Below are 212860 nucleotides of genomic sequence, written 5' to 3'. Positions count from 1 at the left end.
TGGAGAAGAGGCCACAGCTGAGGTCAGGCAGGGAAAAGAGAACTTCCCCACCAGCTGAAGTTGCCAACTTTCCCTTCTTGGCTCTGCACCTGTGCATTTGACATTAACCTGGCAAGCAGTAAATGAAGGCAGGGATTCCCTCCCCTAATGAAATGCCCTGTTAAATGTTTACAGGTCTGGCTGCCATCAAATGCATAGGAGCTGGGCCAGATCAGAACAGTTGGCATCCTTGCCTCCTGACCTGATCCATCATGCTTGGCTTCTAACCTGAAAGGAGCTGACACAGGAGCCCAGTTGAAGCAGGTGTTAGAAGAGCTTATGCATTTTATAAATCCATAACATAATATTAAAAGTACAATCTTTTCCTGGGAGCATGCCTCACTGAATAGATTTGTGCAGGGTTCTGAATAGACCTTAGGATTCTCAACAACAAAAGCAGCAGCAACCATTTTTACATTGCTTGAATGTATTCACTTCCCTACCAATACATTTTCTTAGAAATCCTTACAACAACCCCATAAGGTAGTCCAGTTCCCATACCGCTGAGGCAGAGAACATCTGGTCAAGGAATTGAAACACCTTTCTCTGTGAAGAAAGGCTGAAGAAAGGTGATGTGAACGAAAGAGGGTTGTGGCAGAGGTTTATAAAATTATTCCCGATGTGGTAAAAGTAGAAACAGAATGAACTTTTTCTCTCTCTCCTGGGATGCTAAAAATGCTCACCAAATGAAGCTGATGGACAGTAGATTGAAGGTACACAAAAGGAATCACTTCTCCAAACAAGCCTCCAGTAGCATGTGGAACTCACTGCCCCAAGGACAGGACACAGCAATGTCCATTAGTTTAAATGGATTTTACAAATTTGTGATGGAGGAGAGGTACATCAGCCACAATGGCAAAGAGATCCTCCATGTTCTGAGGCAGTTTATCTTCTCTAGGATGCAAGAGCTTCTGTTGAATGCCTTATAAATCGATACGCCTGAATTAATTGTATTTATTATTTTTTTGTCTGGAAGCTGGATCCCTCCACCTCCAACGCTCAGTCCATTGCTCTTCAGGGGCCTTTTGTCAATTAAAATTAAAGCCATAAAATACAGTACCAGGCAATACACTTTCAGAAGAATTAAGATGTTTTATTGACTACAGATGCAGGAAGAAATGCAAATGTGCACAAACACAAAATCAGAAAACTATGGAGCAACAACATGAAATAGATATACTTGAATAAAAATACTATTAAATCAAGACAAGGCAGAGGTACGATAAGAACGTCCTCCCCTTTGAAATACAGGATGAATTATGACTTTTGATGATATTTCTAGTACCAACGATCAACAAACCAAATGTAGGATGGTATTAGCTGTAAGCTTGTTATGGCTTGTCAAAAAACATTTGCTATGAAGAGGAAAAAGTGCTATTCTCTGACCTTAAGGGGTATTCAGTAATAAATGGATTTAAGACTTTTTTTTTTTAATTGAGTTTATAAAGATACTGGTGCAAAAGAAAAATAAGAGACACAGCGAAAGCAACATGAAAGACCAAAGGGCGGACAAAGGAAATGGTTTAATCGGGCCATTTGCTTTTGTCTTTCACATTTTCTTTGCCAATGTTCCTAGTTTTATTTATTTATGCATCTTTCGTGTCCTTTTTACTCCAGTCTCAGTACAAAAATTAAAAGAATATGAAGAGAGTGTTTCTCAGCACCAGGTAAACTGCTGTGGGGGGAGGGGGCGGAAGGGGAAATTCTGCTGCCGAGGAGCCGCAACACAAAAGGCCCCGCTTCTTATACTTGGCCACTGTTCTGATGTTGAGGTGGAAATTGCCGGTGCTCTTGAAGCATGCCTGGTTGATGGGCGAATTCATACAGTAGTAGAAAGCCTGGGTCCTGTATTGACTACATAATATACTGTTTGCTTATTTATTTAGAAAATTTAAGGCAGTTTAATGGGGGGAGGGGAGTCCAAAAATAAAAGCATTAGAGAATAATTTTTGTAAAAAAGTAATCATTCAGTAAAAGGTGAAAGATTTATGCGATCTGAAGAGAAACCAGAGTATGGCAGTCCCTTTATTTGAATTTGATGAAATATAGAAACCAATTTTAGATGTTTTAAATGCCAAAGAAATAATTCCCCCAATGCAACAAAGTTTAAATGCTTGTTTATTGTAATTCTTGGGTTTTTAACAATTTGCCAAAAGTGGTTTTGATAATGTCTTTTATGGTTTAGTTTTAATCCTTTTCTTGATGGTATTGTATGGTTTTATCATTTCTTGTATTAAATTTGGATTAATAAAAAGATTTTTTTAAAAGAAGTAATCATTCAGGAGAGAGAGTTGCCAAAGCATGTGCAAAGTGCTACACAGAGCCTTTTCCCACCCATGTGTGGAATAAGAGGTGAAGATTTTCGTGACTGTGCAGGTAACTTCTGACTAGCTGTCAGCTTTTGGTCTTTGCCTTCTTAGACATTAAACGTTGGGGGCTTAACCCACTCCACCAGTGTGCATTGCTGCGGTGTCATCTCCAAACTGTCTGATTCTTCAAGTTCCCCTTCCTTCTGGTGACCAGCCTTCCCCTCCCCTCTTTAAAATCCCCTATTACAGGAAATCAAAATGGTGTGGGAGGGAGCATGTCATCCAAAAATTAATTAATGATTTCCTGCAGTTACAGATTTACCTTGTCCATGTGCTTAAAGCTGTAGACATAAAGGGGAAGGTTGTTTTGAACAGGGTGGGGGAACGGAAGGAGGGGCTTTTCTCTCTCTCTTTTCTAGTTGCTTGGAAAGCTCAGTGCTGGAGGGGCTGGGGCTCAGTGGCACAACACCTGTGTGGCATGCAGAAGGTCTCAGGTTCAATTCCCAGCATCTCCAGTTGAAAGGACCAGACAGCAGGTGATGTAAAAGACCTCTGCACTGGATTGCTGCTGCCAGTCTGATCCTGATGGACCAAGGCTCACATTCAGGATAAGACAAATTCATGTGTTCATGTATGAGTTAAGAAAAAAAGTTTTAAAAATTATTTGTACATGCCCTCGACACTATCCATGGGGGAAAAGATTATTGCAGATGTGTCAAGATTTCTTTATGTGCCATTTTCTCAATGTGTGTGAGTAGATGTGACTGGTCCAGATTAAAATCCCCACTGTACCATGAAAGTTTGCTGGGTGGGTCAGTCACACAGTCTCAGCCTAACCTACCTCACAGGGTTGCTGTGAGGATAAATGGAGGAGAAGAGAATGATGTGAATGGCTTTGGATCCCCTTTGGGGAGAAAGGCAAAGTATAAACAAAATAAAATAAAGATTGGATTTTGTTTGGGGGCTTTTTTGGCTCTGCAGAGCAAATCTCTCTGGGGAACCTGCCCAGCCCAACTATACAGAAATCAAAGATCGAGTGATTTTGAATTTCTTTCTCATTCCTGCTCTTTGATATCCAAAATCTTCATTTCAATATTGCTTCTCCCTTGTATGATTTTCACACCATCAGAGTCAGTGTGGTGCAGTGTAGTGGTTAGGATATTGGGCTTGGAAGACTTGGGTTCAAATCTCCACTTGGCTCTGGAGCACATTACGTGACTTCAGGCCTGCCACTTTCCCCAACGTACCATAGAGGGTTATCGAGAGGATAAAAAGGCCAAGGTGCGAGATGAGGTCAACATTCTACCGGTGACCTTTATTCTTGCGAATGCCTCCTTCGCACGCAGGTAGACCAAGTCCCAATCCCCAGAGAGGAGAGGAGAAGAAGGAAGAGGTGAGGGCCATGACGTCTTTTGTTTCATTTTGCCTTTCTCTGCCTGGCGACTGCCCAACCACCTGAGGGGTTTTGGTATCACGTTGCATGAGAGATTCAAAAGAAATCTGAGGTTTGATTCATAGCGCTCTTCTTGGCATGTTCGTCTGAGTCATGCTAGGGTGTCTTACTTGGACCTAAATTCTTTTTCTCTCATGCACACAAATGTATGTGTTTGCAGGAAAATCAACTCCACTTGGGAGCAGACCAACCTCGCCTCTGCCACAGGTGACTGGCAACTTTCTCTGCTCGGGGTTCTAATGCCCACCTCCTTCCCAGCAACCAGAGATAGGCAGAAAGGTGGCATAATTCCCAGCAGTGCTGATTGGGTGCAGCTGGAATCAGTTGGGCTTGGGTGCATTGCCAAAATACTCTTCCTTGCCAACGGCGTCTCTCATTTCTGATCACATCAGGGCATCTGGATGCTTGCTTTTTGAAATTTTTGCACGTGTCCACGTGGGCGAACCTCTGCTCAGATGCCCTCCTTGGAACTGTTGGTTCCCAGAGGAAGAAGTGCAAGGCTTCATCTCAGTCCAATAATCCAAGGAAGATGTTCTAGATATTTGGCAAGACTAGAACTTTTGCTGAATGGCTGCCATCTCCATTGCCTAAGAGGGTGGCCGTGTTCCAGGGAATCCAATCTGCTTTTTTGGAACTAATGACAGACGTGTCGTTACGAGTATTCAGCAATGAGGGAAAGGCACTCTGTGCATGGTCAGAGGCATGTTTGTTCTTAGAGATTACACACTTTTAGGAACTAGGATGCTCAAAAATTGAACTTGCTTGCTATGTCCATTTCCTCTTGAATCAAGCCCCCATCTCAGAGATCAAATTGGTGATTTGTTTGCAATTTCAACCCAGCAGCTTGAGAGGTTGATACAATGGGCGCAGCGAATAGCCAGGTAGTCTCTGTTGGCATATGCTTACAGTTTGAGGGTTTGCTTGGATTATGTATGTCCTCATCTGCCCTTTAAAATCAGCCACATGTTTTGATTTAGGGTCTGCACAATCAGCAATGCTCAACACGCTGGTTCATGCTTAGAACTCACTGGAGTGAACCACTGTTCCTTTGTGGCAGCGCAAGAACATGGGAAAACAGATGGGAAAGGAAAACAGTTGTGGGAAAGCAACGATAGAACTCATCAGGTGGAAAAACATTTGCAATGCAGTTTCGAGCAGAACAATTTTGAGCATTTGATACCAACTGTATGTTCTTCTTGTGAGCTCTCGCGGATGCTGCTTGCAATTTGCAAGACAATTGTGAGTCAAACAAAGGCTCTGGGATGGAGTGGGGGAACAAAAGGGGTTAAGTAACAACCTAAAAGTATGTATAAGTATTTATTCTAGATGTGCACCAATGTGAATAAAAACAAGTTTAAAAAAATAAGGCCTGAATGGCAGGCTACATATATATACTAAAACTTGCTAAAACATCTCAAGATACAGATGATGGTACAGTGCAATGACCAACACAAATAGGCCAAGGTACAGTACAAAACTGACCAGACCCGTTTTGGCCCTTAGGCCTTCCTCAGTGGTCAATTGTAAGCAATTTATGATCAAACACACCCGCACATATGGAAACCAATCATGCAATGATCCCGGTGTTTTATCGAGAGCTGTAACAAGAAGAAGGGGGAGGAAATTTTTTTAATATAATATAGTCTATTCTAAAGTGCTAGAATTATTCTAGATAAAATACTGGATCAACATTTACCTCTAGTATTGTGTGATAAACTGCAAATATTGCAGTAGACCCAGGACTACATTCACACAATATTTTTTATATTTTTAATTTTTTTTTATACACACACACACACACACTTTTAGGTTGTTACTTAACCCCTTTTGTCCCCCTGCTTGTTTGGGTTGAGTTTGTGGGGTTTCCCCCCCACCCCACCCCCTTCTTCCTTGCTGGGATGGACTGGCCATTGAACTTAAAGGGAAATTTCCCAGTGGGCCTCTAGCCACTTCCTACTCACACGTTCTTATTTTGAGATTCAAGAGGGCATATTTGCAGAGTGAGCCTGGGTTCGAAGCAGTCCTTGCCCACAACCCCAGAATTGTGAGTCTGGAAAACACAGCTTACACTGGCATGCTCCGAGGAGTCTAAAACATTGGCGGTTCTGTCGAAGTCAAATATCTCACAAAAGTTATGAAACGTGCTATTAAAAATGTTGAAACACATTTCAGATATCGGCAGCCTTTTCTGGAATTTTGGCACCAGACACTCGGTTCAGATATTGATTTCTTCTTTGATCTAATGTGTCTGATCTATACGTTGTGTTGTAACATCTAAAGAATGGCATTTTTTAAAAAAGTGGTTTTGAATGTAAAACCATTTCAGACCGCTGGAGATAGTGCAACAGATAAGAAACTGACTATCTGGAAATCCTTGGGTGGAATCTCACTTCTACTGTGAAATCAAGTAATGGCCTGAGACCAACCGGGTTCTTTCAGCCTACAGCGTCCCTCTCCCACAATATCTGATAAGCAAAGTTTACAACACTGTATTAAAATGATTCCAACGATGGAGCATCTTACTTAAAGGAAAGGATGAAGAGTTTGGAACTTTTCAGTTTCTCTGAAGATGTCTAAGGGGAGGCGTGATAGAGCTTTATGCAATTATAGATGATGTAGAGAAAGTGAAAAAAGAGAATTTCTTCTCCTTCCCCCAAGAGAGAGCTTGTGGCTTAGTGGTAGGGTATCTGCTTGGAGTGCAGAAGGTCCCAGGATTGATTCTTGGCATTGACAGCTGAAGGACCAGACAATGGATTATTTGTTTGTTTGTTTGTTTATTCAATGAATAGCCCACCCTTCCTACAAGCGTGCTCAGGGTGGGTTACAACAGGATATAGAAAAACCACATCATCATCTCAATTCATGTAATACCATAAAACAAGGTTCGATAGAGGCCCCTGCCAATGCAACACTGGGGGGAAGGGAAGAGGGAAGACGACCGTCTTGATCAGATTATAATTCATGCGGGGATCCTGAGATGACTATACAGCCCCCCCTCCACTGACAGGAGACCATCTAGGGAAGCTCCCTAGATGGATTCAAGACCAACCTCAACCATATGCCTGGCAGAACATCTCTGTCTTGCACGCCCACCAAAAGGATAAAAGATCTTGGTGGGGCCCCGTATCTGCAGACAAAGAGTTCCACCAGATCGGCACCAGGACCAAAAAAATCCAGGCTCTGATCGAGGCCAGTTGAGCCTCCCGGGGGGCAGGGACCACCGGCAGATGTTTATCAGCTGATCTAATAAGAAAGACCTCTGCTTGAGACCCTCAAACGCCACTGCTAGTCTGAGTAGGCAATACTGACTTTGATGGATGGATGGTGTGATTAAGTATAAGGCAGGTTCAAGTGTGTTCATGTGTGAATTCAAGAACTTGAGCGCATCCAATGATGGACAGAAGAAAGGAAGTTCTTCCTGTCATTTTTCATTCATTGTGGAACTATGACTGCCAGTACCCCGCTGGTAGTGGGGGATCCCCTGCTCCCGCCCTTCACCCCCACCCCTCCCCCATTTACCTGGCCAGTAGGGGGTGGAAATGCACCTCCTGGGGTGTGTTCCTGGGCGGCATGGTGCACTTCTGCTGTGGAGCGCAGGAGCGCACCAAAGCAACCAGATTCAGGCTGATTTGGACCCGATTCGAGCTGAATCAGCCTGGATTCAGGTCAAATCGGGCCTGATTCGGGACCAATTCGGCCCAGGGAGGCACATGACCCGCACGATGAAAAAAAAAAGAATCCTATGTGTCATAAAAACAGTGTTAAAGAAACAAACAAATCCTGATTGCCAGCAACAAAAAAATGAGCACAACCAACACAGCTCATCAAGGTATGAAAGCAAAAAAGGAAGCAAATGCATAGACATTCCAAGCCGCAGTTTTGTAGTTTGTGAGACTGAAATTCTGAAATATTTTGGAGATCTTTGTAGTGATTGGAAAGGATCGCCAACCCCCACCAATCAGTGTGACTGGACTAGTTCCTGTGAGACAGTCTGCAGCTCCCAGATTATCTCATTAATCTCATTATCCAACGAATTTATCCGAAGACGGGAATGAGTGGATGGCTGGGTGATTTGGGGTTATGGGGCAAACGGGGATCAAAATGGTTTAAGATCACAGGCCGAGAACCTGGCATGGGTTATATAAGGTCAATTCACACATGACTCTTCCACAGTCCCCAACTGGGATTCTAGGTTCATATGATGCTCTGCCATGCCCAGAACCAGGGCTTTTTCCCAGCAGGAATGTGGTGGAACGGAGTTCCGGAACCTCTTGAAAATGGTCACATGGCCGGTGGCCCCGCCCCCTGATCTCCAGACAGAGGGGAGTTGAGATTGCCCTCCGCACCGCTGAGCGGTGCGGAGGGCAATCTAAACTCCCCTCTGTCTGGAGATCAGGGGGCGGGGCCACCAGCCATGTGACCATTTTCTCCAAGGGCAACCCACTGAGTTCCACCACCTCTTTTCCCAGAAAAAAGCCCTGCCCAGAACCATTGAGAGCATCCAAAGAAAGAGAGTCTCCTCAACAACAATAAGCAAAGAGCAGCCTCCCTTCCATCTGCACCAGAGGAGGGTACAATAAATCACAGTGTTGAAAATTTAGTAACGGTCTATTTAAAGTGCCCAGTGCAAACGATGAATAAATATCAACAATATATAATCTCATACAATCTTCATAAAACGCTGTACAAATGTAAATATAAATAGATTACTATCACATTTCAAGAACATTACAATAACCCTTCCAAGGATTGTAGTATTCCCTGTCCAGTAAGAATAAATAGTCCGTCTTCTTTACTCTATCTCTTGCAGAGCCGTCGGGATATGATCTTAAAGTGACGCGTGCAGATAAATGCCCAGAACCTTTGGCAAAAATTTCACACACAAATACTTTTGCGTCAGAAATCCCTGTTTTGTTTTTTGTGCATATTGAACACAAGAGTCTTTCTTTCTTGGGTTTCTGTGCCTCAAATGTTTCCCAGGAAAAGAGTGCATTTTAAGACTTTGTTTTGGTTATAAAAAATCCACCTCGTGCACATGTTGTGAGAAATGGCCTGAAAATCGTGCCCAAGAAATGAACGAATCAGGAGCACCTGCCCCAGAAAATGAGCAGAACGAAAAGGCTCACAGACAACGACATACGGCAACAAAAAGAACTGAAAGGGGAGAGGGGCTGGTCAAACTCAGCATGCTGGAAATTGAGGTTATGCACTGAAACCCAACTGGGACATTTTAATCCTGGCCTTCCTATGGTGTGGTGCAAAGAGTTCTCCCATCCTCATAATACCCTTGAGAAAGTGCGACTGGCCTAAGGTTACCCAGCCGGGCCTCCCAGATCCTAGCCTACCACTTTATCTGCTACGCCACATCAGATCTTCAAGCGATTTCCAGATAGGCTCACAGGAGGGCAACGAAAATTATCAGGGATTTGGAAGACAAGCCCTTCAAGGAGAGGTTGAAGCAACTGGATTTTTTTCCACTTGGAGAAAAAGGAGGAAAGCAGATTATGCTCCTCAACTACCAAAAGGACAGTCCCGTAGAAGAGGGGAAAGACTTGTTCCCTGCTACTCCAGAAGGCAAGATGAGGGTAGATTTGGGGTCAGCTTTAAGGGAGGTTTCCAAAGGGTATGCCCAGTTTGACCATGGATGGGTGGTGGATTTGTGCCTTTGATGAGGCTGGCCAGCCATCTGTCAGGAATGCTTTAACTTTGGATTTCCTCCATGGAGCAGGAGATTGGACTTAGTTACCAACCTCCAGGTGGGGCATGGAGATCTCCCAGAATTACAATTGATCTCCAGATGGCAGACGTCTGTTCCTCGTGTGAAAAGGGCAACATTGGAGGGCATTATACCCCACCGAGGTGCTCCCCTCCCCATACTCCACCCCCAAATATCCAGGAACTTCCCGACCTGGAGATGGAAACCATAGTTGGACTAGATGGGTTCTAAATTCCTTCCAACTCTGTGATTCTATTAACTTCTATAGGAGCTGGAATTCCGAAATTCTCATCTGAATTTTTCTCCAGTTTTTGAAATTCTGTGTTACAAAATCTTGTTACGGAAATGGAAGTGACACCTGAGGAACTGTTTTATTGTATTTCCCTTTCATTCATTCCTGACTTTCCCACTCCTTTCCATTGCCAGTGACATACTAAAATCCTGCCAAAAATCTTGAGGGAACTCTACACATCAGGATTCTTTTTAAAGCATTTTGTTTCCAATGCACAGGACTGCGCGTGAGCATCAGTCAAACACAAACATCTTGATGGCTTCAGACTTAGTTTCAGATATCTTATCAGGGAAGAACAAACTCTAGCATCATATAAAAGAGCATTGCTAATTTATCATTGTGGGGCATGGCAGAGATATACAAATGATCTGAAACCTGTATCAAACTGCACACAATCCTATCCTGAGAGTGATATAAGAAATTCTCGTGGGTAAAGGAGCAGGGTGCGATGCAGAAAGAATTCCCAGAATGACATAAGAACGGAACCTGGGGAAGTGACTTGTGCCTATATGGCAGTCATTGGTCTGTGTACACTGGAAAACAGATCGGCAAGGTCTAATCCTGGCCTTTTGCCCTAACTTTTCAGAGTTAGAAATTGTATTTAGTCTCTCCTCCCATTGTATCCATCAGACCCCAATTTGCTTCTTTACTCATTTCTTTAGAATGGCCACATATAACCTTCCTGCCTCTAAATGAGGTACTCAAGGGCGTTAGCAGGGCTGGTGCCAGAGTTTCTGGTGCCTGAGGCCGGGGGCAGCTTCAGGACTGTTGCCGCCCCCACACACGCATGCAAAGTGCTCACACGCTCACACCCGGACTGCGTGATGACGTCACTGCGTGTGACATCATCACGCGGCATGCCACTGTGAGCCGGCCCCATTGGTGTGGCAGGCAGCTGGGATGGCGGGCGGGTGGCCTCCCAGCCCTCCTGCTCAGTTGCCCTGTGCCACCCCGGCTGCCTGCTGCACCTGGCTTGCAGCTGTGTGCTGGCAGTGGCGGCAGCATGGAGCAACTGAGCAGAAGGGCTGGGAGGCTGCATGCTCAGACTGCCCCACGCTGCTGCTGCCAGCGTGCGCTCCCAGCTGGGCACAGCAGCTGCAGGCCAAGTGCGGCAGGCAGCCAGAGCGGCACATGGGTGGCTTCCCAGCCCTTCCCCTCAGCTGCCAGCGCTGCCACCACCAGCTCCGCAGTGCATGCCCCCACCCCTGGCGCCCCCTCCAGCGCTTCAGTGCTTGAGATGGCTGCTGGACCCGCCTCAATGGACGTGCCGGCCCTGGGCATTAGCAATGTACTGTTAAAGCTAGAATAGAAATTTAAAGGTTCAAAAATACAACTCTAACAGCACAACTCTAAGTCTCAGGTGCTGGCACACAGCAGACACTATTAGTCATGTAAGAGGCAGAGTTTAGGACAGTCCTGTGAGACAGCCAGAGAGACGGCAGACTCACTGGAAGGAACGAATTAAGGCAAGTTGTAGGCCTACCAACCTTCAGGTGGGGTCCGGTGATCTCCCAGTATCACAACTGACCTCTAGACTGTAGGCATCTGTTCCCTTGGAGAAAAAGGTTGCTTTGGAGGGCATTATACCCCACTGAGATCCCTCCCCTCTGTGGCATTATACCCCACTGAGATCCCTCCCCTCCCCAAACCCCACCCATCTCCAGGCCTCTTTCCCAAATTTCCAGGAACTTCCCAACTCAGAGTTGGCAATACCAGGCCCGCTGGATTGGGAAAAAAATTGTTTTTCTTTGGCTTTGGAAAGCTTGAAGAAAGGGTGTCAACCTCACCTCCTACAGGCAAGAGTTTCATAAATTGAAGGCGGCAGCTGAGAAGTCTCTGCCAGCTCAACCTCACCTGTGAAGTAAGGCCGTGCCCGTGCCCTGTAATACTCGGGCTGGTGGTTGATGTGGGTGGAGAGCTGCAAGAACTTTGGGGATCGGGACCCTTAAAGTTGAACTACGACAAGCACCCAAGCACCACCCACCACAGTGATGGAGGCCGTTTCTTGCTCTGTTCCTCTCGAGTGACCAAGGGGCGATGAAGGCCCGTGCCGTTCCGTCTGCACATTGCTGTCTCCACCCCAGTCCACAGCCCTTCTGACACCACATGGCGATCCAGGATACTGCAGAATGAAGATCCCCAGGCAGGACAGCTTAATTGGAGGGGGGGGCTGATGGGGCCCTAAGAGGGCCTGCAAACCCTTGACCAGCTGCTATGCAAGAGCAGGATTCAGACACCGGCACGTGCCATCTTGCTGTCTGGGAGATGCCACAGGAGTCCTGTGAGAAGGGCGACCAGAAAAGCAGCGGCATGGGTAAGGCTGAATGGAGCACAGGGGCTTCATGAGCCACTCTCTCCTCCCACGTGCATGTGAGTGCACGTGGCAGCGGGGGGGGGGGCCGTGGTGTGGCACTGGAAGAAAACCTTTTTCTGGCTGCAGAGTAGGGGGGAAGGCAGCCCACAAGTCACTCTACATTCCAAGCTCCAGGCTGCTACTCCCTTGGAGGGGCCATCAGTGGCAGGGAAGGCCTTGGGCCGACTCCTCCTTTGCCCAGGGCCGCCCCCCGTCACCCCATCAGGCGCTTCTGCTTTCTAAAAGCAACAGCACCCCCCCTTCCCTTGGAGAGGGGGGCATGATGACTCAACAGATGCCACGCCGAGTCAGCAAATCAGCCTTCCTGTGCGGGGAATCTGCCCGGGCTCGTCGTGACAACTTCCTCTTCCTTCCTTCTTTGTTTCCCAGGTTGAGGATGGGCTTATGAGAAAGATTTTCCCTTGCGCAGAAGTCAGTGGCTCCGTTCTCAAACTCGACGGGATGGCTTTGGTATTGCTCGTAGGGGTTTTTCCACCCCCAAGGCAGCTTTGGACAGGAGCAGTTTATCTGAGCAGGGAAAATCTGGAATTTTGTTAGCTCTCTCTTTAAAACTCCACAATCACCCCCCCCCCAAAAAACTAATGAGGAGAGGGGCATAGAATTGGGACCCTCCTCTAGGAATACAAGAATTGTATTGGCGAGGCAGTGTGTGCAGTGGTTTGAGCACAAAGGAGGAAGAAGCAGAACTGAACCAGGGGTTGAAATTATGGGGAGAAGGATGTGGAGCCTTCCCAGAGATCATAGCAGCAGGCATGGACTCTTTCCAAAAGTATACCCCTTTCCATACCCTCCTAGCAGCTTTGCACCTCGAAGCCAACTTTGCTCTTGCCAGCCAGGCAAAAGGAGATTGCCCATTTCCCTCCCAAAGTGATCCTCCATAGATGCTCTCTTCTATACTACTACCACAAAAGCGGAGGCATATTGGGAGGCTGTGAGTTCCTAAAATCCAAACATTTGGGCACAGGGCAGGTAATGATGATGACTAAGCAGGCTGTAGGAATTGCAGTCCCTTAAGCCCCTGAGTCCTAAAGATGTCTCTCCGGGAACCAAGATCAAGATAATCCAAACTATGGTATTCTCCATTACTATGTATGGATGTGAAAGTTGGAGGGTGACGAAAGCTAACAGGAAGAAAACTGATTCATTTGAAATGTGGTGCTGGAGGAGAGTTTTGCGGATACCATGGACAGCCAGAAAGACAAATAAGTGGGTACTAGATCAAATCAAGCTTGAATTCTCCCTAGAAGACAAAATGACAAAACTGAGGCTATCGTACTTTGGTCACATCATGAGAAGACAAGATTCGCTGGAAAAGTCAATAATGCTAGGAAAAGTGGAAGGCAGTAGGAAAAGAGGAAGAACTAAAACAAGATGGCTTCACTCAATCAAAGAAGCCACGTCCTCAGGTTTACAGGATCTGAGCAGGTCTGTTAATGATAGGATGCTTTGGAGGTCTTTCATTCATAGAGTTGACAAAGGTTGGAGCTGACTTGGTAGCATATAACACTCACAAGATCCTAAGATGATCATTCTTGGATATTTTAAAAATCTGGGTACAAAAGCAAGTGGTTTTATGAATATATAGTTTAACAATGGCGGCAAGTGTGCTAATAGCACAACACTGGGCAGGGGGAGTGCAGAAATATTACCGATCTTGGAGGAAAGGGAAATCAGAAGTTGGTGTGGGTAAAGCCTACTTAAAATTGACTTCCATTTTACAATTTAGAAAAAGAACAAATATGTGAATTTTTAAAAGGAAAGATGTCCTTTAGAGTTAATGAGATACAGAAAAGTTAGCTGAACTTTATACCTAGGTAGGAGTAAATGGAATTTTAGAAAATTGTCAGTTTTTTAGAATACTAGATTGTGTGACTTGATTGGCCATTGACAGTAAGCTGTAATATTTGCGATATACGGTAAGTGAAATTATCATTAAGAAAAGGTAATATATTATTTGTATAATTGAGATTTGTTCATCTTTATTTTTGTAAAATAAATAAATTAATAATCCTTTGATCTGGCCCTTAGCGTCACCAGACATCACCCCCCGCTAACTGGCCAGGTTGAGGGAGGGCAACGATATTTTCTCTAGCGTCCTGCCAAGCTTTTCGACTTAAGAATCAAATCAGCTTGTGCCATGCCAGCTGCTAAGGACCCAAATCCCTGCAGCAGCTTTAAAAATAGCCCCGGGGCTCAACAGAGAATGCCAGACACACCAAGGTTGGTGATATTCATGACAAGGTCTTGTGAAAGCCGGGGAGGGACTCCCCAAACTCCATATTAGAGAGGATATTCTTTTTCTTGTTGTTGTTCTCATCATGCTAATAGGCATCTGATTTTTACCATATATATACATATCACTGACATTTGTTTGTCAAAAGGGATCTTTCTTTATAGAGTTGCCAAAAAATGTCACATGAAGGCAGATTTGTAGGGTGAGAAGCAAAAACAAAGGCCAGGTTAGGAAAAGGGGAGCTGCAGCACCAAGGACAGCTCCAAAGTAGTAGAGATGTTGCTTCACCAACAGTGCCAGGCTTTGTGTCTTTTTGAAAGAAATAACTTCAGACCCCCCACTAATCCGCAGAGTGCAGAACAGACTTGAATGGGTTGACTTGGAGCATTCCTCAGTTGTTTACAAACAAGAGGCCTGGAAGAAGGTCTTTCTCGTTAAATCTGGATTTGGAATGTATGCTTTAAATGAAGGTTGCATTGGGCCATTGTGGAGGCTGGGTTGCTAAGGAGCTCCTCGCTTGTTGCTTATGCCCCCCCTCCACATAGAAATTTCAGCTCCTTTGTTCCCCTGTGCTCTGAGGGCCCAGCTGGTATCACGCCCCATGATCTCTGTTCCTGCCCTGGGGAGCTGCCAAACAGAATCTGCAAGCTTCTACAAAGGAGTCCCCAGGAGACCAGCCTGTTGATACATACACAAGCCGGGAAGCTAGCAGAGTGATATGGGGCACCAGCAGCCAAGGTGGACTTGGCAGATCAGGTCTGCAGCCAAAAGAGGAGGGGGGGGAGGATGAAGGAATCATTGGGTCAGCCAAAAGATGGTGCCCATGGCTTAAATATACCAACAAAATGGCATAAAAAGAAAACAAAAAGGAGTAAAACAAAAGTTCTCATGATGACCACGCAAAAAGGAATGGAAAAGGATATACTAGTGCAGTTTGGTGTAGAGCCAGTTTGGTGCAGTGATTAAGAGCGTGGAACTCTAATCTGGAGAACCAGGTTTGATTCCCCACTCCCCTGCTTGAAGCCAGCTGGGTGACCTTGGAGCAATCACAGTTTCTCGGAGCTCTCTCAGCCCCACCTACCTCACAGGGTGATTGTTGTTGAGGAGATAATGATAACATGCTTTGTAAACTGCTCTGAGTGGATGTTAAGTCATCCTGAAGGGCGGTATATAAATTGAATGTTGTTGTTGTTGTTATGCAGCATCCCAAATAATCCTGAGATGGTTCTTACAACAGCGCTGTAAGGCAGGGTCAGTTATTATCACCTCCACATTGCAGATAGGGAGAGCAGTGGCTGAAGCTTGTAGATTTGCAGAGCTGAGATTTACAGTGCAACCCTTTGCATAGTTACTCCAATCTAATCCTGCTGAAATCTAAGGCTTGAGACTCGTGCAAATCTGCATAGGATTGTAGTATTAGACCTCCTTTCTCTCAGCTCTTGCAAATGGATTTTAGGGTGTGACAGCAAAGCATCAGTTTCCCAGATGAGAACGTTCTTCTAGGTACCTGTTTTGTTATCCAGAGATGCCACATAGATAGTCCCTTTGATTAGGACCATCTGAAGTTACACAAAAAGCAGAATTCGGTCTCCAGAATTCTTCATCAGGCTGGGGGATTTAAAAGGGGGGGGGCAGAGACATTGCAGGCCCAATCTGAAAGGCTCTTGCGGCAACCCAAGCAGAATGCAGGGCAGAATTGGATAGATAAAAGTGGTTTTGAGCAGGACTGAAATCTGGTTGCCCCTTTGCCATTCTGGGCATCTTCTGATTTTTAACCTCCAGCCTGGTGCCGTTTTCTGGTGTTACTTTGCTTGGTCCTGATAAAAGAGCGATTTTGGTCTTGGATTTTATTTTGGACTAAAATGGCTGCCTGGAACCTCTGTTGGTTTCTTTACAAAAGGACCTGGGGTTTTTTAGGGGGAAGGGGGTCTGCAAAGTAGTGCTACCAGAAGATGGCTTTCAAAAACACCTCCAAATGATTTGCCAATGATATGCATGCATGCACGCACACGCATGCACACAAACACACACACAAAGTTGAGAGTCAAAAAAGGTTGGCTGCTTGGAGGGTATGAACTTCCTAGCCCCCTATCCTTTTTTTAAATTTATTTTTTATTTTTATTGTGGAAAAGTTAAAAGATAGAACAAAAGAAAGAAAGAAAAACAACAAAAAGACAACTACAAAGGGCCAAGAAGGGCCTACAAATCAGTCTACAAAATAAAAACAGCAAAAAACATCATAGGCATATTATTAATCCATTACAATTGTTCACCTACAATACTTCCTAGCCTCCTATCCTAACAGGGGGAATCTGTTATAAAGTGGGGTGGGGGTGAGCCTGCCAGCCACACAGGGCTGGTGCACCCATTGAGACAGGTCCGTCCCCCGCCTTGAGTGCTGAGGTGCCAAAGAGGGGGAGCCAGAGGCGGGGGTGTGCACTGCGGAGCTGGTGGTGGCAGTGCTGGCAACTGAGTGGGAGGAGTGGGAAGCTGCTCACACACCACCCCGGCCGACTGCCGTGCCTGGCCCACAGCTGCTGCAGCCTGCCAGCCCTCCCACCCTATGCTACCGTTGCCACCAACACCCCCCCCCCAGCCGGACGCAGCAGTCGTGGGCCAGGCGCGGCAGGCGTCCAGGGCAGCATGCGGAACAACGGAGCGGGAGGACTGGGAGGATGCACATGCACCTCCCCAGTCACCCGCCATGCTTGACTGGGAGCATGGGCAACCTCCGTGCGCTGTCCCAGCTACCCGCTGGCCAATAGGGCTAGCTTGCTGCGTGATGATATCACATGCAGTGACGTCTTCACACAGCATGTGTGCAAGGCATCCTCAGGCGCCAGAAACAGGAAAGCCAGGCCCCACAGGGAGACTAGTAACCCCAGTGAACTTTGAGGGGAAGACTGGGAGGTGCATTTGACCTCAGGACACATTCAATGACTCCCAATAGCAACTGCAGATTGCTTAGAATGGGGACCAAGGTGAGGACCAATCAGGCCACATATGCAAATGACCTTGAAAGGCTGGCCCAATCACAGAAGAGTGGCCGAGCTGGTAGTGGGCAGGGGTGCAAGCAGGCAGCAGCCTGCCAGCCACACAGGGAAGCTGTACCCCTTTGGGAAAACATATTTGAGCCCTTTTGAGCCCCTTATGGGGTGAATTTCTTAAAATCCCTTCTAAGTGGGCATTTACATCATGAAAGGAATGTTCTCCCCAAATTTCATGTTTCTAGGTCCAGGGGTTTGGGCTAAGCTAGGCTTTCATGAGTGAGTCAGGATGTACATGGGAAATGGTTGTCAATTAAGAATGTGCTGCTGGAGAAAACTCTGGGTGTGGAGTTTTTTTAATCAGGATGAAATGGTGTTTGTCACCTTAAGACTTCATCCTGGCATCTCTTTGCTAGGGAAGGAAAGAACAGTTGTTCTTGCTTTGGACTAATGGCCATGTATATGCACCCATGAATGTGTTTTGATACTGTATTTACTGTATTTATTATGTGGATTGGATGTATTGGAGGATACTGTATACGGATATTTTAATTACTGTTATTTATATATTTATATAAGGACAAGTGTCCTGAATGACTCATCAATGCCCAGCCCAAACCCCTGGACCTAGAAACGTGAAATTTGGGGAGAACATTCCTTTCATGATGTAGATCCAGAGGAGTTAGCCATGTTAGTCTGTAATCGCAAAATAGTAAAGAGTCCAGTGGTCCAGTCAGGCTGGGTGAATTGGAATTCATATGTAAATTTGACTCAGTCAGACTTGAATAGAGACTCTGGATGGTTATCTCATTATCAGAAGTAACTGCCTTTCCAGCATTCCATTCAAATTGAGCTATGGAGGGGAGGGGTAACACCCAGACTGAATTGTGGACTCCACTTCTTTCATTATTTTTGCAACTGATTTGCATTTACTCCCTCACCACCTATATATCTTTGGCCAGTTTCTTCATACCCTCCATGCATCTGACAAAGAGAGCTGTGGTTCTCTAAAGCTTATGATTCAAAAAAGTTGGTTAATCTTAAAGGTGCTACTGGATTCTGTATTTCATGATGTAAACACCCACTAAGAAGGGATTTTAAGAAATCTGCCCCTAAGTGGGGTCAAAAGGGGTCAATTGTGTTTTCCCAAAGGGATTAAGCTTCTCTGTGTGGCTGGCAGGCTGCTGCCTGCTTGCGCCCCCGCCCACTGCCAGCTCGGCCGCTCTTCCCTGATTGGGCTAGCCTTTCAAGGTCATTTGCATATGCGGGCTGATTGGGGCTCACAACATTCCACACCTCATCCCCGCCCCCAGAGACAGTTGGAACACAGAGGTCATTTGCATATGTGACTTGATTGGTCCTCACCCCCCACATTCTAAACAGTACGCAGTTGCTCTTGGGAGTAAATGTATGTGTCCTGAGGTCAAATGCACCTCCCAGTCTTCCCCTCAAAGTTCACTAGGGGTTGCCATCTCAAAAAAACAAAAAACAAAAATGTTACATACCCATAAATATTATAACTGGATTTAAATATAAATTATAACTGGATTTAAGTACCGTATCATAGCATAAGTATCAAGCTAGTGTATCTATATTTATAGGAAGGAATTATTTAATCCTCCAAGTGGGGCCTGGAGCTTTCCTAGAAATACAACTGATTTCCAGACTACAGAGCTCAGTTCCCCTAGAGGAAACAGCTTCTTTGGAGGATAGACTCTATGGTATTATACCCCACTGAGGTCCTTCCCCTCCCCAAACCCCCACCTCCTCAGGCTCGCCCCGCCAAACTCCAAGAATTTCCCAATCCAGAGGTGGCAATCCTATTAGATATTGTCAGACCTCACCTTTTGCACCAGACAGACCTTTTGTCGGTCTTCTGTATTCATACTCCGTCCTCCTCAAAGAAGTGTAGAGTGGCTTATATGGGTTCTCCCATCCTCCATTTTGCAAAACAACCCCGAGAGGTAGGCTAGATGTTGCCCAGAACTGTTAGGGGATTTCAACCTGCGTGTCTGTGGTTTTGGTCCTACACTCTAACCACTAGCTAACACTGTTCCTGCAAGGCAATTTCTTATATTTTAGCTTGGGTGCAAGTAGACCCAACCCATTTGTCTTTTCAAAGAGCAGGCTGCAATTTCACCGAGGGTTGATTTCAAATTCCTTCTCCTTGCTGCTTTGATCCCCTTCTCCCTTGTGCAAACCACACACATGTGACTTTATTTTCACACCATTTTCCTGTTTCCTTAAACCATATTTCCCCCCATTAAATCGTTTATTTGTGCTTCAGTATCGGCATTATACATCATGTGTATATTACAGATATAAATGAAGACCATTGTATAAACCATATAAAGGTTATAGAAGCTGTATCTTAAAAACTGCACAAGAGTTTGTGGCTCTGTGGTTATGTATCTGCTCAGCATGCACAAAGTACCAGGTTCAGTTCCCAGCATCTCCAGTTGAAAGGATCAGACAGTAGGTGAAGCGAAAGACTCTTCTTTGCCCGAGACCCTGGAGAGCGGTTGCCAGTCTGAATAGACAATACTGACTTTGGCCGTTTCCGCACGTGTCGGATAATGCACTTTCAACGTACTTTAGAAATCCTTTGGACGTGGATTTTTTGTTTCACACACGAAAACCCAGTTCCAAATGATCGCTAAAGAGCATTGAAAGTGTGTTATCCCACATGTGTGGAAGCAGCCTTTGATGGGCCAAGGGTCTGGTTCAATATAAGGCACCTTCGTGTGTTCACAAACAAATCCTGAAGTCCTTGTAATGGAGATCCTTGTCTTTTGTTGTGGCCTTAATTAAAGAGAGAGAAACTTGTGCAATGTGTGTGGATTTGTGCGTGTGTGTGTGTGTGTGTGCACGTGTGGTGTGTGAGAGAGAGAGAGAGAGAACATGCATTAAAATTAGCTAGTAAAAATCTAATGTGATTGTGTTAAGATTTCTCCCTCCCATGCGGCAGAACCCGGTGACGCTTTGAAGGATATCCATGCACATTTTTGCTGAGGCTGGCAATCTGAAAAGTTCACGCTAAGTGGTTTGTGTCACCATAAATAAAACTGAAACTCTTTCTCTCTCTCCGAATGTGCATGGTAATTTTTTAAATGAAGTTTTTTTTAATGCACAGAGACTGGGCCTTGGGCTTCGAGCTTTAATCTGGAGGCCAACTGTTGCAGAGATAAATGACTCCCCACCCTGCCCCAGATTGCAAGTTTTCTTTCACTTTTCTAGTTTGTTGGCTATGCATTTCTTTTTTCTCACTTTGTTTCCTGCTAATAATATTGGTACATGGACATGGCCCATTTTAAGTGCTATTGCAGCTGGATAGAATCTATCCTGGGGGCATCCGGTTAGAAACAGGTTAGGTAAATCTTTGGCCTGATCCAGCAAGGCAATCCTGATATTAGCTTTGTCACTAGCTAGTAGCTAATATAACTAAGTCCCCCCCTCCTGCCCAGTGTTTTAACGGTTGTTTTAATATGTATTTTAGCTCTGGTTTTAATTGTTCTAATGATGTGCTTCTTCTTGGTTTCAGTAGTTTCTAAGATGCAATTTTATTATGCATGCTTTAATTTGTTAGCCATCTTGGCGGCCCTTATGAGGGCAGAAAGGCGGAGTATGCATTTTGTAAAACAAATAATCAACGGAACCTGTGTGTGCAGACACATACTACTAAATGCTGGGAGCAGAGGGGGGGTGGGGGGGAGGTTCATATCCTGTTTATGAATGTCTTCTGGAAACAGAAAACTGGACTAGATTAGTTTTTGGTCTTATCATACAAGGCGCATACCTGCTCTTAAAGATCCTTACACCAACCCTGTAAGGTAGGCAAATGCGATTGTCCACATATTGCAGATGGGAGAGAATAAAGAGACTGTGGTTGAACAAAGTCATCTTGAGAGTTTATGACTGGGATTAGAGGGCTCACAGGGCAGCCCCTGGATCACTGTGCTATTCTGAGACTTAAGAGGATAAGGAAGAAACTATACCGGGTGCGAACCTCCATGGTCAATGGCAGTATACCTCTGGTGTGCAGATGCTAGGAACAAGTTGTAATGTCATTTTCTAATACTGAAGAAATGTATATTTGTACCCTAACCCAGAAAGAGAGAGAGAGACTGGATAACCAGCGACACTTATATATTTTTAAAGTTTATTGTTAGAGGTAATTCGAATGAATGGCTTTAAGAATACGTACAAAAGGGCAAGCTTCTCCCCGCCTCCCTTTTAACTGCCTGACAACCCTGCGAGGTAGGGAAGGCTGAGAATGACCAACTGCGCCGAGGTCGCCTGGCAAGCTGTGGAGCTTTGTAGTCTGTCTCCGCATGGCTGGCTGGAAGGAGAGGTGGGCTTAGAGGCAGACCCTTGCCATTAAAGGCAGAATTTAGTTTCAGCGTCCTGCTCCGAGTCAGGATCTTTTCTACAAGCTACCCCTTTTCAGCTTGCCACTAGCGATATTTGCAGAGGTGGACTGGCCCTTTCACTTTTTTTGGGGGGGGGGCGGCATTTTCCTTCCTGGCACCAGAAGGAAGCAGAGCCAAGCCCCAGGAGCAATGGATGGCAATGGGTGTGCCCAGCGGTGGTCTTTGGCACATCCATTGCCACTTCTGGTGGGCAGCAGCATAGGAAAGGACAACAGGGAAGCTGTTCATGCCATCAGCCAGGTTCCAAGCCCAGTGGCCCCTCCGCTCAGCTAACTCCTAGCTCATTTTAACTCCCCAGTCTACCAAACGTCTCATCCTGGCTGTTTCTACCTGTCCATGCTCCTTCTGAGTCACATGGTGACTTGTTTATTTATTTACATTATTTAGAGCCGGCCTTTCCCTTTCTCGTGTTTACTTATTTACTTACTTCATTTATGTTCCATTTTTCTCCCCAACAGGGGCCCAAAACCACATCTTTTCCCGCTCCTCCATTTATCCTGAGGAGTTCACCATGGTAGTCTGTAGTTGCAAAATAGTAGAGTCCAGTAGCACCTTTAAGACTAACCAACTTTATTGTAGCATAAGCTTTTGAGAACCACAGCTCTCTTCGTCAGATGTATATTGCATCTGACGAAGAGAGCTGTGGTTCTCGAAAGCTTATGCTACAATAAAGTTGGTTAGTCTTAAAGGCGCTACTGGACTCTTTACTATTTTCCATTTATCCTGACAACCATCCTGAGAAGGAGGTTAGGCAGCAGTCATGTGCCTGGCCCAAGGTTGGCCCACAAGCTTGCACGGCAGGCTGGAGATTCCAATATACACCTCCCAGATCCTTGTCCAGCACTTGAATTGCTACACCCCGCTGGGTCTCTTGTTGCAGTCTTTACCACTACCCTGCTAGTCCAATATTGTGAGCCCCATATTACAGAGGGGCAACAGCGCAGGGTGGACTGAGTTGGAGACGGGTGAGATTTGAAGAGGGTTCTGGCTGATCTACACTGTACAGAGCAATGGGTTTCTTGGTGGTGGAGAGTGCTATCAAGTCATAGCTGACTCATGGCAACCCCTGGTGGTGTTCTCATGGCAAGAGACTAACAGAGGTGATTTGCCATTGCCTGGCTCTGCAACCCTAGTCTTTGTTGGAGGTCTCCCATCCAATTATTAACCAAGGCTGACCCTGCTTAGCTTCCAAGCTCTGAAGTGACTGGGACTGCCTGGGCTATCCAGGTCATGGCAATGGGTTTCTTGGCTACTGGGAATCTCTGCCCAGCTTTTGGAGTCCCAAACTTGCCACAGCATGGAGACAGCGTGGCTTCTTTCCAGCTGAAAAGGGGCAGAGCAACAGCTCAGAGCAGCTCCCTGTTTCAGTGGCGAGAGCAGCAGTTGTGGCTGAAGTGGGGAAACGCCGTGGCTCAAAGGCAGAGCCTCCGCCTGGCATGCAGCAGATCCTTGGCTCCGTCCTTGAAATGGTCAGGCTGTGTGTGGTGTGAAAGATCCGAGACCTGCCAGTCAAAGGAGACAATACTCGATGGAGCCATGCTCTGATTCACAAGGAGATGGGGACATGTGTGGGGTGCAATGTGCAGAAGCGTTCATACTTCCCTCCACCTTCAGGGTTCTGGAAACAAGGACCCCATAAAACATCCCATGCGCCCTGGTGGTGGAGAGTGCCCTCAAGTCATAGCTGACTTATGGCGCCCCCCCTGGTGGTTTGCCACTGCCTGCCTCTGCAGCCCTGGTCTTCACTGTTGGTCTCCCATCCCATCCAAGGCCAACCCTGCGTAGCTTCTGAGATGTGATGAGATCAGGCTCACCTGGGCTATCCACGACAGCCCCCCCACCCATGCACCCTGACCCAAAGGAAACTGGATTACTCGTCATCCAGAAACGGGAAAAGCTGGATGCAACTGGACTGTGGTCCCTTTGCACATGCTCAGAGGCACTTCTGCACTTTCAGAGGCTGAGATTTTGCAGGCCTTCCCCAAGCCTGCAAAAAGCCAGACCTGAATCCAACTGCCCCCCTCCAGCCTTAAATCCAATCTAAATTCCGTTTGCGTCCCATCAGCCTCCTTCTCCAGGCCAGCTTCCTTCTGCATCCGCCTTTTGCAGACAGTTCGGAGATGTTATCTCTCCCGCCCTCCCGCCGCAACTGGCTCGCTGGCTTCCCCTGACTTCTTCATTGCCCCTCCCCGCAACCCCACCACGGCATCTATTTCGGGGGAGGGGGTTGCAGGGAAGCTCGGAGGGGGCACTCCAGGCCCCCACCGCCTCCCCGCGCCCCTCTGGTCCTGGCGCTGCCAGACGCGGTCCCCCCCCACAGCCAAAGGGGCGGGGCGAGGGGCGGGGCTGGCAGCTCAGGAAGGGAGGGGGAGGAAGCCAGCGAGCGAGGTCGGTCATGGGTGCTGCTGGCGAGCCGAGCAGCCAGGAGCCGTGCTAGCTGGGAGGGGGGAGGGGGAGAGGGCGAGCTGGCTGTATTTTCTTTGCAGAAGACGCGAGAATCGGGTGGCGGAGGTTGGTGTTGCCTGAATGATTACCCGCCCCCCCCCCGGCTTTGCAAGTCATCACTTCTGCCTTTGATAAGCAACCTTCTCGCAACCTCCAGCCAGGAGCTAAAAGGAAGAGATCCCCCCCGTCTCTTTATCCCCCCCAAACGTCTTCTCGGGGGGGGGGGCGTCCCAGGAAAAGTGAGGCGTCTCTTCTAGCTCCCCCCTCCACCGCTCCTCTGCCCCGTTTCGCCAGCCGCCTCCGCCTCCTCCTCTTCTCTAGAGTTCAAAGCATCCACTTCACAGCCCTGTCCAACCTGGGAAGAAAATGACTCTTTGAAGTGAGCTAACCGCCACGGAAGATAAGGGAGGGGGGGCAAACGAGAGAAAGAACTCCAGCAACCCCCCCCCCTCTACTTTAAATCTTCCGTAGAATTTGGGGACGCCTCCAGTGTGGTGTGTTCCTTACTAGGACCAAAAGAGAAGCCCCCCCCCCCCCGATGCTAGCCCACAACAAGAAGGTACCTGGGAGATGATCATGCGCTGGAAAGGAAAGAAGATCGCCCTGGTTTGACCCCCCTCGTCCTCCATACCCAATATATATATATATTTATATATAGATCTTAACTTGGAGGGACCCAGGTTTTTGCCCCCCACCCGCCCAATAAGCGCCCTCCGCCTCTTTCCTCTTCCTTCCCAAGATTGGCTTCTTTCGGCATCAACGCGCTCTTCCGCCCTGGTCAATTTCGTGTGCGTGATGGTAAGTTTCATGTCAGTTTCCAATCCTTCTCTGTTGACTGTTTGGGGTGTGGCGGGGCAGAACTTTATGGTTTCCTCTGAAGGCGGGGGGGGGGGGGGGAGAGGAGGAGAAAAAGTCGACGGCAGGTGGCCCAGCAGTGGAAGGGAAGGGGAGTCCTGTCCAAAGCAGATCTGAGACTGAGATCCTTGCTGGGGGGAGCGCTATATATGGCATAATCCTGGCAGGTGCCTTTCTGATAATATGGTTGAAGCCCCCCCCCCCGCCCCTCCCGGCCCGGTGCTTGTTAGAGTGAGCTGGGGGGAGGTCCGGGGCTCTGTAAGTCTGTGGAGTATCTGGCTACATTCTCTTTTCGTGGTGCGCTTTTACGCATGGACTTGGGGAGGGGGAAATGCGTAAGATCTGCGCGGCGGGGAGGGAAGGATGGATGGATGGATGGCGTCTCTCTCTCGCGCGCTCGCTCGCTCTCTCTTGGCAGCCAGCTCAGCAAAGCCCAAGATGTAGCGGAAAATGGCCGCTCTGGCGCGGGGGGCGGGGAAGGAGGGAGGGCCAGCCGAGCTGAACTTGGAAATGACGCTCGGCAGCCCGAGCCGGAGAGGGAGGGCGGGAGGGAGGGAAGGAGACGCCGAGCGCCCCGCGGGGGCCGCGCTGCCTTCGCGCCCAGGCGGCCCCTTCCCTCCGCCTTCGGATCGGGAAGCCTGGCCCCGCTCCCGCCGATCGCTCGCTCCAGATCCGCCTCCCGTCACTGTGCCCCCTTCTCGCGTCCGCTCTCCCATCTGGGCAGTCCGCGGGGCCCTGCGGCAACCAGGCCGCCTCGGCAGTTGCAGATCCCGGGCGCTGCGGAGCACCGGCGGCAGCGCAGCCCGCCCCGCTGCAGCTTGCAGCATCCACCCCCAACCCCCCGCCCCTTCCTCCAGCCACCCTTTCCTGCCCCCGGCAGGGCTGTCCCACGCGCTAAAAACGGCACGGTCTGGAATCAGCCGATCGACCGCGCTCCGGCTTCCCTCCGCTGCAGCCCTCGGGACCCTGGCCGGAGAGGAAGTCCCATCCAGTACAGGGGGCCTGGCTGCCCAGCAAAGACGGCCGCGGCCGCGCCGTTCTGCCCCTCGCCTGGATCTTCCGCATCTATGAAACGATCTCGCTTTCCGTGGCGGGACTGATCGGCCTGTATTTCTATCCCAGATCTTTTTCGTTTGATGATCTGGATCGTCCACCTCGAGTGGGGGAATCTTTCTTTCTTTCTTTCTTTCTTTCTTTCTTTCTTTCTTTCTTTCTTTCTTTCTTTCTTTCTTTCCCTTTATTTTTCTTTCTTTCTTCTCCCACTTTATTACACTGCGTTCCAAATACTCCGGCTTTACCATAGTGAAATTAGTGGGACTTACTTCCCAGTCAACTTGCCAGGGATCGGGCTCCCTGGCAGGCGAAGTTCCTCAAAATAACACAAGAATTAAAATAAATACCGGCGAGGGAGGTGGGGAGAGAAGTTGCTGGGAGACTTTTCACAGGAGGAGGCGATCAGCCGCGGCGGTTGAGTCTTTGGCTCTCCCAAATGCTCCCCCCTTCTTTCAGGCCACCTCTCCCATTAAAACCCCTTCCCTTTGAGAGGTCTCCCTGCCTGCGGCAAAGAACCCCCCCCCCTTCATTACAGGCAAAGCAGAAGTTTAACAAGCACCCCCCTCACACACACACACACACAACGGTCACCTCACTTCCAGCCCTGTCTTGATTTTCCATCAAGCGCCACGAGATGTTTGTCGACTCATTTGGGTGTAAATCCCAAACCAGTCCTACTCGGAGTAGAAATCAGGCAGGTGAAGACTGGGGTTCACCGCCTGGGTTCTTATTTGAGGGGGCCTAAAACTGATCTTTGGGCTTGGGGGGGGCTAAGCTTTCGAATCCCCTCCTTTACAAGAGAGAGAGAGACTTCGAGGTGGTGATAATTTGGGGAGCTGAAGATTCGTCAGCGATTCTAAGGCGCCCTTGAAGTAGAAATAGCTCCCCAGCCCCCCAAAGGCACCCGCCTAATCAAGTCCAAACACTGAAGAGAGGTGGCTGTAACTCAGGCCTAGTTCACACATGCAGCACCCGAGGCAGGGGTGGGTTTAGGCTGTACCACTTTGGGTGGTACCATCGAAAAATCAATCCCTTGCAGTTAGAAAACTAGTTCCGAGGGAGTCGCCTGCGTGTTGTGTATCAGGCACTTAAGACGATACTCTCCTGTTTGCATGGGGGGGGGGGGGGGTTAGGCTAGCCGCGTGCTTTATCCCCTAGCCTTTTGCTAGTAGGAAGACCAGCCGCTCAGAAGAATGAGCTGTTGGTCGTATTCGCTTAGGCTGTGTAATCCGCCTTGAGGCTCAGCGAGAAAGGCGGAGGGTAAATACTGGAATGAATGAATGAATCTTCTATCTCAGCCTGAAGTGACAAATTAGCCGCTTCTAATGGCTTGCGGAGAGACAGGGTGGCCTGATGAATTTCCAAAAAGTTCTCTCCTTCTCCCTCCCCCCATCTTTAATTTTTCTTTCGGCCTCAACTGGTAGAACAAATGCCCCAGGGGTGTGAATTTGACCGACGAATCTACTTCACGGGAGGCCTTATAAACCCCACTTCTAATTAGATTTATTTTTTAATTAGACAACCGCTTCCTCACAGGCTAGTAAACACGATAGGACCTCGCCCTGTTGTCCAATAAAGAAAGCAATACTACATGAGGGACTTAATTTCTCCTGTCGTTTCAATCGGCTTTCCACAAGCGTCCCAAGGCGCCTGACAAAAACATCGCCCTTTGATTTAGAAACTCGAGAACTGCTTTTATTCTCGGTTGTTGCTTCAACTCATAATAATAATAATCAGGCAGGTATTCGCGAGCGGCTAAGCAACGATTAACAGGGCGTCTCTTAACGGTTCTAACACACCCGCCAGTCCTCATTACTTTCCGAAGAGATCGCATTTTCAAGGTTTTTATTTTGAAGGAAGTCAGAGGGACCAGAGATGAGATTCGAACTTCTCGCCGCAGCAACCGAAAAAGTGCATTTGGGGCTTTCGAAATGGGACGGGGTGGGGTGGAAACCGCGACGCTTCTCAAGTATACTGAGCTCTGAAGCATTGGAAATAGCACCCCCCCCCCTCCGGTTTTAATCCCAGGGAAGAGAAAGCAGCGAGGGAGTCCAGGAATTAGATTTGCTGGTGCAGCAATCGGGCTCAACTCGTCGCACAGAATTGGAGGTTGGGAGCTGGGGGGCAGAGGTGGGAGGGAATGCCTGACCTGCCGGCCCTCCACAACGAGGCAACTTTTTAAAAACTTTCTATTCGCAACACGTGCCGATGGACGAGAGGTGAAATTGACCAGCCTACTCTACTTAGCCGGGAGGTGAAATTGACAACGGTCGGTCAATTTCAGTTGTACCGGCACTCTGCGTTCAAGTTCACTTGGGTGCATTCAGTTTCCTGGAAAAGAGACTCGCACAGATCCCCAAGTGTGGATCTAGGCAATTATTAATCCGAGAAAGGAGAGTTTTTTTCGGGAAACGTTAGGAGAGAAGAGTGGGTTAGATCTTGCGGGTGAGGAGGAAAGGGGGGGGGGTGTCACCTGTCCAAAATGAGTGTTTTGCGAAGAGATTTTAACCCTTTGGCGCAAAGGATAAACCCATCAAGGAACAAATTTACTTTCCCAAAGAATAGGGGGACGCTTTGGGGGGGGGACGACATTGCAGGGAGTGGTTCCGTCCGATGCTGAAGTTTGGAGAAAGAGTGAGGAGAGAGGAGAGAAGGAGTGTCTCAGAGCAGGTCTTTTCTGCAGTTGGATCTTAACCCCGAATTATTGCCTGCAATAAATAAAACCACGTTTTTTTTAAAAAAAGTGCCTCCAAAGTGCCCCAACTCTCATTTTATTATTTGGAGTGTCAAATATAAATATTGGACGTTTGTCGCGGTTAGTGGGAGAGGAAGAAGAGAGGGGGACAAGGATTTGGTTGGTGAGAGTTAGTGGAGTTGCGGCGGGGGGGGGGGGCGAGATTCTTTGACCGCAGAGTAAAGTTTTTATTTTCTCGCCTCCTTGTCGTTGGGGGGGGGGGGGTTCAGATTTTTAGAGGAGGTGAAATTCTAGAGGGTGTCCAGTCCTTGGGGGGGGGCGGGTAGGGTTAGGGTTAGAGATCGGGATGTTGATCGGGAGGAAAGAAGACCTTTGCACAGTAATCTGTTTTGCAAAGAGATTTCCCGGGAATTTGGCACGACGGAAAGACTTTATTCTCACGTCGCCCCCCCCCCCCTCCATCCTATTTCCCGGTGAAGAAGTTGTTGGGTCCCCCAGATAAGCAGAGGCCGACGGCTTCATTTCCCCCCTCCCATCCGCCCCTTTATTTCCATATTTCATTTTTGTTTCCTTTTCTCTGGACTGGATTCTCCCAGTACTGCACCTCTTAATTTATTTTTCTACACCGGCCTCAACAGACTCGTCCTTCCCTCCTCTGGACTTTTTACCAGCAGGAAATCTGGACAATTTTATTTCTCTCCTGTTTTTCAAAGTTTTTTAAAATTCAGAACCGAGGGTGTGTGTGTGTTTGGGGGGGGGGGGGCAGATGCTTCTTCTCTCTTGGAAACACTCTTTCTGGCGAAGTCTATTTTATTAAAAAAACCTCTGAATGCCAGATTTGGTGTTTGTCATATTGGGGCAGGTTTCTATTTTGTTTGGCAGGGGTGGACGTGGATCCCGTCCTTCTTCTATTTATATTTTAAAAGTTTGCTTTTAAAAATAAAATGATAGCTTGATGTGACACCCCCCCCCCAAGTTGGGCCCTTTCGTATTTTTTGGGGGGGGGGAGGATTTCTCCCCTGGTCCCACCCCTCCTCTTTCCCTCCCTCTTTCCCTCCCTCCCCTCTCGTCTCCTCCCCTCCCCCGCGCTATCCATCGCCAGGAAAGAGAGAGTGTGCCAGAGAGGGAGGGAGGGAGGGAGAGAGAGAGGGAGAGGGAAAGAGGGAGAGTGAAAAGAAAACTCTCCTAGCAGTCGAGATGACTCAGTAACTTTTCAGCCGGGATCTGCTTTTCCACCTCCTTTTCTCCCCCCCACCCCACCCCGGCCTCGAATCCGTTGGTTCCCCCGCAGCCTGGAGATGTATTCTTCGCCTCTGTGCCTCGCCCAGGTAAAAAAGAAAAAGGGAGAAAGAGCCCTCCCGCTTGCATTCGCCTTTGCAACCCCCCCCCCCCCCGCCCGCCGCGCCTTTGGCATTGCTAATTTTTGAAAACTCTGTTTCCTGTTTGGAGCTTGATTTTCATTTTATTTTTTTTGCGAAGTCTTCCTGGAGTCGGCTGTTCCCTTGCGGGAAAAGTGGAGGGCGGGGGGGAGGCGAGGGATTTCCGGGGCTGGGGAGTCCGGCAGGAGGCCCCGCGCCGTTTTCGAGGATTCTTTCCCCGCAGCTGGGAAGAGGTCGGTTGCCACCCGGCCGATGTGCTGCTCTTCTATACTCCCCCTCCCGGTGCCCAAACAGTTATTTCGTTTTTGCGCTTTTCTCGGGGCGGCTTGAGGTCGGTTTGGAAAAGCCAGGGGGGGTACCGTTGCCGCCTTTAGGGAATGCCCTGATGGGCAGGGAGGAATTCTTGATGGGCACCATGGGGGGGGGGCAACCCCTCTTCCTCCAGAGTTGTGGACAGTTTGGTGACAGTTTGGGAACAACCGATGGCTTCTTTCTTTGGTGCACATGGGAATTCCCCCTCCCTAAATGAGATGGGTGCAGCAGCCAGTCAGTGGTTATGGTTTTTTTGGCGGGGGGGGGGGGCAGATGAACTTAATAAAAACCACTTTTCCACAGGCCCCAGTATGAGTAAATTAGAAGGGAGGGTATGTGATCACATATGCCCTAGGACAGGAGATGTGTCTGTGTCAGTGACAGAGATTGTGTGACTCAGATTATATTAATGTAATATATATATATATATATATATATATTATATATATATATATATATATATATATTATAATACTGTGTGTGTCATGTTATGCATGTATTCTGTTCCAGGATGCATGGGGATGTATAAGAAAGTGGGAGCCTTGCAGTGTGTGAAAGGTTGTGTGTCTGCATGTTTGCCCATAAATGCCTGAGAATGTGCAGGAATGCGTCTGAGCGTGCTCTTGTGCGACGTGTGAATAATCCTGCACTTTGCGTGTGCATTCGAAGCTGTGTCATAGAGTGAGGGCCTCTGTGCACCAGGGTACGACAGAGTTGTGCATGCTTGTGCAAGCATCGAAACCCTGTGTCTCTGTGCCATACGCGCAGGAAATGCATTTACTTCGAGCACTGGGATATGTGGAAATGTCCAAGCGGCTCTTAATCGCTTTTGCACGCTGTTTCCCACTGCTCTTAAAAGCATGTGCAAGATCACTAGTGAGACGATTAAATGGGATCAAAGTGTGTGGCTTCCCCTTGTGCTGTCCCATCTGCCATAGATCAATTCACTATGGTTGTGTTGCGGTACAGCATGAAATATTCACACGCCATGCTGTATATTTTATGGCAAGGTCTGCTGCAGGAATCTGTATGCCATGGATCTAGTGTGGGTTGCCTGGAAAAAGTTTGGGGCAATGCATTTCTAAATTTCCCTCTATTTTATGGGCCTGTTAATTGAGGGCGTCACATGCTTAAAATCTTGTGGTGTGGGGCCTCTCCTTTACACTCCAGATAATTAGCAAAATCAGTAGTACTACATTTGGGATGTGTAGCTATACTTCTGAAGCTTTTATACAAGTGTGTCTTTTGGAAGACAAATATGTGTTTTATCGGTTATATGACAGCTATACACATTGTGGTATGATGTGAAGGCTGGTTTGGGGTGTGTGTGTTACAGTACACTATGTGTTTCACGCGCCATTTTAGAGGACACAGCATTCCTTCGTCCCAGCGTAGCGTTGCAATCTGCTCTGTAGCGCTATGGACTTTTTATTTGGGAGGCTGTAAGTTTGCATTGTGTGTGTGTGTGTTAGTTAGATTGTGTGACAAATGGTACAGCAGGCCCTTTAAGACTCCTGTCAGATAAGGAAGGGGCACTCTGGAGTTTCTGTGGCTGTGCCCCCTGGACTGTGGCCTGCTGTGCTCTTTCTGTCTATCGATTCCTGATATTTATTTAATTCTTGAACAAGTCTCTCAAAGATCCCATGTAACTCTTTCCTTTCTGCCTAATAAATGAAAACTCTGTAAGTCTGAGAGATTGTTTGAAGTGGATCTCTGATTCTGACACCTTATTTTCCCCGCCCGGCCATGACGGTGCCTGAATACCACATCACTGGGAGGGGGCATGTGTGTGTGATAGATCACCAGCTGTGATCTTGATTTTTTTAAAAGGGGGGGCTTTCAATTTAGGCATCCCCAAAACATTTAAAATAGCAGGGACATGTTCAAATTGAAACACTGTGAGGTTTTTTCCCACCTCGTCTGGAGAAGAAAGAACTGGGGAAATTTTCAGCCAAATTCGGGGCAGGTGTGTGTGTGTTGGGGGGGGGATTCAACCATATTTCAAAAATCCAGGGTTTGAATTTCCAACTTTTCTCAAGTTTTGTCGATGCTACTCTAAGGACTACTTTACCCTAGAACTTTGTTCTTCAAATGCTGTTTTTATATCCCACGGATTTCACCGATTCGGAAAATGGCATTTGAGAAGGGATCTAAACCAATGTAAAATTTTGCACAAGCAGAAAATCTGCTTTAATCCTGCCCCTGATTTTGAATACTGACCACTGAGATTTTTAAAATAAATTTTGATTTGGAAATTTTGATGTAAATCTTATCCTTTGATAAATGTCAAGGCAATTGAAATGAATTGAATAAGGCCGACTGATCCCATTGCATCTCTGCATGGAGTCTCCGTTCCATGTTCGTTTCTTTCCCGTTCAAAGTCGCGCTCACACAGACACGGCTGCCCAGGATACCCTGAAAGAGGATGGCTACTGCTATTATAAATTGGAGACTTTTTGTGGTTTTTAATTGGAGGGTGCATCGGATTTTTATTCAGGCAACAGTTAGGCCTGTATTCTTATAAACGTAGGAAACATCACTGGATATACACTTTTGCAATCAAAATTCAAGCTGAGAGAGTCGGCCTGGAAATCTTGCCCCCACCCCCCGAAAGTAATTTCTGTACTAAGAGAAACTGCAGCTGCACGTGAGGCCTATACAACTTTTTTGTTCTTTCAGTATTGGGAAATAGGATAGATTTTGCGAATGCATTGCAATTGCCTCTGCTGCGACAATCCTATGAGGTAGGTCATAAGTTTATGCGTTGCATGACGAAGGTCCCAGGTTCGTATATGAAATTTGCATTGCTCCCATTTTGCAGATCAGCGAAATGAAGCTGGAGGTCATGTAATGAGTCGGTGAGCTGGGCTTGCAAACCCGCTTGTGTTTATCTGCCACAAGGTCTCTCCACTGGCCAAAATAACGACCTTTTGCAATGCTGTTTTTTGCCTGGCTCAATTTCCCAAGAAGCCCCTAGAGGCCTAGGCAGGGTTTAATATGAGCCAGGTCTGGGAGTTATTTTGTATTCTTTCTGGCAACTTTCAACATAATGTGGAAGGAAAGTTCTCTCTGACCACGTGTAGAGTGCAAGGAAATGACAGTGCAAGTCTGAAGTACTGGGAGAAAGGCCTACAAATTTTCCCCTTTCTTTTAGTATTGGCAGGCTGATTTTCTCTTTAACTTTAGAAGGTAAACTGGAGCTAAAAGGCAAAAAAAAGCCAGGCTACGTGAGCTGAGTTTAGAGCTTTGCCAGACACTCTTTTGTAGCCTAGGAAGCTTGTTGCGTGGCTCAAAAGTAGGGACAACTGTGGACGAAGGGCCGAATAAAAATAAATTTCGATTTGCCGTGGTATGGGGCACCACAAGCCCCTCTCCATCAAGGAATCCCTCTAGGGAAGACTGTGTGTTCGGTGTGAGGTCTGTTTTCAGTGCCAGTAAGGGTTGCCAACAATACAAAGAAAAATCATCTTGCTGGGATGTTATTTACCAATTGATGTTGTTTTCCTCTGTGCCATGAAAAAGTTCAGTGGCCCACTTCCACACATTATAAGCCTCTGTTAAGGGGAAAGACATTTTGGGGGGTTGTTGGCAACCCAGTTACTAGCTCCTGGATTACATACCATGATCGTACACTTTTTGGATCTGTTGTAATAATAATAATAATAATAATAATAATAATAATAATATAGCATAGACAGGATAATAATTACATACCATGATCGTACACTTTTTGGATCTGTTGTAATAATAATAATAATAATAATAATAATAATAATAATAATAATAATAATATAGCATAGACAGGATAATAATTGAACAGCTGCAAACAGCTGCAATACTTGGAACATGCCATATACTAAGGCGATAACGCACTGACTCTTAGGGCCAAGCAAGGACGAATTACACTTGAATGGCAAGTGAACAGACGCACACGTATTTCTCCCTGTTCATTTGCGCTCCACTCGATCGACTGGAGCGTGAGTGGAGTGCACATAAACAGGGAGGAATACGTGTGTCTGTTCACTTGCCATTCAAGTGTAATTCGTCACTTTTTGCTTGGCCCTAAGATTCTTTGATAAAATCGAAATGGGTAAAGGACTGTGATAGATAGTATCGCATAATAACGTTGTTTTTTTAAAAAATTATTATTATTATTCAAGTTGCAACCTTTACTTATTCAACCAAATTGAAAACTTGTTGATTGACTAAAAAAAGTTTGGCTCCCATTAATTAATTATTTTGTTATAAGTTTTTATAAAAACAACAGAGATGGTAAGCTCCGTTGAAGAAGCATTCTCCTCCTCAGCAGAAGGCAGGTAAGAATGCCTCTTCTTAGATGATGTCTCATCTCAAAACGTAACAAATAGGTTTTCTTTCAAGGTTAGAATTTTTTTTCTCTGTGCAAATTTATGCAGGTTAATCCATTACCTAATAAATCAACTGCACATTCGTAATCAGTGGTAATCGTATTAATAATAAAGTTTGTCTAAGCATTTCCCTCACCACTGAGGAATCAACAAGGGGATTTTGAGCGCAAGGGCAGAAGACGGTTTTTTGAGAGTGACTTAAGCATTTGTTTTTCCAAAGGACTGTGCCCAAGACCTTGAGTATTCCATAGAAAAACTGCTCTTTAGTGCGGTAGCGATTTCCTTCCAGGTTAGCTTCTTGCCTCCAAGATTGATACAATAGGCTTGAGTAAGCAATACCTGTCTGAGACGGTAAAATGGGGTGCCTTGGAAGCGATTACTCAGCAGACACATTATTCATTGTCCCCTTACAGTTTTGGTCCTCGTGTTGTGATGTGAAAGACCGGAGACTTGCTGTAAAGTAAAATTGAAATCCAAGGCTGATGATTTGCATTTGGCTCAGCCGGTTAGTAGTTTTGCCATGAATCTGAATATTGTGTCATGTTCTGAATTGCAGTTCTTGTAATGTTTCTTTTGTCTTTTTGTAACAATCAATATAAGAACCCCTCCTTAAAGGAGGAGGCTTAGCTTGAGAATCCTCCCCCCCCCCTTTTTCAGCTCTACTCCAAACATGGGCAGAGTGATCCTCAAGGGACATCAGCCTCCGCTTGCACCTTTGGGAATTCAGGGGAAAGGCCCGCATGGTGGCAAGGCCTGGCTTTCCTTCACGGCGGAGTCCGCTCCTGACAGCAATCCGGAGAGTGATTCCGCGTTGGCCGTGAGCTCTTGTGTGCACAGGAGTAACTTCAAAGCACTCCTGACTAGGGAACATCCCTTTTCTTGGCCAGGCAGTGGCGTCTGCGGCTGTCCGTGCCACTGCTTCATCAGGAGTTCCCTTCCCTCCCCTCCCCCGCCCCCGGCACGATCCAGCAGGCTGAAAATAGCCCTGGCAAAGTATGTGCCAGACCTAGCCAGACTTCACGGTGACCCGCTTGATTTTTATCCTGGTCCTTGACAGCTCTGCTCCAAGTTCTCTCTGGCTCTCTCTCTCTCTCTCTCTCTACTGAGGGTCTCCATTCCTGCCTGGCCTCCAGCGCAGCCTCCAAACCAGAATTTATTTTTGAGAAATCTGGATCCATGGTCTGATCTCAGCGCCTTCCCCACTCTGAGCTTTACAACTGGACGTTAGCTTTTGTGCCTGCATGCAAATACTCCAGCTTGGGAAGAGCCGGTTTGCTCTACTTTTATCATGAGCTATGGTTCAGGGAGGGGTATGCGTGTGTGCTTCTGAAGTGGACTCACAATGATGGATTCAGGGACGCAACGGGCAGCCTCTTGTACGAATGGGTTTGTAGGGCTCTCTCATTCAACAAGAATGTTATCTGGTGGTTACTGAATGTATTTCACATCAGAATGTCCAAGCACTGGCAAGTGCTGTCCTATTCTCCCTTGATCACTTGCAGTCCCGAGGTGGATTCCTCTCCTAAACACTCTAAGCGGGGCTGGCATCAAAGACTGGGTGGGTCAGGCTCCTCCCAAGCCCAGCGGCTCAGGCAAGGCAAGACCTAGAACACTGTGTGCTTTGCTGCTGCCTCCAGGGTCCTCCTCCATCACGATATGGGAGCTCCCCCCAGAGGTTGCCGCAATAGGATACAAAATGGAGGTCACCTCAGAGGACCTCTGCAGGGTTGCCCCAAATGAGGGGTCGTTCCAGGGACCCCCGTGAGGTTGTGGGACATAGGGGGTCATGCCAGATGCCTCTGAAATATTGTAACAGCCTGGGGGTCAAAAGTGGGACATTAGAGGGAACCATGGTCCAATGAAATTTGGTGTTCCTTTTAGACTTGACTCCATTTGGATCAGAAGGACTGCAACAAAGTCGCATTTGACTCCCTCTAGCATAGAAACAATGGAGAGGGATGTAGGGTGCTGTGACTGAGGAACCCATGGGCATCTTGTGCTGAAGGATTGCTAAAAATTTACAATTGGACCTGTTTCAGAGATGAGTTGGCTTTATCACAGGCCCTGCCAGAGAGCTTCAGCTGATATGCCAACTGTGCCCCCTTCCAGCATGCCCTGGAAAACCTTTGACTAGACTACTACAATGGATTGTGCTTGGGGGCTGCCCTTGCAGACTGCACGGCAACGTCTGTTGGCCCAGAGTGCAGCAACCAGACTAGCTGCTGGTGGTCTTGCAATATAGTACCCATATTGCAAGCACTCTTTTGGTTACCACCAGTTGGTTTCCGAACATATCCAAAGACTTACATGGCCTAGGTCCACGAAACCACCTTATAGCCAATTCAGTCCATCCGGCCTAGGGGTCCTCAAACTTGGTGAGATGGTGCTCACTTTTGGAATTTTTAAAAATGGCAGTGGGTATCAGCACAAAATGGGTGATACGGAGGAAGGTTGGATCATGATCTACTAGGAGCTTCCATGCTGAACATCCTTCTCTGTTGAAGACAGCTGTTTCTGAACAGGTAGTCTCTGTAGACACGAGGGAGGGGCCTCCTGCAACTCTCCTGCTCCACTGAAGTGGAAGAAAGGGCAGGTTCGTTGCTTCGAAGAAGATGAAAATGGGCGCTAGGAAATTCATTGGTCAGCATCCAAGGGTGCCATGTTGGGGATCACTGGCTAGATCAATGTTTTCAGTTGCCGGTAATGAACCATCAAGGTGGCTACCTGAGAAACTTTTAATGGAAGATGCCTGCAGTTGACCCCTGGTCCTCCTGCATACATAGTAAATGCTCTGTTGTAGAACCAGGGCTTTTTTTCAGCAGGAACGTGGTAGAACGGAGTTCCGGCACCTCTTGAAAATGGTCACATGGCTGGTGGCCCCTCCCCCTGATCTCCAGACAGAGGGGAGTTGAGATGGCCCTCCGCGCCGCTCAGCGGCGCAGAGGGCAATCTCAACTCCCCTCTGTCTGGAGATCAGGGGGCAGGGCCACCAGCCATGTGACCATTTTCTCTGAGGGCAACCCACTGAGTTCCACTACCTCTTTCCCCAGAAAAAAGCCCTGTGAGGAACTATGGCCACCTCCTGTGTACTGTACTGAATTCTGATAGGAGGACCTTCTTCCCAGTCCCTTTCTCCACCAGGCTGTCCTCAACACTTCTGTCAGTGGTCTTATGTCTGTGGAACTCCTTGCCACCCAAGACCCTTTAACTCATCCAGATTTGCTAACTTTCTATCTTCAAATGTACTGGGCATGCCGTGGCATTATTTTATCCTCCTGTTCGAAGAGATTAAAAATGTGTTAAATTACTAACTATGGTTATTTGTAGTATACACTTTAATTTGTTGGTATTTTATGGTTGCACTGACCAGGAATGCCTAGGAGAAATTGACCTCCATCCGATCTCAGAAGCTAAGCAGGGTCAGCCTTGGTTAGTAATTGGATGGGAGACCTGCAACGAAGACAAGGGCTGCAGAGGCAGGCAATGGCAAAGCACCTCGGTCTCTTGCCGTGAAAACCCCACCTGTGGTTACTCTCTACACTGAGAATTTTTAGAAGTATTTTTATAGTTTCTAAAGGAGCAAACTTCTTTCCAATCTGAGGGGATATTCTTTCTTTTCCTATCTAATCTTAAATGTTTACATGAATATAACTATAATATGCTAATGCATTTTTGTGGTTGGCTGGGCTGCTGTGACATCACAGCAAGGGAAGGGGAAGGCAGCAGGGTCTCTGCCTGCCTTTGTCTAAGGAGCTCTGATTCTAAGAAACTAATGATAAAGAAGAATAGATAGAAGGGCTTGGTAAAGAAAAATAATAGTTCTGAGCACTGAAAGGAAGAGGAAAGGTTAGAGAGGAGGATTTTAAGAAAGGAAAATGGAAGAGATGTAGAGAGATGGAACAGCCAGACTGTAAAAACAGAAGCTGAAGTTTGTGCATGAAATCCTCAACCAAAACTTAGTCACTTATTCTTGTATTGTAACATTAAAAGGCATTGATCGTTGAACTTTCCGGACTCAGGTCCCACTTTTAGCCCTGGGCAGTAGTTTGGGACTCAATATGCTACAAGCACACGGCAGGAAGTCACGTGACATCACAGTCATGATACAGGAAGAGGAGGAGCCAGAACAACAAAAACGCAGCACTATAAGGACTTGTGGCATGGGGTGTGTGTCTGCAGCCCACCTGTGGGTTCCAACAGTGAAGATCAGTGTTTTGACCATTGCTTGAAGATCAATCCTAAGGGATTTGGCAGTGATGAAACCATAAGCAGTGATTGGCTGAGCTGCTCTGATGTCACAGAGGGGATAGCCAAGTGTTTTTTTGTTGTTGTTGCTGGCTGATATCCACAAGGGGGTATGGCAGGCAGCAGCAGTCTAGGGAAAGAGCAGGTGACCAGCAGCCTAGGAAAGGTCCAGAGTACAATACAATAACTTTGCTAAGCAGGATTGAATGCACAGGTCAGTGTTTTGATGGGAGACTTCCATGTTGGATGAAAGGGAAGATATTACTGTAATAAATAAAGGAGGAGGCAGGAGTCTGTGAAGGTTGAAGGATGAAGGACAGTGTGGGTGGTTGATGGCTAAGAAAAGAGGATTAGAAGAAAGTGGGGTTGCCAACTCCATATTGGGAAATTCCTGGAGATTTGGGGGGAAGCTGGTGATAGGCCAGGATTTTTTGCAGCAAGGTCTGTAGTTTCTGTTTCAAGGAGTCCAATTCTAACCTGTCTAGGATTGAGGATTCTTGCAAATATTACAGGAGGCATTGAAGCTGAGGCATTGAACTCTGGTCTTGCCAGAGTGCTAACTCTACCATTTAATGGGACAACGCATGCACACACAAAAACGAAATCTCTTAACTTTTAATACACGTTTTAAGAGCTGAAATGAGAGCTGGTATTAAAATATTTACTCTGGTTTTCTCGGTAGTGGGGTTATTTCAAGTAGCAGAGGGCCTTAACTTTACTTTTTGGAAACACTGGTGATTATGCAAGTGGGAAGGGCAGCAGGGCACGGATCCGCAAGCCGGGGAAACAAGAAAGCAAGTATTCTAGCATGAGAGAGAAAGAATGAGGAAGGTTACTTTGAAAGAATGGGCCCAGTGTTTTCTCCAAACGATTTGCCGCAACAGACGGCAGAATCGAAAACTGTGTTACCGTTTTGTCTCTCCCACCCCACTCCTTCCACAACCTGGACCAAATCTGAAACATTTGTTTTCGCATGTTCCCCAAACAAGTTGGGATGGTGAGGAGCGTGTGAAGGACGATCATGCACCCCCCAAATGCTGCTTCTTTGTAGTGGAACGGGGAGAAAAAGAGGCGTGCTGTGCCATTACATCTGTGTAACTTTGCACTTTTTAAAATTGTACACTCGGACCATTGGGCTGCCGGCTCTGGGATGGGAAATTCCTGGAGATTTTGGGGAGGTGCCTGTGGAGGACAGAGTTTGGGGAGGGGAGGAACCTAAACAGGAAAGTGATGGTAGATTCCACCCTCCAAAGCAGCCATTTTCTCCGGGGGAACTGATCAAAGTCATCTGGAGATCAGGACCGTTTCCACACGGCTTACCTTTGCTTGTATCGACCTGGAACATCGCGCAAAAACCGTGGAAGATCGCGCGAGGAAATGCGATCTTCCACGTTTTTTGCGCGATGTTCCAGGTCGTTACGAGCAAAGGTAAGCCGTGTGGAAATGGCCCGGTTGTAAATCTGGGAAAACCCCAGGCCCCATATTGAGGCTGGTGACCCTATCAGGCCATATTAATTCTGGGTCTGAAAAAGAATTCTACTGCCCCATAAAAATTGGGCCTAGGGTTGCATGGCCATGGGAAGGGGGTCAAAGCTCCCACTGGTTCTTAGATAAAGATCAGACCCTCTGGTTCTTTCCCTCTCCCTGTCCCCACCAAAAGAACACACATGAATAACACAAGAAGTTCCCTTAGACCAAATCAGACCATCGGCCTATCAAGGTCAGTATTCTCTACTCTGACTGGCGGCGCCTCTCCAGGGTCTTAGGCACAGTTCTTTCTTATCACCCACAGCCTGACCCCTTTTAGCCCCTTTTAGCTAGAGAGGTCAGGATTGAATTTGGGATTTTCTGCATTCAAAGCAAGTGTTCTACCACTGAGCCACGGCCCCTCCATTCCACAAGTGGTTTGATTAGAACGGTTATGTAGGGCCAAGCTAGAAGTGACGAATGGAGTGCAAGTGGAGCGCAAGTGAACAGGGAGGAATACATGTGAGTGTGTTCACTTGCCATTCAAGTGTAACTCGTCACGTCTAGCTTGGCCCATAGTGTGACTGTGTCCCTGGGCCATGAGGGTGATTGGAGTTCTTGGAATTTCGTACCCTCGTTCTCCCCCTCTCCCTTTTTGACAGCCCCACGAGGCTCATGATCTGGCAACCTTACTTAAGCAAAGCTAGCGTTGTCAAGCTCCAGGTGGTGGCTGAAGACCTCCCAGAATTGCAACTGATCTCCAGGTCACAGAGATCTGTCCCCCTGGAGAAAATGGCTTCTTAAGAAGCTGGACTCTACAGCATTATGTGCCACTGAGGTCCCTCTCAAGGCTCCACCTCCAAATCTCCAGGAATTTCCCAACCCAGACCTGGCAACCCTAAGCAAAGTAGGCCTGGATCAGGTCCGTGCTTGGACGGCAGTGCAGAGAGGAACGCTGCTCATGAGCTGGCCGAAACAGAGTCCATTAAGGAGCAGGCTTACCCTTCTTCTGCAGGATATCTTTTTGGCTATTTTTAAAAGACAGTTTCCTGGTAACAGAGAAATTTGACTCATTCTCGGACAGATGCTCAGGTTGCCACCTCTGGTCAGGCAATTCCTGGGGATTTGGGGGTGGAGCTTGTGGAGGGCAGGGGTTGGGGAGGGGAGGTCCTCAGGGGGGTATAATGCCTTCAAAGTAGCCATCTTCTCCAGGGGAACTGGTCTCTACCATTTGGAGATCAGTTGTAATTCCAGGAGATCTCCAGGCCCCACCTGGAAGTTGGCAACCCTAGAGTCTGGAAATCTAGGCCTCTTCTTTATATTCCAAAATCCAAAAGAGAGCTGGAACAGGGAGATCCAACAGTTTGGGAAGAATCTCTCTCTTAATAGCTTCTGTTTTTCTGATACAGGCAAAATTTTGAGCTCCTTGTTCGGTTTTGGGAGGGCTGAGTGGGACCTAATCAGAGGATCCTCTGGGGCCGGATCCATCCCAAGTTTCTGCTTGGCAGACAGGCTGTGGGTTTTGAACCTTGGCCTCTCCCAGTCTGCCATTTCTTAATCATTAATTTGCATTAAGGGGCTTACCCCTGTACAGAGAATGATAATGTTATCTATTATTTCTGTCAAGCAAATGACAATGATTTTACCTTTTTTTTTTACAAAAAAAATGGAAATATCCAAGCCTAGAACTGAAATGAATTTCATGGAGAAAACAAGTCTCTAGAATAATGTTGTCAGGTAGGGCCTGGCAACCAGTGGGAGACTGGGGTAGGGGGAGGCAAGGGGATGGCTGTCTGTGACAGTACGGTGTCACTTCCAGGAAAACCGAGAAGTGGCATCACACCTCTCTAGGAATTGCCAGAAACTCTATGGCCCATAAGTGGCATCATGCTGCTTATACTGGGCGGCGGGGGGGAGAAAACAGGGGAGGAGTACAGCAATGCTGCTCTAGAATTTGCTCTCAAAGGTTTAGACTGTCTCTGAATATGGTTCTTCTTTCTTTTAGTGTTAGTAACATTATTATATGAATAATTCTTCCCTTGTGTTTGTGACTTGTGTGTTATTATTGCAATTGCCATATTTGTTAGCAATAATCTTATTATTAATATATTATATAGTGATTAGGGCTGCCAACTCTGGCCTGGGAAATTCCTGGAGATTTGGGGGGGTGGTACCTGTGGGGGGATTTCACCTGAAATCAATGGTATACCAGAGTCTGCCCTCTGAAGCTGCCCTTTTCTCTAGCGGAAATCATTTCTGTAGTCAGGAGATCAGTTGTAATCTCCAGGTCTCACCTGGGCCGATTCCAGACGGCCCTCTGCATGCCGAAACGTCGCGCGTCGTCGCGCGGAAAACGCGATATTTCACGTTTTCCGCGCGACGACACGTGACGTTTCGGCATGCAGAGGGCCGTCTGGAATCGGCCCTGGAAGTTGCTAAACCTAACAGTGATTGAAGCTGTTGATTTAATGGATTGACAAAAGTACAGAAGTTACTATGTTGAGTTTAACAGTTGGCTTTGTAGAGGGCTCTGCTGCTACCTCCAAAAACTAAACTTGTGGTTAGCCATAATGCAAGCTTGCAGAAAGCAATTTGCTTTGCTCACCCAGAGACAATTCTTGTTGGCAGCCAAGGCCTTGGTTAAAGTCGATTCTTCCTTTGCTGCTAGGCTGGACGCATGCCTGATCTCAGTTTGTGTGGGCAGGTGGGCAGTGAAAGGGTTTTCTGTGCATCTTTGCCAGGGGTTTATTTGTGAGACCCTAGTAAGGAAAAACAATTATACCTTTCATGTGGGCCACATCCACGTGCCAAAAAATGAAGACAGACTTGTAAAAGGTAAATGGATGGTTTCGATGAGTGCTGAGGAAACACACTGTGCCCAGTCCCTAAGCTGCTTGTATTTTCGTGAGCATCCCTTCTGAACGCTCTTAAAAGGCTCGACGGGCAGTTGTGAGTATTCAGTGGGACTTATGCAAAATATGTCTTGTGTGCACACACAAATAGGTGCATCCCCTCCCTCCAGTTCCCTCATCTCCCTAAGCTTCAGCCTTTATCTTTCGGGGTGGAGGGACTTCTGAGGGGGAAAGCTCTTTAATTTTGCCTGAAATTTCCTAATCTTACCCAGGACATTTAAAAAGTCAGCAAATTGGCAACGTGTTCTCCTGAAGAGAAAACGACAGGCAGATGAAGGTTGGATTTTCGAGCCTGTCATTCATGTGCACTGTGAAATTTTACCCTGTGAACAACTTTGGTTTGGTTCCTGGGTTGCCAGCCTCCAGTTGGTGGCTGGAGATCTCCTGGAATTCCAACTGATCTCCAGGCCACAGAGGTCAGTTCACCTGGAGAAAATGGCTGCTTTAGAGGGTAGATATCATGGAAGGTACATACCTTGCTGAAGTTCTTCTCCTCCCCAAACCCCACTTTCTCTAGGCTCCACCCCCCCAAATCTCCAGGAATTTCCCATCTTGGAGCTGGCAATTCTATCCTGCCCCTCATGGACTTTGAAATGGCACCTGGTTGATCCAGAGTGGTTCCGACAGGTGATTTCAAAGTCTTTCAATGCCATCAGGGAAACAAAAGCTGCTTACTTATGTTATGAGCAATGCTAGTGAGACTACAAATATCTTCCTGTGCCCCCATCGTCTACTGCAAGACTCCATCTTTATCCCCCTAAATGTATCCTTTGTTCTACTCCCTAAGCTCCACTCTCTTCATCTCATGGTTTCTGAGCATCCCTACATGCTGAAGATATGAAAACACTGGGGAGAAATAACTCTTAAGGACTCAAAGAATGTTTTGGCTGGATTTTTAGGGGGGCTTGGATTTGTTTGCCAATGGCAAGGACTGAGGATCCAGGGAAATGTAGTTTGCTTAGCTTTGCATTCTGACCATAGAGCAGCTTTCTCTTGGGGAAACCTGTTAACATTTATTTTAAGGGTGGGTAGGCTGATATGAGGCATTCAGTGACTTCTCTTGTCCTGTTCCCTCTGACAAGCTTAAAACAAAATCTACAAACAATGCAATCCTAAGAAGAGTTTCTCCAGTCTAAACCCATTGAAATCAATGGGTTTAGACTCGAGTAACTCCTCTTAAGATTGCAGTGAAAGTGTGGTGTAATGGTTAGTGTCAGACTAGGACTTGGGAGACCCACGTTTGAATCCCTGCTTGGCCACGCAAGCTCATTGGGTGACCTTGGGCCCGTCCCACGCTCTCAACCTAATCCACCTCACAGGGTTTTTTGGCGGGGGGAGGTGGGGTATAAATGAAGTAAATAAACAACTGATAAATGAAATGTTTAGAAATGTTAATTCTGAAGATAAGCTGGGCTGAGTGCCTGGAAGGGAGACACACACACACACACCCCGGGAACCCCACTCCTCCGAAATACCCTCTTGATGGCAGAAAGGCAGTGGTGGTAGGAAATATATACACAATAAACACAAGTCTGCCTGCCAGATGTGACCACAAAATGAATGCATCTCCTCATCCCTGGTTAAAGGTGAAAAGCTGGAATAAGAACCCAACGCACAAACTGGAAGGAGCCCGGCCAAATCTGAACTTTGTTGGTTTTTCAGACCTCAGTGCTAATAGAAGAGCAATGTTGCATTGAACCGTTCTGTTGCTAACCCCCAACAGACAGATGCCTTTGGAAAGCTTGCAGGGCAAGGTTTGGAGGACCCCTGGTCTTACTCTGGTATTTTGTTTTTGGCACACAGAAATTAGAGGTACACGGCTTCTGAACATGGAGGCTCTATTTTTCCCATTTTATTTTGATTTTCCTGGCTAATAGCTATGAGACCTAATGTAAGACTTGCATAGCTAATCCATATGCTGTTAATAGGAAAGCATAACCCGCCCCCCCGCCATGTTCAGAAAAAATATACCTCTGAAGTTCATATTCTATAATCCATAATAAGTACAATGCTGGTTCAGGTCAGAGATCCCTCTAGTCCAGAATACCTGTTTCCAAAGACAGGCAGGTAGATTTTTTCAGCAGTAACTTCCCCTGTTGTTCAACCCTCTCCTCCACACAAGAAGCTGATAAACTACTTATACATATATATTAAATTTAGCAATCATAGCTCATTGCCATTGAGAGGTTTTGTGAATATATCTCACCCTTTAAAAAAATAAAAGTGGTGTCTGTTGCCATATCTGGTGGCAATGAGTTCTGCAAGCAAACTGCATGTTTCTTTCATCTTCCTGGGCTTATGAGGCCACCAGTTTTGCTGGGGGGGGGGGTCAGTGACATGCCACAGTCCCTTTGCTACCACCACATTCCACAAGAAAGGAGTGCCTCTCTGATGCAAAAAGGGTGTTAGGAATCCATGCTGGCTTGGATGTCTTTTTGTGCCACAAATAGATTTATTGGTTAAGTGTCCGATGCTTTAAAGAGTGCATTAATATTGAATTACCCTCCATCACCTCCCTGTGCCCCATTCCTCCTCTTCTGAACACAATCAGCAGTTAAGACACAAACAGCTTAGGTTGTGTCTGTATATTTTTGGCTAGGTGGTACATTTGGTTTTCGTGTGTGGGGGAGCTGATATCAGTTGGGGAGCTTCCTAAAATTCTCGTCTTCCAAATTCCTCCAAAGATTTTGGAATTCTGACTTACTGTGGTTTTTTTCCAAAGCAGAATCATAGAATCATAGAGTTGGAAGGGGCCATACAGACCATCTAGTCCAACCCCCTGCCCAGTGCAGGATCAGCCTAAAGCATCTCTGACAAGTATTCATCCAGCCTCTTCTTGAAAACTGCCAGTGAGGGGGAGCTCACCACCACCCTGCTATCCCTCTGCTATTTTGCTGCTATCTCTCCTTTTTAAAATGTCTAAATTTTGCATATGAATAGCATGGCTCATGCACTCCTTTTGTTCATGTCCCCCCCCATCCCACCAATTTGCACCTGCATGTTAATAAACAGTGTAATGGGGCATTTTTGTTGTGATGGCATGCAGAGATTTTAAAGTTCCTTTTGTGTTTGGCATTTTACCCATGCACAGGTGTTTGTATGTGCATTCATAAAACACAAATCTTGACAAAATCTTACCTGTAAGTGTATGAAGGTTGTTTTTTTTCGTTGCAACGTTTAAATAATGCAAATGTGTGCATCGGTAACATGGGGGGGATGCAAGTGAATGAAAGAGATTGATTAAAATTCTGCAGCAATTAATTTTAGAACTTATTGAAACCAGCATTCAAATTTTAGGGAACAGGGTTTTAAGGTCAGAAAGCGCTGATTAAGAGTAAAGAGATGTGTATGAATTCCAGGGATTGGACAAAGATGCCAAGGAAGAGCGGTTTGTGCACAACTGCTAGCCACAATAAACTAAAATGGAACTCCATATCCAGAAGCAGTCTATCTCTGTCTATCCAGATGCAGGTAAATGAACAACAGGCTGTTAGGCTTTGCTTCCAATAAGGCTTCCAAAGACAATATTTTATTGGCCTCTGTTGGAAAAAGGTTATTGGACCAGGTAGTCTGATTCAACAAACCTCATCTGATTTTTTTTTAAAGGGATGATTGAAGTTCAAGAACTATCCAAGGTCCGATAGACCAGAAGCAGTATACCTTAATGTCAATTACTGAAGAAAAAGGGAAGGAGAAGGGAGCTGCCCTGCTTGTCTGGCCACTGTAAGGAACAAGATGGTGGATTAAGTGGACTTTTTGTCTGATCCACTCAGAGCCAAGCTACAAGTGACACCTTACACAGTTTGGACACTTGTCAGCTTCCCTCAAGTTTTGATGGGAAATGTAGGCGTCCTGGTTTTACAGCTTGGCTCTCCATTACAGCTGCAAGACCAGGATGCCTACATTTCCCATCAAAACTTGAGGGAAGCTGACAAGTGTCCAACCTGTGTCAGGTGTCACTTGTAGCTTGGCTCTTAGGCTTAAACTGAGTTTAAGTGATCGCAATAGTAAAAGGATCACAGCAGTAGAAGGAATGGAGAGCTTGAGCAGAGGAAGGGGCAGATGAGACAGGGGGAACGGCCTTGGAGGGCCATGGCCCCAGATCCCCATCCTGCTGGCTGCGAAAAGATTTCCCTTTGGTTGGTCGTAAATGATTTCCATCTCTGTCGCAGGGCCTGGGGGCCTAGCAGTGGAGAAAGCAAAGCGTGTGGCTTGCCCTTCGCTGAGCTCATCCTGCCTGTAGCTAGCTGGCACTCAACTGGGGCTTGTGAAGGACCAGCGCCCTCGGAATGCTTGGGGAATGGAGTCAGCAGACCTGGTCACGTGGGGATACGAGGGACCATGGAGGCAAGGGCGGGGGAGGAATGACCTAGAAAAATACAACGATCCGAACTGATTCTAAGGGGGCTTTGTCCCTGTTGGAGGTGCCATGTGCCATCCTTCTCAAAGCCGAGATTCTTCAAGGCAGCCTTGCCAAATGTGCGTTTGCCAAAGTTGCAGATCTGTGTCCAGGCAGGCCCGGGCTTCGGTGGAAAGGAGAAGGCGTCTTAACAGTTGCATGTTGTTGTTTTGTTGTCCCAGCATGGCTTCTACCCCAAGGATTCTGGGATGTGCAGTTGTTTACCATGATGAAAGAGGCCTTACTAGTTAGAACTACAATTCCCAGGATTCCTTGGCAGATGCCACAGAAACAGAATAGGAAGTGGATCGTGGATGGGATTCATGGAGTTCTTTATCACAAGATAAAAGCCCTGTTCGCAAGTTATAGTGAATGCATGTATAGTGCATGGATAGTGTACACATGACTTTTTTATATGTGCGCTGAAAGAGTCTCAAGTTAGATTCAAAAAGAGTCCAGTAGCACCTTTAAGACTAACCAATTTTATTGTAACATAAGCTTTCGAGAATCACGTTCTCTTCGTCAGATGCATCTGACGAAGAGAACTTGATTCTCGAAAGCTTATGCTACAATAAAATTGGTTAGTCTTAAAGGTGCTACTGGACTCTTTTTGATTTTGCTACCACAGACTAACACGGCTAACTCCTCTGGAAGTTAGATTCAATGCATGTACAGCTGAATATGTGACTGAAACTGGTACCGATCCTCAGTTTTATTTGTAAAGTGAAAACATGTAGGCTCTTTCTCATAAACAGATGTATGCACATATAGGTAGGACGCACGTGTGTTCATTCCAAAATGGAAACAGGGCTGTAGCGACGGCTTTAGAAAGGAATTGGACCAATGATACTCAGTGGCTGTGGAGCCACCTGTGGCTCTTTGACATGCCAGCTGTTGCATTTCTGAGCACCATCCCCCTGTGTGGCACCTGCCCCAAGCTTCAGGTAAAATTGGGCAAGGCCTTTGCCTGGAGGGACTTCTGATTGGCAAGCGGTTCTGCTTGGAAACAGCTGCTTCCAGACGAGTGGGCAAACTCCAAGCCTGCCAGAGGCACGGGCTTCATGGGTCATGGCTGGAACTAAATGTGGCTCTTTCGGGTGAGGGTAACTAAATGTTTCTGACTCGCATAGCCCAGGTGAACCTGATCTTGTCAGATCTCAGAAGCTAAGCAGGATTGGCCTTGGTTAGTAATTGGATGGGAGACCTCCAAGGAAGACGGAGGCAATGGCAAACCACCTCTGATAGTCTCTTGCTACGAAAACCCTGCCAGGGGTTGCCATAAATCAGCTGTGACTTGAGGGGACTCCCCACCGTAACACAACTGCAAATGTGGCTCTCCACAAGCTGAGGAGTGATGGTTTAGATAAGTGGAACCTCGTCAGAGAGAGCAGTGTGGGGTAGTGGTTAAAGTATTTTCTTTACAGGACTAGGGGTCTAATCCCTGCTTAGGCATGCTCATTGGGTGACCTTGGGCCGGTCATGTGCTCAGCCTAACCTTTAGGGTTGCCAAGGTCGCCTTGGGTATGGGGGAATCCCCTGCCCCCCCCACTCCTGTTTCCTGCTGCTTCTCAGAGCAGTGATGGGAGGAAAAAATGGCTGTCAGCTTGATGGGGTTTCCTCCAGAAATGATGTCACAGTGTTGTTGACAATGGCCTTCGATGTCTGCTCTGCCCTGCTTGGCACCCCTACTCACCCCCCCACACACAAGTTTGTTGCAAGGAAGAGGGGGGAATAATTTAATCAGGGCAGACTTGAGCGATTACTTGTTATATAAGGGTGGCCAGAGCCAGGTTGGGAAATTACTGGAGATTTTGGGGGTGGAGCCTGGAGAAGGTGGAATTTGAGCAGGGAAGAGAGCCCAGCAGGGTAAAATGTCATACAGTCCACCTTCGAAAGCAGCTGTTTTCTCCAGGCGAGCTGATCTCTGCTGCCTGGAAATCACTTGTAATTCCAGGAGATCTCCAGCCACCACCTGGAGGTTGGCAATAGAATACATAGTGTATAAATTCACTGCCACATGGTAGTGGCTTAGGTAGCTTTAAAAACGGATTAGACAAATGAATGGAGGATTAGTCTGCCAATGGTTAATTGCCACCAGCATAAAATGGAACCTCTGTATGCAGAGGCACTATATCCCTGAAAGCCAGTTGCGCAACAGGGAGACGCTTCGGCTTCTGCACCCCTCTTTACTAGCTTTCCAGAGGCTTGAACAAACATTCTTGTGGTGATATGAAGCCAATCATAAGTTAAAATGAAGTTTCCTCTGAGCATGCATAGGGTAGCTGTGGTCTATCTTTATATGGCTCAAGGTCACAAAGAAGGGCTCCTCCTTGCTCAGGCGGTGTGGCCTCTTTTTGAGAAGAGGCGCATGGATCGCTGGAGTCCCTGCTTTTCTAGGCTCTCCTCGTTTGCCCTCTCTTTCGCTTTCTCCTTCTCCCTGCCCCTTGGATTATCCCCTTGCTGCTGGCCTGCAGCGTTCTTGAGGCTTGACCCGCAGTGCCTTTCCCGGGAGGAAGTCCCTCGTTCACGGCCTCCTCTCTCCCTCGCTTCCTCTGCGGTGCTGCCATGTAATCTCTCCCTCCTCCTCCTCCTCCCCGCCGCCCCGTGTAATAGAGCTCCTGGCTCATAAACTTGGCAGGCTGTTTTTTTGAAGACACTGCGCAGATGGATTTGGCTGGGCATGCTGTCCCTTGAGCACTGCAGGGGAATTTTCCTTCCTCTTGTGGAAGCTGGGGTGTGTTGGAGCTGGAACCCAAAGGTGCCGTCACACAGGATGACTGCATTACCTTGTGATGCTCAGTGCCTGGGAAACAGTGATTGGATCTAACAGCACTGTTCCCTGCTGTGGTATCTTTTGGGCAACGTTCTTTGGTCACACAGGGTTGCTGCTGGTTCATGCCTGCTTGCTTGTCCAGACTGTGTGGACGGATAGGCCAATTTTCAATGCAATCCTAGCCAGAGTTACTCCGCTCTTAGGAACTCTGCCTAAGATTGCAATATTGGCTACTGTGCTGTCACTTGCCTAAACTTTCATTCTTTCCAATATGATTGATGCATAGGGACCCCTGGTCCCACCCTCTGCCCCCCCTCCACAACACTCACCTGGCCAGTGGGAGGGGAAAGGTGGGGAACAGGCCTCCCGGAGGTGCTCCCAGGGCAGAGCGATGATGTCACTCCAGGGAATGACATCATTGAGCAGGCTCGGGAGTGCGCAAGAGCAAAAAGTGAAACAAGGTGAGTGCCAGACCACCACCCCTCCTACTGGGAGGCTACTGGGACCTGACAACCCTATTTGAGAGAGGGATTGGATTGGTCTTGGCTAGTATCCTCCTGTGGTTCTGCAGTTTGGATTGGTCATGTTAAATATGAGAAAAAACTGGAGACCATTTCGAAAAGATGTTTGTGTTGATTAACTTTAAAATTGGAACTTTGATAGAAGTGATCTCACACGAAAGGGAGGACTGGAGGATCTGACCTTTGGCCTTGCTGTGACATCTCAGGACATGAAATCACATTTGGTCGAGCTCCTCTCTCAAACCCTGTCTTCTCCAGGCACAACCCTCAGTCTCCAGGAATTTTCCAAGTTGGAGTTGGCAACCTTATATAATCTATTATATGTATAAAGTACAGATGGCGTATGAAATGCATGCAACATGAATCCCTGATGCAAACATATCGACAGAACTGACAATGAACTGAAAACACCAACAAAAATATAAGTGGGCGTTAAAGGAACGTTTGCTCATCCTGACAGTGGCGAAAATTCCTACCTCAACTGCCATTGGCTGGGCTGCTCTGATGTCATAGAAGACCTGTGCTCAGGGAGGCAGCCAGCTCAAGAACACAATGCGAGCAGGAAAAACAAGATATGTATACTCCTTACGGCCAGTTGACACAGTTGGTCAGCAGGGGAATATTAATGTAGAGGGCATATTAATATTTCAAAGGGATAATATTGAGTGATGGGCATCTGAACTAATTCTGCACGTGGAAGAGATGTAGTGGCTTGCTTGGACTGACCCCTCCTATTTGACAGACAGCTGCAGTTAGCTGTTTAGCCCCCCTCCACGCGCACACACACACACTCCATGCCAGGGCCTCTGGCAGCCTCTGCCCAGAAGGCCCTGCTTGCCTTCTGCCAGACTCCTCCCTCTAGCTTGCCCTCCTTCCTTCCTTCTCTTGAGGGTGCATGTGAACTTTTCACCTCTTGATCCCCCGGACCGGAGACCCATGCTCCTGCGCCAGCCAATCCTCTCCGGCCATTGCCCGCTCACTCCCCATGCAAAAGTCCCAGGCTATTTTTAAACTGCCAGTGAGTTGCTACTTTTTGGGGCGGCCTGGATTCTCACCGTGGGTGACAGATAACCATGCAGAGGGTGAGTGGGGCAGGGAAAAGCGGGGGGGGGGGAGGCTTAAATGGTAGGAAATCATGGTGCAGCCCCCTCCCACCCAGAGCATAGGAAAGTTTGCAAACTTGTTCTTTTGCTGCTGAGAGAACCCCTTGCTTCCAGCAGCCCAAGGACTTAAGGTACCACTGGAAACCAGCTGGGAACTTGTTTTCAGGGCTCAGGAAGAGAAGAGATCCCTTGAACACCCGGAGAGTGCAGATCTTTTTCTTTCCCACAGACAGGGACAGAAAACACAAGAATCTCTGCATGTGATTTTTTTCTAGGTATGTTGGAATCCCTGCATAAGAAAACAGGAAACTAACTGCGGTTGGGGACACAATGTCTCTGTCTAAGTCTTATTCCAGCTCTGTTTTGAGGAACACAGGGTGGTGTATCTGATTTTCTTTTAGCTTATCCTGGCAACAACTCGGTGAGGTAGGCTAGACTGCGAACAAATGGGTCAGGTTAACCAAGGGTGCGTTGTGGTTGCGTGGCAATTTGAACCCAGGTCTCTCCAGTTCATGTCCATTTCCAGACGTCTTGCCTGCCTGTGGAACATTGTCTGAAAAACCTGAAAGCCAGCGTCTTCTCGCACGAAATCGCGCCAGGAAGATGCTGTTATCTGGGAGTTTTGCGCGATTTCGCGCAAAACTCCCAGATAACAGCGTCTTCCTGGTGCGATTTCGTGCGAGAAGACGCTGGCTTCCGGGTCTTTCACACAATGTTCTGTAGGCAGGTAAGATGTGTGGAAACAGCCCATGTCCAAGTCTCTCTGTCTAGTCCATCTCAGGAGCGAGGGAGAGGTTAATTGTGAATGCACTGAAATGTTTGCTCATTGAAAAGTCATTTTTATATACTTCTCTACATTTCTGAGATGTCATTATTATTGCTGTTGTTGTTATTATCATCATCATCAACAAAAATATCTTCTTCATTTATACCCCGCCTTTCTCCTCAATGGGGACTCAAAGTGACTTACATCATGCTTCTTTTCTGTTTTATCCTCACAACAACCCTACAAGGTAGGCTAGGCTGAGAATGTATAACTGGCCCATGATTACCCACTAAGCTTCCATGTCAGAGTGGGGCTTCGAACCTGGGTTTCCCAGATCCTCTTCCAGCACTCTAACCACTACGCCACACTGTAATGATTAGTTGTATTGTTGCTATCACCACTATTTACTACTACTACTACTACTATTGCACAATAATTAACCATTAATAAGAGTCATTAATAAACGTGTGAATAAAAATAAGCTGTTTATCATATTCTTCCTCCAAGGAGCTCAGAGTGAGTTCATATCTCCCTCCCCTTTAATTCTCAGAACAGCCCAGAGAGGAAAGTTAGGCTGACTGAGAGTGACTGGCTCCAAGAACTAAGGGCCATGTGGGGATTTGAACCCAACACTCCCCAGTCCAGCTCTAGTTATATGGCTTATTGCATTATTTGAGGTTGTGTGGTGATTTTTCCTAGCAAAATAACATGATTTGGGCTCCTTGGCTGGAGTGTCTCTTGTCAGTCATTCTCCCGCCCCGGTCTTTCCATTTCTCTCTCTTATCCATACGTAAGTGTGGCTAGTCGGTGGAGGTGGGGCCTCTCTAGAGTAGGATAGAGTGCGAGCCAAGCTACAAGTGACGCCTGACACAAGTTGGACCCTTGTCAGCTTCCTTCAAGTTTTGATGGGAAATGTAGGCGTCCTGGTCTTGCAGCTTGGCTCTCCATTTAATTGACGTTTACAGAGTGGCAGTCTATGAGAGGGAAAACATGCGGTTGGGAGGGGATTGCAGGCATCGAGCTCTCGCTGGGAACCCCCCTTCCCCTCTGCTGGGTATGGGGGGGGTGGTTTCTGTAAACTTCAATTAAATGGAGAGCCAAGCTGTAAGACCAGAATGCCTACATTTCCCATCAAAACTTGAGGGAAGCTGACAAGTATCCAACTCATGTCAGGCGTCACTTGTAGCTTGGCTCTGAGGCAGCTGGGTTTGGCAGCAGTGAAATGCTCCAAGTCCTGCTCTGCTGTAGCATCCTTGTAATGCAATCTGGGAAACTCCTGCCGGCAGAATGGCTGATCCCAGTTGGGGAGGAGGAGGAGGAGGAAGACAGGGTACGGTTTTAAAGCATCTCTGTCTTGCTCCCTAATAAACATTTGCTTTGGGTGATGGATCTGATTCAAACATCTGGTTTCATAGGTCAATGCAGAACACTTCCTTTGCATGCTGAAGGGTCCAGGGTCAATCTCCAGTATCTTTCCAGAGCTGGGGATGCCCTCTCTCTGCCTGAAGCTTTGGGAAGCCATGGGCAGTCTGACCGGGGCATTCTAGATCAGCGGCGGCTCATCTACACACAAACGATAGTTTAGTGTTACAGTCAGTAAGAGCTGTGCCAAAAAGCCCTGTGATAATGCCCTCCATCAATAACACCGGCCCCACCTCTAGACCGTGTGGTGCAATGATTAGAGTGTTGGACCAGGATCTGGGAGACCCAGGTTCGAATCCCTGCTCTGCTATGGAACCTTGCTGGGTTACTGAATTGACTGCTGATTCAGCCCAGTCCCTCTCTCTCAACATAACCTATCTCACAGGGCTGTGGTGAGGAGAAAATGGAGAACAAAAGAATGGTGGGGGAGAACATGGGAGACTGATAGACAAGAGGAGGGAAGAGTAAACAGTAAAGTTCTTGAACGGTTGGCCCGTTGGGTTGCCTAGCAGTGTGAAACCAGTTCACGAGCTGATTGGTTTGATTTGAAGACTCCTGCTCCACTTCTGTTTCTCCCTTGCATCAATCAAACCTGTGAGTCTTTTTCAGTTTACTCCTATCTTCTACTCCTGGTTTTACGACCTTATGGCAGTGCGGGGGGTGGGGGAGGGGGAGGTACTTACTGCATGCACGTGCCTTGCGCATGTGTACTCCCAGGCCCACCGGTCAGGCTGGAAATTGACATCATTTCTGGCACAACATGGAAATGACTCGTCGCAACAGGAGCTGATTTTCTAAAAACCAGCCCCAAACATAGTATTGGGGTTGAGTTGTAGAGAATTGTCCTGTTGTGACCCATCACTTCTATGTTGCGCTGGAAATGACATTTTTTTCTGCTGCAGCTGGTAGGCAGGAGTGTGTGTCTCAGGCCTGCCTCTCTGCATGAGTCACTGTTCTCAGCTTGATACCTTCCAATCAGGATGCGCTCCTGCAGAAAGACAAGGCTTAATTTCCTCTGAGGAGAGGTGCCCAGGTGAGCGACGGCAGGGGTCAGAGGCTGGTAGAGGGTGATATATCCACTGCATAGCTGAGGATCTGGCAAGCCTGAGTCAGCCGTCTGTAGTTTCTGTATCTGGATCTTGGAAGACATTTCCTCCCAGGTTAGATTGGCAGCTGGATGTGTCTCCCTTGCAGCAGGAGACTTGGAATGCTTTATTGCTATATCAGCAAATATTTGCAGGGCGGGCAGTTCATTTATTTCAGTAGTGGATATACTTGTGAGGCATTGTATAGAAAGGTTGGGCGGGGGGGGGGGGAGAATGAAGGTTTTTGTTTTGGATAGGGAAATTCAGCATGGCATTCATAACTAGGTGCCTTGCGAGAACTGCAACTGGACCACAAGAAAAACAAACAAAGCAATATTCAGGATCTCTGTACCCACCTACAGAGGAAATTCTTTGCTGTGTCTCTGCATGAGTCCCTGTTCTTTTCTTCTTCAGATCATCCTCTCTCCTATTCTTGCCCACCCTCTGCATTGGCTAGGAGTGAAACATTCAGTTCTTCTTGATGCAGAGATACAGCCAAATGACTTGGCCTTGTGAGGGGTCAGCTGCCCATTATATCTCTGCACGAGTCACACCACTCTGGCCTTGACTCCTTCCCATCAGGATGCACTCATGCATAAAGGCAGGGCTCGGTTTCCCCCCGAGGTCATGCTCTTTAAAAGTAAGAATGAAATGTTAACATGATCTCCGTTTTTGTCTCCAATTTGTGTTGAGAATTTGGCTACCATTTAGGAGAGACTGGATTGTGTGCGAACTTTGCTTCTTCTGTTCTCCATTTACTTACCATTCTTGCTTCTCTTTTCCCTTTTCCTCCCTGAATGTTTGACCTATGGGCTCCTTGGGGGTCAGGGACCAGTCTTTTTGTGCACAGTTCCTTTCCAAGCAGTCTATACATCAATGCTCCTACATCAATTTAATTAATCGACTGCTGGTTCAGCACAGCCATTCCTCTCTGTTGAAATTATTGCAAGATGTCAAATATTTGTGGACCACCTTCCATCTAATCACCCGATTCCTCAGGCTGTTTCTCCACCCCACTCCACCCCACAGCTCATGCTATCTTGAGCTACTTTCTTGGTCTCCATACTTTTTGGTTTCCTAACTCCAGTGCTGATGCTCTTTCCTTCTTTTTTATTATTTTTTAATTTCTTAAAATAGATAAAGGGGCACAGAAAGAGAACGGGAACAAAAATTTAAGAAGAAAAAAATTGAAGATTATACTTTACAAGGATTGTCTAAGTACAATGATCATACAACATTTAAAGTACAGTTTTAGAATATACAACACAAACAAAACTCAGGTGTATTTCCTCGCCTCATCCTAAAGAACCTTTTAATTAGGTTATCTTAAATGGAAAAAAAGATTTAACATTAAATAACATTATTTAACATTAACATTAATTATAATTTTTTAATATTATATGTGTACAAAGGGCTTTTTTTCAGCTGGAACGCGGTGGAATAGTGTTCCGGAACCTCTTGAAAATAGTCACATGGCTGGTGGCCCCACCCCCTGAGCTCTAGACAGAGGGGAGTTGAGATTGCCCTCTGCACCACCGAGCGGCGCGGAGGGCAATCTCAACTCCCCTCTGTCTGAAGATCAGGGGGCGGGGCCATGTGACCATTTTCTCCGAGGGCAACCCACTGAGTTCCACCACCTCTTTTCCCAGAAAAAAAGCCCTGTGTGTACATATACACACTATAATAATTATTATAGTGACTACAATAATAATTATTATAGTGGATCACTATAATAATTATTATAGTGAAGAAAAGTTAAGATTATTATAGTGAAGAAAGGTTAAGATACTTCTTACAAACACTTAAAAATACAATACAATAACTCTATGGCTGTTCTACATCACAGTCAAATTATAACGCAACCATTCTTGAGAATATTTAGTCTCTCCCAGTGCTGATGTTCTTTCAACAGGTTCCGAGAACCGAACATCACGCTAGATGGCCTAGCAGATTTCCCTTCCCCCATCTCTTGTCTTGCCAGGTTGGGGTGTATGTGTGCGTGCACTCCAAAATGGATTAACTCGCCCGGCAGGTTTGTGCTGGTGCTAATCCGGCAGGAAGGAAAATTGTTAGAGAGGCTGATCAGATTTCGGCCCCGTGCCCTGCCTCCTTTTCACAATTCCTTGTGCGTCCCGGCTAGGGTGGCCAGCTCCAGGTCGGGAAACTCTTGGCGATTTGGGGGTGGAGAGCATAGTTTGGGGAGGGAAAGAGGGCCAAGCTAGAAGTGACGAATTACACTTGAATGGCAAGTGAACAGACTCACATGTATTCCTCCCTGTTCACTTGTGCTCCACTCGCACTTTACTCGATCACTACGTGAGATGCATGTGAGTCTTTTCACTTGCCATTCAAGTGCAATTCATCACTTCTAGCTTGGTCCAGAGATTGGCGGGAATTTGATGCCACAGAGGCCACCCTACGAAGCTGCCATTTCCCCCAGGGGAACAGATGTCTGTATAAGGATAAGTTGTAACTTGGGGAGAACTCTTGGCCCCACCTGGAGATTACAGTAAACACTCTATTTTTTTATTTTTCAGAATAAAGAGGGGTACAGAAAGAAGAGGGGGGGATAACAGGGTCAAAGGAACAGTAAGATTTTGCACTACAGGAGTTATTAAAATACAGAGTACGCAAAACATATCTTATTCAGAGTTTCGCTACAAGAGTTCTTAGAATACAGAGTGCACAAAAACGTAATCTTTTTCAATATTTATCCACATAGCAATAGAAATTGCAACTGTTAAGTCCCATTACTATATACTATGCATATTTAGTGCCTCCTACCTCCTTCCCCAGACTTATTAAGATTACTGTAAACACTCTAAAGAGGGGCTCCTCCGGAAGTTCCAAAGCTCACAACTATAAAGGGGGAAAAACCCAACCGGGGGTATCAAAAATTATTTACAGAAAATTTCATGCAGTATGAAATTTTATATATATATATATATATATATATATATTTAAAGGTGCAAAGTGCTAGAAGTGCTCTATAAATATAATAAATACAATAAATACAGTCATAAAAAGTGAAAGTAAAGGTAGCCCCCTGTGCAAGCACCAATTCATTACTGACCCATGGGGGGATGTCGCATCATGACGTTTTCTTGGCAGCCTTTTACGGGGTGGTTTGCCATTGACTTCGCCAGTCATCTACACTTTACCCCCAGGAAACTGGGTAGCAGATACAAAAATACTGACCCTAGCCCTCCAGGAATGAGTGGGGTGCGTCTAGGGGAGCTTGGAAAGGACCAGGGAATATGATGATCATGTGATGGTTTACATCAGGCATCTACCAGAGAAGCCTTGGCTAAATCCCTTCTCTCCTTCTGAAACTTAAACCTGAATATGTACAGCTGAACTGAGCGTATGACCTTCCCTCTGTTACTCTCTCTTCCATCTTCCTAACTATTCTCTGCCCTGGTGCTGCATTTCAAACTGTAAACTCCTCAGGGCAGTGACCTTTCACATTGTTGTTCCTTTGGAAAACACCGTAGGCATGAGTGGTGCATTATTGGTATTATTGTACCCACAGTAGTTATTAACATGATACAAACCTGAGAAATATTAATTTTTATTATCAGCCGATTATCAGTACGATACTTGAGAAATATTTAAATGCAATTACAGTATTGTTAAAACTATCCCAATTATTAAAATGTTCGTGCTACTTAATTTGCAAAATGGTGGTGGGAAAGGTCCTTCAAGACATATGGTGACCCCTGCTGGGGTTTTCAAGGCAAGGGACTAACGGGGGGGGGGGTCTTGCCATTGCTTCCCGGGTCTTCTTTAGAGGTCTCCCATCCAATTTCTAACCAGGGCCAACCCAGTTTAACAGCAGGGACCTTATGAGACTGAGCTTGCCAAGGTTACCAGGGGCCATTTCCACACGGCTCCCGGCTGCTCGTAACAACCCGGAAGATTGCGCAAAAACCGCGAAAGATCGTGTTTTCTTGCACGAGATTTGCGTGACGTCACATGACGTCGGGACAACTGGTGACCCGCCAGGTCGGGACAACTGGCGAAATAGGAACTTAGTAATTGTGCCAAGGCAGCACGCCCATGTAGGTCAGGCCAAGAAAGGGAACGTTTGTAAGCTTTGTGGCCGAGTGGGGATTTGACCCCAGACTTTTCTAGTTCTGGTATGATCCCCTTAACCGCTACCCTGCCCTTCCTGTAGGCAGCTCAGGACAGCATAGCCGGCTTTCCCCTTTTAAAATCTCACAACCACCTTGTGAATTAGGCCAGTCCTATTGACTGGCCTGAAGTCATCCAGGGAACATCATGATTACATGGGGGATTTGAACTGGGTTTCTGCAGTTCTGTGCTTCGGCCACCGGATCAAACGCTTTCTCTTCTGTGCACTGCCCTGCAGAATCAGTTCATGCATGTTTTCAGGCGGGCATCAAGTGGCAGACATGCGTGCGCGAACCTGTTTGATGCACGTCGGCAGCTGAAATGGTGGTATCTTTTTCTGCTTTCATTTTTCAAACCAGTATGAAAGGAAGAGATTTGTAAAGCCCTTGGCGATAGACCTGTGCTAACTAGGTTTGGACTTCTTTTGTGTGGAGGAGCGTAATCTTTTTGTGTACCTTTGGATAATTACTGGGTTCTTGTAATGAGCACTGTATTTTGGAGCTGACTTATGCAAAATCAGATCTGAGGTTTATCTAGCCCGGTACTATTTTCTCTCACTGGCAGTGCCTCTCCTCCTCTTAGAACATCAGATGAGTCTTGCTGGATCAGAACAATGGGCCGTTTTCACACGGCTTACTGGCCATGGAACATCGCATCGCGCTCCCGGAACAACAGCGTCTTCCTGGCGCAATTTCACACGTTCTTACACGAAATCTTGCCAGGAAGACACTCTTGTTCTGAGAGCTCAGCGCAATGTTCCGTGGCTGGTAAGCAGTGTGAAAACGGCCATGGCCCATATAGTCAGGGCCGGATTGACAGCGGGGAGCAGGGGGATAGTCTGCCCCCGGTGCCGCCAAAGAAGGGGCGCCAGACGCAGCTGCCAGCCGCTGGGAGCACACCGGAGCTGGCGGCAACATTGTGGGTGGCTGAGCAGAGGGCTGGGAATCCACCTGCACCATTCACCTGCCCCACCAACAGGCAGGACAAGGAGCGTGCGGCAAGCCGGCCGCCCCATCAGTGGCGCAGGCGAACGGCACGGGTGGCCTCCCAGCCCTCTGCTCAGCCGCCCACGCAGCCACTGCCAGCTCCGCGGCGCACCGTGCGACGGGGCGGCCAGCTTGCCACGCGGGCGGCATGCCTCTGGCCCCTGCGTGATGATGGTATGGAAGTGATGTTATCACGCTGCGCGTGCGTGCATGGGGGGGGGGGCTGGATTTTGGTTGCCCTGGGCCCCGGCAACTCTAGATCCGGCCTTGCATATAGTCCAGCATCCTGTCTCATGCAGTGGCCAACCAATACTATAGAGGGCCAAGAACAGGGCACCGATGCCAAGGCCTTCCCCGATGTTTCCTCCTGGCACTGTTATTCAGAGGTGAACTACCTCTGAACGTGGAGGTTCCCTTTAGTCACCACAGCTAGTAGCCACCGATAGACCTGTCCTCTATAAATCTGACCATTTACAGCTCTCTAGGTCTGTGGCCAGCACAGCAAATTCTACATTTTAATCACTTTCCCAATACCAGCTTCTGAAATCCTTTAAGTGGAGGTGCCAGCTATCGAACCAGAGGCCTTCTGTATGCAAAGCAGGCGCTCAGCCCCTGTGCCATGGCCCATCCCCATGCACTGTAAGTTATTTTCACAATAAATGAGTGTGTTTAACAATTTGGCTGGATCCTGAAGCTAAACAGAAATCCCCTTGGCTTCTTCTTCCTTTGTTTTTTAAAGCATCCCAAAGGATAAGCATGATCCATGCTTGCAAAAGTTATGATCCAGGCATCTGTTACCACAGTGGAGAAGGGAGGAATTGTGTCTTCCCAGAAGTTCACTGGTGTGGAAGGGAAAATCCAGTTTCCGAGGAATAGGTACCTGGGCAGTGCTGGCGGTCAGCTGGGTTTTTTTCCTGGAACCTGCCAAGTGTGCCACAGGCAAAGAACTGGTGCTTCCATGTTGATTTAGATTTTGGCCAGGTTGGAACCAGACGGTGCATGCTGTTTTCCCCCTGGCTACAGTCAAATGAAAGGCACTCTGCCAGAATCCCCTGTGATGATGTAGGATGGGTATTTTTAAAAAGTATTCTAGGGATTGTTGAGTGGGAAGGGGTGTGTGTGTGCTTAGAAGCAAGAGTTTCAGTTTACAAAAAAAACCCAAAGTGGCATAATGTGTGGTACAGAGAAAGGGGCGGGACAAATCCCCCCCATTCCCTAAACAGCAGAATTTGAGGGCACCCAAGGCAGCAGAAGTAGAACAAAGAAGAGGAAATGTTTCTTGACCAAATGCAAATGTGGAACTCCCTGCCACAAGACGTAGTCATAGCCACTAGCTTAAAAGGGGGTTAGCAAGCAAAAATCATGGCGGATAGGGCAACTGATGGCTGTTAGTTATGATGGCTGAATGGAGCCTCCATTTTCAGAAGCAGTATACCTCTGAATGCAAGGAACAAGAACAGCTGAACACAGCCACTATATGCCTCTGGCGTGAACTTGAACCTAAACTCTCTGTGTTCTTGTAACCACAATGCCGGATCTGAAGAGCGGAACAAGCGGGGTCTTCCATTCCTTAGTTGACCAGAGACTCACATTCCCTCTCCTGTCAATTTGGAGGAAGGTATAAGAATTCCGCTTACTATGGATCAAAGCTCAGCTTCCTAAGTGGAAAATGTATGACTTGAGTGTGGTTTTGCTAGATAGACTCTAATATTGAGAGGGAGAAGGAAAAGGAATGAAAGATCCCAAATAGGAAACTGAGGCCATGAGAAAGCAGAACACGATTCAAATAAGAGAAAAAAAAAGAAGCTGGAGAGAAAAAGATGACCAAATTTCAGATTCATAGAAGAGAAAAATCAGGATTTCTGTCGCTGGTTTCCCCTCTGCCTGCAATACGTGGGACTCTTTGCCACCAAGCAAGCCAAATTTTCCTATCTGTGCCTTTCTTTCTTTTGCTGAAACGCTTCAAACTACTCACAGACTTTGCAGGGGGGGGGCAGCTAGGAGATAGTAAAGAGGACAGGACTAGAAAACAGGAAAACTGGCAAATCCTTCAGTGAGGTCATGCGAGGACGCTGCCCTTGCAACAGAGGAGGGTATGCTGAGGTCAGGCCAGGTGAGGGCTCCACTGGGAATAATTCATTAGCCAGCCAGTACATCTGTGTTCAGTCTCAGATAATCCCAGATTGGATTTCAGACTTCCGGGAGAGCACCCACCCACCCTGAGCTGTGCACACAGCCCCCCCCCCTTGGCCTTCCCCAACAACCGAGTTCCTGGCAGTCCTAAATACTATGCGGGTGGCCAAAGAGGGACCCTAACATGCCATAATTCCACAAAAGCCATCAGATGTAGTTTAGGAAAATATTTTCTGTTGCTGTTTTTTCAAAACCTTGCATGTTCCTAGCCCTCATGGCCCAGAGATAGGGTTGGAAGTTTCCAAGACCGCAAAAAAGCTGGCAGAATTCCAGTGCCTGTAGAAATAAGATTGTCATGAAACGGGGGGTGAAACTTCAGCAATCTGCCCACATCCAGCGTACCCAGACTAAATTGTGTAAGAAATAATAATTTCAGAATGACAGAAATGGAGAGAAAACAAAGAAAGGTATTTTCTTTGCAGAGCTGAGAGTGCAAAGTTCAGTTTTTCCGGCGCAGAATGACATCGGGAGCTTGTTTCTTTAAAACAATGGGTTTCCACGGGTAATCAGGAAGGCTGAATGTGATTATATTTAAGCCCTGTTGCCTTTGGGCGATCTAGGTCATCAGGGCTTTTTTTCTGGGAAAAAAGGTGGAGGAACTCAGTGGGTTGCCTTCCGAGAAAATGGTCACATGGCTGGTGGCCCCACCCCCTGATCTCCAGACAGAGGGGAGTTTAGATTGCCCTCTATGCCGGTGGAGCGGCACGTAGGGCAATCTAAACTCCCCTCTGTCTGGAGATCAGGGGGCGGGGCCACCAGCCACGTGACCATTTTCAAGCGGTGCCGGAACTTCGTTCTACCGCGTTCCTGCTGAAAAAAAGCCCTGTGGGTCATACTGGTTTCAAAGGATAACTCTGTGCAGTTGGGTGTTGTTCAAAGAGAGGTAAGGAGTAGATTGCATTTAGTCATTTTAACCTATTCTATTTGCTACGGGATTTACTCAAAATTTATTTTGCTATGGGATTTACTCAAAAGATAGGCTAGTTTTTTTCACAGGTATGCCATCAAAACAAAAAGGGTCACCTTACATTATTATTATGATTATTTATTATATTTCTAGCCCGTTCTCCCCACAAGCGGGCTCAGAGCAGAGTACAACAAATATAAAACAGTATAACAATTTAGTTTAAGACCAACTAATAACAGCAATTTCTAAAAGACAGCAGCTGTGGCACACGTATTACACATACAGGTTACAGTTATGTCTGATAAGAATTTGGGAGCGGTATAACATTTTTAAGGGAGTTGTTTTACATTCAGAGTCATCTTCCTTTCGAGGGAATACGGTACGTCTGAGGCCTTCTTCCGTAGCTTGGCCTAAATTTTTCCACTCTGTCTGCAGTAAGAGGAGAATTTCCTTCCCAGACAGAATCACTGCATATTTCTTCCTTGATTTTCAAAAAAACTTTCAATTGCCATTTTTCCTGGTGCATAAATTGATTTATAAGCAATATGAACATAATGCCGCATTTACTTTTCTTTCTTAGGCGTTGGCATTTACTAACATGATGTTACCTATTTCCAGGGCTTTTTTTCAGCTGGAACGCAGTGGAATGGAGTTCCGGCTCCCCTTGAAAATAGTCACATGCCCAGTGGCCCCACCATGTGACCATTTTCACCAAGGAGGATTTAAACTTTTAAAAAACTCCCCCTTGTTCCAGCTGACCCAAAGTGACATCATTGTGCAGTCCTGAGTCCCACCACTGAGTTCCACCACCTCTTTTCCCAGAAAAAAAGCCCTGCCTATTTCTGTTTATTATCCTGCAAACCAAAGGGAGGTGGGGGACCCAAGCAATATGCAACAGCCCCGTTTTAGGAGGAAGCTCTCTTTTCAAGGACCACAGGAGAAAACTAGGCTTTTGGGGGCCTAGCCACCTAGGGGGGCCTTGGGCAGAATTCCCAAGTTATCCTTTTATGAATAATCACCTGGACATCATTCCTCCAAATGGATCTTCCCTGCTTCTCATAGCCTTTCCCTTTTCTTCCAAGAAGTCCCCGAAGGATAAGAATTTTTACCCTGCTTGGATTTGGAAGACTGGCAGCAAGGAAATCCTGCAGAGCCAGGAAGCTTCAACCTCAGACCAAAGGTTCTCCACCCTAGGACTGCCAGATCCAGGTTGGGAAATTCCTGGAGATTTGGGAGGCGGAGCCCGGAGAGTGCCGGGTTTGGGGAGGGGAGGTACATCAGCAGGATGTAATGCCATGGAATCCACCCTCTAAAGTAGCCATTTTTCTCCAGGGGAACTGATCTCTCGCCTGGAGATCAGTTGAAATTCCAGGAGATCTCCAGCCCCCACCTGGAGGCTGGCAACCCTATTCTCCACCCTAAGGTTGTCATCTCTGGTTTGGGAAATCCCTGGAGAGTTTGGGGGTGGAGCCTGGGGAGAGGAACGTTTGGGGAAGGGGAGAGACCTTGGTGGGGTTAGTCCACCCTCTTCTCCAAGGGAACTGACCTCAGTGGCTTGGAAATCAGTTGTAATTCCAGGAGATCTCCAGCCACCACATGGATGTTGGCATCCCTAACTCAGACGCCTGGTTGCTCATGAGCAGATCAGCCTCTGCTTGAGCCCCAGGAGGATCCAGGGGAGCTGGGCCTGTCTCCCAATCTCTCCTGCCCCTCCAACTTCTTCTTCTCAGAGGGCTGGCTGGGAAATAAACCTTCTCCAAATACAGCTGAAACAGAGTGGCATGCTATGGTGGCCAACCTCCAGGTTTGGCCTGGAGAACTCCCAAAATTACAACTGATTTTCAGACGACAGAAATCAGTTCCCTTGTAGGAAATGGCTGCTTTGGAGGAAGGACTCTATGGTATTATACCCCGCTGAGGTCCCCCCCCTCTCCAAACCCCTTGTCCTCTGGCTCTTCCTCCAAATCTCCAGGGATTTCCCAAGCTGGAGTTTGCAACTCTATATAGGGTTGCCAACCTCCAGGGGGTGGTTGGAGATTTCCTGGAATTGCAACTGATCTCCAGGTGACAGAGATCAGTTCCACTGGAGAAAATGCCTGCATTGGAAGATGGACTTTATGGCATTATACCCAGCTGAGATCCCTCACCTCCTCAAGCCATGCCTTCCCCAGGCTGCACGCACCCCCCCCCCAAATCTCCAGGGATTTTGTAACCCACAGCTGGCAACTGTAAAGGAATGGTTAACATATACCACCACCACCCCGCCCCCCCCCCCGCCTCTATTGCCCAATTCTCAGGCATCAGTCTAGAACTGAGTAGCTCCACAGCCTATTTAGATGAGGAAAGGTTGGGGCAGGGGAACTTAATCTGATGGTGGTTGTGGGTTTTCCGGGCTGTATTGCCGTGGTCTTGGCATTGTAGTTCCTGACGTTTCGCCAGCAGCTGTGGCTGGCATCTTCAGAGGTGTAGCACCAAAAGACAGAGATCTCTCAGTGTCACAGTGTCACAGAGATCTCTGTCTTTTGGTGCTACACCTCTGAAGATGCCAGCCACAGCTGCTGGCGAAACATCAGGAACTACAATGCCAAGACCATGGCAATAGAGCCCGGAAAACCCACAACAACCATCGTTCTCCGGCCGTGAAAGCCTTCGACGATACATCGAACTTAATCTGCCTTATGTCTACTCTAAATCCTTCCAACCAGCCACCTTGGTACAGTATGATTCCCCCCCCCACACACACTATTTGCAACAGGTGGGGGTCATATTGGCCTACCTTTTAGGGCTGTTGTAAGGACTGCAACATGATAATGTACACAGAACACAACATTACAAAGATGCTTAACTAGGGGGTTTATTCCTCATGTATGAAATCGAGGGTTGCCAACTCTGACGTGGGAAATTCTTGGAAATTTGGGGCTGCTTTCTGGGGAGGGAGCTCAATGGGGAGGTGGTGAACTCTGATGCTACCATTTCCTCTGGGAGAACCTGATCTCCTTGGCCTGGTTTTGGGAGAACTCTGGGCCCCACCTGGAGGCTGGCAACCTTATTAACATCTCATGCAAGGGCAGTGGAGGGAGGTGTTTGGGAGGGCAATTTGGAGCAGGGAAGATGGTGGAAGGGGAAAGGACACTAAGGGCCAAGCTAGAAGTAATGAGTTACACTTGAATGGCAAGTGAACAGACTCACGTGCGTTCCTCCCTGTTCACTTGCACTCCACTCAATCACTGAGTAGAGTGCAAGTGGAGCGCAAGTGAACAGGGAAGAATACGTGCGAGTCTGTTCACTTGCCATTCAAGTGTAACTCATCACTTCTAGCTTGGCCCTAAGTCTTTGCATTTCTTTGCAAATATGTTAAAGCAAAAATTTGCACACACTGTATTGTTTGGTACTCTGAGGAGACTGGAGCACAGAAAAGTCTCTCTGGCCTTGCATGACTTCCCAGATGCCACAGCCCACCCCGGGGTGCCCTGGGATCTTTTATCAGCTTATGGCAACCTGCCATCTCCCAGCTGGGGTGCTTTTGGTGTTTCAGCCTGCGATTTCCTCCAGCTGGCTGTGATATGCAGGTGTTGGTCTCTTTCCCACAGGTGGGTGCAGCAGAGAAGGGTTTTTTTAAAAAAAAAGCCACACTCTTCCCATTCTTTCTAGGAAATACACGGAACCGAATCTTTTTTAAAAATCGCTTTGGTGACTCGGTATCAAGGTTAAATATACCCTGATTAAATTTGAGTGGCTGTAGGTGGGGTAGGGGGATATAAGACGAATTTGATGCTAATTCAATGAAAACAGCAGGCACTTGTGTTAAGGATTATTGTTAATAGTGCAAGATTAAAACTACAGGGGAATGAAAAAGGCGGGGCTTTTTTTCAGCTGGAATGCAGTGGAATGGAGTTCTGGAACCTCTTGAAAATGGTCACCTGGCTGGTGGCCCCGCCCCCTGATCTCCATACAGAGGGGAGTTGAGATTGCCCTCCGTGCCACGAGCGGTGCGGAAGGCAATCTAAACTCCCTTCTGTCTGGAGATCAGGGGGCAGGGCCACCAGCCATGTGACCATTTTCTCCGAGGGCAACCTACTGAGTTCCACCACCTCTTTCCCCAGAAAAAAAGCCCTGATCATATCTAATAGTCAAATGGCTAGCCCCCAGTGCTAGCAGTGAAAGCAGGCCACCCACAGATGAGATAGGGGTGTCTGGAAATCAGGGGAAGGGGCCACTGGCCATGTGACCATTTTCGCCGAGGGCGATTTAAACTTTTAAAAACTCCTTCCTTGTTCCAGCTGACCCAAAGTGATGGCATTGTGTGGTCCTGAGTAGAGATGGGCATGAACTGGAAAAAACCCGAACCATGTGGTTTGTGGCTCGTCAAATTTCACGAACCACAAACCATGAACTTTCATGAACCTGCCCCTGGTTCATGAACTGGTTCGTTTGGTTCGTGAAAACGTCACATCCAGGTCAGAAAACCGTCACTTCCGAGTCAGCAGAAGGTCACTTCCGGGTCAGCAGAAGGTCTGCAGGAAGTCCATCCCCTGTTGCCTAGGAAACTGATTGATTGGCACCAGTCACGAACCAAAAAATGAACCAAATGAACCAGCCTAAAGTTCATGGTGGTTTGTCAGAAATGGGATCTGACGAACCACGGTTCGCGAACCACGAACTGGCTTGGTTTGTGCTTAATTTTGGTTCGTATTTCGGTTCATGCCCATCTCTAGTCCTCAGTTCCACCACTGAGTTCCACCACCTCTTTTCCCAGAAAAAAATCCCTGGATATAGGATTGCCATTCTTTAGCAGGAGATCCTCTGGGATCATGGCTGTTCTTTAGACAGACCTCAGGTCCCCTGGAGAAAGTGGCTGCTTTGAAGAGTGGACTGTATGGCATTATACTCCGCTGAGGTCTCTCCCCTGCAGGAATTTCCCAGCTGGTAGCTGACATCCCTAGGATGGTATCTGGGTATTTGTTCCTATGGGTTCATAAAGACTCCTGCTCTTTTCTCTTGCGCGGTTTTCTTCCGTTCAAAACCTCTTGGCGATATGACTAAAAATACTCAACTGGCTGATCTGAAATAATAAAGAAATCGTAGGGTGGGGTGACTTGTAGCCTAAGGTTAGGCTACATGAAAGAACTGTAATTGTGGTGGAGCCAGAGGAGATAAGCAGTGGTAGTTTTTTTAGTTATTTATTTGTATCCCTTCGGGGGACGGCTAGTAACTCTAAATGTGTCAGGAGGATTATAAAATGAAATTAATTTTTGCAAATCAGAATAAATAACAGCCATTGACACGTGTTTTCTTGAGTTGCAAAATCTGTCCCAAAGGCAGAATTATGCTGTTTCTGGTTAAGGATTTTTAACATTTCTGTATAAAATGCAGATTAATAAATCATCACTTTGCTGTAAAGAACCAGGTTTATATGGATGCGGGGCAGGGGGCGGATTGCAGGTCTGTTTCTTTTCTTGTTTTGGGTGGTCTATCATTTTTATTGTGAAAGTTCAGAATTCCCTTTCTTTCTTCCTCACATCCGTACTAACAGTGCAATTCTAAGCAAAATTACTCCAGTCTAAGCTCATTGGTTTCAGTGGGCTTATCCTGGAGTAACTCTGTTTAGGATTGCACTGTAAGACAGATGCCTTCCTCCAACAAAGGGCACGTTTGGCCCAAATGGAAGGAGCTGTGGATTCCAGTATGGAATGGAGAGCCGGTTGCAATCCCAAACCGCAGAAAGAAAACCATTGCTGGGTGAGCTGGGTGAAGCCAGGCATTCCTGGCTTGGGGAGGGAGTGTGTGTTGTTGATTCTGTGGCGCGATGCTCAATTACACTTAAGGAAAACCAGATTTGAAGAAGGAGCTCTGTTTGGGAGGTCCAGTATCCTGCTGCTTCAGTTTCTGGCAAGGCCAGAAGAAGTGGATCTCTAAGTCTGGCGTTCATGTGTGGTGGCATAAAGTGGCAGGCTTTTGAGCTGGTGGAAGGGACCGAGCCACTTCATAGTGTGGGCAGACTTGAGAACTACATTTTAAAAGCATCTCATGTATTAAGAAGAGAAGAAAACCACCCCACAAGTAGAAAATTAGAGCAGCAAGGAGCAGACCTTTTCTTCTGATGCGCTAGTTTTCTATTTGCGAGGAGGGAGGGATTCTTGTTTCTGCAACTCAACATGATGCTGTCCATTTGACTATCTTGGTGTATCGAAAAGCCGCACCCCTCCGCTCTCTATCACCTGAAACTGCGAAGAGCTCATCTATTTCAGCCCCAGATATTCAATGTAGCCTTTTCAGACTTCCTCAATATATGGACAAATGTGACCCATAATGGCATTGCATGTTAGAAACATATAATGGGATCTAAAGCCAGTGTGGTGCAGTTGTTGGAGAGTTGGGTTCAAATCCTGATATAGCTGTGGGTGACTTGGGGCCGATTGCTGTCTCTTGTACTGTCAGCCTGGCCTGCCTTGCAGGATTGTTGTCAGGACATAATGGGAAAAGGAGCATCATGTTTGCCACCCTGGGATCCTTGGAGGGAGGCTGTGAGGCAAATGTATTAGACAGAGCTTCCAGACACTAAACCACTTGGTCAAAATTATTTGGTGCCAAGAAACAACCCTGATTTTTTAGACAGAATTTTTAGGAAGGGTCACAGGCCGGATTTGACACCAAAGTTTTGCAGGGGTTTGGATTCTGACACAGGCAACAGGGCTGCAATTTAGGGGCAGTTTGGGGGGGGGGCACCAGGCTCAGGAATACCCAAAAAGGTGTGTAATAAGCTTTAGAAATAAAGGGTTTTAAAGATGAATAATTGAAGGGCATCGGTGAGGATTCTGAAGGATAACAACAACAACAACATTCGATTTATATACCACCCTTCAGGACAACTTAATGCCCACTCAGAGCAGTTTACAAAGTATGTCATTATTATCCCCACAACAAAACACCCTGTGAGGTGGGTGGGGCTGAGAGAGCTCTGAGAGAGCTGCGACTGGCCCAAGGTCACCCAGCTGGCTTCAAGTGGAGGCATGGGGAATCAAACCCGGCTCTCCAGATTAGAGTCCCGCGCTCTTAACCACTACACCAAGCTGGCAAGGATGTCCTTGCTTGGGGTGCCGTTTGGTCTAGAATGCACACATTCATGAGGTCACCAATTTGGCTCACCTGTGGTTCTCTTTCCTTCTGGTTTTGGATTGCATTGTACACTTTAAATGGCTCTTGTTGCCCCCGTTGACCAGATTTAATAACAGCCTTCTTACATCATCTTTGGGCAAGTAAGTTGTGCAGCTCACTGCCCCAATGTCATACTTTAAAAGGAGACTACACATGAGGAGGAGAGGTCCTTCAAAGACCATTAGCTACAATAGCTGTCTGGGGTCAAAGGCAGTCTAGTTGTGAATGTCCGTTCGTCAGGGGAGGGGGAGCAAACTGCAGCAGAGAGCCATCTTGCTCGGCTTGTGAACTTTTCAGGGCATGTATCTGGCCTCTGTGGGACACAGGATGCTGGTGGGGGACTGGCCTCCCTGTCAGTGGCTTAGTGACAGAGCCCCTGCTTTGCATGCCAAAAGTTCAATCCCCAGTGTCTCCGAGTCTTAGGTCCCAGATGTTGGGGAAAACCTCTCTTCCCAGTTCTGAGACCTCGGAGAGCTGGTTTCTGTCTGCACAGATAAGATGGACCAATGGTCTGACTCTCTGCATCAAATTTTTTTGCATCTTTTCATGATGGGCAGAAGCTCCCAGGTTCAGTCTTTGCAGGGGTCATTTTGTAGAAAGAGAGCTGGAGGAACTCATTAGCATAACTCATTAACATATGCCACACCCCTGACATCACTGGAAATATGTCATTAGCATAACTGATTTGCATATGCCACACCCCCTGACATCACCTATCCTGGCTGTTTTGGACCCAATCCTAGCCATTCAGGGCCGAAATTGGGCCCAAAATGGCAAAAAGGAGCTGAAAATGGTCAGAAAGGGGGCCAAAATGATTAGGATTGGGCCGCTGCTGAGCAGGAGCATGATCCACCACCCGTCAGAGGCTGGATCTGGGTCGTTTCGGCCTCAATCCAGGCCAAAACGGGCCCAAAATGGCGGAGAGTCAGGTGGGCGGGGCCACTCGACATGTGACCTCTCCCCTCAAAATGAGCCCTGAGTCTTTGCCGTCTCCACTTGAGGGATCATGGAGGAAAGAATTTCCTTTCTCTGAGAGCTGTGGCCAGAGTAGACAAGACTGAGCTTTTTGAAAAAGGGAACTCTTGGTGCCAAAATTCCGTGAATCTGGGCAAATTTGCCACTGAAACTCATGGGGGACAAACCTACTGAGGAAAGGTAATTTTTTTTTGAGACGGGGAAAGGGTTAAGTATGTCCGTACATTCCCTTTTCTAACGTTCCCTTGCTCAGCTGCTTTTCGTTAACAAAAACATGCCAGGGATTTGGTCTGTGCTTTTGTTGGCAAAGCTGACGCAGAAGGATAGGGCTGGTTGGGGTGGGCGGCTCAGGTAGTGGTCTGAGGGGTGAGAATAGGAAGGTTATCAAAATGTGGACTGGGGAAGGGTGCGATTTCAGCAGGAAACTACCTCAACTACGGAGGGCGCCAGGGGACAAAATTCTGGATGTCCCGGGGAGCAGGCAATGTACGCAACAGTAAATTTGGTGGTCCCTTTATTGATGCAGAAGGAAGGAGGGAATGCAGTCTTGGGCCAGTTACTCTTTTTCAGCCATGTCTACCTTGCAGGGGCGTTGTGAGGGCAATGCATGGTGGGGGCAAGCTTGGAGGAAGGGTGGCATATAACATGACAAAAAGAATTTTTTAAATGTTGTACGTACACGGTGTTTGTCCTAACAGCAGATTTTGTTTTCATGTGATAGTTGGGTCAGATAGATGTTTGGGGGAGCTACAGGGCAATTTTGCCTAGGATGTTGTGGTGCTTCTCAACAGCCCTGATAGAATGTGTCACTGAGGCTACCAAAGTTCATTTTAGGTCATTAGTTGACCACAGGGCTTTTTTTCTGGGAAAAGAGGTGGTGGAACTCTCAGGAGGAAAATGAGGGAGAAACATATGGGTCCCCTTACAAAACAGCCCCCTTACAAATCTCTCTGTCTGGAGATCAGGGGGCAGGGCCACCGGTCATGAGAGGTGCTGGAACTCCATTCCACTGCGTTCCCGCTGAAAAAAAACCCAGTTGACCAACACCTCCCATTGTCCTCCCTCCCTTCTACTGAATCCTGGGCGGCCTCAGTCCTGACTCTCCTCTTTGCTTTTCTGTTCTCCAGGATGAGTTCCATCCCTTCATTGAGGCTCTCCTTCCTCATGTCCGGGCCTTTGCCTACACCTGGTTCAACCTGCAGGCTCGGAAACGCAAGTACTTCAAGAAGCACGAGAAGCGGATGACCAAGGACGAGGAACGGGCTGTGAAGGACGAGCTTCTGAACGAGAAGCCAGAGGTGAAGCAGAAATGGGCCTCCCGCTTGCTGGCCAAGCTGCGCAAAGATATCCGGCCCGAGTTCCGTGAAGACTTTGTCCTCTCTATTACGGGCAAGAAGCCCTCATGCTGCGTCCTCTCCAACCCTGACCAGAAGGGGAAGATGCGTCGGATCGACTGCCTGCGCCAGGCTGACAAAGTGTGGCGCCTGGACCTCGTCATGGTCATCCTTTTTAAGGGCATTCCCTTGGAGAGCACTGATGGGGAACGCCTCGTCAAGGCTGCGCAGTGCACCAACCCCGTCCTATGTGTCCAGCCCCACCACATCAGTGTCTCCGTCAAAGAGCTCGATCTATACCTGGCGTATTTTGTTCGTGAGAGAGGTAGGCTACTGACTTGGCTGTCTCTGAGGGCTTCGGTAGTTCTTCCCTATTGCACCCCCCTTCCCAAATGGTGGTGTTTCTCTTGGCAGTTTTCAAATGGTGTGGTGGGAGAACGCAGAGGTCCCTGTGCTTTATTTATGTGTTATCGTAAGAGCGTGGCTGGGGTTTTTTGGTGGGGGGGGAAACATTTTCCCTTGTGTGAGTCAACCCCCCTGAATTTTTCGTTTCCTGACATTTTCCATTTCGTCGTGACTAATTTGACCTCTTATTTAGCAACTGTAATATTGTTTTTCTGCCAATGGTGTAAAAGTGGCATCAGGGGGCTCAAAATGTTGCAAATGTGGCGAAAGAATTTTTTTTAAAAAATGGTGAGAAATAAAGATGCCAGGAATGAAAATAAGTAGGAAGAAAAAGCGTCACACTAACAACTTGGCCGATTCCAGATGACTAACCTTAAGTCACTTCATGCCGCCTTCTTCCGGATCGCGATGGGGAAAATGAGAAATACCGCGTTTCTTCGCGTTTTCCCTGTCGCGATCCGGAAGAGGGCAGCATGAAGCGACTTAAGGTTAGTCATCTGGAATTGGCCCTTGTGAGAGAGGACTGAGTGAAAAGATGTTTTTCTCTGTCCACATCATTTCTATAATGCTGTCCATGTGCACTTTTGAAAGTACGAGGAGAAAGGTCCCCGCTCTGAGGAGCTTACAAGCTGAAATTTTAGTACAAGGGAGACTATGGAAGGTGGAGGGAGGGTTAGTTATTAAAATCCCACCACTTTCCTACCAAAAATGGAAATTGGTGATTGTGGTAGGATCTTAATAAGTAACTCCTTCTGACCTTCACAAAGGACGTTTGTGGCTTATCTGGTATTCTTCATGACGTTAAGGAAAGAGATGCTTCCTTTCCCTCTAGGGGCCTTTGAGCATGGCATGGTTTGAAAATCACTGGAGATGTTAAACATTCAGAATGCCCAGCCCTGGCAAGTTGATTCCAACATGTTCTTTACCAGTGGTTGACTTCAGACCCATGTCCTGTTCTGAACATCTCAGATGGGAGATTTCGCAAGCCATCTTTGGTTCCTTAAGCAGCAAGCTAGGCAGTAGATGTTTAGACTCAGAGCCAAGCTACAAGTGACGAATCACACTTGCCTGATCACTATGTGATCAAGTGGAGCACAAGTGAATGGCAAGTGAACAGGGAGGAATACACGTGAGTCTGTGCACTTGCCAGGCAAGTGTGATTCATCACTTGTAGCTTGGCTCTGAAATGTATAAACAAGGTTGAACAAACGGAAGGCCTGTGAGGCTCATGGAAGGGAAGGAAGAATTCAGAGCCCCTGCCCCGAAGATCACCAAGATTCTTGAAACTCCCATTGGCTTCAGCAGTTTACTTCCCCCATCCCACTGTTTTCCTCCCCTCTGACTTGCAACTGCTCTTGGTGTCGCAGGCCTCCTGGAGAATTCTCATCTCTCATCTGAATGTTTAGGGCGTTTTTAAAAAATGGTTATTTTGCAGAGTCATCTTTTTCTAAAATACTTGCATATATAGAGACGCCAGCCTTTTTATGAATGACCGAGTTGTGCTGTTTTTGTGATCGGCAGAAGCGATAACCCCTTTGATAAATTAGTAATAAGGGGCAGGGGGGTAGGCAGGCAGGTGATGCTTGCAAACTCTACCAAGCTAAGAGTTGAGCATGCAACATGGAACTTTGTGACTTCTTCTTTTTCTTGCCAACCAGTTCAAACGAACTGGTGGGAAAGGTGAAAGATGAAATCTAGGGGCTTTCACGACCTCTCTCTCTCTGTAAGATGCTTTCACTCTTTGTTCAGAGAAAGGGTGAAAGGTACGGAGAATGTATATCTGAACAGATTGGTCAGTTGTATAAGAACATGAGAAGACCCTGTAGGATCAGACTAGTCATTCATCTAGTCCCATATTCTGTGTCTCACCATGAGCAACCAGGTGTCCTGGAAGGACTGGAAGTAGGGGGCACAGACAACAAAGCCTTCCCTGTTTTTGCCCCCTCCCTCTGCAACTAGTACTTGGACGTATGCTGCCTCTGAACGTGGAGGTTCCATTAACTATCATGGCTAGTAGTAGATGCAACGGCCCTCATCCCAGGAATTTGGCTAATTCCCTTTTAAAGCTACCGAGGCTGTCACACAGCACTGAGTTCCGCAGGTTTATTCTGAGTCATGTGATTCTACCGCCCATCTCCTGTCATGAATGACTATGAATTCGACTATCATGGGAGAGGGAGGAAAACTTCTCTCTTGCACACATTCTTCCTGGTGGTGGTGGAGAGTGCCCTCAAGTCATAGCTAAATTATGCGACCCCCTAATGGGGTTTTCATGGCAAGAGGCTAACAGAGGTGGTTTGCCATTGCCTGCCTCTCCAACCCTGGTCTTCGTTGGGGGTCTCCCATCCAATTACCGACCAAGGCCGACCCTGCTTAGCTTCTGAGATCATAGGAGATAAGGCTCACCTGGGCTATCCAGGTCAGGGCACCTGGTCTCCTTAAGATACAACATTTTATAAAATATTTATCGAGTCCCTCCCACCCCACACCTCCTTTCCCCCAAAGCCCCAAGTTAGTTAGTTGTCACTCTTATCTTTGGATCCTTTTATAACTCCCCCCTCGCCCTTTTCCAAACTTGTGGCTTTGAAATACAGCTTTACTTTTAAACTGGCGTCTCAGAGCTGCGCACGGATTTCCGAATGGGAGAGGGAACATTTTTATTTTGCGTGGCGGGTCTGTGATTGATGTTTTTATTATTAATTACTCCAGACTTGTGCAAGAGGGGAAGGCGCTGCCAGGAATTGTGTGTGGCATGAACAGCGGGCGTAGCAACTCAGGGCCAAGCCACAAGTGGCGAACGACACTTGAACGGCAAGCGAACAGACTCACGGGTATTTCTCCCTGTTCACTTGAGCGCAAGTGAACAGGGAGGAATACCCGTGAGTCTGTTCGCTTGCCGTTCAAGTGTCGTTCGCCACTTGTAGCTTGGCTCTTAGTTCCTTCTAAGAAACATGTTGTGGCTTTCGAACCTCGGGTCTTTCTCTCTCCTTGGCTTTCCTTGCTGCCGCTACCGCCTTCCTTCCAACCTTGACCCCAGACAGTCTGGGTCTCCCAGGCGGCCTCAGAATCACCTGATCCGCCTAATTGGTAACAACCCCAGGCAGTAAATACATTGCTGATAAAGCCTCCTTCAGGCTGTCACTTTCCCTCAGCCGAAAGTGGCCCTTCTTAAGGTGGCTCTAGGCTGTGGTTTAAGGCAGAATGGCAAGTCTCTGGCCCTCCGGCCCCCTTGAGGGAAAAGCAGAGCCGGGAGTGAATGATCACAAACATGCCGGCTGAATCTCTCTCTGTTTCGGTTCTCTCTTCTCAGAGCAGACCCCGGAGGTCTTTATTTTCTCACCTGCTTCCTCGCGCAGAGTTTTTCCTGTTAGAAAAACTGACATATTTTTCAATGTTAGTTTTGCACGTCGAGGGTGTCGAAGGAGCAAGGGACCCTCAGTGAAAACGAGGCAGATTAAAACCAGGCAGAGTCAAGAGGAAATGAAAATAGCCGTCTGGGCGCCGTTCAAATGCTTTGCCTGCTCTTCGACGTGTGTCGTTGTTTGCACCGATGGTGGGAACTGTGCAGATGCCAAAAAAAAAGTGTGTGTAGTTGTAGATCACAGGAAGGTGTACACGGGTTGTGTGCTTCCTCCTCCTATGCTGCTTGGATCTTAAGGACATAAAAAGATACCTGCTGGACCAGACCAGTGGTCCATCTAGCTCAGTATCTTGGCCCACATAGCTGCCAATCAGTTACCCTGGAGGGCCAACAGGGCATAGAGGCCTAAGCTTTCCTTGGAAATTGCCTCTTGGCACTGTTATTCAGACTTTACCTTTAGTCACCATGTCCTCCACGAATCTGTCTAATCCCCTTTTACGGCCACCACTACACTTTCTAGGCTTACCAGTTTCAGAAATTCCTGGAAATTTGGAGATGAAGTCTGGGGGGAAGGGTTGCCAAAGAGCTGCCAAGAGCTGCCAAGCTGCCATTTTCTGCAGGCGAACTGATCTCTGTAGCCTGGAGATCAGTGGCAATTCCAGGAGATCTCCAGGTCCCACCTGGAGGCTGGCAACACTAACACCCTCTGACAGCGAATTCCACATTTTAGCCACTCATTGTGAACAGAAATGATTCCTTTTGTCTGTCCTGAACGTCTCATCAGCTTTACGGGATGCCCTCCAGTATTTGGTAGATGGAAAAATGTTATCTCTGTCTACTCTTTCTACCCCATACATAATGTTATAAACCTTTATTATGTATCCCCCCCCTTAGTTATCTCTTTTCTACACTGAAAAGTCCCAGACTCTTCAGCCTTTCAAGGTGCTTCAACCACATAACCCATCATGCTCTGTACAGAAACGCACTCGTTTATTCTGGTAGCATGGGAGGGAAGGCAGTGTGGTCTAGCTCTATCTTGTCAGATCTTGGAATCTAAGCAGGGTCAGTACTTGGATGGCAGACCACCAAGGAAGACTCTGCAGAGGAAGGCAATTTCAAACCATCTCTATGACAACAACAACAACAACAACAATAGCAACAACCAAAAAGTTTCAATTTATATACCACCCTTCAGGACAACTTAATGCCCACTCAGAGCGGTTTACAAATTATGTTATTATTATCCCCCCAACAATCACCCTGTGAGGTGGGTAGGACTGAGAGAACTCTGAAAGAGCTGTGACTGACCCAAGGTCCACCAGCTGGCTTCAAGTGGAGGTGTGGGGAATCAACCCAGTTCTCCAGATTAGAGTCCTGCCACTCTTAACCACTACTCCAAACTGGCGCTGCTTCTCACTTGACTGGAAAGCCCCAGCAGGGGTCGCCATAAGTCAGTTGTGACTTGACGGCACTTTACACACACATTTTGGTGCACTGCAGTGAAAAGATTTGGCATGGACCGACATGGACCTGAGTTTACTACCTGTTTGGATTTGGAACTTACCCTGGCCACCCTCTCTTTCTTTCTCTCCTTCTCACCTTAAATCTGCCTTGCAGGGTTGTTAGGCGATCAAGTAAGTACTACTTCGTGCTCCTTGGAAAAATCTGATTCAGATGCACTAAAATAAATGCATACGTTCAGAAGGTGGGACGGAAGAGGGCTGGTGGATCTGTCTGCAGGAAAGACGTTATTTCTGGGCAGAATCCTGCCAATACTGAGAGCTGTCAAGTTTCTCATCAGTAAATGGGAGAGTTGTGCATGTACATGCAGCTATCCCCAGAGCTTTTTTCTGGGAAAAGAGGTGGTGGAACTCAGTGGTGGAACTCAGGACCGCACAACGACGTCACTTTGGGTCAGCTGGAACAAGGGGGGGGAGTTTTTTAAAGTTTAAATCACCCTCGGTGAAAATGGTCACATGGCCGGTGGCCCCGCCCCCTGATCTCCAGACAGAGGGGAGTTGAGATTGCCCTCCGCACCGCTCCAGCGGCACAGAGGGCAATCTAAACTCCCCTCTGTCTGGAGATCAGGGGGCGGGGCCACCGGCCATGTGACCATTTTCAAGAGGTGCCGGAACTCCGTTCCATCACGTTCCAGCTGAAAAAAAGCCCTGGCTATCCCATTGAAGCTCACAGGACTTCAAAATGCTTACTTGTTTCCCTCACATTTATCTTTTGTTTTTAGTAGCTCATCTGGGGCTATTTTATTCTAACTTCACAAATTTATTTATTTATTTGAAGAGTTATATGCTGCCCCATCAGAGATCTTTTCGAGGTGGCTCGAAAAATAAAACAAGATCGAAACAAGATAAAGCTTTGTATCAGATTTCCGCTTGTTTTCAAAGTTCTGCAATCTGTTGTGTTGTTTGTTGAACATTCCAGTTGTTGATTGTAATGATTTATCCTATGTAATCCACCTTGAGTTTCGGTGAGAAAGTCGGACTACAAATAACACAAATAAATAAAAATCATAAAATTATTAAAATCAACAAGCCATTAAAAACCCAGAGCATAAAAATGCATTAACACCCAGAACATAATAGTGCATTAAAAACCCAGAGCATGAAATATTTAGCAACCTAAATGATCCTTGTAACCTCCCTGTGGCTAGAAGCAGGTTGTAAAAAACACTTTAAAAGATCAGCCCCCTAGTTAAAATACAAATGATAAAGAAATGTTTTGGCCTGGTGCCTAAAAGAGAGGAGAGTAGGTGCCAAGTGAGCCTCAAGGAGAAGGGCATTCCATAAGCAAGGTGCCATCACTGGAAAAGCCCTGTCTGTGATCACCACCTGCCTCTAGACATGGGCACGAACAGCAATATAAACGAAAAAAGCCACAAACATTGGGTTCAGCTGTTCGCGAACAAGCCGTTCGTGAGGCCCCATTCTGAACGAACAAGTGGTCCTTGCAAAGCCTTGTTCCTGCATTTGTCAGCCCTTCGGCAAGCCAGACAGTCTGGAGTCTTTCAATCAATTCCCCTGGCAACGGAGGTAGGTAGGGACTGAACTCTGTATCAACTCCTTCTGGCTTTCCTTCTGGCTTTAACCCTTCAGCTTCCAGCAAACAGTCCAGTTTTTGCCACTCTGAAGAGAAAATGACAGCAAAGGGGGCGGGGCTGGCTCTCCTTGTGCGAGAGGGTCGGAGAGAAGTCTCTACTGTCTCTGCCCACTATCAGAGGGACGAGAGGAGTCCCCTCGTCTCTCTGACAGTGGGCAGAACAAAGCCAGCGGCTCGAGGGGAGTCCCCTCGTCTCTCTGACAGTGGGCAGAACAAAGCCAGCGGCTCGAGGGGAGTCCCCTCGTCCCTCTGACAGCGGGCAGAACGAAGCCCTGTGGCGGCGGCTCTGCCCACTGTCAGAGGGACGAGGGGAGGGGAGTCCCCTCATCCCTCTGACAGCGGGCAGAATGAAGTCCCGCGGTGCTGGCTCTGCCCGCTCTCAGAGGAATGAGGGGAGGGGAGTCCCCTCGTCCTTCTGACAGCGGGCAGAACGAAGCCCCTCTGACAAGGGCGACGAACACCGAACACCAAATGTGTTAGTTAAGGGAACCTGTTTGCTTCTGTTCATTGATCGTTGTTCGTGGATGGCAACAAATAGGGTGTTTGGATCCCCCCCCCGTTCGTGCCCATGTCTACCTCCCTCACCCCTGGAGGCAGGGGCATAGAGACCAGGTCTTTCGAGGAAGTTGCTGGCTGGCAGACTGGACAGTATGGGAGGAGGCGGTCCTTCAAGCACATTCCCAAGCCCTTTAGGCCCATAAAGGTAAGAAAGAGCACTGTGCCTGGAAATTGTGCCTAGAAACAGAGAGGCATCCAGTGCAGACCTTTCAGGGGAGGGGTGATATGATTCCTCGATCCTGCCCCGGACAGGAACCTGGCTGTTGCATTTAGGACAGGCTGAAGTTTCTGGATACTTTTCATACGTAGACCCGAACACAGAGCACATTACAGTAATCTGACTTGGATGGCCCTGCAGGATACGTTTGATTGGACTGACAACCATAATATTGTTTCCAGAAGATGCTCTGACTCAGACTTTGGTAAGTCTCCGGAGGATGAGAAAACGTAGACCCATTCACCCCAAATGCCTTTCTGCACACCCTTGACTTGATGTGGAATGTAGATGGGAGATAATATATTAGTAAAATGGGCTAATCAGGGATTATTCCAGTTGTTTGAAGGAGGCATGGCTGCATGTGGAGAGGACAATTGTGCTGCTTTTGCTTCTGGCCAAACGAGTGAGAGTACAGTTTTCTATACAAGTCACATGGGCTATCCCAGCCAATCAGGGATCACTTTAATGGACTGAAGGAGGAGCTGAATAGCTGCTTGTGGCAAGGACATTTGTGCTGCTTTTGCTTCTGGCCAAATGAGTGAGAATAAAGTTTTCTATACTAGTCACATGGACTGTCCCAGCCAATCAGGGATCACTTTAATGGATTGGAGGAGGAGCTGAATAGCTGCTTGTGTGCTGCTTTTGCTTCTGGCCAAAGGAGTGAGAGTAAAGCGTTCTATACTGGTCACATGGGCTATCCCAGGCAATCAGGAATCACTCTGACAATCAAGTGACTTCCCAATACTGATGCAAAGGATGCCTCCTTCAATACTGCAGCAGATTTTTATAAAACGGGGCTTTGCCTTTTGCCTAAACCCTTCTTGAGGGCAGGGGGAGCAATGACTAAAGATGACGTTAAGTCTGTCCTGTTTCACGAAGCGTTTGGGTGATGCCTGCTTATGTTCTTGCCGTGAGAAAGGTAGTTTGGTCTGAAATTCCTGCCACTCCGGAGGTGCCAGCTTTGGCTATCAGGGCTAGCAGTGAGAAGAGTCTTGTACGGGCTTTACCAGTACGAGAGCCAGTGATTAAGAGTGCGGGACCGGGTTTGATTCCCCACTCCTCCACTTGAAGCCAGCTGGGTGACCTTGGGCTAGTCACGGCTCTCTGGAGCTCTCTCAGCCCCACCCACCGCACAGGGTGTTCATTGTTGTGGGGATAATAATGGCATACTTTGTAAACTGCTCTGAGTGGGCATTAAGTTATCCTGAAGGGCAGTATATAAATCAAATGTTGTTGTTGTTGTTGTGTTGTTATTATTACCTTTTGGGTGGCTCAAATGGCGGCTGTGTCATAGACGTGGAGATGGGTCAAGGCCAGTCCTTGTTAAGATGCTGCTTCCGTCGTCTATGGCATTATCAGTCTGAAGCAGTTGCAGCCCCCCTTGAGATAATACTCTTTTTTTTCCTCCAGTGTCAGCAAAAAAATTCCCCAGCCGGTTTCCCTGCAGCAGGCGACCCTGGAGCAGGCTACGTGCCAGCCTGAAGGCTCAAAGGCTCTGCCTCTTCTGTTCTCACTTTGGGCCCAGAGTCAAAAGAATGGGGGGGCACTCTAAGAGGCCATCTAGTCTATCCTCCGCTCTGGGCGGGATTGTTCCATCCTCTTGGCCCTTTGCCCCTGTTCCTGGGTGTCCCAGACCACAAAGCTGTGGCCGTTCTAAATCTATACTCGGAGCTGGATCGATCGTGGTCCTCGCTTCCATTGGCTCCCCCTCCTCCCCAGGCTGAGATTCTGCTCAGGCCCTGGCATTGTGACTGCAGTGGGGGAGCTGGGGGGGGGGGAATGTTCCTCCTGCAGCCATTGGCTAGAAGCAGGAGAGGAGGTCATCACTGAAAGTCAAAAGCATTGCAGCGTAATGGTAATCAATCTCCCACATCGATCAAACTGCAATGCTCCTCCGCTGAGCGGGCTGGAGAGAAAATGGCTTCTCTGTTGTGGGAGGGGGCTGGAAGAGTGGAGGGGTGTTGCTGGGGCAGGAAGGGGGCTGCGTTGTTAGAAAGATTGCTGTTAAATACTCACTATGTTCACCATTGCAAGGAGGCAGGCAATACAAGAAATAGGGCCTCCTGTAGGCTTGAGGGTTGTAACAACAGATGAGGGTGCTTACTCGCAAGTAGACCCATTCTAGGGCTGATTCCCCAGGCTGCTGTCTGAGAAGTGATACCTTTATCCACAATAGTAAAGAGTCCAGTAGCACCTTTAAGACTAACCAACTTTATTGTACCATAAGCTTTTGAGAAGCATAGCTCTCTTCATCAGAACTGATGAAGAGAGCTGTGGTTCTTGAAAGCTTATGCAACAATACAGTTGGTTAGCCTTAAAGGTGCTACTGGACTCTTTGCTATTTTGCAGCTTCAGACTAACATGGCTAACTCCTCTGGATCTTTATCCACAAGCAATTGTGGTGCAGTGGTGAACGTGTCGCTGTAGGATTTTGGAGATCCAAGTTTGATTCCCTACTCTGCCATGGCAGCTCGCTGGGTGACCTTGAGTGAACCATACATTCTCAGCCTAACCTTACCTCACAGGGTTGTTGTGAGGTTAAAATGGAGGTGAGGAGAATGGTGTTAAGCTGCTTTGGGGAGAAAGGTGGGGAATGAATGAAGTTAATAAAACAAACAAAGCTGGCTTTCCTGTAAGGAGATATACAGGGTTCCCCACCCAAATGTCAGGCTGGCACCCATCCTTAGCAATGGGGCCACTCAGAAGCACCTTCCATCTTATCGCATTTCATTTCAGTGTCTTTGGGTGAGGACAGCTGAGTTCTTTGCCTCCGGAAAGATATCTGCTGGGGTGGACACAACTCGGGTTTCAGTTTCTTAATGTGCTTTCTGGGATTTGCCAAGATTCTTCTTTTCAGACTTGGGAGCTATTTGGAAGACTGGGTTGGGATGGAGTTGTTAAACAAAGATAAATATGTGCAGGGACAGTTAGAAAAGAGCAAGAGTCCAGTAGCACCTCTAAGACTAACAAAACTTGTGGTAGGGTATGAGCAGGGCTTTTTTTCTGGGAAAAGAGGTGGTGGAACTCAGTGGGTTGCCCTCGGAGAAAATGGTCACATTGCTGGGGAGGGGAGAATCAACCAGCAAAACATCTGAAGATTGTCATTTTCGACAATAGTTTCAACAATACTAGCTAAATTTCTCAGTACAGTAGGTTCACAGCATATGACCGGCTTTGTGGACCCCAATTAATATTCTCTGATATGTTTGGATGGGATGGGTGGGAGTGAAGGTAGGCTAGAACCCGACCTGGTAGTCTAACTTTATTGATAGTAAACTACCCTATTTTTTAAAAAAATTGAGAAGATGGCCAGCTTGGTTCCATGCCTTGCAACCTAAATTGTGTGCAGAAGGCACGTTCTCTTATTGCGGCGGAGTGTTGCACCCCATATGGGGCAACGTCTTGGCCATGTGTGTGGCACAGGATAGCTGGCACAGAAGCAACACCTGGCAGAAGGACAAAGACTGGCAGATTGGGGGCCATCTGTGTGCTTTTTGTCCTTCCAGGGGTCGGGCTGGTAAACAGAGGTGGCCAGTTGCCAATGGTGGGGGGGGGATACACCACAATAGCTGCTGCTTCCCCCAACCTTTCCCATGCAAGGGTTGTCTGATGTGCGTGGATAGCTCCAGGGGTTTGTCTGCACCTGCTTGTTTTTCACATAACTTGTTCCTGACAAAAATTTAAAACACAATCATTCCAGTCCAGAGGCCCTGATGGCTCCTCGCCGGGTTCCATAATATGGAAGTTAGTACCATCCAGGGGAGGGCAATCTCAACTCCCCTCTGTCTGGAGATCAGGGGGTGGGGCCACCAGCCATGTGGCCATTTTCTCCGAGGGCAACCCACTGAGTTCCGCCACCTCTTTCCCCAGAAAAAAAGCCCTGGCTGTTTCACCCCAGTAAAGACGCCTCCGCCCTGCTTCTCCACGTTCCCTTTCAGGTAAAATTCACCAACATCCTATCCTCGGAGTTGTTCAGAGTAGGAGCACCTGGATAGGCTTTTGATTTCTCTGTGCAACATTTGGGATTCTGGGGGCAGAAGAGGAGATAATTTAGGAGGTGCTTTTCTGTGAGATCTGAGAAATTAGATTTATTTATAGTGGGGTCAAGAATGACAGCGTTGTGTTCATTGTGAATGCCCCCCCTCCAATGTTTGCTAACCTTCTCACATCCCTTTTGAGGATGGCAAATTGATGGTAGGAAATAATTAATTTTGTTCCCCAAAAATAAGTTGGTGGTAAGGGTGGAACTTGAGTGACCCAGTCTTATCCATGTTGGGGAGATGTCGAGTGGCCAGCTTGATGCTTCTAGAAAGCCCAAAAGCAGGTCACCCCCAACAGCATCTGGTATTCAGAGGTAGATTACCACTAAACATGGAGGTTCCATTAAGTTGTCATTGCTTGAGAATAAGAATGCTGTTATGTTTTATGCTGGTCTAGGTCCGTTTTAATAAAGATTGAGACAGTTGTCATGGCTTGTAGCCATCCAGAAACTTCTCCACGATTCCATCTATTTGTTTTTAGTCCTAAACTGTGAGGGGGCATCATCCTGTCTTGTGGCAGTGAGTTCCATAAGTGAATTAGAGGTTGCGTAAACCTACTGCTGCCCTGACCTGGCTAGCCCAGGTGAGCCTGATCTTGTCAGATCCTGGAAGCTAAGCAGGGTCGGCCTAAGCAGTAATAAGCAGGTTAGTACTACTGCTTGGATGGGAGACCTCCAACAAAGACGAGGGTTGGAGAGGCAGGCCACCTCTGTTAGTCCCTTGCTGTGACAACCGCACCAGGGGGTCGCCTTAAGTCAGTTGTGACTTGTGGGCGGGATTTTGCCCTGACCTGGATAGCCCAGGTGAGCCTGATCTTGTCAGATCTTGGAAGCTAAGCAGGGTAATCCTTGGTTAGTAATTGGATGGGAGACCCGAAGACCAGGGCTGCAGAGGCAGGCAATAGCAAACCATCTCTATGAGTCTCTTGCCATGAAAACGCCACCTAGGGTCACTGTAAGTCAGCTGTAACTTGAGGGCACTCTCCACCACCAAACCTACTGCAAATCCCGTTATTTATTTTTGTATGCATTTGAAAATATTCTTTTGCACCCCTTTTGCCTGATATCTGCCATCTGTTCCCTGTGTGCCTCTGGGTTCTAACATTCCAACAGAAGGTTGAAAATGTTTCTCCTGGTTGTTTTATATAATTGCGTTTCCAGGTTTCTCCACCTTTGCTGCTCCTCAAAAAGGTCGCTCCCTAACAGCCAGCTAGCTCTGTTGGAGAGTCTCCTTGCTTTCTGCCCCTCTTTAGTGGGCTTTGGAGTGCAGAAGGGGGTATCTGCCTGTGGGACCCATATCTGTCTCTCCCCTCCCACTTCTTCTGGCCCACGTTGAATGGGAGCTTTACAAATGTGCAAGTCGATGGCAGCCAGCAGGCCGAGGCCCGAAGCTGGGGGGGGGGTCCCCCTTTTGCAGGGAGATCCGTGGTGCCCACGGCTGCGTGGGAAGGGAACGTCTCTCAGCTGCATGCCTGCGCTCCGTGCTCCATGAATTAAAGATGAGCTGGAAAGTGTCTGGCCTGCACCTGTCCCCCCTTCCCCCGCCCTCCTCCTCTGGCAGCTTCCTTGCCCTCTAATGGGTTTGCAGTTACCCAGCTGGCACGAGGCCCGCCTTCATTCAATGCCACGATGGCGGCAGCAGCAGCTGCCAGGGCTTCCTAACCCCCACCCCCGCCGCTTCATTGTACAGACTTTCCCCTGCCAAGAAGTCCATTAAGGGTTCACTCCATCCTGTTTGGCAACGTTGCTGGCAGACAGAAAGATGCCAGGTTTGAGGTTGTGGAGCTGGGGAGCTGGGGAGGTGTAGGGCTTAAGCAGCTGGGAGGGCGCATAGAAAATTATTTCCCTTGGGGATTGCTTTCCAAAGTTGACAACTGCGAATCTGGAGTAGGGAGGGGGCAGACGAGGGATGTCCATGTAATAAGAGCATGATGTGCATGTGTATGTGTGTTGTGTGTATAGCACTAAGGGATTTCCCAGCTTGGCCAAATGGCAACCTAAGAATCCCCTTGTCCAATCAGTCAAACACCCATCGAGTGCAACATTTGGTGGCTATCCAAGTTTTATTCAGCCACGCTGGCATCCCCTTGAGCTTGTCTGTGCCCTTGTTTGCAGAAAGGGAGTTTGCAGGTGGGCCCAGTGAGAGCTTAAGAATCACGCTGTCCAACCAGTCTGAAGTGCATCTAGTCTACTAGACCGTCTTCCAGCATTGTTCAGTCACACTGGCATCCCCTTAAGGTTCAAAGAATTAGAAATTAAGTCTTCCCTTCTGGGCTTCATGGCTGAGTGGGAATGTGAACCTGCTATTCTTGAGTCCCTTTTTGACTGGTATACCACACTGGCTCTGGGAAGCTTACGAGCAGGGCACTGAAGGAGAACGCTTTCTCCTGGTATCTGTCACATGGAGGTAGACTGGCTCTGAACATGGAGGATCCATTTTTTTAAAAAAGGTATGCACAAATATTTCTCTCTCAATCGCATTTCATCTTGCCCTTCCTCTGAGGAGCTTGGGCCTAAGTATGTGGTTCTCTCTTCCCCACTGTACAACAACCCTATGAGGTAAGCTAGGGAGACCGAGGGTGACTGCCGCATTGTCACCCAGCGAGCTGCAAGGTGGATTTTAAATCCAGGTCCTAATCTGACTCTCTGGGCAGTGGTGATCTGTGAATCGTAGTGAGCAAGCACTGATCCAGAACCAGGTGTGGACCTGGTTCTCACGTGCGCCCTGATTGTCTGATGAGAGCAGCACGCATTTCAAGGCCATTTCTAAAATTTTGTACAGGGGAACTGCTTGCAACCAGACCCAAGGAGGAAGACGCATCTGCGGAGTATGAATTTTTTATGGAGGGCTTTTAAATTTGCTAAGTGCTTTCTGATTTTTGGCCCCAGCTCAAAACTGCAATTGCCTGTGCTGGAATCTTCACGCCAGCATCTCTTCTCACACAACCCAAAAGAGGACACCAAAGTTTGGGCTGGGAGGGTGGGGGAAGAAGGGGCACGTGCTACTCGAACAGTACGGCCAGAAGTGTCAGAATTTCAGATGGGACACTGGGCTGGCATCGGCTTACCCCAAGGTGAGGCATCTGCCAGGGCCCAGAACTTTTCTGCAGGGCCCATTGCCGCCTCCCCCTGCCTGCACACTTCCTCTGCTGGCTGCCCAAGCAACGTTCCCCTGCCCTCTTGCTTGCAAGCGCTGCCCATCTTGTGCTCTGGGCCAGCCAAGAGTGTGCGGCTGGTGCAAGCAGTGCTCCTGGCAGTCTTCCTGCCCCACACACTGCCAGTTGTAGGAGGGGTCATGAGCAGACAGGGGAAGGATGCACAGGCAGGTGTGGGGTACGTGGGTGGGGGAAGGAAGGGAGCTGTGAGTGGGGGGAAGCTGGCATGGCATAGCGGATACAGTGTTGGATTAGGATTCAGGGAGACCTGGGTTCGAATCTCCACTTCTAGCATGGAAGCTTGCTGGGTGATCTTGAACCTGTCTCAAAGTCTTTGCTGGGCCTACTTCATAGGGTTGTTGTTGAAAGAAAGTGGTGGGGGGAGAACGATGTTATAAGTGGGCTATCCTTAAATATAAAAGGTGAGCCATATTGGCGACAACTCACCTTTTATGTGGCACAGGCACAGTCTGGCGCACTGGTAAGAAGGACGGACCTGCCTCCAAGCCCTTTCCTGCTGCGATCGGCCAGTGGTGGGAAGGGGCCACCCGCCTGCACAGCTCTCTGCTCAGGGTGAGGAGGTAGCAGGATGGGCAGCTTCACCTTCCACCCCTTCCCTGCCACAGTTGGGGCACTGGGGAAGGGGCAATGCTTTGCCCTGCTACCCTGCCCTCCTCCCCCCACCCCAGATCAGGGTGCTGGGGAAGTGGCAATGCCTGGCCCCACTGCCCTGCCCTCCCCGGGGGGGAAGGTTGGGCCACAGGGGAGGCAGCAATGGCTGGCCCGGCCCTCCTGCCCTTTCTAGAGCCTGTTACATTTTTTGCCATAAGGGGCTTTGTTGCTAGTAAATAAATAAATGCAAATGCATACCCCCTGAACATTCTTTGCCCAGGTCCCCCCAAGAATCTGGAACCATCTCTGATCAGGAGAACTGTACCCGAGTGCAGTCTGTGCACAGAAACCTGTTTATCTATGTTGTAGGCCAAAGAATTTTCGATATATGTTTTAAGCCTGGCTTACACACGTATAGGAAAGTGTGAGGGCAGAGTCCTGACTGGGTAGCCTCTTCCAAGTGCAAGGGTGGAATCTTGCTTTACATTAAAAAAAAAAAACTTTAGAACTCTCTGCATGTAGAAAACCAGCAAAGCAAGGGGGAAGAGTCTAACTCCCCTTCCCTCCCTTGCTTGCTTTGCCAGCTTTCTCTTTGCAAGGAGTTTTTCAACATTGGGAACATTCCACTTTCCTGATTCTGCAACATTTCTCACTAGTGTGGGAGTTCCATTGTGTAAATAGCATGTTATTGAGATTGCAGAATTCTTGACTCCCACTTCAGTCTGCTGTGTGTTATACTGTTTCACTTTTTGATGCTCTGTAAAATGTCTCCCTGCCTTTGGTAAGCCAGCATACCAGGGAAAAGAGCTGGGGTAATTTTTCCCCAGTTGTATTTGCCAGGTTTGTAACATGGGGTTGGTGGGAGCAGCATTAATAACTATATGCTGGTTCCCTACATTCAAAACAGTGTTTGGGTAATGTTGGGCTTGGAAGATCCGGATTCGAATCCTTGCTGGAGCATTCAGCTCACTAGGTGGCTTGGAATAAATCCTATCTTCTTGATGCTGAACAAGCCACCTCCTCTTGCTATTAACCTTCCTCACAGGGTTGTGGTGAGTATAAAATGTGGAGGGGACAAATTCTGCGGATACTACTGTGAGCTTATTATCGAAATGCTTGATAAATATGTGCTAAATAAATAGAATTAGATGCTCTTAATCAATGTCTCACATTTCGCGTTTGGAAGCAGGTTTTTTCCGATCTTTATACACCTCCGAGTGCTTTCAAGTGCCTTGATTAAAAACAAAGATGCAACTATTAAGATCAATAATTACACTAATCCGTGCACGAATTTCTGTGCGTTTCGATCTGACTGGCCATCTGGTTTGCCCACTGCTTCACAAAGATCTTTCCCCCATTCCTCCCCTCCCCTCTTCCTTGGCAAGACAGAAGACCCTTGCCTACGAGGAAGGGAGTCAGATGCCCATCGTTGGCACGCTTCCATGCCACCTTCTTCAAAGAGGCAGACAGACGCCTGCCATTTGGAGTGTCACGGCCTTGGCATCTCCATTTGCCGGGGGAAGCCCAGCAGCAGCTGTTGCCCCAGCGCTTGTGGGCACTTTTGCTGATGAGGCCAAACAGATGGCAGTGCCAGCTTTGGGCAGATGGCAGCAGGTGGCAAGGCGCCCGAGAGGGGAACAGGGCTGGGGAAGGCTGGGGGAGGAGAGGCGCTCTTGTCTCCCTTTTGAAAAATGTAGCGGGGGTGGTGGGCACCAGATGGCTGTTTGAATCTGGGCATCCCTGCCCTGTCTTAACTGGCAACATCTTTTTGCATGATTGGATAACTGCACAGTGGTGCAGAGTAGTTTTTTGGGGGAAGGGGATTGGGAATGATGTGTGGGACATGGAACAGACGTGGCTCGAGACTGAAATCAAGAATGCCCATGTTCTCTTAGAGGCCTGGCCCTCTATTATTTTCACTGTTGTGAGTTAAAGGTGTGTGTTTGGATGAGGAGGACAGAAAGAGGAGGGACTGCAGGAAATTTATGAAATGATGCACAGAGTGGAAGGAGACGGAGAGAAGGTTTTCCCTCCCTCTCGTGAACCCTGGGAGAGTTGTCACGTGAAACGGATGGGCAGCAGGTTCGGAACAGACGAAAGAAAGTCTTTCTTCATGCGAGGCCTATGTGCTTTAGGGAACTTGCTGCCACAGGTTGGAGTGACGGCTTTAAAAAGCATTGAGTATTCAGGGCATCTGGCTGACCTCTTTTGGATAGCAGATGCTGATTTATATGGGCTTCGAGCATCTCCAAACATTTGGCTTGTCTTCTGAGCTTCTTCCTGCCTTCCACAAAATGTCTTTCCCCCCCCCTATTACGTTTCCATTTAGCGTCAACTGCAGAATCTCCCAAGCTGCCAAATGCTACACAGCACATCATCTCTCAAATGTCACCAAATGTTAAAGAATGAATGGCAGCGTGATATAGCATGGGACTCTGATCAAGAAGGTGCTGAGCACGAATTGCTTGACTCTTAGGAGCTTTGGTCAAGTCCCTGAATTTCACTGAAGCCTTCATTGCTGGGTTGTTGTGCAGGGAGAAAGGAACGGTTGCCATTTGAACTGCTTTGAGTTAGGAAGGGATGCTGATACAGTCTAATAAGGCATGTGGGGAACGCTAGCAAATATTGGTTGTATGCAGACTCAAATAACAAAATCGGATGTCTTTGGATGTCTGATACAGATACCAAATCTTTTGGGCTACATATGTCAACTGCAAATATTCGTAGCATTTTGGAGTTGGAAAAATATCAGCCTCTCTGTTTGCAAGAATCTTTGGCAGGTGGAATGACTGTCAGGTCTGTTCAGAATGGATCTGATGGCATGCGATGGTTTCACGTGGCATTCTTCCACTAGTTCCCTCATGTTGGTTTCACCCTTCACACGCCATGCGTGAAGGCACAGACGAGAGGAAAAACATGTCATTTTCGAGGAGCAATTCCCAGATGGTGTGTTGCAGGAGACCTTCTTGCACGTGCCTCCACACTGCTAATTAAAGGATTTCAGAGCCCAAAGTTATCTGCCCACAGAAGATACTGTTTGTTGCAGCTCTGTGTGAGTTACTGCTCTGGCCTGGCCTTCCAATCTGCCTGTGTTGTAGGTGAGCAGTTGTACTGCCACTCTGCATCAGGTGTGGTCAGATCAGTCAATCGTAGCCAGTGCAAGAGTGCAGCAGGATTCCTGGGCTAGGGAGAGGGCTGGCTGCCCATTGCATCTCTGAGTGTGTCCCTGTTCTGCATGTGCCTGCTTCCTGTCTAAAATCTAACCATAATCCATTGTTTCATATAGCCATGCAGGGTGATGCATTCCTCTGAGGGAAGGGAATTTATACTTTCCACCCCTTTGAGGTCCTCTAGGGATTAATCTTTTCAGTATCTCTGCAGTTCTTGACATTGCACCTTTCTCTGTAATGTTTTTATTTATTTAACGTGTTTTACATTCCGCTTTCCCAGGTTGCTTAAAGCGGTTCCCTTACAGAAAAAGCCAGGCTATAATAAATTAGAACCAGCCTCTTAAAACCCACCGAGGTCCAGAAATAAAGCTGAAGGCAGCCAGAAGGCTCCGTTCAGTAGGCCTGCCTTCCGTTTCTCTCTGACCAGCCTGGTGCATCTGCTTGCCCCTCCTTTAATGCTCTTTGAATCTTACTTTGCTTTGGTCCCTCCGTTATTTTTTGCAACCCATTCTGATTTTTAATTAATTTTATATGGGGGGAGGAGAATCCATTTTGCTTTCCCCTCTTTTCTTTCTCTTGCGCCCAGAGATTCAGATTTTCCATCTCCCTTCCCGCTCAGCTCCCTCGCCCTGGCCAGGAATGTGGGTCAGACCCGCCCATGGAAGGACTGTGGGTTGCCACCATCCGTGCGCCAGGGTCATCCAAGGACGAGGCTTGGCAGACACTCGGCTTAAAGGCGCAACGGCAGCTTTGTGCAGGGCTCCGCCTGCCTGGCTCTCCTTTTTCCTTCCCTGCTCAGCTTTGCCTTGTCTGACACAGCCCAGCCAACAGGAACTGCTCTCCGTCACTGCTGGCCTGACGTGGCACTCCATCTGCTTCCCTGCACTGGGCCTCTGGCTGTGTGTTCAGGCCTTGGCCAGGGCTGCACACACTTTGGTGTGTGTGTGCGAGGGGGAAGGGCAGGATCCATCCTGTTGCAGTTTTCTTTCTGGCTGGCGCTTCTCAGCAGGACCAGATTAATAGCAGAAGCAGCACCTTTTAAGGGGGAACGGAAAAGCCTGTAAAAGTTGGAAAAGAAAGAAAATTGAGGCATCCTGCCACACGGGCCAAATTAGGATGGGACAGATCCCAGATTAAACAGCTGTGTTAAAATGTCCTTCGTATGTGTCCCATGCATCTGATGAAGAGAACTGTGATTCTCGAAAGCTTATGCTACAATAAAGTTGGTTAGTCTTAAAGGTGCTACTGGACTCTTTTTGATTTTGCTACTACAGACTAACACAGCTAACTCCTCTGCATCTTAGTATGTGTGTACACACACACACTCACACACACACGGGTTGTCAACTTCTAGGTAGGCCCTGGAGAACACTCAGAATTCCAACTGATTTTCAGACAGAGATAGGGATTCCATTCCCCTGGTGGAGTCGAGGGACCCCCCGCTTTCATCCTTCACCCCCCCCACTCACCTGGCTGGTGGGGGAGGGGGGTAGATGGGAATGTGCCTCCCAGGCGCACTCCAGGGGCAGCGCGACGACATCACTCCCAAGAGTGGCATCATCGCACCACCCTGAGAGTGCTCCTGTGCTTCACCGCGAGCTGATTTTGGCCCCAAACGGAGCCCTTTGAGGCTGTGGCGAGGCATGTGCACGCCCCCACGCTTGCACGATGACATCACTTTGAAGGCCAGAAAAGCAAGCTGGGAGGCTAGGGGGATCTGAGAAAATGGCTGCTTGGGAGAGTGGACTCTATGATATTGTACCCTACTGAGCTCCCTCTCCAGTCTCCCTTTCTGAAATCTCCAGGAATTTTCCCACCCAGATTGGCAACTCTACGCACACACCAGGGCCGAATCCACACTTGCTTTTTTTTGTGCGTCTTTTTCGCAACTGTGGCGCTAAACAAGCAGATACTCTCATGCCTTCCCAAGCCATGTATTCCCCGCCATCACCGTGCCACAATTGCGCCTCCTTCCTGTCCCACGTGAGAATAGCAGAAATAGCTTTTTGCCGCGTTTAAAAAAAACCCCAACACCCGGCATTAATAGTGCAATCGCGCAATTTAGATTTGTTGATATAACGCAAAACCGCCTATTGCGAGCAGCAGTTTGCATGGGAAAAGAAATGGTCCCCGGAGCGTGGGCCTGCCGCACGGTGACCGTCCCCATAGTGTGGCCCGCCATTTTTGAGAGCGTGCGGATCACAATTGAGGGGGAGGTGACCTTGCCATTTCATAAACGGCGGAACATTGGAATAGCGCAAAATAAACCTTTTTTATAAAAAAAAAATGCGCCGTCAACGCTGACGACGTAGGAAGGAACCGCCCACTATAATGCTTTCCTCGGTGGCGTGTGGAGAACCGATTGCGCCACGAAGACGCACTGGGAGGGTGAATGTGATGATGCACAGCATGATAGCGGAATGAACCCAACTGCCAGGACTGTGCGAGAAAAGCGGAAGGTGAGTGCGCGTGGATTCGGCCCAGGTTTCAGGCCACCGTGTCATTTCTTTGAGCCCTGTGCTAACTTTAAGTACAATACCCTCTTCCATTGAAACACATATAGGGTCTTATGAGCTGGAAATTAGGTTCTTTTATTTAGTTCACAAAGTGTTCAAAATATCCTGGTAATGGGCTTGAAGCCGAAGACCAGTCACCTCCCTCCCCCAGATTCTTGGGCTCCAGTGAATTCTACCCCCCCCCCCGCCATGCTTTGGCCCTTCTCAAGGCCTCTGTAATTCCTGTAAAGCTCGGGATGGCATCAATCAGGATGTTTATCTTCTCAACGACCCTATGAGGTAGGCAAGGTTGAGACAAAGTGATGTACCCAAGTATGCTTTGTTGCGAAGTGGGGATTCGAACCCCGGTAAAAGAAACAAAATCTTACAGAATTGATATAACATACTGATTAAGAGAATGATCAAGGAGGTTCCTGACACTTCAAGATGCAAAATGTAGAATATATTCTAATACATAATCATTATTATTTCAGCGCCTTGTCAGGTTTCTGTTTGTGTTCGAATTTTTGCAACCCCTTCCCCTGTTGCATTGTTATGGAATGTCTGAGGCGTTCTTCATATTAACTCACATGGTGTAATCTGCCTTGAGTCTTACTTAGTAAGGACAGCCAATAAATAAATATAGTCAGACTAATGCATCTCGATTTCTTTTACAAAGTATATTTTAAACCAAACAGGCAATGAACAGTGGAGAGGTCCAAAGGTTTCCATATAACACTGTCAATTTTTTGCCAGCTTGGATTAGACACAGTGACTATGGGCCAAGCTGCCCCAGCTGGCGGTGGCAGCGCAGGCGTGCACTGGGGCGGCTGGCTTGCCCTGCGCGCAGGACCTCTCAGCCCTGCACTTAGCTGCCCACACAGCAAGCCAGCCGCCCCAACGCATGCACGCACATGCCACCGCTGCCAGCTCCACGACGCACCGTGCACTGGGGCGGCCGGCTGAGCGCAGGGCTAGGAGGCCCTTGGCCCGGTTTGCCTGCCCCACTGCCCCGTGCCACCCATGCAGCAAGCCGGCCGCCCCAGTGCATGGTGCTCCACGGAGCTGGTGGTGGTGGTGGCGGTGCAGGAGTGCGCTGGGTCGGCTGGCTTGCCGTGCGGGTGGCTGAGTGCAGGGCTGGGAGGTCCTGCACGCACGGCAAGCTAGCCGCCCCATCGGTGGGGCAGGCGAGGGCCTCCCAACCCTGCACTCAGCCTCCTGCATGGCAAGCCATGGCGCGCTCCCAGTGGCTGGCAGCCGCACCCAGCGCCCCCTCTTTGGAGGCGCCGGGGGCAGGGTACTCCCCCTGCCCCCCCTCGATCCGGCCCTGCCAAGCTAGAAGTGACGAATTACACTTGAATGGCAAGTGAACAGATCACTACGTGATCGAGTGGAGTGCAAGTAGAGCGCAAGTGAACAGGGAGGAATACATGTGAGTCTGTTCACTTGCCATTCAAGTGTAATTCGTCACTTCTAGCTTGGCCCTCTGTTAATTACTTGAGGCATTTTTGGTTTGGTTTTGATTGGTTAATATCCAAATGCACATCCCTGCAGGGCTGGCTGTCGAAGAGTGTGTGAGTAAAGCTAGTGGAGAATTTTTCAGCAAGGGGGGGGTGCTCTTTTACTGCATTTCTGGGTGTGAGAACAGGGGGTGTCGGAAACACACAAAGGAGTTCCTGATTTTCTGCTGTGACATGTTACTGTGGAAGCTGATAATGCGAAATGGAAAAGAGCGTGCAATCCTTAGCAGAGTTATTTATTCCGTTAGCTAACACTTCTAAATACATTGACGTCAGTGGCCTTAGAAGGGTGTGACTCCATTTAGGATTGCATTGTTAATGATTATCTGCACTAGGTTTTGGGACGTTGTCAAGTGACTAGCCCCCATAGTGGTGTTCTGCTAGGATTGTCAACCAGCCCTCCCCCAAAAGGAATTGCTGCCTTCAGTGCCCCCGCCTGCTTCTGTTCTAGCAACAGCAGCTTTTTGAAGCATCGGAGGCACAGATCTTCACGCACACAGTGATCAACCAAAGTATATTTCTTTTTCTGAATTAAAATTGGAGGCAATCTTCTCTCTAGCATCTTCAAAAAGCTTTAGGATATATAAAATTAAGCGTTGTTCCTTGGCACTAGGCAGAAGAATTCACCTCCTGGATATCTGCATGAGTTGCTGTTCTGAGTTTGTCCTCAGATTGGAAGGAGGTCACCTTGAGCAGCAACTCATGCAGACCTGCAACAGTCATCCTCCTTTGTGAACAGATAATCCTGCTTGGTTTCTACATCAGGAATGAATGATTCCATCATATCCAATATTGAGACTAGTAAGAATTGCTTGTCCCCAGAAGAAAGGAACCCATACCAATGCACCACTTTGAGAAGCATCAGGCAGTCTCCTCTTTTGGCCCGTAGCTTTGGCTCACAGGAACCTCTAGTGATTAATAATTGTGGCACATTAATGCAAAATGTAGTCTCAGGAGCAGAGCCTGGCAGACGAGGCACCTTACTTTGTCTCCCCTTCTTATATCCCCGGCAAAGTCTCCCCTCCTCCCCAAACCTTCTACGCTAGAAACTTAAGGCTACATATAGCCAGACGTACTCCAGCAAGTCCTGCCAGGATTTGCAGCAGGAACAAATTGTTTCATCGGGGTTCTTACATAAGAAATGATTATACAAGCAAAAATGTTCCGGGGTTTGTGTAAAGAGCTGCTGGTTTGTGTGTTGTTGAGGCACACACAGCAAACAGAGCTGCTTTAAGTGTGATCCTGATTCCAGTGTGTAATACTCTGACGGTTCCCATTTACTGGGAATGGTTTCGATTTTCTGTGTCCCCAACAGATCATGATCCAGGTTTTGTCTCCAAAGATCTTTATAGTTTTTGCAAATGTGAGGTCCTTGCTGTACCTTCTTCCAGGACTCTAAAAAATCTCTACGTAGGGTGATGGATGTGTGGAGTTATGGGGGACCTCGGCAGATATAGGGGGCAGGTGAGAAATGGTGATGCCCAGGGCTTTTTTTCCCAGCTGGAACGCGGTGGAATGGAGTTCCGGCACCTCTTGAAAATGGTCACATGGCCGGTGGCCCCGCCCCCTGATCTCCAGACAGAGGGGAGTTTAGATCGCCCTCCGCGCCAGTGGCGCGGAGGGCGATCTAAACTCCCCTCTGTCTGGAGATCAGGGGGCGGGGCCACCGGCCATGTGACCATTTTCGCCGAGGGCGATTTAAACTTTTAAAAACTCCCCCCTTGTTCCAGCTGACCCAAACTGACATCATTGTGTGGTCCTGAGTTCCACCACCTCTTTTCCCAGAAAAAAAGCCCTGGTGATGCCTACTGGTTGCGAGTGAATGTTCTTGCTTGGGCAATGGTTAGCCCACACTGTTAGGAGCAGAAACTGCCCTCGCTTACCTTCCTGTTCCGGTTCTCAGTGGCTGCTCTTGAAAGTCGTCACTGCTGGCTCAGATGAAGTAGAGGACAGTGGCCAGTGGCACACAACAGCCCTGGCTGCCTGCCTAGCTGAGGCAGAGAGGAGGAAGAAGATGGTGGGCTGCATGATGAGAGAGGGAAAAGACACTGGCAAGTCCGATCTCACCTCTGCCAACATGCCGAAAGCAGGCTTCGACTGCAGTGGCAGTCCCTGAAAAGGTCACAGGGTCTCGGCATCTGCCCAGCGGTACCAGCACCACAGATGCATTTAGACTCTCATGTATGGGCATGAAGGGCTGAGGTGCCATGTAGCATGTTGTTTTGAAGTGGTGATAAAATATTCGTAATGAATGTAACTGCTTCTCCCCGCTCCCCAGTATACCTTTAAGCAGAAGCACAAATATTTCCTTGCTGTTCGAGGAGTGCTGTGCGGCCTGTTCTGGAGTAAATGAATGCAGCAGGCAAAGACCGGACATTAGCAATGTGTTAATCGGGCAGTGAGGAAGTGCAGATGGAAGGACAGAAATGCATTCGCAATTTCAAGTTTCTCCCCCCTGTCGTTTTTCAGACGTCGCTGTTTCAGTGTGAATTGAACCCATGGTTTGCTCCCTTTCTTGTGTCCTTGCTCTGAATTTCCCCCTGCAAAATGGTGTATGTTTCAGTATTGTTGGGGCATCAATAAACCAGCATTATCTGTCTATTTAGATACAAATTGCATGCAAAACCATGCTGCGTCCGTATGTAGTACAAACGAATCTTCAAAGCTGATGGTGAAAATAGAAATGCATCTCCCTCCAAATAGATGTTCCAAATACCCAAAGAGTCACGCTGTCTGAATCTGTAAAATGGGCGACATAGATGGAAAAGGGCATTTCTCTTGAGATGGAGGGGGAAATGGAAGGGAAAGAGAGACAAAAACATGTGCCAGAAGCTGCATTCTTGAAACTCTGCTGATGTGAATCACAGCTCTGAACATTTTTACCACGGCATCTCAAGCTGGCCGATTCAGAGATACGGGGAGGGGACGAAGGCTGCTTCTGGCAAATAGCTCCAGAGTTACTTTTATGTTTCTAGCTGCCATCCATGATAGCTTGATGCAGGGCTTTTTTCTGGGAAAAGAGGTGGTGGAACTCAGTGGGTTGCCCGCGAAGAAAATGGTCACATGGCTGGTGGCCCCGCCCCCTGATCTCCAGACAGAGGGGAGCTGAGATTACCTCAATCTCAACTCCCCTCTGTCTCAAGATCAGGGGGCGGGGCCACCAGTCATGTGACCATTCTCAAGAGGTTCCGGAACTCCGTTCCCCAGCGTTCCCCCTGAAAAATGCCCTGGCTTGATGAAACCTCCATGTAAAGAAGCAGGCTACCACTTGCCTGCTAAAAGAGAGTGACTCTGTTTTAGGGGATAGAAACAAATGCTTTACATTTTATGCTTTTTCTAAAAGGTCTGTAAGGTGGTCTTGTTTGAAGAAGGTTCCAGCTTCCATCCTCACCCATTTTTTTTTACAGAATGGCCGATAGCAGGAAGAGGCTGTTTTGTTATGTGAGGCAGAATTGATCTGTGGAACTCATCACCACAGGATACAGTGAAGGCCGCTGACTCAATAGACTTTCAGTACAATCCTAAACAGAGTTATTTCAGTCTACGACTATTGAAATTAGGATTGCACAGATAGTCACAGAAGATAGGTCCATCCACGGCTGTTTATCACGGGACCTCCATGTTCAGAAGCAGTGTACTTCAGACCACTTGTTTTGACAACTGGGGGCCACTTTAGCCTCCGTGCTGCTGCTTGCAGGCCTTTGGGGCATGTGTTTTGGCCACTGTGGGGAAACTGGAGTCTGAATGGACTGGGCGGCTCTTGGGCCTGATCCAGGAGGGCTTGTCTGATATTCTGCTGGCCTTCGGAATTGGCAAAGATGCAGCGTTCTGACCTAAAAGGCAGCTTCCTGCATACAAAAAAATCCCACTTGTGTGTGAATGAGGTTGGAGGAAACAAAGTTGGAGTCAGCTTAAAAAAACTGCTGCTTGTTAGCCTTCCCCCCCCCTTCGCTTTTCATCTTGGGCCTCTCCCAGCTGCTATTGATGGTAACTTTGGTGCCCCTCTTACGGTAATTGCTTGGGCAGCCAGCCAACCACAAGGCTCTCCCTGGCCTCAGACGGATTCTTTGCAGCCTCTAGCAGCAAAGCACCGCCTCTGTTTCTCCTTTCTTCCAAAATGCAGGTAGAGGGAGACCCCCACAGCCACCGTCCCCCAGCACCAGGGCTTCCAATACTGGAGTCGAGACAGCCTTGGCATGTATCAGGTGGACATATGGAGGCCAGGGCTTCTGAAAGAGCTTTTCCTTCGACGCTGAGCCTCTTTCCTGATCTGTAGCTTTGGTTATGGGGAAGGGTCTTCTGTGCCTCTCTTTTTAAAAACTCTGACTGTTAAGGGGGATTTCCTGTTTCTGTTTCAACCCCCCTGACCATCCCCATTTTAAAATAAATAAAACAATCTTGCTTCTGCCCTTCACAAATCAAACCCTGGATTTAAACAGAGACACACACAGATTTTATTTATTTATTTATTTATTTATTCAATTTATATACCGCCCATCCCAGGGGCTCTGGGCGGTGAACAGTTAAAATTGATAAAAACAAAACTAAAATCAATATACAAATAATAAAACAAATTAACAAGGTGCAGTGGTGGGGAGAACCTTCGGTTTTTTCGGTTTCGAATTTTCGGTTTCGAATTTTTCGGTTTCCTTGCAACGAATTTTCTCCGTAAAACATTTACACTTTTTGCTTTTATGCCAGTGAATCAGTGCGATATGTCAATTCTATGTTCAAATGACAATTTCGCAATACAAAGTGGATCTCCAAGCGGGGCACCGAACCCGTTGACAAAGCTGTAATGAATGGAAACAAATCTATCCCCCTATTTTTTTGTAATCTCTAAAACTTTCTGGCAGCCGAGCTTCCCCGAGGGGAACGTGGGGCTTCAAAGAAAGGAATGGAGAATTGGTGGTTTCCTCACAACCAATGGAAAAGTCTGCGGCCAGTCACAAGTATCTGTGTGCATTTAAGCATTTTTGGATTGTTTGGGCCAGATTCACACTTGCCAGGCAGTCGGATGAGCAGCATATCTTCTGACTACCAAGAGAGTATTCCGGCTTTGACCGTTCTTTCCTCCCTGCAAAAAGAAAACTGGCACACGGCATGGAGGAAGTTCTTTCTTGTTTGCTTGCTGTGCTGGTTTTCTAGTTCTGGGGGATTATTTTTTAAACATAGGGAAGCATTTTTTTTAAAAAAAGTAATTCTTTGCTTGAAGTCTGAAGTGGTGTTGTGCAGTTTGACATTTTGGATCTCGGCTGTTTCATTTTCCTACATGTGTGATCCAGGTCAGAAGCTGTTGTCTACTTCTAGCATGTTGTACCTAACCCCCTGCAAAAGCTGCCATCAATCACAGAATTGGAAGGGGCCATACAGACCTTCTAGTCCAACCCCCTGCCTAGTGCAGGATCAGCCTAAAGCATCTCTGACAAATATTCATCCAGCTTTTTCTTGAAAACTGCCAGTGAAGGGGAGCTCACCACCCCCTAGGCAGCTGATTTACCTTTGGGCTACCTTGACCATGAAAAAGTTTTTCCTAATATCCCGCCGGTATTTTTCTGCATGTAATTTAAGCCCATTGTTTCAGGTCCTACCCTCTGCTGCCAACTAGAACAGCTCCCTGCCCTCCTCCAAATGACAGCCTTTCAAATATTTAAAGAGAGCAATCATGTCCCCCCTCAACCTCCTCTTCTCCAAACTAAACATTCCCAAGGCCCTCAGCCTTTCCTCATAGGGCTCAGTCTCCAGACCCCCGATCAACCTTGTCATTCTCTTCTGCACCCTCTCAATTTTGTCCACATCCTTTTTGAAGTGAGGCCTCCAGAACTTCACACAGTACTCCAGGTGCGGCCAGACCAAGGCAGTACAGAGAGGGACTATGACCTCCTGCGATTTCGATGCAATGGCCCTTTTGACACAACCCAAGACTGAGTTTGCCTTTTTTGCCACCGCATCACATTGACTACTCATATTTAGTTTACTCTTACCCCAAGATCACTTTAGCATACACTACTACCCAGAAGGGTATCCCGCATCCAGTATTTGTGCTTCCCATTTTTGTGGCTCAGATGTAATACTGTACACTAATCTATGTTGCAGAAGCATATTAAAATAAGCTGGTGGGCATTGGCCTCCTCTAACCTCCCTGCAAAAAGAAAACTGGCACATGGCATGGAGGAAGTTCTGTCTCCTTTCTTTGCGATTGAGGGGGGACATGATTCATTAAACTCCCTGCATTGATCGCAGTTGTAGTATCAGATCCAGAGGAGTTAGCCGTAGTATCTAAAGTGATAAACCCGCCCCCCAGGAGAGTGAGGGAGAGTGAGCATGAGAATAGCAATAGCAGTCTTGAAAAATCATGGGAAAGCATAACTACCAGGTAGGTAGAGTATAGGGCGCCACCATATGGGGTATTTCTTCATGCAGTACGTAATTAGTTTGCAGAATTCACTGCCACAAGGATGTTTTGATGGCTGCCAGCTCCGGGGGCTTTAAGGACTAGGCAAATTTATGGAGGATGAGGGTTTGTTTAGTTAGTAGTATCCATGGAACTTACATGTGCAGCAGCAGTCTGCCTGAATGGCAATTGCTGGAGGCATCAACAAGTGGACACTTCATGATTAGAGGCGGGCACGACCAGCAATACGAACAAAAAAAAGCCACGAACAGCCCAATCCGCTGTTCGCAAGAAAGCTGTTCGTGAGGCCCCGTTTCCCGGCAAACATGTGTTCGTTCCAAGTCCTCTTCGTGGCGTTCGTCAGCCGTTCATAAAGCCAGACAGTCTGGAGCCTTTCAATCAATTCCCCTGGCAACATAGGCATGGACTGTCTGAACTCTGTCTGCACTCCTTCTGGCTTTCCTTCTGGCTTGTAACCCCTCAAAGTAGCTTCCAGCAGACAGTCCAGTTTTTGCCACTGTGAAAAAAAAATGACAGGAAAGGGAGGGACCCATGGATCATGGCTTTCCTAGGGTTCAAACTCTCTGAAACTTGGGGGGTCTTCAGAGGACAGTGAGGACTATGTCCCCTGCAAATTTGGTGGGTATTGGACATTGGAAAGGTCAGTTTGTAACCCCTCAAAATAGCTTCCAGCAGACAGTCCAGTTTTTGCTGCTGTGAAGAGAAAATGACATGAAAGGAGGAGACCCATGAACTCTCCTTTCCCCAGCTCAAGTTCAGCTGTCCCAAGGGGGCCCTTCTGGCTCCCACAAACCTCCAACTACGAACATGTTTGTGAACATGACCTTTCCGTCGATGTTCGTGAATCCCTGTTCGTGGATGGCAACGAACAACGAACATCGTGTTCGGTTTTTTTTTCCTGTTTGTGCCCACCTCTGTTCATGATGTGCTTGGGAATCCGGCTAGTTGCTGTTGGAAAAAGATTGGTGGGCTCCAGGGACTGTCAAGGCTCTTTTGAGGTTTGGATGCAAATTGTTAGGCAGACTCAGCCAATATCCACCCCCTTACAATGTTTTGTTGGGAGTCCAAGAAGGCAAACACACCTCATGTTTAGCAAATCTTATCTTTCAGCGGTACTTCCGTTGAGCCAGGTGACAGCTTAGGTTTTTGCAAAGTTTGTGCTTCACAAGCAACTCAGGCCTTGCATGTTCTTTTAATCTCAGGGTTTGGTCCATGCACAGTGGGTTACTTTGAAAAACAGCGGGGATGAAACTGAGAGAAACCCCTGAGGCGGAAGCATTTTATGTAGGGGAGTAGAGCTTCGAGGAAATCTGGTTAGCTAACAGCAGAGCAGGTAGAGAATCTACAAAGTTAGCAATCGAGTCTGATCAAATCTGGACTTCAGCTCCACGCTTCTCAAACTTGTTGAAGTGGGACCCAGTTCTGAATTGATTCAACTTTTTGGGAGCTGCTTTCAGGGTAACTCCATGCTACTTTCTCCCTGCCCGGCATCACATGCTAGAATCTCACCAGTCAATACATAACGAGTCTGTATTTTGTTGCCTGCGCTTCGTATTGATAAATGTTGAAAGTTACTGAGCAAGAGGCTAGGCTACGCAGCCATTTCACACGTTTACGCAGAGGCAGGCCCAGATTTGTCATGGGGTATCCCAGACCTTTGTCTCTCTGTCACTCTCCTGGCCTTGCAATCCACCTGCTAATGAAGAAATCACTGCCGTTTTTTCAGATCCTCAGCAGTACGTAGTTTCACAGGCCAAATGCCTGGCCAGAGGAGGCCAATGCCCACCAGCTTATTTTAATTTGCTTCTGCAACTAACAGTGTTGCAAATTGCTTCACTGAATTGCTGACTGTGCTGTTTTGAGACCCTGCAGATGACTCTAAATGGAACCTGAGTTTATTTTTTCAGGCTGGCCCATCTGATTCAAGTCAGGGCCCAGAGAAGCCCTGCGCACGTTACACGCTATTTGCGGGGAGGGGGGAAATGCTCACGGGTACTCCTGATTACCAATTAGATTTTCTGTCAATGGCATCGACCCACATTGCAAGAGGTCGGCTTGGGCATCTGCCAAGGCATGTAGAAGTGGGGCCCTTTAACCCTTGGCCTGCTACCCAGCTGGGTTTAGGACAATTGTAAGGTTGCCCGTTTTGTTTTTTGAATTGTGCTTTTGTGCCTTGTAACTGGGGCTTTTTTCTGGGAAAAGAGGTGGTGGGACTCCAGACCGCACAATGACATTACTTTGGGTCAGCTGGAACAAGGGGGGAGTTTTTTAAAGTTCAAATCGCCCTCGGCGAAAATGGTCACATGGCTGGTGCAGAGGGCAATCTAAACTCCCCTCTATCTGGAGATCAGGGGGCAGGGCCAGCGGCCATGTGACCATTTTCCAGAGGTGCCGGAACTCTGTTCCACTGCGTTCCCGCTGAAAAAAAGCCCTGCTTGTAACAATAGAAAGAGATCCAGAATATTTAGTGGAAACTTTTTTCTTCTGGAGATCAAACCACCTAGTTAATATTTGTGTCTCCATATATTAGAAGAGCCCAGCCAAGAAAATGGATGGCAATAGTAACCATGAGCATGCCTTGCCAGAAAAGGCCAGAAAAGTTTGGCAGGTTTGTTTTAGAACTACAAATAAATTCCAGTGTACAGGAACTCCAAAGGTTCCACAAAAGAATACTAGAAAATAAATTTTATATTTTTTATATTTTTTGTGAAGTGCAAAGTGCTAATGTAGTGCAATAAACCATAAGTCCAATATTAATAAATTACAATAGCAAAAATGGTCAGTAATAACCAGTATTCATCCAAATCCAACTGGTAAAGCACATCAGTCCAACTGGTAAAGTTATATCAATCAAAGTCCAATTGGTAAAGTTCATCAAATGTGGTTCAACAAGATCAATTAACACTTATCAACGTCCAACCGGTGAAGATAAAGGCTCCAGTATTTCAAACAAAATTCAAATTGATGACCTCCAAATCCATTACTCAGCAGAGAAGCTGTAGCTGAACATTTCTTCAAACCTTCAGCCAATTAATTAATACTGGTTATTACTAACCATTTTTGCTATTGTAATTTATTAATATTGGACTTATGGTTTATTGCACTACATTAGCACTTTGCACTTTACAAAAAATATAAAAAATATAAAATTTATTTTCTAGTATTCTTTTGCGGAACCTTTGGAGTTCCTGTACACCGGAATTTATTTGTAGTTCTTAGCTTCGTTTTCTGGTGTAGCCTCAGTAGTTTTAGGTTTGTTTTAGAGGCAAGTCATAAGATTGCCAACCTCCAGGTGGTAGCTGGAGACCTCCCAGAATTATAAATGTTCTCTAAGCCAGAGAGATCAGTAGCCTGGAGAAAATGGCTGCTTTAGAGGGTGGATTCTGTGGCATTGTACCCCATCGAGACCTCTCCCCTCCCCAAAAATCTGGAATTTCCCAGCCTGAAGCTGGCCCTAATCTAGGGTTCCCAGCTCCAAGTTGGGAAATTCCTGGAGATCTGGGGGGTGAAACCTGGAGAAAGTGGGGTTTGGGGAGGGAAAAGACCTTGGCATGGCATAATTCTATAGAGTCCACCCCCCAAAGTAGCCATTTTCTCCAGGTGAACTGGTCTCTATGGCCTGGAGACCAGTTGTAATTCCGGGAGATCTCCAGCCACTACCTGGAGGCTGGCAACCCTACCCTAATCCAAATCCATGTTTGGGATGGGAATTTTGCAGGAACACTGTTAGAAACATTTGAAACAACCGTTTGCAATACCTGCCATTGCGTTAGCGCCCACTAAAAATTAAAAGTTAAACAGAAAGTGGTTAGAAAGTGGAACTAGAGACTTCGGGACATTTACCACAAAAGAACTATTGTGATTTGGGCATTAAGAATGGCAAGATTTGTGTTCCTACAAATGTGCACCAGTTTCTCCAGGTGGGGCGGTCATGCTTTGCTGAAGGAAGTCTTGGGAGCTGTAATTTGACAGTGGGGGCGGGGAATTTTGTATTAACAAAGGCCTAGCTTCTTTGCAGAATTACCATCCAGTATGGAAAAGAGATAGACAAAGGGAGGAGGGAAAAGAGAGAGAGAGAGATAGGAAGGAAAGGTAGGAAAGCAAAGATCCATAATGGGTAAGAAAGAAAAAAGAGTATTGGGCAGGGAGGGAAAATAATTGATGGGAAGAAAGGAAGGGAGAATGAACATATGGTGTCTTAGATTCGAAAATGATCTTGAAGCAAGAAAGTCGATTGCCGACTTTCCTCTGGACTGTTCATGTGGACTGGCTGGTTCCCCCTGAAATCCAAGCATCCAGTCTGTAACCTCTTGCAGTCTGGCAGAGCAAACAAGTGTCTTCATCTCAGTAACGCTGCAGACAGCTGAAGATTACAGGAATTGTGACGAACGCGTTGCAAATCTGTCATGTCCGGTGATGTTGTTTGGTTGGCCTGGCCGAGACAGGGGGCTGAATTCAGACATGGCAGGTTGGTCATATCAGATGGGAAGGAGGCCTGGAGGACAGAAAGGGTTTTCATCACCCCTCGAAATTCTGCACTCTTGGGTGTCACTGACTCATGACATTACAAGAGGAAATAAGTTGTCTCAGGAACTTCATAAACACATTGCAAGCTGAAATCTGTATTCCCTTAATCTGCCACACCCTGATTACTAGATGACTGTTAACAAGACATTTGTACATCATCCCCTTGCAACTGAGAATATAATGTGTGCCCTAGAATGGCTGAAGTACTTCCACAGCAGCCAGAGAGCTGACATTTGGCGCACAGCCCTGACTGTTAGAAACGTCTGAACATGGGGCCCCATGCCACTCTAGTGACGCATGAATCAGCTTTCCCTTCTCACATTTCTAGCCTCACATACACTTTTGGAGTTGTAGAAAAGAGCAAGAGTCCAGTAGCATGTATAAGACTAACAAAATTTGTGACAAGGTATGAGCTTTTGTGAGTCTCACTTCTTATCTGAAGAAGTGAGCTGTGACTCACAAAAGCTCATACCCTGTTACAAATTTTGTTAGTCTTATAGGTGCTACTGGACTCTTGCTCTTTTTTTTACTGCTACAGACAGACTAACATGGCTACTTTTGGAGTTGAAAAACTCATGGAAATTATTTACAGGACACAGTGTTGTTCCTTTTTACCATGTGCTGTTCCCTCTCTTTTCCCATTTGTCTAAAAAAATGTTTTAAAAATAGTCCTTTGACTTACAGAAGTGACGTTGTTAGTTAACATACTACTTCTGGCAGCTTTCATCTCAGAAATTAGAATATTTGTCAGTATTCTGTGGCATCACAGTAGCTCAGCCTAGTGTGTCATCAACAGGGGTGGATAAGCCCTTCAGCTTACTGGGAAACTTCTCTGTGGGGCTCTGCTCTGGAGGGTTCTGGAAACCAGGAGCTCGGGTCTGATCAGTGGTGGCTCAGCAGGAGGAGATGGTCTGAGCTGTCCCCGCTGTCAAGGCTGCCCCTAGTTGGATATAAGCCACATGGCCCTTGCAGCCATGTTAAGGGTGGGCAGCACTGGGTTGGTAATTCCTGGAGATTTGGGGGTGAAGCTTGGGGCGGGGAGAGACCTCAGTGAGGTACAATGCCATAGAGTCCACCCTCCAGAGCAGCCACGTTCTCCGAGAGAACTGATCTCTGTGGCCTGGAGATAAGTTGTAATTCTGGAAGATCTCCTGGCCCCACCTGGCATTTACAACAAAAACCAAAGGGAAGATAGTTTTTGTTGCTTCTTAGCGGGAAGAGCTGCCCCTATATTTATTGTGACCCACATGGCATTTGGCAACCCCAGCTATGCTACAATGGTCCAATCTGCCCTCGGCATACGGGAGGGAAAACTCTCTGTCACTACCCTCTCTCTGCATAAGAAACCATTTTAACTTCATCTTCTTTTGTATACCGGGTGCCACTTTTTATTTCCCCACCGTTGGAATGTTCTAACCACTCTACATCACTGCCCCTTCCTCTGAGTCTTAGGATCCTGGATTCTCCTTTCACTCCCCTGTGACAGCAGGGAGACGCCGCCCGATCCCTGGGCTACGTGCTTTGGCAGTTCTCCATCGCTAATGATTTCCAGAAAATTGCTCTGTGTGTTTCTAACTTTTGCAAACCACACGTGGAGGGGGAGAGAGGGTGCCCCAGTCTGAGTGTGAGCAGAAGGGCATGTGTGTTGGGGTGCCTTTCTGGGCACTCTCTCTCTCTTGCATGGTTTCTTACTCCGTGTTCCCTCCCGTCTCTTTTCAGTTCCTCTTCTGGCTCAAATTGCTCATACTTCCGAGGATTCTCCGTCTCTCTCTCTCTCTCTCTCTCTCTCTCACTGCCAGGGAATAGCCGCTTGTTACTAAGTTTAAAACGAAAGAAGAAAGGAGCGAGAGGCAAAGAATGCCACTCTTGCCCTCTCTGAGCACTGGCACCCTTTTCTTCCCTTGGCTGACATGTTGTTGTTTTTCTCCAGGACAGCTGCAGGAATTCATGACACTTGTAAAAAAATGGCTGCCAAGAAGGGAAGGGAGGGCGGGATAAACTTTTTGGAGCACGCCGTTCACTCTGTTTGCTTCTGGTTTTCCTTTCAAAATGGCTGCTCATGAATGGTGGCGGCGTGTGTGTTTTTGTGAGGGAGGAGAAATTGGAGAGGAGCTGGGGAGGGGAATGCTGGGGGCCTGCAAATAAATTTCGGGGGAAAGATCCCTCCGTTGTGTAAGGAGGATCAAACTAAGAGCCAAAATTCCAGTTCCAAAGTAAACAACTCATGAACTGTGTATTCTCTCCCCACCCCCACACAGTCTTTTGCAAACTCTGAAATTTCCCCCTCTATTTAAAATTTTTCTTTCCCTCTCCTGAGATAGCAAGGACATCGTATAAAAGGCTCACATAGTTCTCTTTGTTGTTTGTTGCTTTGCATGTAATATGAGGTATTTCTTTTTTTAAAAAATTGCACTTTTAAATTAAGAACGGGTGCCTTTTTTGGACAACAGGGAGGAACTAAGTTTGTGAGTGACCCACCATTTTGTGGGGGGATGATATGTTCGGGGGGAAGAGAAAAGTTTGCTTGTGTTGGTGTAACAAACACTGTCTTGGAGGGGGGCACGTGAGAGAAATTAAACTTAGGTATCATTTTCTTGGATCCCCAGGAGGTAATTTTGTTACAAAGGCAGCACAAAATGGCCGCATGGGGGAGTAGACGTTGGCAAGTGAAGAGGGGAGAAAACAAAATGGCTGCCTCGGCCGGTGACGTTCACCCCAGTGGAGCTGCTGGGAACAGCTTCCCTGGAGACCCTCTCGCTCCTTGCTTTTGGGTTCCTGTGATCTAAAAAGTAGTTAAGAAAAATTGCTAACACCCGGACCAGATTTCTGTCCGTCTCGTAGCCAAGTGAGTGCAGCGTTCATTTCTGAAACCTTCTTTTGGGATGGTGTACAAAAGCACGGGGTAGGGGGGATGCCGGGACGCCGCCAGATTGCATGACAGAGCTGGGGCACTGTGTAATGATTGTGATAGTTTTGGATCCTCTTGGATTTTCTCCCTCCCGATTCTCTCCCTTACCCCTATCAATCATACGATCGATCCTGATGTCGGCCTGAAGCTGTGAAATGCCATAGGCTGTGCTGGCCGGCGAAAGAGGTGGACGATGGGGAGAGAAACAAAAAAAGGGAGTGTGTGTGTCAGAGAGAGATGGAAGGAGATAGGAGAAAAATATTTTGGCAAGGCAATCTGGCTCCAGACCAGTTTCTGAGGCTGTGCGTAGGCTGGGGTGGAGGGAAACGGCGGGCCAGACTTTTAGGAAAGAGCAAGGACAGCCTCGCTGGCAGGCCGAGGAACTGATTTTGGCTTGTGAATCCAGTCAGGTCACTGCACCACTGTTCTCCATCTGCAATAGAGTTGCTATTTATTAACTCCCCCCCCACCCCCACCCCCGGTTGCTACCTGCAGTTCACACTGTGAATAAAACAGTTTTTCTCTGATCTAGTACTTTTATCTCCCACCCTTTGCTCCAAGGAGAGCAGGGTGGTGTACATAGTTCTCCCTTCCCCATTTTATCCTCATAGCAACTTGGACCCAACTGGCAGCCACACAACAGCTCTGGGGAGTGGCTTTTAAAAAATAACGGGAGAGCCCAAATGGGATCAGAACGCTGCTGCGGGGGGAGGAAGGGCCTGCGCCTTCCCCCCAAGCTGTTTCTTGCACTGGAAAAGCACTGGGGGGAGTAATTTCCCTATTTTTGCTGTTCCATGTGAGATATTCTGTGCAGCAGAACTGGAGAAACAACTGCCTCCGTTTGGCCCTTAGACTAAGGGTCGAGCTACAAGTGACGAATGACACTTATTGGGTAAGTGAACAGACTCATGTGTATTCTTTCCTGTTCACTTGCCATTCACTTGTACTCCACTTGATCACCTAGTGATTAAGTGGAGGGCAAGTGGAGGGCAAGTGAACAGGGAGGAATACACGTGAGTCTGTTCACTTACCCAATAAGTGTCATTCGTCACTTGTAGCTCGACCCTAGGAAAGACTGGAAATTTGATGCTAGTTCACTCAAATCTGCTCCACGTTAGTTCTTTTTGAAGCATTCTGGTTGCAAAGCCTCAACGCCAGACAGAAGACGCCTAATTGCTAATTAGGCAAGGGCTTCTCTGTCTTTTGTTGCCGGTTTGGTTGAATCAGGTATGCCTTTTTCAGAGAGCATTTCTGTGCAAAATATATGTTGCTGACACAGGTATTGTGTCTGTAAGAAAGGCAGGTGGTCACCCAACAACCTTGGGAGTTTCAGGGGCATGGCAAGGGGCAGAAATGATATCAGGCTAGGTGCTGATGTCACATCCTGGCAAAAACCATAGAGTTTCTAGAGTGTTGACTGATGCCACATCCAGGTTTTTGCTCGAATGTGACATTAGCATGTAGCCTGATGTCATTTCTGTCCCACTGGTGCAAAAGACAAGAGCAAGTAGATGGGGCCTTCCCTGGGAGACTGGCAAACCTTTGTGCATGTGTTTTATTTATTTACAATATTTATAGTCTACCTTTCTCACTGAGAGTCGAGGCAGATTCCACAGTGCAAGTCAATACGATCAATGGCTGGGGCATTCAATAAACAATACATTAAATACAATAGAAATTTGAAAACAAGCCACAAGAGCTGGACTCAGAGCTGGAAAAAATGCTTTTTTGCTTTGATTTCGTATTTGCTAATATCTGCTTACAAAAGTGCCCCCATATTGTACCAAATCCCTCAATAAATTCACTAGTTCTTTTAAAAACTTTGAATGTGTTCTGGGCTTTTTTTCAGTGGGAACGCAGTGGAATGGAGTTCCGGCACCTCTTAAAAATGGTCACATGGCTGCTGGCTCCGCCCCCTGATCTCCAGACAGAGGGGAGTTGAGATTGCCTTCTGCGCCACCTAGCGGCAATCTAAAATCCCCTCTGTCTGGAGATCAGCAGGCGGGGCCACCGGCCATGTGACCATTTTCGCCGAGGACAATTTAAACTTTAAAAAACTCCAGCTGACCCAAAGTGACGTCATTGTGCGGTCTTGAGTTCCACCACTGAGTTCCACCACCTCTTTTCCCAGAAAAAAGCCCTGAATGTGTTTCTGTTGTCCTTTTCCTGCTGGATCACGTTCCTCACAGCTCCTCACAGCCACCTCTTTAGGTAAAAGGTCTGTGTTCTATTCCCTGATCAAGCAAGCAAGCTGCTTCCCCGTGTCTGTGTGAACACCCCTGTTCACAGGGCTGTGGTAACATATCCTTGTGGAAAATGTGGGGAGAGATGTAGAATTTTGCCTTCCTTTTTGTTCATTCTCTCCCCCTCTCCCCATTTACCAATGACCTACCTCACAGGACTGGTGGTGAATTTTCAAATTGGCTATTGAAACTCCCACTCAACCCATCAAAGGCGATTGTTTCTATTGTTTCTATTTGACCATTGACTAATGGTCAAAATTTGATCGGGCTTGGGGTTACTAGCCTCCCTAGGATTACAACTGATCTCAGAGGACAGAGATCGGTTCCTCTGCAGAACAATGGCTGCTTTGGAGGGTGGCCTCTGTGGTATTTTACCCTGTTGAGGTCTCTCCTCTTCCCTCTGCAAGCCCTGCCCTCCCCGGGCTTCACACTCAAATCTCCAGGAAGTTCTCAACCCAGAGCTGGCAATCCTGATCAGACATGAGCCATGCACCCAGCCTGTTTGGTTCCTGCCGAATAGCTGCAAATGGCTGCCAAACCGGTTTACTTAAAGTTTTTGTGCAACTGCGTGCGCAGAAATGCTGTCCATTCAAACGGATTGGCAGTCAGTAGTATCACAAAGGACAACTGCCAATGGCTAGGATTTTATTAAAACACAGCATCTGTTTAGAACTGATTTATATGATTTATGATCTCATTGTCTATTTAAACAATTGCCTGCTGAGCAGAGCAGTTGTGCAGCAAGGACAGGTGGCAGTAGATCTCAGCTGGGCAGTGTGTGAACACTCATGCGTGGAAAGCCAGTTGCAGTGAACTGCATGATTAGGAAGGAATACGGTGAAGCACCTTTGCTGAACAGCCATGAAAAGGCGATGAACAGTTATTTTTTTTAAAAATTGGCTCCCTGTTTGTGACTGGCAAATGGGACATGAGCTGAATTGGCTGGTGTTTGAGCATCCCTATTTTCAAGTATATAAAAATGTTCTGCAATAGCCTGCCACCTTTCACAGAAGAAAACAGAGAGACGCATTTCTGACATCCAGGGCTTTTTTTCAGCTGGAGTGCGGTGTTCCGGCACCTCTTGAAAATGGTCACGTGGCCGGTGGCTCCTCCCCCTAATCTCCAGACAGAGGGGAGTTGAGATTGCCCTCTGCACATTAGCATGGAGGGCAATCTAAACTCCCCTCTGTCTGGAGATCAGGGGGCGGGGCCACCGGCCACGTGACCATTTTCGCCGAGGGCAATTTAAAGTTTAAAAAACTCCCCCCTTGTTCCAGCTGACCCAAAGTGACGTCATTGTGTGGTCCTGAGTTCCACCACCTCTTTTCCCAGAAAAAAAGCCCTGCTGACGTCTCTAGTTCCAGCCTCCTTGCTGGCTTTCCCGAAGGCTCTCCTCTGCCTCCTTGATGCCACCTTCATTTGTTCTGTTCAGGAACGTTCCCACACTGCCTTCAGAAGCAGGATTTCTTTTGGTGAACTGACCACAAACGTTTTCTTTAAAAATAATCAACCAAATTGCACTTTGGATCTGGGGGTGCCTTTTAAAAAAATAGCCACAACCCAAACGCACCAAGCAACATGTACTAAGTAGATAGGCGGTACTGAGGAGTGCGATGGATGGCATGTGCGTGCATGTATGCGCACTGCATCCATGTGCATGCACCGATGCAAAAGCATGTTCGAGTAAAAGACACGTCCTTCACTTAAATCTTGGAGCTGGATGGGATGGGGGCTGAAATCTGTGTGCATTCAGGTTCATAGGTGTGCATCCTGGCACACCCTTCTAAAGGCATCCCCAACTCCTCCACCAAATGCAAAAGTTTTGGCTTTAGATGGGTATCAGGAAGAAGGAGCCGTGCCTGGCAGAGTTCCCACCAACATGGACTGCTTTTCTGCCACGTCCTTCTTTTTTTTAAAAAAAGTTCCTCCATCAAGGATATTTAGGGACGTGTGTGTTCTAGCCAAAGGTTTCTGCATTAGAAATTGAAGTGCAATTGTGTGTGTGTGTGTGTAGGTGAAAGAGAGAGAGAGAGAGAAAGTAGAGGCTGAATTGGAAGTTTATGTCTGTGTGCAGTATGTGGGGGGGCTAATCCAGGATGCTGGTAGGAACCGATAATGCTGAGCTCAGCGTCTGCAGAGGCTGCCCAAAGAGCTTGATTATTTTTAGATAAGATGGAAAGCAAAGCACGCCACGTTCTGGGCTGCAGCCCGCATGAGGCGTGAGTTGTGTTTCTGATGAGGAAGAGAAAGCAGGAGGTGGGGGGGAGGGTTGCGGCACTGTTCCTTTCTTTCTCGCTGTCCAAATGGCAAAGCCAGTTTCCCCGAGAAGGAAGGGTCTGGTGGGGGGGGGCAGTGGCATCAGATTGCAAAGTTCCACAGGAAGCCACGTGGTCGGTAGCCCATCCTTGCTAAGGTTTACGATTAAAACTTTATGATTAAAACAAAAAGTTCTCCGTGCCTTGAAGTATGCGCTTCACCTCCTCCCCCACCAAGTGGAGTAGAGTGCTTAATTTAAAAAAAACATACTAAGATCAAAGCACCACAGAATATCTGTGCAAAAGTACCTGTCCCAGGTGAAGGGGGTGTAACTGTTCAAAAGTCAGACTCCGATTGGGGACGCTGAGGTTTGAATCCCCACGTTGCTGTGGAAACTTGCTCGGTGACCTTGGGCTAGTCACATACTCTCAGCCTAACCTACCTCGCAGGGTTGTGGTGAGGATAAAATGGCGGAGAGGAGAATGAGGCAAGCCACTTTGGGAGCAAGGTGGGGTATAAATGATAAATAAATAAGGTGAATAAATAAATGTGCCCAGCCAATGGCTGCTGGCTGCTTCTGTAGGTGCTGTTTAAGGGTCTCTCCCCCACAGGGTAGCACATGGTTTCAGGGTGCATAAATTCATAGGATGTGCGCATCTGCAAACACTGCACTACTAAGAGAACTCCACCATAACAGATTTGTGTTGTGTAATGCTGTGCTTTCATACCAACAACAAAGCTATTCTATTCCATTTTTATTATGCTAAGGAGCTCTGCCAAGGAGCTCCGGTTCTCCCTTTTCCCATTGTTTCTCACAACAACCCAGTGAGGTAGATTAAGATGAGAGATAGTGTGTGACTGGCCCAAGGTCCCCAAATGAGCTTCATGGTAGACGGGGATTTGAACTTGAACCCTAAAACAGGTCTATTTTTTTGCTTTGCATTGTCCACAGACCAGGCTGTGGGCAGGGGAGGAGTCTGTTGTCTGAATCTCGTCTCTGCCATGAATTTGCTTGGTGGATTTTGGCAAACAAGCAAGCCTCCCTCGCCCTGCCTCTGCGGATAGCTCAGCTCCCATGGGACTGAGCTTCCCTGAATTCAAGGCAAGTGTGCAAAGGTTGCAGCCGTCTGAAGTATGACGGCCAGGATAAACGCTGACCTACCTTAGAAAGTTGTTGTTAGCATTACTACCACAGCATCGTTATTAACCCGCCACTCTGACTGAAAACCAAATTAACCTTTTTTAAAAATTAACCACATCTTTATTTAACGTTTGTTAGAGAAGCTGGCTAAAATTGCATGGTGGAGGTGAGGACCCTTCAGATCTCACTGGCTATCTCCATCAGTCACCGGTGTTCTGTCTGATTTTGGGGGGGAGGGAAAGATAGATACCAAATATCATTACCATCCAGGTTTGGAAATCATATGACGGCAAGTAAAACCTGCTGTTTGTGCCGGCCCAGGATCCGCAATGGTGCCGCCTGCCTTGGCTTCATGGCGCCGTGGAGGTTCTGAGGTCAGGCTTGTGTCTGCTGCTGGCGGCCAGCAAAGGGAGGGAGGGGGAGGCTCTAATCTGTGGCGGCAGCTCGTTAATCACCACGCTGGCAGCAAAGAGAGTGCCGTCCGGGGAGCACCGAGGGAGGGGGGGAATTGTCCATTACTGCTAAAATGATATTACAAAGAACAGCCATTAGCGTCCGGCTGTTACTGTTGCAATCCAGAGCGGACCCAGACGGTGGTCTTGTGGTCAGCCACTATTTGATACGGAACTGTACAAGGACGTCTCGCTGGGGTTGCCAGTGCCACATGGCCCTAACCCCATCCCTGGGGCCCTTGTACCTGTGTAGAAGCCACCTCTTGTTAATATATTAAATTAGTATTGAAGAAACCTTCTAGGCCGCCTTCTCTGGCAAAAATTGGCAGGCAGAAGTTGATCAGGCACACCTGTTACATTTTTATCCCACTTCTTATTCTAAAGAACTCAGGATGGGTCCCCCCTCCTCCGTTTTAATCTCACCATAATGTTTTGAGGGATGGTAGGCTGAGAGAGGACAACTGAGCCACATTCATCCAGTGAGTTTTGCAGCTGAGTGGTGATTCGAATTCAGTTCTCCCCATCTTAGTTTAACACTATATAGTGTTTAAAATCTTATTTGATTGTCCATGAGTCACAGTTGCATGTGTGAATACACACATGGTGAAAAATGTCATGTTTGTATCCCATGTTCCTTCCTAAGAGATCGAAGTAGCATAAATTGAGCACACCTCCTTGATCTTAACAGGAAGCCTATTAGGTAAGCTAGGCTGCAAGAGCGTGACTGGCCTAAGGTCATCCAGTAAGCTTAGCGGCTAAGCAGGGATTTGAACCCAAATTGTCCATTATGCTTAGAATACTAACAGTGCAGTCCCAAGCGGAACTGTGTGTGTGCAAAGGGCCATCAAGTTGCAGCCAACCCCTCTTGGGGTTTTCAAGGCAGGAGGCAAGAAATGGTTTGCCATATCCTGCCTCTGCATAGTGACCTTGGACTTCTCTGGTGGTCTCCCATCCCAGTACGAACCAGGGCTGACCCTGCTTAGCTTCCGAGATCTGACAAGATCGGGCTAGCTGTGATGGTTCTCGGGGTAATGCTGCATGACTGATAAAGTGTCCAGCCCCTCCACCACCCCTGTCTTCAAACCTCACATTTTTTAAACACAGAAGCACTCAAATGAGCATCTTAAAATCCTGAAATTGGTTTCAATTGTGTTTAAAAGGAGGAGCTGTGCTCTTAAAATGCAAAAAAGGGACCGTGTCTTTAAGATATAAACATGAAGAGTGTCTCCAGGTTAGGGATGTGATATTTCAGTGGCACCTTTGGAATTTGGCTGCCCTACATGGTGGCCTGGGCTGCTTCTTGGCTTTGGGCTGGCCCCAAATCCAGCTCTAAATTTCCCCATTTTGGATTTTCAAAAGGGAGCAAAGCTTTGTCCGCAAAAGGCACAGACCTCATGCAACTCTTGCATTTTTAACTTTCAGATTCAGATCAAAGCAGCAGCCCGAGGACGGGAATTGGTTCAGACCAAGAGGACAGCAAACCCATCATCACGCTGGGTGAGCAAAAATGGAAAGGGGGATATATGTGTTTGTGTGTGTGTGTATGGGGATCTATTTGTATCTCTCTCTGCCCAAAGGAGAAAATGAAGAAAGACCATATTTGACCAAACAGAGCATAAGGTGGGCCCGGACGGATCATACCAAAGGTCCATCTGGACCAGCATCCTGTTCCACATAATGTCCAGCCAGATCCCTCTGGAAGGCCTGCAAGCAAAACAGAGGCAATGAGTTCCACAAGTTATTATGTATTACACCAAGAAGGGATTCTTTTTGTCTGTCCTGAATCCATTGCTCATCACCTTCATTGGGTGCCCTTATAGGAGAATGAGAACCCTTCCTACACTTTCACCGCTGTCTTCATCATTTTAGAAACCTCTTTCATGGCTCCCCCTCCACCAGCCCTGTTGCTTTTTTTCTAAACTAAGAAGTCCCAAACTTTTCAGCCATTCCTCAATCACAAGATGCACAAAGACCTTGACTATCGTTCCTTTCCGGCACTTCCCCCAGCTCTGTGATACTTTGCCAGCACCATTAGGGCCGTTTCCACACGACTTACCGGCCTCCGGAATGTTGCACAAAACACACGGAAGTTAGCGTTTTCTTGTGCAAAATCTTACTAGGAAGATGCTATCATCTGGGAGTTTTGCGCGACATCGCGTCTTCCTGGTGTGATTTCGCACGAGAAGATGCTATCTTCCGCGTGTTTTGCGCAATGTTCCAGAGGCCGGTAAGTCATGTGGAAACGGCCCTAGGTCAAGCATGGACAGCGGGCAGCTTGAGCCCGTTGTGGGTGGGCAGAACTGCAGCCAGAGTTCTGGGAAGATCGGGACCAGAACTGGATAAAGCTTTGAGATGGATACACAGCGGCATCAACCCAAAGGGAAAACTCAAGTGCAGAATTAGCTCTGAGTCGAGGGGCTGAATCCACACCGCCAGGCTGGGCTGCAACGATGAAATTTGGTTTGCCGTAAAGTGCTACTGCCTGCATGTTACCTGAAAGCAACCTGAAAGAAGCTTGTTACCCTTGTGGTGACATTGGCTCTGGGGCCATTTAATGTCCCAAACTATTTGTGCCTGGTGCATGCCTCCTCCCACACAAACCTCCCAGGGCAATTCAGTCATTGGATGGGGCTTCAGTGCATGTCTGGGATGCTTCTGAAACCTTACTCGTTTGAATATCTTCCTGGATTCTGAAGTTCCAAAATACCTGGGCCGTTTCCACACTACTTACCTTCATCCGGAATGCTGCGGAACGTCGCGACCCCCCCCCCCCCCCCGAAGATAGCATCTTCTCGCGCGAGTTTTGTGTGATGTCGCGCAAAACTTGTGCGAGAAGACGTTATCTTCCGCATTTTTTTCGTGACGTTCCACAGCGTTCCAGATGAAGGTAAGTAGTGTGGAAACGGCCCTGGTCTTTCCAAATTGGAACATGAGGAAATTCTCCTTTGTTCCTGATTTTATTTCTGATTTTTTTTACAAAGTACATGCGTATGCTTCTTGCCCTGGCATCCAGTCCCTTTCATTGCTGTGCCTCTCCCCCAACCCTACCACTGATGAGCACATAGAAAACTAGAAAATGCAGCCTCGATATATCCAGTTGTATCAAGGTTGTTTTTTGTATGGTGTTTTTGTGAACATCTTGGAGTGTGTGCGCACATTAGGAAATCCTGAACCAAACAAAACAATACAACCTCCTTTGGTGGTTTCATCAAGGACCCTTTCTTTTTTCCCCCCCACAGTGTTGGAAAAAGACAATCTTGATGCAGGTTGCAGGACACACGTACAATGTCTCATGGCTTTTTCTTTTAAGTTTAATACAGCTGTGTGGGGTTTTGAGTGAAACATTTGCAGGAAGGGGGAGGAAGAACACACACAACCATTTTCTTCCAAAAGATTTCCTATTGCGCTCTCCAGCTGCTTTCATGACTGGATCCACATATCTTTTCTCCTTTGAGGAGAAAAGCTGGTTGAGGAAGGAAGAACTTGGATGGAGGAATCCTACAAGCTCACAGGGAAAGGGGTTCAGCGCTGCCTTTCTTCCCACTCGTGATTTTCTGGTCAAATTCAGAGGCTCTTGTGGTTGTATTAAGAATCTGGTGATGATGTATTGTTGAAGGCTTTTACGGCCGGAGAACGATGGTTGTTGTGGGTTTTCTGGGCTGTATTGCCGTGGTCTTGGCTGCCAAGACCACGGCAATACAGCCTGGAAAACCCACAACAACCATCAATCTGGTGATGCTTTGCAGAGCCCTCGTCTCCCAGTTTCTAAGATCTCACTCAGAGCCAAGCTACAAGTGATGCCTGACATAGGTTGGACACTTGTCAGCTTCCCTCAAGTTTTGATGGGAAATGTAGGCATCCTGGTCTTGCAGCTGTAATGGAGAGCCAAGCTGTAAAACCAGGATGCCTACATTTCCCATCAAAACTTGAGGTAAGCTGACAAGTGTCCAACCTGTGTAAGGCGTCATTTGTAGCCTACGTGTTAGGTTGGGGTTCTCCCGCTTACGGACAAACGTGATGCCAGGGAACTAATGTTCCCAAGTGTGCTGGGGCCTGATTCAGTTCAGGAAAACAAGACGAGGGAGGCTGAATCCCTTCTTTCCCTGCATCATGCTCTCGAGTCAAATTGGGTCCCAATGCACTTGGGAACGTTAGTTCCCTGACTTCGCATCTGTCTATAGGTCGGGGAAACCCCACGTGGCTTGTAGTTTGGTCCCCTGTGTTCCGACATACATTCGGGGAGGTGTCTTTTGGCTCCAGGCTTTATTTCCTCATGTTTCCTTACCTCCTGCTGCTTGGTTATTCATTATGTTGATTTTTTCTTTTTTTAAAAAAGCACAGTTTAAAAACAAATCTGAAGGCAGGCCAAAATGTAGACAGGTGGGCAAGAGAAGCAGGGAGGTTGTGCAGCCAGGTAGGGAGACAAGGATGGAAAGTATTCCTTTGGAGAAAGAAGGCTGGAGTACATCAGGGGGGTTGCACTAGCGAGACTAGAATCTTGTCTCTGCCTAGGCTGGATCTAGAAGCTTTTATAGTAAACCAAGACAGAAGGAACCAGTGGGTTGCCAGGGGGTGGAGCCACCAGCCATGTGACCATTTTCAAGAGGTTCCGGAACTCCGTTCCACCGCGTTCCAGCTGAGAAAAAGCCCTGATTTTAGTTATATGAAGATTTATCATTTGCTTTCCAACTCAAAATGAGTTCTACAAGCAGAGAATGTTAACCCAACCTAATATTAAACCATCTATGAAAAAATAACAAACTAAAAATAAACCAAACTAAAATCAATCATACAGCGAAGTTGCAAGCTCATCTCCCTAAATAGGCCTGGCTATTGCATTTTACAAGCCTGGTATTTTGGCTTGAAAATTTCCATTTTAATCTCACTTCTCCCATGTATGAATCGAATCTGGGAGTTGTTTGATTTGCACAGTGTTGTGCTTCTTTATGGTAGATTTTTTGCAGGTTTGGATGTTATTTTTGCATCAGTTGGGGGGAAATGGCATCAAAGAAAGCAAGAAGTTGGAGTGGAAGCAAGAAAACTGAGTAGAATGAAAAGGCATTCCATGACAACGTACGGAAACAAAAACGGGATGCTTGTCCATCTCCGTCTGGTGATAGCACACAGAACGTCATGGGCAAGTTGTTAAATTGACCCGCTAGCCCTTCTTGAAATTTTTCTCTCTTCAAGTATAAAAATTCAACATTGTAACCATTCAGAAACCCGCCCAAATAAAACCGTGCTTGGAATTTTCTTTAATGTGTGACAACAATCTCTTTTGTGCAGATGCGACAGATTTCCAAGAAAATTTTGTCACATCAGGCGTCTTCAATGTCACAGAGCTTATCCAAGTCTCCCGAAGTGAGTAGTTCACAGCTGTTTCTTTCTAAGATGGGAGTGTGGGATTTTGTTCAGGGGAAGCATTGAGGATTCGAATATTCGGGCAGCAGCCGTAAGCAAACCTAGGTTGCCTATTCCGGGGAGGGGAGGCTTGAAGAAGCTCATGCTCTACTGCTGGGGACTAGAGAGTGCCCTAGAGGTCCCTACTGTGTCCCAGAGGGCTTCTAGGGTGCTTCCGTTTCCTAGCTTCCTTGCTTATCAAATTATACATCCATAAGAACTAGATGGCCATGCCCTGAAGAATTCATTTTTAAAACTTCACTGAACAGTGGGAAAGCCTCTCTGGAATCTCAGGAGAAGCTATGCAATCCAGGAACTTGTTCTACCCAAGCGCCAGCAAGCTTCCAAACACATTATTTTTCCTTTTTCTTCCCTTCCCCTTTATAGCTCTTCTGCTTATTGAGGCAAAAAGCCTTCTTCCCAAAAGACTGCCTTGGATGTATTTATATGTGTTCTTCTCAGCATATGTGAAGTGGAGAGTGCCGTCAAGTCATAGCTGACTTACGGCAACCCCTGGCAAGGTTTTCAGGGCAAGAGGCTAAGAGAGGTGGTTTGCCATTGCCTGCCTCTGCAACCCTAGGCCTCCCACATCCAATTATTAGCCAAGGCTGACCCTGCTTAGCTTCTGAGATCTGATGAGATCAGGCTCACCTGGGCTATCCAGGTCAGGGCCTCAGCAGATGTAAATATGTTAAACACCAAGGCTTCTGAGACGAATGCTTTTTGCCATCTACAATAAGCAGAAAAGGAGAAAGAACCTAGCTGTGAGTGCAGGATCGGAATATTCAAGATACATTGAAAAACAAATTAAATACGCTGGTGAAAATAAAAGCAGAGTGTAGAAATCAAGATGCAGAGGTGGGATATTATTGACCTTCAGTAATCTCAGTGCTGAAAACTGCTGAAAAGAGGCCAAGAATGAAGAATGTGTCATCACTGGCCTTACCCATGGGAGGGTGGAGGTAGAATCTCTCCACTTCGATGACACACATTCTGTACCAAGCAAAACCAAATTTTATATTTATTTATGCAAACCCCTCATCATTTATATTTTACATATCGGATTGCCATCTGCTCACCCTCCAGAAGGTATTTTCCTGCTAATCCATTTAGTTGCTCATCGTCGCTGCTGGTCACAGCGGGAGAAAGTCAGGGAGGGAAATGCATCTGAAACCAGAAGTTTTGGGTGACACTCTAGGAATCCCCCCAACTCTCTATGGTCTTTAAAGCATTGCCCAGAAGTGACTGCACTTCTGGGTTCTGACACAACCCCCTTGTTTCTCTTGCCATGGTGACCAATCGGCCTGGCAAATCTTGTTGCATAAATTTATTTTCTTTTGCTCATCCTAGGAAGGGGCAAAGAATTCTGCCAGGAAATGAAACCCACCCCTGTTCAGACCCCTAGAAATCCTGTTCAGCAACCAATTAATAACATTCGCCATTATTTCTTGCCATAAATGCTAGGGGCTTGATTTTCCTCTTTTTTAATGGAAGTTGAAACTCTCAGACTGTTCTGCCTTTGCCTGAAACTCTCAGACTGTTCTGCCTTTGCCCCATGTGCTAAATATTTGAAATGCGGCTGTCTTACTAAGGAAGGGTTGCCTTTAGAAGACACGATTCCACTCTAAGTCTTGGGCCTATCCAGTTCGAATTCTAATTATTATTATTTTTTTTAAAGATCACGCTGTTCAGCCTATTAAGTGAAACCTGATTAGTTCTTTGGATACTAAATTTAGGTTTAAGTAGAAATGGCTTCCTAGGTTAACTCTGGGCCAAACTTCACCCACTGCTAGAGTTCCATGACGGGAATTCCAGATGTGTAATTTGGCCCCCAAAAAGAATTCCAGGGGGTGGGTACAATGTGAATTAGGGATGGGGAAGGAGAGTAAACTCTTCCCCTCCATACTGTTTCCTTGAACAAATACCCCTCCTTCCAAAGGCTTTAAGCCCTGGTAGAAAAAATAATAATTCAGGGGCTTTGTAGCTTATAGCATCTTTGAGGGGGAGTGCTGTTTTCAGTCAGGGCTGTGGTTTCCCTCCATGAAAATATACCAGCTTCCCCAGTTCCAGTATATGTTTGCTGCAGCTTTTAGGGCCAAAGAATACATCTGGAGTTTCAGTTATGTTGTTTGGCTCAAAGTCAGCTATTCTACATCTAAATAAAATTGGGGAGAAAAAAAATTGCATGAGGTTCTTAACGTCTGAAAAAACGAGTTTCTCAAAGCCAGCCTTAGTTCTGCGTGACTCTTGCTCTTGGGGTGTGGTGTCTTGAAGCTTTGTCTGACCCATTCCCAGACTCTGGTCCTGGGTGATGGTGTTATTGCTGGTGATTAGAATGAAATGCCTGTCATGGGATGGGTGTGGAAGGAGGGCAGGTGGAAAACTTCCCAAAAAGGGAAAGAGAGGTTGGTGTGTATCTCTGCAGAAAAGCACAGCAACTCTGGTGTGGGATCCCTGCCAAGGGGGACTGAGAGCCAAGCTACAAGTGACGCCTGACACAGGTTGGACACTTGTCAGCTTCCCTCAAGTTTTGATGGGAAATGTAGGCATCCTGGTCTTGCAGCTGTAATGGAGAGCCAAGCTGTAAAACCAGGATGCCTACATTTCCCATCAAAACTTGAGGGAAGCTGACAAGTGTCCAACCTGTGTCAGGCGTCACTTGTAGCTTGGCTCTGAGCCATTCAGTGTCACGCAATAATTGTAAGAACTGTAGCCTCCCCCGACTCCAGCCGAGGATTGGGAATGGAATTTCACCTTCCTCTCTTCTCAATTAAGTACCTGCCTTGGGTTGATGGGACTGCGTCTCTCTGTCCTCTACAGCGCCAGTGGTGACGGGCACGGGGCCAAATTTCTCCTTGGGGGAGTTGCAAGGACACCTGGCTTATGACCTAAATCCTTCCAGCACGGGGATGAGACGGACACTTCCAAGCACCTCATCCAGTGGGTAAGTCTGAATGGTGGAATATGTTCCAAAGGCTGCCCTAGAAGGACTTCTTTTGAGCTTCCTCAAGACCAGGAAAGCTTTGCCTCTGAATGTCTGGAGATCAAAGTATTTCTGAGCATACAAGGAATCATAGAATCATAGGTTTGGAAGGGATCTCTAGGGTCATCTAGTCCAACCCCCTGCACAATGCAGGAAATTCCCAAATACCTCCCCCCCCCCACACACACACGCCCTGTGACCCTTACTCCATGCCCAGAAGATGGCAAAACACTGTCAGGATCCCTATCCAAACTGGCCTGTGGGAAATTGCTACCTGAACCCAAGATGGTGATCGGCCTTATCCTGGGCATGTAAGAAGGGGTCACGAGAACTAAGCACTAAAGAGTGGGACACTATTCTAGTCCCAGGGATGGTCTGAGCTTTGAATCCCCCCAAGCAATAATTGTAAGAACTGTAGCCTCCCCCGACTCCAGCCGGGCATTGGGAATGGAATTTGATTATTGGTACTCCGATACCTCTCTTTTTTTGAGAACTCAGTTGCTGATCCTTATTAACTACCTTTGGATGTCCCATGCCATCAGGAGGTTAATATTGAGGGAACCAGCAGGAAGCCCTGGATCAGGTCAGTCTCCCTGGGACAGCGATAATGGGATACTGGTGAATCAGTTTGATGAAAATGAGAGGTCGTCTACATACTGTACAAATCAATCACTGACTGCTTCAGAAAAAAGGGATTTCAGGAGGTTCAGCAGGTCAGCGCGGCGCATGCGTATCAGGTAGAAGACGTCATCTCCTTTTGCTGATTTGTATGAAGAGAAGGGAGAGAAGGCAACTTTCCCTATTTGCTTCTTTTAATATTTTCTTTTCATATGCATTTGTATTTTTGCCAAACTTTTCTGCTTTTGTCAGCTTTCATGTGCAATGTTTACAGTATTTATATGCAAAATGTAAGTCATGTATATGTATAATACACGCAGGGCTTTTTTTCAGCAGGAACGCAGGGGAACGGAGTTCCGGAACCTCTTGAAAATGGTCACATGGCTGGTGGCCCCGCCCCCTGATCTCCAGACAGAGGGGAGTTGAGATTGCCCTCCGCCGGAGGGCAATCTCAACTCCCCTCTGTCTGGAGATCAGGGGGCGGGGCCACCAGCCATGTGACCATTTTCTCCGAGGGCAACCCACGGAGTTCCACCACCTCTTTCCCCAGAAAAAAAGCCCTGGATACATGTATCCTATGAAACTGATTCATTGATGCGCAAAAACATGAACATTGTTCACTTTTACCCAAGGTAAAAAGCAAATTCGAAACAGGTTTTGAGGCTGAAACAGAAAAATTAAAAACTCTCCTTCAACTAGAGAATTCCTTCTCTCAGGGGAGAGGGTTTCTGATGCATGACTTGCAAACCAAAAGCAACCGTTTGGGGGCTGTGAGATAGCGCAACCCAATTTTAACTCAGGGCATGCTCAAAGTTTTGATCAAAACTTCACTTTTAAGAAGGAAGCTGTTTTCCAAAAGTTGCTGTGTTATGGCTGCTTCCCCCCTGTGAGTAGTAGTTTCCCAGGGGGTGTAGAATTGCTAGTCGCTTTGCTTCTCGCCTGGGTGAATGAATAGCTACTGCCTCACTACAAGCATCACCCACCTCTCGTTAGCCTGCCCTCTCTTCTGGTTGGTAGTTCTTTTTCTAGTATCCATCACTGCTCAATTGGGTAGGCAAGTCAGTCGTGGATAGCAGAGTGTACCTAATGGCTGTCAGACTATGACAGGCTCACTTCTTCCAGGGGGCCTCATCCCATTGCTAACACACTGGGAGAAAGAAAAGACAGGGCGCGGTTATTGCCGTTGCACAGTGGCAGGCCCACCCAGTGCCATAGAGCAGCTGCCCACAATATCCACCACTGGTGCCTGCCCGGCTCACTGCAATGGTGAGCAGTCACTTTTAGGGTTTGCCAAGCTTCGATCCCATGAAGAATTCATGGAAGGAGAAACAACTTGGAAATTCCATCACCTGCCAAATTTCCCCTCCAGGGTTCGGTGAGCTCTCAAGAACTTCAGTGGGATAATTTCTCTCCCCCACCTCCACACTCACACACACAAATATTTCCCACCTTCTCTCAACTGCTGTCAACACTCAGTGCCTCCTCAAGCCTGCACAGCCCTTACCAGGTCATCTTGCGGGGGTTTCTTATTCATTGGGTTAATTTACAAAGCACTAGAATTCTGCATAGCGTGGGGAAACCCTGGCCTTTTCTGCTTTTGTGATGGACATTGGGGAGGCAGCTGTTCTAGTATTAGATTGAGGAAAGAATGCTAATTGCAGCCTTTGTCCCCTGCAGGAGTAAACGGCACAAGTCGGGTTCCATGGAGGATGACCTTGACACAAGCCCGGGGGGTGAATATTACACTTCTCCCAGCTCGCCCACAAGTAGCAGCCGCAACTGGACAGAAGACATGGAAGGGGGTAAGGGTGTGAGGTTTGGGGGTCTGCCTTTCACCCACTTTGTGGGAGAGATCATGTCTGACTGCACTGGGGAGGAGGGGAGGCTCCAAGTTTGGGGGGGCTCAAGATGCCCTCAGGTCAGCCCCTTCTCTGCCTCTCTCCCCTTCTCTCTCCTCTAGCTTGGCAACAGCAGTAGCAGGATCGGACTTTCCCAAAGGAATTGGCAGCTGCCACCAGTAGAAGGGAGATCAGTGAGGAGTGATGGTTTGATGCTGGTGCCACCAGACATAAAACTGCTACTCACCTTCCATGGAGTCTCTTGGGGGCGAGGGGGGGGCATAGCAGCAGTCCCTTTTAGAAGGTACTCTCTTCCTGAAGCTGCCCAGAGAGAGAGGAACAGGCTGAACAAAAGGAGGCAGTGGCTTGTACCTGTTTTCATTGCTCGTGCAGGCAGGCGGGCACAATGGTGGCAGGCAGCTGGGTTATATTTGCATCCCAACCTAAGAGAGGAGGAGCCATAGATGCAAGAAAACATGGGGGTCCAGAGAGGAGGAAGTTCAGGAAGGGAGGAATCCTGGTCCCCATTCATCCTCCACAATCCAGAGAGAGGGAACAAGCAGCCATGGATTGGACAGAGATCAGAATTAGGAGAGGCGGGGAAGATGGCACCTTGAGTGGTTGCACCGACCTGCTGCTTGTACTCCTGCTCTCGTCAAGCTGTAAGATAAGTGCCTGTGCTGAGCTTTGATACTTTGATCAGAATTGGGCTCTCCCAGGACCCTGATAGTTCTCTGTGGGTCTCAACCTCTGCTTCTGGCCCCTGATTGTGAGTTTTCATCAGGGAACAAATAAATTTAGTGCCGCCTTTGATGGTAGAAAAGAGCAAGAGTCCAGTAGCACCTATAAGACTAACAAAATTTGTGGTAGGGTGGAAGCTTTCGTGAGTCACAGCTCACTTTTTATCAGAAGTAAGTGAGCTGTGACTCACGAAAGCTCCTACCCTTCCACAAATGTTAGTCTTATAAGCGGGGCTTTTTTTGAACTGGAACGCCCCGGAATGACGTTCCAGCACCTTTTTAAAATGGCCTGTTTTGGCCATATGGAGCCCGTTTGGGCTCAGATCGGGCCTGAAATGGCCTGGACCAAGCCGCTGCCAGGTGGGGGAGGGTTCCCCCACCCGGCAGCGGCATGTTCCAGACTGACTTGGGCCTGATTCGGGCAGTTTCAGGGCCATTTTGGGCCCAAAATGGCCAGGATTGGGGCTGAAACAGCCCAGATCAGTTCCCCCGCCCAGCACTGGCCCATTCCAGGCTGAGTCAGGCCTGACCTGGGCTTTTGGGGGGCTGTTTAGGCCATTTTGGGCCCATTTAGGGCCCGAAATGGCCCAGATTGGGGCCGAAACGGTCAGGATTGGGCCGATCCAGGTTGACTTGGGCATGATCCGGGCCATTTTGGGCTTGTTTTGGCCATTTTGGGCCCATTTAGGGGAACACTCCCCCACCGGGCAGCAGCCAGATCCTAGCCATTTTGGGCCCCTTCCGGCCATTTTGGGCCCAATTTGGGCTCACTAGTGACCTTGGGCCAGGCACTCTCAGCCTCTTATCTCACAGGGTTGTTTTGAGAATAAAATGGAGAGGGCAGGGCCACAAACACCTCTCTGAACTCCGCAGGATGAAAAACGGACTATTGATCATTCCTGGAAAGAATGTGCCCACCCAGCAAACCTTTTGCCCTTTTTTATAAAGGACTGTCGGACCATTGTGTTGATGTGGCACACAGAGGAAGTGCTTCCTTGGCCTCCCAAACAGATGCCAGTTGCAATAACTAGGTTGCTTTTCACAGGAGAGTTAGCATGGGGGGGCAGGGGGTGGAAAGTGCTCATATTTCTGATCTCACCTCAGCAACTGAATGGAAAAGCCAAATTGGGAAAATAATAAGGTGTTTCCACTATCTTTGTCATGGAGGGTGTGTGTGGTGCTTCCACAATGAAAGACTGCCCAAGTTGCCTCTCTGTAACAGAGCCAGCTTGGTGTAGTGGTTAAGAGCACGGGACTCTAATCTGGAGAGCCGGGTTTGATTCCCCACTCCTCCACTTGAAGCCAGCTGGGTGACCTTGGGCCAGTCACAGCTCTCTCAGAGCTCTCTCAGCCCTACCCATCTCACAGGGTGTTTTGTTGTGGGGATTAATGACATACTTTGTAGACTGCTCTGAGTAGGTGTTAAGTCGTCCTGAAGGGTGGTATATAAATCGAATGTTGTTGTTGTTGTTGTTGTTGTTGTTATTGGCTGAGGAGATGTGTTTCCAAGCACCACTTCTGGAGGGAGAGGTCTGTCTGAGGGTCTAGGATGCCTCGATGGAGCCTCCATGTTCAAAGGCAGGCTACTTCTTGATGTTGGGGATGAATACCAGGCTTAATTCATGGAGGAGAGATTATTAGAAGCTTTGTCTTAGCGGTAGAACATCTGCTTGGCATGTGGAAGGTGCCAGGTTCAATCCCTGACACCTCCAACTAAAAGGGCCAGGGAATAGGTGACGTGAAAGTCCTCTACCTGAGGCCCTGAAGAGCCACTGACAGCCCGAGTAGACAATGATGGACCTGTGGTCTGATGCAGTATAGGGCAGCTTCATGGGTCAGCCTATGTTGATTTAGCCCAGCAAAACAATCCTCGTGTTTTTGTGGAGGGTGAGCCTACCATTGGAGACTAATAATGAAATGGAACCTCCATATTCAGGAGCATTCTTCTGATTATCAAATGCTTGTGACAAACAAGGAAAGGAGCATCTGGCTGGACAGCCTGGGAAAGAAGAGGCTGAAACTGACGGCACCTTTGGCCAGGTCCTGCATTTGGCCCTTCAGATATATGTAGTGGAATCATCTGCAGCTCCTTTACCAATGGGAAATTAGGACAAACAGCTTTGCCATCTGATCCAAGGCCCGTTTACTTGGAAGTAAGCCCTGCTGAGTCCAAATGGGGCTTACTCTCATGTAAATTTGCACAAGATCGCAGCCTGTCTTTATTTAACAGTTAAATGATTTCCCAAGTCGAACATAATGGAAACGTTTGGGGAATAATCCATTAAAATGATTAAGTGAATATTGCCCCTAATTGGTTTTGCCTGTTGCATTTTCCCCTACTGTCCCCTCCCGCTTTTCTCTTCCTTAAATCTTGCTTCGGCTGTGAATTCACTAAGTGGTTGTCAAAAAGCTGCCATTTCTCTGCCACAGCCCCAGCCTTCATCTGCAGTGTCATTAATTATCATATCTAATAGTCAAGTGGCTAGCCCCCAGTGCTAGCAGTGAAAGCAGGCCACCCACAGATGAGATAGGGGTTTCTGTTTAAATAAATATAGGGGTACCTAAATGGAGTATCCATGTTCAGGGGTAGTCTACCACTGAATACCTCTTCCTGGTGAGCAGTAACAGGAGGAGGCCTCTGCAGTGGACAGACTGGGTATGATTATTGGAACTCTGACCTTTTTCTATGGTTTTGTCAACAGAATCTAATGTGTTAGTTACTAACAGGGGTAAATTCTCTTCTGATTTCCCTCCCCACCCAGGCATCTCCCCGACTATCAAAAAGGACATGGACAAGTCTCCTTTCAACAGCCCGTCACCGCAGGACTCATCGCCTCGGCTGAGCAGCTTCACCCAGCATCACCGTCCTGTCATTGCTGTTCACAGTGGTACGTCAACTATCATCAGGGAAGGCTGGGGATGGTGGCTTGCCTGACTTAAGTCCAATTTGCACGTGCGACAGAATGACCTGGTCGTAAGGACTGTACCACATCAGACAGTGTCATTTTAATGTTCCTTCATTAAAAAAAAAAACCTTCCCAGCGAGCAGAAATCTAGCACTTCAGCGTTCTTGTAGCCTCTTCTCACTGTGGAGCTAGTTTTCTACTTGCAAGCACTTGGATTTTATTTCTCCGCCTGCACTTTCAAGTGGTACAGTACAGTTCATTCGATCTTCCTGGAATTTGATCTGCTGCGAGTGAGAAATCAAGCTTTACAGATGCAGGTTTGTGGGTAGAATTCTGCAAGTAAAGTTTCTTTCCTTGCCCCTTGTAAGGCAACGTGCTACACATTTAACCTTCCCCTTCTTCCCCACCCCAACACTCACTCGCTGTTCTAGGAATTTTTGCTCTTCCAAAGATTGACTCTTAGGGATCCCTACCAAGGAATTCTTTTCGCTCTTGACAAACTACAACTCCCATGGTTCTTTGTTGGGGGACCCACAACACTTAAAATGGTATAAAGCCAATATAGACTCATAGGACAGACAAACCTATGCTGGGGCCCTGGACTGTTAATTTCTCCAGAGTGAAATGGAAAAATTATGGGATTTCACTAGCCTAAAACACGCAGCTCAACTCACAGAGCTGTCATTTACCTCCTCATACGAAAGGATGCTGGGTAAGAAAGGGTAGTGGCTAAAGCCGGATGTCACACTGACTGAGCAAGAGGGATCTTCCGGAAGTGGCTTTTCCACAATCACACCAAATGTACTGGTTCCTCTCCAGGGTCAAGTGTTGGAAAAAATAAAAGGATTCTGCAGATTTCGAGAAGAAAGGTGCTGATTGGCTGCCACTGCATGCTCCTTGGTGTTACTAAGGTCCTCCAACATTCTCAGGGCATTTTTGCACTTTTAAAAATCCCCTCCCCTTTTAATGAATCGGGTGACAAATTAACAGACGAGTGTTTGTGGCACTTTAAAAACAAATTTAAAGGCCCTGAATCTTGAGGAATTCACAGTGCTTCAGCCAGCTTTTGATTTGTTGCTACCCATGCCTGTCATTTCAGTTTCCAAAGGCAGGAGGAAGTTGGCTTAGGGACCTGCTCTGAGCTTTCTCTCTGTCTCTTTCTCTCGGAATATTACATGCCTCCTCCTTCTGTGGTTCCTCGATTCAGGCAGATTGCAACCGAATCCCAACTTGCTTGATCATAGCTGGGTATGGAGGTGCTTCTGAAACTCTGCATCTCAGTGTCTTTACAGATTTTGCAGATCTGAAGTATCTGCCTTTTTTTCTGATGCATTCGGATTTTTAGGAATTCTTCATTGTTCTCTTTTTTTAAGTTCTGAAGTTTGTACTGTGTGCATGAATGCACCGTTTACGACAGCTTTCAGTTCATAACCATCTGCGTTATTGATGTGTGCAAGTCCATTTATCGAAACCTAGATAAGGCCAACTTTGATGTGATTGTTCGTGCAGTTGCATCAAAATTCTTTTGGTGTGATTTCCCCCCTCCCATGTGCAGGAATATGCATGTTTGCATCAGAAAAGCAGCACACAAAGGAGCACATGTATGCATCTTTAAGACGTCATGGGTAGGAATCCATGCATGCAAAAGTAAAACACTGTAGCAAAAGAATTTTCATGGCTATATATACAATCATGGCCATTTTCACACTGTGGAACATCGCGCCGAGCTCTTGTAATGACAGCAGCAGTTCTTTTTTTTTTTGAAAAATTTTTTATTGGGTTAGAACATTTTTATTTTTACATTACAATCAATTTTCCCCTAATTTTTCGTTTCTAACCCCCTCCCTTTCCCCCCCTTTTGTTGACTTCCAACAGCTTTCCCACCCTCTGTCCCTTTTCTCTTACTTCTGTTAAATTCCTCTGTCTAAAACAGATATACATTCTCCATTATATTAAGCAGTGCATCATTAACTCCTTTAATTATTATACACCCAAACTATACGTCTTTAGATAAACAATTTATCCCATTTTCCAGTTTTGAATAATTCTATATAAACCTATATATCATAAACCATAAAAATTTCCCACATTTAAATCAAACAATTTGATTTGTTCTCTATATATTACTCATTTCAACTTTTTATGGTAATTCTATATAACTCCTCAGATACTCAATCAATTTAACTCTTCTATACATTCAGTTTGGTGCATATAAATCTTGTCAAAGAAAGAAAATATTGTTAGTTAGTCAATCCTCATGTTTAAACCTTATCATTAATTATTCTCTATCAGTTGACCTATACATATCTATATATATCTCAATCAATTAATCTAACTGCTTATAAATTCACATTTCTCTTCCTCCCCCGGTAAAGTCACCCCTCTCTTTTATACTTTTATTATATTTCAGTAGTTCTCAAACTGCCACAGTTTTCCTCCCACCTCCCATTTCTTCTCCAGGTATTGTTTCAGCTTCTCCCAGTCTGTGTTGAACTGCCCTGAGTCCAGATCTCTCAGTTTTCTTGTCATCTTGTCCATTTCAGCCATATACAGCAATTTGTAGATCCAATCTTCAATAGTTGGTACTTCTTGTACTTTCCATTTCTGCGCATACAAAAGTCTAGCTGCTGCAGTCATATAAAAAATCAACGTCCTATGATGGGCTGGAATTCCCTCCATTCCCAAGTTTAGCAGCAGGAGTTCTGGGTTCTTATTTATTTGAAACTGTAAAATTTCACTCATTTCTCTTATTATTTCCCCCCAGAACTGCCTAGCTACCTCACACGACCACCACATATGATAGAGGGAGCCCTCATGTTTCTTACATTTCCAGCATTTATTAGAAGTATTCAAATTCCCTAGCGCAATCTTCTTTGGTGTCATGTACCAACGATAGATCATTTTGAAAATGTTCTCTTTAATATTGATACATGTCGTTGTCTTCATTGTAGTTTTCCACAAGTATTCCCATGCCTCCATTGTTATTTCTTTATTGAAATTTATAGCCCATTTCACCATCTGTGTTTTAACTATCTCATCCTCAGTATACCATTTCAGCAATACTTGGTATACCTTGGATATTCTTTTCTTGTCTTCTTTAAGAAGGGTCTGCTCTAGTTCCGAGTTCTCTGTTCGTATGCCCCCTTTTGCAAAGTCTGAGTTATATAAGTCTCTAATCTGTCTATACTGAAACCAATCATAGTTAGGTGATAGTTCCTCTTGCGTCTTTATTCTAAGTTTAGATACTTCAATCTTAGTTATTTCTTTGTACGTTAAACATTGTTGTTCATTATCCACAGCTCTCGGATCTATCACCTCATATGGAACCACCCACAAGGGGGTTCCTTCTTGTAGGTAAGTTCTATACTTCTTCCAGATTGTAAATAGACTTCTCCTTACAAAATGATGCAGGAACATCGAGTTGACCTTTACTTTGTCATGCCATAGGTATGCGTGCCATCCAAAAATTTTTTTATATCCCTCTAGGGCTAATAGTTTCTTATTCTTTAATGTCATCCACTCTTTTAGCCAAACTAGGCAGATTGCATCATGGTAAAGTCTCAGATTGGGCAGTTGCATTCCGCCTCTCTCCTTTGCATCTTGTAAAACTTTTACTTTCACTCGAGGCTTCTTGCCTGCCCAAACAAAATCTGATATTTTCCTCTGCCATTTTTCAAATTGTTTAGAGTCTCTGATGATTGGTATTGTCTGTAACAAAAACATTACTCTTGGTAACACATTCATCTTAACTGCTGCAATCCTGCCCAACCATGACAGGTTCAATCTATTCCATTTGATCAAGTCTCTCTCTATCTGAGTCCATAATTTTTCATAATTATTCTTGAACAAATCTATATTTTTTGCAGTCAGCTCAACTCCCAAGTATTTCACCTTACTAGTTACTTCACAATCCGTTGTTTCCGTTAACAATTGTTGTTTCTGCTTAGTCATGTTTTTGCATAATATCTTTGACTTCTTTTTGTTAATGAAGAAACCTGCCAAATCTCCAAACTCCTTGATCTTGTCTATCACTTTTGGCATGTTCTCCAGTGGGTCTTCTACAATTAACATTATGTCGTCTGCAAATGCTCTGACCTTATATGAATAGTCCTTTATTTTTATTCCTCGTATTTCCTCATCTTGTCGAATTTGTATCATCAGAATCTCCAATACTAAAATGAACAACAATGGAGATAACGGGCAACCTTGTCTTGTTCCTTTACTAATCGTCAATTTTTTGGTCAATTCATCATTCACTACAATTGCTGCAGTCTGGTCTCTATAGATTTCCTTAATTGCTCTGACGAATCTTTCTCCCAGTTGTAGCTTTTCCATAGTGGCAAACATAAAGTCCCAGTTTAAATTGTCAAACGCTTTTTCAGCATCTACAAAGAAGAAACCAACCTCTTTGTCACAACGCTTGTCGTAGTATTCAATAGCATTGATCACTGTCCTTAAGTTGTCTCTTATTTGTCTGTCTGGCAGAAAGCCTGCTTGTTCCTCCTCTATGACTTCCGAGAGCCACCCCTTCAATCTCTCCGCCAATATCTTCGCAAAAATTTTATAGTCATTATTGAGTAGTGATATAGGCCTATAATTTTTCACGCTAGTCAGATCTTGGCCCTCTTTTGGGATCAATGATATATTCGCTTCGCTCCAAGTGTCTGGAATTCTTTGATCCCTAAAAACTCCGTTCATCACCTCTTTTAGGAATGGTGCCAGTTCATTGGCCATTGTCTTATAAAATTTAGCCGTAAGTCCATCTGGCCCTGGCGCCTTTCCTAGATTTGCGGATTGTATTGCCATATTTATTTCCTCATCAATTACTTCACTGTTCAGCTTATTTCTCCAAGCTTCCGAGATCTCTGGAAGTTTGGTTTTCTCCAAATATGATGCTATTGATTCTTTGTTTACTTGACAGCAGCAGTTCAATGGCAGTTCTCGCACAAAATTGCACCAGGAAGATGCTGTCGTTCCAGGAGCTCGTTCCAGGAGCGCAATGTTCCGTGGCCAGTAAGCAGTGTGAAAACAGCCCATGTCTAGCTTACTTTTTGACCATGTTTTAGGAATTTTTAATGTCAGATTTTTGGGAAGAACTAAAAGCTGCTGAGATTCCAGTTCCAGAATTTAATTTTTGAAGCGCAGCTAGTGAATTCGCAACCAAGATGCTGTGGTTGGCAATGCAGTTCAGAATTCTGTAAAAAAGGAAGCAGAGAAAGTTCCTTAAATCCTTACTGTAGTGAGAATCAGAACAAATTGGGGGCAGCAGAATAAGCCAGCAGCATCCTTCGATCAGCTCTTGCTTGTGAACATTCAACTCTGATCTCCCCCCCGCCCCAAAAGGTCAATTATTTCTGGGCATTATAAAATCAAGTTTCCAGGAGGCGTGTATGTTTGCGTGCGTTTGTGTCTAAGACCAAATTTGGCAAGTGAATTCTCGGTTGCCTTAGAAGTAATTGTGGTGATCAACTAAAGTTGCCTTATTTGAAGGATCTGGCCCCACCCATTTCATTTTAACCTTTTTGCTCTTCAAAATATGGCCATTTTTTTGAATATTCAGGTAATTTTGCTTTGGAGGCTTCGCATTCATGAAGAGCCAGAAGGGGCAGAAGCATTCAGGGGCATCAGTAAAACACCACGATTCTTTTGGTGCAATGCCCCTCCCTCCTCGTGCACAGTGGTGCGTATGCCCCCTCCCCGTACTTAGAGTATGTGCGCATGTTGGCAAAGAAAGCGCACCCAAAGGATCTTGGTGCAGTTGTGCACAACAGTATCTAAGGTTGGAGGAGGAGGAATTGCAAGAAGAGGTTGCTGGTTTCTGCGGCTTTGTGTGATGTGGGTAAAACAGCAGTTTTGGTGCCAGTGTCCAGGGTACCCACAACGTTTTTATCAGTGCCAAAGGGACCCTATCCTTCAGCCCGGTATGTGGCATAGAAGTGGGAGTGGGGAGAATTTGAGATATTCCAAAGGGGTCTGCCGACTTCTCGGAGGATGCGGCTGGAGGAAGACCAGGTCCCATGGGGCTGCTCTGCTGCCCCGCTCCCTTGGTAGTCTCCGCAGTGGTGCCCGGGAGCAGGAGGGGCTGGGTGTGCGCTGGCGACCAAAGCCGCCCGGTCTCCTTTCTGTCTCTCTCGCCCCCTGCAGGTATCGCCCGAAGCCCCCACCCTTCCTCTGCTCTGCACTTCTCCACCACCTCGATCCTGCCCCAGACGGCCTCCACCTACTTCCCCCACACAGCCATAAGGTACCCGCCTCACCTGAACCCGCAGGATCCTCTGAAAGATCTCGTCTCGTTGGCCTGTGACCCGTCCAATCAACAGCCGGGACCGGTAAGGAGCTGCCAAGAGATGTGCCTGCCCTATTTCTGACCTTGCCTGTGATAGGACTGGGGGGGGGCGGTTTCCAGGCTGCTTCTGCCCAGCCTGGGACATGATTTCAAGGAGCGCAGGGGGAGCAAGCAACCGGGTTCTCTCCCATGCCCAGAGGACAATCGCCATCTCTGTCCCACCCGCTTTTGTTCCTTTGCTCTGCTGTCACGAGGACTAGAAACCTGCTTTGTTCTTTTGTATCATTTTTAACGGTATGACTTCTGTACGCCAGCTGTAAAAGCCATGCAGCCTTAGAACGTGGGCTTTGCTTTTCTGTAGCTTACAAGCAACGCACCCCAGGTGTGTTTGCAGGAGCCTGGAAGAAGTAAGCCAGGGTCAGGTGCCGTCGAAGAGGTCGTTCGAGAAGAGGCTGTGCATTAGAGCTGCTCAGAAGTAGGGGGTGTTTTTGCCCTCTCAGGATTCCAGAAGTGGTCACCAGAGCTGGGCGGGAACCTTCATCATGTCCCAGTGCTGAGACCTTCCTTTGCATTCCCCCAAACCCACAGCAGTGCTGCAGCTTGAGTATGGGGGGTGGAGGACACAGAAGAGGAGGTAAGAGAAGTAAAGGATTGGAGTAGCAGCAGGGCTTTTTTTTCAGCAGGAACGCGGTAGAACAGAGTTCCAGAACCTCTTGAAACTGGTCACATGGCTGGTGGCCCCGCCCCCTGATCTCCAGACAGAGGGGAGTTGAGATTGCCCTCAGCGGCACGGAGAGCAATCTCAACTCCCCTCTGTCTGGAGATCAGGGGGCGGGGCCACCAGCCATGTGACCAGTTTCTTCGAGGGCAACCCACTGAGTTCCACCACCTCTTTTTCTAGAAAAAAAGCCCTGAGTAGCAGGACTAGCTCCCTCAGATCCCCAGACTTGCAAAAATGCAATCTCTCCCCCCCCCCTCCCCTGCATCTAAGTTAGAGGAATCTCAGTGAAGATTTTGAAAGCTGGCAGGGGCGGGGGTGCTGAGCCAGGAGGAATACGCTCAGGTAGCTTTGATTCCTTATGAAGTCCACCCCATGTGGTTGTGATACCCCCTTAGTCCAGCCCAAGTGCACGTACACACGCACACACACACGCACACACAGGGATCTGCTCTTTGATGTGCAGCTTGTTTCCCAGCTGGCCCCTCCCCACCTCTGTGGGAAGCCCCTCCCAGCAGGTGGGCCCATCAAAGGGTGACCGGACCACCCCGCAGCCAGGGCCAGGGCGGCTGGAGGAGAATGCCAGGGGTGGACCCAACCCTTTCAACCTGCCGCCTGCTGCTACCAGGCCGTCCCTCCACAGCTGGAGACAGAACTGGAGATGCTATATCCAAGGCCTGGTGAGGTGCCCCTGCATCTCAGAATATTCTACATTTCCTGGATTTTTAGCAACTTTGCAGGACCTTTTTTGGCCAGAGGCAATGGTGGGGCCAGATAGAAATAACTGCCGCGAACAATGCCGTTGTTGTTCTCATGGTGGAAGTATTGTCTGCCCCAAGGCATCATTTTGCATCTTTTTTTTAAAAAAAGGGTGATTGAAAATAATTCTATTTAACTCCATTTTGAACTGCCCCCCTCCCACAGACATCAAGGCGGCATAAACAAAGGCCAGAGGTCTCCCTTCCTTCATTTTCACATTCACAAGAACCCTGTGAAGTAGGTTAGGCAAGGAGAGAGGAGCTGGCCCCAAGTGATCCAGTGCAGTTGGCAAAAGAGTGGGGATTTGAACGGGGGGGGGGCTCCCCATTCTTACGATGACACTCTAGCCATTGCATCACCCAAAAAAGCACCCCTTTTATGCAAGGCAAACTGCAAAGCAACATGTGAACTCTGTGGGAAGGGGCCGGTTGCGCACACCCCGACTGCATGATCTGTAGGCTTCCTCGCATCTTTGCAGCACTCCCTCTCCTCCCCCCCCCCCGCTTCTGTGGATCATTTGCATATAGGTGTTAAGGCGCCTATGATTAACCATCTCAGACCCAGCAGTGAGAAAGTGGGTTTTAAACAGGGAGAAGTGAAGACTTGAGATTCCTCCACTTTAATAGTAAAGAGTCCAGTAGCACCTTTAAGACTAACCAACTTTATTGTAGCGTAAGCTTTCGAGAACCACAGCTCTCTTTGTCTCCACTTTAATAGTAAACCATGATGCCAAAACTTCATGTAACCATGGAGCCGTTGTACATTTAAACTAAGCTTTCCCCCCTAGTGAACAACAGCATAAGTGTGTCAGGAGGAGTCCGATCAAAAGAACCAAAGGAGAAACAATGCTAAATCCTCTGCCTTGGGAGTGATGAATTACACTTGAATGGCAAATGAACAGACTCACATCTATTCCTCCCTCCTCACGTAGTGATTGCGTGGAGCGCAAGTGAACAGGGAGGAATACATGTGAGTCTGTTTACTTGCCGTTCAAGTGTAATTCATCACTTGTAGCTTGGCCCTTAGTCCCTCCCAGTCCCTTGTCAGGAAGAAAAGTGCCTGGAGGGAGAAGTTGCTGGGAGAGGCAGAGGGGTGCTTGCCACCCACACCTCCCTTTTTGTCCTTAACATCAAGCAGTTTGGCACACGTCTGGCTCTATTTGGGGAAAAGTAGTCTCACAAAGCCCTCCAGAATGAAGGGATAATACATGACTTTTTCATGGTTATGAGAACCCGTAGGAAGAGGTAGGGTTGCCAACTCCACCTTAGGAAATTGCTGGAGATTTGGGGGGGGGTGCCTGGGGAGGGCGGAGTTTGGGAAGAGGAAGGAACTTGGCAGGGATGTGATGACGTACGGTCCATCCTCCGAAGGTACCATTTCCTCCAGGGGAACCCATGTATGTATAATTCTGGGAGAAGGCCAGGCCCACCTGGCGGTTAAAAAGCAAATGGAAATAAAGAGCACCACGGAACTAGACTAAGATATGGAAAGATACAAGATCTTTTGCGGCCACAAATACCAGTCGCTGTATACTTAAAGTGCGCAGTGCCACTTTAAGTGCATTGTGCACTTTAAGTATACAACGACTGGTTTTTGTGGCTGCGGAAGATCTTGTATCTTCCCACCTGGAGGTTAGCAGCTTTAGGGAACAGTCATGCTCAGTGTACTCCAGGCGAGTCTCCCAGGATGCAGTGGGAGAGTGCCCGAGTGGTGTCACACAGGGTCAAATCTCCCATTCCCGATGGGAGCAGAGGCCAAAATTCTATGCTGACCTTTAATACCATCCCCTATTTCCGGGCAGAATAATCCCCATGACACTCTTTTATTTAAATATTTACATTTGTATCCCATCTTTCCCATTGTGGCTCAAGGCAGCTTACAATCCCGAATGAAAATTTTGGCTTGGTTCATTGCAAACCAGTTGAATTAAGCATGCAGGTGGAGCTAAATTTAATACTCATAAATTATTTGCCCCAGCTATGGTTGGGAGTTATCAGGAAATCACCCTTACTATCCCTGCCCCAATCCTGCATACCCACCCCCAGCCCCGGGCTAAGCAAAAGGGTACCATTACAGCTGGTCCCCACCCTTCATTTCTTTATTGATTCTCTGAAATATGTTCCTTTACATCTTTCTCGTCTCCTCCTTTTTTTTGTTCTGCTTTTAGATTTTTTTTTCATCTCAAAATGGGGTCCTTTCCAGAATAGGCACCAACCATCCTGCAGTCTGTCACGTTTTTACCCCGCCCTTCCTCCAAGGAGCTCGGGGCGCCATGCACGGGTCTCCTCTCCCTTTTTTATCTTCACGACAACCCTGCGAGGTAGGTTAGGCTGAGCGAGAGTGACTGGTCCCGGTCATCCCCTGAGCATCGTGGCAGAGTGGGGATTCGAACCTGGATTTCCTGAGCCCGAGCCCAACACTCTAACTGCTACATGACTCAGATCCTGGGATGTCAGTTAGGGCTATTGATGACCATTTTGGTGTCCTCTCCTGGCCCTTCTTCAGCCTCCCCCCTTTCATCTTTCTTCCCCCCCGCCCCAAATTAATTCTATGTTTTGGGGAGGGGATAGAGAAAGTAAGTCTCTCATGCTTGTTTGCCCTAGGCATTACAGGATCTAAAAGGAGCCTAAATATCCTCCCAACAGAAAATGGGAGCTCACTCCCAGGGGGGGTCTCTGAAGACAATATCCCATTTTCTAATTAGAAGGGCACCTGGAGGAGAAAGCAGTGCCCCTACTTCGCTTGCATTCTGCCTCCTTCTCTGGGTTGGCATTGATTGGCCCAAACTCTCCTTGGCCATACATCTGCCAAGGAACATGCCAAGCCACTCCACCACTGCTCAGCCTCCTGTGTCAGTAGATGGTGGGCGTCACTCCCTTCTTCGTCAGGAACAGTGTCGTCATTTCAATGTTGTATCTCATTTCTGTTTGCAGGGTATTTTTTAAAAAGATAGTTTTCAGTGGGTAGCCGTGTTGGTTTGCAGTAGAACAGCATGATTTGAGTCCGAGTGGCACCTTGGAAACCAACAAGATTTTCAGGGTGTAAGCTTTTGAGAGTCAGAGCTTCGTTCTTCAGACCTGAAGAAGAATCTAAAGAAGGGAGCTCTGACTCTCGAAAGCTTACACCCTGAAAATCTTGTTGGTCTCTAAGGAGCCGCTGGACTCAAATCCTGGTGTTTTTAAAAAAGAGATACTTTCCCAATATTTGCCCCTTCATTAAAAAAAGGTCTTTTCACCTTTCTGCCCCCTACCCCCATCGCCCCCCCCCCTTCACCAATATAGAAAAGCAGCCTTGATCTGTGTCATTTCTAACGAATCATCCAACTCCACCCTGGAAACAGCCCATTGGCTCTCTGGTCCAACTATTAGCTGCAGGATTCGGTCCCAGGGGCATCCCTAGCCAAATTCTGGGCTGCCAAACTCTAGAGGAAGGAGGAAGACTGTGCTGGATTTTAAAAGAAAATGTTCATTTACTGAAAAGTGACTTGTTAGCTCTGACAGTTCATTGGGCCAAAAGTCTACTGTGATCTCTGCAGAAGTCCATCCCGTTGTGAGGCGGGAGGTGTCCCCCCGGGGCGGGCAGGCAGCTCCAGTGGGTGGTGCTAATGGCTTGCTGTGTGTGTGTGTGTGTTTGTTTTTTATTTTGTGTTGTGTCCCTAGTTAAATGGAAGTGGCCAAGTGAAGGTACCCGGGCACTACCTTCCCCCACAGATGTTGGCACCGCCGCCCCCCGGTATGCCCCGCCTGGCAATCTCACCTGATACCAAATCCACCACGACAACTTCCGAGGGAGGGACCTCCTCGCCGACATCACCCAGTAAGCAAGCGAGCCTGCCCGCCTGACACCCACCTACCCGCTCCCAAATGCCCAAGTCCTGCCCGCCTCCCTGTCACGGATCCCCTCATCCTCTGCCATGTTTACAGACACAGGGTGCCGTACTATCCTGGCCGGGAGGGACAAAGCTTAGGGGTGGGCTTCTGAACAGGACAGCAACTGGACATACTGATTTCAGATGAGGCTATTCAAAACTGTTGATTTACAATCTGATTTGAATCGCCCGGGGGGGATGGGGAAAGGCCCGCTCCTAAAATTAATTTCCAGCTTTCTTAGTATGTCCCCAACAAGCATGCAACCAAATTAGTTGCTATAGTAAATTTTAAAAGTGTTGCTATTGCAATTCAAGAGAGCCTGAAGCAAAAGCCGTAGCTTCTGGCCTCGCAACCTGCCTTTGCTTCCTGACATTTTGTTTCTGGAGGGGAGCAGAGTCTCCTTGTGTAGGCTAGGAAACTGAGCAAGATCATTGCCTTGAAGTGCCCCAGACTTTCAAGGATCTCATAGTAGCTACTGGCCAAAATTAATTTTGTTCCTGACTCAGGAAGTAAAGTAGTCCCTATTGTTTGGCTGATTGAGGGACTGTAAATTTGCCCAATAATCAGGGCTTTTTTTCAGCTGGAACATGGTGGAACGGCGTTCCGGAACCTCTTGAAAATGGTCACATGGCTGGTGGCTCCGCCCCCTGATCTCCAGACAGAGGGGAGTTTAGATTGCCCGCAGTATGGAGGGCAATCTAAACTCCCCTCTGTCTGGAGATCAGGGGGTGGGGCCACCAACCATGTGACCATTTTCTCCAAGGCCAGGCCCACTGGGTTCCACCACCTCTTTTCCCAGAAAAAAAGCCCTGCCAATAATTGTGACCTGTTATCACGTGGATAATGCATGATCAAAAAATTCATGCATTTCTGCTCCAGTCTGTTCTTTTCCATAGAAAACCAAGTTTTAATCCACTGTTTCATAAAAAGAAGAAAACATAGTCTTTGTTGCATTCAGATATCATTTTCAACTGGGCTATTTATGAAATGCATTACAGCTGATTTTTTAAAATCTGATTAAAAAATAATCAGTTTTTAGAACACTGGATTGCAGCTCTCTTGAGTGGCAGCCCCCTTCTTGTTGGTGAAAATGTAGCAAAATAAAATAACATAAAATAAATCAAATGATTTAAGCATCTCTGCTTTAACCAGGAAATCTTGACTTGCCAAACTCTGATTAGAGAGGTTTCATTTATCCAACCCAGGTAACAACTGTTGATGAATCTACCCTCCATGAATTTGTTATCCCCTTTAAAGTAATCTAAGCCATCATTATAGCAGGTGACAGGAAGTGCTACAAGTTAATTATGCATACTGTGAAGAAGTGCTTCCTTATGTCAGGATAGACTTAGTGGACTCAGAATAACTGCCAATCAAATTCTTTGAGTGACTCCAAGATTTAGAATAATGGGAGAGGGAGAAAGAAAATATTTCCACTGCATAATTTAATAACCCTTCGTCATACCCTCTCCCTTGTATCCCAGTTAGATTAGAATTTCCCACAAGCCTTGGCTTGCTTTCCTTGAAGTGGAGCTGTAGTCTTGCAAGTATGTTGGATTTGTGATCCTTGCTTTGCTGGGTTTTAGAGGAGCTGAGGTTCTTTCAAGGAGTTCTTATTTTAGCAGCTCAGGTTTTCCTCACCCCAAATTGCTGAAGAGCTAAGGTTCTTGCAAGGATGTCTGCTGTACCTTAAGTATTCAGGGTTTAGCAAAGCTTGTTCTTCATATCCAGATGTGCCAAGAAGCTTAGTTCTTACAAGGATCTTTACTATACTTTGACACAGGGCTTTTTTCTGGGGAAAGAGGTGGTGGGACTCAGTGGGTTGCCCTTGGAGAAAATGGTCACATGGCTGGTGGCCTTGCCCCCTGATCTCCAGACAGAGGGGAGTTTAGATTGCCCTTTGCGCCGCTCGGCGGCGTGGAGGGCAATCTAAACTCCCCTCTGTCTGGAGATCAGGGGGCGGGGCTACCAGCCATGTGACCATTTTCAAGAGGTTCCAGAACTCCGTTCCACCGCGTTCCTGCTGAAAAAAAGCCCTGCTTTGACAGTTGAGTTTCAGCAAATTTTATTTTGCTTCTCTTCTTACCAGACAGTTTAGATATTTCACATCACGCTAACTTTAATCAATCAGGACGTGCCGTATTTGTTTTTCATAATCCCAATCTGTCTGTAATTCTTCTTTATCTTAATGGATTCATGGTGGTTATTTTCTTTTTTTTCCTTTTTTTGCAAAGTTTATTTCGAGTATCTTCAGTTGCAGAGAAACTATGGTCTTGCAAAGCGCTCTGCTTTGGTTCAGAATCACATGCTAGAAGTTTTGGGGGTTTCCCTTGGTCCTTTTCTCTGAAGGAAAGCGAGGGCAGATTTAATATTTGCAGGAACCCATCAGGATTGGGGATTCATTCCCAGCTGCTTTCCAAAGAAGCTCATCCCATCTCCCTTTACCTTCCTCCTCTTCCTCTCTGTATATACCACCTGCAGAGGGAATGGATGGACAGACCCATGGGGCTGCCCTGGCTTCTCTTCCCTCCTTTGGCCCTGAATCACTCCCTGACCTAGGGCAAGTCATCCATATTGGCAAAATGGGAGGGAGTGTGTGGCTGCTGCATTGGAGGATAATTGGTGTGTGTGTGTTTGTGGAAAGGTACAGTTTAAAGTTTGGAAGGGGCGGATGATAGGCCAGGATCTGGTTTCTGGTGCTGAAATTTTTTCCATTCCTGAGAAATGTCTTCTTTAATGCTTAAAGCAAGTTTCTGGTCCTCCTGACAGCATAGATTTGGGTGGAGCTGAGCTGGTCTCCTTTGAAGGATTCTGTCTTCCTCGAATTCCTCTCCCAGATGCCTTCACAGGACACTGCTGGCGCCCTACCTGCCCTTGGCCAAAAACAATTGGTGCAGACTCAAAGAAAAAATTGAGCAGGGCGCATTGCAAACTGGGGCGGTGTAATGATCTGTTTTCTTTTGAACTCAGAACAACAGGGCAACCTCCCTTCCATTCCCTTGATTGAAATTGCAGCCCCCTCCCCCCTGTTGCTTGAAGTCTTAGCAGGGAAAATAAGTATAGTATTGTGTGATTTTTTTTTCATTACCAGGGAAACAGGGACAGGAATTAACTCCGTCTTCCCCTGCAGCTCAGCTCTGTCCATAATGCCTTCCCCCAAGTTTTGCAGCTACATGTGGAGATCTTGTCATAGATATCCAACGTCTTGGGTAGAGAGAGGTCTTTTTGACCACCAACTATATGACACCCTTTAAATGGAGATGTGGGAACTAAGCCCAGGACCTTCTATGTACACAGCAGTGGCTTCGGCGCCAAATGATGCATGCATCTGGAATCCCTGAGCCAAAAATATCCGTCAGATTAGCCATTCTATATCCAAATGAAAACAGATACACCTGGATCTCCGGGAGTAACAAAAAGTTACTTCCCAGAATTTCATAGGTCTGCTTGGGTTTCGGGCTCTCCCCCCCCCCCAGTATTTAATTTTTGTAAGAGAAAAAGGAAGGAAGACGTGACTTATTGGCTCTCCAGGGATGCACTGTAGCCTGTGGGGGACTTCAGGAAACTTTCAAAGGCTTTTGAAGACCCAAAAAGCCTGGCTAGCTACAGTTTGCTTCCAGGATGCCTTATGCTGGCCCAGCAGTCTGGCAGCCGTTCGTCAGCTGTTGGGGCCTAGACAGCCCCTACCTCCCACAAGGAAGGTCCCTGATGCAGCCCCGGAGAGCCTCTAAAGTCTTTCTCTTTTCAATTTTAAAACCTTAAAAGTGCCATGGGGATTTCTTTTTAAATTTCAGCTTAGAGTTTGTCTACAGGGCGTTAATCAATCAATCAATCAATCAATCAATCAATCAATTAATTTGTGGTCTGCCCTCCCCACAAGTGGGCTCAGAGCGGATCGACAACATAATGAAATACATACAATATGAAAAGCATGCTTTTCAGGTACTGAAATTCCCGAACCCGAAATTTGTTCCAGGAAAAAAATTGTAAAATGAAAATACATTTCGGTATAACGAAAATTCCAGTATAACGAAATTCCAGTATAGCGAAAAGCATGCCCTGCAGAATACCAAAATCTGACATTAAAATGAAAAATTTTGCAAAGCATACTGCTAATGTCCCATCCCCTGGAGATCAGAGAATATGTTTGGATTCTGGTGAGCAGCTTGCTGCATTGTGGAACGTCGAATTACAGAACCTGCTGTCTGTTAAGACCCCCCAATGTGGGATCTCGGTTCTCTTAGAACAGGCTTTCTCTGTCTTTTTTGACAGGCGTTTGCTGTTTAGAATAGGTGCTTAATTTTATTTGGCTTGATTGGCTGATGTCTGGTCAGCTGCTAATTTATTTTCCCTTCTACTTTTATCGCCATTGCTTTGATTTATTTTAGCTGCTATTCTTTGCATTGAGGATTATTTGAGAGAAAGGCAGCTGATAAATACAAGCCAATAAATAACCAAGAGGTAAAGAAGTAGGTGGGATTTGAACTCTTAGCTCCGGACTGTACCACATTAGAATGGGACTTTGAAATGACTTTTCCTTGAAAATTGGGGCGTGTCTGATTATACCCAAAGGATCTCACAGGCTGTAATCAAAGTTAATCAGATTCTGGCTTGCTAGCCATAGGCTGTGTGACTGCTGTGAAGCCCATAATACGCTACTGGTCTGCAAATCCAGTTTGCTAAGAATATCTGCTTTCTTGTTTATTTTTAAAGCAAGTTACTAATCTACAGAGAAAATAGGTGGGGCAGTTCTCAGACATCCATGGCATTGCCAAATAAAGCATTTAAGTACTGAAAGCAGTTTGCAAAAGATGCATTGTTTTCATGGCGGCTGAATCCACACGTCCCGGCATAGCGCTAAACTGCCGAACGATAGCGTCTTCCTGGCACGATTTCTGATGTCATCGTGCAGTTTAGCGCTATGCCGGGACGTGTGGATTCAGCCAGTGTGTATAGGCAGCTCTGGGAAAGAAAAAATGCCTGGGCTCAAACAGTTAAAAAAAAAATCTGTGAAGTCTTTTTGATAAAAAAAAAAGGTACCGAAGTTCAGGTGTTTTTCTTTCCAACTGCCCTCTGCAAAATAGAGGCTCCTCAAATTCTTGGAGTTTCTCCCTAGATAGTATCTGGTCTTGTTTCTGAATGGAATTGGCCCATAAGAAATCCTCCAAGATTCCCTTTTTTAACATCTCTGAACTTGGGACAGAACACGTGCGTCCCCAATCTGCCACCGATTTTGATTCCTCGTCTTCATTCACATCTCCCCATATCCCTCTCTGTTGATGCTCATATTGCCTATTGAAAACGTGTGTGTACCTAATAATTTCAGGGGGGTGGTCATGTTGGTTTGCAGTTGAACACCACGATTTGAGTCCAGTAGCACCTTAAGGGCCACCAAAACGTCCAGGGCATAAGCTTTCGAGAGTCACGTTCCCTTCATCAGATACAAATAGGAAAGTTTGACTCTCAGATGCTTGTACCCTGGAAACCATGTTGGTCTTTATGGTGCCACTGGACTTGCATGTTGCTGTTGTGTCAACTGTGTTTCTTGCAGCAGCTCACTCATTCAGAAGAGCACATGTGTGTGTTAGAAGCCACACAAAAAGAATCTTAAAGCAGCTGCAAGAAGGGGCTGGAAACTGTGGCTGTCTGCACTTGCTCCCATTCTGGGTTTAAACTTTAGAAATGTTCCCATTTAAACCAGGAGGTGAGGCAGAGCAGAATTCACAACAGGAAAGGAGGTGGGGGGCTCATGGTCCCTAGATTATTTGGGGTGGGGTTTATTGTTGATTTGGGCGTTGATTGAGTTTGAAAAATAGTCTTCCTTTCTTCCCTTCTTTCCTGCCCTGCTCCCTGCAGCCTACTCCGCCCCAGGCACACCCCCTGCGAACCGCTTCGTGGGATTAGGACCACGAGATCCTGGCAGCATCTATCAGGCCCAGGTGAGTCTGGAAGAATCTTTTCGGAAGCCACTGTGCGGTGGGGCAGTTCCACAACACACCCTAGCCCCATTGGACCCCTCTGACCTGCATCCCGTTTTCCAGCAGTGGCTGATTGGCAACCTCTGGGAGAGCCCAGCAGACTAAAGTCCTTCCTGGCTTGTCCCTCAGCAGCTGGTATTAAGGTAGACTGCCTCTGCAGCTGCAGGCTTCATCTAACTATCTTTGCTTCTTAATGCTGACTAGCCAGTCCACCAGGAAGTTGTTTTTAAAATTAGAACTACAGCTCCACCTTGACTGTTGGTCTCTCTCTCCTGTTGTCTGTTTGAATATGATTTATTTGTTTGTTAATAGTAACATCCTAGCGGTTTTGTTTCCAACAGTGGCCAGGCAACTGACTCCAGTGAAGCTCTCAGACAAAAGCCTCCTCCCTCTATAGTTTAATCCCAGAATCTGGTTCTCGCAGGCATTCTTGCTGCTGAATGTGGAGGTTCCATTTAGTTTTTCGGGCAATTCAGCTTAATAGCTCACCATGCCTTTTCTGGAAATGTGTGTTTCATAAGCCATCCAAGTCTGTTTCAACACACACTGCCCAGATGCCCGGGAGGGGTGCTATAAGCAACCACAGCCTACCCCCACCAGCCCTGACAGCTGTGACTCCGAGGTATACTGCACTGACTATGGAGGATCTGATTTGCTGTTGTGGGTCGTTTAGAATCAGGGTTCTGGTCTCCTCTTCCCAATTCGTTCCCCCAGTCCCTTCTCGTCCCAGATTCCACCTCCATCTCTTGCCTCTGATTCTCTGGCTTTTGCTGAGCAAGTCCTGCCAGGATTCTGGCTGGCACCTTCCCAAGCACCCTCAGGAGAGCTCTGTGTGTTTTTTTTTTTTAAAAAATGTTAAATGCCACTGGAAAGAAGGGGGGAAAAAACTTGGCAGGAAGTAAGTTTGGAGGCCGAATCTAAGCCCCGTTCACTCCCCTCCCCCCACTTTCCCTCCTTTCTTAGCCAGATGTGATTGGCTGGCTGTCTTCACATGATGACTGCCAGCCAATGGAATTCCTCTTCCTGCCCCCCTGGCACTTTGGCACCTGGCACTGGCTGTTAGGCACAGTTTCAGTTGAAGGTGTGGTGAGAGGCAGAGACTGGCCCCCCTCCCCCAGATGGGTTCCAAGAACTGATTTTGAATAGACTTCTTTCCCCCCTTTTTTCTGCAGCTGGCAGGCCTTAGGGATGTTGCACCAGGCTGCAGCACCATGCTTTGGGAGCACCTGGAGACTCAGTGGGTTGGGAGCTGCGTCCGTGAGCAGTGCAGCTGGGGAAGAACAGGGGCATAAGACAAACAGCTGGCAGGGCGCCCAGCCTGACCGGGGAGGTGATGGACCGCCCTTTTGAAAACAAACAGGGGTGCAACAGTTGGATATGGCTGTTGTTTTCACCTGGAGGGAAGGCTGAGGACAATAATCAGTTAAGAAGGGGTGTGTGCTGAATTCAGGTTGTATGCATGCATGGCTTGCAACTCTTGTGTAGAAAATGAGAGATGGAGGGATCCCGCCCCCCAAAACCTGCAGTCCATCTCTGCCCAGTTCGAGGAATGGCCACCATCAGTCCCCTCCCTCAAAGCTCACACCAGCTTTTATAATGGCAGATGCTCGCAGGCACACACAATATTCAGCGGCAGAGCGTCTGCTTCGCCTATAAAAGGTCCCGGGTTCAATTCCCAGTCTCTGCAGTTAAAAGGTTCTTTCGTAGTAGGTCATCAGAAAGACTTTTTTCTGCCTGATACCCAGAAGGACCTGCCCAGCTTTGTGTGCCTGTATACACTCAAACCCCCACTACACTTCTGACGCCACTGCTAAAAATTCACTCTACTTCTGAATGGCAGAAGTCAGGATCCAAGGACAAGGGAGGGACAGTGTTGCGTGTGATTTTCACCCGGGGCTGGTCATTGCTGGATTTTGTGCAGTGATCTTTACGAATGGGGGTGGCTGTATGTAGTGAGGAACCGGCTTCATTAAACATTGTGCAAAAGGGAGAAAGAGGGGAAGAAGGGAAAGGCAGGTGGGGAGATAGATTTGTTCTCTCTTGGGAAGGGGAGGCTGAAGTGCCCATTTTTGTGCCCATTTGCTTTCTCCGTTGTGTAGTTCATCATCTCCCAGCAATGGGGGGGTAGGGGGGGGAATGCATGTGATTCCCTAGAGCCTTCAGCAAAGGGTCCGGATGGGCTCTTCTTGAACCGTTCGGCGGGATCAGATCAAGGGAGAGAGCATTGCTCTGCAGTAACGCAGACAGAGTGCAATAGGAATCTTCGTGCCACTGTCCTCCCCTCCCCTGATTCCAAGGACAGTCTCTAGAGAATTCAGACATCCAAGTGCTGTCCCCCCTCCCTGTATTGTGGGGCTGAAAGTCACATAGAGTTGCCTAACTGGAGCTCAAGATATATAACTGGGCCCCAAAAACAGGCATGGAGGGAGCAGGGTGATCTGGATTGGGTTGCAGTGCTGGGGAAGGGGTGGTAACTCTTGCCCCCGTACCATTTCCTCGATCAGAAAATGACCCCCATTGCTTTAAGTCTCTGTAGGGAAAAAAGACAGTCACGATATCGGTGGATGTCTTTTTTCCTACCAGGCAGGACTTAAAATCTGGGCCGGGAAAGCATTTTTCATCAGGAAAATTATGTGGGAAGAAAGAGTTATCCGCCTCCCAGCACTACCACCCTACTCTATAAGCCTCCTTCCCCACAGTCGGCTAGTTTTGGGGCCAAATAACGTGCCTGTTTTTCCAGTCTCAGAACCCCAACATCAAGGGTAGATATTCTGGGATACACTGCCCCTGAGCATGGCTATTCCCCTTTTTTAGCTAATTTTAATAAATTAGGGAACCACACAGATTACTAATATTGTAATGGGGGACATAATTATATTAGGCCCTTGCCCCAAAGAAAGCTGAGTTTGGCAACTTGTGGGTGCCAGTTGGACCCATTTTTAGAAAGGGCTCCTATTTTATCGTGGTGTAGCTAGACATGGGAATGGACAAGGAATTCTGGAGGATAATGAAGTGCTGCCCCCAACCACTGGAAATCTTGTTGAGCCACTTCTGGGCATAGTTACCTACCTTCTGTCGGGGAGAGGCTGTAGCTCAGTAGAAGGGCTTTTGCTTTGCATTCAGGAGGTTCCAGGTTCAATCCCCGGCATCTCCGGTTAAAAGAACCAGGCAGTAGGTGATATGAAAGACCCTAGAGAGCAGCTGCCAGCGCAGGCAATGCTGACCTCGATGGACCAGGGGTCTGATTCACTATAACACAACTTCATGTGGCTGTGTGTCTACACACTTTCAAGCACTATCACCTCTTGGCAACTCTGCGTTGGTTCAGTTCCTTGACATTAGTCCAGTCCAGGTCTCTGAACACAATTTTTAAAACTTCAGTAAACATAAATTTGCTTATCTGTGGCACAAATAAATGAAGATGGACAAATCCAAATATGCAAAATGATCATTGCTGGGACGGATCGGACATGCAAAGTTGGGAAATGGACTCTGACTGCAATTAATAAAAAAAGGGGGGTTCTAAAGTTGAACCAATTGGGGTGGGGGGGGGTTGGCTGAAAATACTTCTAGTCAGGGGCACCATTGGGTCTATTGGTCAGCCTTTGGTGGTGCTAGGAGAGACCTGTACTGCCACCTTCTGGAGACATGCAAAATGGCAGTGTCGAGGTCTTGCCAACTAGGTGCTGACTGGGGACTTAATGGATGGGAGGGGGGCGCTTCTGGAGGTAGGGGGCAGAGGCCCAACCGGAAGTGCACCCGGAAGTATCTCTCTGAAGAGGTCAAGCAGCAGTTCAAGGGGCTGGCGCTGACCATGAGAGTCGTTTGTGTTCTCCCCTGCCCCACCGCCCTTGAATTAGTAAAAAACCTCATCCTGTGTGCTGGTGCCCCCCTCCTGCTCCCGCTGTGCCCCCAGCCAAGAAAATCATGCGGAGGCTTCATTTGAAGTTTGAGCTGCCCACACAGAGGGCCAGATTCATGAATTATTTGCAGCCCCGGAGTTTTCAGCAGCTTCTGTAGTCTGGGTTTGAGCAGAACACCTTCTCCATATTTATGGCCTCTCCACCTCGGCCAGGAGTTCGGCAGCTAGCAAAACACAAATTCTGGCCGCTTTCACACTGCTTACCAGCCACAGAACATTGCGCCAAGCTCCCGGAATGACAGCATCTTCCTGGTGTGATTTCGCGTGAGAACTGCAGTTCTCGTACAAAATCGCGCCAGGAAGACACTGTCATTCCAGGAGCTTGGCGCGATGTTCTGTGGCTGGTCAGCAGTGCCGATGCTCCTTTGACTGGTGCCGATGCTGGCTGGCCCTAGCAGTCATAACTCCATTGACCTCTCCTCCTGACTTGGCCCCTGCAGGAGGTCAAGCTGGGGTCCTCCTTGCCCAAGCCCAGTTCCCAAGGGGACAGGGACCCAGTTCAGAGGTTGCTGCACTGGTCTCTGATGGAACAAATGAATCCGCTTTGTATTCAGTCAGACCATTGGTCTGTCCAGTTCAGCCTTCTTTATTCTGGTTGGCTAGAATCTATCTCAGACCCAGATGCCAGGGCTGGTTCACCCCTGGGCAGTCTTTTCTCCTCTGACTGGCAGTGGCTCTCCAGGATGTCTCAGTGGAGGCCTTCCCATCACTTGCAACCTAATCCTCTCAACTGGGCATGCTGGGGATTGAACCTGGGACCTTCCACATGCAAAGTAGATGTCTTATCACCAGCCCCAAGCCATGGATCTGGGTCAAGAAGACCCTTAAATAAGACTTTTGCTCTGAATGAGATGTTACGGATGTGTTCTCCTTCCAAGGGCAATGGCCTCTTTGCTGCTCTCAGGTTCCCAACTTCGCCCCAGCCCCGCCACTTCCTGCAGGTGTCCCCATGAGATCCATTCTGCCTCTCCATCCCACAATGGACTAAGGGAACTCCCTGCTGCAAGACATCCTGACGGCCAAGGGCTTAGGCAGCTTTAAAAAGGGGCTTGGTCACGTTCATGGAGGATCTGCAGTCGAGTGACAGTTCTTAACCAGGGAGGCTTGATGGAACCTCCATGTTCCAAAGCAGCTGAATACTTGCTGATGGGGAGAACGTGGAACGAGAAGGCCTTCCTGTCTTAGAAACAGGAACATTCTCTGATCTGATCTAGCCAAGGCAGATTTTTAGTTACTAGCCATGAAAATCAAGATGGAGTCTCTACATTCAGGCACAATATACCAATGAGTACCAGATACTGGGGACAGGTAGACGTCCTACTTGGGGGCTTCCAGCTGGCCACCAGAAGCACGAGACTGCTTCCAGAGGGATCCTTGCCTTATCTGGAAGAGCTTTTCTTTCCGTTTTGATCGGTCAGGGACCCTCTGAAGAAAAGTAGGCTATTTCTGTGGAACGGGTGTTGGGAACACACAAGAGGTCTTAGGGTCTGGATAGACCTTTGATCTAAGCCAGCCGTGGGGGGTGGCAGCTGGGCCCTCCTGCACCCGAAGATCACCCTCCTCTTCTTGTGCAAGAGATTTGTACTCAAGGATCTGTTGTCAGGAGTAGAGTCAGAAGAGAACTCCAAGCAGGTCTAAAAAGGCAGCCTGACACAGCCAGGCAACCCACAAACACACACACACACACACACCATTGATGATCCCTTCCCACACAAGCCACACCAAAGGCCAGCCGGGCAGTCGCCACACCCTCAGTGCGGTTTCTGTGGGCAGCGTGCTCTTGGTATGGCCCCAAGGACTGCTGACCTCTCTCTGATTTCCTTCTTCTAAAACAAAGCGGCAAATTATAGAGGTCCAGATCAGAGGAGTAAATGGAAGCTCTGGGGCTCTCCTGTGGCAACTTGACTTTTCCTGGTATAAGGGCGGGGACAGGCCGGGCCTGCAGAAATTATAAGTTTTTCTCCTGTTTGTTTATCGAGACGATATGTTAGGAAGGGGCAGGTCTTCTCTCCCTTTGCTTCCATCTCTGGCACTTTTTGTCATCGGTAAAAACGTCACTGCAGACAGAATTTGGGGATTACTCCAACCTTGCCCAAGGCGTGGTGAATTTCTTCACCACTCCACAACCTTGTGGAATTCGCTGTTACTGGATGTAGGGGCCGCCACCAGCTTAGATAGCTCTAAAACAGGATTAGACACATTCACGGAGGAGAGGCCTATCAACAGCTATTCTCCATAAACGGCCCAACGGAACTTGAATAATCAGAGAAGGTGTACCCTCGAACACCAGTTTCAGCAATGGGAGGGGGTGTCTTTGACCGCCACGCTTCTGTTTGTGGGCTTTCTGGAGAATCTGGTGGGTCAGAGAAACAGGAGCTAACGCAGCAGAAGAGTTACGTTCTTGATGTGTGTGAGTGCTTGCTGTCTATGGTAGAACATGCCCAGAAATTTTGCTACTAAAAAGTCTTCTTTTTCCTTCCTCAAAATTCTACGGATGTCTTGTCCAGTTGGCTGTTCAGCCACAGATCTCTGTGACATCAGAGCAGCCCAGCCAATGGCAGCCAAGCAGGAACCTTTGTCACTGTAGGAATAAGTGCATGTTCTCCATTTTGTTTTGGTTTCTGTGCATTCATGTTTTTGTCAACCGCTTATAGCTGTTTCAAATGTGGATCAAAATGATAGAGCATGAATAGAAAGAGACAGAAACCAAATAAAAACCCATGAATTCAGTTTGTGCAAGGGAGAAACAAAATCACAGCAGAGATTTCGTATGTTTATGCAGACAGATCTACAAAGTGAACAGATGGCAAAAATATAGACAAGGGTTGGTTTTGAATTCCTATCCCTGCTGGTTCAATGAAAAAAAAAGTCCATTTCAGTTTTCTTTTTCTTCTTTTAAATCAACCCTACAGATCTTGTTTTTAATACCATTTTCTGTTTCTTCATGTCACTTTCCATCTAGTGTATTTATTAATTTTAATGTGATTTTTAGCATATAATTGGCGTAAAAACACTGCCAAAAGAGTAAATAAATTGGGAATACTTGCAAGGAAAATGAACACTGCAAAAAGGCATACATTAACAACATATGAGGGGGAAAAGATTTGGAAAAGGGCAGATTTGTAACACAAAAAAGGGACAAAATAGGGAACTTTTGCACATCTCTGCAGCTGATATTACGGGTTCTGTTTTCGAAAGCAGTGACAAGTGGACCCTCCATATTCAGAGGCAGTGTATCTTTGAGTACCAGATGCTGAGGATAAATAGGGGAGGGATGCTCTGTTTGTGTACCCTGCTTCTGGGCTTCTTTGTCAGAAAAACAGTTAAATTAAATGCTCCCCCCTGGGTAAATATTTGTGGGAGGGAGGAGACGGGGGAAGGTAAAACTGTTCCCCACTAAACAATCTTTTCTTTGCTCTCTTCCCCCAGTCCTGGTATTTAGGGTAGTTGCCGCTTGCTGGATCTTCACCTCCCTTTCCTCCCGGGCTATGGGCTTTCTTCGAGGAGAGCGATGCAGACCCCCCCTCCACCCCTTCAGCCCAAACCTTTGGTGGCAATGCAAAGAGAGCCAGAGAAACTGAACAACATTGCAAGAGACTACGGAAGGATGGAAAGCAAGGGGGAAAGGTTCAGACTTTTTAAAAAAGTTATAAACAACAACCTCTCCCTGCCAGCACCCCCCAGGGGGGGCCTCCCACCATCTCAACCCTCTCTCCAGCTGGAACTCCCGCCTGCTGCACTCTCCGAAGGGATTCATATGCAAAAGTTTGTGATTGTTTTCCCATCTCTTGTGAGTAGAAAGGACAAATTCACCTGGGCCTGCTGCAGGCTCCTCCCCCTGTTTTTTCACAACCCCTTTGGAGCGGGGGAGGATGGTGGCAGAATGACCAAGAGACTGTGGAACCACAGGTCAAGAGGATCCACCGCGAAGATGCAGTTAGTAGTCTTTCTCCCAAGAGGGAAAAATGTGGGTCATCTTTAAACCTACATTTCTTCCCTCCCGCCCCCTCCCCCACACGTTTTGCTTTCCGAGGGGGGTTTGCCAGGTCCTGGCATTTACCAAGAGGGTGTTATCAAGACTACAGAAAGGGCATGTGGCTTGTTTTCTGTACTCTTTGTCTCGAATGCTTTTGCTTCCATCTCAAAAGAGGTGCTCTTTGGAAAGGGCCAAGCGCAGGGGTGGGGGAGACATGGGACTCGATTGGTCCAGCAGAGGCCAGCATGGTCGGGGGAGGGAGAGAGAGAGGTGGGAACAGATTTAAGCCACGGAAAGTAAATAAGATGGAACAGTGCAATCCTGGGTTGGGTGGGTGGGGTTTTTTGGTATGATGGAGGGGCTTTGGGGGGGAGGCGCTGAAAATTTGGCTGTGAATGCTGAAAACAAGCACGTTTTCTCGCGCTGCATGGGATAGACGTGGGTTGGACGGGGGTGTTGTTGTTTAAAGGGGGATGCTGGGCATAGTTTTGCTACCATGTTGTGTTGTGTCGATTCGGCGTCTCCGGCAGCTGCCACCACACCATGTCTGGAGGTCTGTCTTTAATGCTTGCCTTACAGCTGGACCTAGCAGCCAGGCTCTTTTCATTCTGTTTGGTCTGGATAGAGTTGGTTGGCCTGTGTGGGGGTTGGACTCGCACTTGGGGCTGGAGAACGGGGTGTACACAGCTTACCAGCTTTTGTTTAGCTTGCTTCTGCCCATTGGGCTTCCCTGCTTTAGGACATACATGCATACACACACCCACATACATCTGTATGTTTGTGTGTACGTGTATATGAAACGCAGGCAGGAAATGGGCTGAAAGCCAGTGGGCTTTGCTTCTTGGTGGCAACGTCAGGAAGGGAAGTGGTTGAGCCAGGCGTAGAGGGGTGGGTGCTCCATCCTTCCCTCCCTCCTCCCCCAACCCAACCTTGTGTACAAAGAGCTATGCATGGTAGCCCAGCTAAGAGATGATTGCTAATATGGATTGCACATTTTTTGTAGGAAATGCACTTTGAAGAGGGGGGAGAGGAAGAAAGAAAATGTGAGGGGCAGGGATGTGTGGGGTTTCTGGGGGATTTGGGGGGACGTCATGAATCTGGAACTGAAGTCATGGGATGGGAGACGAGAAGGTCAAAGCTAGATTTGGAGTGGAGAGATGTGAATACTATTTTCTCCATGTATCTGTTCCCCACAAGCCCCAGCATGGACTCTAGAAGCCATCTCGGACTGGTTCAAGTGCCTACATCTTAACGCTCCAGTCCTCTTTACCAGGACGCAATGGATGCTGATCAGGAGGGAGAAATGAGAGGAAGAGGGGCAGGGTCAAGTCACGCTGAGCAGCAGAGCTCCAGTCACATTGCTTCAATACACTCTATTCTTAACTAAGACCAAAGGTTTCAATGCCGCGGATCAAGCTCCCTCCCTCCCGGCCAACGCTACCACACTGGTGCTTGGATCAAAGTCCGCTACGAGAGCAGAATGGATAAGGGCCACAGATTAGCAGCCAGTTGGATTCCAAACTCCCCTCCCTCGTCTCTGAGGACGAATGCTGCTGGTCACGACCTTAAAGGCCCAGTGCGCCTTGTGCCAAAGTGCTGAGACAGAGAAGGAAACGAGCGGAAACATAAGGGCCCTCCCCCTCCCCCCAGATCTCTCCCCGAAGCAGAATTTTCACCATGCAAACAGACTGTGCGGCACAATCAAACACACCCAGTGATTGCAAAGAGCAACGACTCCTTCTTTGGACTGCACAGGAAAACTCTGAGATCCATAAGTGGAAAAAGTTCTGACACAGGGAACAGAATCGGATGACTCTTGCAGGTTGCACATTGGCCTGAGCTACAGAAGGACTATCTTCACCACCACAGAGGTTTAACAAAATAAATAAGGGTACAGCTACATCAGAAGCACGTTGCCTGTTTCCCCTCTTCCCCAAGGGACCCTTGGAACCATAGTTCTGCGCAGGGGGGAATAGCTCTTGCACATGGGGAATCGTCCACACCCTCCCCCAAACTACGGTCCCAAGGTTCCCAGGGAAGAAATGGTGGAGAAACGGATCCATTTGCAATGTAAATGTACCCTCTGGACACCATGAAATGGCTTTCATCCTTTATTTTCCAAAATGGAAGAATATCTGAATCCGAGCATCCCTTCAGGTCCCTACCTCCCCTCTGCTGCACCGATGCCTTTTTCCTGATAAGAGTTCTGAGATGAACCCAGGCCTGGATCCACAATCACGCCCCCCACCCCAGCTTGTTTCAAAATGAACCCACTCATCTCTGGAGATTGTTCCCGGCTCCTAACAAGAGATCCAGATCCAGTTTTGGTTCAGTGTGAGTCTTCAAAGGTAGGGCTCTCAAATTTGGAGTCCCCTCTTACTGTAAACTAAAGGTTGCTTGGGATCTCTCGGTGGACACGGCGGGAAAGGAAGACCGGTTACCCTTTCTCAGGTGGATCCTGGAGTGCTCATCTCGTCCCATTCAAGAACTTTCCCTCTGTGGTGAAACTTCACAGTGGAACAGCCGTGGCAACCAACATGCCCCCCTGCCATCTTGCTTCATAAAACATCCACTCTGCCTCTGGCGCTGCAGCCTGATAGTCATCTTTGGCTTGTGTTTGCATATGCAAAACCTCTTCCTTGTCCCCTCCTACTCGCTAAGACTTCGTTAGATTCCCCCATCCCAGATTTGGCATCCGTGGCTGGAGGGGAGGTACTTTCTGGCAGCTTTGCACTTTTGCAATGAGAAAAGCTGGTGCCAAGTCCACCAGGGATGGGCAGGTGAAAATTGGGCAGGAGGGAGAGAAACTTCTCATCAGTCCCCCCACCCCTGGGATATCTTCAAGCTAGACTGTATAGTGCGGTCAGCAAGGGGCTTCCTGAAGGTGGTTGACCCAGGATATTTTTACAAAGTGAAAATTTAAAAAAAAATAATCTGCAATTGGTAGAGAGGAAATGTTTAAGAAAAAAAAAAGATTATCCCTTACAAATATAGATTGCATGGTGCTTTGAAACAGGAACTCATGTGACCTAGCTCAACCAATCAGCTGGCTGAGATTTTGCATGGCAAATATGTATAGGGGCTATTCTTTCCCACCCCCTCCCAACCCTTCCTGTCCCTTCGGTCCACCTCTTTGACGAGGGGCGACAGCAGAAACAATCCACGTTTTCCTAATTTGCACGAGAAAAAAAAAAGGAAAGAAAAATAAGTTTTATATCACATAATGTGCCTTGCCTTCTACAAAGTACGTATTAACTCTAATGAGATCACTGCACAGGTGTGTTTTTGCATGCTTTTGATGCGTGTATGGGGGGGGGAAATGAAAGAAAAAAAGGGGGTGGGTGGGGAAAAGGGCAGGAGTATCACCCTTGTAAAAAAAAATTAAGAAGAAGCAGATTGCTTTGTGAAGATGGGGCAGGTTGCAATGGGGGAAGAGACGTGAGATTTTTCTATTTCTTACATTTGGTTTAAAATTTCAATGCTCTTTCATGTGATCTGGTGCTGGGCGGGGGAAAGAGAAGGTGGGACCTGGGAGGAAATTGGTTTTGGCATGTGAGGCCAGTCTTTGCTACCTCTTGAAGGGTACATTTGCACTACAAACAGCAAATGGGTTCAAATGTCCTCGTTTTCTTCTCCCCCACCCTCAAACACATGCACTGAAGGGTCAGACAGGGGCTCTCTAGCAGGGAAATCTCAGTGTCTGGAATTGGGGAGTTTCCCCAGAATTCCTTGCTGGGAGGGAAGCCATTCTAGGCTGTTAGATGGAGGGTTGGGTCCCACCAGTTTTTCCCCTGGGGAAAAAAGGGAGGAGGGGGGTCCCCTCTCACCACACAAAATAAGCTATGTTGGGAATTATGGGACTTGCATGAACTGAAGCCATGTGGGACGGGGACTGTAATAAGAGGAGACTTGAGCAAGATTGAGTGGGAAAGTGGGCTAGATCCAACCCAAAGAGTTGAAAGCCTTTTGACATCGCACCGCTTGCTCGTTCCAACAGGGGTTTTTTTTGTACAGTTTTCCAAAACCCGCTGAACTTGTTTGACCAGATGTGCCTGCGTGACCGATCAAATATTGTGTGTGCCACTGTGAGAAGTGAGAGCCTCTTTTCAGTTCCCTTAAAGGAAAATTTTAGTCCCTTTCCGGACGCTGACAATCCAGTGCAAAACCTTTTTTGGTTTTGCAGTGTGTGGACAAGGCCCTCCTGAGAGAGAAGGAGGGTTGTTCCCACCTCCCACCCCCAACATCAGGGCCCATAGTAAATAGGGAGGTTACTTTACACAAAAAGATTTTGGAATAATCTTTTTTAAAAAGAAAAAAAGAAAATTTTGTGTACCCCCTGTAGCCAAGTATAAACTAGTTTTAGTTCTATGGCTCCTCCCCCTCCAAGGAACCCTGGGAATTGTAGTTCTGAAAGAAGGCTGGCAATCTCTGAATCTCCATAGCCCAGGACTAAGGAAGCCTGTAAGTTGGGCATGAAGGCAAGAGCCTTCCCCCATTGTTCATAGCTACTCTTTGCTAATCACTGGTAGTCTGCCTCTGGATGTGGAGGTGCCATTGAGCTATCATGCCTCATAGCTCTTGCAAATATTAAAGTTCCCACAATTTCTTCGGGGTGTGGGTGGGAAGAAATTTTTAATTTTTACATCATTGTAAAAACCCAGAAATGTGTAGTTTAGCGCTGGAACTCTGGTGAGAATCCTTCAGTGTACTCTGATCTGTGCCAATTGGGGGTGGGTGGAGGTGTGCTTTTCTCTCTCTTCTAAGCCATGTATTCTTTTTCTCTCAGAAAGGAGGCAGTTCCCTCTAGCCTTGTCAAATTGTCTTCCAGCTGTAAATACAAATTGCATCCAGAAATATAAATATGCAATTCTTCCTCCTCCCCGCCGCACCAATATCATGCGCTTTTGTGAATAGATCTCTAGGAAAAATCATTTCTCACATCTTTCAAACGCCTGTGCACATTTTTAAGGGGTGGTCTGGATTTGTGGTTATTTGAATGCAAGAAGCTTGGAAGGGGTAGTGGTTGAAGATCCAGAGAGGGGGTTTCTGGTACACTGTCCTTTGCTTTTCAGTTGACCAAAGTTAGCAATTGTTATAGCCAGGGATTTTTTCCAGGGGGAACGCAGGGGAACGGAGTTCCGGGACCTCTTGAAAAGGGTCACATGGCTGGTGGCCCCGCCCCCTGATCTCCAGACAGAGGGGAGTTTAGATTGCCCTCCGCACCGCTGAGCGGTGCGGAGGGCAATCTCAACTCCCCTCTGCCTGGAGATCAGGGGGCGGGGCCACCAGCCATGTGACCATTTTCTCTGAGGGCAACCCACTGAGTTCCACCACCTCTTTCCCCAGAAAAAAAGCCCTGGTTATCGCATCCCCTGCCCCACATCCTGTGAGGGTGTCCTTATGATAACTGGCATCAATGGGGGAATGTGTTGTGTGTTTATGGGGGGTGGGGTGTAACTTTGGGGTGTGCATTTTCCTAGAGATTCTCGTCTGGCTTGTTTGCTTTTAGGTCTGGAAATGTTTCTGATTTGGGCCAGTTTAAGTGCTGCTGTTGTCCCTCACCCCCCAATGAAAAGCTTTTGTGTTAAGCCAGTGCAAGCAGGTTTTATTGTAAGAGTCCCCAAGTTTGAAATCCAGCCGCAAATCTAAAAGTTGACTTTTTGTTTTCAAATGTTCTTTTAAAAGTTTTTTTAAAAATCACTCTGCCAGGCTTCATATTAAGGGAGGAAGTGGAGACTTAGATCCTGTTTGACCCTCTGGCCATTTCTGGACAGCCTGCAGTGTGTCTGTTCTGTGTTTGGCTTGCCACTCGGGCATTCACACCAGAAAGCTGTTCTGGGTTTTTGCCTCCCGGACTTCCGTTCATAAAGAGTATATCATGAACACCAAATAAATTAAAAGCACTTCTGAATGAAGAATGCTTTTCCACAGGAGAAAAGTACCCTTGGGATCTCTGCATGAGTCCCTGCTCCAAACTTGTGGCCTTCCAACCAGCCTTTGCTGGAAATGTGCGATTTATGTCCCTCTGTCCATTGAACATGATCCTATCGTTCTTTCACTGCCATTGCACAAACGCACCATGGTTATCTGCTCGCAGTGGAGGCTGACTGTTGCGTCTCTTCATGAGTCACTGGACACATGGCAGAACAAACATGGTCTGCAGCTATTAACAACGTTAATTTTCACGGACTCTATAAGTAAAACCTTTTTGGGCATTAGACCGGGCCTTCCGTTTTAATTCAGGAATGACTCACTTATCATATTTGGGGGACATGGATTTCAGTACTGATCATGGATGCCATTTACAGAATTCAATGGTGTGGGGAGATGTTTTGAAATTTCTAAGGAGCACTACTGTGTGTATATGGGAGATACACGGGGGCGGGGGGGTAGACCCTGCTACATAGACCCTACAACCAATTCACATTTCCCACCACTAGTCTTCTCCAACACTGTAAACTTTTTCCCAGTTGGTAAACATTCCAGACCTAAATTTGTATAGTAGAAAGGCAGAAAATGAAAATAGAATAGAATAAGAGATTTGCTGGCTTTTTGTAATTATTTTTGCTTCATTTTATTTGGCTGGGAAGATGGGATAGTTGTGGGGGGGTTAGTATTTTATAAAAAGGAAAAAAAATAGGAAAAAAAAGACTTCTGTGGCAATGGCTTGTGGGAATCCCCAAACGAATGGGGTATTCCCAACATTTAAGAATCCTTCATGTCAGATTCATGAGAAGCACATCCTAATTTTTGATCTGGCTGACTTATGCTTCCTCTGGCCTTTAACTACTCCTAACTTCTTTCCATGTTCATTTCCATGTCCAAAGTTGCTTTAAGAGGGACAAATTCTAGAAGGGTAGCTGTATTGGTCCCTTGCGGCCAAAACAACGAAGATTCGTTTCGTTTGACACTTGGAAGCAATTTTATTGCAGCATAAACTTCTGTGGGACAGAGCCCCTCTTCTCACACCCTTCTTGCTGCAGAATTATCCAGCTTGAGGGGTGAACAATACATTCTAGGCACGTAGCGGCCAACTGGTGGCCCTTGGGCCCAGACCGTGAAACGATTTTGACTCCTCTCAAATCTGTATCAAATTTAAGCAGTGTGTCCTCAAGCATAGTAGCATCTCTTTTTGGAGATTAGTGCCCGAGCTCTTGTCAAGCAATTAACAGTAAGGACAGATAGGTGATATGAACTCCTTTCTAGAACTTGCCCACCTCTGAAGGCCACCAGGACAACTTCTGCTCCCACCCCACCCCACCAGACCAGTGTCTGGAAAACAGAGTTAAAACACACAGGAAGCTACCTAATATCAAACCAGCTCCTTAGTCCACCATGGCCAGTACTGTCTACTCAGAGTGGCAGTCGCTCTCCAGGGCGTCTTAGAGCCACCCTGGCTCTCAGGTGGAGGATTTTCACATCACCTCCTGCCTGGTCCTTTTTAACGGGAGATGCTGGGGAGGGAACCCAGGACATTCTGCATACAAAGCAGATGCTCCATCCTTGATCTACAGAAGACAGAGAAACTGGCTGTCTCTGGTATAGACCCCCCAAGTGGTTTGTTATAAAAGGTGTATCTCCCCAGTCCTTGAGGAGCACGTATGAATTCCAGATTCAGGTGGTGTTCTCCAGCTCCCAGATAGCACCAGATAGCACGGAAGTTACTGTGTCAAGAGGGACATTTCCTTTAAGGGAACTACTCCCAGTCTATATCAAGGTTAAGCTGAAAACCACTAAGAAGCCCTCTTTCTCTCCCTGTGAATTTGGTACATCCTTCTGAAGTTCTGTTTGCTTTCCTTAGAACTCGCTGGATATTTCTCCCAAGTGAAAACCTCCAAATGCACTGGGGAGTTTCATTTGAACCGATATTTGGCAGCTGTCCCAGATCTCATGGTGTGGAATGTGTGCCTGCCAGCCATGAACTGTCTTCGGCTGGGCAGATGGTAACTTCCCAAGCACACCGTCTGCAATAAGCTTTCCTTTGAGTTGCAGCTGAAATTCTCCCTCCTACCTGGAAAATGCTGCTCGTTTTTGCAAAACTCTTTTCTCAGATTTCTTTGAGCGGGAGCCTCCAAATTCAGTGCTAGGCCTGGTATTCATGATACGGCTTTGAGGTAACTCAAGCCATACTCTCTTGACATATCTGCGTGTCCGTCTTCACAAGCTGCAGTTCTGAATGTTGCCAGTTTTTTAAAAAAATGGTTTTCTCTTTTGAGCTTTGTTTCACACACCCAAATTGGTACGTGTAGTTATCGAGCCTCCACAGCCATCAAGGTCATAGTGAAGAATAGTGCCCATCCTATCATTCTACCATCTGTGTGATTTCCCGGCAGCCGTTGGCTGGGGAACAATTCACTCATTTAGATGGCAGAATCCTGCTCCTAACCAGTTTCAGCTTCTATAACTGAGGGCCAAGCTACACGTGATGAATGACACTTGAATGGCAAATGAACAGACTCACATGTATTCCTCCCTGTTCACTTGCGTTCCACTTGATCACATGTGAGCAAGAGGAGTGCAAGTGGAGCGCAAGTGAACAGGGAGGAATACATGTGGGTTTGTTCACTTGCCGTTCAAGTGTCATTCGTCACGTGTAGCTTGGCCCTCTGGCTCAAATGGATTCATTTCAGATCAATATACCTTGCAAACTGCTGCACCGCATCAAGAGATACAATGCGCCATTCACGGCACGGTTTGAATACCAAGCTCTAGGCGTGATTTGGTTGCATTTAAACTCTTGTTTAAATCTGTGAATGAATTCAGACTCCCCACCTTCACTTTCATTCCATTTCTGGCAGCCCACTCTTTGTGCTTCTCCTGCAACTGATCACTGGAAGAGAAACCAGCATTCTGTGGGTGGCATATATCACAAGGTGCCCATAGAAAGGAGCCCGTCACAGGCTCTGGGAAAGTTTCCCATCCAGCCATACTCCAAAAACAATGACAGTTCCCTGAGCCACTTGCCATGGAAAGATTCGCTTTGTTTTGTGAGAAAACGTTTGTGTCAAAAGCATTATGGGATGGGTAGTGGGTGGGTTCCCTTTTTTTTTTTTTAAAGAATGTTTGAAGAGTGTAGGGCAGGGCAGGGCACCGTTTCCCCCTCCCTCATCCTTTTTGTTTTATCTATTTGTGTCGAGTTTTTCAAGCTGGACGAAGGAGATGGAAGCTAGCCTGGTCCTGCTTTGTGTGGGCTACAATGGGCCCACAGCGCAAAAGTTCCGTGACACCATTTGGAGCAAAAGTAGCACATGGCCAGGGAGAACTTTAGCTTGTGGAGAAAAGGGTGTGGAGCCGAAGGACGTATGCCAGTATTAGGGCCAAGCTAGAACTGATGGATTACACTTGAATGGCAAGTGAACAGACTCAAGTGGAATTCGTCACGTCTAGCTTGGCCCTTAGAGATGTCCCTATCAGGCCAACCTTGTACCGCCTGTGGATTGCTGAGGCTGATGTTGCGCATTGCAGCTCTCTCCTGCGCCTAAAGAGCCGTCCCTGCTCTACCACTTGGCTCGACTCCTCCAACTTCCGGATACAAAGAACGTCCTCTTGAAAATGAGGTTGCTTAGAGAAAGTCTGAGACCTCAGTGGCTGCCTTAACTCAGTGGCTGCCTTAGGACGTCTTGCACCCTTAGGCATGTACACACCAAATCTAAAAGAAAATCAATTTCACATTATGGGGTGGTCAGAAGTGGGGAGGGGAGCAAGTTGTAGTGAAATTGGACCAACCAGGGCTGACTGTAGGAACGGTGAGGTCAAGCTGGGGTTCCTACACCATAAACTTAGAGGCATACAAATCCACACCTAATAGTAATGTGCTAGGAAGCAGCTTATTAACCTGCATAGTATGAATTTTAACGTCTTTCTGAGTACTACTATTTCTCATGAAATCATTTTTTTAAAATGCTCATTGTGCAAATTTCCTTTAAGGTGACAGAGGTGGAGCTGCTATAAAGCAGAAATTCTGATCTCTGTTTTTAAAAAATGAATGTTAGATTACGGTATTGAATTCCAGAGGGTTAGCTATGCTAGTCAGTTCTGCTTGCTTTGGGTAGGAGTTTTGTGGTTCTTGGCAGGCTAACACATTTATGGGGACAGAGGCTCCTGTGGACAAGAGCCCACTTCACTGGAGACATGAAGTGTGTCCTCAGTTGGAAATCCATTTCTACACTAGCATCAAGGAAACAGTTGACATCAAGACATTAGGGATAAATACACAGCCTGTTGTCATGTTGCCTGAAAAGCGGACTCACCCCTAAAAACTGAAAGTAACTATTTTCAAAAAATAGTCCAGCAACAACACAAAAAGGAACCCCCTTAAGAGTGTCCGGGGCTTTTTATCAGCTGGAACGCGGTGGAACGGAGTTCCGGAACCTCTTGAAAATAGTCACATGGCTGGTGGCCCCGCCCCCTGATCTCCAGACAGAGGGGAGTTGAGATTGCCCTCTGCACTGCCGAGCGGAGTGGAGGGCCATCTCAACTCCCCTCTGTCTGGAGATCAGGGGGTGGGGCCACCAACCATGAGACCATTTTCTCCGAGGGCAACCCACTGAATTCCACCACCTCTTTTCCCAGAAAAAAAGCCCTGAGAGTGTCCAATAGTTCATTCATCCCTTTTCCTTGACCATCCTGAGCAAAGGAAAGAACTTTGTTGGGATTTGTTTGTTGTGGAAGGGAGGGATCCCATTTTGTGTTGTTATTGTTGATGTCAGTCTTGGAGATTTATCTTGCTTTTCAAAACTGCCACTGGAGGAACCCATAGGAGAGATGCAGAGGGACTCCAAATGTCTCCAGCAATATCAGACAAAGCAAATTTTGTATCTAGGATGGGAACACACACCCTGAAACCGAACAATCTGAACATGTCTAGTTCTTGCAAGTCACTCTAAAGCACCTTCGCACGCAAGCATGCACACAGAAACACACAAACCATACCATGGCCCCGTACACTTCCTCTGTTTTTGAGCAGATCTTCCTTCCTGATTGTGAGGTGTGTTTAAAGGTGAGAAAGAAAAATTTCCAGCATCTTTTGGATGCATCTGTTTGCAGCACCCATTGGAATAATCCCCCCTATGCCCCCCCCCCCCGGCCACCAAATGCAGCACCGTTATTAGCACTTAAGGTCAATTTGCTTGTTTCTGAAATGGCGACCAAGGAGGAATCTTGGAAATGAATGCACCTTATTAATTGCCACAAGCCAGCTGGGCTGCTAAGTCGTCTCTGCTTTCTTGTGCACCTGCCATCTCCAAGATTCTGTCACCTGTGAAATTAAGAGAACAGGCCCCCAATTTGCACTTTCCAATGCAATCTCACAATTTCCAGTTGCTTTGCATACGTACCCTGTTTAGCTGTTGGGAGGAAGGGGGTATTACAGGACATTATCTAACCATGAGGCTTCACAAGACCTCTAGAGACGGGGCCAGGAAAGATGCATTCACTGTGCAGTCCTCCCTTTCAAAATGTTACAGCGCTGCAAACAGGGAATGCGGCAGGATTTCCCACGATCCTAAGCATGTTGTAAGAGTCAGAACTATTCCCAAGCTACCCACAGGTCAAGAATGATCCCTTTTCATAAAGGGATCCCGGAACATTTCGCTTTTATTTGCAATATCCGCTAGCTATACCTCCCCTACCCTTTCATAGCTAAAACGGCCCTCTTTGAGGAAAACTGAAAAATTTGGACATTTATATGAGTAATAATTCCCAAAATATGGAAGCATTCTTTGCAGAATGGCAACTGGTTGAGAAAGCAAAATGGATTCCAGAAGCAATTTGGGGGGCAGGATAGGAACAATAGCATGGTGAGACACTTTGAACTTTCCCTCTGGCTTCAAGACCTGTTGAGAGCTGGCACTTCTCATTTCAGCTGCTTGGCCAAACTCCTCTTGTGAGGGCTTCCATCATTCAGCATTTGGGGGGCATGGATACTATCTTATACCTTCAGGAGCCTGAACAGAGGCTAGTTAAGAACTTCGGCCTGCAGAGAGCTGACTTTCGGATGTGACCATTCACACAGCTCCCCCCCCCTTTAAACTGGTCTTGGAATATTTCTAGCCTGGGCCGTTTTCACACTGCTTACCGGCCACGGAACATCACGCCGAGCTCCTGGGGCGACAGCGTCTTCCTGGTGCGATTTCGCACGAGAACTCCTGTTCTGGCGCGAAATCGCACCAGGACGCTGTCGTTCCGGTAGCTCGGCACGATGTTCCGTGGCCGGTAAGCAGTGTGAAAACGGCCCTGCTTGCCCAAACCTAGGTAGTTTCCGCACGTCTTTAACGTCGCGCAACACTCACAGAAGAGGGTGTCTTCATGGCACAATCATTGTGCCACGATCCCATTTTTGTGGTGCAATGACGTCAGAAATCGTGCTGTGAAGACACCCTTGTTTCATGAGTGTTGTGCGACGTTAGAATGTGCAGAAACGACTTTAGTAATCTATAGAAAAGAAAGACACTTTTTTGTAAAGGTTCCTTGCCAGGTCAACTGGTGGTGATTTTTTTCTCAGTTGCTGGTGAGCAGGAAAATAATTTTCACAACCCTGTTCTAGACAATCACGGAAGGGCAGTTGGCAGCTGGTAGGGGCATGCTGTGAACTGACAAAAGTAGACAAGGTCCAAGGCCCACCTTCTTCCCACCAGAGTGACAATACAGGAAGGGCTGTACAAAGGGTTTTGGCCCTTGGTGGCTTCCCTTCTGCGTAAGGCTCGGAGCTGCTTTTCATGCACTACAAATTCCCTTAAGACACTTTTAAATATTTCAGGGGGAAAGGGTGGGTAGGTTCTCATGTTTTTAAAATGAGGGGGAATAAATAATGTACATAATATTATATAGACCTTTATGGTGCTATTGGGAATTCAGTTACCACGTCGGCTGTATATTGTGTCTGTGCCCTCCCTGCAACAACGTCATGGCTGCATGGAGGTGGAGGGTTCTTTCTTCTTAGAAGATACTGGCTGGAGGAGGGGGCCTGGGGTGCGTGTGTGTGACACAGAGTCTGAATAGACAATCCTTCCCTAAAAGCCAGGAGGCCCTGCAAAGTGGGGGTAAGGTGTATATTAAAAAGTTAATACTTTTGCAATATGTGTTCATTAAGTTGCTGCTGCTTCTTTTTTTTTAAGAGAGAGAGAGAGATTGTTTTAACTTGCACATTGTTGATCTTGGATTTGAGCTTTTGTGGTTAGTATATCCAAGGTGGTAATAAAGAACAAGACTATATAATCAAAATTTGTGGCCAATTTAAACAGTAGATAATTTTGTTCCGAAGGGGCTGCAGAGTATGAAATGGGGGGGGGCTTCTAAAGGCCTTGGCAAAATATTGGCACAGTATTAAAGGTTGTAGTTCAAAGGTCTGAGCCTGAAAGACGGTCAGAGGGGACAAAGGTGGTAAGTCTAGGGTTTCAGACTCTCTCCACGTTAGTAAACACTCATTTCCATCTATATGACTAGAAACCCGTTTGAATCTGGTTTAACTCCTATGGCAATCCTTTTGTGAGGGCAGTGAACATGCTCTGCTGCCCTGTCAGAGAACTGGGACTTAAACTAGAATCAAACCAATTTAGGGTTGCTGTGTAGATATAAAACTCATATTCTAGACCTTCCAGTGGAGCATGTGTGTACTTTCCCCCAGTAAGTTGTGAGTGCCGCTGTGTGAGTGTATGTATGTGAAGGAAAGCTATCTCAGAAACATCAAACTTGGCATGAGGTTTATCCCAGTACCTCCTTTGCAAAAACTCTCTTGAGCTCATCCTGTGTCAGACCAGGGGAGGGCCTTGGTCCCAATCCACTTAAACATGAGGTTCATTACAGTTAATAAAATAAAACTAATAATTGTTCAAAACAAACAAAAAAGGAAGAGAAGCCAGCAGAAATATGAAATAGACAAAATACCAAAAAAAAATATATTGCAAGCTGTGCCTCTTCACTTTACTGCTGGCTTGTGATTCCTTTTTTCCCCTCTCCTTGCATTTCTTCTCCCCCAAATTGCAATCTGTGGCCTTCTGGGGGTGGGGTGGGGGGCTCATGGTAGAGGAGAGGATTTGGTACCCAGTGGTACCCTTTTCCCTTAAGCTGGAGCAGTTCTATCAAGATTTGCTAGGGAAAATCAAGTGGGCGGGAATTGACCGAAGAAGGAACGTGGAGGGCGGGGCTAGAATCGTACCGCCCCTTTTTTTCTATACCAGGATGGTTTCTTCTCTGAAGGAAGCTTGATTGATTAATTGTACACTTTTTAATCAATGAATTAACAGACTAAACTTGCATATGGGGTTAGTTCAGAAAGGGAGAATATCCTTGTTTTTCAGTGATTCGTACCCATGTCATGGTAAGCATATCATAAAAGATCCATTCCCTCTTGTGTTTGAAAGGAAAAATAAGGGGAAGGCTTCCTCTGAGGCTGCACTGGGAAAAGCATTCTTTCTTCATTTAAGTATAATTTGAAGAGGTGTTTCTGAGGCATTCTCTCCTAAATGCGTTTTCTGAACGGTCTGCTGTCTTTTTTTTTGTTTTAAAGTACATATTTTCGTTCTTCATTGATTTGAATTCTGTGAAGTGCCTCCACTTTTTAAAAAGTGGAGGCACTTTTTAAAAAAAAGTCTAAGGGGTTTTTCTCCAGTGAACCAAACCAGTTAGGCAGTTAACAGTTCGATTTAAAATTATGTTCATATGGAAATAAGTCCCCCATATATTTCGATAGGACTTGTGCCCCTCCATAAGTGTGCGTACTATTGCACATTTTACATTAGGGGTGTGTATGTGTGCAAAAAAGCAGATACCATTTGGGTTGTTTTTGTTCCGAATCTGAAATATGTGGCTGGGGAGGGGAGCGAGCGGGGCTTCCTCGCCTCTTTCGTGGACCTCCACATTTGGCTGGGGGGAAGCCGGGCTTGTGGGGGCCGTGATGCCGACCAGAGGTCAAAGGCCACTTTGCTCCTTTTGAAGCCGGATTGCAGCCGAGATGGAGGAAGGCCCGTCCCTCCCTTCTTGTCAGTACTGCCCACTCTGTGCATATTCCCCTTAAGCCTTCAACATATACGCCACCCCAGGAGACACCGTTCAGTTTGGGAAGCCTCGTCTTTCGGGTTTGATTTCTGTTGTCATTCTGGACTCTTGAGAAGGGCAATGATGAAGGCAGAGTTTGGAGGGGAGGGAAACAACAGCAAAAGTCTGTCTCCGAAGTTATGCTGAGATCTGAGTGGCAAGTTTTTAATTTCCTTTTTCCCTTCCAGTCTCCCCCCCCCCCATATCCTCCATTTTCTTTTTGTATTTCTAATTTTGGAGTATATTTCTTCTGCCTCCCCCTCCCGCACCCCTATACTTTGTCATTTATATTTTACAGATTTTACAGAAATAATAGTTAATTTTTTTTTTTTTGCTTTTTGCTTGCTACTTCATGTTAACACACACAAAACCACACTGACGCAACAGGGAAACCTGAGCCATCCCTCCCAAGGAGCTCACCTCAAATGGCACATCTCCCCCCTCTCAATTTAAACTGGTTTAATTGGCCTTCCCTCTTCTGTGGCTGGTTCTCAGCACCCTCATCAAACTACATTTCCCAAGATTCTTTGGGAGGGAAAGTCCACAATTGATATAAACCCAGTACTTATTTAAAAGCATGCCGTATCAATGCACCGAGAAAAGGATCAATGGGCAATCCGAATGTCCTTTTCTGTTTCCATTCGCAATCTGGTTTCAACAAATGCAGCAACTGCAACCCCCTTCCATTTGAGCAAGAATAATAGTGGCCGTTTTCACACTGCTTACTGGCCACGGAACATCGTGCCGAGCTCCTGGAACGACAGTCTCCCTGGCGTGATTTCGCGCGAGAACTGCTGTTCTCGAGCGAAATCACGCCAGGAAGATGCTGTCATTACGGGAGCTTGAAGTGATGTTCTGTGGCCGGTAACCAGTGTGAAAACGGCCAGTGTCCCCTTCCTCACAGACACCCTCCTCCAGTAATGGCTCCCTTCCCTGATGCTCTCACAATAGCATTTCGATGCGTTACTGTTAGCTGATGCGCCTCCCTTTTTATGTACTGAAAGTCGACGCTGGTTTTTTTTTCTCTCTTAATTTTTTCCCCTATGCAAAAGGAAAAAAAAGGACAATTTAAAAAAAAAGGAAAAAAAGTGGAAAATATAAGAAAAGAGCAAAAAAAATTGAGAAAAATGTATAAAAAATTAAATAAGCTATGCTTTCGACTGTCGTGCCGTCTCTGTGTCTCTTTTCGACCTTCCAGAAATTTCTCAGCTCTAGAAAACATGGACTTGCAGAATTTACTCCAGCTACGGAATTCTTCTGTGTGGCAAAGGAACCTGGAATAGGTCTAAGAGTGTGTGCTCACACTTGATCTACATATCCCAACCCCTAGGTAGTGGCTAGAGATCTCCCAGAATTACAACTGATCTTTAGGCAACAGAGATCAGTTCTCCTGCAGAAAATGGCTGCTTTGGAGGGCGGACTCTATGGAATTAGACCCAACAAAAGACCCTCCCCTCCCATGCCCTGCCCTGCCCTCTTCAGGCTCCACCCCCAAATATCTAGGAATTTCCCAACGTGCAGCTGGCAACCCTTAACTGGGGGACCGTGAAGAGTCGGAGAGGGAAGGAATAAACCTGGGCTGTTTTTCTGGGAAAAGAGGTGGTGGAGCTCAGTGGGTTACCAGCACAGAGGACAACTGCCCCCTGATCTAAACTCCCCTCTGTCTGGAGATCAGGGGGCGGGGCCACCAGCCATGTGACCATTTTCTCCGAGGGCAACCCTCTGAGTTCCACCACCTCTTTCCCCAGAAAAAAAGCCCTGCTCCTGAGACTTCACAATTTCTTAGCCTAACCTACTTCAGAGGGTTGTGAGGATAAAAACGGAGGAGAGGAGGAGGTAACCCACTTGGGGTCCCGGTTGGGGAGAAACGGCAAGGCATAAAGAAAGTAAATAAATAAATTACTCTGAATACTTTGAAGCACCCTACAAACAGTCTGTCATAGTCTGCCCTTCTGCACCCCTAAGTGAGCAACTCTCATAAAAACTGCAGCCTCTCTCAGGTAGAGACAGATTTTTTGACCAGGGGTTCTCTTAACTGGGGATGCTGGTACGGAATCTTTTGCCTAAAAGCCACGGGAACATGGCCGATTCCAGACGACTAACCTGAAGGCGCTGCATGCCGCCATGTTCCGGATCGCAACGGGGAAAACGCGAAATATTGTGTTTTCTCGTGTGAGTTTGGCGCGACGTCGCGCCAAACTCACGCGAGAAAACGCAATATTTCGTGTTTTCCCCGTCGCGATCCGGAACATGGCAGCATGCAGCGCCTTCAGGTTAGTCGTCTGGAATCGGCCCATCTGTTCACCTATTAAGGTGCCTTAGTGGGAGGCTGGCCCTGGGTCCGCTAAATCACCAGATCTGCCCGGCAGCAGTTCCTTGAGGTCTCAAGCCAAGAGAGGTCTCCCTGCACCTCTTCCCTGAGATCCTTTTAGCTGGAGATAACTGAGAATGAACCTCTGGGCCAAACTTGTGTTCAACCACTAAGCCTTAGAATCATAGAATCACAGGGTTGGAAGGGTCCTCTGGGGTCATGTAGTCCAACCCCCTGTACAATGCAGGAAATTCACAGTTACATCCCCCCCCACACACACACACAGTGACCCTTACTGCATGTCCAGAAGATGGCAAGACACTGGCCGATTCCAGATGACTAACCTTAAGGCGCTTCATGCCGCCCTCTTCCGGATCGCGATGGGGGAAATGCGAAATATCACGTTTCCTCTCGCAAGTTTTGCGCATCGTCGCGCAAAACTCGCGCGAGGAAACGCGATATTTCGCATTTTCCCCGTCGCGATCCGGAAGAGGGCGGCATGAAGCGCCTTAAGGTTAGTCATCTGGAATCGGCCACTGTCAGGATTCCTAGCCAAACTGGCCTGGGAAAAATTACTACCTGGCCCCAAGTGACAATCGGCATTACCCTGGGCATGTAAGAAGGGGCTGTGAGAACTAAGCACTGATGCAACCTTTCCTGCTCTCCCTGTCATGATCTGCCCAGGTTCACAGTATCAGCATTGCTGTCAGATAGCCATCTAGTTTCTGCTTAAAAACCTCCAAAGAAGGAGAGCCCACCACCTCCCGAGGAAGGCTGTTCCACTGAGGGACCGCTCTAACTGTCAGGAAGTTCTTCCTAACGTTTAGCCCCAAACTCTTTTGATTCAATTTCAATCTGTTGGTTCTGGTCCTACCTTCTGGGGCAACAGAAAGCAACTCTGCGCCATCCTCTATCTGGCAGCCCTTCAAGTACTTAAAGATGGTTCCGCCCTGCACAGGACTCTGAAAGCATGAAACTATACGAAGCTGCTTCATACCAGACTGGACCCTATAGCTCTGCATTACCGATCCCAACTGATAGTGGATCTCCTTGGCCTTTCCAAAGACCCGAGATCCAAAGAGCACCAGCCCTTGATCTCAATTGCCTCTGCATGCAGTGCAGGCACTCCACCATTTGCCCTCGCTCTAGATGAAAAAGGCCTAGCTACATGCTATGTTTTCCCTGGGGACATCCCTGGATTGGCTGAAGAGAGTTGGGACTGGGGCATGGCTTGCAGAGAGAAGGGGGCTTAGACCTTCTCCCTGCACCTTCTTCCCAACCTGATATGGCTCTGGGGAGCCATGGTTAGCCCCGTTTGGGAAATGTAACATGGAGCCCATCAGTGAATGTTGAGGCAGGAACAGCAGCTCCCCTGGGGATATTCCAGCTTGGGAAAACAGCACAAGAGGGAAGGGTTAAGAATCTCCCCCTGTGCACCACGTTCGTGATTGAACTGGGCCTGCACAGAACTGGGGGCCATGACCTTCCAAAACATGCCTCTCCACTTGACCTGGAGACTAAGAATGGAATACCCGTTACGAATGACCTGGGGATGTTCAAGTGCAGGATTTTATGTGTGGGCCTCAGTTCCCCTGCAGGCTGTCTCTTGCTTGGCACACATGTACGCCACTTTCACAGGAGCTCCCTTTGCGTGATTGCGTTGGCAAGTGAGGACAAATGCAAGTCGGGAGGGAAGAGCTCCAATTCAGCTCTGTTTTTGCAGTGAGAACTCTCAGGGATGGACACTGTAGAGCAGGGCTTTTTTTCTGGGGAAAGAGGTGGTGGAACTCAGTGGGTTGCCCTCAGAGAAAATGGTCACATGGCTGGTGGCCCCGCCCCCTGATCTCCAGACAGAGGGGAGCTTAGATTGCTCTAGGTAATCTATGCTCCCCTCTGTCTGGAGATCAGGGGGCGGGGCCACCAGCCATGTGACCATTTTCAAGAGGTTCCGGAACTCCGTTCCCCGTGTTCCCCCTGAAAAAAAGCCCTGCTGTAGAGCCAGAACTGAAGGCTTCTCTGACTTGCCAATTTGCATTTCTTTAAGGTGTGAGATAGTATCAAGATCTGCATTTCAATGAATGGATGTGAGAGGTGGGGGGAACTGGGAATTTGGCCATTGTAAACAGCCTGGGATACTTTTAGCATTTGAGGAGGAACTGATATTAAACACATGAATGTACTCAACACAGAGCAAATTGAACATGTGAATATATTCACACAGAGCAAATTGAAGTATGACTTTGCGAGCGAGTGCATGGGAATTTGGAGGGGGGACACGTGAAATGAGGTTCACTTAAGTGTCCTAGGTACTTTATAATGTGTATTTCCACACTGAATCCAACCATACATCCCTCTGGGTCAATGCATGCTGTCTCCTCTTCCTGGCAGCAGCTGTCCAGGATCCTAGGTAGGAGACAGTCTTTCTTTCTTGGAAATGCCCCTTCCAGTGCAGTTTTAAGCTCCAGTCCCAAGCATTATACAGCTACTGGTCTTTTTGTTTTTCTACCAGGGATTAACCCAGCTTGGGGAGGGGGGGTTCGATCGGGTGGGGGGAGGAGGAGATGCCCTCTGTCTCTGCAGCCAGGCCCCATCATGCCTCACTGTAGAAACAGCTTCTGAATCCATACAGGTGGCCTCCCCATGGCTGCTTTTGACAACTAAATAATAAGCTTGAGATCTGGTTACCGTGGCTAGAGGCCACTGGCTGATCTGTTCTCCTCTACAAACATGTCGAATCCTTTTTTTTTTTTAAAAAAAAGAGCCTTCCAAGCTAGCGGCTATCCCCATATCTTGCTGCAGTGAGTGGGCTATAAATCAAGGTTGTGTTGTGCCTGTGCTAGTCTTTCTCCCTTCCAAATGCGAACAGAGTCTCTGGTAAGAGCCATCCCTCGTTTCGGAGCAGAGGTCTGAATCAGGCGTCCCCGTTTTTTAACATTACAGGTAAGCGTTCTTCCAGAGAGCAAAATCACGAGTCCTCTTTTGGGTGCTATGCACAGGCCCTGCTTCTAAGGCTCTCTCGCCCTTGCCGTTTCAAGCTATCCATTTTGCATCCCCTTTTGCAAATCGAATCTGGGATTCTTTATGCCTGCGCCATTGCTCCCTTAAAACTCTACACCCCTCAATCTTATTTGCACCCATAAAGCTGCATTCTATACTCTATGTATATGTCCGAACGAAGTTCATTAATGTGTAAATGACATGGTTTAAGATGTACAACATGCACATGCGAGACAAGCAAACCTACCCAACCAAGCAGAGGACTGCAAACCTTGCCAAGCAAACAGTAAAGAATCTGAAAAGCAAAGAAACCAGGGACCCTTGGCTCTTCACTGCGGCAAGGTCACCCTGGAAGGCAAAGCAGATCCACCCATGATAAGCGTCTCTCCCTCCCCAGCCGGCCGTCTCAAGCCCCTGCATGCTTTCAATTCTGCCGCAAAGCAGTCTCAAAAAATGCTGAAGCTGCACTTTGCTAGCAGGCTGCCTCCTTCCCTCGCCTCTGCGGTTCTCCTGCATTCTCTGGCATGCCTATGAAAGGCCTGCAGGTTTTTTTTTAAACCTGGTGCATCTTTCTGTTTTCGCACACTTCCTTAAAAAAACAGGCCATTTTTAACTCGATAGGCACACATGGAGGTAGAACATCTTGCTTTAATCCCAGTGATTTGTTCCCAGAGCCCTTGCTGACATGATTAACAGAGAGGCAGCTGCTGGCTTCTGGCTGGATTCCTGCTTATGGTACATCTTATTATGAAGGTGGCGTACCTTGTGAGTGCAGATGACTGCACTCATGCAAATAGGGGAGAAGGGTTGAAGTCGGTGTTGTGCCTTGATGCTGCACTCCATCGGCCTAATACGTCATTCACACAAAGAGTGTAAGAGAAGCCCAGTTGAACTGGACCGTCTATTCCTGCTTTCTGGTGCCCACAGGAAACCAGAGAGGCTAAATTATCCCTATAGCTTTCCTTCAGCAACTGGTGTTCAGAAATAGGCAGCTTCTGAACATTTAGTTATCTTGGCTAATCTACATTGATGATCAGCTCCTCTTCCACATATGTACCTAAGACCCTCTCAAGGACTTGCAATTTAGGGCCAAACTACAAGTGACGAATGACACAGGTTGGACACTTGTCGGCTCCCCTCAAGTTTTGATGGGAAATGTAGGCAGCTTAGCGGAACGTTAGACAAGTGACAGTTAAAAAGTCCATTGGACAGCAGTCAGAGAGCCAAGCTGCAAGACCAGGATGCCTACATTTCCCATCAAAACTTGAGGGAAGCTCACAAGTGTCCAACCTGTGTCAGGCATCACTTGCAGCTTGGCCCTTAGAGGACATCAGCAACGTGTTACATAATCTTATTATAAATTGTGGAAAGAAGTACTATTTTTTGTGAGCTCAACAGAGGAAAAGCTTTCCAAACCATCCTGGCACACTCCTCCACCTGAAGCCAGCTGGGTGACCTTGTGTCAGTCACAGCTTCTAGCTCTCTCAGCCCCACCCACCTCACAGGGTGTTTGTTGTTGTGGGGATAATAATGACATACTTTGTAAACTGCTCTGAGCGGGGGTTAAGTCATCCTGAAGGGCGGTATATAAATCGAATGTTGTTGTTGTTATCTTCCTTCCTGAATGAAAAAAGAGGATGTCTTCATCCTAACACCTGAAAAAGGGTTTACTTTTACAGGCAATGTGTGCAAGAAGATCTCTCTCTCATTGGATATCTGCATGAATCAGACTGCTGGGCATCTTTGGAAGATGGCATGCTTTGAGCAGGGACTCATACAGAGATACAATGGGCAACCGCCTCTAGGGTGGCCAATGGTGCTGCATCTCTGGATCAAGGGTGACTGTGGCGAAACTGGGCCTTTCCTCCCACTGGTAGACCCCGTTCTGCCTACCCCTCCCTTTCCGCCTCTGGCCAGGCACCTGAAGGGGCTGTCTCCCTTTCCTGTCTCCGGGTAGTTGCTGCCACCACTGTCCCTGTATGGGGTCCTGGTTAGATGGGACAGCCTCCTAACCTCCCTCCTCTGCTAGTGGGCCCAAGCGGTTGGGGGACTATGTGGAACAGAAGAGCTTTCTTCCTTCAAAAATTCCCAAACTCATTTATTTAACTTCTAACCACACACAGGCAAATATACAGTGAACGGAAGGAATAATAAAACAGAAACAGAAACCCCCTGCTCTCTCTCCCTCATGCCCTAATTAGATGTTGTACAGGGCAGGCCCAATCCTTTGATACCTGGGGTTACACTAGGGGCCAAGCTACAAGTGACCAATGACACTTGAATGGCAAGTGGATCGAGTGGAGAGCAAGTGGAGGGCAAGTGAACAGGGAAGAATACACTTGCCATTCAAGTGTCATTCGTCACTTGTAGTTTGGCCCTAGATCTACCTCTCCCCTCAGAGCCATCTCTCCCTCCACTCTCCAGCCACCAACTGTCACCTTCCCCTCCACCAACTGATTCTCCCTCCAATCACATTCCACTCCAGAACTGGCCCTTCCCCTCTGCAGCCCATAGAAAGTTAACTCCACGGACAGAATGGCGTTTCTCCACAGTGACCATATGCTGCAATTACACCAAGTGGGTGCCCTCTCAACAAAGGCCAATGGGAAAGAGGTGGAGCTCCCTACCCCAATGTGCTTAGGTCAGAGCATCATAAGCTGTCTTGTACCAAGTCAGCTCGTTGGTCTATCTGATCACTTGCTGCTCTCCAGGGTCTTTTCCAACATCTATTTCCTGAGATCCCTTAAGTGGAGAGTTAGTAGATTTTTAAAGAATGCAGTAAGGATCAGAGGATTTCTCCCTTCCCTCTCCTCCATTGTATCACATCTTCTCTCTGTCCTGCCTCAGTGCTTGGTTTAATTAAAGATTTGCAACATTTATTCTGGAACATGTACAGTTTGCCACAGGGTTTTACTTCACTGGCACCTTGCCTTGCCTTGGTGTTACCAATGCATGTATGCTAATTGGAGACACATAAAAGGTGGGGAGCAACCCAAATAGGATCATAAATGACAATCATGTTAGGATTCTGTGTGTGCGCTGTTTCCATGCGTTCCCACCTGCTTGCAAAAAACCTCTTGAAAAAGAATCTCACTGCAGAGGTACATATGGTGACACTGAGGCTATATTTTTGTAGTGCAAATGAGCACATCAATGTACACAAAGGAACAGAAAGCAATGGCTAATGGCACATGCATGTTCAAAATTCAGTAATAAAGAAATGGAAGAGAACTCCAGATTAGAGATGGGCACGAACAGCAATACAAACAAAAAAAAGCCACAAACAGCCCAATCAGCTGTTCGCGAGCAAGCTGTTCCTGGCGAACATGTGTTCGTTCCAAGCCCCCTTCGTGGTGTTGGTCAGCCCTTCGTAAAGCCAAACAGTCTGGAGCCTTTCAATCAATTTCCCTGGCAACATAGGCATGGACTGTCTGAACTCTGTTTGAACTCCTTCTGGCTTTCCTTCTGGCTTGTAACCAGAAGTACCCATGGAAGTACCCATGGATCATGCCTTTCCCGGGGTGCAATCTCTCTGAAACTTGGGGGGTCTTCAGAGGACAGTGAGGACTAGGTCCCCTGCAACTTTGGTGGGTATTGGACATTGGAAAGGTCACTTTGTAACCCCTCAAATTAGCTTCCAGCAGACAGTCTAGTTTTTGCAACTGTGAAGATAAAGTGATATTAAAGGGGGAGACCCATGGATCATGCCTTTCCCGGCTCAAGTTCAGCTAAGTCCCAAGGGAGCCATTCTGGCTCCCACAAACCTCCAACTACAAACATGTTCGTGGACATGTCATGTCTGTCAATGTCCGGGAATCCCTGTTCGTGGAGAGCAACGAACAAACATCGTGTTCAGGTTTCTTTTCCTGTTCGTGCCCACTTCTACTCCAGATGCATCCATTTCAATTGGGAAACAAGATCATGAAATTCAGAATTCAAAAATTTGAGGAGAAATCCAAGTGAGGAAAATCCAGAACATCCTTAGAATACAGAAAGATTCATCACTGATACTCTGAGACCAAGGGCCAAGCTAGAAGTGACGAGTTACACTTGAATGGCAAGTGAACAGACTCACGTGTATTCCTCCCTGTTCACTTGTACTCCACTTGCGCTCTACTCAATCACTCCACTCGATCACTCCACCTGTTCACTTGCACTCCACTGTTCACTTGCGCTCCACCTGCAAGTGGAGCGCAAGTGAAGAGGGAGGAATACATGCGAGTCTGTTCACTTGCCATTCAATTGTAACTCGTCACTTCTAGCTTGGCCCTGAGAAAAGAGCCATGACGGACAGAAGGGGGAAATGAGCAGGTTGCAGACATTAAATATCTCCCCCTTTCTCCTAGCATTATACAGTTTGCACTCTAGAAAGGGTTAGAAAATTATGTGTAACATTTTATGATTCAAAATGTTAAATTGCATCATTTTTTTTTGCCATCATGGAATAATTAAACATGGTTTCGAAGATTGGGGGGCACTACTAGCTTGCTCAGGCTCACGGTGCATCATACTGTGTTTTGCTGGTTGTAACAAAATTTATTCAAGGTTTTCAAGCCGAACAGTCAAATGAGCAATAACAGACATCCAGCATTGCAGCCACCCAGCACATGTCCCAATAAGGAGCAACAGCAAGGCCTCAACTGTCCTGGCCTTCTGCATAAGCCACCCCGAACTACGGAGAGCACCTGAACATGCATCTGACGAAGAGACCTGTGGTTCTCGAAAGCTTATGCTACAATAAAGTTGGTTAGTCTTAAACGTTCTACTGGACTCTTTACTATTTTATACCTGAACATAAAAATTCTGCTGGGTCAGACCCATGAGCTTTTGGGTCCAACATCATGATTCCTACAGTCACCAATTAGAGGCCCCTGGAGAGCCCACCAGCAGGGGCGTAGCATCCAAAGCTTCTCCCTGTTGTCGTCTCCCCAAACACCTGGCATGCAGAGGTAGACTGCCTCTGAACATGGACACAGATCCAGAGGAGTTAGCCATGATAGTCTGTAGTAGGAAAATAGTAGCTTCTGACTAAGAGAGCTGTGGTTCTCAAAAGCTTATGCTATGGTAAAGTTGGTTAGTCTTAAAGGTGCTACTGGACTCTTTACTATTCTGAACATGGAGGTTCCATTTAGTCATCGTGGCTGATAGACATTCAAGATCCTCCGCTCCACTATGAATTTGTCTAATACCCCTTAAAAGCCATCTAAGCTAATCAGCATGACTCCATTCTGTGGCAATGAGTTTAGTTCAAATCCAGAGTTACATGTCTATCCCAGTTTTACCTCCTATTTCCCTCTCCTTGCCACATCCCCACAAAATAGATTCTTGCTCAGCAAGGATTAGAGACCTTCTAATAGGAAACTTCCTAGAAACAAGTTATTATCATTGCCATATTTGTAATATAGGGGAGCCAGTTTGGTGTAGTGGTTAACAGTGGCAGGACTCTAATCTGGAGAACCGGGTTTGATTCCCTCCTCCTCCACTTGAAGCCAGCTGAGTAACCTTGGGTCAGTCACAGCTCTCTCAGAGCTCTCTCAGCCCCACCCACCTCACAGGGTGATTGTCGTGAGGATAATAACAACACACTTTGTAAACCACTCTGATTGGGCGTTAAGTTGTTAGGGTTGCCAAGTCCAGATTGGAAAATTCCTGGAGATTTGGGGGGGGGTGGAGCCTGGAGAGGGTGGGGTTTGTGGAGGGGGGTGGCTTTAGAATGGTATAATGCCATAGAGTCCACCCTCCAAAGCAGCCATTTTCTCCAGGGGAACTGATCTCTGTCACCTGGAGATCAGTTGTAATTCTGGGAGATCTCCAGCCACCACCTGGAGGCTGGCAATCCTATAAGTTGTCCTGAAGGGCGATATATAAATCGAATGTTGTTGTTGTTATTATGTATTTATTTATGACATTTATTAGCCACCTTTCCACCTAGAGGAGCTCAAGGCATCTTACAATATAAAACAGAAACATAAAATACATCAAAAACACAGTTTAAAACAACCCATATATTAAAAACGGGCTAAACAAAAGCTATCCTAAAGATGCCTCCTGAAGACAGAGTGAGGGCGCCAGGTTCATTGCCCTGAGAAAGTTGTTCTCCAATTGCGGGGCTACTACCGATAAGGCCCTCTCTTGTGTACCCCCAAAATGAGCTTCTTTGGTTGATAGGCTGTCAGGAGGGCCTCTCCCTGCGATCTTAACAACCAAACAGAAAAGGTAGAGTGTTCAAAGTTAAACTCAACATCTTGAATTGGACTTGGGAGTGGATCAGCAGCCAGTGTAATTGCTGTAATATTGAGGGGTCACAAGTTCCTGTTGTTGGCTCCTGCTAGCAGTCTAGCTGCAGAATTCTGTACAACTTGTAGCTTCCAAACACTCTTCAAGCGTCGCCTCAAGTAGAGCACACAGCAGGAGTCCAGTTGAAGTGTAACTAAGGCATGGATCACTGTGGCTAGATCTGACCAAACCAAGAACGGGCCCAGCTGATGCACCAGCAGAAGCTGGGCAAACACGCTCCAAGCCACCATTACAGGGTGCATTCATCGACAAACTGGCATTTATCAGATCACTACAATACAATACTATATAATACCCCAGATACACAACCCCTAATGTTAAACCAGGTGGCCGCCAACACACAAGGCATAACAATGTAGTCATTCAGTCAGTCAGTTAGCCTTTATTGGCATCAGTCGGCACAATAGACACAATACAAAAAAACATAGAAAAACAAGTTTTTTTCTGGAACTGCTCCTGACGGAATTTTATAGCCGTATAGAGAAACATTGCCACTTTCTCGGTGGTTTTAGGCAGGGAGTCATTCAGAAGGTGATAGACTTTTAGGAATCTGGGAGGCCCCTCCTGTTAACTAATTCCAAGTTTAAGTAATTGAGACGCAAGTCTGCATATAGTTGGCAATAAAGCAAAGCATGCAAAATTGCCTCAATGCTGCCATGATCGCAGTGGCCAACTCTATCTGCATATGCAATCTTATTCTATCTACCGTCAGGGCTTTTTTTTCTGCCGGAACGCTCTGGAACAGCATTCTGGCATCTCACAACTCCCCCACCCCCGCTCCCTGCTGTTTTGGGCCGAAACTGGTCTGAAACTGCCCGGATCGGGCCCAGATCAGCGGGGAGGCAAGCAGACTCAAATTGCAGGAATGCTCCTGGGGGTGGTCACACCCTGCGCAATGATGTCAGTTCCCGGAAGTGACATCGTCGTGCGGTTCCGGAAGCGTGCGAGCACAACGCGTGCACACATATAGTACCACTGAGTTCTACCACCTCTTTTCTCAGAAAAAAAGCCCTGTCTACTGTATAGGATTGCACAGGGCTTTTTTTCTGGGAAAAGAGGTGGTGGAACTCAGTGGCCTGCCTTCGGAGAAAATGGTCACATGGCTGGTGGCCCCGCCCCCTGATCTCCAGACAGAGGGGAGTTGAGATTGCCCTCCATGCTGCTCAGCGGCATGGAGGGCAATCTCCCCTCTGTCTGGAGATCAGGGGGCGGGGCCACCAGCCATGTGACCATTTTCAAGAGGTGCCAGAACTCCATTCCACTGCGTTCCAGCTGAAAAAAATTCCTGGGATTGCAGATGGCACTGCATTGAATCTTGCAAGGGAGAAAGCTCTGCGGAGATGTGGCGCCTGTAGGGAAGGTAAATATGAAAAATATGACTTTGTAAATTAACTTGGGGGGGCACAAAGTTGGACCAAAGCAGGCCGAGCACACTTCAGGAAGCCTAGCATCTGGTAGCCAGAAAGAGAAAAAAGGGCGAAGAGGAGAAACCAGTCTATTCATCCCCTCCAGAAAATCTGGAGGGGGAAGTTTTGGTGAGTGGGGTGGGATTTCCAAATTACCCCTCCCCTCACAACAAGCGTGTTCCTCATAAACATCACTTTAAATATACCAAATTGCAAAATAAAAATACAGTCCAGCATTTAAAAACCCAACATCTTAGGAAGCACAAAGCAGGAAAATAGCATCAGGGCTAGAATTGTCTGACGGAAGCAGCGTCCAGTGATAGAAAATAGTGCTGGAAAGTTAACGGGATAAGTGCTGAGGAGCGCATGCCGAAATGAGGGGTTATTCGAGATGCTACCCAATTTTGTAATCTCTGCTTGAAAACTCCCAGTTTTGATCTTGCTTCTCCTAACTCGTGAATATTTCTCATGCCAAAGTTTGTTTGGAGTGGAACTCTGAGTTTGGGACTTTTCAGTCTAGAAAAGAGATGGCTAAGGAGAGACACGATGCTATTATACTGTTTTGTGCTTCCTGGGATGTTGGGCTTTATAAAATTATGCACAAGGTGGAGAAAGCGGCTAGAGGGAGCTTTTTCTTCCTCTCCTATAATACCAAGGCATCCAATGAAACTGTTGGGAAATAGGTTGAGGGCATATAAAAGGAAATACTCAATGACTGCATTTTTACTCAAAGTGTAAATAAACTGTGGCACTCACCGCCAGTGGATGTAGTGATGGCCATGACCACAGATAGTTTTAAAAAGGGGTTAGTCAGATTTGTGGAGGAGAGGTCTATTGATGGCTACTAGCAAGGGCTTTTTTCTGGGAAAAGAGGTGGTGGAACTCAGGACCACACAATGATGTCACTTTGGGTCAGCTGGAACAAGGGAGGAGTTTTTTAAAGTTTAGATCGCCCTCGGCAAAAATGGTCACATGGCCAGTGGCCCCGCCCCCTGATCTCCAGACAGAGGGGAGTTTAGATAGCACCCAAAAGGGGTTCCAACAGAGGCTTAGTGTGGGCAACAGACCAGGCAGAATCAGCACTCCTGTAGCTTCTGCTAACCCTGTACCTCTGGTTAAAATAAAACAAAATTCAAGCCACCCGATTACTAAATTGAACTGGTGTGTAGAGGAGGCTTGTGATAGTCAGCTGCTATTCAACACAGTCGCAAGCTGGAGCAGTCTAACTGTCCCTGTGGTTCAGCAATACTGCCCTGTGTGTTGCATGTCGGAGGTACCAGATCCAACCCTTGTCATCCCCAATTTAAAAAGTCTAAGGTGGCAGATCTCATCTCCAGACCCTGAAGAGCCACGGCCAGGTCAATGTAGACAGTACTAAGCCAATGGGTTGCCAGCTTCCAGGTGGGTCCTGGAGATCTCCTGGAATTACAATGGCTCTCCAGACTACAGCAGTCGGTTCCCCTGGAGAAAATGGACTCAATGGACTCTGCTGAGGTGCCCCTCCTCCCCAAACCCCACCCCAATCTCCAGGAATTTCCCAGCCCGGATTTAGCAACCTTACTTAGGCAGCAGGAGTGATAGCCTGATACGACGTAATACAGCTTCATCGGGCTGGTGAGATTCTGGAATTCATAGAATCATAGGGTTGGAAGGGACCTCCAGGTTCATCTAGTCCATCCCCATGCACAATACAGGAAATTCACAAATACCCCCACCACCACCACACACACATACCAAATGACCCTTACTCCATGCCCAGAAGATGGCAAAACACCATCAGGATCCCTAGCCAAACTGGCCTGGAGAAAATTGCTACCTGAACCCAAGATGGCGGTCGGCCTTACCCTGGGAAGGTAAGAAGGGCTAGGAGAACTAAGCACTGATGTAACCCTTCCTGCCCTCCCCCTCATGATCTGCCCAGGTTCACAGAATCAGCATTGCTGTCAGATGGCCATCTAGCCTCTGCTTAGAAACCTCCAAAGAGGGAGAGCCCACCACCTCCTGAGGAAGCCTGTTCCACTGAGGGACCACTCCATCAGGAAGTTCTTCCTAATGTTTAGCCAAAAGCTCTTTTGATTTAATTTCAACCCGTTGATTCTGGTCTGGCCTTCTGGGGCAACAGAAAACAACTCTGCACCGTCCTCTATATGACAGCCCTTCAAGTGCTTGAAGATGGTTAGCATATCTCCTCTCAGTCATCTCCTCTCCAGGCTAAACATACTGAGCTCCTTTAACCTTCCTCATATTGCCCATTCCCTAAAAACCCGCTGCAGTTCTTAACGTAAAGTAGGTTGCGGGTCGGGTGGCATGGAATTCTGCCTGTCTGTTCAGGGCATCTCTCTCTTTTGAGTAGGTTTCTAATCCCTGAATTGTGGGCCTGTACTGCCACCTGCTGGTGAAGCAATCAAATCCATGCCCCCTTTCAAAAGCCTTTGCCTCCTCTCCCCAGGAAGTTTCTTCAGCTGCCGGCACATTTATTTAGTTGGAACAAAAAACTCCTACTTGTATCCAAAACTGGTGATGGGCTGACTGTAGCTGCCCGGGAAAGGGAATTGCTGGGCCTGAAAATACAGTCACCATAAGTGAAACTTCAGTGTTTGGATTTCATGACATTAACAATATATCCTGCTGCCTTCCCCACACTGAATAACTGAAACAGCGCAGTCCTATACAGAGTTATATATTTGTAAGCCTCTTAACTTCAATGGGTTTACCCTGAAAGAGATTTACAGTGCAACCCTATGGAGAGATCCAGAGGAGTTAGCCGTGTTAGTCTGTAGTTGCAAAATAGTAGAGTCCAGAAGAGAGCTGTGGTTCTCAAAAGCTTATGCTACTATAAAATAGCCTTAACCAATTTTATAGTAGCATAAGCTTTTGAGAACCATAGCTCTCTTCTTCAGATGCATTGTCAGATGCATCTGACGAAGAGAGCAGTGGTTCTCGCAAGCTGATGATGCATCTGACAAAGAGAGCTGTGGTTCTTGCAAGCTGATGATGCATCTGACAAAGAGAACTGTGGTTCTCAAAAGCTTATGCTACCACAAAGTTGGTTAGTCTTAAAGGTGCTACTGAACTCTTTACTATTTTACCCTATGGAGAGTTACTGCAGTCTATTTCCATTGACTTCAATGGGCTTAGACTGGACTAACTCACCATAGGATTTGCACTGATACCGAGAATTCACAGGAGATCTCTCCACCAGATGGTGACTAGATCCAGACCTGCTCCATTTCAACAAGGTTTCTGCATCACAAGCAGGGCTTTTTTTCAGGGGGAACGGAGGGAACCTCTTGAAAATGGTCACATGGCTGGTGGCCCCGCCCCCTGATCTCCAGACAGAGGGGAGTTGAGGTCGCCCTGCGCGCGGCTCGGCGGCGCAGAGGGCAATCTCAACTCCCCTCTGTCTGGAGATCAGGGGGCAGGGCCACCAGCCATGTGACCATTTCCGCCGAGGACAACCCACTTAGTTCCACCACCTCTTTTCCCAGAAAAAAAGCCCTGGGTATTTGAATGTCAGGAAAATGGTACAAGAGGGGATTAAACCGCCAACCCTCTTTCTGATTTAAATTGGGGGGCTCCTCACCTGTTTTTTGACAATAAAGCATCCAGCGAGGCAATCTTAGCCCAACCCACTTCACAGGGTTGTTGTGAGGACAGAACGGAAGAGGGCTTCTTGGCTGCTGTTTTTGTGAGGCTTCCAAGCTGGGCTGTTCCTTGCTGCTTTGCCCCCAGCATTTGGCAATCAAAGGTAAACTTCCCTTGCACTTGGAGGTTACATTTCACCTTCACAGCTCGCAGCCATAAATATATTTTCATCCTCCAGGAACTAGCCTTGCCATTTTCAAAGCTCAAAGCTAGTGGCCACTGCTGCATTATGTGGTGGTGATTTCCACAAATTAAGTACTTTCATGTTTCTTCGTTTTCCATTGGGCAACACTCAAATCCTAGTGCAACGTTCCCAATCTCCTGAGGCGTATGCTTTTCTGAATTAAAATTGGAGGCTGTGACTCATGCAGAACAGAACAGTAGGCTCCTCTGCAGGTCAGTTCCAATCACACTTTATGCAGACACCTGCCGAAATGACATGCGTTTATCTGAGACTGACTATAAGGAGGCAATGCCGGAATGGTGACTCATACAGAAATGCAACAGGTTGCCACTTCTAAGAATAATCAGCCAACTGCCTCACAGCAAGTCTTAAATGAGATCAGATGCATGGGTTGCTGATTCTGCAAGGCTGGAGCGGGGACTCATGCAGAGTTGCACAGGGCACCCTCCTCAGAGGGTAAATAAGTCTGCTGCCATGGCAGGGAAGGGGGGTAGTTTGAATACATCAATCATACTTGCTGTAGCAGTGGAATATAATATAGTGGAGTCTGATGGGATAGAAATAAACAAAAAAAAAGTCTCACTACAGCCTTAAAGACATACTGATTTATGGTAGCAGAAATTTTTTGATGGGAAGCCAGAAGTGAATCCTCAGATATAGTTACAGCGGTAGAGGAGAGGGGAGACAAAACTGGAGGCATACAAGGCCAGGAAATACCAAAGATCTGGCCAATGAGAGGTCCCATGTCATTATCTGTAGGCAAGCCCGGGAGCTTTTGCTAAACTCATTGAAAGGTGAGAAAGGCCTTCCTCTCGATTCAGTCCTCGGCACACACTTTCCAGGAATCTGGGATCAGCCTTCTTCAGAGATTCGTATCTAAGTGACCCGGGCTGCTTAATGCCGTTTCTGTGACATCTGCCGCACCACTCACAACCAGCCTCGCAGATGGCACAGAAATGGCATTAAGCAGCCCGGGTCACACGGTGCTTTCCCAGACCGAAAGTCCTTCCGTTGAAAGCTGTTGCCTCGAAGACGGGTGACTCAGCCGCCCAGGGCCGGGGCGGGACTCACGCAGAGACGCAGCAGGCCAGCCTCCTCATTGGGGCAGGAGTCTTTCCCCGGGTTTGCTTCGGGGGCGTCTGGGAGCGACGGCTCCACCGCGCCCCCCCCCCCCTTTTGCTGGCTCCTGCCTCGGCGGCGTCATTTCCAGCGCAGGCTCCTCTCCCGTCACATCCGCCTCCCTGGAGCAGGAGGAGGAGACGCGGGAGCGGAGCGGAGCGGGCGGGGGGCGCATCGCCGCCGTCTGGACTCAGCCGCCGCCGCCGCCGCCGCCGCGCGCCCCGTCTGGCCCGGCCGGGCGCGTAATGCGGGGCGCGGCGGAGGGCAGCGGCTGCGCCACCGGGGGCCGCATCGGGGCCGGGCGCGGGCGGGCCGGCTGAGCTGGGAGCCCGAGCGGAGCGGAGCGGAGGCGCAGAGGGCCGCGGCGGAGCCCCCGGCGAGGGTGATTCTGGGCGGGGGTCCCCTGGCGGGGCAGAGCGCAGGGGCTGCTGGCGGGCGCCGGGCGGGAGGGGGCGCGCTGTGTCTCGGCGTGCTCGTGCGGCCGGGGTCCCGCTTGGCAGGGGACGCGCGGGTGGCGCTGCGTAGCTGGCTCGCGTGTTGCCTCCTGGCCGGCTTTGCGGGTGTGCGCTCGGCCAGGCTTCGCCGGCCCTTCCTTCTCGCCCGCCGTCCGCCAGCAGCGGCGCCACCCGAAGTGAGCCGGGCCCCCTCGCAGAGCAACGAACGGGGGTCCTGCTGGGGGGATGGCGCGACCCGCGTGTCGCCCGGGCGGTTTTGCGCTCGGCCTGCTGCTTCTCCCCCTTGCTAGGCGGCCCTCTCTCGCGGCGGGTTTTCCCCGGCCGATACGCGTGAAACAATCGGATTAAACTGCCACAGTGCGGGAGCGGACCAGACCCTCGGCCCCGCGGCCTGTTTCCTTCTGATGCGTGGAATTTCCCCCCTCCCCATGATGCATCTGACCAAGCCTATGTCACCACGTATATGTCTGTAGGCAAAAGCAACATTAAATTACGTTCCTCTGCCGTTTTGATGTGGAATAACTGGTGCTTTTCCTTGTCTGACTCGCCAAAGCCCCATAGCCATCAACGGTGCCGGTATTACTACTGTTTTCATGGGGATGGTGGTTGTGGGAACAGGATCCCTCCAGGGTAAGATAGAATCCATTGGTAAGCTCTTCGTTGCCGGTGACAGCTGCCCCCCTAGCTCTCCCATCTGCCAGGTCCCGGTTCCTAAGGGCTCAAGTGACAAATTCACCTGTTGCTGTCCAACCTCTTCTCCCAGCTGCTAACCTTTGTGTTTGCTGGAGGCAGGAAAAAGCTTCCTGGGCTGATCGGAGGAGGATTTTTTAGTCGGTGTAGTCCTGTTTGGGGTGTAGCTGTGAGGCGTGTGTGCTTTTGTGTACGCTTTCTCGTGAGTCACAGGGCTTGGCTTCTGTGTTGGAGAGGGTACGTGGCCTCGGGATGCCTGAATTATTCACCTTCCCGCAGTGTGACTGGCGCAGGTGTTGGCTCCATTGTGCAGTAAACTGCGTTTAAGCTGGGGAGGATCCTCCAATTGCGTGGGACATGGAGTGATTGGGTGGGTTATTAATTTATTTTCCAAAATTTATATCTCACCGTTCTGCCCTTACAAAGGCCACCAAGGCTTTGGCAGGTTTTGATTAGAAGTGCAGGATTTTATATGGACTGTGGAGGTTCGTGTTCTGGGAACACTTGTTGATTTTCAAAGAAGCAAGTTCTTAGTCCTTGTGAAGTGTCTGGGCCTGGTAGTGGAATCTAGAAAAGGGACAGTGTGCCAGGGTAGACTGCCTCTGAACCTGGAGGTTCTAATTAGCCATCATGGCACTAGATATCCTCCAAAAGTTTGTTACGTTTGCAGCCATCACCAGATGCATTACGCAATGGCCATTTCCTTTCCTTTTAACTCTGCGGTTTAGAATCTCTCAGGGTTATGGGGGAGAAATATATTAAAGTGATTCCCTTTTTGAGAAAGTATTTGGGCTTCTGAGATCCTGCCAGGTATTGCCACACACCTCTCCAGCATAGCACCCCCTCCAACACCAGATGAGATTGTATCATTTGCATTTGATGGCTACAAGGCAGCTCACCATAAAATCATGGCAGACTGAGGGGCCCTGAGGCTTTGGAAGTGGACTTCTGTGACGTGTGCATTGGTGCATGGCTTGGGGAGAGCGTTCCATGTATGTCTGCGGAGGTTTGCTGTCGGTGTGGATGGACACATGGGTTTTCTGATGTGCGCATGTGGGATCAATGTGCTTATTGTGAGGTCTGATGTGCTCTAGTGTCCTCTTTGTGCGCTCTAATACCCAGTTTCCCCTCTTCTTTGGTCTTCAGGAGGCTGCATGGTGGAGCATGTGTACAACTGGAGTCACTGCAACTCTCACGCTCTACACCGGAATGCGGAAGACCCCAACCATGTCTGTTCCGGAGACGCATGTCATAAAGGTTCAGTTTATCACACCAGAAGCTGAAACGCTTTCCTAATCGGCTGGGTTTGTTGATTTCTTGGGCAGCGTCTGCCGTTCCCAGCCCTTGACCCTGAAAATCATCCAGTCTCTAAGGCTGCAAATTATCACCAGCTGTCATGAATGGGCTTTCAGTCAGCGAACTGTGTTGCCTTTTCTGCTGCCCGCCGTGCCCCGGCCGGATTGCTGCCAAGTTAGCCTTCTTGCCGCCAGAGCCCACCTACACGATTGTCCCAGAACCGGAACCAGCTGGCAGTTCCAGCAGCAGTTCCCTGCGGAGCAGCGCCATGACCCGATGGAAGCTCCACTTAACGGACCGGGCGGATTTTCAGTATAACCAGCGGGATCTGGACACCATCGAGGTGTTCCTTACCAAAAGCAACCGAGGGAACCGGGTTAGCTGCATGTACGTCCGTTGCGTGCCTGGTGCCAGGTGAGCCGTGACCTGGAAGATGGTGGTGCAGACGAGTGGTGTGTGTGTCACTAACTGTGTGTTGTTGTGGGCCAAGGATGGACGGATGTCTCCCTCCCAGTGTCACCCAGCTTCTTGCCCGATAGCAGACTCCATGTTTTGGGGAGAGGTGTGTGTGTTGTCCCGTTGCCTTGCTTGGCCAAAGCCCACCTTGAGAATAGAAGCATCCTTAGTAAGAGCACAAAGAGAGGCTGTACGTACGTATGGCCCATCGATTCACAGCCAACTTATGGCGACTCCAGCAAGTGGCTTTCAAGGCAAGTGAGAAGCAGAAGTGGGTTGGAAAGAGGCTGTAGGGAATGGGTTGTTGAAAAACACACTTGGGTTTAGATCCAGAGGAGTTAGCTGTGTTAGTCTGTAGTTACTTTATTGTAGCATAAGCTTTTGAGAACCACAGCTCTCTTCGTCAGATGCATCTGACGAAGAGAGCTATGGTTCTCAAAAGCTTATGCTACAATAAAGTTGTATCTGATGAAGAGAGCTGTGGTTCTTGAAAGCTTATGCTACAATAAAGTTGGTTAGTCTTAAAGGCGCTACTAAATACTTGGGTCTGTATCCTTGGTCTGAATTATCACCGGACCTCAGCTGATCCTGCCTTGTATCTGGAACTGGGGTCTGTCTCCTGGTGTGCTTGGGCCATTTGGAATCTGTGGCCTGGGCATTATGTGTCTTTCTGGCCGTGTGGCACCCTTATTTATGGGTTCTTGGCCACTCAAAAATAGTAAGGAGGAAGTGTTGGCTGCATCAAGCCAACTCCTGTCCAGACTGTTTCCTCCATGGCCTAGAAAGTCGCTAGGATGTGGAATCCAAACCCGGCTCCTCCAGATTTTAAAGTCCAGTGCTTTTAGTCAGTGGATCACTGGGATTGTCATATGGGGTAGACTCTTCCCCCAACACACACACAACCACCTTGTTAATGTGTGTGAATCTAGGAAGGATGGAAAGTGGCATGGTAAGTTTAGCAGTTGCCATGTCCAAATTTAAAGGGTTGAAGAACTGCTGAAGTCGGTGAACTGTGGATTCCAATCTCACCTCAGTCACGACTGTCCTAGCAAGCTTCTCTTCTCTTCTCTTCTCTTCTCTTCTCTTCTCTTCTCTTCTCTTCTCTTCTCTTCTCTTCTCTTCTCTTCTCTTCTCTTCTCTTCTCTTCTCTTCTCTTCTCTTCTCTTCTCTTCTCTTCTCTTCTCTCCTTCTTGTCCTTTTGGCCTGACAGAGCTGTTGCTCTCTGTGAAGCTGGAAATAGAAAAGAATTAAAACGGTCTTGAGAGCCAGCGTGGCAGAGCAATTTGAGAGACAAGGTTGGGGTTCTTGGGCTCAAATTCTCATGCAGTCATGAAACTCACTGGGTGACCTTGGTCTCGTTACAGCCTAGCCTACCTCTCAAGGTTGCTGTGAAGATAAAATGAGAGGAACAGGGAAGCATAAGTCTTGCCCTGAGCTCCTTGCAATAACAGTAGAATAACAAGTGACAGATATTAGTATAAATAGTTCAACTTGTCTGCAGCTTGAGTAGCTTTCCCCTCCTAGCAGGAAAAGTTGCATCTGCAGAAATTCTCCCCTTTGAAAGGTAAGTGGATCCTTTTTTGGACAGGTTCTGAGGTCCTCAGGATGTATCTCATAACCGGTTTGCGTTATTAGTCAAAGATGCTCCAGAAGATACATGGGTGGGAGAAAGAAAGAGAGAAAGGGGGGGAAGGAAGGAAGGTCAGCCCCACATGGGTCAGATAAGGGGGGCTGGGTGGAAAGATATTCTCTGGTTGGAATTTCCTGTCCTTTTGTGACCACACTTTTACGTCCTTTTCTCCCACCATCACGCCAATGGACGTGGCATCCAGGCAGGACCACTCCTCTTCCATTTTAAGTTTGTGATTAGAACCAGTAACGTTCAGCACTGGTTCTTAGACTAACTGGACGTTCTCCTAACTATATTGGTGGAAAGACATCAGAGCTTTAGCCGTACAAAAATTAAACCGGCCGTGCTCTGCACTGGCAATCCCCTCAATCGTGTCGAAGTTATGAACCCCCAAGAATAACTTTACTTCCAAGCTCTGATTAATTTTGTAACTTCGACCAGTTTGTCCTTTCAGATTCTTGATATTTTTGGTTCAGCAAATACATGTTTTTTACTCAAGCCATTCAGCGTGCACATTTTCTGATGAAGGAAATTTCTTTCACAGTGTAACTTCTGTATATTTGGGGTTTTGTTAATACCCCCAAACAGACGTGGTGTATAGCATTTAAGCTTATTATAAAATGGTTGTTTGCTATAAACAAGGGCTACTACTACAATACATAGTTTAAATGCACGTCTAAAAGAACGCTTTACAGTAGGAAAGAGGGCCAATGCATTTTCCAGACATGAGGAGCTGCAGCACCTTAAAGAGGACCACCTTTGGGGGTCTCGGGTTCCCAGAGTCAAGTCCACTTTTCCAGGGAAGGAGGGGGCTGCTGCTTAGCCTTGAGGGCATTTTGCATGCACAAGGCCGCCAAGTTCACACCCTGGCATCTCCAGCGGAAAGGATCTCTGGTTGGAGGGCAGGGGTAGGAGCCTCAGGCCCGCTCCATCTCAAAGCAGACAGTGCGGGGCTGGCTGGACCCAGGGTCTGACTCAAGCTGCAAGCCTGTGCACAACCTCTTGGCAATGAGCCCCATTAAACCCAGTGCGACTGACTTCTGAGTAACTGCAGGTGAGCAGGCTGAGCCTCCCTTGCCTCGCTGGGTTTGGAAAACTTGTTTGCAGAAATTAGCAAATCTGCGTTCAGTTTTTCAGAAGAGCTGCCTGTGCTTCCCTGCTCGATAGCGCAAAGGGGAGTGGCGCTTTTGAAGCAATGCTGTGCTTTCTCTCCCCCCAGCTGAGAAGAGATTAGGACAGAAAGGGACAGCTTCGGAGCATGAAAAATCGGCTGCAGGCCTAAAGCTCTGAGGCTGTGGAAGTAGAGCAGAAGCCTTTGTCTCAAAAAGGCGACTGCCAGAAGGGAAAACTACTCTCACCCCACAACCCTAGCTAAGCATCTTTGCGGCCCTTTGGAGTGCCCTTTCAAGCTCTCCATTTGGGTAATCCTCTCAAAACACTATTAGGTCTGTCAGCAGCTATGAGTGGAACCCCCATGTACAGGTGCAATCTATCTTCAGAGACCAGCCACAGGGGGCAAGCAAGGGGAAAGAAATCGGGCAATGTCAGTAAAAAAAAAAAAAAGGGCTCAGCACACAAAAAATCTCAACTCCAAAATCATTTTGAAGACTTAAGCAAGTCACTCAGTTCCCTTCCATCTGTGATAGGAAAATAACAATACAGACCTGTCTTACAAGGGTGTTGTAAGGATGACTGAGATAATGAAGCAGCTGGAACACTCCAAAGTGGTCAATATCTGCTGCTTATTATAACAAAGAACGTAAGAAGAGATTGGCAGAATCAGACCAAATGTCCATTTAGTCCTCTGTCCTGTTTGACACAGTAGCCAGTCAGGTGCCTTGGAAAGCTCTAAAGCAGGGCAGAGAAACCCAAGTTCCCGCCAGCCCTGGCATCCAAAGGTAGACTGCTTTGGAATGTGGAGGTTCCATTTAGTTATCGTGGCTGTAGCTGTTGACGGACATGAATTTGCATGACTATTTAGTGTCGCTTATTCTGCGTGATAGATGAAACTTCTTGGAGTTTCACAAGCAAAAGGCAGGCTCCTGTCCCCAAGGAACTTAATTGAAAATTGGCGGCCGAGACTGGACTGGGTGGGGAGGTGATACGGATGAAGGCTAAACGGGTTCAAAGGGGTTTTGAGAAGGAGTGCATCCGTCCAAGGTTCTTCAACGAGCATTGTCAGTTGGGTATGGTTATCACCGTCTTGCAGATGGGACGGCAGGGAGAAACTGCGTCTTGGAGGGAGGCCTGCTAGTGAATCTGTGGGACTTCTTGACTCAGGGCTCAGACTCTAAGCTGGTTGTGCCTGAGAATATGAGGGACGCCCCAGGAGATGTGGCTTGAAAGCTGTTTGGGGAAGCTGAGTATCGAAAAGAGGGTTTGCACAGCCATGTCCATAATACGCTACATTATCTCATGCAGGGTCTTGCCCGGGGGTGGGGGGGTTGGTCTCCTTCCCAGATTAAAAAATAAAATTCTAAAAAATAAAATGTAGTGGCAGCAGCTTATCACCAGCAGCTTTGTGGGGGTGGGAGTAATGACAATTTTGCACGCTTTTTCCTTGCAAGTTGAAAACTAGCACTTAGAATCTGAAATTGTAGTTTACCTTCTGTGCTATTTTTTCCCTGCAGGGAGCAAACCTAGTTGGGGACAATTCAGAATGGTCCTCTCTTTCTCGCCTGCTCCAGTCTGCAGCCGTTATTTCAGTCCTTCCCTGTACATGAAAAACCTCGGTGCAGCAAGAAAATGATAGTGCACCTGGTTTGGCTCATTTTCTACTGGGAGGGAATGTTTGTATAACAATAATATAATATTCGATTTCTATACTGCCCTTCAGGACAACTTAACACACTCTCAGAGCCGTTTACAAAGTGTGTTGTTATCTTCACGACAATCCCCCTATGAGGTGAGTCAGGCTGAGAGAGCTCTGAGAAACTGTGACTGACCCAGAGTCACCCAGCTGGCTTCAAGCGGAAGAGTAGGAAATCAAACCTGACTCTACAGATGAGAGTCCTGCTGCTCTTAACCACTACAACAAACATATATAGTGTTTATGAGGAACTTAACATAAATATGATATCCATGACTTGTGATGTATAGTGGTATAGTCCGGTTTACCATCTCAGGACTCTACCACTTCCTCCTGCGGCATGTCTAGACCAGGCTGACTCCGGTATGTACCAACGCTTCCTTCCTCCTCCAGGTTCACAGTCCTGTTCTCCCATGGCAATGCTGTTGACTTAGGCCAAATGTGCAGCTTCTACATCAGCTTGGGCACCCGAATCAACTGCAATATCTTCTCCTATGACTACTCCGGATACGGGGTCAGCACAGGGAAGCCCTCAGAGAAGAACCTCTATGCCGACGTTGATGCCGCCTGGCAGGCCCTCCGCACCCGGTGAGCTTCCAAGTTGGAGCAACTCAGACTCTTATAATGGTTTGATTAACTACGATGGTTAGAAAAGCAGTCTCTGTGTGCAGAGGCAGTATATCTGGGAGGCAAAGAAGGCGAGAGCTCGCCGTCACTTAATGGTGTATAATATTTGGTTTCTTGCCTTTTACTCTTGTTAATAGATAATAATAATGCCTCAAGAGCTCTTTTCATGAGCATTCCTAGACATTATTATTCTTGCTACAAACTGGATTCCCATGAAAAATCAAGGAACAATTTTGTAATCGCACGTCTGTCTCCTGTGATCGTGGAACTTTACAGGGTGGCATAGGCACAAATCTGTAGGGCTCTGTCCCTATGGAGCTTACAGTCTCAGACAACCGGAGTGGGGGGGACAGACAGGGTGACTATGAACAGCCCTGCAAGATTAGACCAGGGGTACAGCTCGAGCAGCATCCTGTTTTCAGCAATGGCCGGCTGATGGCCTCTCCAGTCATAGTTTATATCCCATGTGCACCACCCATTCACAGGTATGCTGCATCTGAACAGGGAGGTTCTATGTGCTGCTGTCACGGGAGATCTTGAAGGATGCTGTTTGTAATGCATAGTGTGGCATTTGGCCCCGTGTCTAACCACCACCTCAAGACTTACAGGCAGTTCCATTTTATCCTTTTTATTTCTGCCAGTTCGCCACTCCAGGCCCCCCTCTGTACTCTTCCTTCAGGGACAAAATTTGGAGGAGGGGTCCAGCCGATTGCAGCGGGGTACTTTGGTTTTCCTAACAGTGTGGTTTGATGTCGGCCTCTTTCCAGATGTGGCCAAGCAGATGCCCTGGAGAGGTTACCAAGCAATCCATCCCTGTGATTCGTCTTTCCCCGGTGTAGAGGTAGACTTCCATTAGGCATGGAAGCTCCTTTCAGCTGATGAGCCTGCACCACTTTTCCCTCCCAGCAATTTGTTGAGTTCCTTTTAAAACGTTTCTAAGCATTGGCATTTCTTGTGGCAGGGAGTTCCGCAGCTTAATTGTTGCCTCTGTGTGTGTGTAGGATTATTAGGAGGTGTACGTATAATTAGCCTATAGAACTGAACTGGGAACAGTGAATTTCTGTCCCTTTGGGATCTTCTGTCTTCTTTGCAGATATGGGATCAGCCCAGAGAACATCATCCTGTATGGGCAAAGCATTGGCACTGTACCCACAGTGGACCTTGCCTCCCGCTACGAGTGTGCCGCTGTCATATTGCACTCGCCCCTGACCTCGGGCATGCGCGTCGCCTTTCCAGATACCAAGAAGACTTACTGCTTCGATGCTTTTCCAAAGTAAGTCCATGTGACTCCCTCTAGGATATTTTTATCCCACCTTTCCTTCAAGGGTGTGGGGTACAGGGCCCCCTTTTCATTCTCACAGTGTCCTTGTGAGGCCGAAAAAGAGTGATGAGATCGAGCTCCCCGTTAGCCTTCAAGACAGACTGGGGAATTTGAACCCAGGTCTCGTTTTAAGCTAAGGGTGTGTTTGTAGGGAAGGTCAGTAGAGGCATCTGGAATGAAACGAGTCTCCTGGGGCTTGTCCATTTTAACCCCCCTCCCATAAGTGGGGGCCCTGACCTGGATAAACTAGGTAAGCCCAATCTCATCCCATCTTGGAAGCTAAGTAGGGTCAGTCTTGGTTAGTAATGGGATGGGAGGCTTCCAGTGAAGACCAGGGTTGCAGAGGCAGGCAACGGTGAACCACCACTGTTAGTCTCTTACCATGCAAACCCCACCAGGGGTCGCCATAAGTCAGCTATGACTTGAAGGCAGGATTTCATTTTCAATCCGTCGGTACATTATTGTTTAAAAATTTAGACCTGGTTCCCAAGAATTCTTGGGGTGACTTCAGGTATTCTTCAAGAGCCACCATAGACACCAGCAGTGAAATCTTTGGTCATTTTGTTTCAAATTAATATGTGAATGTCATGGCTCTGGGGCAGACCCCCTGTACCTCTCTGCCTACTCTCTCTTCCACTCGGGGTTTTAAACCACATCTGGTCCAGACACATTTGATTCATACATATGAGCCAAGCCTGTGGCATGTAAGCTAATTGAAAAAGAAGACACGATTCTTTCTGGGGGGATATAGATCAATGGTGGAGAGTTAAACTCTTGTTCTCTGAAAATTCCTCCTACCTCAATCGCAGCTGATTGGGGTGGGGGGCTTATCTTGGCTCCCCAGTGTCACATGTGGCTTGGACATTGCTGCCAGCACAAGGCAGTTGCCTGGAATTCCCCCCCCCCCCAGCCTCCTGTATTTATGTTTATGCAGGGCTTTTTTTCTGGGTAAAGAGGTGGTGGAACTCAGTGGGTTGCCCTCGGAGAAAATGGTCACATGGCTGGTGGCCCCGCCCCCTGATCTCCAGACAGAGGGGAGTTGAGATGGCCCTCCGCGCTGCTGAGCAGCACGGAGGGCAGTCTAAACTCCCCTCTGTCTGGAGATCAGGGGGCGGGGCCACCAGCCATGTGCAAGTCAATAAAATCAATGTTCGGTGAACAAGTACCATATCAATAGCTAGAACGTTCATTGAAGAAATATAATAGGGCATGAGTTACAGAAGTTTGTAATGGGTATAAATAAGAAACACGGAGATAAAACATTGCTGTTATAAAGCGTAAGTAATTAATTAGACATGACATTTTTAATGATACAGAAACTACCCAGACATCAACAGACAGTACCCAGTAGAATAGTCTACAGACCCTATATCTGTCTGAGGTATTTAATTCTGACAGCAGAGCCCTAGTACCTGAGTAAAAAGCTAGCACCTCCATTGCATACAGTGGACCCCTGTTTCAGTTCCTGGTTTCTTCTGTGTTTAGAAAAGTCTTGGCGTTGACTGTGCTGGGCTCGATGGACGGGTGGTCTGATTTGGGCACAGCATCCTCAGGTCCTTTCTCTCCCACAGCATCGACAAAGTGTCCCGGATCACGTCCCCTGTCCTCTTCATTCACGGCACAGAAGACGAGGTGATCGACTTCTCGCATGGCCTAGCCCTCTACGAGCGCTGCCCCAAGGCCGTGGAGCCCCTGTGGGTGGAGGGGGCTGGCCACAACGACATTGAACTCTACAGCCAGTACCTGGAACGCCTCCGCAAGTTCATTTCACAAGATCTGGCCAGCCAGCACAACTGAGAGCCTTGTTCTCACCCTTCCCTCTGGCTCCATGCTGTTCGTTGAGGAGGGAGGGGGACGCTTGCAAATCCGAAAAAGTGGAATGTCGTCTGCGCTGCAAGTTCCTTACCCCTTCCGTCAAAGTGGGACTAGCCCCCGGGCCCTTCTCTGTACAGACCCTGGGTCTCTACCGGCGGTGTCTTGTCGTTGGAGGAGGGCCCCAGCAGTTTTCGTTCGACGCGACCATCTTTGAGGACGATGTATCTGTCTGTGAAATTGAGCCGTGGGTGGGGGTCCTCTCTTGACCACCGTCCCTCGGCTTCAGACTGCAAAAGACTGGCTTGTTGCCGACATTTTTTTTTTAATTAACACATCCACTGGAACGGCACTGTGTTTTTGCCTCCACTGCACCGTCCTGTACTAAACTCTCAATTTTCCCTGCGCCAAGCAATAGCAATAAGCCATGCGGGGGATTGGTGACCCCCGATGCTCCTTCCTGGTAATGAGATGTCTTGCATGATAGGCATCTTCTATGGCAGGGGAAGAGAATTCAGTCAAGGTTCTCTTGGTGGGAATCCGTCAGTGGAAGACCCAAAGTGGAGACAGTCACAGTTTGGATGCTGTGACTGATCTACAGAGACCAGCACTAAAGCGGGGTTGGGGGGCGGGGCGGGGGGGAATGCCAGCCATTGGGGGAACTGATCTGTCCACAAGCTGGATTCTGTTGTTTTACTCTTTCTGCTCCATCCACAACCTCCCACATTTTCTCAGGCCATGCCTTCCAGGTATGCAGGCAGGGAGGTCTGAAGCCTTCACCCATTCGTTTTGGAAACAACAAGGAATAAAAATTTTAAAGATCCAGGCTCTTTTTTCCAAGAAATGTTGTCTGGTGTGTCTCTGGCAGGGGGGCTATGTGTCTGTACGTTTTTACCTTACCCACCCTCCAAGGGAAGGTTAGGATGGTGTACATGGCTTTTTTTTACTCCTGTGACTTACCTGTGAGGTAGGTAAAGGTAAGAGAGGGTAACTGACCCAAGGGACTAGTCATGGATGAGTGGAGATTTGAACTGGGGTCTCTGAAATGCTAGACCGAACACTAACCACTATGCGACGCTGATACTTGTGCGCAGTAAACACGAGAATGAAGGGTATGCACTGTAACAGTTTTATTAGTTCATGCATGTTTTAGTACTAATATTAATAGGAACTAGGTTATTTTTTCCTGCATTTCTATTCTGAGGAGTACCTTCCGCTGCTTACAGTAAGAATATGGAACACAGCTAGCCAATTCACTAAAAAACAACAAGAAAGCACATCAAGCTGCTAAAAGCAACTGCTAAACATCCAAGGCTGTACAGGAAATAGGACCCACTGATAAAAAGAAAAAAAAACTTGAGAGGAAAATGCCAAAAGGAGGAGCTGTACAGTGAGACACTCAAAGCGGCTGCCTAAAAATATCCGCTAAAATAATTTTAAAACTGCAGGCTGAAAAGGACAACGTTGTTCTCTGAGAAAATCTGCTTTGGTCCCAAAAGCCCTCTGGAAAAAGCTGATGCAGATTGGAGCTTGGAGACTGGCCAGGAGAGGGGCGACGGAATTCCAGGGGCAGGGAGTTCCACAGAATGGGGAGCCACCGCCAAAATGCCACTGCTACAAATGCCTGCTAAATCTAGCTTCTTGCAAAGCTGCTGCTTATCCCAGGGGCAGGGAGCCTTTATGCCTGACCTTGATTAAAGGTTTGGTCACGGGCCCTGCTAAAATGGCTCCAATAAGTGGCATTGAGCAGAGGCGATCTCCAAAGTCTTGAAGCACTGAGGGAGTGGAGGAATAATTTGGTCGTGAGTGAATATGTGGGCTCTGCCACTCGCCACCTCTAGTTTGTGAAAGCCAAAGTCCTGCCTGGGGCCAGCTTCCATCTCTCTTCCTGCCACCCAAACTGTGCCTTATGCAGAGTCAGGCCCTTGGCTCAGTGTTGTCTACTCTGACAGACAGCAACTCACTGGGTCAGAGAAAAGCCTTTCTAAACACCTGAGATCCTTCAAGTGGTGATGGGGGAATTGAAACGAGGGCTTTCTGAATGCAAAATGGGTGCTGTGCTGCTTCGGTGTTCCCGATGCATTGTGGTGGGGCAGCCACTCTGATGATGTGCAACAGTTCTGGAGGAGTGCATTTGTGTGGCTAGTGCTTCGATCTGATTCTAGTATAGAGCAACGCTTAGCTCTTAAGAGGTAGGAAACCCCACTTTGTTCAAGGGCTCTCAGGCAGGGCTTTTTTTCTGGGAACAGAGGTGGTGGAATTCAGTGGGTGGCCAGCACAGGGGGCAACTCCTGATGGGAGGTGGTGCCCCTGGTACCGCATGCACATGCACAAAGTGCGCGCACACTCCCAGGCCCGCTCAATGAAGTCACTTTGGGTCAGCTGGAACATGGGGGGGGGAGTTTTTTAAAGTTTAACCGGCAAGAATTGTATAAACCTCTCTCATATTCCCTTATTACTCAGTCCTGCCTGGTCTCGAGCATTTCTGCATAACAGACCCCCCCCCCCCGCGCACCAATTGCAGGCCCCCTCCCTGTCAGCCCAGTTTCCTGTGTTCCTCAGCCTCAAGCCTGTCCTCTGTTGGGATTAAAGCGCTCCAGGCCGTTCCAGCAGCTTTACGAATCAGAAGCCCCCAGAGACAAGCAGAGACTGTGTGTGGGAAAGCAGAGGGCGGGGGCGGAGGCGAAAGGGGAGACTTAAGATGGAAGCACGCTGTCACTTTGCCCCAGACCTCCTTCCCCTCTGTTTTCCACCGCCCTTCCTGTGTCAATATTTTGCCTCTTCCCAACACGGACCAGCCTTCTGTCACTTAGCACTATGAGAACGTTCTTCTGCTCAAACCACCAAATGCGGGGTGGGGGAAATGTTTACTTTGTATCAGGCATTCAAAATAGTTCTCGGTTGTGTTGCAAATATTTTTCAACATCTGCACATTCTCACAGTGCTGTTCTGCGGCTGGCGCTTTCCCTCCCTGTTCTGAGTTCGGTGTATCTCAAGGCCCATTTTGCCTGCCCTGCAGCACCCAACACCAAGCACGTTTTTGTGTTAGACGAGTGTCTGAAATTGGAATCAAATCCTTTGCCGGTTCCTGCCTGGGAATTGTAGTTCGATCCAGCACATTCTGAGCATCAAAATACCAAACACCCCCAACTCAAATGTGAAAGCACAAAAATGGGACATGTGTGACAAACAGGCTATGATTCTACACAAACTTACCCAGCCAGGGTTTTTTTTCAGCTGGAACACAGTGGAACAGAGTTCCGGCACCTCTTGAAAATGGTCACATGGCCAGTGGCCCCACCCCCTGATCTCCAAACAGAGGGGAGTTTAGATTGCCCTCCGCGCCCAGCTGGTTAAAAAAATCTGCAGGCATCTGAGGGGCAGCCAGTTTATGACTGGCAAAAATAAGTGGTTTTGCATAGCACACATATAATCTGTGGAACCCACTGCTACAAGATCCAGTGATGGGCCATATGGTTAGGAAGCTTTATGAACAGAGCAAACATTGTCTTGGAGGAGACAGAGATCTCTGTGTTACTTTTAACTGGGGTAACTCAAGAGGAGAATGGTAGCCCAACCATGCTTCTCACGGAAGGGTACTGTTGGCATACCAGCTGAAGCTGGGTACAGGTGACCCCCTGGCAGAAGATATTTAATCCTCTGTACGAAGACACAAACTGTGTTTAGTTGTGTCTTGTAAGGAATTTTTTTTAGCAAAGATAACTGCAAAAACAAATTTACCTTGCGTGCAAACTTTCCCCCTCAAAACGAGCATCCGCGATCTTTTCACGACTCAAACTAGCAACGTTTCAAGGTCTTTGTTCATTTGGCGGCATTCAGTATGGCTACTGGGCAAGTAGCTGGTGTTGGCACATGCTCAGTCCCTTCTGGACTGGAGGGTATGCATGCTCTAGAGCAGGGCTTTTTTCTGGGAAAAGAGGTGGTGGAACTCAGTGGGTTGCCAGGACAGGGGGGAACTCTTGGCGGGAGGTGGTACCCCTGATACCACATGTACACGGTCAAAGTGTGTGCATGCTCCCAGGACCAATGATGTCATTTTGGGTCAGCTGGAACAAGGGGGAGTTTGTAAATCGCCCTTGGCAAAAATGGTCACATGGCTGGTGGCCCCGCCCCCTCATCTCCAGACAGAGGGGAATTTAGATTGCCCTCTGCGCCGCTGGTTTCTGTTGAACTGTAAATTTGTAAATTTGACTCAGTCAGGCTGGGATTGAATAGAGACTATGAATGGTTATCTCATTATCAGAAGTAACTGACTTCCTTAACAGAAGCAAACTGATCTCCATATCAGAAGCTACTGTTTGCATCAACTCTGCCCTCCCCTCTCCGCCTATATATCTGACCAGTTTCTTCTTGCCCTCCATGCATCTGACGAAGAGAACTGTGATTCTCGAAAACTTATGCTACAATAAAGTTGGTTAGTCTTAAAGGTGCTACTGGACTCTTTTTGATTTTGCTACTACAGACTAACACGGCTAACTCCTCTGGATCTATGACCATGTTTTTAAAGTTAATGCAGTTTGGGGTCTCTTTGTCGGGTAGGTATGCCAGATGGATGGGAGGGTCAGGGACAACTGAGGGAAAGCAATGTGAGAACACGCACTTTTTAAAGGAATGGTTTTGTTTTTATATTGATTACAAGTTTTTAATGATCGTATGGTATCGTTTTTACTCGTAAGCCTCCTCGAGAGGTGACAAATAAATGATGAGCAAAACATTTAAAGAGCTGGAAGGATCATTTCATTTTCAAGGGGGCTGCTTCCAAGCGCGACTTGGAAGAGGATGCAGACACTATCACGGTAGGAGTCTCAGGATACACGGACTCTATCCTCAGGCCCTATGCCACCAGCACACCCAGCTATTCACGGGACACCACTGACTTCCTCAGGAAAATACAGTCCATTGACAACCTACCTGATGACACCATCCTAGCAACCATGGATGTGGAGGCTTTATACACCAATATCCCACATGCGGATGGACTGCAAGCCATACGGAATATTATCCTGGACAAAACCACAGCACACCTCGCCACTGAACTTTGTCACTTCGTACTCACTCACAATTACTTCGAATTTGGTGACAACTTATATCTACAGATTAATGGCACAGCCATGGGCACACGCATGGCACCACAATATGCTAACATATTCATGGCGGACTTGGAACAACGCTTCCTCAGCTCCCATCCACTGGAACCACTACTATACTTAAGATTCCTGGATGACATCTTCATCATTTGGACCCATGGGAAGGAAGCTCTTGAGAGATTTCATCAGGACTTCAATAACTTTCACCCTACTATCAACCTAAGCCTGGACCACTCTACACAACAGGTACACTTCCTGGACACCACTGTACAACTACATAATGGACGAATAAATACCACCTTATACCGGAAACCAACAGACCGATACTCATATCTACATGCCTCCAGCTTCCACCCTAAACATACCACTCGGTCTATTGTCTACAGCCAAGCCTTACGTTACAACCGTATCTGCTCCAATGCTCTCGACCGAGACTCACACTTAAGAGATTTACAACAAGCATTTTTGGGACTACAGTACCCACCAAATGAAGTGAAGAAACAAATCAACAGGGCCAGACTAGTACCCAGAAACAGCCTACTCCAGGACAAACCTAAAGGAACTAACAACAGAACACCACTGGTTGTCACCTATAGCTCCCAGCTCAAACCCATCCAACGTATCATCAGGGAGCTACAACCCATCCTGGAAAATGATACCTCTCTCTCAGAAGCCCTGGGTGGAAGACCTTTCCTTGCCTACAGACAGCCCCCCAACCTTAAACGACTTCTCACTCACAACCATGAATCGGCCAGCAGAGTCACCAGCACAGGTACCAGGCCCTGCAACAGACCCAGATGCCAGCTCTGCCCCTATATCTACCCAGGGAATACAATTACAGGACCCAATGGCATCAACTACACTGTCTCTGGCTCTTACAGCTGCTCATCCTCCAATCTGATATATGCCCTCATGTGCCAACAATGTCCTTCTGCTCTGTACATTGGACAAACCAGCCAACCTCTACGCAAAAGAATAAATGGACACAAATCTGACATTAGAAATGGAAACGTCCAGAAACCAGTGGGAGAACACTTCAATCTACCAGGACATTCCATCAAAGACTTAAAGGTCACTGTAGTTCAACAGAAACCTTTCAAAAACAAAATCCAACAGGAGGCTGCTGAACTGGAATTCATATGCAAATTTGACTCTGTCAAGCTGGGACTGAATAGGGACTATGAATGGTTATCACATTACCACAGGTAACAGATTTCCTTTACAGAGGTGGGGTCTGGGGGAGCTCAGTGGTACCTGGCGTGGGCTTTCGGGAACCACAGATCTCTTTGTCAGATGCATCTGGCAGGGAGAGCTGTGGTTATCGAAGGCCCATACTGCATTGGAACTGGATGGTCTAGCTGTTTGGCTTCTACAAACTAACAGGGCAAACTCCTTTGAAGCCAACTGATACACACACCAAAAGGAGATGTTTACATATACTAGCAAAGGAATGTTTTGATTGCTCCCTCCCCCTTCCTCCCCCTAATTGCCTCTTCCCTCTCTTGCTCTTCTGTGTTTGTCCAGTCTCTGTATCAGGCATCTGACGAAGAGAACTTGATTCTCGAAAGCTTATGCTAAAATAAAATTGGTTAGTCTTAAAGGTGCTACTGGACTCTTTTTGATTTTGGAAGAGGAGTGTTTGCTCATCGCTGGAAACTTTTTCAGTGGGCGACCCACGGGGGTTCACTTCTCTGGGCTCCTCTGAATCTGCTGGTCCCCCTTGCCTTGTTAAATATGGCCTGCTCTAAATTCAGCTGCCTAATTCAGCTAATTTGGGGAGCTCCACCATTATAGCTGTTCACGTCCCAGGGGACTTAAGGCCCAATCCCTGTGCCGAAATGGTGGACCCATAGCTGCCTCTGGCTTGGTTGGTAACCTTGGTCGATAAATCACCCAGCCAAGAGAGTAGAGGTCACAGAGGAGAATAAAGAAGCTTTTGACAGTTCGGGCCTGGTATGGCCCAGTCATGAGACCCCCTTCAGAAGTGCTGGCCGATCATGGGATCTGGCGAAGTGAATTAAGTCCTCTTAAATGGGATTTTTTCATTCCACTCCTGCCTCCCCCAGCCTACCTCCTCCCCCTCATTAGCTTTTCACGTGCTTGTCATCTGAACGCTTATGGCATAAAAGGCGCCACGGAGGGACCCGGGATTCACTGCCCAGAAGGAAGCAGGAGAGCGAGCGCGGGACAATCTACTTTGGCTATGCATAAGGACAGACTGCTGGAAAACACCCTTCCAAAGCTGGAGACGTGTTGGTAAGGTGTGGAGAAGAGACTTCCTTCTCATGAATGATAGAAGGAAAGGGTGAACTTGCAACTGGGTTACAGCAAGGGTCAAGTTACCCCCCTCTGTTTAAATCCCTGCATATAGAAAGCAATGCTAGAACGTGCTGCTTTCCATGGGTGAGGAATGGGGAGTGGTATTCAGTCAGAACACCTTGACCAGGATAGCCCAGGCGAGCCTGATCTTGTCAAATCTCAGAAGCTAAGCAGGGTTGACCTTGGTTAGTAATTGGATGGGAGACCTCCAAGGAAGACCAGGGTTGCAGGGGCAGGCAATGGCAAACCACCTCTGTTAGCCTCTTGCCATGAAAACCCCATCAGGGGTCACCATAAATCACCTATCATGTGAGGGTGGAATTTTGCCCTGACTTGGCTAGCCAGGTGAGCCGGATCTCATCAAATCTCCAAAGCTAAGCAGGGTCAACCTTGGTTAGTAATTGGATGGGAGACCTCCAACGAAGACCAGGATTGCGGAGGCAGGCAATGGCAAACTACCTATGAAAACCCCACCAGGGGACGCCATAAGTCAGCCATGACTTGAGGGTACTGTCCACCACCACAACCCAGTCAGAACAGCCCTGACTAAGCAGGGACGGACACAGTTAGTACTTGGGTGGGAGACTGCCAAGGAAGACCAGGGGGGCTATGCAGAGGCAGGCAATGGTAAACCATGCCTGTTCATCTCTGGCCTTAAAAACCCCATGAGGGGCTGCCATGAGTCAGTTGCGACTTGATTGCTCTTTATTATTATTATTCAGTCCTGTGAGCCTTCCATAGCGGTGCACACATTGACCATTTGTGAGGTCTAAGAGATCCCTCTCCATAGATAAAGGTTGGAGGGACCATGAAGAACGGTCCTGGGAGTGTACTTTTATCAACCTTAAGGTGGGCCGACTATTTGTGGAGGGTGTGTGTGTGTGCCCATCTCCAAAGCTCCCTCCAGTGCGTGTCTGTATTTTGCGCCTAGAGACGCATTGCGCACTGTCCCCCTCCAATGGGGTCTGTGAATGAAGGTTTAACCACCATCCCCAGTCAAGGGTAGAGGGATAAGTTTGCAGGATTGTCTCCAGTTCATGTTTCTCCATGAAAACGCCCCACACATGCTGGGAGGTTTTGGAAGATGCACACCCTCCCTCTGTGCTAGCTTTATATGCGTTTAATGTTTTGTTAATATGGAGAAACTTAACTGTTCCCTCTGTGAATGGCAACTGTTCTTTTATATGGAGGAAAAAATTAGGGGCACATCACTGGTGTTCCATACAACGGAAAACCAAGCCTGCCCCTACCTGCATAGCTCCCTCTTAAATCACGCAAGGACAGGTTTCTCGATAACGCTGAAATATGAGGCGCTGTGGTAAATGGGCTTTCTTGTAGAGGCGGACTTTTCAATTTTAGTAATCTTCAGCACTTTACACACAATAGCTCAGATACAAAAGGCAGAAGAATAAAAATGATGCAAGAAGAAATGTCACTGACACGATTGAAGATCCTTTAAAATTCCTTCTTGGATGCCAAAGATGATTTTTAATATTTTCACCCTAGTGAAATCTTGTGGCACGTGATAAGAGGACCACTGATTTAAAAAATATATATTTTTTATTTGATCTTCACAAATCCTTGGTATGTGTTCATTTCAGGGACTAAATATGATCACCAAACAAACGCAGGGAGAATGAGAAAAAACCCTGAGCCCAAACTCAATTCCAGGCCAAGAAAATCTGCATCTGGCATAAGTTATGCAAATATGCAGCATGTCTGTCGTTTTGTATGATATTTACTGTCATGCATGTTTATATCAAGCTTTCAGTACGCAAGGGGAAAGAAGCATTGCTTTCAAGGTAATCCTTGACCACTGGCTTTTAAGATTTCAGCAAACATTGTCTGCATACTTAGGAGCATGTGTTTGCAGTCATACGCCTTTCTCCCCAAAGGGGACCCCAAGCGGCTTACATCCTTCTCCTTCAGTTTATCCTTCCAACAACAACCCTGGGAGGTAGACAGGGCTGACGATGCAACTGGTCCAAGGTGACCCTGGGAGCTTCCATGGAAGAGTGGGGATTTGAACCTGGGTTTCCAAGTTCCTAATCTGACACTCTTACCACTAAACCACACAGGTAGAAGTCCTGTGCCCAGTGCCCAAAATTCTAAGCCCTTAATACTGGCTAAACTTCTGCTTCCAAACTCTTTCATTAGTGAAGCTGCTGTGATGTCACTGACATTCTCTGGGAGGAACCACCCACAATGGAACACGGAGAAATTGTGCAGCTTTTTTAAGGGAAGTGAAAAGTTAGCTTCTCTGAGAATTTGGATAGTAAATTCAGTGTGGATTCATTCCCCCCTCAAGTGCCTGTTCACATAATTAACTTGTGGAACTCACTGCCACAATATACACTGTGGGCTGATAGCATAGAATAATATTTTTATTCAATTTTAGAACTGTAACAATAATCAAACAACAAACCAATATAATACATTGCATTTACAAATATTAACACAGTGCTTCAACTTTAAAACATTAACAATGAGTGGTGTGAAGAGGGAGGTTGCAGATCTCTTGCTTCTATGAATTCGTAAAATGGGATCCATTAGCATAGATGGCTTTAAAGGGGGATTAGAGACATTCACAGCAGATAGGTCTATCCTCAGCTGTTAGTCATGAGTGCTAAATTATCTCTCCATGTTCTGAGGCAGTCTATCTTTGAATGCCAGTTATTGGCGAGCAACAACCTCAGTCCGTGTGCCTTGCATGCAGGCCATCGGGGAAGCAGGATGCAGGACTAAGCATGCTGCTGACCTGTTCCAGGTGGGCTCCCCCCCCCCCCATTCTGCTTCAAAATTCTCAGCCATTGAATTTTTAATTTCTGGGCTGCGTATCAGTTTTGAGCTGCCTTTTGGCTGACAAATCAAAGAATGATTCAAGCACGTTGGCACAGTTGCTGAGCACTCAATATGGTATTTTGTGGGGCTTGTTTTTCTCTCTGGTGCTACCAAAGGAGATGGAGGAGAATATATGATGATGGACGCCAGCAAAGCTTGACATTTAGGCTGGGAGTACCTGTGCCAGAGATGCTTTCCATTTTGTTTCTGTTACTCATTCAATGGCTGTTTCCATACCCCCCCCCGCCCCCACTCAGTGTGCTGAAGTACTTCCCATGCCTCCTTTTCTGCCCTCTAACTCACTCTGCACAGGGCTTCCCTTGGGCCTGGTCTGGAGTGCGGCTGTGCGTGTCCTCACAAGGATACCGTAGAGAGCACACAGAACACCGGTTCTACATCAGCTGCTCTGGCTCCCAGTGGAGTTCCGGATCAGAGTCAAGGTTTTGGAGTTAACCTATAAAGCCCTTAGCGGACTGGGACCAGCATATCTGCGGGACCGCCTCTCACCGTATGTTCCCCAGAGGGTGCTTCGTTTGACTAGGTGATCCTTAGCCCTAAGGATGCTTGCCTGGCCTTGACCAGGAACAGGGCCTTTTGGGTCCTGGCACCAACTGGGTGAAACTCTCTTGTCTGTTGAAGTAGGGCCCAGTGAGATTTGCTATCCTTCCGCTGGGCCTGTAAGACAGAGATGTTCCGCCAGGCATATGGTTGAGGTCAGGGTGGGGCAAGCTCCTCCGCTGGTCTCCTGCTGAGGAGTGCTTGATATCCCCCTCCCCCCAGCTCTCTACCGATATGTTTAATATCGTCTGCCATTTCCCACCTCATGGGATATTTGGGCTGGGTTAAGCAATATGGACTTATGCTTCCTGAATCTTATGGGTTGTTAAATGTGATTTTATTTGTATTATATCATATATGATATTATCCGCTCTGAGCCTGCTCGCGGGAAGAACGGACTATAAATTTAATTAATAAATGAATGAATGAATTCCAGATGAAGCCTCGCTCTCAAAAGTCAAAAATGTCGCCCCCATCCCCAGTTTTGTGGCTTTCCCTTTGTCATCCTATGCCTGGAAGATTCTTGGAGGCTGGGACGCTGAAGGGAAGGCCACGGGGCTGCGGGCCCAGCCGGGGCAAGAAGACCACCCATGCAAAGTGGACAGCTGAACATCGTCCCACACAGCAGCAACCCTGCCTTCTGCCCAGTGGCGGCTACTGATCTACTCTGATGGGCAACAGCTGTCAAGCCAGAAAGGCCTACCCAATGTCGGAGGACCTTTGCAATGGAGATCCCGGGGGCGGAACCTGGGACTTACGGCATGCAAAGCAGGGGGTTGGTCCCTTAGCTAAGACCCCTTTGAGTACCACAGCAAGCCTGCGAAGCTAATATAATCCCCAGGTTTGAATTCCGCCCCCCTAAGAATACAATCCTCTGGAAGGCCTCAGACCTTCTCTCTCTGCAGGTCCAATCCTAAACAGAAGTCACCAGGGGTAGCAAGTTGTCCTGCATTTAATATACAAATCAGGTTTTTTGCAGTAAAGAAGGCTGATATACCGCCCAGTGAAACTGTACTGAAACACACTGGAGTTACAGTTGCTCATGCATGTACGCAGGGCTTTTTTTCAGCTGGAACGCAGTGGAACGGAGTTCCGGAACCTCTTGAAAATGGTCACATGGCTGGTGGCCCCGCCCCCTGACCTCCAGACAGAGGGTTTAGATTGCCCTCCGCGCCGCTGGCGCAATCTAAACTCCCCTCTGCCTGGAGGTCAGGGGGCGGGGCCACCGGCCATGTAACCATTTTTGCTGAGGGCGATTTAAACTTTTAAAAACTCCCCCCTTGTTGCAGCTGACCCAAACTGATGTCATTGGTCCTGGGAGCATGCATGCACTTTGGGCGCACACGTGGTACCAGGGGCACCACTTCCTGCCAGGAGTTGCTCCCTGTGCTGGCAACCCACTGAGTTCCACCACCTCTTTTCCCAGAAAAAAAGCCCTGCATGTACGCTGCACGTAATCTACCAAGGGCGGGGCGGGGGGGGAGAGACTGAACTGTGATTCAGAATGAATAATTATGTCTCCTCCCTGTTGTTTCAACCTGAAAAATCAGTTTTCATTTCAGGAGAGACAAGCCTGCGATTTTTACTTCTCTGCCTGTTCCTCGTATTGAATCGTTTCTCCCCATCACATCGATGTACCTTTCAGCAACCTCAATAAATCAGCTTTATTTGATCTACTGTACTAATCAATGTGGCTCATTGTGTGTGTGTGGGGGGGGGATATACATTCCCTATTCATTGCACAGGGTCGCATATGAATCAATGACTGGCCAAAACACAAAGGGGAAAATGGAGAGCCAGTGAATAAATAATGACAGAAAGAGTCCAGGAAGAATTGCCTCTGAGAGGTTGCTGGTTCAAATCTCACCTCTGCCACAAGCCCACTTGTTAACCTTAAGGAAGTCAGTCTACCATAGCACACCACTCCCCACAATAAATGGATAATCAAACTGGCCCAGTTTACAGGGCTATTATAACAGATGCAGCAAAATTATGTATCAGCCGAACTAGAAAATCAGGGCTCATTTCAAGGGGGAATGCACAGGAACG

At 47.5% G+C, this 212860-nt stretch overlaps 2 protein-coding genes across 4 annotated transcripts; both read left to right on the top strand.

Moving 5' to 3' along the window:
* The first annotated feature begins 30055 nt into the window (after nt 1–30055).
* NFIC (nuclear factor I C) lies at nt 30056–156203 on the top strand. Of its 2 annotated transcripts, XM_054981450.1 has the most exons (11): nt 30056–30209; nt 73110–73641; nt 117327–117401; nt 121191–121265; nt 124125–124248; nt 126583–126707; nt 130246–130371; nt 136534–136718; nt 141812–141968; nt 147878–147960; nt 155351–156203. In XM_054981450.1, the coding sequence occupies exons 1-11, from the start codon at nt 30180–30182 to the stop codon at nt 155366–155368; spliced, it is 1530 nt and encodes a 509-aa protein (XP_054837425.1). In that variant the 5' UTR covers nt 30056–30179; the 3' UTR covers nt 155369–156203. The 2 variants fall into 2 exon arrangements, with proteins under 2 accessions (XP_054837425.1, XP_054837426.1); XM_054981451.1 differs by lacking the exon at nt 141812–141968.
* Nucleotides 156204–188992: 32789 nt separating this feature from the next.
* ABHD17A (abhydrolase domain containing 17A, depalmitoylase) lies at nt 188993–200817 on the top strand. 2 transcript variants are annotated; one of them, XM_054981511.1, is made up of 5 exons: nt 188993–189271; nt 191181–191744; nt 196619–196813; nt 197946–198125; nt 199745–200817. In XM_054981511.1, exons 2-5 carry the CDS (start codon nt 191431–191433, stop codon nt 199968–199970), a joined length of 915 nt encoding a protein of 304 aa, XP_054837486.1. In that variant the 5' UTR covers nt 188993–189271; nt 191181–191430; the 3' UTR covers nt 199971–200817. The 2 variants fall into 2 exon arrangements, with proteins under 2 accessions (XP_054837486.1, XP_054837487.1); XM_054981512.1 differs by lacking the exon at nt 188993–189271 and adding an exon at nt 189632–190404.
* The last annotated feature ends 12043 nt before the right edge of the window (nt 200818–212860 follow it).

Source organism: Eublepharis macularius, chromosome 5 (genome assembly GCF_028583425.1).
Source record: "Eublepharis macularius isolate TG4126 chromosome 5, MPM_Emac_v1.0, whole genome shotgun sequence".
Classification (NCBI taxonomy): domain Eukaryota; kingdom Metazoa; phylum Chordata; class Lepidosauria; order Squamata; family Eublepharidae; genus Eublepharis; species Eublepharis macularius.
Note: the sequence above shows the minus strand (reverse complement) of the source record. Positions and strands in the feature narration are given on the sequence as shown.

Excerpts from the sequence above, each read along its gene's own strand:
- NFIC (XM_054981450.1), top strand. The coding sequence starts at position 30,180 with ATGTATTCTTCGCCTCTGTGCCTCGCCCAG. Across the intron at positions 30,210-73,109 it reads CGCCTCTGTGCCTCGCCCAG|GATGAGTTCCATCCCTTCAT; the intron begins GTAAAAAAGAAA and ends TCTGTTCTCCAG. Across the intron at positions 130,372-136,533 it reads TGTCATTGCTGTTCACAGTG|GTATCGCCCGAAGCCCCCAC; the intron begins GTACGTCAACTA and ends CGCCCCCTGCAG.
- ABHD17A (XM_054981511.1), top strand. The coding sequence starts at position 191,431 with ATGAATGGGCTTTCAGTCAGCGAACTGTGTTGCCTTTTCTGCTGCCCG. Across the intron at positions 196,814-197,945 it reads TGGCAGGCCCTCCGCACCCG|ATATGGGATCAGCCCAGAGA; the intron begins GTGAGCTTCCAA and ends TCTTCTTTGCAG. Across the intron at positions 198,126-199,744 it reads TGCTTCGATGCTTTTCCAAA|CATCGACAAAGTGTCCCGGA; the intron begins GTAAGTCCATGT and ends TCTCTCCCACAG.